Genomic DNA, 203,564 nt, shown 5'->3' on the forward strand with positions numbered 1-203,564 from the left:
GGAATACTGTGAGTCAAATGAGCTTCAGATGTGATGATGTAAAGCAAAACTCTTGACTTTTTTTTTCTTTAGGTTGTCATGCATGTTTGTGCATATTGGAATGAATTATTATTTCTTTTTTTCTGGCTCCCTTCAAGACTTGTCATCACTATTCATCATTTTTCTAGCAAAAATGTGAGCTTGATTTAAAGCACAAAGAAAACACATCTGCCATTTTTCAGCCAGCCTCCTGGTTCACCCCCCCCCCCCCCCCAACTATCCCCCCCAGTTGTCTCCTTGCACTTAAATAGCTACAGCATATGAATCCTAATGAAATCATCTCTCTTCATCTGACAACCTGTCTATTGATGTTCCCCACAGGTCCAGCAAAGCGCTGGACAACATGTGATGCATTGTACATTACAGATCGGCTGCTTAAATTGCAATCGGGCCCATAAGAGCTTGTATTGCTTCAACTTAATTAATCAATCCTGACCAGCGCATGCATATTCACAGCGGTGCTGCTTGTGGGCTGATGGAGATGTAACTATATAATGAGTTTTGTATGTGGTTTGTGACAAAGATAGCGTCAGATTAACTCGGCATAATGTGTGTCTCTGTCTACACACACAGATGTCTGTTTATCTTTCTTATTTTTAAATTGATGATAATGAGCAGTGTTTTATTTTTAAGAGTTGTAAGCTATTAAAGTGTTTGTATGATTTTTCTTTTGGTTACAGATTATAAAATGTTAAAAAAAAAAAAAAATAAGAAATGAAAGGAAATGTAACACAAAAAGACAGTTTGACAACCAGGGTGAGACTTGTTGCTCAGACACACACCAACACACCCACAGACACACTGAAAAACGCACCTCGGGTGTTTGTGCTTGAAGACGCAAATAGCTCTGTCCTGCAGGATAGTTGTGACAGTGTAATAGGCCTGGGATGTTACACCAGCACTGCTGATCTCTCACTCTCCCTGACACGGTTCAAGATTTATCAATCGAACAATGTAACCTGTCATTACTGCTAAAACTTGAGAAGGATGCTTGGGCACATGCCGACAGTCGTAGAACAACCATTAACATAGACACCGTGATAAATCAATCATGGGCAGCGTTTTATCCCAGGAGTTCAAGAAGAGTTTCTCCCCATGGGATGCTATATTGGTCTTTAAATGGATATGAGACCTTCAAAGAGGAAGAGGAAAGAAGGGCAAAAGGAGAGGAGGGGAAAAAAAGGGGGGGGGGGACAGAATGGATGGAGGAGGGAGAGAGAGCAAGCTGATCCAAAGATAAGAACTGGAGAGTTGAGCTACAAAATGAAGACGATTGGGAGACTGACAGTGGAATATGTTCGTCAGCCCCACAACGCAGTGCAGAAGTAAAGCGAAACAGAGCAGAGCGCCGGGCGCCTTCAACCTCTCAGCCTCTCGACAAACAACCAGCTGGTAAAATATTGATGTTTCAATTCCAACAAAGACAGTTCTGAATGATTTTAGTGGGTTACGTCTGAGGGGGAAATTCATCCATCCATAATTGATATGGCTGAAATGTTAATCACTAGAAGGGAAAGCTCTGGAACAGACGCATAATGGTGGTGGGGGGGGGGGGGGGTTATAAATGTGTGTTTCTGTGTCAGTGGGTTTGTATCTGAGATCCTTTATACAGATATTTGAGGGGCCTCAGATACAGAAATTATTTCTAAATCACTGCAATGCCTACAGAGTTATGTATTATTTTGCTGTATGATTACATTATTTAGTTGGTTTTATCATATTGTTATAATGTTAGTATAACTGTAATTTTATGAGCCGCAGCTCCCATTGCAGCAATCCCATCGGCCATCTGTGCCGAGTCTTTTGTATCTTATTGCCATTTCATGCTCTCTTTACAACACTTTAAACAGTTTGAACAATGCTTGCTCTGTGTCAGAATCCATCTGAGATGTTGTAGAAGAGTAAGACTTTGTACCTTATGTACATTTGATATCGCTTCAATTATAGTTTACTATTAAAAAAGGTGCATTACTATTAACTCACATTTTAATTTCATAGCGATACAGATTATTTTCCTGTTTTCAAGGTCTATGCTTTATAACTTTTAGACTATCTGTCTCATTTTTGAATGGCGAACCTGCATCTTGCACCATTTCTATGTGCTTCATGTTCAGTATTTTTAGCATTCAGCCTTTTTTTCAGCCTCACTATGCACCCAAAGCCAAAAAGCCAAAAACAATGATGGACACCAAATCCTTTAATCCGTGCTGGAACAGTTAATGTGTTGTAATTAGACCTTGATAATCAGAGGATAGAGACTGAGGGACGTCCCGATGTGATTATTATGGTATAGAGAAACAGAAGGCGAGTGGGCTGAAGTTTACCAAAGATACCCAACAACCCTCAAACAGAAAGAGTCTGGCAGACCCTGAGACTTCCACAATTCTCATCCTTCCTCTCGTGAAGCCTGATCTCTGGAGCAATCTAAATCTTCACTTCTTTTGATTATGTTTTCTTTTAATATCCACCCATCCATTCTGTCTTTACCTGCAGTCCAGCTTCTCGATCTCAAAGTGCGGGTTGAAGTTGAGGACGATGCGCTGTGAGGGCTCGGGGGCTGTGATGACCCAGCGACAGTTCTGGTGAGGCGGGTACTCCAGAGGGTAGCCAGGGGTGGTGATGTAGCCGGCATCGCTGGCATCCAAGTAGCCGCCGCATGGCTCAAACGCTGGATGGGGGGGGGGGGGGGTAGATAGAGGGGAGGGCGGGTTCATTTCATTGTCTTATAATATGTGAAACTGTATTTTACATAAGTTAATGCATTGGGTCGTATAATTCAATAAGACAATGGACATTTTACTGAACTTAAGGATGGACTAAATGAAGTTTACATGACATCATGTATCTACGGCAGCGCTATCGGGGTCACTGCTGTCCCGGTAGACACAGAGGGCCTTATCAAGGCAAACACTGATCAAATGCTAAGATAAGAGCTCTGTTTGCAGACACAGGATATCAGCAACAGAGATGTGTGTGCGTGTGTGTGTGTGTGTGTGTGTGTGTGTGGTGACACAGGTCAACTCGCCAGACTCCATTCTGACATATGCACACATACATGCACAGTATGCTCTCCAGATGCCTCAGTTACTGTCACAGAGCGGATCCACTTGTCGTCAGTCATACGTCTGTGCTGTGTCACGAACAATGCCGCTCGTTCACTGCTGCAGATCCACCCTGACATTGACGATTAACTCACATGTATCTGTGGCACCCAGTGGCAAAACACACACACACACACAACTCTACTGTATGCATCTATGGAAGCTATTGTACGCCATGCTGTCTGCCCCGCTAATGGATCGTGCAGACTTTCTGAAAGAGCTGAACTTCCTCATTGTTTGAGATCAGCAAAAGAAGTTAAACCGCCATGGTGGAAGTTAGTGAGCGGCATCTGTGTTAAGCCAAAGCCCGTCTGGTGGGACAGGATGAGCCACAGTCTGACTCAAGAACTGAGGTCATTTGATATTCCGTCCATAACCTTCATTATTAAATATGATTTATATACATAGCATAAAATATGTGTGATAACACTAAGCGTTTCAGTACTAGCAGACAAATTCATACAGGCAAAAGTGAGTGCAGTGCAAGTCAAATGAATTGATAATTAACCGAGATCTGTGCTTTCACTGACCCACTTTTTTACCCCATAAATTATTTCTGTACCAAACTGTGATTATATCACAAAAGCAGATCAATTTGAAACACATATTTGGGCTATGCTCAGAACAACTGCTTCTGTCAGTGTCGGATCCCTGCTGGGACATCTGTGACTACATAGTAAATGTCACTTCCTGTTTGAGAGTAAACAAAGGAACAATCAAGAGCCATAAACAGTGCATTGTTGTTTCAATTAAACGTATATGTGTATACAAAAAACCAACATCTGCATAGATCTAACGACAACAAAATAAACACCATATTTAATGTAAAACCAGACGAAAACCACACTTGATGATAATAACAGTGGTGAAAACGAGATAAATATGTATAAACTACATGTCGTATTCTACTGTACTGTGTAACTGCTTGGTCTGTGCAGCCGTCTCGCCTCCAGCGCTGCGACGCTTAATATACTGCAGCTGTGCAGACACGGCCAAGTCAAACTACTCAGCAGAATACGACATATCTCGGTGCTTTAAATAGACTAGCTACTGTAAACGTAATCTGAGAGGAGTCACACATGCAAACATTATCACACACACACAGCATAAACACATCCGGGGAAGCCATCTTTAAAACGAATTCAACAGCAAGAGAAACTAAAGCAGGATGTAAAGTAACACTTTATCTACCCCTCCCCTCTGCTTCTGTCTGTCCTCCCCGTGTCACGCTGTGGGCCGAACGGTCCCATCCATCTCCTGCCATGTTTCCAGTCGCCCCGGTGACATGCACCGATACAGGAGTAGAGTTACAGTTGCATATGTAACTCGGTCATTTCATCTCAGCACCACCTGGATTAGTGTTTAAACACTATGGAATCTTGCAGCGCCATCAGCCAAACACATTTTTAGCACAGCACTAAAGTAACGCTGGTTTGCATTCATTGCTGCAGGACCTAACAAAGAAATTATGGCAAAGCTACCGGCAAATTGTAACTGAATTCAACCTTTGGTGCAATATCCTACAGGAACCTAAATGCCTTTTGTGACTATTGTACACAACGTTGATGTTGATCAAGTCAAAAACAAGAAACAGAAAGTGAGACAGAGAACTGGCATATTCTCTGTGACACTTTGTTCTATCAGATACGCCAGCGTTTCCCTCCTCTCGACCCCGGTCCTCACACAAGACGCCTTTTCTCTCAAAGACATCAGCAGACGAGATCCTCGGGGAGAGGCTGTACTTTGACAGCAAATACACAAGCAAAAACTGCTGAACATCGCTTATCACCCTCTGGCTGGGACACACACTCACACACACGCAGAAAATAAGGAGCAGTAAACGGTGCTAAGCAGTCAAGCAGGGATATGAGACACGTTACTGCATTATTTATGGATCTCCACCAGGTTCGGTATTGCATTCTGATAACATCTATTCAGCAACTTTCAGTATGTGCATACCTGAACACACCACACACACACACATCGATGCAACCATGAATAAAGAGTGAGAAAATCAGGGAATGAATGCATGTCAGCGTGTATGCATTTTTCAATATGTGCTTAAACATGGCGCTGTTTGGCAAAGTTGGACTGGATCATTGTTTGTTGGCCTCAAATGCACATTTTCCGACCTTGTTTCTAAGCCCTCTTACAGATTCATTTTCCTTCTGGTTGAACGGTCTGTTCCGACTCGGACGCAATCGATTTGCAAGTCGCTGAGAACGTTGCTAAACAGCTGAACCATATTCCAAATTAATTTCCTTGGTCAGAGTCCAATGAGGACAGCATTACTGATTTAATAAGTGCTTGTGCATAGAAGTGTGTCTCACTCATCTAACAAGAGAGATACTCGGGGGGTTGAATGCAAACTTATGATCTACCAATATTATATTTATTACTTGGTCTCATTCTCATTTTTGTGACCTTGTTGGAAACACTCCCCTGGTTTTAATGATCCGTACATCGACGCCTGGGGGAGTAAAATGGTAATGTCCCCGTTTATTTCCATGCATTTGCAATTCCAGCATCATTGAGGTTGAACAAAGCATGTCAAGCACTGTTACCTTAAGTCGTGTGAATACAGATGTGTGTGCAGTAAAAAGCTTTTATATAGCTGTGGGAATACAAGGAACACTGCAAATAACAGACTGAAATGTCTTCTTTGGATTCAAACCAAGGCACTTTTAGTCATCAAAACCTGGGAAACCTCAGGAATGAACAGAACCAGAGGAGAGAGAAAGAAAGGGAGAGTCTAATGCCAGAACATCTGTCTGCCATCATCCAAAAAGAGAAAGTCAGCAGCTCAGAAAGGTTCAGTGGACAGAAAACGCAACACATCCATACACACAGTTATACACACTCAAACATGTGGGGTTGTGCGTTTCTCCAGGTGACTTGTATTAATCCACAGTGTGAAAACAACAGGAGAAAAGAGTGTAACACCGAGGGGGAGATGAGGGAGCGCTAGAAAGGATGAAAGAAATGAGCGGTGGGAAAACTGAGAGAAGAAGGAAAATAATTTGTGGATGATGGTGTGATACAGAAAAACGAACTGACAGGAGATCAAGCTTCTCACACAGGAGCAATGACACCTGTCTGATCAGCGGTGCTTCAGGGTAAAGCAGTGAGAGGTTTTTATATTGATAACAGAGAGAAGAAGTGAAAAGATAACTCACAGAATGGAGATGTGAGGGTGTGAAGAACTGTGTCACAGATAAAGGCGGATTTACTGTTCAAGAACGAGTTTTGGACGAGTCAATCTCCAACTGGCAAAAGACTCCATGGCCACAAGTTTGTCCTAAATGTATGTGGTAATTAGAATAATTGGAAACTCTGTTAGACTGTGCGCATATTTAGGTCCAGTATCTAGAATTGTTTGAATTGCAAAACGAGGCTTGTAATGTGATCACAGCTTTTGAGTTTGGTAAAATACCCTTTAAAGGATTAAGGGCCTCCAGGGGCCGACCCACAAACCCTCCGTTCGGTGGATGACTGCTCATGCCACCTGAGCCTCAACGGGGGGGGGGAGGTGGCCCTTTGTCCCTCTCTACTATGTTGATGCCCTGCACAGCAGAATGATTCTGTGTTACTATTTGGTTCCATTAAATACAGTGGTGTTTATGCATTCCTCTTCAAGTGCACCTTTTGCACGGGTTCAAGGACGACACTAAACCTGAGGATAATTGAAATGATGCCAGGACTGCGTGTGTTTAAAGGCAAAAGGCCATTAATCTGCTCTGTTTAAATAAAGCTTAAATAAACACAGGTGACGGGGCAGTGGAAATTTGACATGTCTTATCTCAAGTAATACTTCAGGTAAAATACAAACAAATATACACAACGCAAAAAAATGTGAATGCTTATTATAAAACAATATTAGTAAAGATTGAGACATAAATGCAAACATAATCCAGACTTCATCCTCAAGATTTAGATACAAATTATTTATTATGTTGTGTTTACTGCTAATCTTCATGGCCAAAATATTAATAGTATTATTATTAGTAGTATTACTCATCTCGATTTGCCAGAGTCAGCTCCACCTGAATCTTGAGGATTCTTGAAGCAAGTGATGCTATAAATAACTCTATTAAGGCTGGGGTTCCACTAACAAGCTATGAGAATGGATTTGGAACAGTTAATCTTTATTCTTGTCCGGGCTGAGAGACCAGGGACGAGGAAACACGGATTGGCCTGGAGCGAATAGACAAACGGTGAAAGATGAAAGCACAAAAAGATTTCCCACCGTGGCAAAGTGGGGAGAGGATAAGGTGGAGCGGGTGGGTTTTTTTTAAAACCGGAGCGGGAGAAAACACTGAAGTGGGGAGGTGTGGAGAAAGAGACAGAGAGCGCTATTAAAGGAGAGGTGAAGTGCCGTGAAAAGAGGAAAACAACAGGATGATTCACCGTGAAGGGAGAAAGGAAAGGGGAAGACAACCTGTGGCCTCACACGGCAGCGCTCTGGAGGGACTAGCGAGGGCGCAGAAGGTTCAGCAGCCTCACAAACAAAAACACATTTTTTTCTTCATGTGTGAGGATTTTGAAAGAAGTGAGGATGGGGCAAATGATCTCATTTGGTACATTTCCACGATCCGCCGTTCCCTCGGAGGACATTTGTTCTTTGAGAGTGTACAAATACAAGAACATGCTGATCTCCCATCCTCTTTAATTACCTCAGTCATTACCATTGGCCAATGAAGACACCAGAATACTAAGTTCACTAATGACATGATAGCTGTAATTAGAACATCCTGCCAGACCCGCTAATTATTGTCCTTTCCTTTTTAGAGACGAGAGAGAAAGGGGGAGAGGGGTTAATTAGCCTCATGTTTATTCTCTAGCTGCAAACGTTAATGGACCAGCATCTCGTTTTATCGCTATCATTCTGATGATTTCTCACACTTTTCCCCCTTTTGAAAGTGTGATGGCAAAAGTTTTTAGAGCTTTATTAGGCACGTCTTGCACCTTAATAACAGAGAAAACAAAGCGGAAGTCAGCAGCGGATGAATAGGGATGACTCTTAATCCAGGAAGCTGGAAGGAAACACCTGTTATACCTGCAGGATAATTAAAATGGAATCAGCTTTTGGGGGAAGAGTCCAGCATCTGCGTCACCTGCCGTGGATTAGCGTAATTGCGCGTCACGTAGGACTGAGCGACTATTCTGAAACACATTTCACGGCCTCTGTGAACAAAACTGTGTGAAATAACACCGGAGGGATCGGAAGAATGAGCCAACACATTAATCTGCTAAATCATCCCTTCAAACACGATGTAGTTTCATCATCGTCAAGTTAATAACTTGGAAAAGTATGGCTTATTTTATACCTGTGTACCAATCAGAGGATTTATTAATGCTATGCTTGTCTTTGTCCTGAAAGCCTGAGGGGAGGAATACGTCTGGGCTGCTCGACTGCAGGTGGCTCCACTTGGATGGTTCATCACACTCTGCTGCCTTCCTCGTATGTGACTAATGTCCTCTCATGGTCTTTCTCTCTTTCGTTCTCTCTCTCTCTCTCTCTGCACTACCAAATGTTAATACCCCCCCCCCCCCATCTCTTCTGTCTCTTTCTCATGTTATTGCCTCATTGTTTCGGTGCCCGATTCTATGATGTGGCATTGCTAGGAGCAACATATTATCTAATACATCTGATATTGGCACTAATGCAGAACAAGTCATGTTGGGGGGGGGGGGGGGGGGGGGGGGGAGTTACAGGAGGATATGGTAAATAGATAGATATGTATGGCTGGCGTATAGTAAATGTCCTCTCTTTCAATAAACACTACAATAGCTCAATCCTTTCATCTTAAATTATGTTATTTAACTGCCACATGTATTACCTTTCTGGAATACTTTGTGAAAATAGTTAACCATGGAAATGCCAGATTTCTATATATTCCAAGCTACCAATAAAGTAATTACTCAGTGTGTCAGTGGCAGCAAGTCAATCCATAGCAGAGAGCTAAAGCTGGGTGTAACCCCCGGGTGTGAACAAATGAATTGGATGGTTTTTTTTAATTGATGCCTTGTCAGAGCTTACAAAGTATGTATGACCCTCAGCAATGGATGCCTTAATTATTACAAGACAACCCCACTGAGCAATACAGCAACTTTTCATGTTATATAAGTTAAAGCGAGAAAAAGAGTGTGACTCCATCTAAAGCCAGAACTCTCTTTGCATGGTTTCCAGACTGAAACTAAATCTGTTTATCAGAAGTGCATCACAAATCATTTCTCACAATGTAGAAAATGGAAAAAGTAACCCAGCATCCACATCACTATACCATGGCCCAATATTCAAAATGTCACAATCCATAGAAACCTATCAAGATATATTTGGCAAATTATATAACATCCTCCAAAACTCATTTCGCCAGAAAGCCCGGTCACACTCAGGATTACAGGTGGACGTAAAATACATGGAGCAGCAAAAGTCTGCCCGCTCTGCCTCATGCTGCTGACCTTCAGCAATGCTAGGCTTGTTTATTTCCCAATAAGTGTTCACCCCATGAAAGTTCACCCCCCTCTGTTTCACACGTCCTAGTTCTGCCGGTCTGGTAGGAGCCATAAGCCTCACAAACCGGCCCCTGGTGCATACCTGTGGGCAATCACCCAGCGGCTGGAGTACAAACTGGCACCATGTGAGCCTGTTTCATCATCCAGCATATTTCAGCAGAGACACCATTGAAGCAGACAGCTGGTCTTGAGTGGCCAATTATGTCCGTTTATCTCCCTTCCAGGCACAGCTGTGATCAAACGGAATGAAGAAACAGGATCAAACAGCGAGCCTAAAAATCATTCTTCCGTTTCGTTCGCTTCTCTTTGCCGCTTCCCTCTGCCGGTTTCAGTCTCTGTTGCTTCCTCTCCCCCTGTACTTCCATTCCTTCCTCCCATCTCTCTCTCTCTCTCTCTCCCGCTCTAGGTATACAGTATATGCTTCATAGCCACTGCTCTCCCTGCTCGTCTCTCCGGAGACGACAGCGCTGAGGCATCCGTTAAAGTTAACTGCTGAGGAAGCTTCATCCTGCGCAGCCTTACTGCTGAGCATGTATGCGTAGCTACAGCCTTTCTCAAGGTGTCAGCAGAGACATCTCTTGGGGAGTGCATCCTCAAAAACACAAGTTCCACTATCGGCATCAGGTGGCAGCATATCAACAAACCCCATCTGTAAACAAATACAGATTTGTACAATAACTTTAAAATGACATCAGTTGGTGTTTTGCAGTGGAAGGAAGCTGACGGTCGGGGGTTAAAGGCAGATCTCGGTTACAACGGTGACCCCCCCCCATTCTGTGCTCTCTGTTCTGGTGGTAAAACCATTCTAAGTTATTGTCCATCTGTATAGGAACAGTCTCAGAAATACTAAGGCTATAGTTTTTAAAAATGAATAATCTCTGACTTGCAGATTTCACATGAACTCTCCACACAAACATTTGCTCCAAGGCACATCCATCCTCACGCCAGAGGTGAAACACGATTTAAAGAAACCCTCCAAAAACAACATATGGCAGCCGGACTACAAGTCTCCAAGTCTAGACACCTTCCATTTAAGCCCTAAATCAATGAAAGTTAGCCTATGATCAACTTGCCCACAGCAAGCCTTTCCCAGTCTCAGTCAGTGTGTGACTTTTGGTCAGGACCCCTAAAACAAGGCACCAAATTAATTCTCAAGGAAGACGTACCCGAATAGTTATGAAATCCATGATCCACAAGAAAATGTCCTGCAAATACATAAATGTCATTCTGTACAGTCCTGATTATTACTCAGTTGGTTGAGACACATCTAGGTATACGTTGCCTCCGGCTCAGGGACAGCAGAGAAAGAACAAAGTGCATTTCTAGCCTTATAATTACGCACACTCACCCAGTGCGCTTCTACTTTGCCACCTCTCACAGAGTGAGTCGCAGAGGTTGTAGCTTGTCTCGCATGTGCGCAAAGCATTGATGGATGACTGCGGCTACAACCACCATCACGAGGTCTGGTGACAATCCTCCGCAGCCTCGACCGGCGGCGGCTGGGCGGCGGAGAGGCTCCTCCGTGCGTCCGCGGACGCGGAGCCGGCGCTGTTCTCCGCGAGACCGAGACATGCAGCAGCCCGGCAGGTCGATCTGCCCCATCTCTGCACAACAGACCTCCAAGTCCTGTCTAGTGCAGTCAGTGATTAAAGTATTTAAATGGTTAAAGACTATTTAACATAATTACCGCTTATAGAAACGCGGTGTTTGTCAAAGTCAGGCGAGGAATCGTTACAGCGAGGATGATTCTCCGAAAAGTCACAAGTTGCCTAAACCCTCGTGGGAACATCTAATTCATTGTGACAAAGAAAAATAGTTAAACCTGCTTACGACTTTAAAACTTGTTTCCTCAGTTCTGCCTCCCGATAGTGCTGAAACTCCGCTCGTCAATGTCTCTTGGCATGATATGGAATTATTTAAATTTAACAAGTTGTAAATTGCAAGATAGCTTATGTTTGTTTTTTTTCTGTAACATTCACCTTCTTTTTTCTTTTACGCATTTTGGTTTGACGGGACATTATGAGATTCACAGATAAGCCTTCCAGCTCCAATGCGCGTTAATGACTGAATACTGACGTGAATTTAGAAAGCATTTCTGGAAAGGCGGGTTAACTTTCATTTTACACCCACGCGTGATTGTGTGATTTTAGCGGACAGCAAGAGTGTCAAACTTACCTCCTCCATCTGCCTTTACTGTGGAAGGCGAGAGAAAAACCAGTAAACATCCACAAAGCCACGTGCGTAAATCCATCCTTTCTCCTCTGCTTCGGAGAAAAGCAGCTCTCCTTCTCCTTCGTGGATTATTCTGTATATATGGGACAAAGTCCAAAGTCTTGTTTTCCTCTCCCTCTCCACTCGTGTCTGTATATTTGAAGCGCAACTCAATCAGTGCCCAAAATCCACCACCAAAAGCCGAGTCGCGTTCACACAGGGCTCTCCAAGAATATCACACTGCTGGATGCACGCGAGTTGTTTTTGGATAAGCTTTGCCAATCTGTGCTTCTCTCTAAAGATAAATAAACGTGCTGTTTCAAGTCGGGAAGGAAATCTGCCCAATTTGATCTGAATTCCGCAAGATTTTAATCTAAATTCATTTTAAAACCTCGAAATCCATCGCGGAGCGCACGGTCCGCAGCGCTGTCCCCTGTCACCCCTCGGCGCGCGTGGAAGTGTAAACCTCGACGACGCACAGGTTGACAGACCCAATCACAAAACGCAAAGAAAGTACAAACCCCTGACTGAAGTGAAAGCAAGTATTGCTCATATAACTGTGTTTGTCATAAAGGTGAAAAGTGTTTTCTGCTCGTCTCGATAAAAAATATTCCAAAATCGTTTGCTGCGATTCAATTTCTTTCAAATCACGCGTGATTAAGAACGGAAAAATATCTTCCCATAGATTTTCATCTTATTTAGTGTCCAGATAAAATAAAATAAAAATCCGTTCTTCAAAAAAAAAGAAAAGAAAAGAAAAGAAAAAGAAAGAAAAACGAAAGATCTCCTGGAAGTGTCAGGTCCGGCGTGCGTAAAACCGGTCGAGAGAAAACGAGCATGCAGCTTTTCCCCGCTCCTGCAAACTGCGCGTTTCTCCGCGGCAACACGCACTTGCTCGCCCGTTTCCCTCCCTGTGCGTGTCTCTCCTTGTCGGTCTGTGCGCGTCTCTATGTTCGCTCCATCTCCCGGCCGATCCGCCAGTGCGCTCTGCTCTCTCTCCCCTCCGATCTCCGCCGGGTTTGTGGCAACAAGCAGGAGTGCTCACTCAGTCCCCTGCCTCTCTGTGCGTGCGCGGCTTGCGCGTCCGCGTGTATCGGATTACAGTAGGCACCTCGGCCCGCCTCCATATAGCTCCTCACTGATTAAAGAGAAGTTTCAACTCTCTCTTACTCTTCCATTTCGCCCCGTTTAGATTTTCTCCCATTCTTTTCTCTATCTTGATGCTCCTTCCCTCATTTATCCACTCCTTTCTCTCTCCCCACTCCGCTTTCTGTCTTTATTTTCTATTAAAGAGAATGAAAGGAGGTTGAGAAAAGAAAGGTAGAATCCAAGGGAAGAAGAGGACAGACCAGCGCACAGCTTTAGGACGTTTGTATTGCTGGGAGCTTTAAAAGGAATGGAAAAGCCAGCAATGTGTATAAAAAAATAATAAAACAAAAATAATCTGAAGGATGATATGAAAATGAATTAATAAATATGCTCAATAGCTATCGTGTTTTATTATAATTTCCTTTGTTGCAAAAAAGACTTACTGACTGCTTTACTCGTCATGCAAAGCAGCAGCCATTGCGGTAATAAAGGTTCAGCTCCTGGACACACACACACACACACACACACTCACACTTGTCTGCACGCCAGGGCAAAACACTGTTTACCAAGGTCACATGGGACAGTGGCGAGCAGAATGTAAACAGCTATAGGATGCTGAGACACATATGCATGGGGTTGAATGTCAAACAGCCAGAGGATAATTTTCGAAGGGGAAACTGCAACTTGCTTGCTCGTTCTATCTCTCTCTCTGTGTGTCTCTCTCTCTGTGTAGTGCAATACAGGGAGTACCAGTATGTCAGTGTGGGGGGGGGGGGGGGGGTGTTCCATGGCCTGCAGCAAACACCAAAGCTTGCGATCTGAAAAACTAACCAAATCTTGGCTCTTGTAATGGCTTCCCAGGACACACCCTGCACATTTTCACTGGCGAACGCACACACATACAGACCATAATGACACAGCTGAACTCGCTGCTGACGGCTCAGTGAAACTCACATTGTGCCCCCGAGTTATCTCAAGGAAAGAAAATCCCTTCAAAACCCCTTTTTTCTTCTGTGATGGAGCAGAAAGATCAACGGCTGATCCCATATGACATCATTTATAGCTCCTTTGGCTTTTCTGTGAACAAACAGATGAAAACATATCATAACTTATTGCAGTAATCACAAGGGGAAGTGAAAAGGCCAGATTCTCATTTCCTTATCAGTTCTACTGTGCTTGAGTGAGAATTGCCGGTCAGGAGGTGAATCACTGGTCTGAGTTCAGGACGTGTGACCCAAACAATCAGTGACACATACTGGCACCGGCAGACTGTCATATGTTTCCCACCTACACTCAATGTTCTTTTTCCATGACAGGAGAGAGGCTAGGAGTCACCACGGTCCGTCCCTGGGTCTTTCTTGTACTACGACCCCTGAAATCTGCCCTTTTACCCCCCTATACCACCCTGACCAAACAGTATCTAGTGCAGAAAGCTCAGAGGACTGAGGAGTCGCATGTTAAAATCAGGGTGAATCACAGTGAGTCGAATTTAGTCTCGGTGGAAAAACAGGCATGCTGTGGTTTTCAGAGATAAGCATTTGCTTACATTTTTTTTTTTTAATCTACAATCATATTCTGTCATCGAACTGCTGGGAAAAAATAAAAACATCATCAAAATGACCCTTTCAGTTTTGGTTTCATGGGGGACCAGAGCAGGCTGGGTGAAAAAGTACCCTTTCCATGAATACCCACACGCTGGCAGCGAGGTTTCAGAAGGGAAATGTACCGGTAAGCAGTAACCCCTACGGATGTCTCTCAATTCACACCAGCTCGCCACATGGACTCCTGCCTTCTGGACTTTCCCTTCACGCATTCTTCAGTATAACTTACAGCAATATGTTGTGAAACTAGGATAAGCTAATCCATGACACCTTTCCTGCTTTGCCAAGCAGCAGACTGCGTTTCGCTGACATCACTGAGAGTCCAGTCGATGTAGGGAAATGGACAGAATGCTGCTCGTCTCATTGAAATTAATGGAAGGAGCACATTTTCAGCATAACCTTTATGCAGGTATGACATTTGTTTTAGCCCATTGCAATTGGTAGATGGGGTTTAAATGGAATCTTTGAGAAATAATATAACATTGTAAAATGTACATTTTTGGCTCTTGTCATGGGTTCAACTCCCTGAAATGCCTCGCAGAGCCAACATCAAATTTGGCTGTGGTTGGCCAGCTGTGCAGAGGGAAGGACTCGGAATCTTTCTCAAGCTCTCTTTTTTCCCGCTTGACGCAGCTATTTCTGTCTGATTTTTATGTGAACAACCAAGTGCAACACTATGAAACCATTCCAGGAGAGACTGTTAGAATATGAACACCGTCATTGCTATATTTAAACGAAAGCCAAGCCCCCTCATCTCTTGCTCCACTTTATCTTGCCGGCTGAGGTTGGCATTTCTTTTTTCTCATATACCAGCTCCAAACATCTCAAAGATCAATTAAAATCTTTGTTTGAAAAGCATCATTTAAGATTTTCTTTGACTTTTGATTGAACTTGATTCTAAGGAATCGTTAAAGCATTGTTTCATCTGGTTGGTCAACAATTAGTGAGTTTTTTTTCTGGACTGTTATTCAATTACTGCATATTGGACCTGTGTGCACTGAAGGTGTGTGTGTGTGTGTGTTGGACAGCGCTGTGAAACAGTAGAGGGTAAGGGGATCCTTGCTCTGCGTCGGGGGGGAACTTGTCTGCTGGTCCGCTGACAAACACTGCTGGTCCTGTCCACACCTCCAGCACACTCTCTCTCGGTCAGGTAAACCGATGATGGAATTTGTTCACTGCCTCACTTCATCTCATTGATTTATTATTTTTTGTGCGTGCCTCTCTTTCAACGTGTTCCATCGGACTCTTTCTCTCCTTCTTCCCTCCACACAGTGCCACTGTCCACCCTCTTGTCCTCCATTCTACCCCTCCAATGGTTTGTCTCTGGGGGTAAAGAAATGCAGAGCAACTGCCTTGAAACCCTCACATGCATTATTTAAAAACCTTTTTCTTCCTCTTTTGTTCTCCGTAGTGATCGACCTGTTCTGCTTACTTGAGTTAGCTGCTAACCGCTGCTTGATGTCCCTGACCATTATACTTTCAGAATGTTTATACAGGGAAAATGAAGGCAAAAAAAAGGCTGAGTCTTTTCAGTTAGTCTCTGGCCGTCTTATCGCTAGCCGATAGGCGTGCGCTTAGGTCGCAGCCATGTTAAGACTTTTATTCCACCCCGATGTTCTGTTTGAAGGGAATGAAGGCGCAACGGGGCGTCAGCTTGACCTGCACCGGTGTGGCGAACTAGGTGTAACGTTATAATGCGTTGTGGGGTGTGTGACCTGAGGGATTCAAACAGGAAGTAGGGGAGCTAGTGAAATATATCAGCCTTTATACTTGCTGTTGCTTGCGGCGGTGCAATGCCTGCTTGAAAGAGCTGTAAATAGTACGAAACAATGGCAATATGCAAAACGTGAATCTGAAAGGTCTACATTACTACTTTACTGCATTATTACATTTTCATTACTTCACCATTTTGAAACATTAAGGTACATCTGAACTTTTCCCCAATAAGAGGCTGCATAAAGGTACAGTAATGTTACAAAGGCAAGCCAAAGTAATCTCCAAATGTTCTCAGCCCAGTGTGATTTCTCTTGATCCCTCCGATGACCACCGCTTCCCCTCCCTCCATCCATCCCTCCATCTTTCAGGTTAATGGCACATGAAGAATGTGATGATCTCAGAGGGACCAGCAGCTCTGTTTCCATCAACCTCTCCCCACCTCTGTGCATATGAATAAATGTTTGTGTGTGCGCGTCTGACGTCCGCCTCCACTCCATAGTTGGAAGCTCTTTTTTTGTGCAATAGATCTTCTTCTGCATGTGCACAAGTGTGTGTAGTATCAACCTGTTGGCACCTACAGACTCCAGGGACGCTGTGGCGGCTGTGTTTTGTCCAGATTTTCACCGCTGTGCAATTTCCTGTTCAAGATCTCTCTTTGCTCAATGATCATATTTCCTTCTCTTCTCTTCTCTTCTCTTCTCTTCTCCAATGGAAAATACACATTTGCACATAATATTCGCCACATCTATCAAAGTGTTTCAATTTCCACACACACAGAGTAAATATTTATGTGTGCATACATCACCCATAGACTGACCATATTTATCTGTTCCATGGCAGATATTTAATCTCCGGCGCGGGTACACACCCACACACGCAGAACTACAAAACTCACTTGCACACACACACACACACACACACTCCCTGTGGCCTCATCAATAAGCCGTATTACGGAGCATGTCTTACGGGAAGCCACTGTAAATTAGTATGTCAACAGTTAGCATGGGCCGCACTGACATACTCATTTAGTGCTGGAGCAGAGCTGAGACATGCAACACACACACACACGCACACACACACAAATCAAGAGTACAGATATAGACACGGATCTGTGAAGATTTACACACATGCACAGTCACGCAGCCTCACAGCGGGAGCTTATGAGTACAAACATCAACTTGCACACCGCATATTTCTTTGCTCACATTCTGCAAATATATTGACATTTACCGATGCATTGGATTGTTTGTGTATTTTCTGTTCGGGTGCATGAATGTGCACATTTGAGCCTATCATACTCCGTCCATGTGCATGTGTCTGTTTCTGTGTGGCTGCACAACTGAGGGGCGATAATCACAGTACAGCCTGTGGAATCTGCAGGGAGTCCACTCAGCTATTAGCAAGGACACAGAGGTGATAGCAAGACACAAACATACAGCGACACACACACAAGGACAAGGCGTTCGCTGGTGCAGACACATACGAAGAAGCGGCGTCCAGCAAGATGTCACTGCCCAGATTCTTTGTTTTCTACATTTCTTCTTTTTGTCTTTTTCCCTTTCATCCTTACAATCATTTAACGGATGGTGGGATGGGTCTCTCATCCCACCAGTTTTTCCCGTCATCCTCTGTATCAGAAGGAAACAACATGTCAGACAGAACCTGTGTCTTCAATTTAAGACATTACTGTGCTTTCAAACTGCTACCAGTCTCTTTCAAACTGACCACGAATAAAGAATGTGTGACTTGTGAGAGTGCACATTGGTCCAGTGGGAAGCACTGTTGCCTCACAGCAAGAAGGTCCTGGGTTCTCCTATTGACTGCGTGTGCACCCTCCAGGAACTCCAGCTCCCTCCCACCAACAACAACAGGCAGCGGAGGTGAACTGGTTATTATAAATAGGCCACAGGCATAAATGCGAGTGAGAATATATTGGCATTCTATGTATGGTTCTGCAATAAACTCATGACTTGTCCTGAATGCACGCTGCGTGTCAGCTGGGACAGGCAAGGACATCCCACATTACCAGCACATGCGGAACATGCTCCCATCCACACCCGCTGACAGCATCACCCCTGTCCTCAAGAACAACTCAAAATCCTCCTCCGCATTCCCAAAGCCCTCTACGACCAGGCCTCCTCCCACCTCACTGACGTGCTTCACCGTCACTCTCCATCTCGTAACCTCCTCCTCCTCTCAGTGCCACCACTCAGTAGCCAAGCACCCGGCCTAGTGTGACAGAGTGGTCTCCATAGCGGCTGCCTCCTAACCATCAGAAAATGTATCGATCTATTGACCCTCAAGTGTATTGTCATCATCATCATTTCATTTCATTTCCTTTTCTAACCGCTTATTCCGCTATCGGGTCGCGGGCCAAGCTGGAGCCAACCCCAGCAGTCAATGGGCGAGAGGCAGGGGACACCCTGGACAAGCCGCCAGTCCATCGCAGGGCAACACAGAGACAGACAACCAGCCACACACACACTCACACCTACGGGCAATTTAGTGTTACCAATCAGCCTAGGCTGCATGTCTTTGGAGGTGGGAGGAAGCCGGAGAACCCGGAGAGAACCCACGCAGACACGGGGAGAACATGCAAACTCCTCACCGAACGGCCACAAGCCGGAGACGAACCTGCGACCATCTCGCTGTGAGGCAACAGTGCTTACCACTGCGCCACCGAGCCGCCGTCATCATCATCATCATCATTATTATTATTACTGTTAACATTGTGTTTTACTTTGATGGTATGCATTGTCACCACACTTAAAGGGTTAATGATTTACAGCATGCAACGGCCTAAAATGAAAAAGACAAATGTCACACGAGTGGTTAAACGCTAGGCAGGAGGCTCCACTTTTCAACAGTTAATAATGGCTACTTCTGTGAGCAATTTTGAGCTGTCCAATAAAAAAAAAAAAGGATAGACCGCCGAGAAAAAAATTCTCCACTTTCGACATATTTCTTCTCCTGTTACTTTGCTGCATTGAATGCTTGGCTACAGTCGGAGACATTGTGCGATGGGAGTATGGCGGATCAGATTCTGAACAACATTCGGAACAGATAAGTGCTGAGAAATGTTAATGTCACTTGGCTGAAGTGGTGCTGCTCTATTTATTTACCCACTGGCGATGCAGCTTCAGCTCTCTGAGGACGTTACCTGTACTTTCCACAACACGATCATTAGTCTTTCAAGAGCTCAACTACTTAATATCCTTCTGGCAAAGGATTTTTGTTGCACCTTGAAGAGCACACATGCAGCTTGATGGTCTGAGGCATGTTGGACCATGTTGGCTTTATTTAATTGTTTATATTTGATCCCCGCCGAACAAATCGGAGCTGTGCACTTTGGAAAGCATCAGTCGGATACATCGCTCCTAGTTACCAGCAAGATGTGTTCAATGTTAGGGGTTCACACCCCTCCAGCGTCCCCCGTTTCTATTGTTTCATTCTTTACGTGTTTATTGTTCTAGCTGAGATCAGTTCATTAGTCATCCCATCCTCTGCCGATAGAACGTCAGCAATTAGAACTAATGCACTTGGGAAACACACACAATCACACACAGTTTCCATGACCCACTACTTCCAAATTGCAGACAGTACAGTCATATGTCTGCCGCTATTGTTAAACAGAAACAAAAGACAGACTTGCTTCAGGTTAAGTTGACTGGCTGTGAGGCGGGAGGTACGTAGAGAAGCGTGTCACTGGCCGGTGTAGTACACAGAGATACTAACAAATACACACATACGTGTTCAGGGGCAGGATGCCCTGTGTACCTTTCTCTGTTGAATGGTGTATCGATAATTGCAGCCTTAGTGATGACTGCTGATGTCTGTCTTGGAGGACTGTAGGACTGAGGACTCTTGTCCTCTGGGAAGCACAATAACAGTGATTTTCATTACGGGGGATGCCTTCGTTGCCTTCGTTGTAAGGAACTGATAGGATTAGCTGTAATGGCTTAATCACACACAACATTACCGCTCAAACAAATACAAAGACAGAGTGGCCTATCATCATTGATAAGAAGACCCCCTCAGAGGGCCGATTGCTCGGTCGGCGGCAGCAAACGTGAGCGTGTCACGTTACAGCGAAAAGACTCGCCTCTGTCTGTGTCTCGCGCTTTCCTTTCATCGCTTGTCTTCATTCCACTTTTTTACCAAAATAATTGAATGCACTTTCCAATTCTCCACTCTCCATCATGTTACTCTTTTTGGAGAGTTGTTTCTCTTAATTCTCCCCCATACACATTCATTCATTCATTCATTCATCATGTAGTGAATCTTCCTGTCCTGAATACCCTCTGTATGCTAATGTTGGCTGTAAACACCTTGATGTGATCTGGTTGTTGTCTTAGCTAGTAATCACACACACACACACACAAGAGAGAGAGAGAGAGAGAGAGAGAGAGAGAGAGAGAAGGTTTACTGCACCCTGGGGTTTCTATAAAGGAATTAAACACAAATGATTTAATATCATCTTACACCTTTCTGATATAACTGGAGACGATTAGCTGCAAATATCACGTTTGGGTTCTGTTCAGAACAAGAGAAAGATTCATTTACACACACACACCCACACGCACACACAAACACACACAGAGAGTGAAAGAGAGAGAATGCACTGTTCAAGCACCTCATTTCCAAGCTCTTCCAGAACTCATACAGTGCAGGTGACATTTGCGTCTCCTATAGAAGACTGAAATGGAAAATACTTTTGACCTTTTTGCAACCATACTTATAGGATTGGAGGAAAGGACTTTCAGCAGGATTGAGATGGGGGGGTTGGATGGATGAAGAAAAACAGGCAGTTATGTCGAGGTGGCGGAAACACTGGCATCGCAAAATGCCGTTAGTACAAAAGGAAGAAAGGAAGGAAGGAAACACGAGAGGAAAGTGAAAAGGGGATCAAATAGAGAAGGAGAGGAGGAGAACAATTCAATTAAAGAATACGTGAAATAAGCAAACAAAAGGATGATCTAAAAAGTATAAAACCCTTAAATGATTGATTATATCTAAATGTGTATCCAGCTAACTTGTTGGATTTACAGACACAAATTAATATCACACAGGAATTCAAGACTATTTTTTGCGGAGCTTGGCAGATGGTTGTTATATTGTCGAAATCTGTTGCTCTGAACATTTTATGCTGTTTCAGCATCACTCTCTTTGTCCAGATTCAAGCTGATGACACCGTGTCTCATTTTACACATCATTCAAGAAGTCAGCTTGCTCAAGACAGATGACAAGTAACCAGGTTTCTACAAATACACCAATCCAAGTGGATGTCTTACTGAAAAGGTATTTCCCAGAAACAAGAGACAAGGAAGCAAACAGGGTTTATAAAATTTCAGTAAATGATGATCCAACCTGTGCCAAACAGGACGTCTTTGGAACAAATACAAGCAGAGACAGGAAGTACGTGCAAGTTGTAAAGGCAAAATCAAAAGAAAAAATACTACTGTAACTGCATCCAAATGTAACACTTCCATATTTGAGAATTACCACTATGATGATGAGAGAGTTATCAGGGGACGAGTATACAGTTGTACTTTCACATCTATTCATAGGGAAGCGGGAGTAGAGACCAGAAGGGAGGGCGTGATATAGTAATTGAAGTTATTTCTAGGGAAAATCCTATTTTTGCAATCTGGCAGAGATGGAGGAGGAAGCCAACGGATGGAGGACTGAGGCAAAGGGAGAAAATCCTATTTACTCAGTCCGGTGCTGAGGAGAGGCAGACGGATTTCTGTCTGGATGTCTGGCTAGTTGTGTGGATGGATGGATGGATGGATGGAGCATGCAATTGCTTCCAGTAAAAATCTTTTTCCTGCAGCTGGTAGATTTAGCACCTGGAGCCTCGAGATTACCATAGTAATCTACCTAGAGGAAATCAACAGATATGTGTGTGTGGGTGCACACGCACACTGAGCAGGATGAGAAAAGGAAATGAGGGGTTGATTTCTTGTTCCATAAATTTGATTTGGAGCTGCTGCTGCTTCTATACACACACACACACACACACACACACACACACATGCAGATACATAAGTGGTCACTAATTGATTGAGGAGCATTGGCTGATGGACAGCATCTGAGATGGGTGAAAGACGAGAGAGGGGGGTCAACAGCTGTTTCATTTCCCATTACTACTAAAATGTGTTAACACACACACACGTGCACAAATACTTGTGTGTAATGTCGTCATGTAGCATTGAATGACTCGGTAGCACACACACACAAACACAGACGCGTGAGGACTGGCGGCCATGGGAGCGTAACGCACACTGGCGTCAGGTCACTGCAGATCTGTGATCATTAACATATCAGTCTGAAATCTGGGTCAAAGTATCCAACACATGGCCGACAGGCCTCAGGCGCAGCGGCTAACGCTAAAACATCCTCCAAAGAAGAACGCTGTTGTCTTGGAATCCCGTTTTGTTTTCAGATCAATGGGCTGGAGCGCAGGCCGCAGCCTGAATCAGCCCCACTGTCAGTGATCGTCTTCGGCTACGGCTGGAACACGAGCAGGAACGATCTGAGCAAGATATTTTTTGTAAAAAAAATAAATAGTTATGATATTTCGACCACATGATGACAAACACAATCCTTGCCACCGAGTAAAAACGTTTTTCAGTTCTCCCTAGAGTTGAGTTGTTGATGTCTTTCTCGCTCGGTAACAACAACTGTGACAATTAGATTTTCTCTGCTGTGTTTTCATGGTGTGTGTGTGTTGAGATAAAGACACTGTAAATCACTATTTCAAGCACACACACGGATGAAGTCTTTATTCCCGATTGGAAATTCCCAAAGCTCCCCTCTCTTTCCACTCTTCAATTTTGCATTCACATCCTGTTCTGCTATGAAGACACTATTCAAAAGTGTTGAACAGATTTAATCTGCTCTTTCTCTTCTGCTGGTCGCCGACCAAACATATACTGCTTAGTCCCATACAACAATCTTAGCTCGCTTAATCTTCAAGTAATTTAAGACACAGCAGCAAAGCAAACGTCGCTATTTTGAGCCTTGTTCAAATGGGAAGTTGTTTTTTTTTTTTTTTACCGCGGTTTCATCGGGATCACTGTTGCCTTTTGTGGTCAATGAGGGAATAGCAACCGCTGAAGTTCAGTTCTCAGTGACGACCACAGAAAACCGCAGCTGCTTTCAGATCACCAGGCCGAAGAGAAGCGAATCCAGATTTGTTCACATTAATGTGGCAGAAGTCAGAGTTATTTTTAGTTCTGGGCTGTGCGAACAAACAAAAAGAAAATATTGAGTCACATGTGGTGCTAGATCAGATACATGCTGATTCAGGATTACGTGACATGACGGAGAATGATCAGAATTCATGCGGTTGCATGTGCAGACACAGTGAGGTAGACGAAAGGCCCAGCAAAGAGATCGAAGTTTAAATCATCTGTTCCTGAAAGCTGGAAAAGCTAATTTTGTACGATTTTTCTATCCCAAAGAGATCTTTTACTTGTGAAAAAAAAAAAAAAAGAACATAAATGTGCACATCTCTGCCTTTTCAGTGGCCTGACTAGGACACATTAGAGATAAAGACAAGTCAGGTTTAATTAGCAATATGAAAGAAAATGTGAATCAGCAGTACATCTCCATCAGTGGGACAGAAAGACTAAAATATGTAGGCCCAGAATGCTGTTGCCGTGCAAACAAACAGCCAAGATGTAACAAACCTTTAAATTTTTCGGTGAGAAGGTTGTCTGCTTCTCAGTTCCCCGATACTCTCTCCTAACTCCAGTCTCATTTTGCTGCAGCGTTTTTCTTTTTCCTGAGATAACTGTAGATTTTGCAGATTTATTGGCAAGAAACCAGACGGGGAAGTGAAGGCGGGGAGTGTCGATGACAATGAAAAAGATTGCTGCAGCTCAGTCTTTTATATTTTTCTCTTTTCCATCAGGTTCTCCCTCCTTTCTTTATAGCTCTGGATGGCCTTAGAAAAAGGCACAGGATGTAATACAAAGGATTTAATGAAGCATCTCCCTCGCTCTCTTAACACACACTCTCTCTCTCACACACACACACACACACACACACAGATACAGCTTCTCTATTTACAGCTCCATCTCTTCTTCTCTCACTCCTGAGTTTTATGGTGCTGTAATAAAACAGACAAAAGACAAATGGTCAGTGAAGAATTGCCTCTGCAAAGGGTGTTTAGTAGACCCTTAGTCATTCAGCTGGTCAGTTAGCCAGTCAGTAAGTCGGTCACATCATCAAACAGCCCAGTGACCAAACCAGTTGGCCTGGCAGAAAGTTCCCTATTCCAGTTCAACAAGAACGGCGTTTAAATAGAGACGAATTTGTGAGTCAGCAGCCTGTCAGACACACACACTTACACAATAAAATATTAGAAAATAGAGATATGAGAGCGATAACTAGACACAGAAAACCTTTCATAAAAAAAAAGGGATCATTTAAAGGACACAGAGACATCCATAAGTAGCGTAAACACAAATCTTTTCTCCAAGGAAAACAATGGGCGACTACTGATAAGCACAGTCGGCCTGTTTGTGTGACCCCCCCACTGCTGCCCCACTCCATCAAGACTAATGGGTTGCGACTCTTAAGCGTGCGCGCGCGCACACACACACACACACACACACACACACACACACACACCATTGAAGTGAGAAAACACCAGCACGCAGGGTCCTATCTCTCAACCAGCTCTGTGACCTCTATTACCCCCATATTTGGGCTTGAGTCAAAGCAATGAGACACAAAAGCAGAACTTAAATAATGAGAAAAACCTATTCATCTATCCGCCATTCACCCACCTGCCATTCACCCACCTGTCCCGTCCGACTTTTCAGCAACATGGCAAGAAGAACACCTCAGTCAACCCGCTCGCCACCTGCTTCTGTTTAAACTCGTTGACCCACCGAGGCATGCTGGGACATGTAGTCCATCCTGCTTTTATATTTAGTCATTCAGTCCTCCCTTCATTGGGTCTTCCTCTTCGATCAATGTATTGTGGTCCCTAAAATTTTAAGAAATATTACAGAATTAAAAGCACATCCTTGCAAGCATGAGGAAACATAATTGAAATTAATTAAATTTAAATTAAACAGCATCAAAGTTTGGATTTGGAGAATAATGATGTGCTTTTATTTGTCATTAATAGCACATTAATTGTTTTTTTGTTTACATAATCAGAATCAGAAAGGAGGCAGCACAGTGGCGTAGTGAGTAGCGCTGTGGCCTTACAGGAAGAAGCTCCATTCCACCTGTGCTGAGATTGTATGTTCTCCCGCTGTCTGCATGGGTTCTGTCTGGGTTCTCCGGCTTCCTCCACCCACCAAAAATATGCGGCTTACGAGAACTGTTCCCTCAAAATTGTCCGAAAACGTGAGTGTAAACAATTGTCTGTCTTTCGTGCAGCCCTGCAATGAGCTGGCGTCTCATGCGAGGTGTGCCCCGCCTCTCGCCCGTATAGTCGGCTGGGATTGGCATCTGTCAGGCAAGGCTGGTTGCGCACCGCCTTGTCGACGTGGCGTCGAAGGGTGAAGCTTCATGTTCACTGATTTCGGTTGCAAATCAAAAGCCTCCCCACACAACAATCTAAAACTGTTGTCTTAATTGTGTTGTCTTGATGTTGTGTCAACACAGTAAATCCACCATTAGTGCGGCACACCAAACTGAAATGCATTAAGCCTAACTGAATTGGTCTAAACAAAATTGAATTTAAATACATTTTAATGACTGAAAATGACTGAATTGGGAGAGCGAGTGTGTGTGTGTGTGTGTGTGTGTGTGTCGGTTAGCGCATTGTTCGGCTAATTTCCCTGCAGCCTCCTGCAGAGACACATTTCTTCATTTCAATATCAAACAGCTTTGAAGGAAGGCTTTTTAAATGGCACGCTAATTGTTGTAATTGTCTGTTCCTCTGCACCTCTCCGGCGCGCGCGCCCCCTCCCTCGGCCCCCCTTTTTAGAACCTCTCTCTCCTCCTTTCACACTGTATTATAATGGCCTGCGCCCGCCTTTCTTCCTTTCTCTTGTTCCACACACACACACACACACACACAGAAACACACGTTTGTGAGTGACAGTTTAATGAGAAGTGCTTTTCCATTAAACAGACAAAAGAAAAGAATGCACCAATTAACACCCACTTAAAGACAACACACACATCTCTCGATGGATGAGATTTTCTGTTTTGACCTCAGACAAACAAACGCACAGAGTACAGACCGATGCGTTGACACGTTTGTTAAATGAGTCATAAGCAACCCATGAAGCAGCCAGACTCCTGCATCATAAACTCATGATGAAAGCGTCATTGTGCTTATTTTCAGAACACAGTTCAGTCTCTTACCAGGAAGCTTGAGCTGGAAGGCAGGTACAGCAGTTGTGTAAACTTCTGATCGTGTCACTTGCCAGCTGTTTTACGAGGCGATGTCATTTCTAAGAGTTGCCTCCCTTAATAAAAATGCGGAGGCGGAAATGAAATTTTCTTTGTTTCATTATGATCTATTTATAATTAAAGACTGGAAGAAGAAACAAATGTTGGTGGGGAGTCTTTGTCTCAAGTGGAGGAGTTCAAGCATCTTGTTCACGAGTGAGGGAAGGATGGAGCGTGAGATTGACAGACGGATCGGTGCAGCAGTGATGCAGTCGGCCTGTCGGGGTGAAGGCGAAGCTCTCGCGTTACCGGTCAATCTACGTTCCTACTCTCACCGATGCTCATGAGCTTGTCATGAGTTTCCCCCGCAGGGTGGCTGGGAGCACCCTCAGACACAGGGTGAGGAGCTCAGTCACCAGGGAGGAACTCAGAGTAGAGCTGACTCCTCTCAATGTGGAGGAGGCTGTGATGTCTATATCGGATGCCTCCTGGACGCCTCCCTGGGGAGGTGTTCCGGGCATGTTCCGCCGGGGGGGGGGGAAGCTTCGGGGTAGACCTCGGACACGCTGGAGCCTGGGATCACCTCGGGATTCTCCCAGAAGAGAGGAGGTGTCTGGGGACAGGGAAGTCTGGAAATCCCTGCTGAGACTGTTGGCTCCACAAAGTGGCCCCGGATAAGCGGTGGAGGATGGATGGATGGACGGATGGATGGATGGATGGATGGATGGATGGACGGATGGACGGATGGATAGGCAGAAGGGCGTTTCTTACACACCACCCAAATAAGCATGTACAAAGTGAACAGTTATTCCCACAGGCCAACATCAGTGCGGAAGGTCATGAAGAAAATTGAATAGTTTTCTATTCCAAATGGAATAGATTCCTATATCCACAGCATCTGGGGTTTTTAAATGATCAGGTTCTCACCCATCAAGGTAGACTTCTGCCACCTCTAATTTAATACAAGACAGAATAATTGGATCTTTTCATAACGGCTTGGCCCCGCCTCCAGCCATGCACTGACTGGATGTTTTGCCGATGCCTTCAATCAAGATGATGACAGAGGAGAATCTGCATAAATAGGATAATCATGAAAGGATTAGGGGAAATGACCACTGAGAGGCTCAGAGAGCTCACAGACACAAAACGAGCTCCTGGAAACTATCTTGTGTTTGGATGCATTTTAATAACACAACGCCAGAATAACGGATGTGTGTACTGTGCTGTGCATGCTATTAACGTCATTTAGATGTCAGTGTAAATAGAGCAAGAGTTCAATGTTTTGCAGTCACATATCAATATCAAGAGAGTCGCTTTACACAACAGAGATTACTGGTTCATCAATGGCTCGTTTTTTAGATAATCGAATGCATCAGAAAAGCAAAGTAAATGACACATAGCATGCCAAACCGCTGGCCCACTGGGATGCTTAAACGATGCCGAGGTCGCGTATACATGCAGTTCTCATGGGCGACAGCGCACGTCAAAGCGTGCATGTGGTGAGACATGCAGCAGAGGGAGGGAGAGGCGGATAACACGAGTGAGTTCAAAAGAACAGGAGACATTAAAAAGTTGGGGCTCATTTTCAAAGTTCATTTCCATCCTCCTCAGAGAGACGCGCGTGCACGCCGGTCCACGAGCGCACGCACCGACAGCAGGCAGCAGGAGCGGACCGGCTGGACTCCATCAGTGGTTTATATCTCAATAAGTGAATATAAACAAGCGAATGAGCTCATGAACTCCACATTCTGTTTTGTTTCCTTGCTTGTCTCTCAGAGGGAGGGAGAATGAGGTTGTAAAAACAGAAATGAGGGAGGGAGAAAGAGACAGTAATAGAAGAGAAAGAAAATAGAACATCAAAAACACATAAAGAGAGCAGGAGAGCAGAACGAATACAAAGGGAGGGAGAATATAATGAATCACACAGAAATCAGAGGCGCTAAAGGGAACCATCCTCATGTTATTTATTTCAAGTCTCATGGCATTGCTCACATGCCCATAAAAGTTCATTAATTAATACACTTTCTTCCTGTACATCCTGGACAAAACCCACAAAAGGGCAGTTGAAAGGTTAATTTAATAGTAATATCAGACTTGCGCAGTGAAAACAGCCCAGCTATGAAGCTGATCAGGCAAATTTAAAATGTTAAATTTAAGCCAAAGCTTAAATTAATTCCCCCACAGCTGCAAATCACACATCATACACAGGTATGCAGGGTTTAGAGCACAAATCCACCGAAAATACGCAGCTGACTCATTTGGCATTGCTCGCAGAGAAGTTGGCTTTTTTCTTTTTTTTTTCATGCTGCGTCATGTTAAACGCTGCAGAAAACAGGGACAGCAGGAAGCAGAATGGCTTCAAAATGCTTTTAAAAGAAAGTATTAATACCCCACACCAACCAAAGATATCAACAAGTACTAACTTTGATATGTGTCATAAGATCGAACCAGCCAAGAGCCATTTTTACGTCACAGCTAACAGGAGCCGGTTTGAAAAAAAAGACACTTAATGCAGATACGACGGTCACGGTTCTGATTTTCCCAATAAAGACAAAACCAAGAATTTAGCGGGTCTTAGTGAGTGTCGAAACGATTTGTGCACATCTCGATGAAAAGTGATATTTGAGACCTTTATCCAGAAAAAAATAAAAATAATGAAGCGTAACACACAGAAGCTGACACGAAGTTGAAAAAGTCAAAGAAATCTGAGTTGCTCAAAGATGTTTTGCCATTTTTGTGTTGACCACAAACTTTTAATGATCTGAAAACAGCAAAGATCATTTCCCCTTTCAACTTCATCCACATTAGCGTGGCCTCAGTTTCACGCTATTTTTTCCACCCTTTTTTCTCCATTCCCGCCTTCATTACTATCCGTTCCTTCACTGGTCTGTGTTTAATCTCTTTCTGTATTATGCTTTCTCCTCAGATCGACATGTGTGCATTGAACACAACTTAAAATTATCTTAATGAGCTAACACACACACACACAACCACAATAAAAAGCTTTTTCCATGAAGACAGTAGTCCATGTTCTGCAGAATCTGTTCTCACACCTGTAATTAGTGTCAGTTTGTTCGAGCTCCCTTCTGTTTGTGCCGTTTATATATTTTTCTCCTATTTCTCTGCAGGCTTTTGCTAATTTCATGAAAACATAACAAAGAACCAATCCCACTTAAAAAAAACAACCAGGCACCCTTTGCACCATTGGGTCCAGATGTGGATCATAATCCAAATCTGAGCGGGGTGGGAGTAAACATTAGATTGTTGTTGTTGTTGAGTTTTTGATAACTCATAAACTACTGATGGGAAACACATGAGTTCAGAGGTTTCCCGGGTCGTGGAATCAGGCTGTATTACTGCATTTGGTGGGAGGCAGATGGCGGTGACATCACCACAGTGAGCGCTACGCCAGGATGCAACGATTGACTGTTTGGGTTTGACTTCATCTGACAACAGATTTCAGGTTTTAGTGAACGCTTCGATGCTCTGCCATTCGGTTTGCAATGCACTATTTTCAACCCTTTAGCCTGGAGCTTCCAGAGAGTCACTGAAGGTTACTTCTGCACGGTGTGACTTTGGGATGGTTCTTTTTCCGACTGTTGCATTCATCCTCAGACTATTATTTTGGTCTGCTTCCTCAGATCCAAAGTACTGTGCTGGCTGCCTGTTTGGTGGAGGTCAGACATTATTTTATCGTTAAGGAGGTACTTATAGTTAGCCTGGATCCTTTCTATTGTTGTTTAGATGTTCTCCCCGTGTCAGTGTGGGTTCTCTCTGGGTTCTCCTTCTTCCACTATACACTATAGGTGAGTTGGTCACCTTATTTCACATGCTCTTTGCACCATGTATGGATAAGTACTGGTCAGATGGGTATTACTCACTTTAATGTTATTTTTAATTTGATTAATTCGCCTCACAGAACAGCAAACCGTGGTGGAGGATGGAGTATTGCTGAGGCGGTGTGTGTGTGTGTGCGTGTCCGTAACTCTCACAGTCTTTGTTTGTTTAACAAACTTGGGTCCATTATTTTGTCGCATGAGGTGTTGGACTTTGTATGTTTGCGGTTTGAGGGTTTGACGCCCTGAAACCGAGTGGGGGTTGCAGACAAGAGAGGGAGGAGAGGTGATGGAAGGGGGAGGTGTAGAAGTCACTACTGACCACTGACAGAAGGGAGGAAGAGGAAGAGAAAGGAGAGCAGCAGATGAAAAGCGAGGTAGCCAAAGGTCAAGTATGTGAAAGAAGGAAGTGAGCGACAAACAATTCCTGATGTCTTTCTTCCCAACTTCGCTAAGAACGGTTTACTCTGTTATGTTTGTCTGTTCATCGAGATGCGACCCGACCTGTGAAAGAGAGACAGAATGAAAAGAGTGAGAGAAGTGAACAGATAGAAAGAAAGAAAGAAAGATTCCAGCCGATGTAAATTTGCAGAGTTCAAGATATTTTTCCAGAACATTAGAAATGAAAATCTTGCGTTCGTCATTTACAACAATAAACCGTGACAGTCTGGCTTTAATACTAGATGCTATTTGTTCTGGCAGAAACTCTGGCTGAACTTCAGCTGCTGGTTTCACTTCTGAAACAGCAGATTTAAAAAAAATGATTTCTTCTTCAAAGTGTGTTTACGGGCTTTGGCCAGAAACCAAACGGACAGGCAGCCTTTATTCAGCCAATCTTCTGCTTCCAGAATCTCTTAAAAGCACTGATCAATTGTTATTCTCACTGTTTGACTAATAGAAATGGCAAAAAAACTTTTTTCTGCAGTGTAAATCCAACAATATGACATTTGTCCCATACGTGTCCTGATAAAGTCGGACAGGTTAAAGAAGAATGGCCTTCAGTCTGCAAACTCCCGCTGAGGCGGAACAGCTACGCTCTCGTCTGTCCAGCGTACCTCACACAAAAACGATTTGGGGAAATATGTTGAGCGTTTTTTGCTTGATACGTCCAAAAATGTTGAAAATGGAGATGAAGAAATAAGCAACACAAGAAACGGGTGATGCCAGAGAAGAACCAGCTGCTCTGACGATTCCAGAAAACAAAATACTTTCCAGATTCATTCACAGCTTGTCGAAAGAGGCGCCGTGCATGGGCTTTAATGTGCCTTCGACGGAAAACACGTCTTCATCGGCGGGAGCTGATCAGAGCTGTGTGATAAAGACCTTAAAAGGGATGGAGGGTTGATTTCAGCGTTAAATGTCACGTCACAAAGACTTCCAAGCACAAAAATGAACCAAAAACTACAGCCCGTTGTTTCACATGAAGTTAGGAAACAAAGAGATGCTAAGTTGATAAACCCAGACGTCTTTTCAGATTCTCCAGGAAGGACGAGAAGAATGCAGAGAAGAGAGGAAAAACAAACCCGCCTCACCTCCGCCTTCTAACCAGAAGATGAGGAATGAAAGTGGGTTTCAGTATTCTGGAAGCACAACTAAATACGGTGGCCTTTATATTCGAATAAAACCATTAAATGAAAGTGGAACAGCACAGCGAGAAAAAAACACACACACATTTGCACAATGCCAGCAATAATTAAAGTCTAAATGGCGGTTTAAGTAATCGTGGAGTAAATAAATGATGAATGTAAACTGGATCTCAGTGGAGAGCAGAGACAGCTGAGAGAGATTAACAGGAGTAGCTGGAGAAGGATGGTTTGTTATTGTGCATGTGTGTGTGTGTGCATGTGTGTGTGTGTGCGAGTGTGTGTTTGTGATTATTATTATTATTCATGTGGAGTTGCTATGATACAATGAAGCCAGCTGTGGAGCAAGCACTGCGCTCAACCTTTGTTGCCCTTCCTCATTCATTAAACACACACAGAACGGCACGCCAGCAAGACCCTGAACACACAAACGCACACAAATCTGTACGAGCAGCGCAAACACAAACACAAACACACAACCCCGCGGACCCTCGCTTATGTTAACATTCGGTTTGCAGCAGCAGGCTAAGTAAGTGGCTTCCTGGCCGCCTACGCAGCAGCTCATGTAGGCCGGGGGCATCCAAAGCGCTGCAGCACAAAGGAAAGCAAAGCAACACGAGCGAGGATCCATATGCGATCATGGATTTCACACAGCACCTTCCTCGGCTCACCTGCAGATGACTTAAGATCTGCAGCCAATAAAAACACTCCATCAATATCCAAAAGTGTCTCTCGCATTCGTATCGCCACTGGTAGGTGAGTTTAATCCTTCTCGTCTGCGAAGAGACGGTTATCGGTAACAGACTGTGACACGATTATCCTGCAGCAAAGAGAATATTCCTCTCTGTAGTAAGTCAGAGATCTGTTCCCTGTTTGTGATGTAAATGGAGGAGAATTGTTTTAAATGATCTAATTGGCTGGAACAGAATCCTTCCACCGAGGTTGGAATATGACAAATGCCAAGAATTAGAGTTGAGACCTTTTCCTGCGCTACTTAAACGGAAACAGAGCGCCGTGAACGACTTCTGAAACAACAATGCTTCTGCATCTCTGTGCAGATCTGTGGCATGTAGGAGGCGCAGCACGCAGTGTCGGTGTCATCCTCTCGACGCTTGGTATCACAGCGTCACCTGTCTAATACCTGAATACCTGTATGCTAAGAGTTGACATTTATGTGTTGGCGTTTGTGTTTGCATTTATGTTTGCACTCGCGAAAACGACAACAAGGTTACCCGCTCGATGTGGTCGTCAGAGCGACGTGGAGCGATCAATACAGTGCATGCGATATTTTAAATGTAGCCAAGAGGATATTCTTTAATTCACGGTGTTACTCAACATTCACACGGCTTTTACTGTATGTCAGCGCAACTCTATTTATCTGTTTGTCCCATCTACTTGACATGCATGTTCAGCGTATGACCAGTGTAGGTTGTCAGTAATGAGTCAGTCATCAAACTGTTTGTCCTGCTGTCTGCAAACACATTGCAGGTACTTCATTCTCAGGCCCTTTATTACACTGTCAAAATTACTGTAAAATTAAAAATATGAATTTATTATATAATTTTTTTTTAACTGCGATGAAAATGATCTCTGAGAGTTTTTAAACGCACCGAGGAATATTTGGAGGAAGGACAGACGTGGGCGCTCTGCTGGTGATGCCGACTGTCTGGGCAGCAGAACAGGGGAGTAAAGGTCAACAGTCAATTACACACACACACACACGCACACACACACACACACAGAGTTGACATATATATCAGATTTTTATTCTAGTACCTCATTATCATCCCATTCTGAAATGTGCCCATTCAGGAATAACATGTACCTGTGATGAAGCTGTGAGGGTCGCTTAGCAGGACTTGAACCACATCTATAGCATCCCCGGGGGGTGTGACTGTGTGCAAACCCCCTCAATGTGTGTGTGTGCGTGTGTGCGTGTGTGTGTGTGTGTGTGAGGGTTTGCAAAACCTGCTCCGACCGTTGACACCGAGTGTCACGCACGCCTGGCTGAGCCCCCACAGGAAAAAGGAAATGAGAGGATTCAGAGTGTGACATTTGCGCCGGTATACGAGTGTGTGGCTTTGTGTTTACGTTGTGTTTGTTTTTGAGCGTAAGTCACATTTCCTTGTCGGTCCGCGAGGTTGCACGGGTCAGCGGCTTGGCCTGCGCACGGCATGGGCGAGCAATTGGGCATGCACTCACGGATCTTTGCTTCGCTGCAAGCTGTTTGTGGTCAGAGAAGGCTGTCAGAGAGGTGGTGACTCTCGTAGGTGTAAGGGACTGAGAGGAAGTGGAGAGGGACGGAAGGGACGAGAAGAAAAGGGGAGAGGAAAGACGGACAGGGTTAAAAAGAGAAGAAAATACATCTGGATGGGTCAATCACCAAAATTCCACTTGCCTTCATTCATGCATTGAAAGTATACTTGTTATTGCACGATTTCTATAATCTACTTTGACTTTGCAGTCAATGATCGACACCTTGGCCTGTTGAGCAGAACAGATATTAACTCTCGAGGTTCTTCTACACGACAGGATAGAACCGCCTCAGACGACCTGCAACAGCGACGCACATCTGTCACCCACATCTGGTCATCTGCCAAACGTCTGGACCTCCTCTATCTACCATGTTGTGTTTTCGTAACGTGTCCACTTAATAAAATTATTATTATTCAGTACGTTTAGAAATAATAATATCTACATTCTATCCACTTGCAGAGATTCTCCTTGCTATATTTATTTCACCAACCAATAATGGCAGAAAGAAGAAGCAGAACTTTTTTTTCTCGCTCAGTGTCTGGAATTCTTTTTTTTTTAAAGCAGCAAATCTTTTGAAACAACCTGCAAGGGCTTTTTGCAGTTTACTTCTGTAAAAGTTGTGCAATGCCTGTAAAATATATGAGGCACAAAACAAATACTTAAAGCCTGGAGAAAAATGTCTTGCTCTAAATAAGAATATTGGAATAATCCAAACTTAGTGGAGTGCCTGAGAAATATCTTAGTCTGTATGGACTAATGAGTGGGTGCTCAGATATTTCAGTCTTGTGTAACTTTTGACATTTTACAGACAGTTTGTGTGGGTGGGCTCTCACCGTGGAGCCAAAATGTAAAACCAGAGAAGAGGGTTATTAGAATTAAGAATGACTCACATCTTCCTCAAAAACTTGTGGATGTTTGTTATTTCATGGGGCTCACACATCAGCCCAGTTCGTCCCGTGATGTTCTGTTTTACGTACCGAGAGGGCAAAGAAGACATTGGAAATTGAAAATGAGAAAAAACTTTTTTTTTTTTTTACAGATGGTTAATAATATTGACAAAAAATAAAAGATGCAGAAGGTGATGGCTTCCTGATGAATTGGTTTGGAACGAGAGCACAGCGTCGCACAGACCAGTGAAAACAAACTGGACTGAAGCATTTATTTACACTCTGCGTCTCAATTAAATCAAATAGACCACTTTAACAAGGCTGACATTTAAACAGTTTAATGAGATACGGAAAGCCGGGGGTCGTTCTGCAGGACGTACCCAACCGTGTGTGTGAGTGTGGCTATGCACCTAAATGTGCAAATTAAAGTGTTACTCTGTCTGGGTGTACAGATCCAGATGCTTCTCTGCATGTCAGGTCTAGCATGCTTATTCATAACTTGCAGCGCAGCCTCGATCCAGCATCTCCTTACCTCCTCCGTCTCCTGCTCCATTGTGGCAGCGTTTGTATAAACAGGACAATCTGGACAGCGTCAACGGCCAGCCTGGGAATGTTAACAGGCTGCATCGTAACATTACACCTACAGCGTGTGTGTGTGTGTGTGTGTGTGTGTGTGTGAGAGAGAGAGAGTGAGTGAGTGAGACAGGCAGGGAGAGAAGGAGAGAGAGGGAGTTGGAGTGTGAATACTGGTGTAATAGAGAAGAAATGGAGTGAGATTGGCTTCTTGGAGACAGAAGGATGGGAAGTGAAGGTTTGGTTCCCCCCTGTGTGTGTGTATGTGTGTGTGTGTGTGTGTGTGTGTGTGTGTGTGTGTGTGTGTAATGCAGCACTGCGTGGAGGGAAACTCCCTCTGTGCTAATATTTTAAGAAGCTAATAAAGTCTCACAACTTAAAAGATGAAACTCTATCCACACCAGGTGAAAACCATTTGTGCAGCTTTGGTGTTTTGATGTGAGCGAACACATAGATTATTCCATGTGTGTGAGAGTATATATATATATATATATATAAATAAATACAAGGTGCCATCACGTTAAACCGTGAGTTGAAAAGCAAACACTTCTTGAAGTTATGTTTCAACATAAAGTCTGTTTTGCAGAAACTCGTTGTTCCAACATTTGTTCTGACTGGAGTGGGTTGTAGAGCAGCCCATTCACGTCAAGGCCCGTACACGCATCAGTCCACGCTCTGAAGCAGCTGAAGGAGAAGAAACACACATTTGTAAGTGGAGAGCAACTTCTTCTGTAGTTCTGTCTTTGTCTTCCAGCCTGAAATAAAGACCAAGAAATCCTAAAAAGAAAAAATCCTGATTTTTGATATGTAAATGAAGAATTAATTTGAAAAGAATATTGTTATCAAAACTCCTAAGCGAGATTCAGCATTTATGGCAAAGCATATAAGAATAAAAAATAAATAAATCCAGGTTTGTTTAGTTTTTTTTAGTGTACAGAAGGATTGACACACAGGACATTTTAAAGAAGACAGAAAAGACTTGAAGTTTTCTGTTGATGAACAATTGTTAACATACCTGTTGGGTTTGTTTATGATCCCTCCGTCTCGCATCCTCTGGACTTTGTATTTGCTCTGCATTTGTGATGAGAGTGTGTGAAAAAAATAGATGAAAGTGCACTTTTGTTCAAATGCATGCATGCGTGTTTTACACAAGAAAAGATGATGACGGTAGGGTGCAAAAGCTTCCTCCCGAGGTGCAGCTTTTTTTTTTTTAAACATGTACGGTTTGAGACCTGGTGAATATTTTCAAGAAGCTTTTAGGAGCCCACTCCATTTGAAATGCTCTCGGCTTCCATGGATTAGTTCCATATTTCCACAATGAGAAGGTTGCGTTCACAGCCGGCGGCTTTTTGCCAGAGCATACACCAAAACGTGGTTTGGCATAAGATAGATGTTTTTTTTTAGCAAAATTCACCAAAACCCCCTCGTCACAAAGTGCTAAGTTGATCCAAGATTAGCTAGCCTCAAACACACTCTGATCTAATCTCTGCAACTTCGTTGTTCTTCTTCCTCCCTGATTGTTTTCCTCTTGTTAATATGCTGTTTGTAAGTCTTACGTGATTTATAACAGAAACAGCTACTACTCTCTCTGTTGTTTGTTCCTAAAAAATGGACAAACACACAGAAACACGATAAATGTGCCAACATCTCTTTAAATCAGCACCAGTATCACCAGTGTGGCTCCATACCTTTGTCGTCTCCCAGTCTCCTCACACCATTACTTTCATCTCTATTACATCACATTATAAGCGCCCCCCCCCCCCCCCCCCCCACTGAATATAAGATATAATTTTTAATTCCTTGTCATATCAAACAGATAAATCACACTCATGTAATTCATGCAGCCTTGATTAATAAAAAGTTGGCTGAACAATTATTCACAAAAGGACATCAAAGCCTCGTGTGATTAATTGTTTCTGTCTTCACGCTGCCACAAATACTCTAAAACCGTCAGGACATGGTCTTTTTTCTTTTCTTTTTATCAATCCAGCTGACATTAACAACGACAGCGTTTGGGAATGTCTCCATAGTTCCTCATAGACAATTTGCTTCCTGTGATCTCATTCATCCATCTTGCCGGCCTGTATAAAAGGTATGAAGGCAGTGATTTGCCTCTGAGCCGGAAACGGAGGCGAAAGCGGAGACGAATCGACTTTCTCCAGCCTCATTTAACCGACGTTCCCAAGGCGGGCGTCGCAGCTTCCCGTTTGTGAATTTCAATCGTTTTCTTTTACTTCGTCGTCAGACTGCGCGTCTGATTTTTGAGCTGTGCGTGTCTGATCTGGCCAAAGCCTTCGTCGGTGAGCGCTAAATTTGCTGCGCTGCCAGTATAGGTTAATAAACGTTATTGCCTGTGCTTAAAATATGACTAAACTTTTAGAACTATAGTTCTAAGCGACCTCGACTTAAGCTGTGCGGATCCTACAGAGAACTGAGTTCACTACATTGAGTTAAGCATTATTGAAGCTCCACTGATGGATGACAATTTAGAAGAGAGATCAACCATCAGTCTAACAGGGAAAGGTAATACATTTTAATATGTTATTTCATGCATAGCAAAATGCTGCTCGAAGCACATGTTAGACATCACGCAAGAACCCTATGCCCTTGTGCTTTACGCCACACTTCCTTCGTTCTTGGATTCCGATCTGCGGTGCCGGCTGACCACTGTGAGTGAACAAAAGTCTCTGTAGAGGAGTCATTAATGGTCTTCTAGCTCGTGATGCTGCACGTGTCATACATAACCGTTAACGTGAACACAAACTGAAACCAGAAGCACAGCCGCACTTTCTTCAAACCCCCAAAATAACAATTTAAAAAGCACTTCTTAAATTAGCTTTCGGTTTGCTCCGTCCCAAAAAGTGGCAGATGCTGTGGGAATCAAGTGGAAACAGTGAAATCAAGTGGAAACAGTGAACATCTGGTTCCAGAAGGACAGCAGAGTGAGCGTCGGAACTCAGACTGAAGGAGAAGCCACCTCAGCTCAGTGCAATCGCCGCTGCTTCAGAGTTTACTGCCTGTAGAATAATCAATTATGCCAAGCAAGTTGGAACACGAAATACCGTCTTCTGCGACTAAGTGTTGACGCGCACAGAAACAGACTCTGAGAACAAATTAAATGGGCCATGACGAGCACTGCAGCTAATCCTCTTGTGTCCTCCGTCTTTCCATCTCCTTCATTCCTCACTCGCACCAAAAACACTCATTTCCAGGTTTCATATTGACATTTTGTAAATTCAAAAATGTCTTTTTTTAAAGTAAGAAACGGCACGAAGGGACACACGCAAAGATAGCGACAGCGAGGGAGACGGGGGTGACATTCGGAGGATGGTGACCTAATGAAACCCTCTTCCACTCGGCCCGCGTCCTCCCTCTCTGCACCTCCTGCTCCAGCCTTCCAGAGGATAACGCTGGCTTTGAGAGGGACTCTGTGCAACCAGTGTTCTGGGCCAACACATGGGCAGTCAGGCGTGAGAAGATCAACTTATGGCATCAGCACTGAACTCCTCCATAGTTCATAGAGAACAGTCTCTCTGACCATCTGGAGGATCGGCAGCGTTGGACCGGTCTAGGATGAGATGCTAAATGATGAGCGGAAGCAGTTCAGACAACTCCGACTGTTCACATCTCACCAGCATAATCAAAATAAATCAATGTATTATTACATATTTGTACTATATATATGAATTAATAATAACATAATATCTTCCTCATGTAAAACTTGGGGCAATCTAAATTAGTTGGACGTGAGCTACAGTAACGTTTGCCCATCTTTAGTGAAACCGCTAAAAGCATCAGGGATGACGGGTCGTTGGTTTGACTGCATTCTTCTCTGTGTGTTCCCTGCTCAAACAAACCGTCGCCGTGCCTCTTGAGTCTTTTGGTGTGACATGTTTGATCTGATAATTCTATCAGCATTTTTTATTTATTTCCCAGCAAAGAAATTATAGCAACAGTTTGAATTTACAGAACAACACAGAACGTAAGGTAGAACAATGTGGCTCAGAATTACAAAGCAAGCAGGAACACGCTGTATATCTCTCTCTTTTACTGCCCCCCCCCCCTTCATTCCTTTAGATTTAAACACTAATCCTCGACTACAGACTATTAGCCCCAACAGTGATTGTGCAAAGAGGGAGATGTATTTTTGCCCGTGTCATATTTGTTCTGACCGTCTCTCTCTCTCTCTGTGTGTGTGTGTGTGTGTGTGTGAGAGTGACTGTGAGAGACACAGCAGTGACCCAAACAGAACAGTTAGAATCTTATTTAATTCAAACCTTTGGGTACGTTTACATTTCCTAAAGGTGAATAAATCTGTGAAGGATAAAATAATAATACATAAATAAATAATGAAAACCTAAAAGTGAAGTGACGAAAGAGTCATATTTATAAAGGAGAACAACGAAGAAATGTGAACGTTGAATGAAATACAACGTAAAAGACACACATCTGGTCAATGAACTGCTTACAGGTAGATCCTGATTGGTCAGGATTAATGCCAACCCCTGTATATTAACTAAATAACTGCTCATTTTGGGCTTAAATCACAATAAACAGTAATTTATGAGATGATAACCATGTTGATTGACCAGTTCTGTGTGTGTCTCAGAGCGATATGGAGCATGCAACCCTCTCAACTAGGCTAATCCGAATCTGTGATTCTAAAATAATATTTATTCCACTCATGGAGAAGCTTTGAACCTGAGGCGGCAGGGAGATTAAAAAGCACCAGTTGTATGCCGGATGGCACCGGTGTGCTCGATTGTTACCGGGTAAGACAAGAGGTTTCATTATGTGACTCACTTTTTAGAATGACTTCACCCTGTAATAATAATAACACACAGGGAAGTTGACTCATTGAATCAGACAGTGTTAGGGAAAAATAAATACAGACGGAAAATCCCCCACAATGCATGTCGAAAGGTAAAGAGTCACTTTGACCTGTCTGATGTGTCGAGATGAACGCTGAGCAGCGCCGAAGAGCATCCCTGCACAGAAAGCTGCAGTCAAAATGAGAAAATGAACTCAAGAGACAACCCTTTCAAAGTTAGAGGAGGACAGCTAATGTTAACTCTCTTATTTCTATTTGTGAACAACTCCTGGATCTTGTTTTCCTCTTTCCTGGAAGTCCCACGTTGAACGCCAACATCGTGAGACGTTGTTGGCGCCCGGACTCAGCAGCACATGCACACAGACAGTGATCAAACCTGGCAAAAGGAGTCACCATCGACTCTTAAGTGGTTTGGAGGATCTGGCGAGGGATTTTTGTCTGTGCGAGATTCCTCAAGGTGACCTCCGAGTTGCTCTGTGCGCTCGGAGGGCTGGAAAATAGGAAACAGCTGCCAGAGGAGTTTACCGCAAGTCATTACCGTGCACGAGGGAGAGGAAATTAAATTTTTACACGCAAACACTTTTGCTCACAACAGTAATGAACACTTCCACCTCTGCTTTGTGTGTGTGTGGATATTCGGTTGCTCACAAATTCTCACAGTGGAGCCGGAGTTGAAGCCACATTTAAACGGTTTAATCTACTCGAGAGCAGCGATTTGCTCCCTGCATTCTGCCAGGAAAAGCTTGTGGGACATTTAACACGATGAGAAAGTGGAAAGTGAAATAGAACAATTTAAGGAGGAGCAATCTGTTAAATGTTCTAACTTTAGCACATCTAAAAGGTCAAGAGTCAGGAATCTGTACATTTCAGATGAACCGTACTACATACTTACTATTTATGTTGCCGAATAAACACACAAACATAGATCCATTTTCTAAAAATCCTTTTTTCTAATTGACCTTTGAGCCTTCTCTTGTCCTATTCCTCTATTCTTCTGAAGTGGTTAACAAGATGATCAGATCTAAAGACTAATCAGTTCAAACGTGTGCATTTACACAGCATCCAACGGCGCCATCACATCACTGGACCTCCAGAGGCAGCAGATGTGGACGCTGCCGTGAATGTGCGTGTGCAGTCACGCAGCAAGCAAGATCATGATTTGGAAATAATTAATGAGGATTTTAGGAGTTCTGAGGAAGCCTTAAAGTAAAATGTGTACCTAAAAAAAATAGAAAGAGAACCAAAAGGAGACTGGCAATAATGGCTAAAAGTGAACAATGCCTTGCCAAACACACGTCCACAAACTGGCAACCGCTCATCACCAGGAGATCCTAATTACACTGGCTTCAAAGATGATTAAAACTGCTAATAATAACCGCTAATAATTACAGCATGCCGGAGCCTGCCCTGAGAGGAGGGTTGGAGCAATTACTCCAGCAGTCAGTCAGTGTGGGCCGTGTGTCAGTCTCACAGAAACAGCATCAGTTGTTGTTGGATTTATTTTTTAAACCAGCACGAGGCCAAGTCAGTCAGACATTCTGCTGCAGGGTTAGACATGATCTGATCACATCAAGTCGCCTACAAACCGGATACGGAGGACGCTGTGATAAACGTCAGGTTGATCGTCTCTTTCTGAAATGTTCCACTTCCTGTCGGCACCCACCATTTCGGTCCAAACGCATTATTGCTGCTTCTTCTCAAACTTTGATCCATGTGAAATCCTATCCTGCACCATTTCGCAGATTATTAGGACATTTATTTCCTTGCCAGGATCAATCCTGGTTGAAGGTTCTCCTCATGGCCTGTAAAGACTTTTAATGTGGAGTGTAGCAGAATTTTTTTTTTTAATCCCTACCTCGCTGGATGTCGGTCTTTCTAAACCTCTCTTGTGTACTTGATGTAAAGCCGTACTTTATCAATAACAGCAGGTGTAAAAGGAAAAAAGGAAAGATTCAAGCCTCAAAAAGCTGCGTAAATCTGTGAGGTGCTGGAAAAATCATTTCACTTTCACAGGATAACTTTTAACGCAGCAGTGCAAAATGAGACATTTAATCTAACAAGGAGTTTAATTAACAAACTAAAAACGAGAGGAGGCCAAAGTTTAGCAGTTATCTAGACACGTTTAATCAGACAGTAAGAATCCAGATGGAGACTAACATCTTAAAGGTTCAGTGAAGAGGATTTTAGATGCAGAGTTGAAATGCAGTATTCATAATTATTATTATTATTGCTCATAATTACCCTTTTAAAACTACAGGATGGAAATAATCATCTTGCCACCATGTTTCAACCTTTGCGGGGACTCAAGAGATTTTAATAACTTCCTCTGTCTCCATCCATTTGATGACGGGTCTGGGATACGCTCATTAAGCCTGGACTGATAGAACATTCCCCTGGCCTGTATGTCGTATTACTGACCCAATGCCCATCGGGTCTGAAGAAATACAAAAAGGCCTCAGGCTGTGACTAAATGCCTGTCAGCCAGAGCGATGTGCCCCAGGAGTGTGATGGTACTCTGCCAAAAAAAAAAGAACAACTTTGCACTGCAATCAGTGTGCCTTATCTTCTTCTTTCTAATTGATAATTAGTCTTGCATTAATTTGAGGCCAACATCTATCTCTTATCACAAAGGTACAACTTATCTGCTGCTTAAATGATGGACTAAATTGAGTTGGCAATGTTAATGGCTCACCTTGCAGCATATGGGTGGTGGGGACATGAGGGAAATAATTTCTCCTGACTCATATTTAATTAACCTTAGCAGATGTGCTGGGCATGCATTGTGGTTTTAATTTTTTTTAAAAGCAGGACATATTCAGCAAATCCTTGTTTAAAACAACATTTTAATGAAAAAAAAAATGTTATATACATAAATATAAAATGTAGGAAAACAATCGTTATTGTTGCAACATTATTAAATGATTTTTGGATTAAAAAAAAAGTTGAATACAAATACGCAATACTTCTAAAACAGGTTGTTTAGTTGGCTCCTTCATGTACTGGTCTCCTACAAAAGGAGAACCAGGAGTACCACAGTCTGGTTAGTACCTTCAGTTTCTGCAGCTCATACTGTGATGCCAGAACCACAGGATGTTTGGTGTTAACCAGTCCATGCCCATCCATGTCTTATTTTTATATCTGTCTTGACAAATGATCGGATCGGTGATGTAAAAACTTGCTTCTTTTTGTAGCACGGCGAGAGCAGCCAAACATCCTGCGGCTCTGGTTTAGCGCAGATGATTATTAAAACACAATGCATGAAAAATAAAGCGGAGTGGTGAAGAGTTACATGCATATGAACTGTGTACTAGTATCATAGTAACAATAAAACACCTTCAGCTGTGTATTCAGATATGCCATCATCTGCCTTTAAATCCTAATTCCTGACCCCCGTAGGTCTTCTGCTCACTGCTTTTCAGAAACATCAGCGGCTACAATTACCCAAAATTGCAAAATGTACAGTAATAACTGATTATTGTATCTTTCTCAAGGAGGTGACCGGGAGTAAATGATCTAAAGCGCTACGAGAGCCCTTCTGAGGCCCCTCCTTATTAGATTATTTCCATTTCCATCAGTTCTTTGTAGTTTGTTTTCCATAGCGGCGATGAAAAGAATATCTGGAATGCATTGCATTCAGCCAGTACAAGCGGAGGCCCGCGGCCTCCTTTCTCCTGCAGATCAACTGCTGTTAACATTTTGAAACCCTCCACTGGTTTTATTTAAGGCTCTGAATCCGGGTTCCTTTCCTCATCAGCAACGAGCACTTCTCTCACCTTCCTCCATCTGTACTTTCATTCTATTACATGCTTCTTTAATCCCTTTTTATTAATTCATTTCCTCCCCCTCTGTGTCATTTTGCTTCATTTTTTCCATTTCTTGCTTCCCCACAGAATAAATCCATTTAACCCGTCCGTCCTACCTGCCTTGCCTTTCCTTTTTTGTAATTTTTCAAATGAACTGCAACAAAGCTACAAACAACCAAATGAGATGATTTCCAAACATCACAGTTTCTCCTCGATTGTCACTCATCTCATCCCGACATATGATTTTTAACAGGGCCATTAATACTGCTGAGCATCGTGCAGGAACACCGAGACACACTCGACCTGTTTGTACGACTGCATTGATGGTTTACAAAAGAACTAAATAGATGAGATGTGAACTCTGAAGCTCCGTTTCAGCAGGAATTGTATGCTCTTTATACGTAAACCAGAGAAACAGAGCCTGCTAACCAACGTTAGTCTGACATTACTGGAGCTTTTCTAATTAATCTCAATATATTTATTGATACGTGTGCCTTCCTCGATACTAACATACATATACTAAATAAGAGGAGTTAGGCAGCAGCAAGGAGCTGCAACACTATTGGAATCCTTTTGCTTTGGTGTGATCATTACCTCAGGGTCATTAATATCTGCTTTGTTAAAGCAGCATAACTTTTTCAGTGATGCTTTAGTCGATGAGTCTCTTCCCAAGAATGTCAAATTCTGATGCTTTGTGTTATTGATTACTGGGAATGAGACAAAACAATCATCAATCAATAAGCATCTTTGCCAGCACAAGTTACACAGCTCTTCCTTTAGGGCGTGTGTAAGATGATTAGCATTTGCATGAAATTTCTCTGAAACTCCAGTCAACAGGGAATTATTTCATAAACACGACTGAAAGGATTAAGAGCCGATGAAACAATACAGCACAGATCTTCATACATTCACACTGAGGTCACTTAAAATAAAGCTGATTATTAAAAGATACACGCGAGTCCAATAATATTAGGAAGCCCTTTGATTCACTGTACATTAATGCATGTTGATCTGCGACTTGTTAGTGCAAATGTTGTTGGATCCTTTTAAAGCAGGATGTGTGCCGTCAGAGAACAGCCAGGAGTGGCTTCAGTCACGCAATGAAAGATTGTTCAAAACATCTGTTTCGAGACTCAAAGTTTGGATGACAATAAAAGGCTATCACATCATTATTAAAAAACGTTTTTTTTTTTCATACTAGTAATCTATTTCAGAGCGCAATGATTTAAACGTTTCCACAGTTGGTTAAGACAGTATGGTGTGTGACACAATAGACTAGAGACAAGTGCAAAATCTGTACCGTCAGAAAGACGGGTACAGTGGTGCGCTCCCTGCAAAGTGAGGAAATAAAAGCAAAAATGTATTTAGTAACACCCTGCAACCTTGTTCTTGAATGCTACATACAACGTGGATTTTGTTTCTTACCAAAATAATACATTCAGACAAAATTAGAGCTGCAAAAACGTATTGATACACTAGAGTAGAAATATTTGACTTAAAATATAGACACTGCAAAGTTTTACATTCAAAGATTTGCGTTGTGTTTAATTTGTTGTTGTGTTAGATAGCTAGATAGGTTTATAGGTGGGTAGTGTAACCATTCACACTTTGAGTCCTCCGAATACATTTGGCTTAAAAAAAAAAAAAAAAATTACAACAGTAAAAGGTGCGACTTATTTCTGTCGCTAGATGTTGCATAGAGTCTTTCTCTGTGAAACCACCTTACACCACGCTGCAGAACACGAAGCTGCATGCGCTCCTTGCTTTAAATGGATCCACTAACCTCTATGGCTCGGACTGATTCCTGAAAGAGGCGGGTTAATCAGAGTATGGCGAAAAGTTAAAACCCTGCTAATGTTATACTCCGGGAGCACTCAAAGCTATTTAAATGATTTCAAATGACAAGCCATTATGCATCACACATGGCACTCTGTAATTAACCTCCTTTAACTTGCTTTTCTGTGTATTAGCATACACTTCAACCGGCGCAGGCAGAGTTTGATCGTGATTCAGTAACACTACTCAGAGGCTCCGGCTCTATTTCGTTGGAGTGCGGAAAGCAGAAAAGACGCTCGACACAAAGCTGCTCTTGCTCTGGTTGGGTCCGTCTCTGGACTTGCTTCGGCTACACAGCTGCGGTCACGGCGTTCTTCTGTCTCGGGTTGGTTTGGTGTTGCTGCCGTCTTCCTTCCTCCCCAGCATAACCATATTGGTGTGAACTGGGCTCCATCAGTTGTCTGCAACAACAAATCAAACAAGTTTTCAGACTTATCCAGTGGTTTGTAATTGTTGTTACTTTTGTGCAAAAATATTGTCATGGTGGAACATCATGAGTTGATTTGCCTATTTAGATTTTTCATGACATGCTATGATGAAAAGGATATCTCTCAAACCGTAATCGACAAGGTGGTTTAAGTCACATAAGCTCCTCCCACTTTCATTAGCAAGAGTAAAGACAGCGCTCATTTAGCGTGACGGTTCTCCTTGTTGCACGTTTCAGATGTTAAAATAAAGTAACAGAGATGGAACGAAGGCAGACTTCAGGTCTCAGGAATTACCTTGGATAATCTTCATCCACAAATCACCCCTACCTATAAGCTCCACCCCCGGCTCCACGCATCATAGTGTCGTACCGTAGTCCACGGAGAGGAGGGGTGGGAGACGGGGGCACATCTTGCCGCATGGGGGGTCTCTGCTGGGAGCTGGGAGCGTAAAAGAGACTGATGTGCTCTTTGTGATAAAATCAACATTCCTCCCTAATTCAGGCCCTCTTTTATAATCACAATGCGGTCTAACTTCTGTGTGCACCATTACGGATCACAAGGGAAAAAATAGTGTTCTTTGAATACCTTGGGTGGGGGTAGTACCCAGGGCTGACCCCCCGAGGGTCAGCTGGCCGTGCATACGGCTGGCCGGGTACATAGCTGGAGTAAGAGGGGCCAGACTGGGGGTTGGGGTTGGGATAGGATGGGGACTGAGGGTACACTTGCTGGGTGTGGGGGGGTCCGGGGTAATGACCTGACCAGGGCTGCATGGGGTAGTCCGCTGGATCCAACAGACCTTGTCTGGAGAGGACACAATGAAAAAGAGGAGCAAAGGAAACAAAGATATTACAGCTATTTATTGGAACGAAACAGACATTGCCTTGTCAAAATTCAAACAATGCTTCCATAGCGAGCTTGAAAGATAAACATACAAGCAATCAGGCAATCAGGGAGGGTGCAGCTTTAAGCTCTCCCACTGCCAATCACTTCGACTAAACAAATCATGTTGGAATTGCTCGTTCGGTTGCTTTGTGGTACTCTTTTCATTGATTTGCCAACAATCTCGGCACCTATTTCCGCTTCTCTGATGACTCTATCGACTAAATATTAATGAAAACTCACAGAAGACTTTTGATTTTTGCCAAAGTGAGAAAGATGCAGCCCATCCCTGCCAAATATAACATAGCAACAGAATATAAGTGACATGTGACAGTTTTAAGTAGGCTGGGGCTCAGTGAACTAACACACACACACACAGTAATCCATTCCCACTCCGTTAATAGATGTCTTGTGGCCAGTGGATAGCAAGTACACAAACATGTGTCGTCCACATAGCTCACATTATCCGGTATTACATTTGATCTTTCTGTCTTTTTAATCCGTCTGCAGCAGCTTCTCACTCAAACTCCATCGATCATCTGACCTATGCCGTTACCTTCTTTCACTTCCAGACATGTTATAGTGACAGTCTATATGCTTTTATTTTTGTATTTTCAAGCGTGTATGAGCACACAAGAGAGCAGATCAGTTACCCTTTTTGGATTCATGTACCTCAAAATAACAAATAACAAACAATCTGAGAGGTAACCTGTTGCCTGGAGATCATAATAAAGTCCCCACAGAGATGGAGACGGACAGACTGGAGCAACCACATTCATAAATAGTTGCAAAGACAAAATACACGCACACACACACACACACATACACAGTAGTGGTGGTCCACACACAGACACCCTTGTGAATCAAATTGGGTGGTCAGAAGTCAAAAGTGTCCAACTCACTACCGGTACATGCCTGTCACGTTTGGAATGTCTTCTTCTGGCCTTCCTGGCTCCATATCCTCCATCAGTGTGTTGGAGCACACACACACACACACACACACACACACACACACAACACTTCTGCTTCTCTGTCATCTCGTCTGTCAGCCTATCTGTCATCTGTCTGCTGGATTTCAACTTACTTTGCTACACTTATTGTAAGTCACTCCGGGTAAGCGTATCGGCTACACGTCTCAAATGTCTCTCTTCTTGATAGCCTCAGCCCGTTCGTCTGCTCCTCTTCTGCTGTCAAATCTACCAGCTGCCCTGCCTCTCTACGTGTCTGACAACCTCCCTCTCTTTTTTAGACACTGTATGACAAAATGTCTTTCTGCAAACTAACCCGCACGGCTTGCGATTCACCTCTGAGCCAGCGTACCCGTGCCCATATCAGCTGGACCTATCTGTCACTCAGCATTTGACCCCCCGTCACCATAATAAAGTCACCGAGGCAGAGATAAGGCCGAGAGGTGACGTGGAGGTGAGGAAGGCAGGACATGGAAGAGAAAGAGATAAGATGAAGAGGAAAGGAGGGAAAGGTTAGTATAGTGTGGGGGAGTAAGAATTCTTTTTTTTTTTTTTTTTATACAGATAATGAACTCATCAGCAGCTTCTCTATTACCTGTGACTCCACACAACCTATTGTTCATGACGAATGTGCAAATACAAAGAGAAAATCAGATAAGGCACAGAAGGCCAGTGGGCCATGAGATAGATAAGGCAATTTAAAGATAGGGGGGGGGGAGGGGGGGGAAACAAGAAGAGCTGTGGAGAACGGAGGGATAAATAGAGAGTGAAATGTGGAATCAAAATTTAAACAGGAGAGTTTCTCTTTAAAGTTTCTCTTTAAAGTGATATATTAGCATACATTAAAAGTAATATTCATTCATGAGTGTATAATGAAATATGATGTTTTATTTGTCTAGTAAGTATCAGCAGGTCCACTTCCATGTAGTCCTCACAGCAATGTTTCTACAGTAGCCCACAAGGGACAAAGACAATGCTGGCTCAATGGAAACTCTTTCAGGGGTCATGCTTTGAAGAAGAAAGCATTTACTATCTTTCTATTGTTCTGCCACAGCTGTCAGATGAATGGAGCATATTAGCCACTGCATATAAATACTTATAAAGTGTTAGAGTGAAACAGGAAACGCTAAAGACGCAACCTTAATGCTAAACTCTCCAGAGGAAACACAATTAAAAGTGTAGCTTGTGAATAACATTTTGCTTTAAACACATCGGATGAGCGCTGGATCTTAATGGTAGGACAGCTGCCTTAATCTATTTCACTGTACGAACCTGGACTGCATTTAGCACAACACATGGATTAGCTTTAGATTCTGACAATCCCATCTTTCCCAATCTTCTGATTGAAGCTTTGAATAATTTGCGGTAATGATTTTTGGGGCAAGTCGAAATAAAAACAACCATTAGTTCCAGCTTTACAATCTTCTGAGAGTCGCCATGTTGGGAATGTTGTGGAAATCCTGCAGGAATCTTTGGGGAGTTCGCTGTAAATCTGGTGGCAAGTTTGGAATTCTCCCACTAGGAACCGAGTCAGTGGTGCACAGCAGCTGGGGATTATGAAGCAATGAGGATGGAACCCATACCAGGCAGGCGCGCGCACATACACGCACGCACGCACGCACACACACACCATCTATTTTGGTTAAATGCTGTACTAGTTCCTAATCACCCCCTTCTAAACCCTACATACTCTGGAGGAGACAAATTGGCACACAGCTGGAAAGGAGTAAGACCAAAGGTGTGTGTGTGTATGTGGGGGGGGGGGGGCAGAACCGTGCAATGAATGAGATGGGCTTCCTGGCACACGCAACGGCAAGTTTAATATATAATTGAGAGTAATCAAACCAAACTAAGAGCTGGAAACATTCCAAGTGGAGAAGAAATGCAAAAAGTGACATCCAACAATGTCATACCCATTTAAAAATGACTTCTTAAATATAATAATACATGTAGATTGTGCACGGAGTACAAGGTTAGATATTTGAAAGGATAATTGGGGAAGATTTCTCTCCATGTCTGACAGTAATTGAGAGTAATGTGAGTCTTTGTAATTCCCTGGTGGTTAAAAGAGATTTCCAATGGATTTCGGAGGAAACAAGAAGTCGTTACATGACATCTGCACCTGCCCGTCTCTCTCATAGACTTTCACTTCTCTTTCTAAGAGGGCTGGGTACAGCTGTTAAACACACTGAAACACACACACACACACACACACAGCCATAGATCATCCCTGCCGGTTTAGAGCAGGAACAAATATTGCAAAGAGAAAGTTTAAAATCAGAGGCAACGGGCTGGAGATGGCAAGAGGAAGACAGAGGGGGGAGTAGAGGATGATCTATAAAGCATCATGCAGACAAGTAAAGAAAATACGAGGTGTGACGCCCCTGCAGCTTGAATTCAGTTACTTTTTTATAGAGATCACCTCGTGTTGGTATCAGTTTCAAACTGATTTTAGAGGGATTGGGAAGAGTACTTCATATATTCAAATTGCATTTAACAGTGTCAGACTCTTTGCCACAGAGTCATGATATTTTGACAGCCCGATAATAAAACAGATTAATAGCTCAAATTGTTCCACTACGGCTGCCGTAATGTCATTTGGAGAGCGGCAGTGAAAGTGGAGCGGCTCTGGGATAAATTCTCTGGAGTTAATCTGGGTTTTAGCTGGGTTTCATCTTCTTAATGTGATACTTCATTAAGGAGCTTTAATCACTGACGCATCATGGTCCAAACAACGAGGCAATATAAGCTTAAGTGAGAAATAATGAAGGGTGGTTAAATATTTCATTGTCTGTCGGAGGAAGAAGAAAAGCGGATGGGGGTGCTCCGTTCAAATTCGACTTTTTCTTTTTAAGAGGTCTGAAAACTCTTATGGGATTACTAAATTAAAATATCATAAAAAATAAAAATATGTGTTCGGAATCATTCGCTGTGAAAACTGTCTTGTAAAGAAATATAAAATCAGACACGTTGGTGGAAAGACTTTGAACTCCTTCAATCACGATAACATCTCACATCATGCAGAAAGAGCAAACATTTTGTGTTATGAACTCTATAAATGAGAGCTAAATGAGTTTAAAAGAAATCAAGCGTTGCTTATGAAAATGCAAATGTATGCCGCTTGTCTGCCCAAAATTGAGTTATATAACCGGATCCTTCGGGGGGATGGGTGGGGGGTCCTGAGATGTGTTTATGAGTCGTCTGTATGCTTGCATGCGTAAACGTGACGACACAACCTGTGTGCGATGTGCAATAGCGCCGATGCAGATTTAGAGTCTGGGTTAAAAACATTGAACGAAATGCAAAAAGATGCATTCAGAAACCACTGATTCTCAGCGGAGGTTGACAGAAACGAAATATTTCAGTGCTCCTGGTGGTTTTTCTTTGTTTGATTGAGCTAAACCACACAAAGCGTACCGTATACAGGTACAAGTAGGAGGAGCTGCATGAGAACAGCGAATACACAAATTGTTAACGGAACAGTCATTCAGCAACAGAGAGCGTTTCTGTGTTATTATGAGAAGCCATACAAGACTGTAACCTGTTTTCCTCCTTATGGCTAACTGGATACACACCGTGCGTCACCGTGTATGTGTGTGTTAGAGATGGTGGTTTGTTGGTTCAGCTGTCTATGCGGTTTGCCTTGGTGCCTGTGTAGTTCTGTGCTAGAGACCCCTAAAACCTCCCTCGACTCCCGACCCTGGAGGTCACATGATACTCCATCAGCTCCAACCCAGCCCTTAGAAGACGGGGTCAAAGGCTAAGGAAGGGTATTATCTACCAAGATTAGGAGGCATACCAAACACAGAGACATAACATTTAAACCCGGAACACCATTTGGTGGACGACCGGGCCATTATCAACTCTGCAAAAGCAAGCTGAATGCCTTCATTTCAAGGACGACACTAATGTGGGTTAACAACGGCTGATTTACCAAAGCCCTTTTATGGAGGGCTGAGTTACATCTAACGACTCTCCCAAATCCCATTCAATTGGACTTGTAATTTTTTTTTGGAAAGACAATTTTCTGAATGTTGCTGCATCTGTCAGGTTTTCCATGGCATCTGATGGGATAGAATGTTATTAGCTGGTTAATTCGATATTCAGGCCCGTGATTCAACAGAGAACTAAGAAAAAGCAGCTTTAAGCAACTTGAATGCTAAAATGTGTTTTGGTTTAGCACTTTAATGTGAAACTTGCAGTCCATAAGAAGAAACAAGTCACACAACAGCACACCCCGTGCCTTTCCTTGGCAGGCAACAAACTAGATTTGGCATGTAATTTGTTCACGTTTATTGTCTAACCCTAACCCCAACACTCACCAATCGAAACTCATTAAGAATGGATGAATAATTGGTGTCTGGGATTTACAAGCTAAAGCGGAACCTGGCAATACTGGAATTAGGGCGACTTAATTTTGAATCAAGTGGTGGTTGTTTATGTCCCACCTAATTATGAAAATGACAATCAATATTTGAATTGAAATTATGCAGTGAAGAGTTAATGAATGGAACCGACAGAATAAATTTACGAGAAGGTCAGAGATTGTTACGCCTCACTTTCAACTCGTTTTTTTTTTTCATCAGTATTCCTTGAAACAACCGAAGAGCAAAGGGCACAGGGAAGGCTGATGAATCTAAAGAGGGAAGGGTGCATAAAGAGAAGTGATGTGACTGCAGAGGGAAAAGCGAGGCCAGACAGGAGAGAAGAAGGGAAATGAAAAAGACGAGGGGTACGTCTGAAGCCGAGGCCTCTTTACTTACATTCAGGGAATGACTTCTGAAAATATAACCTCACAGTGGAGTCAGGAATGTAGTATCTGCTTCTTGTCCTCTGCTTAAAGATGTGAACATTACAGTTATGTGATTCTACGGCTATGAGTGTTAGTGGGAAATTACCCCGGTGAGTCCGGAACCTGTTGTGTATATTGCCTCGTGTGTATTTTATTCAGAATAGTAAACAATCAGGGCGTCGACAAGGGGGTGATTTTGATGATTCCTATAATGAGGCTGAGAAAAAGAAGAGAGCCATAGACTGAGATTGTCACTAACTGAGGAGGCGTGAATGATGCTCATTTAAGTTGATAGAGAGAAGACATTCAGAAAGAAAAAGCAATAACAAATGGGATGACAAGTGAGAATGTTTGTGACTGAAAGTGCATAAATGAAAGGAAAAAAAGGAGAAGAACTAAAGGAGAAGGAAATGAGAGAGGGGACAGCAAAGAAAAGTAATGAAAATGAGGGAACAAGTGCTGCCCTCCAGAGAGCTCGCATGCTGAAGGTCAGCATCTGCTGAGAATAAAGAGTCCTACTTTAGATGAACGTGCACACACACGCGCACGCTCAGGGATGCTTGCTCATACAGTTCACGTTTGAATGAAACTAAACACCTTTCAGGGCCTCCTATGTGTCTCTGTCAATAAAATTCTGCCAAATGTGATTAATCCACCTGGAGATCACGAGTTACAAGCTGACCGGTCCAGGAAACTAACATGATTACATCCCTCCTACGTAAGTAAGTGTGCATGTACACACAGTTGGAAACAAGTACGAGTACGGATGTAAGCGATTGTGAAGGCGTGAGGGTGCACAATACAGATGACTCATGTTAAACATGTTAAAAGAAAAACAAGAGAAAGCAGGAAATGTGGAGGAAATGATCGCAAGAGGATAAGAAGACAGCGTTTAAGAAGGAGTACAGCAATATTGTAAGTACTTAAAGTGACAAGAAGAATACTTAAAGTGACATCAGGGGAAAAGAGACAATTCAGAGGGCAGTGAGAAAAAGAGTTTCGGGTGAAAAGAAAACGAGGTGAGAGAGAAAGCTATCAGAGCGAGAGGTATACGGAGATGAGAACCTCCAGGTCACTGCAGCAACACAGAGGGGGCGGAACAGCGGATATCTGGACTCTCATCCCGTCATGTGACCACGATGTCTGGAACATTAGTGATATTTGTGTGCACGTTTTTTCAAAGTCACTCAAAATCCTCATGAATATATAAATATTTTTGATTCATGGGGTTTGTCAAATTTTTACGTGTGAAATCTCTAGGTAGAATTGCTGTCACATGAAAAATCGATCATTGGGAATATTTCCTGACATTAAAATAAAGATTTGTTTTACGAGGGAATATTCACGGGTATCACTTTTGACACTTCTGTAAACTACTTATGCTCATAAGCTCCAACGTCAGAGAACATGATCAGCTCATTGCAAGGAAATCGGCAGCATCAAATTAAGCCATAACTCATGATGAATGGTGCAAACTGAGTGGCTAACCATATCAACTTTTAAATATCTGAATTGTCAAAGACCACAGAGAGAGATTGATCTCATTTGCAGTGAATCTGCTGCACCTTGTTTGAATAGGTCATGTTCACCAGCAGAACAACACATGCACACTTATAGGCATTGTCGTGGGTGACTTCCCGAAATCCATGGTGATACCATACCCCATTCAAACAACATCTTGAACCAATAAGCCCCCCCCCCCCCCCCAGCAAGATGTAATAGTTTCAAGCTGGGGACATTTTGCTCTGAGTGCGGCCACGGGATACAAATTACCGACAAAATTGCAATCCCTCAATAGCTATTAATTTGGAACATGAAGAGGAGCTCTAAAATAGTACTTTTAACAGGAAGAGGGGGGGTGTAAAAGCCCCTCCACAGACAAACACACACATAGAGACATCGCTCAGCCTGATTTACGGTCATGGATTCACCTGGATGGTATTTTGTGAAGAGACAAACATACACAGAGATACCTGCACAAATGTAAAAGCACCATATTGATGCACAAGTTGCTGGATATCCCATCATTGCTCTTCCCTAACTTCAATTTAAAATGGCAATATGTCAAATTTCAGTAACTAACTGGCATATTATTTGTTTGATATTTATTCAAGAGAAACAATATTTCATATATTTTTAATTAGGATCCAAATTTGACACCAACTGAATTTGTGAAGTTTCATTTACAATTTGATTCCAATTCAAATATGTAGAATTAGCAATTTGTTATCTCCAAATCATGATTTTTTTGTGAGCCATAATGTAAACAATCTGGATCACCAGATCTGAACATTACTTGAATTCAGGTCTCATTTCAACATGGGGGGTTGTTGTTTTGTAATTTATTTCATCTGTTATGAAAATTTTAAATTAAAAATCAGAATCCAGACGATGATCCAGATTACAAATTCCAATTAGTATTCATTCCTACATCTCAAAATAATTCCATTAAAATCAGCTTAAAAGTTAATCCTGCTCGCTGGGAAGAGGTGAATCGTCAAAAAAAAATGTTACCAAGACCCCTTGGTGGAGGTAACAATGTGTTTTAACAACTTTAGTGGAGAATATTTGACTGTGAAGCTGAAGATAAATTCATGGAACCATGCATTCACTATCCTCACCAGCTCGCTGCTTAATTTTGATGTTAAACCCCTGCCTGCTGCAGTAATACGAGCTGCTTCCTGTTTCAACGGATTCATAAATCATCATAACAATTTACATTCCATCTGGCATCCAAGAATTTCATTTTTTGAGTAAACTTTTTAATAGACACTAAATGTCATGCCTTTTTAATAGTTTAAGTAAGTTGGAAAAAGAGCGTTGCATGGTTTCAGAAATACATATAATAATCGTTTAAATGTGTAATATAACAAAGTAGTCCTGAAAGGAGCATGTAGCTACACGGAGACAGCAGATGGTCATTAGGCTCCTGCCAGATGTTAACATTTCACAGCTGCAAATGTTGAAGTGTATGAATCACAGTCTATCTTGTTCTACGGGCTGGCTTAAATAACAATCGAACATTCCTTGATGTATTTTCCACATTCTAGATCCTGAAGTGTAGCTGAACAATCAAGATACTCTGAAACCACTGATTTCTATTAAGCAACCGATTGTAAAATGCTGAAATCAAAAGGGCAAACTTTGATAAGGTTATTCATTCCACAATGCAAAAATATCCAAGTGTGTAGGGTTTACAACTTATTGTAAAGCTCCTTTACTTCAGAGCACAGAATCAAGAGTCAGTCCAACCTTTGCATACCCTTAGACCCGTTTAACATTCACAGGGTGAGACCTTAACACCAACTGAGGGGGTTTCAGTCATACAATAGAATATTAAACTACATACGGGGACCCACTGGTTCTGCAGCACATCTGTAGCTCAACAACCAGCTGTAACCCAACTTTCTAAAGCCAACGATCAAGATCAAAGCTACGAGCAGAGCTCTGTGAAGTAGCAACGGTTGAAGCCATCAGAAATACTAGAAGCCGAGAACAAGAAAGGGTCAATAGACAAAGAGAAGGGGGGGTAGCCGATTCAAGGCAGGGTTTTTCTTGGGATCCCATATATAGCTAACAAACAAGCAGAGACAGTGAGTACAGAGACTCGCTGGATAACAACTGGACAATGAGGTGGATTGTGCAGCAGTCGTAAAGGGGTCTGGGAAACCCTCAGGGGTGGTTGGGAGGTCTCCTCAAGAGAGATAGACACAGAAAGTGGAGTCAAAGAGGCATTACCACTTCATTTCCCCCCTCATCAGAGGGAAACAATATTCAACAATGTCCTTTTCACCCCGGGCTCAGAAGAACGAAGAAGAGGAGGGGCTTAAAGAAAAGAGGAACGGCGAAAAAAATGGAGGGAAATAAATTGAAAAATGCAATGAAAGAGACACTTAGAGAGTGAGTGCAAGGAACAGAACACAACATCTGCTTCATAATTACTAATCATCCAATTACCATTAAAACGAGGAAGTGATAAGCTTCCCAGAAACCCGCACAAGCATTCTGATTGGCTCTTTTAACTTAATATGAGTTTAAACAAAGATAAATGGGGAAGTGTTCGACTAATCCAATCGGGTCCATGGCTGTGTTTCAAACAACTGATCACTGTTATCAAACAGAAATCCTCTGGGAGAGAAAACCTGTTGGCTCAGTTGGGTTCAAAGCGCTTTGACTCGCAGATGTACAGAACGAAAAAGCAGCCATCATTCCAATTTATAATAATAAATATATACTTTTACAGTCAACATGTATCATAAAATGTATTTAAATGATTGAAAATTTGATTTAAAAAATCCATGAATTTCTAAATATTGGTGAAGATAATCAGTCAACCCATATTTATGTATTCATAAATATTCTGTATATTTTGATGCCTAGTACATTCATCAAATACTTTTTATACGGCTGGCTTTGATTTTCATCAAAGTTTAACAATCTTATATTTGAACACAAATTTTCAGGTGCAACAGTCCATAATCTAGTTTTTAATCTCTTCGTTTCAGTCAGTCTTTCAACATTCAACAATCTCATAAAATGAAAATGAGCCTCGTCCTAAATTCCATCAGTGTTCTAAATTCAAACTGCTTCCCACATGGGAAGAGGTAAAAGAGACTTGCACTCTCAACAGGGGTCTTTCATTCAGTGTAATAACACCACTTAGAGAAAGTGAGCGAGAAGAAGAGAAGTAAAAGAAAATGGTGAAGTACAGAGAGACAGTGAGATGTGGAGGAGGAGGGGGGGGGGGGATATAATTTAGAGAAAATGGCATTGAGAGGAGACCGTGGGGGATTTGAAGTTAAGGGAGAAGCACTGTTGCATCCTGCCCTCTACTTTTATGTTGTCAATATCCCATTTCCTCGAAACTCGAGAGGAATAAAAATTCAACAAAAACTCAAATATCTCCACGGTTGCCAAAACTGACTTTTGCTTCCAAACACTTAGAAAATATACAGCTGCACAAAAATATACAGCCTCAACCCTCTTCCTCTGTAATTCATGTGGTGGCATGTCTTTGACACGTTGTGTCTGTGCTTTAGGTAGAGAAACACCATCCACTGTTGGGTCATGTTTTAATTTTAGAGTCACTGAAATCCTGTCTCACAGTCATAGCGCGCACACACACACACACACACGCACGCGCACACACACGTAACTGACTTTGAGCCTGACTAAGCAACCCTTTGGCTATTTGTGGGCTTACTAATAAAAAACATGGACATGGATAGTAACTGCACATACATAAGCACGCTTCCTCCCACACATGCATGCAGGTGTAATGTACAGGCATGAAGGCATGAGTTACACAAGCAGCTATTTTTGGGCCTGTGGCAGAATAATATACTGTAATATATTTTCTAAAAAGTTTGCTCTGCTTCCTGATACTTTTTGACATAATGTCCCTTCACATTTAAATTCCATACATAATGCAACAACAGAGCACAAAATCCATAAAATGTAAAAATATTTCTGGAAAAAAAATATAATTTTATTTGACTTGTTACCATTAACAAACATCTGTGTCTACTACAGCTGTGAGTGGTGCATGTTAGAAGGAGGAAGTCCTTCCAAGGCTAATGGCTAACCCCTGACCAGCGCTACCACTGGACTTACAAGCTAACCGGACCTTTTTAGAGTTCAGCCAACATCCGAGTCTGTAAAAAAGTATTCCTTTGGACTTATTTTCACAGAAATGCAGACGTAGCCATCCAGCTAAATGGGCTAACACCAGGAAGATGGGCAGTCTGTTCTCATTAATAACGACTGCTATGTGAACCCTTCATTAGTCACAACTTATTGTTTACCACATCTGGAGCTTTTATACTGTGCAGGCTGTTTTAATTAGAGGAAAACCTCTGCCTCTGCTTTGAACATATCAGTTTAAAGACAGCTGGCTAATATACAGGAAGGGTGGACTTAAGGGGACGCCTGTAAAAACAAGATCAGTAGACATTCAATAAAGCGTGGGAGTTTCAGGTAATTAAAGTCCTGTGAGGTCGTTTGATTGAGATAAGAATGCAATGCAGTCTCTCTCTCTCTCTCTCTCTCTCTCTCTCTCTCCGGACAGCTTCACCAGCATTGGCACTTTGGGTAAAGTGAAACGCACAAAGGTAACAACTAGCCTGATGCCCCGGTAGGCAAACAAGCCAAAGGTGCTGGGTGAGTTGACTGTAAACGTATGACCTTAATGACCAAAGTCTTCAAGTGTCAATGACCTCACAGGAGTTTTAATACTTTAAATTATCCAACAGTCAGAGACAAGGAAACCTTTTGGATGAGAAAAAAAAAACCCCAACATATATCATTAGCTTATATATTTACGTCCTATTATATTTAATAACTTGCGTATCTTACGGTCACATACACATAAGCGATATGGATACACAACAAACATACACAACATACCGGCAATGCAAAAAACAAAGATAAAAGTCTACAACAAATCCAAATAAAGAGTCTCTCTCCTTGCTTTTTTTAAGCTATTGTCTGCATAACTGGCAAATCGCCTTAATTCATCATGTTCCATTGGATTAATACAGATTTTAACAACGACATAGGCGATTTTAAAACACACTTCAGCCGCGTGGATAATGTTTCACCACTGTTACCAGGTTGTCAGTAGGTAGACTGCCAGAGTGGCTTCAATGGAAAAATCACTGGGGTACTTTTCCAACACGAGGACTACATGCAAAATTGGCGCTGCGTTTTTCGGATTACAGTGCATGTCTGAAAGTGGAAACAGAGACAGTGTGTACTGTATGTGGGGATGCGTGTGTCCAATTTCCCGAGGCTTTTCAGATGCCACAGCCAGACCTCAAAACTATCATCACTGTTCTCGCTCCCATCTGCCAAAGCCGTCACCCACACACACTCCCATGTGCACACAGACACACATGGAAGAGGTGTGAAATAGCCATCCCTTGCCATTTTAACAGGGGTGGGAACCCGGCCATAAACCGTCTAATGTCCTAACCCTCTGTCTGTCATTCCATTCCTAATTCTCTGTCAGAGTCACGAACGAGTAAACATGTGTTGTTGTTTTTTTGATAGTCTGCAAAATAAGGCGAGATGAGAAGAAGCCAGTAGCAACTATGCTGTTTGTCCTGCTAAAGTTCACACATTTATTCTCACTTGAATGGGTCTTATTTTTAGATACACTAAGTCAGGCATGTTAAGGGGCTTTACTTAAGGACATTACTGCAGTATTATTTATCCTGGAAAATAATGAATACAAAAAAATAAATGCCATTGGAGGTAAGGAACCGTGGCAAAGATAAGGAATTAAGAAAAGAGGGTAGAGAAAGAGAAATATAGAAATGAAAAGACAGTGTATGACTGAAGAAAGCGAAGAGAATTCAGTCTCAGCCGCCCGAGCAGTGACAATGGAATGGTTGCACATGAAAAATGAGATGCTGAAAGACAAGGAGTGACTCATGACGGCTGAGGAACATAATATGCCATCGCCTGCATGTCGCACAGGGATGTTTAGATGGTTGATTAACAGCTGCGCTTTCTTACACAAATTTTACGTAGACTTTTAAACAACTACAACCTTCGGACAACCCGAGTTTTCTGTCTATATAAATCGGAAAAAGATAAGTAACACACTGAATGAAAGGAACCTTCATGACTTTAAGTGCAGGAAACTGTTTTTTCCCCCTGTGTTGGCTGATGTTTAGAGTTACTCCACGTCCACCGAAGGACACCAAAATGAGCAGGGCAGTAGGAAAACACAAGCAGCGCAGAGATAATGGAGCATGAAGGTTCCTCCTTGACTTACCTGCTGGACAAGTAGGAACAAACAAACAAACAAGTGGAGCACGATGCTCAGTCTTTGTGAAACATGTTCATTTACAGCATGTAGTTCAATGATGACATCAAAACAGAGTTGTGGTACAGGGTCAAATCCAAAATGTGTTCCTTATCCTGCTGTAAAGGATGCAACAGTTGTCGAAGAGTTCTTCAAATCATGGAGCTGCTTATTTGATCAAATGTTACTTTAATGTACCGGTAAATATTTTTACTTGTATAGTTCCTGCGTGCTAAACTAATAATATAAATAAATGAGAGCAGACAATGATCGGCAGCTCTTCTCTTTTTCTTTGTCATTTAATTCACTGCAGTCAGCACACACACTCACACACATATACATATACATATAATAAAAAATTACATGAAGACCAGATTCTGCTGACTGATTTCCTGTCACTCATCAGTCGTGTGATATTTTGATTCTTCTCATTTGAAAAACGTTGGCGTTCACACGGCAGCTTTTTCTCAACTATCCCGGTATTATAATATGGATAACCCACGATGGCTAAAAAAAAGCTGCAACTTGCACACCAGGGCAGCATTGGCCTTTCGGGAACAACAACAACAACAACACAAAACGACACACACACAAAGTGGTGCAGCAAACCAACACTGGAGGATTTTTGGAAAAACCTAATATTCTATACTTCAGTACAAACAAAACCAGCCATTGTTGGTTTTTGTTGTTGTTGTTCTGTCCATCATAAGCTGTGTCTGCATATGTACTCAAGGCTGGACCTGTAGTTTAAAAAAAGTGATTTTGTAAAAGCTGTTGTCGATGGGGGGGGGGGCAGATCTAAGAGACGGGGATCGGTTTTCAAACCCTGTCGGAGTGTGTGTGTTCCTCTGGGAGGATACGGTACGTTTCCTGGCTGAAACCGGGGCCTCTGGGGATCCTCAGAAAGACAAACAGACTGAACAGATTTAATTAGAGGCTTCACAGAGAGAAAAGGGGGCAACAATGATACCTGCGTAAACCCTATTTTTTGGGCAAGAAAGACGTGAAGCAGTACCTTGGTAAGGAGGCGTACTGACGCTCCACCTCTTCATAACGGGGTGCCAACCGATGGTCTGTCCCTCTGCCTGGCATCTGGTGAAGAGAAGCAATCGGGTTAGTTTGTCTGAGTAACAGCAGGCTGCAGTCGTAAGGGTCCTGCGCTACATGTTTGTGTGTGTTGGTGTGTTTCTGGGCATTTGTGATAGAGGAATCATTTAGAATTGACAAAGGCTGGTTATTAGGGATCTAGGGTTTTGGTCTTTTGAGGCTTTTTTTTTTGTTTTGAGGGGGGGGGATTAAAATGGTCTCCTTCCAGGATTAGGTTACTTCAAAACAGGATGGAGTCGTCTTGCTCACGAACACACACACACATACGCACACACAAGGTCGGGCCTCATCATCTTGAGAAGAAAAAAGATTAAGTCCCCCAAACTGCTGACAGCTCCATCTCTCCTGCCTCCTGTTACTCTTCATATCTCATGTTTTTTTCTCTTTCTCTATTTATTCTCTATTTCTTCCCCATACACACACACACACACACACACACACAGCCCCTCTCTCAGAGATTATCCGGGTCTATTCAGTAGGGAGACTCCAGCAGCCGAGGTGCTCCTTAAAGAAGCCGCCCAAACCCAAAGCCTCAACAGGCTCCAGTAACACAAACACACACACACACACACACACACACACACAAACACAAGCCATTTCCAGATACACTGAATGTACATGAGATTCATTTCAGCGTAATGTAGGCTGAGACGGGTGGATAGATGATGTGTAATTGAGTCTGGTGACTTATATTCAGCATTATGAAGTCCCCTCGGGGCGTGTAACGCTGCGTCTCTGAAGTACCCCATCAGATGTAGCCTACTGCGCTGCTGCCACTGTTAAATGATGCTTTGGAGGTTTCTTTTCAAGCAGACTGTTCTACCTCCGACTTACAGGAAACACCACACCTGTATGTCTGCAGCCCATTTTGGAGGCACAATACCCTGTAAATGTGGTTGAAAAAAGGAAGGCCATTAAATGCAAAACATGATGGAAGGAGGGGGAAGTGTAAGACAAAAGATTTATAGGACGCTAAGCTCTTCTCTCCTTGACTCAAGGTAATATTGTCACCGTGTGCAAGGTGCTGAGACTTAGATATTATAGCTCAGAGCTTTTTCTTCTCCCTTTGCATTCCAGGGGAATGTTGCCAGGAGGCATATAAAACAGATTTGCCACTCCGGCTTTTGAACACCTGTCTTTATAGCTTCAATATTTTAGGTGCAGAGCGAGTGGCATATTAGGTGGGAATAAAGAGGTTGGGTGAAATAATGAAAAGGCGTTAGATGGAGAAGAAATGAAGCAAAGAAAGATACGGTAAATGAAAAGCGAATGAGCACAAGAGAGTGGGTGAGGGTAATCTAGAGAGGAGGGATGAGAGGTGATATTATAAAACAAGGTAGTGGGAGAAGTGAAGGCTAGAATTGAAGGGTAAGGGGCTAAGAGGGACTTCAAAGGCACAATTTAAATAGGAAGTTAGGGAGGGAGGTGAATGGATGATTGAATGGTAGAGTCGGAGGTGGGAGAGTCGAGGAAACGGACGAAGAAAATGTGAAGAGTCATGAACACAGGGATGAGAAAATGAATGAAATAGGGAGGCAGGTTTCCAGAGAGATGGAGGAAGAATATAAAGTGGCTACTAATGTACACATCTTAAGTGTGTAACTAATGTAAAATACAGCGGCTGTCTCTGGTTCCTGAGTTACGGAGTTGAATAATGCCCAGGAAAGTGTTTAAGCAGAAGACCGCGATGCCACAGCAAACATGACCACTGCCCTATTGGAGATTAAATTCCATCACCTCATCATTTGGGAGGAAGTTTATCATGATTAGAATTTTTGGCCAGAAATGTGTTACGTAACCTTTGACCGCTTAATCTGTCCAAGTAGATGTTTGATTTAGTTTTGCCCTCAAGACATTCCTAAGATATCATGTTCACATGAATGGGATGATTGGATGGCTGGATGGATGATGGACAGATGGATGTATGGCCATACTGAACACGGGCCCATGCGTGTGAAACTGCCCAGTGATTTCTCCAAGCACGAGGCACTGTTGCTTTTAGCCAACAGTTTTGTACCTGGAGGAAACAATGCATTTGTTGGAGACTATTTGGTGGAACCGCCGGAATTTACGGCATATGTGGGGACAATTTGAAACAACCTTCAGCTTGCAGTGTCTGGTATTTTTAGACACGGAGGCCTGCAGCACGATAACAGGAGTTAGATATATAAGGGTTTTACAGGCAACGCTCGTTAGTAGGAGCCGTTAAATGCTGATGTTGTTTTCACAGGATTGTTGGCAAAAGAAAAATGTTTTTTTTAAAAGCACTGGATCCTGAACCCGTAAAGCTGCCCCTCAGTACAGACGGACAAATTACGGTTTTGGCGACGCTCTGTTGCAATGTCTTTGTGTATTTGCATATACATGGATTATGAGGACGAGATTATGGTGCAATGTCACAGACTGAGCAAACAAATGCATGTGTGGCATAGCGTGCAGATGATGCAAGTAAGGGGACGTATGGAAAGCAAAGACACATCTCTATGTGAGTATACAGAACACGTACGGAGGGTGGGGGTCATTTCAGGGGAGCCCTTTGCTGCTTATTCAGTGACCTGTCATTGTGTGCAGACTTGTGTGAGCCTGTCTTTCTGATACGGCTTTGATATAGTTCTATTATTAGAGGCAGAAAATCAGTTTGGACTAAATCATTGTAGCATTTGTTGTTAGTGTTTGACTGAAGAGGCACAGCATGAACAACAGCACTGCCAAATAGTGACATTTTATGCGATACATTTTTCTTAAATTCTACTATAATTCTTGCAACAGCACCACACGAGCGCCTGTCTTCATCATATTCACTTATTTTAAGCGCCATCAGTTTTATTTAGGCTTAAAGCATCACATTTTGTTCACGTCTAAATAACTGAGGAGGAGTTTCTGACCAGTTTTGCTGACGACTGATAGCTGCATGTTAAATCTCATTTAAAACATCATCAGACCCCCCCCCCCCCCCCCCCCCCCCTTCCTATCCTCCTCACTGTCTGGGTGATGCTATAACCGCATAAAGGAAGATCATTGCGCGTCACAGAGAATGGCCGGGCGCCATAAAGACGCAACAGTCTTCTGTAAAGTCAGATGTTAAAAGTCAGCATTCACATGACTGCAGAGCCACACCTTCTTTCCCTCTCACCCTTCCACAAATTTTAAGTCCCCCCCCCCCCACCACCACCACGCCCACCCCTCAGGCAGTACTGTCGCACACTGGTTGGGGTAATGGTCTGGTGAAAAACCATTTCATGGCGTGGCGAGCAGAGGAGAGGCAGAGCGGAGAGTGTGCAAATCAAGCAGAAAACACTGATACTGAAGGGAGAGGGGGAGGTCGCTCTCACTCTCGCGCTCTCTCTCACACACACACACGCACACGTACACGCACACACACAGAGTTAAGAGTGGCTCATCTCTCCCTTTCAACAGACCCTTCAATTTACCCATAAAACAGACCGACCCATCACTTTGGGCACTGACACACACATCTTACAGTTGTTTTTCCCTCTGGGTCTAACTTACACACCGACACACAGACACACACATAATTGCTCAAACATCTTCTTTTTTCCACTCGAGCCGTTTCAAGGATTTCAAAGGGATTTTGATCAGCATGGACTATTTAGTAGATGAAACTACTCAGGGCAGAGCTGAAGTGCCTCCTTCCTTCTTCCATGTCTAGTTCCCACTCTCTCTTCCCACCAAACTTCCCCCCCCCCCCCCCCCCCCCCCCCTCTCATCATCTCCCTCTCCATGTCTGCACCTCATCTTTTCACTTCATTAACTAACGCTCCTTCAGTGAAATACAGGGATCCTGTGAGTACAGTTAAATCCGCTCCCAATCTTATCACACTAAAGATTTGTCTCCTAAATCACAGGCGCCGGCCTTCCTCCGGCCGCCGCTCTCCTTTCTCTGCGTCCATGCATCACTTACCACCGAACACCTCCCTTTCATTTACACCCATCTTTCTCCCTCATACGTCCCCCCCCCCCCCCCGTGGGCTTTCTCTCCCGTCCCTCCTTAAAAACAATGATGGAAAAGAGGAACAGCGTCATCGCTAACAGTCCCTTCCCTCTCCTCCTTCCTACCATTTCCTTCCCTGTTTCAAATAATCGAAAAAAAGATTCTGCTCCCTCTCTTTCATTGAGAGACACCCACCCAAGCAGAAATTAATGAATAAGGGAACGCTGGTTCTAATCCTTATCGGTCATATTGTTCTGCAAAGGCAGCACTTTGGCCTGACTCGATTAATACACAGCTCTGAAGAGGCAGTGATTTGAGTGTCACACACCTGATGGCTAATGCCTGTATAATGTGTGTGGATGAGACCATCTGTGACCACTAACAGTAAAAGACAGGCTGTGAAAAATAATCCATGATAATTATGAATGAATCACAAGCTGTTTGACATTAAGAGCCAATGTCCTGCTATAGCAAAAATAAATTTGTTTGTGGCACGTAGAGAGAAGAACTATCATGCAAAATGTCATCTAGATCTGATCCAGAATGAGGTCAGGAAAGAATATTACATTTTAACATTGAAAACCCCATTTATGTATTAAAAAATCAGTTAAAAATATGCATCAACTCTGATTCATTTTACTTTTCACGGTTGGTGTATAAAGACACCAAGAACAATTTAGAACCTTTTGATGTCGATCCAGATCCATGTGGATGGTGTAAATCCAGTTAGGAGGGGAATGAGCTGCTTGGCGGAGGTCTGTGCTCTCTGAGTGATTTTTATAGTTTATTTAAATGCCTTCAAGGTTTTACATGATGTTTTTAGAAATTTACACCAACAGATGGTTGTGTAATATTTAATGGCTAGACCATATTGTCAGTGATTCCTTCACAGCAGGCATGTCCTTAATATTTCAGAGGGATGAAAAAGGTGAAAACACACACAGGCAAACACATTTATTTACACTATGCATCGTATCCATAGATTGATCGTTGCACATTATTAATCCAAAACGATGAAGGTAATACGTTGTGTTCGTCGTTGGCGAGCGAGTTATAAAAATGAACTTCAGCCAACTTAATCGGCACGTCAGAAAGAAATCAAATACCACGATTTGATATTTCTGCAAGCACCAAATATCCATTTGTAATTTCTCTTTCACTTCTTTTCAAAGACTCCTGTCAAATGTAGCCTTTGCGCTTCCATCACAAGTCCGTAACGGCATTCCAGGATCTCTTAGTCATACCCATTTTAGCTCTCTATTCAATTCATACTCCAAACCAGCCCTCTGCCCATCCATCCATTGATTCATTCTAGGGAGAGCAGTAATTGCAGCTGCTTGTGAAAAGCCATCCATTTTCTTCGGCTAATTATTACACCCTCTTGACAAAGGAGCGCGAAAGAAAAAAAATAGCATGAAGGCTCACAAGAACGTGCAGAAGTTCCCTTTAGCACCCGCACGAAAAACAACTTCATCAGTGTGAGCTCCGGTCCCTCAAGCGTTGGCATGGAAATGAGCTTTCCTGAATCATACGCCGTCATTTATGTGACGTTTGCAATGTTCTTTACACGTCGTCTTTACTGTGGCTCACATTCACAGACATGTCCTTGTTTCTTCTCATTTCGGTTTGCCACCGATACAAGCGGTCAAAATGAGCTTCCTCTGCAGGGTGGCTGAACGCACCCTTAGATTTAGGGTGAGGAGCTCAGTCACCAGGGAGCTGCTGCTCCCCCCCACATTGAGAAGGACCAGCTGAGATGGGGAAGTGTTCTGTCCCGCCGGGAGGAGGCTTCGGGGACATGCCGGAGAGACGATGTCTCTCGGCTGGACTGGGAACTCCTCGGGATCCCACTGGTAGAGCGGGAGGAGTTTTTGGGGGGAGAGGAAAGTCTGGAAATCCCTGCTCAGAGGGTTGTCTCTCTAATCCGGCCACGGATAAGTGGAAGAAGATGGATGGATGGATGCTTAAGCAAAACTTTGAAATGGGAAACATAAAAATAAATATATAGCATATCTGTGAATTGCATGGGTAAGCTAGCGGGGAGTAACTCTAATAAACAAATATATTAATTTATTATCATTTTGTGTTTTCCCTCACATGAGACTTGCTTGTAGCAATGTAATCTATCTTACAACAAATACAAATATGACCACTATCCTGTAAGTGGGTGGTGTTTCTGTGCGTGCGTTTTCAAATCGCAGCGAAGATGTAGGCCTGGGAGTGAAGGTTCAAAACCAGACATCCACACCCAGCAGCTGGCAGAGCATCTGCTGAGTCACTGCTATTGATGAAGCACCCTGAGAATCATCTGCAGAAATATAAATTTTTATCGGTGGGCACTATTGGGCTGTAAAATCTGACTGGGTCCTGCTGAAATACAAATACTATACAACAGCTGGTAACAAACAACACACCTGAAAGTCTTTGAGTACAAAAGGGGTCAAAGAAAGACAGAAAATGACTAAAACAATCATGGCCAGATTTGCTTATTTATTTACAACAGCAAAGTGGGATGAAGCATCTTTATTCACAAACTGCTTTCTGCTGAAATGTCAGTGAGGCACTAGAATAAAGCATTACGAATTAAGCCTGGCACACAGTTAAATGTCAAGGCGCTGTTGAGCCTCTCATACAATTAAAAGCACAGAAGGTCAATTTCCCCCAAAGCAGCCCAGCTTAGAGCATCTCCCATGAACACGGCGATTAGCACAACACATCCAGTTTAGATGTGAGGGTCTGGAAGAGGATGCATATTGGGTTTGGTGTGTGTTTGCATACATTTTGGCAAGTAAAACCTGTCAATCAGATATATTTATTTTCTTAAAATGACATTTAACATTAACAGGAAGACGGTGACAGAAAAAACTGAAACGCACAAATATTTATTCTTGAGTTTAAGGAGAGTTATGCATGAACTAAAATTATTCCTTGGAGATTAAATGACCATAACCTTTGCCTTAATACCGATTCTGAAATAAAGTGTCTTACATGTGTATATTAAACACATGTCAGGATTTGGTCAGGATTATGTTTTGATGTGGTTGAAAACAAAAAGAGGAGCAAAGATTCACTGGTTTTCACAGATAAATAATGAATTAATAAGGGAGGCAGTTCATTTGGAAACTATAAATATAGAACACATAGACACATGTGTAAATGACGCACACATAGAGACACAAACATGTGTGAGACATGTGCACGTTTCTATAACTATGAAGCTATTAGCGTATATATGTGGCAGAAGTGAGAGAGAGAGAGAGAGAGAGAGAGAAAGAGAGACGGGGATAAATAAATGATAGTAAAGAAGGTGATAGAGAGGATAGGATTAGTTTCTTCTGCAAAGCCTTTAAAAAAGCACACACACACACACACACACACACAGACTGACAACACATAAAATAAGACATACATTTAAAACCAACATCCATGCACACACACACATTAACTGTTACACACTCACACACACACTCACAGGTTTATTCCTAATAGTTCAGCTTGTCCTTGAAAGTTCAAGGTGGGGAGTTGATAAAGCGACAGACAGAGGCAGCGGGTGTCAGGGGTGATGACATATTTAGAGGGACAGAGAGACGGATGAGGAGAAAGAGAGGCAAAAAATTGGAGGAAGATAATTTGGTTTGCTCTAAGCCCCCTCCCTGCCACCCAGATAGCATATCCCTTTACCTCGAACTCCCGCTCTCCATCTGCGTCTCTCACTCCTTCTTCCACCCAAAACTTCTCGACTTAAAAAAAAGTTCTCCTTTGAGGATTAGGAGGAACAAAAAAGGTGAATTCCAAGCAGGACTGAGTGTGTGAAAGGGAGAGAATATGGATGAGTGCAGCATGCAGTGGGTTAAAGGGGAGACAATTTACCTGGCAGAAAAGTGGAGATGATGGGAGGGAGGAGAGCGACCGGAAATATCTTCCCCTCTACCATTTTTATAATATCAGTGTTGTAGGTAGGAAAATCTGGGGTGGCTTTATTTGAGGATTCTGGTATAATTTTTACATTTTGCTCTATATCTCTGGAGAACGACTTCGCTTAGCAGCATGTGCACATCTGTGTGCGTCTGTGTGTGTGTGTGTGTGTGTGTGAGTGTGAGAGAGAAAGAAAATGTAAGAAACTGCACGTGCGAAACTGAATATGAGTTGGAAAATACGAATTTTCTCGTGTGAGTGTGTGTGTGATTGTATGCCAGTGGGAGCAGGTGGTTCCACTGGCAGGTTAGATGGAGCAGTAATAGGTTGAAAGTGGCACTTGCTCTTTCTGGCTCCCTTTCTCAGATGATTGGCTCCAGTCGGCGGGCGAGTGCTAGCCGGGTGTCTTCCTCACTCTTTCCAACATTTCCTACATCTCTCATCTCTTCTAATCACATGGACTTCTTGATCTCTTCTCTCGTACGGTCTGTCCGTGACACAGTGATCTATTCTCAACATGTTTTTATTTTATTACATCCTCTCCAGTTTTTATCTCATTCTTTTATACCTCCCCGGTTCTGCTGTCATTCAACTATCTCTGAAGTCTCAGTTTCAAAGACAAGCATAGTTATAAGTCAAGTGTAAGCGGAATTACACAAAAACGTCTTGATGGATTCTCCTTAAACTTAGCTGGATGTTCAGCAGGTGACCGGGAAGAGGCCATTACATTTTTGGAGCGTATTTAGACATAAGGGCAGATCCAGGAATGGATTTTCACGATCGTTAAGATTACAGGATAGAATGTTTTCCAGCATCTCCATCTATTACCCGTAAACTGCTTGACGGAAGGAAGAAGTCATTTGATTTTGAAGTGGATGTGGATAAAGGGGCTTATTCTGGAATTTTTTTAGATGAATTTTCCTGAAACCTGGCGGAAGATCGTGCGCGTTGTCCCAAACATGCAACCATCCAAGTCTTTACTTTTCACTTATGTCAACAAAATCATTAAATAAGTCTTATTCATTGTGCAAATGAGATGCTGGAATTTACATTCAGATTTAATTTAAGGTTTTTGAGCCAGTTTTGTTGCCAGTTTCACAGAAAAACAAACTATACTTTCCAACAGTGGTTTCAAAAAGATTCTGAAAGGAAGAAACACGACAATGAGGAAAAAGTCATTTTAGACTATTCCGTATAAATTCTGTATTTTTCCACCTTCAAGTGTGCCAAAACACACATAAATAGCACACAACAGCTTATAACGTTATTTTTTTAAATATGAGAAACGTGCGTTTTTTAGTACTCCGCTTGAGAGACTGTTATACCAGTATTACTAGCATTAACAAAATCAGAAGAGAAATATCGATGTATGAATTTGCAAAATATAATTCAAAGTATAAATCTAATGTGTAGACTAACTAACACCCCCGCTGGATGATGTGGTCCTGAATGCACAGATGGATACGTACACATGTAAAGTCACACAGAGCCCTCCATGAGGGGTTCTTTACGACGATCTTCCACGATAAAAGAAATGCACACAAACACAAACCCATTGTGTTTAAGCCGTTTGTGACCTACATTGCCCAACCCCTGAAACCGTCTTTCTCTAGTTGTGAAGAATTCCAAACAATGAACATGCTTGTTCAATGCACACGCCAATACATTTACAATGGCAGATAAGGTGTGCTAATGGACATACATGGAAAGAAACAATATTGTCCAGAAGAACAACTGCATGTTGTCAGCACAAAATGTTCTAAGTCCAGACAGAGAGATGAAAAACTCTATCGAGTATTTTTCAATTTGTCTAAAAGCTCAGACTTGGCTGAAGGGTCAGATATTACCTTCAGTGCAAGAGTGGTGCCATCTATCAAATACCCTCCAAGAAATGGAGATGGAGGTTTTCCTGCAGACACAAGCACTCTAGTGGAGATTTTGGTGAGGCGGATGAGGAGTGGGTGGGGGACGACACTAGAGAAAGCAAGATGGGTGGGAAATAAAGAGAAATGTAAGGAGAGCGCGAGACGGGGATTAGCATCCCTCTGAAAGGCAGTCGCTTAATTTCCTGGCAAACCTGGCTATGATTATCTCCTGGGTGGGAATGGAACGTTTGATGTCCTGGGACCAGACTAATCTTGGTGACTAACCTCCACCTCTAATTTCCTCTGGATTAGCTCACTCTGCTACTTAATAAAAAAAATGGCGGCGGTGAATAGATATTAGCTTATAGAGGAGGGGAGAAAAGAGAACAATTGTTTCTCTCTTTGTTTGATGGAGGGAGCCGGAAGTTTGTGACGGATGTTTATGTGTGAAAGATCTCTGATGAATTTCAGTTACATTTTTGCATGGAAAATATCACAATGAGAGAGGGAGATAGAAAATATGGAAAAAGGTAGGGGGTTTCAGAGACCCTAAAAAGAAGGGGCAAAGAAAGGACACACACATAGGCATAAATAACCTAAGAGCAAGCACACACGTTTTGTAATATTGTAAAAGTAACAAGTTGGATGAATCTTCCTGCCTGTTTAGATCATTACTTGACAGCGACTCAGTGTCTTTAACAATTTGGGACCACATAATTTGGGTTAATGTGGAAATTGACATAAGGACTGCGAGGACTTGCAGCTCCCACATATAAACACTTCTGCATCATTGAAAAGCTGCAAATTAGCTAACAAATTTTCAGGCGCCAAATTATGTTCAACAGTCTTGCCATTACTTTTTCTTTTTTTTTTTTTTTTAACCGAGATTTTTCCAAGGATAAGCGTTGCCAGGTTACTGGCCAATTTGACCAATGACATGTCACTTGACCCCTCTCTCAGCCAATGCCCTGTCTTCAACAACCGGATGGGCCCCAGCTGGCCAATTAGCTCGCCTCTTAATGTGGAGTTCGGCCAATGAAAAGCCCTGGGAGACTTCTTCTCATCTGAACTCACAGATGGAAGGACAGAGAGGGAAGGGGAACAGAAAGTGTGTGTGTGAGAGAGAGAGAGAGACTTGGCCTGAATTCCCAAACACAAGTGAAACATCTTAACTGAAGTGGTTGGTATGTTTTATGAGTTGAGTTACCAGTTTGAAGCAAATCCCTCCATTTAGAATTGACCAATGGGAACATTTCATTATTATTATTTCAAGATTAAGAGTCAATTTTCTTGATTTCTTAGCAGAAAAGGTTTCTCACAAATCTTTAATGTTGACAAACCGTGTCTAAAGATGATCATATTTAAGTGTGGCTCGGCTCATCTAGATTGAGCATCAGCACTGTGTGGTTGCTGTTGCTATTTTGAATGTGTTTGTCCAGTAATAGCATTTCATCTGCAACTGAAGGGACTTGTTTTCTAAATTTGTTCAGTTAAACTTAAAAAAAAAACATTCAAAAGAGAGCAAACAACAAGCATTAATGCAACAGCAGAGGACGCAGACTTGAACTGAAAGGCTCTCTTTGCCTGACTAATTTGCACCAAGGCGGTGTGAATATTTTTACAGTGTTTTTTGTTTTAATCACTGAAAAACAAGTGATAGTGACTTATTTCAGTCAGCAGTTTGGACAGCAGTATTGAGATGTTAGTTACATAAGCTCTGCTCTCCCAATATCTCAACATGTGACTTGAATTTCCTCTATTTCTGTGTAAGACATCCTCCAACACACACACACTCCTCCTCTATCTCTTTGTTTAAATATATATTTTGTCCCTACACACTTCTCTCAACAGCAATTTAACTTGAATTTGGCATGAAAGCAAATTTGTGCTGACAAGGAAATACAAGAGAAAGACAACGTGTAAAACAAACGTCTGCAAAAAGATGTTCTTTTTTTGAAATCTCAAATATGTTACATTGTGGAATCATCTTCTTTACCCTTCTTTAAATTTCCACTTTTGTCTAATGGTAGCATAACCATAAATGATGGAAATCCAGCCGGCATCCACTGAGATTAATGAAAAAGAATCGTGCAAATACACTAAACCGTGTATTTGCACGATTCTTTTTAAACTGAGCAATGAATGTTTACGCATTTTTCATTTTTTATTATGGTGGTGACTGACGATTGTTAATTATTCTAATTTGTGCTCACTGCAATTTAAATGAGAGTTTGTACTATGGTTATGTACAAAGTATACGTCTGACACATAAAGGACCCTTAGAGTACTCCAGCTTTAAAGTCAAGGAGGTTAAACTAGCATGTGTGCGTCCTGCTCTTCCTCTCCCATGCGACTGTCAGGTGACATCAGCCTTTTCTGACTCTTCTTTCCGACTCTGAGCACGCCTTATCTACCTGGTGACTCGCCATATTTCAACGTCTGATATTTATTATCTGGAAAACGCAAAAACTGCATGCTGCTTCAAGAATAGCTGACAATCTCTAAACACACACACACTCGCACAATATCCTTGCAGGTACACACGCTCGAAGCTTTGAGGAGTGTATGTCCTCAACAACACAGCTGAGCCAACAAGAGAAAGCACACACACACACAAGCAAACATGCTCACACACACGTGTGTGCCGATTGGCTATCTGTCCTGTCCACAGAGCAGTGGCCACTGCCGATAACACCCAAAACTCTCTACACAAAGTACCTGGATTGGGCTCAGTGTGTGTCTCTGTGCATATTTGCCTGGCTGGCATCTTAATCACAGGTTGAATAGAAGTCATGAGCGTTGAATAGAGTTCCAGGTTCAATAAAACAAAACAGCATTACTACGCACGAAGTGAAAGGGGTGACACAGAGACACAAACCACAGCAGACCCAGTGGCAAAAACACAACCGTGACCGCAAACACAAAGTGGTTTAACCAAGAATGTGACCTCTACATAGTAAACTGTATTATCCCGGCGCTTTCTGCCGACGGCACCACAACAAGACGGGCTTTCACGCTGGGTTAATGGAGGATTTCTCCCTCTGCCGAACCAGATGGAAAGTCATGGATGAGCTGGATCCTGGCAAACCACAACAACGTGTCCATGTGTGTAAAATGTACAATATAGAGGAATGCGTGGGCAATTTAAATTAATGAATAAAAAGGTTATGAATCGTTGGTGGTAATGTATTGGTTTCATTTGTAGAGGAAAGCCAGTAGCACGTTTGAAAACGTCATTAGTTTTATTATCCTCCATTTAGTATCATCTGTCTTCATATTTCAGTTTATTTTTTACTACTATTTCTATCACCAAGAGATTTTATCCCCCATTATTTAACAGCATTATTTATGATTTTCTTTCTGCCTTTATGTATCTTTAGCCCATTTTACTATTATTATCTAGTTGACATTCATTTTTTTGTCCTTTGTTTTACACTCGCTTTATATCTTTTTTTATGTGAAGGAGAATGCGTGAAGGTTTTTGAGCTGCTCATTGCAACATATGAAAAGTGCTATAGAAATGAAGTTTATTTTTTACTATTATCATGACTATTTCTGATGCTGAGGCCATATGACCTAAGACGGAACAGATAGCAAAATCATCCAATGAAAACCATGAAAACCTCACAAACCTAATTTAAATAATAATCACTTATTTCCACCATTATTGAGGCATTGCTGTACAGACAACACAACAATTCCCTTTGCGGTGGTCCTTCCATCTGTTGAACTTGAGTGCAGCAGTTCAGACCTGTGACACCAGTAATGGTGAATTTATTATTCACCAGATCCTCTGACTCAAACGCCAGCTCACCCTGACATTCGACACGACGCAAGGCCGTATGAATGCTTGGGCATGTCCAAACAACCAATGGATGCAATTTGACCCACACACAATATGATGTGAGGTACATGGTGTGAGAAGCACAGACCTTTGGCACATTATTAAAGGAAAAGAAGATGACTTATCACACTGAAGCAGAAGTACATTGAAATAAACCCATGTAGCCTACAATAAACTCCCACAAGGTTAATGGCATAATATAATAGACAGGTACCGGTAAATAATGGGGTAACAGCGTTTTCAGTTCTCCATGAGCCCGGAACTCACAAATAAATGACTGAAGTAATTCCGTACGGATGCATGTATAGTTGTGGATGTTGACCCAAACTTAGGAGGGCAGACGGAAAGGAATCGTGCATGCTAAAAGCAGATAGTGCGTCATGACATGTTGACTCATTCTGCCCTACTGGCAAAAGCAAGGCACAAATCACACGGGGCAGAGGGAGTCCCGTGAGCATCTGTGTGTGGGAGTGTGTTTAAGAGAATATATGTGTATTCAGACATGTTTCCCTACAACTGAATAAAAATGTGTTCATTAGTGTGCGCGCTGTGTGTCTGTTCTGGCATGTGTATTATATGTGTGTGTGTGTGTCTGACAGACTTTCAGGAGTCATCAGACCAGTCAGGCACCAGTTCCAGACAGCGAGGTCAGAGTCATTCACTAATCATATTAACATTCCTCTATAATGACCCAATGCATAACTCCCTTTTCTCCCCTTTCAGTTTTTTTCTTGGTCCGCCCATCATCTGCATTACTCATGCTTACTATTTAACCTTTGCACCGCCCCTTTTCTTTCCCTGGTTTTATCTTTCATCTTTAGTTCATTCTCCATGCCTCTTTTTAACTGGTCTGTCCATCTTTGACCTTCTCATTTGTTTTTTCTGTTTCCCCCATCTTCCCTTTTTTCCCCTTCACTGATATTCAAATGTTGTTTCGTTTCCTTAAATTAAAAGTTCATCGCAGCTTTCTTCTTCCTCTCTTTTTCTTTAGTAAACATGTATTCTGTATTCTGAATAACGTGGCAATGTCCCACTGGGATCAATAACATATTCCGATAGGATGCTCCCTCTCCCATCTCTGGGATGGTGAAATTAAAATGATGGCAACATTTGTAGATACTTTAAGCAATGTTGACATATTTGCAAATTTGTGCAAAACTTATGAGTGACTGATTTATGGAGTCATTGCATTTATATTATTATTTTTTTTTAAATTGATTCAGAGGTTTATCCAGGCATTCAGCTTATTTCCCTTGTTAGAAAAGCATGTTTAAGGTAAAATGCTAATACTAAAAATAGTAAATGGACTGCACTTATAGTTTTTTCTTCACCATCATGGTGACCACCATTTACGCTTTAAACAGCCTCACATTCACACACATTCATACACCAATGGGGGGGGGGGGGCTCCTGCTATGTAAAGCGCTGCCATTCCACTGGGAGCAATTTAGGGTTCAGTGTCTTGCCCAAGGACACTTATACATGTTACAGTCGAAGCTGGGATTCAAACCTCCAACCTTTCGTTCACTGGACGACCCGCTGCAGTAAACTAAGCCACAGTTCCCCAACGAGGAATCACTATGATGAGTGTTACCTGCAAGTTGCTATGGATAAAATGTTTCTAAAAAAATACACCCCAGTCTTGTGAGTCTTGTTGCTGCTGTATCTTACAGAAGTATGCAGACTGCATCTAACAGACTTTTTGGTTTGCATGCTTGTATAACATGTGCTAATAATAAGTACAGATCTCAACACCTGGTTTCTTCTATTGTTTCCAGCCAAATAAAATGGAGACTACAGAACTTGATTTTATGCGGCGACTCTAGCATCATTTAATTCGACAGTTATTACATTAGCCGTTGTAGGTGTGAATGATCTAATATCTAATGATGAGTCAGTCTCTAATTGATCCAGTAAGTCATAACTACCGAACGGTACTTAAGATTACCTCATGACTTATTGTCTGTGTGTGTGTGTGTGTGTGTGTGTGCGTGCGTGTGATCCACGAGGATGGAAAAAGAGACAAAAAAGGGATTGTAGTAGAGCAGAGGAACAATAAATGTCAAAGCAGGAGAGCATCTCCATTACTGGGTGAGACAGCGAGAGGATGTATATCACATCTGTAGTGCGTGTCTGAGTATGTCTACACAGCTCCCAATAGACACGACTCCGTGTCTGGGTCCACTGAGTCGGCACTGATCCCGTCTTGTCTGCCTCAGGGATTACAACTTCCTGACCCGCTGCAAAGGTGTACACACACACACACACACACAAACAGAGAGCAATGGGAGGTTAAGATGGTAGTAAAGACAATAATAAAGGATTTGGAAGAATGTTCAGTCCTTTTCACAGGAAATGAGTTCATCCCTGCACTTTCATGCAATGCAGAATATTAGAAGAGCTGCAAAAAAAAAAGAAAGAACTGGGACGTTGAAAAAAGAAAAATATGCAGAAAGGTGCAGAACTCAGAGTAAATGCTCGGTTTTCTGACGGTCTTGCACCCATTTGCCTCTTTCCTGTTATTTTCTCTATCCTGGTCCCTCCTTTCCATCTTCAGTTATTCCAAACCATTAGTGTGAGCCAAGTTTCCTTTCTGTTCCATTAGATTCAGCACTTTTACACTTGTCCTTATAAGGCCAGAGTGAGCAACAGCATTGGGCAAAATCCCATGATCAGTCAGGAAACGCCACTGTCTGACTGCAAAGTATAACGTATTTGTCTTCAGATGCATGCCTATTGAGTCGCGCATGATTGAGAGTTTAGTATCTTATTTATTCCAACTTTTGCTGATAGACTGACACACCTTTATTAGCTTTTTAGCTTTCACTTCTTTCTCCACTGAAGCCAACAAGGGAGCAAAACTATTGCCATGCTGTTTCGGGAATATTGCTGATTTGTCAGATGATAAATTTACACTGAAAGAGAAGCCAAGCACTAAAGCTTATCCAATTTATGGAATGGGTATAATCTTTACCATGATTCAGATCTGAGTCAAATCTGTCAGCAAAGTAAATAAGGTGCCTATTCTGCAAAAAAAACAAAAATGCTGAGCGCAAACAAAGTTCTCGCAGCCGAAACGTCTCTCACCAAATGGAGCCGCAGTTAAATACAAGTTAATTACACTGAGGCGACATTCAGAGAGAGAGAGAGAGACGATGATCCAAGCAATGGGTTTAAACAGCGCTAATGTGATTTTCCATGAGAAAACCTGTGGCAATGTCCATGTGCGTGTGTTTAGAGTGCACTCGGGCACGCCACATCTAAGTCTGCTTGCATTTATGTTTGTTATCTGTCGTATGTATATGGGTTTGCATGCATGCTGGTGGAGCAAAAATGCATTTAAAACCGGTTCGAATTGCATCCCCTTCAAATCAACAGATTAGAAATGAAATCTGGGAGTGTGTGTGTGTGTGTGTGTGTGTGGTGCCAACAGAGCAGTCTGAAACGAGTGGGTGATGTGGAAAAGCATGGATTTACGGTCACATAGAGCCGGCATTTATAACAGACTGGGGAAAATATTTTTTGCTTGTGCAGTCAGCTTGCCAAAAAAAAACTAAATATGCATTTTAAAACATGAGCATAGCTGCAGCCACCTGATCTATTTACAGGTTTGTGACAATCAGACAACCTACTTCTATCGTCTCTTCTGTATGAGCGGATGCTCTCATTTCATAGGAAGATAATTGATGTATTTATCAGTCGTCGCTATGGAACAGAAACATCTCATCGTCTGATGCAATTAAAGGAAACGCATGCATCGCTTAGAGGATGCGGCGCAGTAGGTTTAGAGGGACAGCATGCTGAAAGAACATGAATCAATCTGAATGTGATGGAAAACTAGATTAGAATGAAGAGAAAGAAGAGAGTTGGGTGAATCTTTATGCGTGGCACAAACAGTTCTCTTAACCCTGTCTGTTATATCAAAGCGCTGCGCCCAGCTACAAGGTTTGTCCCTTCCTCATAATGGAGAGTCGGGGCTCCATCCCCTGCCCGTCCACATTTAAAACACCCAAAGTAGGACAACTACTTCTATTTTATAATGCATGAATATTACCAAGGCCACAGAGAAAAAGGTTGTGTGTGTGTGTGTGGTTAACTGAATTTGTCTGTTGGCAATTGACAAAAAAGTACAACAACATAGTACAAAGAAAATCTATACTTTTAGAGGTTTTTGCATAAATGTACAGCACTGTAACAACAGTACTCATTTTATTCCAACATAATTTGTTACTGGAATTAATATCTGTTAATTGATAATCATGCACACTACTAACTGCTAATAAATATTTGGACACATTTGGTGTTTTATTCATTATGAGCTTATTTGCCTTGAGTTTGACATTTAGAAAGTAAATCATGCTAAACTAGCTTCCGTTTTTTTTTGTTTTTTTTTTACTAATGAGGATACCTTACTTTAACTAAGCCAAGATTAATAATTTATGAATTTTGACAACTGGAGGACTAAAAAGGAACAGTATCATATTCTACAATCTTGATCCAATATTACATTTAAATGTCAAATTTAAAGTGAATTAACTAATAGACCCATAAAACTGAGTGGTTTCAAAAACCCGCTGCCGGGGGAAAATGTCATCCAATAGTCACCATTTTTTAACTCTGTTAATTTGACTCTTGACTTATTCTGCAGGTGATAAATTTAGCAAGTCATTAACTGTCTTTTTTAATATTTTGCAGTGCTATATGTTCGTTCAAATGTTCAAACTGGAAACAGCTGAATGCTCAGGCTGAAAACGATTCTGAGAGGGAGCCAGTTGCGTTGAATCTTACAATGCAGCTCCGTGTTAGTGGGGGGGAGCTCCAGTTTTGAATGATAAATTCAAGTTGTAATGGATCTCAGTTGTTGAATCTAAATTATAGATATTTGCATGAGTCGAATTATGTGGTTCTTAAGACTGACCCATTTGTTAGAAGGTGTAAAACAAATGTGACAGTGAGAGAAGGCGAGTTTAAATTGGCGGACACAATGAAGACTAAATAAAATAAGAACAGTTGTGTGGATTGCATGTGAGGATTTTCCCAAATTCAGACAAAGGCGTGTCTCCCGAACCTTAACGGAGACAAAGTCAGAAAGAAATTGGACCTAGTTGAGATGACTGTAACCTTGATCAAAAATACAAAAAAGAAGATACAGAAAAACACACACATTCTCTAAAGTACACACAAAAGAATGAGGCAAAGACACAAACGCACGCTAATGGGCACACAGCACAGAACCGGACATAATGGCAGTAAAGGGACTTCATTCGAGACCAACAGGATATGATACAAGACCCTCTTGTAGTTGTAGATCTATCCATTTAATAATATTTGATCTTCACTGCCAGAAATAACCAACCTCACCCTCTTTGATATTATTCCCTGGACTTATTTAATACAGACCTTCGGTCTGAAATGTTGGCTGCTGACGATTCACTTCAGAGGAATGCAAATAATAAAAGGCTGCTATTTAAAAGGTTTTCCCTTGAGTGGAACATTATTGTGACACGCTTTTTCTCAATGATCAATCACAAACTCATTATTCGATACAGAAAAGTCTAATTCAACTTCATCATAGCTGAATGTTCAATGTTCATAAGCTTGTTGCTGTGCCTGCATGTCCAAGCAGCATTTCAGTTCCATAGGTTTGTTTCCTCAGCCCAGTTCATCCAGACAATTTAACAGCAGCGACTTCTTTATATTTATTTAGCTTCATTCAAACAAAACGGAGATAAACCCGACCTGCCTAAAGGCCAGACTCTAAACTTTGCACAAACGCTGAATTATAAATCTTTACTTGGGTGAAGGAGAAACAGGAATGAAGGAATATCAAATTATAAAATGCAAATCTTCTGACTGATTTCAAAGCTTTTTTTTAAATGAAGCGAACATTATTTTTACAATGAAATATAATGAAGGGAACAGCTGGCTGGACACACACACACACACGCACACACACACCCACACACACACACACACACACACACACGAGTTAGCAAGCCTTTCCTGTTTACGCGTGGGTGCTCTAAGATATGAAAATTAGATCAAGTGCAAATTGTTTGTAGTCATGGTAATAAAAGTGACGGATTTGTTCTGTCTAAGAATGTGTTCGCCCTTCGATTCTGATGAACCGGCCAACCTAAGCCTCTCTTCTTGCACAGTTTATGTTGATTATTTGCATCCATTCTACATTTCAGATATCTATACATTCCCTATATCTTAATCCCAAGACATAAAACAGGTGCAAATAGCAAACCATTCAGGAGAACGAAACGGCACAGTCAGCAGACATGCCTCTGCTAGATTGCGCTTTAAATACAAATCTTCTAGGCCACATTAGTATTTTCTTTTTCCCCGACACACAATTTCACTGGTGATTAAATTCCCACCTGCAAACAAACACATGTATTTAATCCCAAAGTACAGGGAACACTAGATGAAAGATTTCAGTTATGATTAAATGCCATAACGTAATAAAGGCTGTGTCACACCGCCCACCTTAACAATTGGTTTCCATACCCTCTGTGTGTGAATGTGTGTGTGCAATGTGACAACCGCAACGGCGCCCTGTTGATTTAGTTCCTCTCTCCTTAGGGAGAAAGTCTGTTGTTGTCCAAAATACACCCATCCACCCACGAGCACACAATGTACTCACTTGGAAACAAACTTGTGTCACTTTTGTTGCTTGATAATTGTTTTTAGGCGAACATAATTTTGCTAGCAGAGACAGCTAACCCATAAACATGAATCAATGAGATGGTAATGGAGCCTTAGGGGAATAAAAAACACTCAGTATACTGTGGCAGCATTGTTGTTTTTTTCTCACTCCCTCATTTATTTAAGTTTCTATTCCTTTTACTTTTCACCGTCAGTCAGCAAATCCTACACACACAGACACACAAACAAAAACATTTGAAGGAGAAAGAAAACAAACCAATAAAAATTGAATTAGTTTGCCGATGCCTCACCTCCATAACTATTACTTCTCTCTTTCCCCTCTCACAGAAAGCCAGTCAGCTAAATAATCACTTGTGCTTTAGTTAATAAATGCATCATCCTTAATGAGAGCGGCTTGTTCGCCACTGCGGCAACTGCCACTGCACTGCTTTCCTTTTTTTTTTTTTTTTTTTAAACTTTCAAACTTCAAATTTAATTTACCGGGAAGCATGCTAATTGCACTCAGATTTATAAACAGCAGCAAAGTTTTCTCATTTGGAGGCAGCGTAATGCATGGCTATTGATCGCAGGGGAAAGCAGATTGCCCCTGGCTGGTCACAAACCAAATGGCTTTAGGATCTGAATTAAAGTGGACCAAGTTTGACTTTGGATGAACAAACAGTGAGGATAAAATGATTGTGGTTTCAGTATGTATTTGTATTATTTATTTTTTTACATAAATGCAATTGGATACTTCAATACATTAAGACTATGCGACTGAGTGGGGCTGCATAAAATGGAGATTTTAAATAGCTTTAATCTAAGTTTTTCCTGGGTAAAATTTAAAAATCAACTCCCTCTTTCCAAATAATAGTGAAACCACAATGTGTGCTAACACATAGAAAAGCAAAAACATTCTCACAACTGAGAAATTATACAACTTTAAACATGGGAAACTAAAATTATGTCAATGTTACAGCTCACATTTCATCGGTGAAAGGTCAGGTGGAGTCCGATTCCTTTGAGCAGCACTGACTCCTACCTGAGAAGCTTTACTTCATGATGTCCAAGCACACGGCGTAACCCTCTGAGAACTCATGGCAGGCTGCATCTCCTCTTAGAGATGTATGAATGCAACACACACATCCAAGTTCCTTCCTCTGAACAGAAACCTACTGTGGCATATTTTTTCCTTAATCAATATCACCACATTTTGGTCTGGCAGCATCTTTGCATAAAGAAGTGAAGTTTCAGAGTCTGACAAAAACTTCTGAGGTAAACTTGTCCCCTTACATAAGCATAGCAGATTAATTCTGGATCCATCTCATAAAACTCATTCATGTTGTTTTGTGCAATTTTCTTAAATGTTATTGTGCCAAAATGATGCAGTGGGAAATCAGGATGCAGCTGATTTAAAAACACGAAAAAAAAAATGTTTTGAAGTTACATCCAAGGAGACCAGCTGATTGATTGTGAGTTGATTTAAATGAGATTCGCAATAGTGTTTGCTGAATCCTCAGTTCATAGTTGTTAGAGAAAAGTTTTTAAAAAAAGTGAAAATGGATGTATTTTTAAAAATAAGTACCTAGATTAGGTCCTATAATTGAATATTCACTGACATGACATCATCATCATGACATGATGTTTTTTTAGAACCTCATTAACATCCACTCTTAGTTTCATGAGGTTGTTTTATGCACGTTTATATGAAATGACAAATAGGTGGTGTATGAACAGCTGCCAGTCCGAAGAGAGAGAACAAAAAGATCACTGGCCTGATGTCGGAAAGCACACGCGTCTCAACTCCTCACCCTGTGCGAGTCATTCTCATGTCCTCGGCATCGCGGCTCCTGTTCCTCGTAAGGCGGCACCAATCCTTCCCTCCTTGCCTGCTGGTATTCTCTTCTTAGCTGCTGGATCCTGTCCACACTGGCGCACAAGAAGCCACAAAAGCAAGAGGACACGCGATTGGTTAGTTAAGTAAGCACGTCAATCATCAAAAGAGCAGTGATAGCGACTAAGCACACATTAAGCACTTCTCAGAACTTTGGCCGACATCACCCCCCCCCCACCCCACCCCACCAGCTGTCTTGATGAGTAAGTCAGGAGAGAGAATCTGTTTATTTAATCAGTAACTTTCACTGATTAACTTTCATCACAGAGATGAAGACTTGAAAGGGCCACTTAGACAAGTGTTGCCATGAACACACATGCATCTGCACATGTGGTCAGGATGATGGATACGTTTAAAGTTGAAGGTACAAGCTGAATATTTTAGACACTCGGGGCAATTTTTTAAGCTGCCTTTCCACTATGTGGTACCAGCTGCCCTCTTCCCGACTCCGCACAACTCAGCTGTGGTATCTGATTGGAAGTGGTGTGTGTGTGTGTGTGTGTGCTGCTGTGGGCCCAAGCCTCTTCTGTGAGTTCAAATTGCTATTGGGATCTAATTCAAAAAGGGTACGCATTGTGTCGAGGCTGGTTCTAATCGGGCTAAAGTTTTGGGACCCTGTTAAATGACAGCTGCAGTCTTTTGTGGTTTGTCGACGTCGACACATGGCTGGGCGATGCCTTGTTCTGTTGCCAATGCTTTGTTGTTTCATTTGTCTATCTGACATGATCATGTACTGGATGGCCTCCTGTGACACTCTCCTTCTACCTTAGGCCACACACTTGTAAATAATCCCTCTTGCTCCACACACACACACACACACAAAGATCTCTTTAAGCAGACACCTATATCAGTTTTTCCATTTTTTTTCTTGTGAAATGAAAGAAAATCAAAACATCAATCATATGAATATGCTCTCTCTGTCAACAAGGGAAATGTGCAACATATCAGCAATGAACTCTGGGAACCCGTGTGAGTCATGCACACACCCACACGCAATGGGATTCCTAATGCACACATACTGCATGTGCCCAAATGCACCATTAGAACTGCATGATGCAATTTTACCCACCAAGTTCGTGGAGGGAGAAAAAACACATTTATGTATCAATAGGGGATTTATGAAGAGTCTGAAAAATAGCAACATGTGCAACCCTAACCTCAACTCTTACATTTATTTTTATCATTTTAAATAATTTTACAATGTGTAATGCTTATTTGTAATCATATGTTTACTATAAATAATTACACAAAAATGAAAGTGTAATACTTATTGAATACAAAACGCACTGCCCCCCTTCCATCATTCTCTTTTCCATTTAAAATTCACTGGAGGCACAAGAGTGATATTTTAGATGGAGAAAAGCTATTTATGTACAGTGTATAAAGTAAATGGAAATGCATTATAGTGAAACACAATCTAGTCTCAGTGTGTGTGTGTGTGCGTGCGTCTGTTTAGTGAATTCTCGCTCAGTAGATTCAGAGAGCTGCGTCAGCAACAAGACACACATCTATTCTGCAAAGAGTACATTTGGTGCAGAGTGAAATCAGACACGGCTGGAACTTGACAGTGCAGATCATATATGCATCCTATACATATTGGGCTCTTTTTCTACTCTACAGATTTATTAGAAATTAAAAAAAAATATAGTATTCACCGGAACTCTTTATGGGAATGAATTCTACTTTATTTTAATTCTCTGCAGGCTCTGCTCTGTTCTTCTTCTTCTTTTCTTGCTGTGCCATTTTACATTTATGCATCACAGAAGAAATTATTTGTGTCACAAGGAGCTCTGGATGATACACACCACACACACACACACCTATACCACATTGCACTCTGCTCTATTTTATTGACAGAGGGCCTGGGAGGATGGGGTGGTAAAATGTACACAACATTCATTTTCTGTCCGTAGAAGCATGCATACACACATAAAAAAGCATGCACACAAAGGGTACTTTACACAATTTATGACCCCGCATAAAAGAAAGAGGGAGGGCTCAATAAGACATAAAAATGATAAACACAGACAACACATATATGCAAACATTACTGTGACCAGAGAATAAGAGCGTTATAGATTTGCTTTCAGGAATAAATAAGACACACAAAGCAAAATAATATTACTTACTACAACTTCAAACCTTTTCTGAGATGGTGCATTATAGATGACCCTTAAACTAAAGCCTGGTTGGAACTGACATGTTTCATTATCATTTCTAATATGAATGGCTTTTATTTTGGAATATTTGTTAATTATAATAAGTCATGTATAACAATTGCATTACATTTCGCTAACACACACACACCACGGTACAGTGTGATCAATCTCTTGCTATGTCACACCAATAACAATTCCATAAATGTTTAAAGCCAGAATCGGAGGTTGCCATAGCTGTTAATAATTCTGCTATAAATAATTTATATTTCTGCTCCATTACTAACACAGTGAGATATGCCCTAAAATATATCAGCCTCCACACTAAAGGATTATACCTGTCATCGAGGCATATAAATAATTACAGTAACAGTAATGCAATTTACACCTTTTAAATGTGTTTTCTGACCCGCTTTAAATACATTTTGCAATCTTAAATTGAGAATCCACTGTCAAGCATGGATAAAGTGTGATCATAATTCATGTTCTTGATATTAGTCAAATGTGATCTGAAGGTTACAAAAATGAAGTTCGAGCTGCACTTTTCTCCAGACCCACAGGAGGTGCTGTTCTGTGTGCGCCTTCATACCTACAATATGTCAACAGAAGCTCTGTAGCAAATTAGTGTACTAAAGGCAAGCTACACAAATCTGTGTAGCAAGCATCTCTGTTATGGATATACAGTTTCACAATTCAGAGTTAGTGAGAGTACAATTGTATTTTACTTTCCAAACACTGCCATGTGTGACAGAGACACAGCGTCAGGATGGAAGCACGGATACAAAAAAAAAAAGCTCCCCGATGGCTGTTGTCCTTTTGAAAATAACTGTAAAGTTGGATTTCCTTTCATTGGCAAAAGTTATGATTGTCATTTGGGAGAAAAAAAATCAATAAAGGTTGAAAGCAGAAATTGCAATTGAGTTCAATGCTGAAGAGCATCTTCATTCTAGTCAAGGAAAATAGGACATGACGACTTTGCATCCTGCCTCCTCATCAATACTGCCACAACCTATTTCTTATGCTTTGAAATGTCAGTTAGAGATGGCTGTGTTACTTTGCAAAGGCAGAACAAGAACGTTAACTGCTCATTAGAGCAGGAGCCTTATCCTTTGAACCAATGATACTAATTGCATGAATTAACCTTTTAATTATAACCACTTAATTTCTTTCAGTGCAGCAGAGAAAGAAAAAAACTTTGCGGCCTTACACGACAAAGAAAGTTTATCACCATGCATCGCTGTGGAACATTATGGATTCATTCAGTCACAATGCATGAATAATGCTCAATTACAATAATGATCAATAGTTATAAACATATGTAAATGTGACTTTTCATTTTCATTTCATGTGTCGTACCTATCCTCACCCAAAAAATACCCTAAATATCAACAGCATGAGAACGTAACAATAATTGCTGTTCTGTTGCATTTGAATGCCTTTGAACAGTCTTGGTTGCATCATCGCTGATTTTCATAACAAAATCTATTTATTATTTGTCGGCCGGTGTTTAAAAACTGCGAGGGAGCGGAAAATGAAAAGTTGTCTCCTACTGGAGGATGATGAAAGCAGGAAGTGTTTGTCTCTTCACACGCCCACAACTATGTTTATCCGCGTGTGCTCCCCCCCCCCCCCCCCCCCCCCAATGCCTGGTTGTGTAGGAGAGGATCATTATCAGCCGTGTACTACAAGGATCAACTAGATCACAGCAAGAACCACGGGTCAATGCGTTCTCTCTCTCTGCCTGTATCGTGTGTCTCCCGTTCTCTCTTACTGAAGGAACCGCCTCATCAGTGAGAGCGACTGTCCTTCGTGTGCTGACATGGATAAGAGTTGCTTCATATAAAATGTCCTGTCATTTCTGTGATGCATTTCATTTTCTTTTCACATTTTTCTTCACCGCGTCTCATTTAGCGTGCCAAAAATGCATAATTCTGTCAACCTTTCTCCTTAATCTACCACCCCCCCCCATAGCCTCATTCTACCCTCCAGAGTTTATGCAGATAATCATATCTTCTGTCATTTCCACCTCTACCTTGATATCATCCATCTCAACTTCCCTCCCACTCCATCTTAATCTCTTCATCATCTGCTCCTCACCATCTCCTCTGCCTCCCTCTTCCCTCCCACCGTATCGCCCTCATCTCGCGCTTCAGCGTCTTCCTCCTCCTAATCTCTCGAGTCTGTGCTGAGCTTTAATTAGCTGCTGTCTCCGCTAATGAAGTCTGACAACAAAAGATCGCCAAATAAACTGGCAGGTGGGTCAAAGCAAAAAATGGAAAAGATAATTGGGAGGGGGTGAGGGTGGAGTTCATGTACCGTTGGATTACTCCTTTGCCCCCTTTTTCTCTGCGGGCTAACAGGAAGTGACACGTGTTTTTTAAGTGCCCCTGACAGGATATGACACTGCTCCTTACGTGGCTCATCTTGGCACAGGGGGTAATTAGCGCTTCATCGACTGCCATGACATCAATCAGACAAGCTGTCTAAATGCCAGTGTGTGCAAGAGGAGGCTGACATGCTATCATCATGACAGTCAGGCATAATATTATTTAGGCACCACTTATTTCTGCATGTCTGTGCGTGTCAGACATCGATAGAGGGAGTGCAACAGGTGGGGAATTGACTGGCATAAAATCATGTAGGCAGCGCGTCTGGCTCAACAGTCCCTTTCATTTTAACAGCCGGACGTGTGGCAGAGGGCCTGATGCACTCTATCTGTGGATGGCAACTTTCTAAAGGCAGATTAATACCCGATGTCAAGGGTTGCCATAGGTTGGCATGTTTAGATCATTTAGTGTAAAATGTGAGCGACCGGTTAGAGCAGATATTCAGAAGGTAAAAGCTGACTCTGCATAATTACTGAATCTCGGCAGGTCTAAAATGCGGTTCAGACGTACAACACAATGCTGCAGATGGCACACATTTTGAGGGAGTGTGAGACTGGAATGTCAGCTGCAGGAATACTGACTTGAGCCATTGTTCAATAACTGAATACTCATTTTGCTACCATGAGACGTCCCCATTACCTGTAATCATACCCAGAGAGGACACAGCTCATCAGCAAATGCAATAGTTGGTTTGCAAAACCAATGAATTCTGCTCTAAAGGTCTCGCCCATACACTCGTTACTGTCACGGGGGTCTTGACCAGACAGCAGATCATCTTGTAACAAACTTGCACAGGCAAAGGTTCACCTTAAATGACTTCTTTCATATTGGAGAAGTCTCCTCTTCAGAGATGAGCTCGGCATTTACACTGTACAAGGCATTTGGCAGACATGTACGCTGTCATGAGGGGAAAGGCTTTACAGTCTGTTAAACACAGAATAAATCCCACGGTGGCTGTGGAGTTATAGTATGAGCACCGGCACATTTTACTGCGGGTGATTAAAATGCAAGGTGATACTGTGGCAAAGTCCTGAGGCATGATCCTATTTCTATTCCCCTTTCAACAGTTCCTGTATTGCACTTCCTTTCTGAAGTTTAACAAATTGGAATAGATTTCATTGAACTCACTTAAACACAATAATTTGACCCTAAAGTTCTATACCTGCCATCTGCGAGCTAGAGACAGAAATAACAGCCCAAACAAGTAGACATTGCGTGAGTCATTTGTCAAACCAGAATGTTGCCTAGTTACCGGCTACCATTACTCAAATTGGATGATCTTTTTCCACAGTATTTGTATGAAATACTTATTAAACTGGGTAGATGTCTACATAGATGTAAAACAACATGAAGGAGCCACAAAACTAAATTCTCCATTTGTGTGTGTCCTTTCAACAGCCTGAGTCTATGTGCCCGAGTGTCCTTCCATTAGGGACGTGCTACCGCTCCAACAGGATGTCCTTTGCATGGACTTTGTTTTTCAATGAGAACTACTTGTGCAAATACAAATGGCGGAAATCATAAAAAAGAGGACGAGAATACAACATAGTGGAGAGAGACCCAGAAAGGGCATATTGGAGGAAGGAGAGCAAAGGGGAGGAAGCGATGGAGCGGACAAGTGCCTCTTGAGAGATTTTCCTTATTAGCCGGGCTGAATCATGCGCTTTAAGTCTGGAAAACACACACAGGTACCTTTTTATTTACTGCCCTCCATCACTTTGGCCCTACCTCTTCTCATTGCTCTTGTAGTCCTCTTCATATTCCCCTCTCCCAGCATCTCTCACTTCTGTTCATTCCTTACTTGTTTTATATTTCCCACATCCTTTCGTTCCCTTGTAGCCCTGGGCATGGAGTGGCACCCCATTCTCTGTCTTTTTGCATGTCCTCACTCTGACCACTTCATTCCCTATCTCATCTGTTCAGCTTCCCATCCTATCTGAATCCCTTGCTGCTTCATTTTTTCTTTTCAGTTCCCGAGTTGATCCACTTTTTTTTTTTGCAGTTATTTGGCTCCACTCATGTCTGCATTTTGTGGACACAATTTGAACTGCAGTATTCTCTTCTCTTTCAATCCCAAAAAATAAAATACAACTATAAACAAAATACAACCTATATAAATAAAATAAAATACAGAAGTTCAAATTAATGACTTTTGCAAATAAACTTATTGCATGTGCTCCAGAGTCAGAACCCGAACGAAAGCTACAAAACCCTCCTGAAAATGACAAAAATAAAAAACAGCTGTATAGCACAGCTGTTTAGCTGGGGTTGATGCTACATTTTGATTGGCCATTTTGCCATTTAAGGGTGCGACTTATCAAGCAATCCATTTTCATTGGCCATATGCAAAACAACAACAAAAACAAAAACCCAACCTGTTCATTTTTCATACATTTATTTCTTCTACTCTACTTTTCACTAACATGCCACAGAACCGCTCCCTGTCTTTCAAGTTCACGCCACAGTTTCTTCAGGCTGATTGTTTTCTAATTGGTGGAGTGCAAGAGGTTGCTGTTGTTATGGTAACCTGTGAGGGGCACTCAAGTGGTGGAGGTAGTGGTTAGGCAATGATGGGAGTGGGATTCCACTCAGGAAAACCGAGGGCAGCACTCAAGCAAGGCTTGGGTGGTCACTTCAGAAAATTGACTGTGCATGTGAATGAGTGTGTGTGTGTGCGCGTGTGTGTGAGTGAGTGACATCCTAAATACCTAAATTTTGTACGTGCAGTATGACAAAGTGTGTGAGCGCAGAAAATGGCTTTATTGAGAGGGCAGAAAGGCCTGAGAAAAAATGTCTGTGTGTATTAGAGAGAGAGAGAGAGAGAGAGAGAGAGAGAGAGAGAGAGAGAGAGAAAGCATCGTGCTCTCCACTTGTAAATATTCTAAAGAGCACCTTTTTATCCTCCCACCCCAGTTCCCTCGCTACTTCCTCCCCTATGTGAGGTGCTCAGGCCCTCCAGTCTCTCCATCTGTGCACTGAGACAAAAGAGACAAAGAGCTGCAGGAGGGTCGACACCAGGAGAGCGACTACACGTCCACACGAAGCTGCCTAAATTAGAAAATGTTTCCTTTCATCCCTCTCTGCCATTCACCCATGGAAGCATTCATGTGCCTAATAACACAGTAATAGTGTTGAGATGATCAGCGTCCGATTAGACTGACAGTAACACGGAAGGAAAACGCCTTTCTTTTGCTCATGTGGAGGGACGTTTTTTTTTACTTTGTGTATTTGACAGGGAGGAGACATTTATTTTCAATAAAATGAAACTTATTCACTGCATTAAAGGATCTTTAGCCATAGTTGATAAAAAAAAAGAGATTCCTGATTACAAATGTTGTGGAAAGTAAGTAATGATGACAAAGGACTACATTCCCTTGCGTGAAGATGCTGAAAGAAGGTGACACAAACATTAATTTGTCATGAACAAATTAATGTGTGTGTGTGTCTGCAGTGACTTTGCTAAATAATTCTGCATTAAACTTTGCAATGCATAAAAATCTGTGCTGTCTGCGCCCTTTAGAAATTAAGGTGAGGTGATGGGCAGTGTGATTTTTCGGTGCACAGTTAAAAATAAACCGATGGAAAAAACAACAACAACCTGAAGACTTACCATATCACTTAAAAAAAAGGTTCTTAAACAGGCGAAATGATGTATAATCTTGTAGTTTGTTTCAGTATTAGAGGCGATGCACCAGTATTTCAGGAGCGTAGTACTTTGGCAAGGAAAGGAAATAAGAGATTGCACTGATTGTCATTTACAGTACTGACAGCTGATGACCACAATTTAATGGCAGGTAGCACAACTGAAAAGAGTGTGTTAATTATTGATTAATACATCAATAAAACAAGAAAAACAGAGTAAATTCAGAGTCGACTCTTAATGGAAGGGCTGTGGTCAACATGTGTTGCCTGATGCTTTGGAGCACCGTCAGCCGCTACCGGTTGTTTCTCACTTTGGCTAAAGTGAGCACGCTGAAAATGTGCCAATGTGATCATTTACTGTTCACTCAAAGAAATCAATCATATTTGAACACTATTGGGGGGCAGCTCCACTCGTCCTGAAGCAGATCATGGAGTCAAAAAGTGGATCTATAAAAACTACCAGTTAATCTGGACCCAACATCCGGAGCAGTCAATATTCCAGACCAGCTTTTTCCTCTGATTGTCGGTAGGGGGAAACGAGTTTGTGCAAAAAAAGAAATTACTTTCATAACTTCAACAAAGAGTATCCTCAGTTCCTGGGGTTGTTAAAGTTAGCATTTCTTCCACTGACTGAACAAACTGTTTATTCCCAGCAGCGGAAAGGGAAAGGTTCACGTCAGCCAGGGCAGCCTGAGCAGTCTCATCCCTTAAATTATTATCATTATGCTACTCTATCAGGGCCGAGACAGTGCCTGTCTGGATTGTTAATATCCAATACTTGCTTTCCAGTAGACAATGACTTATGCAAATATATGAGCTGTATGTTATTGTGTTTTTATTGTATCTTTATTTTTTAGTCTGTGTGAAAGGTACTGACACAATGCAGACCTTTGTTATTTTGTTTATCTCCTTTTCCCACACGCAAACCTTGCTCTGACCTCCCACAATAGAAGTAACACAAAGTTACGCACAAACGCACACCACACACACACCGTTCCATTCAGAAACTGTTGATCACTGTCGGCCAATACCTGAACAGACTCCTATATTCATTATTGGATTTCAGGAGGTGATATCAGAAAGGAAGTGATGCTATCAGACAGGAAAGACATGGGAAAACTTCAGTAAATATACACAAATTGCTTGAACAAATGAGATTGTGTGCATCGTCTAAAGCCCACCCTGGATCCACCAAGTCATCCATATAACTATGAGTTCGTTGATGTAAGTATCTCAAAACGTAATGTTAGGACTCGGAGCATGAGCCACCGGCCTCGTTACAGATCACATACAATATTAGATCTTTTACCTGTTTAACCTGCTACACGGGGTAATAAGGCAACCTCCGCTGAAGAGGTTATGTTTTTGACAGTCTGTTTGTTTGTCTGTTTGTCAGCAGGATTACGGATGGATGGATCTTGATGAAAAAAAGAAATCTGAAGATTGTTCCTGGTCTAACCTAAATCTCATTAAATTTTGAAAGCAATGCGAATACCCATCTGAAAAAAAAATCGAATTTATTTAAAATTGAGGCTTTTAAAAAAAAAAAAACATATATTGTATCTTGTCATAACGGGGTCCAATATGCACAATCATGTCTTCTGGATCTGATCCGGAATGAGGTCAGCAAAAAATAGTCAATTTGAACATTGAAAACCCCCTTTATGGATTCAAAAATACACATCAACTCCGCTTCACGTTTACTTTTCAGGTTGATGTATAAAGATACCAAGAACAATTTAGAACCTTTTGATGATGATCCAGATCACCATGTGGATGGTGTAAATCCAATAACGATTGGAACGAGCTGCTAGTTGTTTGAGGTTTGTGCTCTCTTAAGTGTTCTCTAGTTTATTGATACATTTTTTTTTTTTATCCCAGGAAACAGAACAGGAGAGACACACAGTGTCAGACAACATGTCTATGAAGCCTGGAACTGTCCGTCAAACAGGTTTTCCTTTCTCGAGCAAAGACAGGGTGCAACAATACTATGGCTGTGAGTCTCTGCGTGTGAGAGTATCTGTACTGCTCTCTGTGTTCAAAAGCAGGTGAGCTGTGACCGACATAATAAAGGAAACGGAGAAAGGATGGTGGAGCTGAAAGGAACACATTGAGCCCCGCGGTGATTTTATTTCTACACACAACACAACACGAGTGCACACGCGCACGTACACACAACGCTCTGTTGCTTTCAAACACACACACAGTGACCTGCGACAGCTAAATCTGATTTACACAGGTGAAGGAAGAAGAGAGGGAGACATACAAAGCATCAGCAAGATAATACGCGGCCACGGAGGTGAAGAAGGATAAGAAAGGAAGGGAGTAGGGAGAAACCAGGGAGCTTCCTTCTCACTATAGCTCCAGGACGGGGGCCCAGTTTACCCCACAGGTTGAATGGAGACAGCATGTCCTGGCAGACACATTGATATTCCCATATAAGTATCCTGAGAGGGTCATGGCGCCTTACCTGTCATTGGCAGTAGCAGGGACAGGAGGCGATGTCGTCCCAGCTCCCCTTGGTTTATTGACTTTGGCATACAGCCTCTCAAGGGGGTCATCATCAGAGATGGCTACAGGGTCGTTACCGTGACCACTGTGATCTGGAAATGCAGAGGGGACTTGGGGGGAAGGGGTGCGGGCGTTGGCTTGTTGAATCGTACTGTAGGGAGGGGAATGAGGCAGCGGCTGAGGCACCGAAGCAATATTTCTCTCCCTGAAAGATTGTATTCGGGCGTAGTTGGGATCTGCCTCGTCGTCTTCGACATCTGGATATGCCGATTCGCAGCTAACTTGCTGCTCTGTGGGCCGGCGGTCTCTCAGCTCCGGCTGGGCCGTCTCGATTCTGAGAGACACACAGATAGCTGATGATCAAGGCATCGTTCATGTTCGAGAAATGTCAAGCATGGCGTAAAGAGTGGTTTCAATGTCTTCCATGAGAATAAGAAATCAGTGAGGAGAATAGCTACAGGAACTAATCACTCAGCATGTGAATCTGTTCGTCAGCTAATTTGAAGAATCTATCGTCCCGTCTCCAGAAATCGCCCCACCTTTGCCGCTCTTCCTTCATCCTCTCCAGCTCAAGATCACTCAGGATGTCCGACTTGAGTCGCTGCTGAGCCGCTTTCGCCTCTTTCTTCTCCTCTTTCTTCTTCCCAAATCTGTACAGATAGAAGCAACGGAACAAACACAAGTCAGACACAATTACAAACGTCAGGGGAAACCCACAAACACACACACACATATTCCAATATATCCCACAGCTAAATTATTCAACAAACACACAAGTGTGCGACACCCCCCCCATAGAATGGCGTCCATGCTTTTGAGGACATGGCCACCCCACAGAGACACGCTAAATGTGTCTTTCTATTGGAAATGTCACCATGCCCACTTGTATGAAACATGTTCCTGTCATCAAAATGCATAGTAATCATATCATCTTACATATAGATTATGTTGTCTGCACTGTTTACAATGCAGCATATGCCATACAAGTAGCACAAGCTCTTGTACAATACACGAATGACCTGATTACGGATCAAACACCACGCTGACTCCGTTTACACAAACACTTGGCTACATTCATACATACTAGCTTGGAGCCAAGGATGCAGGTGAAATGTCTTTATTGATTAGGGCATAGAAAAGCATAATAACTCATAGGTATCGCAATATATAGGAAAAGAAATGCTAATCGGTTACAGCCCACATTACTATAGGTCTACTTCAGGCCGTGACATTCTTTGACTTTGACCATTTTGAACTTCTGAAGTCACAACCGTGGCGGTGTGTGGTCTGCATGTAGAGGGTTCGGCCGGTTAGCAGTAATGCTAACATCACTGAATGAACTATGAGCGGTCTCATAAATTAGACGTATCGATCGGCGCTGACAGTATGTACTCAATGCAGCGGCCTAATCCAAATTAAAAGATGCCGTACACACAATAGAGTTAAAGGCGCTTTATAAGTGGCCACATATCAATACACAAACCAAATTAGTCAATACAGTTTGTGTGTGGTCAGCATCAAGAGCACGGTCTGCACTACTGGACAAGGAACAAGTCATTACCTACAGAAGACCATAAAACACATATGGACACACACGCACACACACACACACACACACACTCACGCATACTACGAAAACAGATCAGTTAATGTCACCCATTTAGTGCATGAAGGTCTATTGCTTTATTATTTTTCTTCCTAATCCCAGGACAGGAATAAAGTCATTTTTTATGCTGACAACGGTCTGATTTATTTTTTTTAGAGCCATTCGGAGGCCTGCTTATATGCTGATGCATAAAAAAAAAAAAACAGTCGACTCATTAAACAGTGCAGCAGCCGGGCAGCGAGACGGGAATGGTTATTGAGTCGGTCTGACATACTAAATAGTTAATATCGCCACATAGAAACATGACCTTATAATATTCCCTATATTTTATTTATGTAGTGAATTTATTGATGTATTAGTCTTTTGTCTACACTCCTGCTTCCCGGTGCTACCAATGGTTTTGAAGCATCACTGCACCTGCATTATTTAAAGCAACATCGACGCTCATTTTAAGGCTCAAGCTTTTTATGTGTTGTTTTATCGTTCGGCCTGGACATGCAGCATCAATGCATTGCCATGGAATGGTACAGTGTGTGGCGCTGAATTAAAAAAGCTCTATAACATGTTGACTGGTGGTGAAGGCAATGCAGGGTTATAACACATGTTATAACCCTGCATTGGCCTCAAGCCTCGCTCTAATTACTGCTACTGTACCTACAGCATGAGAGGCTTATCCTTCCCTTCAACTCTCTCTCACTCTCACTCCATTGCCAATCTGTAACCTGCCTCCCTTTTTACCTTTTCCTCCTTTATTAACCCCGGTACTCCCGTCCTTCTCTCTCATTACCCCCATTTCAGTTTCCTTCCACCCATAGCTTACCTCGCTGTCACCCCTTCCCTCATTCTCATTTGACATGTAGCCCTTTGGTATCTCACATTTCTCTCATAGCACTTAACCTCTCCTATCCCCTCCTCTTCGTTGTTATCCATGTTTCTTCTCTATGTTTCTTCTCTAGCCTCAGTCAGTTCGTAATTTAATTTACCATTTAATGAGAAGACAAAAAAAAAAAACAAGATGAATTGGGAATAATGCTGGATTTCATACAGATTGCATTACTTTTAACTCATAAAAATTAAAACCTGTTGGATCTGAAGCAATTGGACGTCTGTTTAGGGTTCGAAGATGCTTAGTAAGGCCTCGGCTTCCCCTCCCACTTTATATCGTAAATGTTGGCCTATACTAAACAAAGACACGGATGTAATGTATGAGATGAGTAAACATCAATTAAATAATTTCTACATGGCTTGCATACATAAAAGATAATGGAAACAATAAAATACACTTGAGATGCTACAGATGAGCAAAATAATAGAAAAAGACAAAAAAAAAAAGGCATTGCCTTCTGGACTGACATGCAGCTGAGCATGTTTGTACATACAGGCATAAAGAGAACAAGATCATTTCACTAAATGTGAAGTAAATTGGTTGGTCTGACACTCACCCTTCCACCTTTTCTTCCCTCTGCATCTCTGTATTGTGCAGCGGGAGGCAACACGTCATTACTCCTATTTCATGTCTTTCTTCTCATTGTTCTAGTAATCATTTCTTTTTTAATGCTCAGCATTTTAAAATGTCTTCTCCCCCAACACGGACAATAATTACCTAAATTACCAATAGCAGAGTGGAGTCGCAGCACAAACATGGAGAGGTGCCAGAGGTGAAGATCATTTGTCCTCATTTTCCATTTTATATAGCTTTATTTTCCATTTTATTATATTTTTCTTGCGATATGGATAAAATGGACCTGCCTGTATGTTATGCATTCATATTATGCAGCCTGAACAACCAGAACATTATGGTTTGAGCATAATTCAAACTGTGTGAACAGCCTATTGGCTGCCAGTTATAATGAATTACCTCTTATTCCATCATTAGTGTGAACAGAATAATGATGCTCATGAATATTCATGAGCCGACACCACAGCCTGTATGTATTGATACTCATTTGAGAAACACAGAGACATTTCTGAAAACTTCCATCTGGGTGGTAAAAGGTAGAATGAGAAGTAGAATTGGAGGATTTTTAATCGGGGAATTATTTGTTACTTTCTGAGGTCAATGTTGCTATATTGCTGTTGATGTTTTTTTTTTTTTTAAAGGAAAAGTGCAAATGATGACGATTACAATGTCTTCTCTCTGTTCTGAGGGAGTGTAAGAAAAAATGTGTTTTAAATATCAACTTCAAATAGTAGACATTTTTGACTGGTAAGATGAATGCTTTTGATCTGGATGCTTCACTATTAACTGGTTAAAACATCAGGTGGGCTAAAACGAACATGTGACTGCCAATAAACAGCTATGAGGCACACGCACACACACACACACACACACACACACACACACACACACATTTTGGGATGATGAGCAATGAGCGTTCCACACTTTACCTCTCGCAAACAAGCGAGAAAAATGAGAGCAAACATCTGTGGCTCTTTCGTCGCCTATTCTTTCTATCCCTCTGTCACTTTATAGACACGCCTCCTCTTTGCCGTCATTGGCAAATGAATCCCAGAGGGAATGGATGGATGACAAGTGTGCTCTGATAACGAGCAGAGGCACACACACACACACACACACACGCAGACAGACACACATGCTAGTAGATAGACGTTGTGTACAAAGACACGCTCAAGAGCACGCACACACACACATGATTGGCAGGCATGACATAATTTTGTGACACCCCAATGACTTCCTGTCATTATGCTTGATTGGCAGATGGTGGGCCCTTCCTCCCTTTCAAGCATGCGCCGTCTAATTATGAAACAATGACAGGCAATGTCGGGTCAAAAGACCGGCATAAAGAACTGGAATCAGCCTTGTCGCACAAATTTCAAGTTTCCTCTGCATTAACATAACTGCGATGTTTCACTGCTGTCAAGCAGACATAAGAAAAATAATAATTTAACCGATCAGAATAACTATAAAATGCTTAAAGATCAGAAATGATCTTTAAATCCCATAATGTCTGTAAAACATAACAAGATGTTTCCTTCTATATTATAAGCTGATACCTCAGGGTCATCATCACTGCAAAATAGTGCTCAGTGATGTTATCATGGTGCAAAACCAGACGACAATAATTATCTTGGTTTTTCAGTAACAAGGAAGAGAACTAAAGATAGCTTAGCTTTAGCTTAGCGGTGGTCGCTGAGAGCATCCCCTACTGAGATGGGCTAATGGTCGCAACACAGGGGGGCACTTTAGGCTAATAGAGGTGCCTCATTATGATCCGCTGCAGAGGGAGAGGGCAGAAAAGGGTCAAATATGGAGGAGTGTGTAATTAAACCCATGAATGGGAGGTGAAAATAAGGAAGCAGATATAATGCCTAAAATTAAAGGTAGTGGTTTCACTGAAACCTCGTGATTTTATGCTTTTTTTTTCTCTTTTCATTTTTAATTGACAGCTGATTTCAGCTTCGTTATGGTGATAAACATATTTTAAATCGCATTTGCTTCAGTACATATAGGTTCCCCTGCTGATATAGTCAGCAAATCACATATGCACAGGCAAAAACACACACAGAGCGGAGCAAATAGGAGCAAGAGGGAGGTGAGTCCAGCGTGAGGACAACCAAACAGGCAACCCTGAATTTATTAACACAGATTCTAATAAATCCACACAATTTAAATCTCAAATGGAACAGCGTACACATATACACAGATCAAGTATCTCATAAATATGATGCATTGGCAAAGGCAGTAGTCCTCCTTCAGGTTCTGGTCGATCTAGTACTTTCCTAGTCTCACCTAATAGATTACCATATTCTCATTTGTACAGGCTGTCTCTTCATCGCCTTTTTCACAACCAGCTACATGCAAATGTGCAAACACACACACACACACACACACACACAAGCACGCGCCTACACACTGGCACCCACGCAAACCTAAAACCCAAACTTAATGCTCTGTAAATATTATAAACATGGGTTGAGAGCATGGTTCTCCAAGCTGTCATCTGTGTATGCGTGTGTGTGTGTGCGTGCTCACAATATGAATGTTCAGAAGGTTGCCAGATTTGTTTGAACATCAATCTTTTCCGCCTGATCAAGAAACAGAAAAGATGCAGCAGTTCAGAGAGGAAAAAAAAAAAAATCAGACGCAACACCACTTAGTATTAGAAGTCAACAGGCATGTGGCCAGACACCCACCCACCACGACTCGAAGCAACTGTGTGACCAATAACGTTTTATCACCATGTGAATATTCATGACGGTGCGATGGTTGCCACCATGTGTGCACACACACACACACACACACACATACATGGTTGGCATATCTGAATGGCAGGTGGCAGCAGCCAGCTGTCCACTTTAAAGGGCATTTCAAAGAACGGGCTTACAATGTGTAAATGAAACAGCGCAGTAATTACAGTACACCTTCCTGCAGTTCCATACGTTTACCTTTTGAATGTAAAGAAATACATTTTAATCATCTTTAAAGAAAAATATTATTGAAAAGTACAGGACAGCGATCGCTACAAATCAACCAATGAGAAGCATTAACATGTCCTGATAAAACCACACACCTTGGTGTAAAGGTTGAGTGTCTCATGCCACCTCTCCTCTGGACCATTAGTCCAATCAAAGCCAGCCTTGCATCAATGTGACAAATCAGCAGCTTTGGCCGAGATTGGACTGTTCTGAACGCCACCATTTTTACATCTAAGTTTTTCTCTCACCATTACAGGCAAACAGGGGCAAATAGGAAGCTGAAGGGAGCAGACTGAGAAGGGAAGAAATATAATGTTAAGATTATGGAGAAGGCAGAGATTACACACATTTTGGAAGAAAGTGAAAGGAGAGAAAGGGTGACTATTGCTAGGCTCTGATCAAGGTCTCCATGAGAGATGGGGTATATAGAAAATGGTCCAATATATCCTTTGGGGTATTATACGGTTCCTTGCAGCACTTGAATAAGTCGGTGGGTGGATGGATGGAGGGAAAGGTGCTTATAGTGGAGCAGATGGATTTAACTGGAAATATTCTTGGGTGTGCTGTGTAGGCTGCCCGGACCATTATCAAAGAAGTGGCAGATGGGCAGAGGAGGGATGGTTGAACAATGAAGGATGGGATTGGTCGTAACTGAACTCGGAAAAGACTTCAAACATGGCGAAAACAGGAAACACAGAGTGAGGGCATGAAGGATGTGGAGATATATTTAGGTCTGTTATGAATTGCCTTGGAGCTGTGAACGGAAAAGGAACAGTAGAAGGTGGTGGAAAAGTAGGAGGCAGAGGAAGAATGATGGAGAACCTCAGGTGTGCAATGTGTGAATTTATAGAAATATATCCATATCCAATATATCCATACATATAAAAATGCAAAAATGACTCGGAATAGTTATTAAAATGACAACACACATGATTAGATGTGGAAAAATGTATTTAATTGTCAGACACATACAGAAGAGCCATTAATAACGGTGAAAACCACTTCCTTGCTGGTTTTTTAAAGTGCCTGCCTCTATGTTCAGACTTGCTAAGATACTACGTCTCGGCACAATTTCCATTCCGTCTGGTGAGTGAAAGGTCGCAGAGTGAGAGCAGCCGTGAGTTTAAAACCTTATTGCACAGCAAAGAAAAGTATTCTCCGTCTAAATGTGCGTCACTAAAGCCGCCACGATTTCATTTGATGATTCCTGCAACAATTGAATCGGCCTCTCCTCTTCATGCCGTCATTACAGTGCGAGGCTAATCGCAGTGTAATAACATAAATACATCATACGAAGAAGACGAGCCATTCATCGGCACAGTCTCATTTATATTTAGACTCTCGCCTGAAGGCTTCACAGCCAATCGCTTGGCCAGATCTGCGGTTGTGGCTGTCTGTCCTGATTCAGAGAATTGAATGGGATAGATGCCTTTTTTTTTTTAAAGCTTTGTGGTAAAGACATTTTCCACCATCACTTCAACACATCACCTCCTTTGAGTAAATATGGTCTCCTTTTATATTTGGCTTGAAACCAAAATGTGGCCATTGTGGTTTTCCACTAAACGATCAATGATGTTTAGCCCACAGATGCTCAGGCAAAAATCAGATCATGTTATTAATGAATGCCGATCAAACACTGACATGATGGAAATATGTCTGCTTCCTTCATTACAAAGATGAATGGAAGCATCAAATATCCTCGATTAACTGTGAGACTGTCAGGATAACCGTGACTGGTCCACGCGTCACTAACTGATTTTAGAACTTGTTTTGGTTTTCAATTTGCCACCATGAGTTCAAAAATGATGCATGACATATTGCCATGATAAACAGTGACAGGAAAGGAAGCCACATTTCTATGGAACTAATTCAATGTTTTTACATCATGGTCAGAGCGCATGCACGGCCGTTTTCATTATCGCGTTAAGATCTGTGAAACGTCCAATCAGAAATGACCGATGAATACTCCGTTGCGAGGTCATCCAGAGTTCATAAAGGTAAGCTATGTAAAAGAAAAATACATGTATTGACCTGTAGAAACAATCTCATGCAAGCACAGCTATAAGGTGAATGAATTCACATTTAAATGACATGAAACAGTAACAGAGGGGATTTAATTCACATAGATGGTGAATGGTGGTAAAAGGAACGCGTGGACAGGTTCAACTTTTCCTGGCTCCGTCAATAAACATGCAGACGTTAGACAGTTGTCCTCATAGTTTTGGAAAGGGTTTAAATTGCCGTAGCGCACACACAGATCCTGTATACCGAAGACTCCATTTATGACAGAAAGATGAAAGGCACTTTGAGTTGCACAGAATTTGATATAGTTCATTTGGGAGACGATCAATGGCAATCTTCAGTTATGGATAGTTTTCGATAATTTCATCACAGCTTTGAAAAAAAAGAAAAAAAAGGATGCATCCTGCAAGCAAGGTTTTACGGAGAACTACAGGAACATTATTTCCTTATGTCAAGTGTAGAGACGTTTACAAACCAAACGGCATCACAAAAACAACCTTAAATATTAAAAAGCAACATTCCTGCTCACTTTCAGACGAGAGTGAAAGCAAACCAAAGTGAGAATAGTGGAAATAAAGTGGAGAAAAAAAAGGAACTAAAGTGGGAATGAGGCGAATAAAACAGTGGAGACTTGGAAAGAAAGATCATTGGTCCCATTCGGTGAAGTAAAGTGGTACACATTACACTAATTGAGTCATATTTTGCTTCAAGGAACAGATGTGTGATTTAATCATTGCGATAAAGTCAGACCTTAAAAACCATCAAATGTTTGTTCCGTGATCTGGTTCACACAGATGGTTTTGTAAGTATCTTTTTCTTTTTTTTAGACCAAATTGCAGCAAAGTGTTTTTCTAAAGATCTGTATCTATTTAAAAGCCATGCAAAATCCCATTTCTGGGAAAGACCATGTTGACGAAAGTTGATATCAACAAGGAATTAATGTAGAAAGCAGCAACTGTTCACTGGGACACTTTGTCCCATTCATTCCATCTATGCCACCCTGAATGATATAGTGTTCAAGTTAATCACATGACATAGATCAAAGAGGTACTGGTCTAAGTACTCTCAAGGAACCTGGAGCACAAGTCTGAGGCCTTGTTTTGTGTGCTTGAGCAGAGGAAAATAGCTCACTGTCAAGGTTCGAGGATTATTGTCACTACTAAGGATGAAAGTTTGAAATGTGGAAAGCTTGGGTTGAATTATGTAACCCTCTTGGGAGAAAAAACATATTTACAATTACAGAAAACTCCAATATTCTCCTAATCCTTATGAGACCAGATATTGAATGGTTGTATTCCATATGATGGAGTTACTCTTCTTTAGTTGTATGGTACAGGAAGAAATAAACATTAAAACTGGAAGCCGATCCAAAAGGAGAATTCATCAAAACTGCAGACTGACACGACAAAAACAAACGCCACGACTCACCTCAGCAGACTGAAGCCAATTTTCTTGCTCTTCTTCTCAGTCTCCTCCGACTCCTCTGCTTTCTTTTTCTCTTTTTCTTTTCCTTTCCCCTTGTTCTTTTCCTTCTTTTTTGTTTTTGATTTCTTTTTTTTGTCCTTTTTACTTTTCTCTTCCATCCGTTCCCCCACTCCCTGTCGCGATGAACTACTCGCTGGGGTGTCCCGGCCGGAGCTCTGCTCAGAACCATCATCTATGGAGAACACAGAAAGCTGAGAATTAAGGGGCGTACAAGAGCATTTTAAAAAGCACCAAAAGTAGAGGGGAAAAAAACAACAACCACATAATTGATCTATTTTGGGATAAATCAGCCACCATGTGACACAATTAGACCCAAACATTGGAGTTTACTAAAAGATGTTCACAATAAATGATAAGAGTCATGTTAGGATTCACCACATTTAAGCCAGCTAAAATTAAAAACATCAAAATAAAATGTCATAAAATATAAAGGAATTTATTTGGCATGTAATTTTATTCAGAGAAAATCATTTCAGGCCATTGTGGCGTAAACAAGGACATCAGACAATTTATCAATACTGAGTATTTACATAATGCTGAGTCTTCAGCTATGCCAGAAATCAGTGTCCTTCCAGCTCTCAAGTTAACAAGAAAAGTGCATGTAATGATCGAGCAGTTCCATGGACTCCATGAATTCAGTGAGAGTGAATGAAAGAGTCACAATCACACGTTGGAAGTCTTAAAGCAGAACACAACACAGGCACCAACAAAAGGGACACGATCATCAAAGCGTCCCTGGTCGACGTCTCTGTGGCATATTGATTCACGTTTAAACAAATCAATTAGCTCGAACAAATATGAAAGTGAAAATGCTCAATGTGTAAACTGTGATGCCTCATTACTTCCTGGACATATTGGAGGCCTTGCCTTGAATGACAATGTTCTCTCTCTATCTCTTACACACACACACACACATACATAGAAGACAAACACACACATAATACTTGACAGATTTTACAAGATAACCAATCCAAATCAATTACACAAATTAGCATTTCATTTTGTATGGATATTCACTTCAGCCTCAATTACAAAGACTGTCTTTGGAAGGAAGCAATTGCCATCTTTAAGTGTGTGTGTATGTGTGTGTGTGCGCGTATGCGTGCTTGCGTGTTTGTGTGACCTACTTTGTCTTCCTCACAAGAGTAAAAAAAAAAAATGTAGGACATTTTTTTGGGGGTAAAAAAAAGTTATTGGAAAATTACAAGGATAAGAATTCAATTTCTCCTCCAGGTCATCGTGTTTCATTCACTATTTAATATGCAATAAGATATATTGAATTTATAACTGATTCTTATCACTTGTATGGATAGATAGATGTATAAATGAGTCTTATTTAAATGTACACACATGAAGGTAAACAGACTTGAAATGACGGAAACATCGATCCGGCGCTGAAATCCATCCAAGCTGACGTGACACATCAAAACCGACGACTTTGTGACAACTAAATTCATTGAAAACCAAAAGCGCTGTGGCGTTAACTGAATTCACGCACGGCATCAGCTGCACAGGGGCCCTGATGAAATATTCCACCATCACACTGTCGAAGAAATGATGGATAAAAACAACAGGCAAGGATAAAAAGACACAACGACAGACGGTAGCACAAGAAGAAAGACGGAATAAAAGATGGAGACAAGGAAGTAAAGATAGGAGGAAGGAAAAAGACAGGGGGATGGAGAGAAGATAAGACGAAAGACAGAAACTCGGAATGATAGAAGGTGGCAAGAAACGAAAGCCAAGAAACAAAAAAGGAAGAAAAGAAACGTAAGCAAGAGGAAAAAAAAAAGCATCTCCACCTCTAGAGACACGGCCACACTCGAGAGAACTGTTTTATGTCAGTTAACAGCAGCTCTCAAAGTGTTTAACATTTAGAGGGGAGTGACAGATGCGGCTGCAGCGTGTGCGCTGTTGACATGCCCTATTAGTCCTACCCTGTGTGACTACAGTGATCTGAAACAGCCCGACTCATTATTCTGGCGGCGAGTGATAAGACTTTGCTGCTAATAACGCAGCTGGCAACTGAAACCGAGAAGCAGCAGCTACCGTTCAGAACCGAAAGGCATTGGTGCCGCTTTGCAAGCGAAAGTGTTGACTCTCTGAGGCACGGTGCTGTTGGTGAAGCCCCACTGGAAATTCAATACAACTTGTTTGATTTGAAGAACAACTGGAATGTGAAAAAAAAAAATATGAGGGATGAAAGTCTGCCACCAGCTGTCAATTAGGGAAAAGAAATGTCCACGTGCATCGCTTACCGTCGTCCTCTTCAGGTGGACCGTCGTAGGACTTATCGATAGCTGCTCTGAAGCTCTCGTTGCAGCCTCTTCCCCTGACCATGTTTTGGCGTGGCCGGTGGAAAGGGAGGAAGTCAGTGTTTCTGTTCACCTCCGATATGGCCGTCTGAAGACTCTCCAGTGAACTGGATTTCTTCAAACCGAGGGTCGGTCCAAGTTCTACAGGCGTTGATGAAGCTGCCAGGACAGAGAGAGCAACAAAATCATAAATGCAAAGATGACTTATTTTGGTAAACCTGTTGTGGTGGCCCGAAATTACAGTTTACCGTCTAGAGAATCAAAAATAAGGGAGAAAGAGGACATTTCCTTTGTGAGTTTTATTAAATGAGCTCAAAGAAAAAAGCGCATCAACGCGCAAAGGCTGCACGAGTTATGTTTTGCTGGTTGATTATATATGTTGTAACCAATGTTCCCTCTAAGCTGCACACGTGCTGATACTGTGTTCGCCCACAGAAAATCTACGTTAAAATAAAAATACAACCTGAAAATAAAATAAACACATACAAATTTAATCTGTGCTCTTTGGTAGGGAGTGTCTAATTGTCCCGTGGTCTGACCAAACACTGAAATAGGATTACTCTGCTCTGCTTTGAAAATGCTCGAGGACCCGCTGGCGATGAGCCAGAAAGATTATGGCATGACCAAACTCTGGAGAGCAGAGCCAGGAAGAAAAGAAAATAGTGTTGCGGTTAAACTATGGTGCCGCTTATCCTTTGATGGATGTGAGATCCACCTCACTGTTACTCGTTCTCCATCCATCATCACAACGATGCTGTGAGAGATATTACTGAGGGAAGGAGGGATCTAGTAGGAAAGATGATAAAGAGGAGCTTGAAGAATGAGAAGACAGAGTGATCCTGGAAACATTGAAAAGATTGAGGTTGTTGTAAAAAAGATATTCAAAAGTTGGACTCAAAGTTTAGCCTACTGGGATGTTCTCACCATGTGTGTGGGGGGGGGGGGTTGTGATTGATAAAAAAAGAGCGTTGTTTCCTGACTGTTACCAAAAACAGCCAGACGCTGATGGTGACAAAGACACACAAGAGGAACAATGACAAATTGAGTTTTCTCTGGGGGGATACCACAGTGGCGGAAAGGAAGACAGATAAAAATGGGAGGGGGGGGGGGGGGGGGGGAGAAGCTGGGCTTGCTGCCAGCTCAAAATACGAGTCATCCTCACACACACTCTAAACTCACACACATTTGAGATTCCTTGCTGGCTCCGGCTTGTCAATATGATGCCGCGGTGATTCATGATGGCTAAACCTGCATCACTTTAGCTAATGATTCCCTATACACACACACACTGCTGATGCTTGGGGTGTGTGTATGTGTGTGCGTGTGTGTGTGTGTTGTGTGCATCTTCTAAGAGAAAAGGAGATGAAAAGACTGGCGTGACTTCCACATCTGTTTAAACAGCCATTGAATAAACACACACACACGTATACAAAAGAGCAATACCACAGAATATATGCAGACGCACATACGTAGAATAATGCAAAGCCGGATGAATGGCGAGGAGGCGGCCAAGCGGTGTGAAACGCCCATCCATAGAGTCCACATGATAGTCAGATAGGAAGCGCTACCGCCGTGTGACGGCTCTGGAGCGCGACTCTTAGGTTTGTGTTTTCTTCTATAAAATGAGTCACACCTGTCTTTTTCTTCTAGCCATCTTCATCAAAACCCAAAATCTATTGGATCTGCTCAGTGTTTTATTAATCACATTTAACGTTAACCTGTCAAACACCTGCAGGGCAGCGGCCAAGACTATTGACTTGATAAATTCCTGACAGAACTGGATTCCCTCGGCCACCAGCCAGAAGCAAACGCAAACATAACTTTTCGCATGCTCGGTCAAAGTGAAGCACAATTCTGTTGGGGGAATAATTGTAGAAATTCTTAAAAACTAATTCTATTGTGAGGCTGGGAGTGGAGTTAAATGTGGCCCTTAAAACAAATAACCAACTACAAATTCCAAAGATTACAAATTAGAACTGTCAGCAACTTTTGAACAAAGGCTGTGGACTTCACGAAGAAACTCTACTTGGAATTGACATGCATTATTCTCTTTATGCACCTCAAGCCATGAAGCCAACATGTTCGCAGCTGCCAACAAATTTCTCTTCTTCAACTGAGCGCCCTCAAAACTAAACATTGCTTGGGATTTTTTTTTTTTTCTCCAGTAACAAATTATGCATAATCTGGCATGTCAGAAAGGCATGTTTATTTTAGTGCACATCAGTCATTTAGTCCTGCTTTTCTTTCTATAGATTTATATTTTCCATATGAATCATGCATGTGACGTCCCTCATTTAAATTCTGTGTGCAGCTCCAGGGTCAAGGTTGATTTGCAGCAGCAATCTGCGAAGTGTGAAGGCAAATGGAGTCTGTTAAAATACATGACACACACATGCACACACATCATGAGCAAAGACAGCGACCTCTGAGTCCAAACGTGTTTTCAGAGGGTTGAGTAGTGGGGACATAAATGTTACAAACAGATGAGTGGTGTTGGGTTAGGGTCATCAGGGAAAGAACAGTACACACACACACACACACACACTCATGAAAGAGGACATAAAACTAACCACACACTGATGGGCGTACATCCATATACTCCACACACAAAGGCTTTTGCTGTGAGAAGCAAGACTTGTGTCATAAATGTAATTACTGCTGCCCAACCATGAGATTATAGAATTAAGCTGCTTTTTAAGGGAGGATGACAAGAAAGAAAAGAGGAAAAATGATAGGATATGATAGTGGGGGGGTGCAGAAAACACAAACATGGTGATGGGATGCCATAAAGGGAGAAACAAAAGAGTCTGAGATTGAAAGGGCATGAATGAGAGTGATGAGGAGGGTTGGAGAGCAGAATACAAGGAAAATAAAATAAAAACTGAAAATATACACGACATTATTCCAAGGCTATTTTGTTGGCATGATGACAATGGGCTACTTCAAAAGTCAAAATTACACCAAGCTTAGCGGAGGGCTGCAGGGACAGGGGCAGGACCCGGAAAACTTTTACAACAGCAAATCATTGTGAAGAAGTTCTCATGAAGAAACGTTTCATGCCTTCACGGGACACAACTGGATTTTTATTATAATGCATCCCAAAGGAAGTGTTGACTAATGAAATATGGATCTAAATACCTGTAAGAGGCACTTGTCTATTGGGCTGCATGACAATTGATCAGGTGTCATAAAACATGTGACATCAGCCTCACGTCTGTATTTACTGGCTGATGCAGAGTGTAATGTTTGCACCACTGTGTTGAAGAGCAAAGATGCAAATAAGTACGTTTGGTGAACAGATACCATCACATGAGAGTGAGGCACTGAGCTCGACGCCCATCAGTAGTCAGCGTTTCCTCTCAATGTCTAATGAATGAGTTTTGTTGAGAAGCTAATGGCAGTTTGGCAATTTATTAAGTCATAAATCAGTTATTAATGTGTTTGGATTTTCACTTAGCCTGCTCTAAAGAGAACATACCTCGATTGAGACTTGATTATTTATCCTAAAAGGGAAATTAATTTGTAGTTTACTTCGTCCATTCAACCATAGATCAGACCTCAACAGATGAGACAAAGCTAAATGTCAGAGAACACACATAAGCAGGTAAGGGTCATAACAAAGGGCAAGTTAAATAAATAAACAATTAGAGCAATCGATCAAAAGCAGCAGCTCCATATCTTATATTACAAGTTAATATAATCAATAGTTAATCATTAAAAAGAATGATAAAAGGAATTTAATACGACTATTGTCTGTATGGTTAAAGCTTAAATTGTTGCTTTGGATAAATAACAAGACTAGCTTAGTCATAAATGAACTATTGTGAACCAAGGCTGCAGGAAAGCACATCACATCCTTAAAGAAGGTCAACCAAAAAAAAAACCAGCCATTTCCAAGTTCTTCACCAACCTCTCCTCTAAAATAGTTTCATTTGCAGCCACCATAAATTATTTAAAGTTGCTATTTGGCCATTTTATATTTCTTGTTTTTCTTTCATGTGCATGCACGGATGAGAAATTAGCATGCGGTGACTAATTAAAACTCCCTGGACTGGTACAAACTCTGCCTCGCTGCATTTGCCAGTAATTATGTGAAGTGCATATTACCCCAGTGATGATATAAAGCTGTGTCAGAAGCATTTTAACATTTAAGTCAAGTACTTCAAAACACCGATTCTGCAGTTTAAGGAAATGGTTAGTGCAACAAACAATAATTAACGTAATAAATTAATTATGTAATCACTACAACCCTATTTTGTATCGTATATATATACAAAAAAATAATTAACTGGGCAAGAAAAAACACGAATAATTGCAGGTGTTTTTACCAAATTAAAAATGCTTTAACATTCCAATAATATTCACCAGTGGTTTACTGTAAATCAGAACGCGTGTCCTTTTGTTTCATCTGCAACTGCGTCTTCTTCTACCAACATACAAAATGTCACCAAGATGAATCCATCAAAAGGAATATAACAGATTAATCCCGGATACAAACAACCCCCCCCCCCCCCCTCCCCCTCCGAAGAATCACACAGTATGCAGTCTATGTAGCGATCGGCGTGTACAGCCTGATAGAGATGAATGGTGGTACCAGCAAGAAACGACAGCGCTGACCATCTCCCGATTACTGCTCAGCTTTATTGGTTTACTGCAGGAGACGGAGAAGGGTCAAAGGACATTCAATATACCAAGAGGCAGCCAAGAGGACGCACAAAACGACGGGATGGTGGTGCAAAACTCAACAAAACACACCTGCGCCCGCTCATGGAGGCAATTATAGAAATGACTTGATGTGCAGCGATTGTTGAGTTCACATTTTAAAAAATGAGTATCCAAGAAGCATTCACACAAAGGCACGCATACGCAACCACCGACACACGCCTAAAGATGTTCTACCCCCTCCTTGAGACAAATGAATCCATCAATCAGTGTAACAAGATGGCTTTCAGGTTAAATCAACAACAAAGTCTCAAAGAACTAGAGAGAACAAGAAGCAATGGAAAAACAGAAGAGAGAGAGAGAGAGAGAGAGAGAGAGCTGGGAGACATGAAGACACCGTCACAGAGAGGGATACAGGGAGATGCAGCTCTCAAGGCGCACTTTTGGCAGAGCGTTGTCAGTGTGTGACTGTCGCATTCAAAGTCAAAGTTGCACGAGGGAGACATCCAGACAATGGGCCGCACCAGCCTCCCTCAGCATCACTCGCTGGTCCCCTGACACACACTCGCATTGGCTTTCAGTGCGACGTTGTTCATCCTAAGCTCTTCTGCCAGTTTGTCAGCCGCTAAGCCTGAATGGCGTTGGCAAGAAAGGGAGCGAGCGAGGGAGGATGACAGCGGCCGGCGATGGATGGAGGAGCCACAATCAGCCAACGCAAAGATAACAAAACAGGAAACTATATGACAAAAGAAGGAAGGGACTCCGGCTGGCGAGCGTTTCCAAAGCTCCGGTTCTGTGCATGAGGAAACATGCCAGCATCGGTCATCGCTGCTTTAAGAAGTAGCCTTGTTAGAACCATCGAACAGAACCCTCTTAAAAGAACCGAAGGAACACGCATCCTCGCCTTCTATCCGACAGCTATACGTTACGGATACGTGATGCTCGCCATCCATAAGGAAACGAATCCAACGGCGGTAAATTCATTTTGGAACACACACAGTGTCATCATCCCAAAAATCAAAAACACCGCGAACCAAATAGCGGCACAAGTTCTATGTCCCGTCAGATTCAGAGTGTCTGCCGGAGATGAATAGATACTGCTGTTTCACCATGATGCCGTACACACAACGACAGGACTGAGATCTAACTTTAATCTGCGTTAAAGCATCCCCAGCTGTGTCACCATTACTTTGTCTGACCATAAATCCCCACATCGCAGGCTTCTAACACGACGGTAAAATTTACGACAGCAGAATGCAAGGTTGGTACATATTCGATTCGGCAGGGTGTCTTTTAACCACAGCTTTTTTTTCTATGTACTAAGGGGACTGTGGTTTCTATACTCAGGAGCTGCATTTTATTACAAGTCCACACTTGGGGGATGCTGCTTCAGAGGCACGCACACTCACACTCTGTAATGCAGCCTCCCATTTCCATCACTTTGCAAATCAGATTCTACTAAATTATGATATGCTGTCATTTTCTTTCCAAGTCAGATATTTTCCACAGGATGATGAAGACTTTCCATTACTGAAATATTATTGCCATACTGGTAATGGTATCGTTTATGACTGTGTGTAATTGTGGTGCCCAGTGGTTTATTGGGTTGCGGAGGCAAAGACCAAATCTGGAAGAAAAAGCAATGTTCCCAGAAGTCATTGTCTGTAGACCGTTCCACTTGCCAGGACGCCAGGACCCCCCCCCCCCCCCACACACACACACACACACACACACACACCTCTTAAGTCCATGCAGCTGTCTGACATCTCAGCTCAGGGTTGTTGGAATCATTTTGTTAAATAAAAAAACATACATTAGCACAATTAGCACACTTTCTGGGCCACGTAGAATAATGAGAAACGTATACAAGCAACATATATAGATGTGCTGAACACTTATATGGTCTCGCTTTCTTGTTTCCTTATAAAGGTTTTGGACAGAGTACATAAAAGTCACTGCATCGTAAAAATAAGTTGAGGCAAAGCAGAATGTGGGAAAATGTTGTCTGATTGACAACAATAAAGTGGATGAAAGCAAGAGATGCATATAAGGTGAAGGGAACCTGACTGTTCTCACGTTCAAGTAGTTACAAATGAAAAGGGAGACACTTCAAGGCCAAGTATTGGAGACGGCTAAGGGGAGATGTTTTGAATTGTTGTGATTTCTCTCATTCCATCTCTTCCCTCCTCTTACCCTTTCGTCTTCTCTCTTGTCTATGTGTGTCTTGAAGGAGTGGCCCCTAGCGTTGCTTACTGCCTCACGTACAACTTCTCACAATTCGTAAGTGTGTCCCGCCATTGTTTCTCTGTGTGGATGTTGGCGCTCAGATGAAGGTGCCTGCATGCGTCTCACCTGTAGTGTTTCCAAGCTGGGCTCCGACGCTGCTCTCATCTGCAACTTGAAAGGAGAGAAACATCATCACACACTTTCTGCTGCTGAAAGAAAGGATCACTGATCCCCCTCCCTTTGCAATTTCGGCTTTTTACAATTTTGTGTTTGCAGCTTTTCTAATGTACAAACGTCCAAATGCTTTGTGTGCACATGTTTACATCTTATTGTACGTCTCCCTCTCTCTCTCTCTCTCTTTATGTTTATTCAAAACGGTAGAGCGCAGGAGTAGCACAACCGCGTCTCTTTTTTCCTATGCCAAGTCGGCTCCACTGCTACCGGAGTCATTTCCTTCCCTCCCTTCTCCGTCGCTTCATTTGTCATCCTTGCTCCCTTCTCTCTTGACCTCAACCTATCACTTTCAACTTCTGCCCCTTACCCTCGCCCCTCTTCTGAAGGTTCCATCGTGCCTTCAGTTACACCGATATCATCCAATGCCGTTGTCCTCCCCTCTTCCCCTCCTTTGATCACCATTCTCTGCATCACTGCTCCTTGTTAATCCTCCTTTCACTTTCCATCTCTCCCCCACTCTCTTTTGCTTTTTGTCCTCCCTCCTTCCTGAAGCCACAAAGCGAGACAATCCCAACAACATTGACTGGTAGCACTCAAATACAAACTCTCCAACCACACAAACCAAGCAGTAACGAGTTTCGTCCTCCCACAAATACTTTTATAATGGAAACCAAGACTGAAGCGTAATTCAAGATGTGTGTGTGTCTGACAGCATCTGTCTGAGATGAGTCAAGGAGACTGCCTCAGCAGCAGTAGTTTAAGGATGTGTGTGTGACAGAGAGAGAGAGAGAGATGTGTGATTCACATAGTTGTTGAACAAAGAATACAATGTAATCACATACTTGGAAAAAATTCTGCTGACATAATTACTAACTAATCCAAAAATGAATGTCTCTTAGTTTACAGAGGCAGAATGATAATTACCAAGAAAAGAATCAAAAGCTAAGAAGAGGGATGAAGAAAGAGATGAAGTAGAAACACAAAGATGCCAAAGATGGAGATGAAAGACCGTTAGAAACCAGGGAGGAGTTTGTCATTTGGAACAAATTTTTAATTATTCTTAAAGTTTTAATCAGGGTGGGTTGGAAGATGAAATAGGAACATATTAAACAAAAATGAAATTATGTAACTGACCCACAAATAAAATGTTGAGGAAGCTATTGTGTCTTTCTTTTTTATCTTCCACATAAACACAAAAGCCAAAAAGCAGCATTTTATCGAAAAGTTATTCCAAAAAAACCCAAATTGATCTAAAAACAAAGGACATCAAATCCAGAGAGAACACAAAGACAGATTACATCAGCAGAGTCTATGTTGCTACTCGCGGAGAGTGATGTAGGGCAGCAGTAGTCCTTGGACATTTGATCAAATAAATTGTCTGCATGAACTTAATTTTTCTCTTCTCCTTGCTATAAATGAATCTGATCAGCATTTACAGTTCATTCATCATTAAATAAGTGGAACTGACCCGTCTATGTGATTGTGGACTTTAGAAAAGTGTATTTTTTGTATGAAAACTCCAAACATTCATTATTTGTTTCTAGAAATAACATCTAGAAATAATATATATATTATTGTTGATTCTAGCTCAGTGGCCCTGTGGATTCCTACCTGGAAATGTTTCTAATTGAACAAAATACTAATACTCAAAATGACTCTGTATACTGTATTTGTTTCCAGAACGTTCTCACCGTACTCTTACGGCCTTTTCTTTGAGCTGTGACATTTTGCACACCTTCTGAGCTGCAGCAGACTCGTCTTGCTTGTAATGTGAGAGTTCGCTGCTCTCCCAAAATTTATCAGGATCGAGGGCATGCAGGATATGACCAAAAAAAAAAAGGTTAGATGTTGGGTTCTCTGTGGCACTAAAGCATCTTAATTTTAGTTAAATCCAGTTCCCTCCAATGTCAGGAAAGAAAAAAAAGAGACACAGTCCTTAATACAATGTAATTACTGCTGCTTGATGCTTCAGCAATGCAAACACATCGGAGTAATAATCAATTAATCAAGTAGCGACGCTCAATTATTCAAAAATACAAAGGTAGCAACATAAAGTCGTTCAGTATATTCCACCAGCCTGTTGCTCGTGTGGAAATTGATGTCTGTGTTAAAATAGTCTGTTGCTCTTTTGTCTCTCTCGCAAAAACGCTCGCATCCGGCTGGAAGTGCAGCCAGCTTGAGGAGGAGGACTGAGGGAAGTGACATTTAAAACAATCAGCTTTTGTCATGCTGCACCATCCATTGTCTTATTACACAGACATATGCATGAGCACAGACTCAGCTGCACACGCACATATTCCTCACGTTGATTTAAAAAAACAAAAAAAACAATGAAATGTCAATGAGCACCCCCCCCGCGCTTCACAACATCCGTAATCAGGAAGCAACAGGTAACAAAATTTGATGAGGATGACGGTATCCGCTGGGCCACAAATTGTCCTCTACGCTCATTTCCTTTTGCTAATTCGGAAATATACGGAAGAAATAGAAAGGGATGGACTAGATGGGTAACTAGATTTAGACGTAAATGATTCTCAGATGCGCTCCCATCACTTGAGCTGTGATAGTCACCAGGAAAAACCCTGCAAGGCACGGAGACAATCAACTGGCTCTGCTTTCTGACACTGCCCCCTGTTAACACATTTCCTGTATGTCAGCTGTCATCTACACTTTTCATATCCTGCAATATAAATCTTCCTTCCAACACCAACCGAGAGCATCGGTTATGCAGCTGGTTATAGGTCAGATATTCCTACAATTGAAATGCGCTGGATGACATTTGAGTGCCGTCGTTGAAATGTTTCAAAATCAGAAAAGAAAAAATGTGCATATTGTAATCATGCAACAGGTATGCGGTGGAACCTAGGTCCTCGTTACGTAACACTGTTCAAAAACCAATTTGTTTGAAAACCGGAACTATATTTGTCATGAGAAATTATGTAAAACTAGATTAACAATTAACACGTTCCTACGCACCAGATAAATGCCCATTTACATGCCTACAGTTATATGTATGGTAACTATGTGTATCTAAACAACAGATAACACATAAAAGTGAAAATGGTATGAATAATAATAAAAGTTAATATAATCCAATTCTGTATCATTTACATCCCGTTTTGGCTGCGGTGTCGGGAGGGAGGTCGAGGGACAGAAGGAAGGGGGAAGAGTTAATCCTTTGAAAGGGAGTCCTCCTCCATAACATGACTGGGTAACTGTCCTTCTGATTTTTCCCCTTCTTGTTCTCTCTCGCTCAGTTTTCTTAAGAAAACTGTAAATCGTTGATTTCGCGATACCGTGCAGTGCAGCAAGATCCGAAACACGGACGCCATTTTCATATTTGCTGTGTATTTCCTTCTTCAATTCAATTCAAATGTTGTTCTTGCTACTTTCCTCTTCCCTTTGCGAGGTGTCTTACTGCTGCCATTCTTTGAAACACGCACACGAAGCACAAAAAAATGTGCACAGTCTTTCTCATACGGCAGTTCGACTTAAACTGAACCTAGACTAGACTCCGGCTTCGTACATGGGCCTTCGGATTGCCTCGGCTCCTCTCGTGTGTTCAAACTCCAAAAATCTGTTTGACTTCCGAGGAATTTTAAACTCCAATTTTTTGGTCGAAATCCGAGTTGTTCGAGAACCGAGGTTCTACTGTAAATGAATTGGTATGTAGTTGTGAACATGTGTGCACAGCGTAGCTGTAGAGGTGTGAGCTTGCGGTTATGAGGAACAGGTGGGATTATTTTCTTTGAGGAAAGCACATGCAAGCCAGTCATATATAGGAGAACGTCTTCTCACCGGTGGGCTGCTGGGTCTGCGTCATACCCAGGTCCATGCTCTTGGAGGCTTTAACATGCTGGAACTGCCGCTGGTTGTGGTTCTGGCTTTTGGGAGGAGACTGGGGCTGAGCCGGGCTCCAAGTTCGAGAGTTTTCCCTGGAACAAATAAGACAGTCATCGGAGAAAGTTACATTCTAAGCGTATTTGAGTTTCACTGCTCAAGATCTCTGAGTCGTTACTAAATCTGTATCTATGAGAGGTTTTCGTACTAGAATATTTCACTTTTACATACAGTAATACATCGGAGTACAGGCCAGGAATAAATTATACTTGTATGTCAAGGTATTACTGTGTGTGTGTATATATATATTCTAGCTTTCAATAGCGTCACCACAAACCTTTCCTGCAGGTAAGAGTGTTGAGTGAAGCTGTTGAAGTCTGCTTCATGACCATACAGCTCCCCATCCCCATCCTCTTCCTCTTCCATGTGTGAATAACTCCCGTTGGTCACTGAAAAGTAAAAAAAAAAAAAAAAACCCAAGACGGAATTACTAATGATGAAGAAATCTGTGAAACGATGCAGCAAATCAAACATTTTCATTTTTTTAAATTCTAGTGTCAGAACAGATGAATATCAAATTCCCCCGACACTAGCATTTCTCTATCGTCCGTTCAAATGCTAATCCGCATCGCACAATACAGAGCGCCTCGCCTCGTCTTACTGCAGGGCGCTCTTCTCTAGTGGTTAGGAGAACTGCTGCACCCTGCATTTTCTGCAGCCAAAACAAAGCAAGGCTGAGTGGACAGTTATGTCAATTTAAAGCATCACATTTAGTGAACATAAAGAAAGGCAAAGATCAGCAGCGGGTAAATGAATAAACACACTGCAAGCTGGTTCAACAAGCTGGCTAATGAACGTGCCGCTCTGTCCAATTGCAAAACATGAGGCTGGAAGTAACACAAGCCTGACATGAAAATGACCACAATTACGTGTCAGCTGGTTTGTGAAGCCGACATTTAAGTTAAATAAATGGCAAAATATTTGATACTCAAATATACGAAGAGAAACGTCAAAACCGAACTTATTTTACTGTGTGAAACTGCAATTCTAAAGATGTTCAAAATGCGCTAAAAGAACTGGGTTAAGCATCAACTCTTAAGAGCTCCATTGACAAAAGGCCTTGAGAATAAAGACAACAACAAAAGATTGCAGCGAGATGGAGGAAAGATAAGATGTTGGATGAAGAGAAATGGAAGGGAAACAGAATGAGGATAAAAACAAAAGCTGCTCTACATCTACAGATTAAGCTCAGCAATATGGCTTCGTCTGCTTGATGAACGAGTTTATGACAACTTGGCGCCGACACGAAATCCACCCAAGCACAATTTACATGCCGTCATCACTTCTCCGAACGCATGGCTGTCACACAACACATGCTGGGGACTGTTGCACAACCGTCAAAGTGTGTCTTTTATGTGCTTGCATCTGCACATGTGACTGGAAGTAAAGTTGCCGGCGAGGAAAACAGCAAGGTAGGTATTGCATCCTCTCATCTCCGTCTCTCCCTTTTCACGCTCTTTCTCTCCGCACTAATCACCGGCTTGATTTTTCTTCTGGTCCCTCTGTTGCGATCTGATATGTTGGCTGTCATTTATCTCTCCTTTCAGATCTCCCATAAATCATTTTATCTCCCACTCTCTTTTCTTGACTTCCTCCCTCGTCCTCCCTTCCTCCAGCACCTTAATCAGCTGAACTGTCAAAGACACATTCTTCTTTCACCTCTCTGTTTCTCTCTCTCTCTCACACACTCATACAGCCTTTGAAGTGAAAAGGTATTGGCTGCATAGTAGATGACAGATAAATAGTGGTTTACTCCAGCAGCTCATACATGAATCACTTATTTTGCATTTTCCCATCCTTTTCCATTCCTCTCTGGGAGAACGCAGTTTTACGCACAAATCCAATATCTCAGGACAAAGCTCTTTACATTTCTTGCTGCACCCTCAAAACAAAGTTCCGCATCACTAAGCGATATTTAGACTTTCTGGTCGAGTTTATTTAGCTGCCGAGTGACGTTTCACCCTAAATCCTGGACGATAAACGGATCATTGTTCTCCTTTCTGATCTGGATTCAATTTTGAAAACAGTGCGAGTTTTAATTTGCAAAATGTACTGTGAGCCAAAGTAACTACTTTTTTTCTGGTGGCTTATTGTCCAAGAAATAACTACATTAATTAAATGTCAGCTATTTTGATGCATTTTGATGTCAGCATCCTCAAACAACAAGGATTGTTTTTTTCATTCGTATAAATATTTACACATTGAATCTGAAATATGAATGAAATCTTACAATATCTTAATGAAAAAAACACATTTGATAAACAAAAATGGAATTTATTTCCATAATTTAAAAAATTCCCCCCCCCTCAACTAATCCTGCAAAATTTGTGAAAATATGTCAATTATTATTTCATGTAATCCTGTTGACAATTTGACCAACCAACCAACAAATAGACACAAGAGAAAACGTTGTAGCACAAACACAATAAGAAATCAGACACTCTAAGTGCTAAGAAAAGGATGTCAGTACAAATGACTGAATACTGATGAGTCAAGAAGACATATTAAATAAGTGGATTGTGTAGTTGTTGGGAGAGTCAACCTGGATCCTAAACGTACACCTGTCTGGTTTGCCTAAACCCAAGCTGGACGATAATATTCAACTGATTTCACAAGCCGAATCACTTCAGCCGTGATGAGCAAACGGCGCTTTAAAATAATACACACACTGGCAATTTCTGTTTTCCATCAAAAAATCAATTTAAATATGGTTCGATGTCAAAAGCCAGGGAGATTGGAAACTATTTGTAGCCAGATTAAAAGTGTATTTCTTTATTTTATTTCAGTTCATCCATCAAGTTGATTAACTTTTCAGAGAGAAAGAAAGGGGGAGGGGAGGTTGTACGAAGACACAAAGTGCACAGACGAGGAATGTGAAGAAGAAGGATGACGATAGCGGAATGAGATGCAGCGACGATAGGAGATAAAGACAAAGATGTAGAATGTAAAAAAGAAATACACATGCATGAATCCATAGGAAGAGAATCATTTAAATTGTTCTGCAGAAAGCATGCATCAATGTAAAGAAAAAAAAATCTCATTTGCATTCTGCCAAATAAAATGGATGCATGTGGAATAGTTCATTAGGAGAGTAAAATACTGGCACACGCACCCACGCACACACACACACACACACACAAACCAACCAATAAGAGCAGAACACACACACACAGATAGTCTGGGAAAGGTACTCAGGGTATACACACACTGGTGATGTATGTTGTAAATGATATAATAGCTGAGGTGAATTTGAGCTGAAGTGTGTATTCAAGGCCAGAGCTGTTTACCGGTCAGTGTATGTACACACACACACGTGCACACACACACAAACACACACACACACACACACGCAAAATCAACATTGGGTCACACTGGCCAGCAATCCCTGAACAAGCACAAACACACACACACACACACAAACAAACAAATACGGATCGTATAACGGTGGGCGACTCAGTGAGAAAGAATGATATGAAGCACAAACAACTAAGATAACTCGTTATAGCAGGTCAAACCAACATAAAACAAACAAGCAGAAAAACCTTCAGAAATACGAGAGAACGTAAAAGCAGAAAGGGGGGGAGAGAGAGAGAGAGAGAGCAGCGGAGGGAAATGAAAGAGAAAATGCAGGTAGAATAGTCTCTAATTGAGGCTGTGCTTTAGGTGCCAATGTGTATTATGTTTGTTATTATCTTGGAGGTACTGTTCGTTTTTCATCATCATTAAATGTGTTCTTAATGATGACCCCACCTTTGATGCTGCTTCAGGGGAGAAGAAGTAAAACAGAATAAAGAGGGGAAAAAATCAAAACCAAATTATAGGAAAGTGAGTCACGTTGAGCTAAAATAAGGGATTTAATACAGAAAAGGGAGTGTGTGTGTCTGTTAGCAAATATAGCTAATCAGCGGTGAGTGACCTGCTAATACACAAACAGGGTCCCCCGAGTACCCCCCCCCCCCCCCCTGCCTTCTCTCCTAATACTTGGAATGGACCCCGCGGTATAAGTAAGACTAAAGCATTCTGGCAATGCGTCAAATGCAAACAGTCAAAATGGTCTAATTAGCATCGTGTGAATGGCAGCAGTTCTCCAGAAGCCGAGAACTGAACGCTTTCAAATGGGCCATTTCCTCCAACATAAGGAAATAATGCTCAGTGTTCAACAACCATAAAAATCAAGCTTTATCCTCAAGGTCAATGCGAGACTGGATAATATAATGGACAATGGACAATAGAACTACTGTGTTTGAAATTAATGTTTCCCTAAATGTCCCTTTACTTTGTCTTTGATGTGATGCTGAACTTTCTCCACTGAGGGATCAATAAAGTTTTATCTTATCGTATCAGCAAAACAGAAAACGATCAGTGTGATTTTACACCTTTTCTTTTTTCCAACATTGTACAAAAACTATATTTTGCAAACGTAAAGTCGGTAGCTTTGCTGCAACGCCCGAAGTGAGACGATGGTGGTGCAGGCGGTTGAGAGCCTCGTCCTATGATCGGGAGGTTGGTGGTTCGATTCCCGGCTCAGGCACATGTGTACACTGTCGTTGCGTCCTTAGGCAAGACACTTCAAGACACTGGGCGCAATGCAATGTATTCAATGAATAAAACATGTTCATTTAACAAAAACTCATTCTATACATGAACATGTAAACTCTGACAGGAACTTTAAATGAACTCACGGTCGAAGGCTGTGAGGCTGGCGTTCATCATCGCAGGAGGCTCAAAGGAGTCGCTGGTCTGACCGTTCGCCGTCAGGCCAGAGGAGCCGTCAAACGAACGATTGGGCGACAGCCCCTGCTGATCCTGATACAGGGAGCACATTGAAAACACATTTCACAGGTAATGGTCCAGGATAGCGTCCGAATAAAAAGGAAGGAAATCAGCCAGAACATTCAGACAAAATGTCTTTCACTACTTTTCTTATCCATCTCATTTAATGTTATTGAACCGCTTTGATGTAATTATCGAGGGATTCTGTGTGTTCAGTGTATAAACTCATTATTTTGAAGACAAAGTTCTATTTGTGTAAAGAATCCTTCTTGTCATCTTCCTCTAGATTACCCCCCCCCCCCCCCCAACATTCAGCTCCAGCACTGGACAGATCACTCTTCAGCGTGTTGGAGGTCATAGTGGCCTCTCTAGACCAGCATACATCCCATTAGCTGGTGTCAGAGTGTACTCCGATTACTCACACAAAATACAGACAAGTTTCCTTATGTGAAATGCAGCATCCTCAGTGTTCTCATCTCAGTATGAAAAAGTCCTACAAAGAGTGGAGTTGTAAATCTGCTTCAAATGGATGCACATAATGTGTGTGTGTGTGTGTGTAATACATGTATGTATATATAAAGAATGCAGAATGATGTAATAGTTTGTATTGACATGAATTGACAGTCGGAGCGCCTCAGAGTTGGACAGTACCCGTGGGGGGGCCCCATTTTATTTTCAGTTTAGAGATAGACAGCGTTTTGCACTGAATGAAAATGGCAGGTGAATAAAGTGAGAGATTAGAGCGAGCCGGCTAGGGATGAATGCTGCAGAAAGAATGAGTGAGAGAAAGAGCAGAGGACACAGAAGAGAAGGGGGGAAAAAGATCAGAGGAGGGGGGGGGGGGGGGGGAATGGGAGGAAAGTGGTCCACTTCTGTTGCGGTAAAAGCATCAATACCAAAGCCCGAAAAAGAAAAGGCTTTTAAGGTACGGCCTCTCATCTATCTGCCTTTATCTGTCTTTTTTTTTCCCTTTATTTTCCACTCTCAAGACTAAGAGGGACACATGGATGCGACGCTTTGATGTTGCTCACCACCTAGCTGTTGGCAGGTGTAAGCCCCGAACGCTGCAGTCGGGGCAGGCCACATCCATGTCCACATCAAAATATCACATCAGGTCTTTATTTCAACTTTATACCATTATTACTTAACGTGTACACCTAAATTATGGAGCTGTGCACTTTTATTTGCGTCTATTCTTGTACATATCGCAATTTCTCTATTAAAAGCAGGCCTTGGAAGAGGCCATTCACTCTTGAGCAACCAGCCCGGCTTTGTATGAGCAAAGGTTGGTGCAGATGTTCTCCCGAGTGGCGTTAAAGACATCGGATGAAAAGCAGTCGACATGAAAAGCATGCCTTTTATTCTCTGGCTCATGAAGAGGAGATACAGCTCAGCGAAAGGCGCTATCACACACACACAAAGAGAAGCGCACGGGCACATGCACATGCACAGACACACAAGAATCTGAATAGCTAAAGGGTAAATGCTCTTTTTTTGGTGGTGATAAGAGCAGGGAGACTAATGTCAAGTATGGGAAGAATGGATCGTAGGGCTGTAAAGTCAGAGTGCGTAAAAAAAAAAAAAAAAGATGCAGGAGCAGTCGATAGGAGTCAACCGAGGGGCGAAGACTAAAAAACACACATTTTCATTTTCAAAGACCTTCATCCGCTCTGTTTCTCCCACCATAGATTCTGGCCTCGAAACATTTCATCTATAATGAGTTTCATCTTTATGTATCATTAAACATGTCCAACCAGACTCTGTACACACACACACACCCTAACCAAAAAGAAAGCCTTTATATTAACCCTTAAAATACACCTGTAAATGCATTAGTGTAGATTGTGTGTACCTTCAGGGTCCTGAGCACCACCAGCTGGATCGTCCCTCTTATGTTGCCCTCGTGCGACATAGAGCGGCGGAGAGTTTCCATCGCCACGTGATTGGAGCATCCCCGCAGGGACTCTCCATTTACCGCTACCAGCTGGTCGTTGATGCACAGACGGCCATCCTGTACAACACAATGCGTGTGTTATATATGAGCATGTTCGAAAGTACATTCATGCTCACTTATGTTCAGTGTCCAGACACACACTTACACACACCTGTAGCCTTCACCGAACAACTCTGTCCAGTTACACCAAAATGAAGCCAGAAAACTAATCACAACTCGTCACACACTAAATCACACACACTCATTTTTCTATGACTGTATAAGGTAACCTACAGTCAGACGACAATCAGGTCCATCTGTCTGACTTTGATTGCATCCATTTTTGTGCACTGACAAAGGCTGCACAGGTGTGTGTGTGTGTGTCATCATTAACTTTTTATGCTAGTTTAATGGAACAGAGCACATGGCTGCAGAGACTGTGGAAGTACAATACATCCACATGAGTATCAGATGATGCCTCATAAATTGACAATATTTTTTATTGAGAAAACTCATTTTCTATACCTCGAAAATTAGGGCTCGTTTCACCCCCCCTAAAGGATATCTAGGTGCAGATGAGGTTTTGGATTCTATTCCAAATTTTCCAAGGAGTGATTCCCAGCTTGTCGTTATTTATATTTGCTCATTTCAGATGAGGCTGTCTATTCACCTTGAACGCCGCCCCTCCATGTATAATGGACTTGATGAAGATCCCCAGGTCCTCTCCCGTCTCCCTGGACTTGTTACCTTTGAGGCTGATGCCGAGCCCCGCAGATCCGCTGTCATTAAGCGGCACCTCGAACATAAGCTGCTCCTTCCCATTCTCAGAAACAAAGGTCGGCACACGGGACACGTCATCCCTCTGGAAGCAGAGCGCAATGGAAGAGACAGGCATGAGAAAAGGATGAAGATGAGGAGACTATGGGGAAACTCACCGGGCTTTAATAGTCTCCAAGAATAAACTAATGGATTCTCAATTTGTGAGGAACCATTAGGAGGTTTTCAAGCTTTTTGGACTGCCTGCCTTCTTTTGCTCCACACGTCTTTTTCTCCTCTCAGTATTATCAGTAAAACAACCTGTACATTTTAACAAGAGCATTGGAGAATGCAAAAAAAAAAAAAAAAACAGCGAGATCCAGGAAGACAAAAATCATGAGTGTAAAGGGAAAATGGAGAGAAAAGACGGGGGAGTGAGAAGGAAAAACGGAGAAAAAAATGGCTATTACCGTGTAAACCCAGACGGATGATGCTGAAAAAACAAAACGCATTATCAACGACAAAGTCTGGTAGTAATGATGAAGTCTGAGACGAAGCCACAGCGAGTGGGAATAACACCAAAATCAAAGAAAGCATGTGGATCCTGCAAGATGAAAGTGTGTTTGAAGTCTTGGATGGCACAACAGAGACGTAGGACTGTAGCAACACATATAGATGATCCATTTCAATACGCAATGACAATTAAATAGCGTTCTTTCATTCCAAATACTCATAAAACTTCGATTTTGAGAGTCATCAGGCTGGTTCTAAAATATTGTCCAGCCTGATTATGATTATTGATCTGGAATAAAGGAGCCGATGAAAAGAGAACATTGTATAGGAAATATTATCAAAAACACGTTCAGTTTACACAAACTTACACAGTAACCCCACAGGAACCTTTAAAATAGGACAGCTATTAAACTATTATGAGAGATTAAAACGGTGACTGTAGAAAGAGAGCGTAAATTTAAAAGTGTCATCAACCTCAACATGCTTTTGTTTTGTTAAGACAATGTGATGTGAGAGAATGCTAGACATGACCATCTTGAAGACATCAAGCAAACGTGTATATCGGTTTAGAAAAAAACTGGATGTTTGAATTTGAAATAGCTTGTCTTTCAAAGTCCAAAAGCATTTGGATATCCATTTCTGATCTTTTACTTTCACTACCTCTTGATACTGCGGTTATATCTTTCAGAAACTACAAGAATCATTGTCCGTCCTAAAGTCAGTCTTTTGTCTGTCTACCTTTACAAATATCTAATAAATGTTTTATATTTGCCATCTTCAAGTTTTTAGTTTTCTATCTGGACTGTTTTTGTAAGTTTATATCTTTCTTTTCATTTCTGTGTGGATGCAAAATCCAATAACTCCATGGTAGAAAAATCTATATATGTGCACATGTGCGAATCTTGAGTCTCCATGCACCTGTCTATGTATGTGCATGACTTCTGTCTAAGCTTGGTGTGTGTGTGTGTGTGTGTGCCTGCGTGGGTCAGCAGTGTCAGGTTTAGACAGTGTTTGTCTGTGGGGATTGTAGGTTTAACAGCGTTAAGCCGACACAAAGTCCTCTACTCTGCAGAAAACTGTTTTCCCTGCTGGAAAAACTCACCTCATCAGACCGACTGTCCGGACCTGATAGGAAGCTTCACGACCTTGAAAAGAACTTCAAAATGTCCCATTGAGAAATGTTAGCTAATTTCTTTCCATAATTATATGAAGAATGTACTAGTTTCCACGTCGGATAATGCTGCACTCATGATTTGACAGGTTGGCTACAGTTTTTCTGCCACCTATATAATCTTTAGCTATCTTTTAAACATTTCCTGCTATGATAATTTATGATTTTGTTTTCCCGCACTGAACATGTGACAAAAAGCAAAGTCAGATTTAATTTAGCGCAGTGTAAGGGTTTTGTTCTGAAGCTGGAAAGTTGAAAGCAGCAGCTCTGAGCTCGAGGGTCGGGACCGCCCACAAAGCTGGGAGATGTTTTATGAAATCTGACAAAAATATGCAAATGTACACAGATGTGTTTATATGGATGATTTATTCAATTTCCCTTTAACGCAATGAATGAGCACAGCCTCTGATAATTTAGCAGACAAAAAAAAACAATGTGTGTGAAAAGTAGAAACAAAACAAAAAAATATTGTAATTTACTGTCCAACTTCGCATCTGTGCGTATATTTTTTACAACCACCTGGCTAAAGAAGGTAATTCATGTTCAGTGGCTCGATTATAAAAATAAACTAACAAATTAAACAAGACCCAGAAATTTCATTAGTGCAATTGCTTTAGAAACAGACGCACAAAAACACAGAATGGACAGGGCCACATACACACATGAAGTGCACGCTGCAATTTGACGGAACATTTCTATTACCTCACTCTCATTTCTTTGATTGGTGGTTATATCCGTGTGTAATACTTAACTAATAAGGAGTTCTGTGCACCCGTGTCTGTTTCTGCTCGCAGCTATCAGACGTGTTTGTATCTTTGCAACATGATCTTAATTAAATCCATCTAGTTAGTGTACACTGGTCGTTTGACATTGAAATGGGGTTTGCCACCGCGATGGATCCAACAGGCATGCAAGCAATTAAGAAGACAGCTCAGTGTCTGTCGGGGTGTGTGAATGAGATTGGGTGTCATTTTATTACAATGAGTTACAGAAATGTAGGTGGGAGATAAGCGTAAGGACACATTTGGTTAAAATGAGCTTGGGGCAGAGAACGACAACACAAAACCACAAATTAAAAAGACACTCGAAAGGCCAAAGGGAACTGAAGGGCAAAGGGAGAAATAAAGAATGATGAAAAAAATGTTGAAATAAGGCACGAGCTAAAAGCACTGATGAATAATGATAATACTCTTAAATACACCTCATTGTGACTCTCGTATTTTTTTTTTCCTTTCAGTTTTTGTCTTCCTAGCCAAGCTGCTCGCAGCCCCACAGGGGGAAACCTTGACCTAAAGTGCTCTGATTTTGATTTACTGAATTCACAGCATGTGGTCCAATTCCTCGCCCCCTTTTTTCCCCCCACTACCCCATGGTCAGAGTAAAGATTACGCCTATTGTTATAAATCTGACTGTGACTACGGATCATTTGCCAGTCTGAGACGACAGTGGAAAAAAAAAAAGAAAGAAAGAAAGAACGAATGATCCGCGGCGGCTATGGTTAATTTCACATGAAATGTGCAACATGCACTTTCAGTGCTCTTGTGCTTTTCTGTGATTCGATCCACATGGTCCAACATTACTCAACCCTCCCTTGAATATTAAGTTTACTGGAAAAATAATCAGATGTTTGCAATAAACAGATCAAACAGTTAGACAACAGTATCACATTGTTTTGTTTTCCCGAACAGATCACAAAATCCTACTTTTCCCGACTACTGCAGTCTCCAAATTATTAAACTTCTCCATGATAACTATCTCTAGTAAACTGCCATGACCTGCTACAAACACCAGGCATATCCAGATACCAGCACCTGGCAGCATTCCTGCGGAGCCTTAGTCCATTCCTGATTTGCAAAGGCATCGCGTTCTAGAATATTCCTGGTTAACATTCTGCAACAGCTTTCTTTAAATCCCACAAGAGATGAAATTCGAATCACACAACTGTGACGACCACACTGGAATGATCAGCCCCCCCCCCCAAAAAAAACCCTTGTCTGATCCTAAAGGTGTGTTTGGCATCACTGTTGCTTTGGATTGTCCTATAAAGCTGAAGCTAGAGCTTCCTCACAGACAATGAGGTACCTGAAGGAATCAATTTCAGCCTCTATATCCTGCAGATTTCCAGTGTCCAAGGAAGTAGAGCTGGCCCAGAGCACCACCAAGCCCCTGCAAAGCTTCACTGGAGGTAAGGTCTTCTTTCAGCATCAGCATCATGCTTCCTCAATCCACAGAACAGCATCTCAAACCTTCTGTGTCTTATTCTAGACGACTTTGAGCTGAAGGAGCTGACTTTTGGGCTTCTTCTCGCTCCCCCAACAAAAGTACAGTAATACTGTATTTCATATGACGAATGCAATTTATACTACATTTGATCAACAATTTATTTTATTTAAACTTAATGGCATTATCCCCCCCAAAACAATGTTTAACAATGAAACATTGAAATTAATTGATTTCTTTTTTGCTAAATTGCCTAATCCAAGGTTTCGTACCCCCTAAAAGGTTACCTAGCAACCCCCCGTAGTCACGTTGTAATATGCGTCATCAGGGCAGCCCTCTGTCCATGTGCCAGAGCGCCCCCCCCCCCCCCCCTGCATGATCACCAAATGTATTATTTGCAACAGGCTGTAACTCACAGCTGTTTTTTCTTTTAAATGTTGAAGCATTGAATGGAATCTTTTACAGAGAATGTCTGTCTCAGCTGATTTATTTGATGACATTTTTCTGTGGCTGCTGAGTGGGTGTGGTAACAAGGAGCACAGAAAAAAAGTGCTTGCAAGGGCATATGGTTGTACAAACCTCTACTTGGCAAGATTAAAACGGTTCCTTTTATGCGTGCAGTTTTGATGAAGTGTTATACCGTTTGCTACAACAGCCTGAACCTGACTGAATCATACAGACTCTGCACCCACGTTTTCACTGAGTAAGAAATACATATTTCACTTCTATTCACATAGTAATGGCAACATCGCATTTTTGCTACATATCAAATAAAAGGCCTACGATGTGCTAATGAGTCAGTTCACAAAATAATGTGCACAGTCAGTTGTTTTGGGGAAGAACCAGGCTCGCCGTTTTCTCTCGCTGCTTCTACTTTCTGTACGAGGCCAAAGCTTTATTTTGTAGGATCTCCTCATCTAACTGGCTCAGCTTGCTACAAGTAAGTAAGGTTGTGTTTTATTTGATCTGGAAGACGTGCCTTATCCCCTCCCTGTTGGGTGTGTGTGTGTGTATTGTCGAAACAGGGAACTGGGGGTGTGATCATCTTACATTTAGTGTGCATTTTCTTACCAAATTGCAGATTTAGCTTTTAGCATTGAAATTACATCTTCCAAAAAATATCAATGTAATCCCAGCAAACAAAATGTTCAGTAAAACTGCTCATGTTATGACAAAATTATCACAGCAGCAAACTGTCCGTACGCAGCTTTAATTCAAATAGCTCCACCACCCTGCTGTTCATTGGTCTGCGCAGCCATCTTGTTGATGTTATATGTTCAAATTATTATATTCTAGATGTCATAAAGCTAATAAAAATCAAAGATGAGGGAAACTTGTTCCTCTACGACTCTTTGATGCTCTTAACAAAACTGTTGTTTTGTTGGTAGGAGCAGGAGCAACACCAATGCTGATTCCTTGTGGCTTAAACGCGTAGCGTGTGTGTGCAGCACTCGTGTGCAGAGGGCTTTAAGGAACAGCAGTGACTTTAGATGATAGGCTGGTGAAGGGGCTGATAAATCTTCAATAAACAGCGAAGACATGTGAGCGGAGACGGAGCACAGAGAGAAAGGACATGATACACTTCTCTGCTGCTTCCACTGGGATGATGGCAGCTCCTGCTGAGACGCCAAACTGCCAAGGAGTTTGTTTGCGAGTGCATGTCTGTGTGTGTGTGTGTGTGTGTGTGTGTGTGTGTCTATGCGTGTGTGAATACATGGGTTTCAGAGAGAGTAACAGATGGGGAATCTACTCCAGTGATTCTGTGAGGTCATACCACCGGATAGTCGTAATGCACATGCACCCACAGAAATAAACTACAGACTGCAAAGAAGTGTAGACAAAAACATGCATGTACGCGCACACACACACACACACACACACACGCAACAGCAGTGATGGAAAAGCAATTACTCGAATGAAGAAACTGTTCAATAAATTTGTTTTGTTTTGAATGTTCTGTGATGCCAGCTGTTGTGGGGAAAGGATAAAGGACTCGCTTGCAGCTTGTCACATACTGGAAAGCAAGAGAGTTTGGTTTATTAATATGGAAACCTTCCATTTCACTCCGATTCGTCGACAGTTTGCTAAATCTGTACATCTTTGCGTTGTGATATTCAGCAGAATGCATTTCCGAACAAAAACTGCTACCTCGTTCTCCTGGTAGTCGGTTTGAAAACTTTAAAGAGCCCGTTAACAGATTGAAAAAAAAAAAAGGAGTTTTAAGTGACATGCGAGAAGTATCAGTCTGGGAGGAGAAAGAAAATATTTTCTTCAAACATTGTTTTCTCTGCACTGGCCAAGTTAGCAGATATGTAGTTCTGTGAAGGTTTGTGGGTGTGTGGAAAAAAACAATCTTTACAGAAAGCCAGCACAGCAGGTGGATGTAGAACACACTTGTTATACTGCGGAATCTGGATGGATATGATTGTATGTTAGATAAACAAGTGACTGTGTGTGTGGGTGCGTGTGTGTGCGTGTGCGCAGCGGTGGTGGTGGTGTGACATCTTTGTTCTACAGCGAGCACAGACATTAGCAGACAGCACCAGATGGTGGGCTAAAATGAGACAACGGAAGAGGGGGAGGAGAAGACAGACAAGATCCTTCCATCATTTCATCATCATCCTTCTTCTGCTTCCCCTCCGCTAACACAAACAAGCTGGCATGAACCTTAATATGAATCACCGGGAAAGATTCCCTGGAACTCCATCTACACCACTGAACACAGTATATCAGGCTGGAGCTGTCCATCATTGTCTTTTCTTGTGTATTAAACCGTATTAAGTACATAATTCCCACCTTGCACCTCCAAGTGTTTAAAACTTCTGAAGGGCACTTCCTGCTTTGTGGGATTATGGTGCACTATTGTTCTTTATGACATTTCCCAGTTTTCACAAGTTATGGGATTTGTGTGCCCGGTGTCAGAATGACAAAAATGAAACACAGATTAACAAATTAATAAACTAATCTAAACAATTTCTGTGTCTCGCTTCACTCACGGCTGCACTGGCTCCTCCCATTTCTGCTGGTTATGGCTTTGTTCCGTCTGTATTCCTGAGATTTTGTTTGTTCGCCTGTCCGTTCAAAAGGTTTCAAGTCAACTGTCAACTATGTTGATTCCTTTGAGTGTAACACAACATATTTTAAAATGTTACCGAGTCAAATCATCCATCCTCAAAGATACACCCAGAATCTACCTAGAATGATGCATTAAAACTACAGTTTACCTATTGTAATTCATCAATGTTCACACTAAACTGCAAAGAAGAGTCAAAACATCAATGTTTCATACTCATTCTTCATTTCAGGGCGACGCCTCACACGTCTGCATTTTTCTACCACATCTGTTCTATTTTGCACAAGCATAATTTGCATTACCATTCATTTAAATTCAGCAACAACAGCGGAAGCAGTATTTTGGGATGATCCAAGTCCTTCTGGACAGCAGTATCAGCCGTTTATGATCCAGCTATAGCAAAGACCAAAAAGGTCTTTGTAACACACTGCCTTAAAAACTCTGCGATCAACAGCAGGGGAAATAAACATCCGATTAAGCATTGCAAACTCTGAATGACACAAGGTAAGTGAATAAAACACACACATTTAACCAGACACTGTGGTTACTTCATTAAAAGGCAAGACACTGATAAGGTTCCGTAATGTACTTAAAAATAAAATCTGTTCATGCTTTTTCATTAAACTCATCCATCAACTGCGGACAAATAATGTCCAAATGACCAAATACACAAAACAGGAACTGAAAGTCTACTTTAACTTGACTAAGATAAATACTGAAGTCGAACACGAAGTTTTATTTAATTTAAATTGAATTCTACGATGGCAATGCCTCCTCTCTCTGCGATTGCCTTGGTCTGATGATGACGTTTCTCATGTAGTCGGAGCTCTTAAAAGTGAGCGGCTAATCTTTGAGTGTCGTCTAGTTGAATGTGTCATTTTAACAGGATTTTAAGAAAACAATTAATCAAATCCATTTGTAGATCTCACAATGCGTAATAAGTAAAAAGCATGCAGCTTAATATAAATCATTGAATAAGTATAGCAACACACTTACATGATCTTAAAGGGCAGGATTAGTCTCTGATACATAAGCCAGGTAATAACAATTCAACCATCCTTGTGTTGTAGCATGCTTACTAGTGCTCTGTAATATTTAGGTGGTAGAGATGTATTAGGAGTATAGTCGAGATGTTCATGCTCAGACATGCTACACTGACAAACTGGGGACGCGTACATGTTTTTAATTGTTATTCTCATATAAACACTTCAACACATCGCTTCACTTCCTGTCCACTGAAACGGTTTCCTGTAGGGATCAGGGTCGCATGCTAGTGTGTTCGTGGAACTTCACGGCAGTCGTTCAGGAAACCTTGATTGATGAGGTGGGAAGGAGCCACAAAAGGCAACATGAAATAAAAAGGATAGAGTAGCAAAATATGGTTATATGTGAAAATAAATACTGCATAGAATAGCAGTAAAGATGCATGCACAGCCGTTAATCATGAAGGAAAAAACATGAAAAAGGAGCAAAGATGAATAAAATTTGTGTTTATTAATCAAAACAGTGTGGAAATTCAGAAGAAACAGTTTGGCAAAGAAAGGCTGGTACAAAATGTCATCAAGGCCAAGATTTACAACAGGCTCAATTGCTTCAATCAGAAAAGCAATCTAAAATATATATATATATATATATATATTATTACATGTTTTTTGGTTTAAAGAAAGAAAATAAATGGACAGTGAATTGCATCACCTTTCAGATTACTGAAAAAATGCCCTCATTGTCATGTGGGGTAAATCTCTATATAAAAATGTCTAGAGGCTGCTGAGCCGTACGTCATCCAGGCCAGCCTGTTGACCAAAAACAGGAACATTAGAGGTTTATTTTGTGTATTTTTTGGTTGTGTTAGACGAATCTGTAAGAAACCATTATTCATACAACTGGCCAGTGAAGTGCAAATCAACTCACGTTACCCTTGCTGACAAAATAAAAGCATTGTGATTTACCTCAACCTGGATGACTGAGACCCGACGCAGACACTGTGATTGGTTCTTACCATCTCACGAGGCAGGAACATGTCTTCCTGACGTAGCACCACAAGGCACACACTCTCTCCCTGCCGCGTGCTGCGCAGCATACACACCAGCTCCTCTTGGCCGACGCCGCCGATATCCACGCCATTGACCTAAACGAAGACAGAGTTTTAACTATCGTCTTTCAACACAGTCTATTAAAAGAATGACAAATGTGTTTTGTTGTTTCCTTCCTGTACCTCCAGTATACGGTCTCCAGACTGCAAGCGTCCATCTTTGACGGCGGCTCCACGCGGCAGAATGTTTTTGACAAGAATGGGACCGGGACCATGAACCGAAGAATCTCTGGTTACGACAGTAAAACCAAGGCCTTCTGAACCTAGGCACATAACAGACATAAAATGTGTAAAAGGCAGTGATAAAGAGCCTCATGCCAGTGTAAGCAACACGCCCAGGCCCATCTCGGCTCAAGGATACCCTGTATAGGTGTTTACTCCCTGCCTCGATATTTCCATTCCCACAGGCTTTGAGTGAAATCTCCTCCTCAGAATGGGCCTGAGAACTTCAACACAGTGTTGTTGACTCGGGGATTTTTGTGTCCGTGCCACTTTAAATCCTTTAGCTACAGTTGGTGCGACAGTATCTGCAGGTATGAAGGCTTTTGAAAACGGCTCAGATGAGGGACAACGAGACGGAAAAGGCAAAAGAGCAATGAGTGAAATGATCCGGAAAGAGACGGAATGAGATTAGAAGAGTAATCAGGGACAAACATGTGCAGGCACAAACCAGCGAGAAAGCACTCATAAACACGCATGCATGAGCAACAGAACGAACACACACACACACACACACACACGGGTTGTGTGTTTTATAGACTTAATTTAGTCTGGTCTCTTTAGCAGAGCCAAGTCAGCAGTTTGGTCCAGTATGAATTCATATCAGCAGAAATGAACTGATCAATAAAGACTTAATAGACCCTGAAGAGAGGGAATTAGGAAGATGGAGAGAGGAAGGGTGAAAGGAAGGAGAGTCACCCAGAGAGGACGCTTTATAAAAGTAAGTGCGATTCTGGTACAGCAGCAAGAAGTAAAATGAAATTATATACATTTGTAAGATGGAAAGAACTAAGAGAGATAATGAGGGACACTTAAAGAAAAACTAGAGAAGCAGGAAAAACAGATTAAAAAAAGAGTGGCTCAATCTGAACTGACAAACCCAAACTATGTTGATTTGCATCAAATGTAATTAATTCACTTTAGAGCTGATAGTTTTAATATTGTGTGTGTGTCTTTGAAATTTATTTTGTTTGAAAATAGCTAAATATTCTAACCTGTTGAAAATTAGAGAATAAATATAAGGGCATGTTTCAAATGTTTACATGGAAATATATACACTTTATATTAGAATATAATAAATACATCAGAAATAACATTTTGTTAATTTCAATAATTAAGCATTAAACCAAAGAAAGAACCTTCCTGTTTTCACTGTTGGAAGGCCCATTTTAACTAATAAGCATTTGAAAAAGTTCAACACTTGTTTAAAGCCATCGCACCATATATTTGCGGAACAATGGTCCTCACCTTTCTTTAGATCGATTCTCAGTCTTCGTCCTGCTCTCTTATTGGCCACCATACTTGAGAGGGCGGGACTTTTCCTCAGGAGGGGACTGTCACCCCTGATTTTGGGTGTCTAGGCGGACAGAGCATTTTAGAATATTTGACAGCACAAAAACCTGCCAGCTTTGGTGAATCACTTTGATGAGCATGAATGCTCATCAAAGTAATTTTCCAATGCACTCTGTACTGTGTTTAAATCTGTGCATGAGATTTAAACTGCAAATTCTAAATATCCTATATGTCAATAGTAGAGTAGACAAACTTACACTAACAGCAGATTCCATGGCAACAGCTTCTTCTGCCAATCGAATGGCTGGATTCTCAGAGGGTTTAAAGATGGGTTTGGCTTTGACAGTTGGAGGAAGCTCTTTAGTTTTGCCAATGCGGGGGCTGCTGTCAGGACCGTTGCCATACAGCTGACCAATCAGGCTCTTCTCGTAGCGGTCTCTGTTATTGGAAGAAATTACTTCCAAACGGACCACTGGGGAACGCATCGCCTGACGGAACACTTCCTGGGCTCTGAGAGGGTGAGGAGTAGAAGGAGGGAGAGAGAGAGAACAGGGAAACAGTAAATGTTCTGCTCAAAATGTAGTATTTACTGAATATCATTAATCAATCACAGTCACCAATCTGTGACAAGCAGAGTAAGAGGATTCTTTAAATTAAGACAGATGGTATAAATGTTATTACGTTTGACAAATGGAAAGAGTAAAAATAATTTATCCACCATCTAAGAAGCACTTACATGGTAAAAGAAAAACACTGTCCTTTGACATTTTTGTCATTTTCCCATTGACCACTGGTCGTACCATGCGTCCACTGTCTGCTGCTGATGATTTGTCTTCGTACAGAGGAGACAGGACAGAGAAGCGGATGCAACACAGAACCGTGACACCTGCACAGCAGGCCATTATAATCGCATGATCTATAAAGGAGACAATTCTGAAGAGAATTAGTTAATATCAGATTACGATAAGTAAATTATAGGGGCCGCTGTGCCAGAGGCAATCGGTGCGCAGCATCATTCACCTCAGATAACCGAGAGAGAAAATCCGGTTTATTTAAATTTGATTGGATTACAATCCTGTTATTTGAAGGTTAGATTATTATTAGCTGTATAATGATCATGAGGTTTCTGAAACTGGAGACTATGTTTGGAAAGTCACGTAGGACCGATTTGAATATGTCAGATGCCATATAATAATACTTCCAAATATCATATTTATACCTGGAATGGATGCCCAAACATTTACTCATTGAGTGCCAGCCATTTTCAGCTCAGTTATATGCCGAGTGCCCCAGTTTTACCTCATTTATCCCAATGTTCCAAGACCCACAGAATATTATTTACTATGACTATGCAAACACCTATGCGTTCCTACCATTTTCCTTTCCAGAGTTATTGGCCGTTGAAGAGAGGCAGATTTCAATGTCAGGGTTAGAAGTGAATGTTTGGGTTAGAAAAACATTATTCAGACCTTAATGGCATTGAATGAGTTAAATTGTGATTAAAATGATATAGAGACACAGATCAGCAGAATAAATGAAGTCTGCTTTATAATAAGCATTGTATTACATGCACACTACCTGTAACCAATGATTAAAAAGATAACTATAATATGTAGTTAAAATGTGGAGGAAGGAGCACTTGTGTGATCTGGTGCGATGACTCAAGGGTAACAATTGTTTTGCATTTGTTGTTTGTGCTACTCATTTTAATTAGTGGCTGACATTGCAGTATAAATTTATACTAAATTATGTTTCATTTTTCTCTTCCCTTTGTTTTGAATGCTCACACATGATGAATAACTTTGCAGTTTCCATCGTCTTTTAGGGTGACTTTGTAACATCTGTCCAGGGACTACGGTTGAAAAATAGCTTCTTGGCGAACTGCAGAGTATTTACAACGAAGCTCATTAACATGCCATCGTCTGTGAATGATGCACTGAGCCTTGTTCCTCAGTGTGAATGCGTGTGTTTGGGCACCACTGCCCGTCTTGGCCAATCGATCCCTTGAGTCACATCTCGCTAAATGACACAGAACAATGAAATCAGCTGCGTGGATGTATTTATTTCATCCGTCATTGTTATTTCTGATTGGACACAGTGTGACGTCACATTTGTGGAACAGAGATATTGTTATAAAAAGCGGCTACCTCAATATAGCTGCCAAGTGTGCCACATATTTCACTGAACCGAGCCGCACATCTCCATCCACCTGTCGTGACTGAACAATAGTGGCAAGACTGTCTCTGTGTGTGTGTGTGTGTTGCTGTTAGTGGGTGAGTGCCCAAGAGACCATACACGTCTTTGAACAATAGGTGCAAATTCCCATCTGGTGATAATCCATTTACCGGTACCTACAGTACAGCATAAAATAAACCTCACATACTGCATACGATAATCCCATTACCTCACTGAGTGCAGGACAAGAACTAGACGATAGAGACTCTGTAACATGTTGTCATCATTCCAACATCCACAAACACACAAACCGATGAAAATGGAGGTAACATTCTCAAAACATGTGTTAAATGTGATGGTGATGAAACAGTGATACAAATCCTCTGACAATGGAAAAGAAAATTAGAAGCACAACGGAGAAGGAGGAAGAAATAACCTCAGAACAGCATCCATGCGTTTTAGATGGGAGAAGTTTGATAGAAATATCAGGATTTATTTGATTTTTGCCTGATCATTTAGGTGGGGAACATTTTGATTAGCTCCATTTATGTTGTTTTAGTGACATACATTTGTTTTTGTTTCTAATGAACCTGAAACCGATGATGCAAATATGAAAGGAAATGGCCCTTGATACAACCTAGTGCTGCCTTATTAATATGAAATCAGATATAAACTGTCATTTGAGGATGGCATTTTAGGCTCCCAATGCTCCTGATGACATCATCATGTATCTGTACTCACCTTTCTACCACTTCCCTTTCAGTTCAGTGAGGAAGACTATGAATTTGCACATTGGGCCATTTCCCCGACTTGTATTTCAAGATGTACGGAGGGAAAATATCTTATAACAATATCTTTATTTTGCTCTCTCTATCCACCACCTCCTGTATTTTCATCTGTAACTCCTCACTCATCCCATTGTCAATGTTTATGAACAATAATTAGTGAACTTTTCAATTCAACACATTCTACATTTAATTTGTTTTATTTACGTGGTAAATGTGGGCAAAATTACTTTTATTCGAGTCTTTAATACTATCTTATTTTGTATATTTTCACTTTTTCCAGAGGAGATTTTGGACGTCTGAGACAAAGCGCATCATCAGTGTTGCACTCACTGGCTAAAGGTCTTGTCCATGAGGTCTGTGTCATTGATCATGACGATGCACTCTTCCTCTTGGAACAAGCCCTCTCTTCTTGAGCGACTCTCCTCCTCTATTCCCCGAATGTAAAGACCAAGAGACCTGAGCAAAGGCAGAAAGGAGGATGAATGGAGGTTCTCATCACTGCACTTGGATACACAATTCCATTGTGTTGCAGAAGACAGACATTTCTGAATGGAGTCCAAATGTTTTACCAAGACTGGGAGAAAAGCGTAGATAGCAAAATAGAGAGGTAAGAAATGTAAACCAAATACAACGTGACAGACAAGTTCGCACATAAGTGAGACAGAAAAATCAAGCAGCGTGTAGAATAACAAGTGACAGATGAGGAGAGATATAATGGGCAACCAGTAGGATGGTAGAAATGACTGAAGAGAGAAAGTGCTAGAGCATCTGTCCTTAGGGGTGCGTCGCCAAAGGCAGATTTCTGCTGCAAAATGGTTAAAAGTAGGTTAGGAGACGAAAAGGATGACGGGAAATGGTGGGGAGAGAAGTGGAAGGTGTTCGTGAAACGTACAGAGGAAAGAGAGAGAGAGAGAGAGAGGGGAAGGAGAGAGTAAGAGAGGAATTTAAGGCAGGGTCAGGTGAGTCATGAGAACAGCCATAAAAAACTCATCTGGTCTTCCTTGAGGAAATCCTCATCCAATGCCTGACTGTCCCACGCCCAAAGAAACCCCTACAGAGGACACGTTTCCCCTTTTGTGTGTGAGCGGTTGCCATGTTTGCATACCGCCAGGGCTCAGAACAGCTAGCATCAGTATTACGTGACATTAAATCTAAAGCAGCAACACAGATGAAACATTCTTTAAAGATCAGAATCGGTGCTCACACAGAGCTAAAAGCAGACAGACTTACCGTCCACTGAGTGATGAGCAGTAGGGGACCACATGGATTCCAAGAGGACTGTCCTCTCCCAGGATCTCCACCGTTCTAGTGAGGCTACACACACACACACAATATTAAATATCGGTGCGCTTGGAAAGAAGTTCATTATATATCAGTACACCCATTTTGTTGTATATAATGATGAAATACTGATCTAAAGAGAAAGTCAGATGAAGAGACAGATCTGGCTCTTCACTCCATTCTGTCTGTCCTTATCTCAAAAACAAACCAAACAAATGTTGGTAATTACATGTTTGTATTTGTGTATAAAAAGGTGAGGCAAAGCACACAGAACACATGAAATTCAAAGACAACAGAAGTTGTCAACATAAACAACACGCCAACAAAGAGCGTGTCCCTCCTGGGGGAATGACTGAAAAGCACCGTCACAGATTGGCGTGTCGACGTCCACGGCTGCATTCACTCTGCTGAAAATACTTTTATTTTGTGGTCAAGGGCTTAATCCATGACTGTGAACCCAGTCCTTAGAGAAGAAAATGCAGACAACCTATTCAAAATCAACAAAACTAGACAGCTTTGTGTGTGTGTGTGTGTGAGAGAGAGAGAGACACTTCTGTTGAATCATTCATCTGGATGAGTTTCTTCCTCTCATTTAGTCTCCGTCTCGTTTGGTCATTCGGAGAGAGCGCCTGCTTTACATTCTGCCTGTGTTGTAATGTGTTTGCGTGTAGAAGTGTTTGTTTGTTTGATTCGTTTATCTGTCAGAGCGCAGCCATTAATCCTCCCATGACCTTCTCCCTGATCCCTGTGTGTGTGTTTTGCCTAAGTGAGTTTGTCTGAACTAAGTTTCGTACTATTAAGTTCTACCTCCCGTCTCGTCCTCTCTCCGTCTGCCACTGGCTGCTCATTCTGTCTTCCCCTCTCTCTAGACTATCCATCCATCCAACCCTAAACCCCCCCATGAACTGATAGCAGTGCAGATGCTGATAATTTCCATGGAGAGGGTTGGTTGATGGCGGTGGGTGCCAAAAACAAGTTATGCTGCCTCCTCGGCTGTCACACAAATTTGAGTTAACCCAGACAATGGGAAACAAGGGACCGCAAAAGAAGAGAAGAGGGAGGGAGTCAAGGACAGATGAGGCAATGCTGGAAGATACTGAAAGGTAGGGAGCGATATGAGGAGGAAGGTAGGGAGCAGGCGATAAAGGGAAAGGAAAGGCAAGGATAAATCAGCATGTCAGTATGCAAGCCAGCTCACTGCTGTGTCATTTTAGGGACTGGAGCATGATGGCAGATGCTGCAGCATCATCAACAGTGACTGTCTGTAAACCACAAAGATTAAAGCAGCTTCTGACCGGGGCTGGCAGTCCGGCGTTGGTTTAACCAGCACTCTGGGAAGATTGACATTTATGAGCCCTCATGCTGTATCTGGAGCTGAAACGAGGAACCGGATCTGAGACCAGAATGATGTGCCATCGTCATTGGATGCTGTCACAATTCTCAGATGCTCGATTCTCGAACGAATGAACGTATGAATCGATAACGGAGCCCGATGTTCCGTTTTCAAATGCTCACTTTGACAATGCTACACGGTCATCTAAATCAAGGAAGACAATTCCAGCATTTAGGTTTAAGGTAATAGAAGGCTAATGTTAGACAAGCAGTCGTAGATACAAAGTGTAGAAAGGGTTAATGTCGTATTTTTATCATTATTTTCCTCACAAATTTGGAGTTGATTGTGATGTAACACAAGTCAAAAGGGCATCCCTATGTCATGAGAATAAATCCGAAGATGACCGTGAATGTTTCATGTAACTGTGGCCAAATGAACAACTGACAAAAAAAGTTTCTAAAAAAAACAGAGGGACAGAGAAAAAGTTAAAAAAGGTAAAAAGTCAAGAAGGTCAAGCGAGACATAATGAAATGCAAAGAGGAGGATGCACTGACTTAATTAGACAAGGCTAATCAATAACATTAATATTAGGGGGGAAGATGAACTCCTCCCTCTATCCCTCCCCACTGCAGTACTCTGATCTTTTTAGACTCCCACGAGAACAAACAAACACACCACAGGAGCACTTGATAGGCATTCGGCGTTTCCTTTTCTTTTGCGAGGCTGCATCACTGCGAAAAATGAATTTGGGGTGAGACAGAGACAAAATGGGTGAGACTTCATAAAGAGACTGGGCGCATAACAAGAGAGCGAGAGAAAAAGCGCAAAACACAGAGAGGAAGAGAAGCAGGGGGGGGATGAAGAGAGCAGGTGTTCTCTTTATCCACCTGCCACTTCACTGATCCTTGCTATGAAAGCGGCGGAGGAGCAGCGTGTGCAAACCCGGACCCGCTCTCGTCCTCTCGCTGCACCTCTTCCTATTCATTGCCTCGCTTTCTCTCGTTTCTCCCTAAGCTGGTCTGCAAAGAGCCGAGCGCTAAATGTGCAGAGGAGGGAATGAAAACTGGTAAACATGTGCAATACTGCTAAAGGTTAATGGAAGCACATGAAGTAAATACCTGCGTATGACATTTAAATAAACACCAGCTGCGATTTCAAGTGAGAGGAAAAAAAACAACAATAGATGATCATATTGTATGAAGAAAAATATCAATGTCCATACATGTATAGGCGCTATAATAAAGACACGAGTATAGGTGGAATGGAGCCAGATGTCACGCAGAACAAGACTGCAGGACTGCAGGACTTGGAACCAATCCCAGCTCCTCTTTTTTAACCCCACCCCTCGTTTTCAGTGACCCTCCCTTTTTGACTTGGCCTTAAAAACACACTGTTAGGGGTTGAAGTCGTTTTTCTTCAAAATGGGAGACGACTAGTGATGCAATCAGCAGATAGGTTATATCACGAGTAAGATAATTACAATATTTAGTAATTTATGTCCTTCTGCTGTTCCTCTTTCCGGGTCATGGGAGTTGATGGAGCCTATTCCCAGCTTGCCATGGGAACACCCCGAATGCGTTGCCAGTGGGGGCACACGTAGACAGACAACCATTCACGCACACACTCATACACTATGGACAATTTAGAGTAATAGATTCACCTAAAGTGCATGTTTTTGGATGTGGGAGGAAACCGGAGAACCCAAAGAAAACCCACGCGGACAGGGAGAGAATATACAAACTATAAATAGCTATTTTTTCAAAAGTGTGCTTTATGATATTAAATATGCATTACGCAGACATTCCTACAGTTTTGTTGTACATCTTACATGGTTATGAGATATATAACATTACAACACTATGAACTTCTTTTACAGGAACGGCAGCCATCTTTCTCAGCGGAAGATTTGGGATTGGCCGAAGTATGCAGAATCGATCCCAACAGAGATCAACACAGTTCAGTCTCAGAACAATGCAGGAAGGCTCTGTTCGACGTAAGAAGGCATTTCCCCATCCAGATTGTTTCGTGCATGAATCCGACTCACCTTTTTACCTCCCCAAACTCCTCCAACACAGTGGCTCATTTCACAGAGAAAGATAAGATGCTCACAATGCTATTCCAATAAACTCATTTACAGTAAATCTCTTTGCCTGTATGAAAAGCACATTTTGACAAATGTAATGAGTTTTCCAGTGACCATGCTGTGTGGTTAAAATGATGGAGACATTACTGTATTTATAGGTGTAGCTGTGCACCCGCCGACACACACACACACACAAACACACACAACAAAGCACCCACACACTCATTTAACCTATGCTTTATGGTCCCAATATTTATGGCTGCGTTTCTCAGATCATTTTTGACTTTTTTGCAATTTCAAGGATCGTTTCCCCGGTGACCACAAAAACCATTACATCACTTTTACATTACTCACTGCTGAGATGATTTCTGTGCGTGGGTGTGCGTGTATAAGACGATCCAGGCAAAGAATATAAATCCAAGAAATGTGAATGGGGCGGTGTCATAAATAATAATTTATATATTACAGTAAGGTGCCATAAAACTGTAATTATCAAACAAGGTTCTTTGGATCCGTTATTCAAAAGTCCACATTCATTATTTAGAACGAGCGAGACTCTCGAAAGCATTTGACTTAGTTTCTCTTGGACTACATCACCAAGAGATGCTTCCTGTCAATCACGACTTCTTCTTATTTCTCTTTCGACTCTTCCCATCCGGCAAAATTGCAATAAACACTGATTAATGTAGTGTGGCAGAACCTTTCAAAAGACAAAAAAGCCTTCTCTAGGTTGTTTTAGTCCTTTTTTTTTTTCCTGAAATACCATATTAGGCCACAATGTCAAGCTTAAAAGTGAAAAAAGCTAAAAATAAATAATAATAATTAAAAAACATTGATATTTGCATGTCTTTACGACTGACACCAAAATAACAGAAACAAACCTCTTAAATAAATAAACATTCTGTAACATTTAAGCTAGCTGCTTGTGTTCGCTTTGTATTTAAAGTGCATGAACCTGCACCCCCTCATTGACAAAATAAGCATTCAAATGCATGCTTAAAAGGCCCACATGAGACGGAGGCATTCTGCAGGCCCTCGCACTTAATTAAGCAGTGCTCATTAGCCTATGCACGTGTGTTACATGTTCAGTGGGTTCTGCCTCTGAAAAACATAAAGACACAAGTTTCTTTGTAGCTGCATAATTTAGTCTGTGTGTGTGTGTGTGCAATGCTCTTTAAGTTTTTACGTGTGTGTGTGTGTGTGTGTGTGTGTGTGTGTGTGTGTGTGTGTGTGTGTGAGACCCTGACTCTGTTTTGGCAGTCTTTTGTAATGTGCTAATGATGAATCTTCTTAAACCGACTATATCTGTACGGGCCTTGATCTGAAGCACAAACCAGCTTTAATGAAGGGAAAGTAGGACACAAACATGTGGACTAAATAAACATGAATACAGGCAAACACAGAAATGCCATCCACACGCTCAGGGGTGGACTGCAGCACAAGAGATATCACACACACAAAAAACACTAACCTGCCATTGAAGGTGTGCTTGCTTTGGGGTCGGTCTACCCCTGCTGGCCTCCTCACATTGGGCCTTGCTGCCTGTAGAGGAAATACACACAACAGCTTCCTATTAATCTGCAGCCGGCATATGGAGAAGAAACAGCAAGAGGAACAAAACAGGAAGACAAAATAGGCTAGAATGAGTGACTATAGGTGGAGGAACTTCCAGAACTATCACATTGTACAACTTTGTAATTTGACAGACCGGGGAAGATACAAAGGGAACGAGTGAAGTGATGAGAGGAGGAGCTGTTAAATTGATGAATGAGCGATGTACAAATGGTCATTAATATGTGAAGGCAAGTAGACAGTGTGTCAACCATCAATAAATAACTCTGTCACTGGCCAGCCAACGGAGAAAGAGAGAGAGAGACGTTTCAATGAGAGGAGTGTGAATGTGAGCAGTGGGAGCTGTAATAATTACTCTGCACAGTAGGTCTGGATGAGGTGTGGGTAAGTGTGTTTGTGTCACAGACATGATCTCTACGGAGCTAAGGTCACATGCCCAGTGGAACAGCAGTGATGAATCATCCAATGGCCAACATGTGACAGTATACCGGTGTACACACACGTGTGTATTTCTGAGGGAATAACAGCATCCACATGCTTTTATAACGACCCATCACTGCTGCAAACACAGGTTTTTAGAGACTGCAAAATACATTTTGGTTGAACTGGTTGTATAATGGCATCTATAGTTCAAAGAAAAATTGTATTAGAAATAAATTAGAATTGATTTCAGTATTTTCTTTGTTAATCATATTTACTTTCCCACACACAATTATATACCGGTATACTGTATATATTTATATTCTCTTGTACATATAGCTGCAGTTTGTATTTACTCTGATCATTACTGAAATTACATGCAAATCACTTTGTATAGGCTGTTTTTTTTAGAATAAGCTGCCACATAAGTACATTTTCCTATGAACATGAGTGCAGTCTTCCATTAAGGGTGTTTGTGTGACCATATGTAGACAAACATACACAGGTCAATAAGGTTTTAACGTCAGTAGTGGACACTAATGGGCTTCTTAATCTGACCTTTCACCTTTGACCTCTCACCCTAGTGCCATCTGACCTATGCCACCTGTCACAGGAGAGAGAAGGAAAGAGATCAAAGATACTGGAGCATGAGTGATCGTGGAAAGACGTGTCAGAGAGCTAAAGGGACTCGTGTGGAAAATTAAAGAGGATGGAAAAAAACATTAAAGAGACTGATGAGAAAACTTGCATTTAAAAATGAAACACAGACTGCAGGTACTGTAACAATATATGAGAGTCGGTGGCTTGGAAATCAATTAGTCTGGCCAGGCAGCAGATGCTGCTGTCATTTGAGCTTAATTACAACAGCATGACAGGTAACATTAATTATCCTTACCCCTTTGTCATAATACAGCCACTCATACATTAACAGTAAAGTCTTTGGTAGTAAATTATATGTCTCAATTAATAACTCCTTGTAGAAACACCGTCATTCTCTCCCTCTCTGTCTGACGCAAGCTATTTATCAAAGGGCAATTTAGAAAAAGCTACATAATCTGAGAACATAAATGCATCTAATTATTCGTGTTAACCAAAGAATTAGTTAGATACACATCAACAAATGGTAAATCAGTTTGTGCTTGAAAAATCTGAAACCACATTAATAGAAAAACAAAGAAAAAATCTAAATCAGGAGACACTAAACATTGTTTCTTTGCTCTAATGTTTGAACTCTACTTAAGTACTTCATAAAGCTGTCCACAAAATACATTTTTCTTATCTTTATCTCCCATTTTTGAGAAACTTTCCATCAGCTCAGCTTGAAATGAGCACACACCTACTGTAGGAGCACTTCCTGTGCCCACTCTTTGGCACAAGACCAGTCAGTAATTTCCAGTTCCTTTGTGGTAAATTATGAGTTTCTTTTATGATTAAAGCTTGCTTGGAAAAAAATATCTGAAAACCACGAAGCCATGATTTCAGAGGAAATCAAAAATAGAACCATAATTGACAAAGATTTATTAGAAGTATATCAAGAAATGACTGTATTGGAAAACTCAATACATTAGCGTGCTGAAATTGGACAACTTGATCGATACTGTGAGCATTAGAGGCCCTCCAAAAACTGGTGAACAGAGAAGCGGGATTTCCATTTTAACTCAATGATGGATATTCCTGCCATTAATAACTAAGCTTATAATAAATGGGCAGCAGGCATCCGGTCTTCCTGCTCCAATCTAATAATTGCTAAAAGTGGATGAAAAAAGTGAACTATTATTAACATTACTAATTACTGAATAACTAATCAAGTTAAGTGATCCAAGAAAACACTCCCACAGTGAATTTGATTAATTAAATGCCGTTTAATGATTATGTAAGGAAATGCATCTGCTTATTTTAATTGTGGAACTAAACCAAGATACAATATTTGAAGACATCACTGAATGAAAAAATATAAAAAATGTAAGAAAAGACAAACACATACTTAGACAAACACCCAGGTGTAGTATGATAAATAAAAGCTGTACTGCTTTATTAGCTCCAGCAGTATTATTGGCAAAAACAAACACGGCGAATTTGATGAACACATTTTGATTTACCTGCCACCTGTGTGCGTGTGTGTGTGTGTGTGTGTGTGTAACATTTGGCATGGAAGAGGAGCAGTACATATTTTTGGAATGACATTGAATGTAGAGAAGAGATAGAGCTTAGGTAGGAGAACAGACAGAGAGAGAAGAAAAGCAGAAGAGGTGGAAGAATAGTACTTTGTCCCCCTCGCTGGTCTCACCAAAATGCCAGATGACATTTTGAACAATTACCTGGAGCAATTACCTCCATCTGAACCTGGCCAATTGAGAAAAGACAGAGCTACGAGTGGCACACTAAGTGTGAGTACGAGTGAAGGAGCGGCGTATGAGGAGGAGGAAAAAGAAAACCAGGATTCTTTTATTTGTAGTAGTGAAAGAGTTTTTGCCACTTCAACCATCAAGTGGGAGTTACTTCTGTACAGTAGGTGTGACATCGAAAAGCACAAAGAAGCGTGAGGCATTGACCAGAAGGGATTACGTGATGTTTGACAGTTATGTCTGACAGACGTTTCTTACAAAGAGCAGAACTGCTGAAATGGAAATCTAGTTCAAGTCACACAGCTTGCTCGTGCTGTATTAGTGGCTTTTCTACATCTCAGTGTCTGTAGAGAAAAACCTGCATACTCTACAACTAGCTAAGCTAACTCCATTATTTATGATTTTGTTGTTGTTGCACATCTGTAAATAACGTCTTTGTTTAGAGAATGCATTGTGCCATGATTTAGACTTAGTCACTTGGTGACTAACTGCACAACATGGCAAATTCAAGAACCTGTTCCATTTTTCAAGTTCAGCAATATGAAGCTGAAATTAAACTTGTATTTACCATGATGCTGATTTGTAACCTGGATAAAGCCATGTTATTTACTAAGCCTTTCTTCTCCTCATCAAAGTGGCGTTATATGTGAAATGAGACAACACAGAAATATGAGCATCTATGAAGTGTAATAAAGACAGACCGAGACCACAGCTGCTGTGGTTGAGTTGGCCATGACGGCATGCGGGCGCTTTAAATGAATAACACCAAGACTCATCGTCTGGACAGGCCTAGTGTGTAATTCACACCCAGGAATTTTTCATATTGGACAGCCAGAGAAGCAGTGAAACCAGAGACGTAAGGAGTGGTGGAAGGTGGGGTCGCAATTCCTGTGATCTCCATTCCTATGCTCTAGCACACCTATGACCAGGGAAGGTCATTAGATTAGTCTTGGTTGTTTACATTCATCATCGATGAGAGCATGCATGTTTCATTTCTGTTAAACTATGCTTTATGTAGCTGTAGGCTACGAATAAGAAACGATTTTAAAGATTTTATGGAGGCATCATAATGAGCTTTTAAGCTACAGAGACAGTTTGGTTCCGTAAAATGTTCATAAAAAAAAATAAAACTTGTGTTTAACAGATGGTACATCGTGGAAATATACGCGTTATAGTGCCGCATGCACTCCCCTCTACACAGCACTTCTTTTAATATCCCTCTCAAAACAATACTACTGATGCGCCACCACCCAGCTAACAACCAATCGCATTCCCCGAAAGAATCACACTTTGCAAACAGGTTGTTCTTCCGTGAATAAAGCATGGGAAAGAAGGATGTTTGTCCATTGAGGAACCTCGAGAGATGAAGGCTCAACACTCAGGAGGTGTCTGTGGGAAATCTTAAAAAATGTAAACATTGAAAATAAAATGCCACTTATGGCCTTTTAAAATCTGTACAGTTCCTGATGATGATATCAGATGGTTGTCTGTTCATTATGCTCTCACCGTTTCATTCATCACAATGGCAGTAGTTTTCAATGTGGCGCAATCATTCTGTATTTGTAGTGTGTACAAGGTGTGCTCCAAACCCATGTGTGCTTTTGTTTATATATAATATATATATATATATATATAAAGAGACTTACCATCACGGCAGCGTCTTCATTAAAGGAGGCTTCAGTCTCTGTCGGCTGCAGACCAAGGGCTGAGTCGCTGCTACTTCTCACCAGCAGGGGGGTGTCTGTTGAAAACACAGGAGCACACACACATCTTTAGATGACAAGACACAGATTCTCAGACTCAACACTGAAAGTAGTGGGTTTGCTTCACGAGCGTCACAGACAGCGATGCCTGCAATATTATCATGATTTTCCACTCTCATTGGAATGTGTTTTAATAAACCACAGTATTATCTGAAGACATGATCAGATCAATATCCAAAAAATACTTGGCAGGTCAGTTTTTTGATTATATATTTGTGCCTCTTTATTGGTTGGGTCTCTTGTGAATCTACCTCAGTATCTTATAAAATTCATCAAATTTCACACTTAAATAAATCAACAGTTTGAGTTTGAGTTTATTTAAACAGGGACAATACATATTCATGAACGTTTACACGTAAATATGTAAGATTATAGCCAATGGCTAATTTCCATTTACAATTTGATCATAGTTCATATCTGTGGCATTATCATTTTCCATTTCACAGTGGTACATTTTTTTTCACAAGCGACCTGGAATCAGGATCCGGATAATTACAGGACATATATCCAGATCAGACTTTCTTGTGCAAGAGCTTTTAGAGAGGTTATTGTGTCGTTTTTTTTGTCCAACCACTGTGGACAATATTCATGAAGGTAGAGAGAACAATGTAATGTTCCCTATTCTCACAAAGGTAATGGTTTTATCTGGATCACCACCAAAATATAATGGATAATTCCCTGGGCCATATCCTACCTCTCTCTCTTAAATACCCTGTGAACAGATTAACAAACAAGCAAACCAATAGCAGCAAAAATTATAAACTCTTCGCAGAGGTACGAAAGGGTATAACAGTGATATGAGCTTCATGGATAGATTTGGTTGTAATATATATTTTGTTTAAGTTGTATTTTTTGTCTTAATCTGGCAGCCAAAATAAAACGAATCATCATCATCATCATCATCATTACAGATGCACACAATGAGAAAGAAAGCATAAACCTAAAATATTCACGATGTAAATGAAGCCACAGGGTTTCATTAGAACGACATCTAATAATATCAACTCATCAGCCAGCATAGCCTGAGACATTGATATGTGTGTCCATATAAGTTAATTCGATGCTGCAGCGGTGTTGTGAAAGCTCATTTTGAATGTTGTTTTTGGAGCTATGAGTGTGCACAGCCATGTGTTCATTAGGTCTATAAGGAGAAGACCTAAAGCCCGAGTGTATGGAAAGTTAATGTATGATCTCTTCCGGCAATATCCCTTCACTGAACAAACTGGTCGTCATGCAGCCAAAATGGCCAATAAGTGTCTGCTTTGCAAATCTGTGTGTGCATGTAGGTAACATATGATAGTGTCTCCCTCTTCACATCTCATCAGCCCACTGCATAAAATCATCATTTAATAGAGACTGATGGATGATGCATACTACCCTATGCAGCTGCTGGAGCCTGAAGAAAGAGTGAAATGAGGAGAAAAGTCAACACTGCAGAACGCTCAGTAAATAAATAACATTTGAGTTGGGGTTATTATTATGATATGTGTGGTAACTCTGACAATCCTCAAATTCACAGTCCTTGTGCATCGGGCACATCAATCCCTATAGAATTTAAGAATATAGCTATTTTAGCCTGAATAGTTCCACTGGGAATAAAAGTGGTGGTGGGTGGAAGAAACCTCTAAATGAGTGAACTACTCAGAACACATGCCAAATGATATTTGGAGGGTCATTTATTGATTGTCACAGAATGGACCCTTGATGCTTTTAAGACTGGCTGGCTGGGGGTATGAATTTCATGAACCTCTCCAATCAATTTATCTCTTCAAACAAAGGCAAACAAAGAGGAATAAATTGGAAAAGACAGAAGACTGAAGATGAGAAATAGATGTCAGAGAAAGATAGACAGCAAAAAGAGACTAACCCAGGATTAAAATCAAGAAGCAAATAGCACACAAAAAATAACAGAAATAAAATCAAGACAAGGAAAATGATGATGGTTGGAAACAGATTAATTATGCAGTGTGTAAAAAAAACAAAAATAAAAGACAAAGGAGAACTGGGAAAGAGAAAAGGACAATGAGATGAAGAAAGCAAGAGAGAGAAAGAGGCAAATAAAGAGAAATATGGCATGTGAGCCAGAGGAAAAACAGTAGACAGTGCGAAGTCTGGCCTTCTGACACTGACAAAGATGGTCTCCAGAGGACCGTTACCTCTAATCTACCATGACAGTCTCACATTGTTACTAATCTCTACTGACAGGCAACCATACTGAAACAGACTAAACTTCCTGTCTTGAGAGTGTCTGGATCAAAGAACTAAAGACCACTCATGACTAAAGAAGGTCATACAAGCTGAAGTGTCTTCTCACTTGTACAGTCTCGTAATATTAAAACAGGAACCTACTCTTCAATCTTGTCGGCTCAACACGCTGCTGAACATCCTCCAAGTCACTGAGGAACTTTTATAGTCATCGAAAACATCAGCAGAAAATAATAAGGGATGTACAGCAACTTAACTGGCAGCAGAAGGAAATGCTAAGTAAAGCATAGGCTTTGGCCAACTGTGCTGCACGTAGTCCATCACCAACATGACTTGTTATCTTAAGATGAAATGAAACTTGGACGAGTCACCCTGACAGCTTCCCCTCTCCAACACGCATTTACAGTACCTCGACTGAACAGCCACTTGACTTGAAATAAGACAGAAGAGAGAGAGAGGACATTCACATCGGTCTATTACAGGTAACAGTAAGCAGACACAAACATCAGAGTTCGTTCTGCTGTCTGACATCACACGTTCCACTTCCTTTGCGCGCTTTCTTCTGCTTTTCCACATCTGACTCGCTTTCATCCCCGTCTCATTTGCTGCCAACATTCCAACCGTCCCCATCTTGTTTTCATCACGGTCCTCCATATAATACTCATCACACCCTGACCTTTATCTGCAGTAAAAATTCAAAGTCAACGTCATTGCTATTTTCTACAAACACATGTGGCACAGTTCTGGGAATGAGACATTAATGCCAGCGATAAGTCATTGTGCAATGCCAAAAGCATTATTTATTGTCTTGTATTTTCATGTATGATTTAATTTAGAGATGAATCGTTTCAGCAATCTGCCATCCCTCCACAACCATCCATCACTAGCGTGGCCTTAATGTCACCCTCCACATCAGATTTCAGCTGCATCGGACCTGTTTCTCATTTAGCATCAGCTTCAACACTGACACGATGCCCTGACCTACAGGTTAGAGCTAAAAGGGAAAAAAAGGGGGAAAAAATAATTGCCAAAGGGAATTTTGTGATTTCAAGCAGAATTTTGACTATTCCTCCCTCAACCGTAGGAATTCAACGTATGGAGTTTAGTTTATGGATTTCTTCAACTGCCACCGAAGTGCATAGTGTAACAGCCAAAACGTACTGGCTTAGGATTTGAAATGTAGGTCAGCAAAACTACTTTAGGTGAACCTTTTATTTTTAGAAGCAAATACTGTTTAGCTTATTTCGACAATGCCCATATATTTTTGTTAAAATACAAAATACTGCTGGTCTTTGGGCAGCAGGTGACAGGCTGTGGCTGATTTTAACACCTCCAAAACATTGTACACAGAGATATTATTTACTTACAGTCTGTACTGATTAGAAGTCGCAAATGCAGGAATATTGCAACAATCCCAGTATCATATGTTACTTGCTGAGGATTGTGTCGTGCAACGCATCCATTCATGTAACCCACCGGTTATTTTGCATTTAAGGAAATATCATCTTGTTTCGGTGCCCTGGCAGCATTGATATATATTTAAGCTGAATTCAGGGGGGGGGATAAATAAACAAGCAGAACTAATTAAGTTCAAGGCAGTAGCTGCCAGACACGCCTACGATATGATCTAGATTAGAAAAGGTGACGCTCCAAAACCACTTACTTGGGGTTTCTCAAGATCTACTGCTAAACAACCTCTGCATTGTGTTATGCCTGTGTGGACCTGGCCAGACTTCACACGTAATGCATTTAAACATGTAAAATTAAAAGTTGAGACTACACACTGCTGGTCCGGCCTGTCATGCCCCCCCACAATGCTCCATCTGGTATTTAGACTCTCAGAGGCCGCCAAGGACAGGGTGATAGCCAGATTTAGAAATGAACGGACTGGTTTGTGTTATCAGACATAACGATGCTTTAACTGAGAGAACGTTTAGACTCAATGATAAGTGAAAGCCTTACTTATGGGAATATATTTGCTCTTCACGAGAGAAGAGAGTTCTGACATTCTTCTTAAATGTACACACATTTAGCTTTCTTTAATATTCAAACATATCCCAGGGACAAAAATAAAGCACTAAATTATGATTTAAAGTTTCTTAAAAGTCAAATGTATGTTACACACATAGACATTCGGACAACCTACCGCGACTCATTGATTAACGCACAAAAAATCTTACAGAGTAGATATGAATCATCCAAGTAAAAAAATGCCACATTTCAATATTGAAACTGGACACGACAAACATACAGTATATAACAATATATATAAAGTACAAATAACTCACTGGACTTGAGGGCTGAAGAAGTGACTTCAATCTCCCCTCCTGTGATTGGCTGGAAGACTGAAAGCTCGGACTGGTAGAGGTCTGGGCTCGGGGTTAGGCGTGTGTTAGCCACACCCCTCTGCTGGGCTTCCTGCTCCTCATACACTGCCATCAGCTAAAAAAAATAAAACACATAAAAAGGTAGAGGTATTTATTTGCCATTTCTTTTATTGTTGTTGTTTTTTTAAATCAGCTATAAATTAAATATTTCGGTCAGTCACCCCAAGTTTTCTATTTGTTTCTTTAGATTCTTTCTCCACTCACATTAAAAGGAAAACCATTATCTGATATAACAAGACAGCAATTTTAAAAACAAAGTAAAGGAAAAAATTCAAAAGAAAAAGCAGCCAAATTGAGATCAGCATTGAGTAATGTAACGTAACGTAAAATTATCTAAAGACAGACAATTAACGCACTGATTACATTTCTTCAAACAAAGCAAAAAGGCAAGTTATATAAAGAAAAGTGTATCTTGTCCTGTTTGCATATACACACAATTCCTGACCTTGTGGATGAGGGCACCATAGAGGACGTCCAAGGAGCCCAGCATGGTGACAAGTATGACTACTGTTTATCAACTGCCTCCATCCGTGCCTCCTCTTTGAGAGTGCAACACTCCCCCAGTGCTATTGGTTTTATATGAGGAGTCCCTATCTATGGAACGACTGCACTGAGTCTGCGCTTAGCATAACATAGCAGAGAGCTTGTCAACACAGTGTTCTAGGGGCCTCCACATAAAAGCTGAATAGACCTGTGTGTGTGTGTGTGTGTGTGTGTGTGTGTGTGTGCATCCACTTCTATGTGTGGCTGGTGTCTATAGTGGATACAAGTAAAGAAAGGGGACTGTACCAGTAAAGCCAGAGGATTCCTGCAACACTGAAAGCCACAAGCCTGCAATGCATAGACATGAGCACATGCACGCTAAATGACAGGCGCAGACCACATGACAGTGAGCACACAGATGTGAGGAACTGAATTTGCTGGTTGTCTCTGGTACACAAGAAAGTACCTGTCGTGAGGTAAATCTACCCGTACTGGAAGTTTAATGTGGAATGCGTTTGACGATTGTTTCCCATATGCTCTCTCTCCTCAAAATCACCAATATAGTGCGAGTGTGTCAACTATCCAGCTGTTCCTAAACTATAAAAATCATGTCATCAAGCTTTTTTAGGGCGTGCCTGCTAGCATTAAGTTCAATGAAGCATGTTGATGGCAATTAGCTTGTATATCTATGATATAAACAGACAGATTCTTAAAAAAAAGGAACAGGAAAGCAGGCCAGGAAGAAAAATGGATGGACAAATGTTACATGGTCTTTCTTTATTAATAAAAGAGATGGTGGAATGAAAAGACTGATCTAGAGGGTCCAGGACTCTTCCTCTGTTCTTCCCAACAACAGACTCAAAAACCTGCCAAAACAAAATGCCACCTCAGCCTGAGTAGTGCAGGAAGGGAGGAGTGGGCGAGACAAACCTGAAACTTCAGATTGTGCCAGCGTTTCACACGCCAGTGTACCAATTCCCAAATGAAAAATGCTATGCAGCACGTTGTTACTGTTAAGCCAGAACAAGACACTAGTTTATTGTAAGCAAAGATGTTTCCACATACAGGAGATGTAAAGTGTTTAGTCACTGCAGGGTTTTTCACAACTTAGGCTCGTTATTGTGTACATTTCCTCCTTCATGCTCATATTATCCTTCCACATGATGATTATCTGTTGAAAAGATGTCAATGAACATCTCATATTGATGTCTGCTTTTAAGTCTTTGTTTAGCTTCTCACACACTCACTCACCTCTGGCCGTATCACAAACAGCATTATATATAACATTACTTATTATATTATAGCACACTTGAATAGTTGAGCCTAAAATGTATCCGAGAAAAAAAAAAGAATTTTCATTAAAGTTTAAGGGACTTTTGTGTTTTTATTTCGTACATTATCTTTGTCGCAATTCTTTGCCTCCTTGACTAAAAGAGATCAGACAGCTAGTTAAACAATAAACAATGCTGGTGAGTTGTACGGTATTGATGGGGTTGACCAAAGTCAAGTCATCACTCGACTCAGACTCAACATTATCCAGTTATCCTCATTATATGTAACATTTCTTAGGCTTGCATTACTATCTGTAGAACAATATATCTATTGAAATGCTAACACAATTCACAGCAGAACAGTGTTCAGCATTATTCTGAAGTATAGCTAACTCGTAATTAACATTGACAACAGCTGATAAAATGTAAAAATGAGGAGCCTGCATACAACAATAATTCTGTCCAGGAAGCCAAACTATTAGTGTGTGTGTGTGGGCGTGTGATTGTGCGGGTGCGTGTGGGTGTGCGTGTGTGTGTGATCCCAGATTGAAAACTGCAGAGTTGGTTCTTTTTCCTTTTATTAAAATTAAATGAGTTGATTAATAGTGTTTCAGAATTTAAGTGCATAAGAGCACGCACAGACATACACACAGAAACACACACACACACGCACATTACCATGTTTTTCTACATTGTACTTATAATAATCAGGTCGATTATTGTCTGATTGATTAGTTTGAAGTGAATCAATAAAATTATGCAATCACCCAAATGCATGAACGTATATCCAGCTCACACAATCTACCTGCACTCACTCACTCTCTCACACACACACACACACACACAGCAATCTTTAAATTTACTTAAGTTATCTGTACATCACTGAGCTCCGATTTCCACTCAAGACCACTTACCTTAAAAAAAATCTATGCTGTTCAAGCATGTGTCCATTTGTGCTCTCAGGCATATTATACAGTCAGCAATATCCTTAACAGTCAATCAATCCATCACCATAACGTTAACAACTAATTGAAGGGGGATGATGGTACCTGTCCATCATGAGTGAGTGAGTGTGCAGGTCTGCGAATGGACAGGAGTCAGGACTCAGGACATGTGGTCATATACAGAATATTCTTTAACACAGTCGTGCATAACTGGATCAAGGAAGGGCATAAAAATACTATTATTCACCCTTAAAGCTGGGCTATTCTATTCCTTGTTTGTTTAAAATGATTGCTAGTAATTAATTTCAGGATAATAAAGATGTTCCGGGTTCATAAATCTCAAACCTCAGTCCAAGGCAACGACTCGTCCTCATAACTGGGTTGGCCATACACACACACACACACACACACAATGATGGTGGATAGACTGACAGCACCACCTAGGTCTACACAACAGAAGCTGCACACACACACGTGCTATTGCCTACCAACACAATAGAATAGGTGTTTGTCTGTGAAAAGCAACGACTGAAACCTGCTTAAATTAATGAGGTATTATCAGACTGAATACCTGTTTCTAAGTGCAAAGAACCTGTCATTTAAACTCTTATTTGTTAAACTAAATGTTTTTTTTCAACTATGGTGTTCTAGCCCACCAGCTCAGCCAAACACGCATCTCCCTCTCTGGACGTTTGATCTTATGCTTTGGTCATCACGTCTCAAGCCTCTTGACACAAGTCGAGTTCAGCTCTTTGTGGTGCACCCAAAAATTGGCTGTGCAGGACTTGCAAGAGGAGGTCTCTCTCGGTAAGTTATGCGGGCACTCAGTAAAGCTAGCATGAGCGGTAACTTCCAAAAAGGCTTTGCCCATTTTTCTGTGATGATAAAAATATTTTTTGCAGATCACAAAGAGAATTTGAATGAACCCTGAGGCAGTTCAGCTCTTCTCTGCTGGGCTATGTAGAAGTCCTTCTTCGTCAGCAGATATTCCCGCTTATCCCCATTTTGCCCTCTGGCTTCACTTTGCCTCTTCTCTTTAGCGTCCACATCTCCCTTGCGTCCCTCTTATTTGGTTGACTCTTTTCGTCAGTTTCACACTGCTCAATCAGAATTTTTTTTTTCATCCTGCCGTCTTCTTTCTGAATGTTTTACTGCTTCCTTACAAATCAGCTGATGTAAATCGTCTTGTCGCGGCACTGTGCTCTATTGAATACCCGCACAAAGCAACAAAGAGCATATCGATTAATACATGAATGTGATACAGCCGCTCTCACTCTGGGTAGAGTCCTTAATCTCAATATGTTATAGCTTCTTTATGTTTCTCCCCCGCTTTATCTCTACAACTCTACAACATAGTTACGTGCAGCTTCAAATTTCCTGTGGATATACACTCTGCAAAAGCATCAACATATGCAAGAGGACAGGGACCAATATGTTCAAGAACACATACATCTCTGACTAAGACCTCTCTACCGCAGTCGATCCATCGCCGTGGTAATCAATAATCCGGATAGTCTTGTCTCCTCGTGGAAAACGTGAATGAATAAAATTCACCTGCTCAGCAATCTGAAGTGTGTGTAGGTCTTTGTGCATGTGTGTGTGTTTGTGATAGAGAGAGAGAGAGAGAGAGAGAGCGAGAGAGCGCTGACCTTCTATCGATCTGCAGTCACCATATCTCTCAGTATACCTCGAGAAATCCAGACAAGACAGACAAGAATAAAAAGATTAATGGGGGGACTGAAAGTCCGGGTGGGGGTCCAGAGATGTTGGGCACAGACTGCCAAACTCAGACAGCAAGGGTTAAGATTAAAAATAAAGACTGAGCAATATTATATAGACAAATTGTTGAAATACAGAAAAGGAAAAATCATTTAAAACAAGCATGTCTTCATGTTTATCTGTTTCCATTAAATTTGTATGCCCAGTAATGTTTTTGCACTTGTCCATCTTTTCATTATGCATGTACAAGAAGTGTGTGCATGTGTTAAGCATCTACCACCAACCACCCCAAGCCCACGTGTTGACCACATTGGCCATATGGATCAGCATTATGGAGACATGTAGTAGCACAGATGGACGCGTTCTGTGCAGGCCACATTCTCAGTGATCCACCACCGACAGTCTGAATGGCAGCACGGAATCCAGGGGCGCCAATTAACCAGAGGAAGAGGCATAGGCTCCATCCACTGGGAAGAAAAACAAATGGAAAATTCTACAAATACTGCCTTGAAGAGACATTTTCTGATTGTGATCACTTTGAGTTAAATCTAACTCGAGGCACTGAATTGACCACCATAATTAGGGTGGACAAAATATTAGATATTATTTTAAAATGAAATATTTGTCAATACCAAGTCCAGTTCAATACCTCTGTTTGCTTAAAAGTGGCTGCACGTATCTTACAGATGAAGACTTTAAAAGTTGTCAAACAATTTCTCACAACCTTCCTGAACAATCTATTAAGTTTAAAGGTTATATCTGCCAAGAACTCCCTGAAGCAAAACTGGGTTTGTTTGTTTTTTTTGGGGGGGGGGGGTGCTCAAAAAATACCTGTTTGCACCTACTACTAGTGCAAGGATTGTTACAATTCTCAAGACAGACTGAAAGGAAAATGTTAAATTTCTTCTTTTCTCAAATGATTTCTGGTTCATTTACTCCCCTCAAAGTCTCTGTCCTGTTCAATGCCACAGAGGACTCTTACATTAGTCATTCGCATGTTTTTAATCTGTAACTCTACCTTGGGGGATTAAGGGGTTAACTGGAAGGTTGCTTCATGAACCACAGACATCTTATCTCTGTCAGAGCTGAGGGAGAGCGGATCAATCTCACCGTGTCAAATCTCGACGGGGACGAATAAATGCATGAATCGTGAAACGATCCTAGAAAGGCTGTTTCACAGAATGCAACAGATATTGTAGAAGTAAAATATATCACTTTTGTTTTTGCATAAGTAACACAGATTTTAATTCTATGTCTGGATTTGTATTAAATTCACAGGGACATTATAAAATGAAGTGTTTCACAATGTGAATATATAAACTAATGGCAATGGTGTTAGACATAAATAAATACCTCTGACCTGCCGTTAGCTTTGGCACCATTTCTCGTTCCTCCGTCATACGGTCTTACCTCTTGCTTTGTCAATGAGAATGAGAGAAAATATGTGACACTTACTCTGGGAGCCGACGGTCTATAGGAGTGTGTGCATTTGTGTGGAAATGAAATGAGCCTGTTATCATCACTCACACATTCAGGGCCAGGTCCACTCTTTATAAAGCTCTCACCGCCCAGCACATTACTCTGTCAATGTATGTAAATCTTTGTGCTAACTGCTGGTAGCTTTGCGTGCATGCGTGTGTGTGTGTGTGAGTGCGTGTGCTTGAGAGAGATGAAAATACACAAAAAGTCTCTCTGAAATGCATTTAAAAGGGGAAACCAAGAAACACACGCATTGCAGTGTGCCTTCCTTTGTAAAAGGATGGTCCTTCCTTCCATCACCTCTGTGGCTGAGGTAAAGAGTATAGCTCATAGCAACACTGAGTGATTAGCGGTTTATTAATCTTCCAAACAGACCACATCTTCTTTTCACAAGAGGATGAATCAACTTCATCTTATACTTTAAATGATGCGTACTTAAAAGGGGCAATCCATCTTAACACAAGTTACACACTGACAAAATCACAACTATTAAAGGAGACGAAATTCAGATCTCGGTTGATTTTTAACATCTTTTCTTCAAACGGTCTGAGGTTAGCTTGCAGAAAATAACTAAATGGCTGTGACTTGAGGCATTAAAGTCATTTAGATCAAGCAGCAACTTAAACTGTCTCTGTGGTGCCGTAGTAAACTATAGATCAAACTGACAGTTCTGCAGAACTTCCATGCAAGGGATTGGTTTCTCATGTCTCATTTCAAAAGGTGAAAATGTATTTCCAGTTCATGTGAGAAAGTAAACTGAACATTGTCTTTGTGAAAGATAAGGTAAGACACAGCACAATTATATTGAATTTCTCAGTTTTGGTTGCTTCATGAATTCATTTCAACATTACTTTTATTTTACCGCCATTGCGTTCTCCCATCATCTGCGACACATTCCTGTATGAAATGAGCCTCTCACATGGATTGCACAGGTAAGTGAAATGACATATAATTAATGTGAAAAGGGATTGATTTAACTGACCTATCTGAAGCAGAGACAATTATTTTGTCTCCACTGATTGTGTAATTTGTTCTATTTCTTTTTGGTTTATTATCTAATATACACAATGGCATTTTACAGAATGCTTATTGAGTGATTTATAGAGCCTGACACTGAAACTGTAAATCACTTGATGAAGATGTAAAAACTGAAAAAGTCATGAGGGAAAACAATAAAGCCTTCAAGGATGGGGTGGGCGGGCTTTATAGTATGACAGCACAACGCCTTTGACTTAAGAGCAGTTTATTTTATTTTTCATTTCGTCAATGAAGCAGTCGCTCTTTGCTCCCCCCAGCTAAAGTCGTCAAAGAGCACGTTGCACTTTGGCAGCCGAGCATCGCCTGCACTGCACTGTGCAGCACTTCTGGGGGCTCCTCGAAAATATTACGAAACGCTTCACAGTCCAGCTTAAGACTCTCTCAATCCCTCAACACGTGATTACATTCTGTAAGCAGAGAAGAGAGGAATAAAAAAAACAGGAAAGGACAATGGCAAACATTAAAATCCAGATATTTTTGTTTGTGTTTATCATCACATCTGTAACAGCTGATTTTAAGTTTGAGAGAACCGTTCTCTGTCATCTGCTAATTTAGTTTGTCTACAGCCAACAAAAAAGGTGCATCCAGACACTTCATTAAGACAATTCATCCGCACAACGAACCCATGAGGACATGGCCTTCATACCAATAACAATTAGCAACACGCACACAGACACACACTCTGATGAGCTACTGTGTACCCATCTATTCTAGGTTGGCCCCAGGTGCAGCTGTGTTGTCTTAATTAAGAGCTGAGGTCCATGAAGACAACGGACTTCATCATTCATTATATTCATAATTAACTCTTTCACTTTCACCCTCTCTCTGCCTCTCTCTTGGTTTCATTTCAACCACTCAATTAACTTCTTCTCCCTCTCTTACGATCAATCTTCCATATCCTGCTGCTGGGCTACATCACCTCACGCCCACCTCACACAGCATCAGCATTAACCCCACATCTGTCTTTATTTCACAGTCCCTTCCTCATTTCTTAAATTACCAATCCCCCCCCCAATGACTTCCATTTTATTCACTCTGGCAATAAAAGCGTTTCTCTCTTGCACCCTGCCGCTTCTCTTTTTATATGCTCTTACAAATTGCTCCGATACGTCTCGTAGTCACTCTCTTAATGCCCTCATTCTTGTCACCTCGCTCTCTGGTTTTCCATCTAATCCAGCGTCTTATCACCCTCTCTCTCTCTCTCTCTAACACCATTGCTCAATTAACCCCCCTGGCTCCCGACGAAGGGTCAACACACGTATTAGGTCTAGATCACGTCTGGATCTGCCCATGACAAACGAAGAGTCTGCACGCACACACAGACACACACACACACACACACACACACACACGCACAAAGCGAGAGAGGTGTGACTTAAAAATGATTGGGCCCATTAGAGAAAAGAGTGAAAGGAAGAGATACGTCGTTAAGGAGAAAGGAGAGGAAGAGAGGAAGCGGAAGGGTAGAGGCCGAAGCGTGGCAAAGAAAACTCAGGACATGGCAGGAGAAGTGGTTCGTTCAATGAGAAAATATCAGGGAGACGTGTCAAAGCAGCACAAACACAAAGGAGCAGATAAGAAGTAGGGTACAAAGCATTTAGGTTCATTATGGTGAGATCTCAAAATGAGCAGCCTTTCCTTTCTTTAACTACGATTTTAGAAAAGAGTGTAGCACCTATACTCCTAGATTTTACTCATGGAAATAAGTTTTGTAAACCTAACTAAAGATTTTTAAAAAAACAAAGAAATAAAAAGAAATCCAACATTATTTAGCAATAACTGTGACAAAAGGTGGCGCACCAAAGTCCTTAAAACAGGAAGTTCATTTCAGAGAAAACCCAACAACAAAAATAAGAATACTTTGTCCATCTGTCCTGCTTTAAGACCATCAACTTCAAGAAATATCCGATGACTTCCTCACTCAGGGGTGTCAAACCAATTTTCTCCGAGGGCCGCATCAGCATTATGGTTGCCCTCAAATGGCCAGTTGTAAATGTAACATCGTGTAAATGTAACTAAATGTAATGTAAATAAAATGTAACTACTCCTTAACATGCTGCTAAATAACTGTATTTACTACTACATACTTAATTAAATTATAAATATTCATTCATTCATCCATTCATTATTTCATCATCGGGTCGCGGGCCAAGCTGGAGGCAAATTATAAATATTACATATGCAATTGCATAGTTCTAAAAATATATCGATACCTTACTGCTGTAAAAATATCCGCGGAGGTTATGTAATCGCCGGCGTCTGTCTGTAATTTGTTCTTCAATATCTCCATTGATTATTGACCGATATTTAGGGAATTTAACACAGTCATGTAGGGTGGGGGGGGGGCCTCCATCTCACCACTGAATATCATCTGGGTCGGATCCAGAATGGAAGCAGCAACAAATATTTAATTAATCAGTTACAAATACAACTCTGATTCACTTTTACTTTTCAGCATTTTACAAAAACAAATGTCTGCACAAAGCTCTTGCGGGCCACAAAAAAATGACGTGGCGGGCCACATTGGCCCCCGGGCCTTGAGTTTGACACATACTGTATGTCCTAACTTGTCTGTCTCAACCTTAGCGAAAGGTAGGGAATCCTGTTTGAATGAGAGAACCCTGATGTATTAACTGCAGTTGTCTCACTGATGTGTGCACCCAAGCCTTAAAAGAATTCAACATACCCATCTATATACATGCATGTATGCCATACAACCATACAATCCACACAAAGACAAGAATGGGTGCATTTACCAGATGGATAGTGGTCAAGAGTGTGTAAATGATAAAACCACCCAGCTATTCAGTGGCCTTGTCCATTATTCCACCCCACTACCTCTGAAATATGAGCGTGTGTGTGTATATATGGCTCTAAGTTGAAGTATATTTGTCTACGGACATCGCTGCATGCAGTTTCTCTCCATGTAGCTGTGTCAAAGAGAAACAATTCCCTCACCCACTTGTGCCGTAAACGAGCAATATTCAAGTTGAGCCACAAAATGACAACATAAAAGCAGACATTTAATTTAGTGTTGCTGTTTTATTGTTACTACCCATCAAGTGTGACAGGTTGTAAGCAATCAAACTAATGGAACGTTACAAGCCTATTCAAAATGTGCCTCACAAGTTACATTGCATTAACCATCTGTGAGGGTGATCATGTGAAGCACGATGACGACTGTAACATATGAGGCTGTGTTATGTTAAGGGTTATGTATGAAATCAGGAAATATCCGTTATGTGGCGCGTCTGTGCAGACACACATGTCGACGGAGGTGGTGGGTGTCAGCAGCACTCACTAGAACCTCATAAATATCCTAAGATTTGGTATTTCAATGGCATCTTTATGACTTTTATAAGTATTATTGTTTGTTTTTTTTAAGAGATTACTACCTCCAATGATTTCTTCAATCTGACATCAGCAGTTTTATCAAAACTCATCAGGAAGTTATGAAATACTGTAAAATCCTCAACCATGCACGTGAAAGAAAGTGAAAATAAAACCCAACTCCATCCCTTCATCTGGATACATTCCAGAATGTAATAGATTCTTCTCTGTAATACCACCACGCCACCAAGTTCCATGAAAGTCGGTAAAGCAGGTTTTGTTTTTTTCGCTTTTTTGGAATCTTGCTAAACAGGATTACAAATGGCAGCAACATTATGCCTCCTTGGCCGAGGTCAATATGAACATGATTAAAAACGCAAACTCACACAGAGTAAAAACACTCATTTGTATTCACTAACAAATAATATTCAAGACCAAAGGCACTGCCCTAGTTTGAATGTAAGCTACACACCCTGAAAAGCAAACACACACACACACACACAAACACACACACACACACACATGTTATGTTGTCTTCCACAATGAAGTCCAGTTCAACCCCCAATGCTACACACATAGTATATACTATATACTCTTTTACCCTTTCAAAACACAGGAGTCAGACTGATGCTGTAAATCAAGGGTTAATTTAGAATCTAGGAAGTCACAGCACTAAAAGCTGATCATTCCGCCCCCACACATACATACATACAGTATGTGCACGTTGTAATTTACTGTACTTCAACTGTCACTGTAGACAGATATACGTGTCAGAGTCCAGTAATTTACCAATGAGGGCACAGCCTCATCAAATTTAATTCCCAATTTAGCTGATGGCAGATATCGCAGCTGCAGAAGAAAGGCAACATTTATGGGCCCTCTGCCCTTCTCAAGGACTTCAGGATATAGCGCCCTCCACACACACACACACACACACACACACAACCGCCCATCAATGAAGCTAAAACATATGATTACCATATAATGAAAAATGTCAGGCTACATAAAGAAAATGACAAAGGGTGGACATGTGAGTCACACCAACAGTGGACAGCTGGAAGATGTAATGGTTTTTGTACCCTTTTGAAGGACACGGCAGAGTATAGTGATACACAGTTGTGTAGAGCACAATCATGGACGATTTACATACAGACACACACTCTCAGTGGTTGACCATGATGTGATGGACAACCCCCTTGCTGGAAGGCTTCTGCTGGCAATCATACATTAAATAAGAGAATGTGTTCAGAATTATGTCAGTCACTTTGATCAGGTAGAATTCAAACCTTTTTTTTTATCTGAAAACATGAATGAAGAAGATAAAAGGTGACAAAAACTGAAAGTTTGGGATTGTGGGATGCCTTATGACATGAATGATTTACATATCTGTAACAATGTTACGAGTGAAAAGTGTTCAGTGTTATTTAACCGTTTCAAATGGCCAAACTACACAACTGGAATGTAACCTGCCCCCCCGTACTTGTGCAAAGCAATAACCAGCACTGCTTTCTTTAGTGGAAGGTCAATATTATTCTTCATACACTGCCCACTTCAAATGGAGGACTGGGAGGGTAAAGGTTCCTGCAATACTGTTAGAGTAACACGACCACACTGTGTCCGTGGGCAAGTATGGAACAAATGGAGTGTCCATGTTTGTCCTTCTCACTCATTCATTTCACCTTTGCAAGCTGCAAGGTTTGCACAGTTTAAAAAGGAAAATATGTCTGAACCATTGCCCTGAAAGATCTACTGATAAATAAGATTAGGTCAAGCTGGAAAAACAGAAGAGGAGAGACCGTTTTGGAAAAAGGAACCCTACTCTTGGTGCATAGGTCAAATTAAATTCTAGAAATGTTAAATGTTAGTGTCGCTAAACTTCATAAGTTTATTCAATTCAATTCAATTTAAGGACAAATCCATCTTAAGACGGGGTTAATAAAGAGCACAAGCAGAAACCCGGTTTCAGGCCGGTCAACCGGATCCAGACACACTGGAACCTGCAAATGTCTTTGGATTAAGATAATCAATCCTTCGATCTTAAAAAATCATAGAAAAGTGAAGCTGCAGGTCACGTAAAATATAAACAGAAAAGAGTCCAACACAGCTGAATAGAAGTGAATTCATTAGATGGGCTGAGTCTGGGGTCAAGCCCCGTCAACCCTGGGAGCGCGAGATAACAGAGCAACCATTCAGAGACCAAAAACAGCTAAGAGACATGGTCTCTATGGTATATGAGGACATGGACAACAGAACCAAAAGGCCCACTGTAGCTATATAGATAAAAGCAGGATTGTTTCCACTTTAATGTAGATTGGAACTTCTAGGGCCCGCTGAGATTGATATTGCAAGAAAACAAAATGTAAAAACTGCTCAATAAACAACGGCAACAAACTTTAAGGATATTGGCAAAGCAAAAAAGAAAAAGTTCTCACTCATTAAAAAACATAAAAATGTTCATACAATTATTATTATAAACACGCTGCTTCAAGATAACCACTGAGATTTGTTAGAGGTTTCTAATAAACCATGTTTTCTTAAAAGGAATACACACAGACACAAACAGAATTGTCATCATGGGACGGCTGTATCTCAGTGGGTTGTCCAGTGATCGTTAAGTCCGTGGTTTGAATCCCAGCTCTGACTGTCCACATGTCGAAGTGTCCTTGGGCAAGACACTGAACCCCAAATTGCTCCCAGTGGGTTTGGCGTGTGAATGAGTGTGTGATTGGGTGAATGTGAGGCCAAATTCGTAAAGCGCTTTGGGCACTGCAAAATGTGGAAGAGCGCTATATAAGTGGAGTTCATTTACCATCAACAGCCTTAATGCACAAAGTCTCAACTTTGACAGCACGCTGCATCAAAGTGTCAACTCAAATGCAGTTTGTCTGTCCAGGGTCTAAAGTCGTCCTTATCTTGCACCAGAATAAGTAGCTAGAAATATGAGATAATGAGAAATATTAACATTTCAACATCATCTTTACTAGTAAACAGTCTAAAAAAAGTCTGAAGCCGGAGTTCTTGGTACAAAGTTCAGAGGCCTATCCCTCCATATATAGACAGCTCTGACTTAATGTACATGTCATTTATGATGGAAACTGCAGAGGGGGATTATGGAACATTACGCACAATAACCCTTCCAAAAGGGTCGTAATTGCCTCACTCTGACTGGCTTGTGTTTTGCTCAGCTAACAGACAGAGTAGAGAGGGATGAAAGCTTCTGAGAATGGGAAAGCAGAAAGGAAGGGAGAAGAGAAGAGAAGAAAAATAGTCGGATAAAGAGCTGAGGAAGAACAGTCGGCGAGAGAAAGAAAAACTGCAAAGGCTTGAAAGCTAGAGAGCAGGCTTAGAACATTTGTCAGACTAAAAAGGTTCAAATACAGATTTCAAATAAATTAAATCCAGCAGCATGTGGGTCACAATTTCACATCAGATCCCACTAACAATGGAATATAAGACTACACCAAAAAAATAAAAAAATCAGAATGTATGTCTCCGTTGGTGTGATTATACAATACAATCTGTTAGACAGCCAACATTGGCAGCTGTAGATGGTCCTCAATGATGTACTCTAATGATGTACTTTAATGAAGACCAAGTTACAATAGGCTTTCGGAAATATAAAGGTATGTGTTTAGCAACAAGGAATCGATGTTACGACGAGCGGGATGGATGGATAGATGGTACATGTACAGTATACCGGTAAAAATAGCTAATATTTATTTGGTAATTAGCAAATTACTAAATTTAGAGGGGGGGGGGGGGTATTCCTTGCAACATCTTCAGACCATTTAACATCCTTAAATAATTTTCACACATGTGTACATTCTCATCATCATCAGTTTTTATATTTATGGCCAACTCACTGTTAAAATAAAAGAACCTGTATTTGTTAAAATGTCCACAAATTTGTTGATTCGGTACTTGGGGTTCCAAACAAAAACAAAACAGTGAATTGAACAAGCTTACATACTTTTCAAATCAAAAACAACTATCCATCAATCCATTTTCTTGTAGATGAGAGGATCGTCTCATCGACAGCCGCTTTGGTCACTGAAGCCTAAATATAACGAAATAAAAAAAGAAAATTGCTTTGCTGAGTGAAACAATCTGTTACATTGAATTCTTAATTGATTATATTCCAAACTCCCTTGCAAATGCTTTTAATGAGTTCACAGAAGCATTGATGACAGCAATCAATCTGTAAATGATGCATACATACATTAGCTCGGCCAATTTACTTTTGCTGTGTGTGTGGGCTTGTCTAAATAACTTGCCTGACATTATCATTCCTCACTCTTGCTAAATGAACATCTTTGGCAATCCCATAACTGATGAATTCGCATTTAAGAACTATCACAAGGAGAATATATTGCATTGATGCACACGACCGCCGAGAGTTACGAAGGCTTTGTTTCTGCAAAGAGACAGAAAGGATTATGTTTTACGGCGCTGCATCTGTTAGGAGCAGCGGCGCCGGCGTTTTTCCTCCACCGATCTACACAGCTTTCATGATAATTGATAGAGAACTGTGGAATCAGACAGCACAGAAGGGAGGGGAGGGATCTGCTCTGATTAACTTGTTTATCATCAGAGATTTTAATAATTTGTTCATGAATCTGGTATTTGTAGTGACCTTTAATTCTGAAATCATTAAGGTTTAAAGAGTAGATCCATCATTTCTATGCAAGGTTTGAGCTGTCGAAGTAAAGCAAAAAGTCCTTCCGTCAGTTGTACGTATTGACAGCAGTTTGACGTAGTAGTGGGTGGAGACCGTATTCATGACCTCCCAAATCTGGCCCGGTTAAATTCTTAGAATGAAACAAGCCCACACTTGAATAATCTGAGTTATTAGAGACAAATCACAAAAAGCTCTGTAATGCTACTTTCATCCTGGTCACTGTGGCTGAAGAAATACCCCAAAATACAAAATACCCACATTTGGTTAGGACCCTGCGCTTATTTTCAACTGTATATTTAATGTACGAAGGCGCCAATGCTCTCATTATGCACAAAAAACTCATAGAAGGGATTCTGAGAGATGCATAACGATATTTGTTTGGGTGCACTTGATGATGATGGATCTCCATCACCAGCTAACCTTCTAAACAGACGCTGGTCTCGGTAAGACTGTTTCTGAAATACTTAAAGCACAGGAGAAACACATTAGGAATTCCGCATGTATCTCCAGAGAAAATACACCTGGATAAGCACAGTGCACCGTCTGCTTACTTTTAGTTCTTCTTTGGAATAAACCTGTGAACGAAACTGAAACCAAACTGCTCTCTAACCAAAGGCTAAGTTGCGTGTATTCCACATTCCATTTATGTGCCCAAATCTCCCATAAAACTTGTACATTGCACTGTTACTATGCTGTGCAGCTGTGCTTTCGTTTTGGGATAAAAATGTACAGCTGCTTGGGACTTGCAGTATATTAGTGTTAAAGCTATTCATGCAAACGTATCATTACATTACTTTCTATGCTGCAGTTTGCTTTCTGTCTCTCCTGATAAACGGATACAGATGTCCTCAACGGAAAAGCACACCCCATCGGGGTTGCTGCAGAAATATCTCAACGTATCTTAATAACTTGGAGCCCCGTCGCTCTCACCCTCTCTCTTTCTCTTTCAAATGTATCACTTGGGTCTATTTCAGTCGTGGTTTCATGAAACTTTATTTCTGACCTCTGTCTTCAGCGTACCTCAAAAAAATCTTCTGTTTTCTTTATAAACCTCAGGCCTGGCAGTCTCAGTCTGCAGACAGTAATACACTCATCTGGGATCATGAGCCATTTATTAATCCCAGCTCAGTAATACTATGAGAGCATGGCTTCAGAATCCAATGAATATTTCACACTTTCATTTCACATGCAATCTCTGCTGCTCAGAAGTGTGTGCTGCCTGGTATCATTCAGTGTGGTTTATCTGTGAGAGTGCGTGTTTCCCCATGTGTGTTGGGGAATTACTGCGAGACACTTTATTTGATTCCGCTATTGAAATGTGTATTTTGTAGTTTGGCTGTGCTTTTATATTTGGTTTCTGCACTGCAAACATATTTCAGTTCTGTGCGGCTTCCCTTCAAAGCGTCGCTACCCTTTTTGAATTTATGTGAGCAGAGAGAGTTTAAGTCACCGCCAAGACCCCCCGACTCCCATCGCCAACAACGAACAAGTTATTTTTTTCTTTTCCTGACAATGAGACGCATCCAACTACTTATAACTGGCTCCACCATTGTGTTTAAGCACATTTAACTTGTTCTACTCTATTTGTGCAGAAGCTACATAGACTGAGATCATCTTAAAATGGTTACTGGTAGAAGATGCATACCACAAAGATGTAGACAACATTGTTAAAAGGCTGCTTACATTTATAAAAGCAAATATAGGTACAAAAAAAGTATTATCATTATTAAAAACTTATTGCTATGAATGTCAGGACAAATTAGTTGGGTGTTGTAATTGCACCTCCATAATCCAATTAGTCATGTTGCCATTGCTATGAAAATAATAGACATTGTGTGTTCATAATGAGAATATAAAAATGCTACCTGACCAGAACTCCACTGACACACTGCACTATGTTCCGCGGGGTCACATGTCAAACGTTAATCCAAAAGATCGACTGTACTTTCGGCTTGTCCCGTCCGGGGTCGCCACAGCAAATCAACCTTCTCCACTTCACCCCGTCCTTCGCATCGTCCACAGATATAGTCCCTCTACCTATATAGTCACTAATAAATAATGCATCTGTGAAATAACTGGCTGTCCGCATGTCACCTGTAGATCAAGACAATTGATTGGCTGTTAAAACATAAATGGGATTTGTGCTGGTCAATTGTTGACTTTTTTGTGTAACTCAAAGAACACTCGATTATAAAGATATGGGATTGCGTTTAAAAATGTATTCTTTAAATTTGTATATTGATACGATCGGCAATTCCAATTAGAATAGAATACAATTACCTTTTTTTTTTTTTTAATCGTAATTAGGTTAACTCTGTTCCATGTAAAACTTTACTCTCCACGTGTTTATTACATGCTTTTCTTACAATTAACATTTAAATGCCTTTTCTATTACGGTAGTCTATGTCTATGAAATAAAAATAACCAGGATCCTTGCTATTTCCATTAGTTGTAACACGGAGCTGATTGTGGGTTTGGTTATGTGTGTTGCTGTTTTTGAAGTGGTATGATTGTTGGTGCAACTAGCAGAAAAGGGAACAAATCCCTTTTTTGCCCCTAAGGAGCAACTACCAGCAAAAAAAAAAAAATTCCTTAGACTATGATGGAGACATGAAAGCAGATAAAAGTGGTGCCTGGCTTCTAGCCTGATGGGATCCCTAGCAAACCTTCATTTTCTTGCAAGATTTCATGCCCAGTGGCAGAAAAAATAACACAGAGAAAGTGAGGTTTACAGGCCACCAGTCTAAATGCAGATGGTGCCATTATTATATCGCCATTAAGCCGTGCAATCAACATTTACTCCTAAATGATACTCTAAAAAAATATTTAAAAAAATTGCTAGTTTAAGATAAAGGGATCCATGTCTGGTAGGGGGTTCCAAATAGCTTTAGCTGGCATATCGTACTCTACCTTTACACAGCAACAACACAATCAAATACCTTGGTGTCAATGGCGGTCAAACTACATGAAAAACAAAGGCAAACAGATAGCACAATATAGGTTCTAAATATTGAAAAAAATGTGGGAATAGAGATGTCAAAAGTAAGATTTGACCAAAAAAACTTAACAAGTACAACCTGATAACAGGCTGGTGTATTTTCCAACGTTTACCCCGCCTTTCACCCGTAGCTTGTTGGGATCGGCTCCAGCAGACCCGTGACCCGCAAGGCCGATAAGCGGCTGTAGGCGAGACGATTGCGATCGTCTCGTCTACAAGAGGGAGGGAGGGATAGATGGAAAATAATTACTTCAACTTTCAAATGTTCTTCCAGCTTCAAGAAAACTTATGCAACTTTGTTCTTAATTAGTTCAGAAAGTCTCCTCCAACACATCCTGCAGTATTTATTCATCCTTAAAGGCATTCAGCATGTGCAAAGGACAGGGAAATATTCTGTACATTTTCTTTCTAGCCAGTAGAAGCTGTGTGTTCTAAATGAAAAATTCAGTTCAACATAGGACACAGGCTCGTTAAAACATGTCGATACAGGTTTTAATGTTAAGAGGCACTGAGACAAGGTTCAACGTTCACTGAAGGTCCGAAGACATCATTGAAAAGCCCCTGACCGATGTCGTTCATCACATTCTAGGAAAGCCATAAAATATGAGATGGTGTGGAAAAAAAGGAAAAATGACAATTTCCTCAGGGGGAAAAAAAAAACAGGGAATATATGGATAGCATTAATAAAGTCTCCAAAAGTGAATTGGTAATGATGCAGCATAACGCTGAAGGCAAGTTGAAACCTTTTCCCTTTGAATTTTGCTTGAGAGGCAATATTATATCCGAAGGAGTGGCTCATCGGCCACTGCAGCTCAATACTCAATAGAGTATCAGCCAGAACACAGAAAACACAAGGCATAGATACACACTCATGGACACAAGATGGAGATAAAGGTGGATGTTGGTGTAGCTCTGCGTCATGAAACGTCTCTGGCTCTGGCTGAATATTTGGTTACATCGGTCAAGCCACCGTTAATTAGAGCTATTAAACTCCAACCTCACAACCATTAGTTTCAATTCAAGTATTAAGAAGATAAATGTAACGCAACTGGTTGGGAGCAGCCTAAAGACAAAGGGATGTGTGCATCTATTTTTAAGAGGAATTGTGTCATCAAGTGAAGCAAAACACCCTCACCACTATTATTAATCACTTTTCTCATGGAAAAAAAAAAATCCTTACCTTGTCTTTATCCTCCACTAGATCACTGAGTGTGTCATCTGGGTCCAGAATCCCCCCATCACAATACTCGACATGGTGAGTGCGAACGAGGAAATCACCTTCCTATAACACAGGAAACAACCAATCACGTAAATTAACAACAGGCACATACTGACCTAAAGAAAGTTTCTGATTAATGCGTCAACTGGCAGCTGCAGGCGTCAATCTCACGTCGATCGACATCTAAATAATGCCGTAAAAAGATCAACACTAACATGTTCTCATTCAGGAAAAGGAAATTTAAGGTTCAGGTTCTCTGGATCCTCCTCATACTAACTTCAGCATTCACTTTTAATATTCTGCCTTGCAGTTCAAACTCTGATATGAAGCTCCAACACAAACAATTTTTTTTTACCTCTCCATATGCAACTGTTCACAGAGGTTCAAAGGGGGCAAAATGCTCCAAGCACTTTCATGATCATCTCCGTTAAAAGAAAGAAAAAAAGGTTTTATTTTTGCCACTGAGTTGCTAGATTTAATAACCAGACGTGATGTTTGACCCACCCCGAGCAAGCGGAATTGCATTTCCGCGTCGTGGCAGGTTTGGGATTTTATATCGCGAGGATATTGGAGGAAAAAAAAAAAGAGAAACAATTAAATATTCTTCTCAAAGTAAAGATGAAACCAATGCTCATAACCAAAGGTCCCCACTCCCTTCCCTCTGCTTTTACATTCTATCCCACCCAAAGTCCGACCCCCCCTTCCTTCCCCCTTTTTGTTTCTTTTCCCCCAACGCTGTCCACATCTTTCCCTCGATGGCTCGTACAGATTACAGCTTCAGCCTGGCTGGCCCCGCCGTGTCTCTGTTCACTGGCGTTCTCCACCGTGTTGGGACCGTGATTAATGACATCGGCACTGCAGCGGACAGCTGACTACATACAGCAGCTTGTTGAACACCATATTAAGACAACACACACACATCCGCATGCACAAACGGACACACCAACAAAACAGCACAAACAGCCTAAAGGACAGGTATTACTCAAACTGTTGCACGGTGCTGCTGCATTAAATCACTCTTCCAGGGTCATGTGTTTGCTTTTTAAAAAAAAAACTCCCACATTTGGGACAAAGAAACATGTTTGCTGTTAAGATATCCCTAAAAGCGGGCCTAAACAACGCGGTAGAAAATATCATGGATTTATTTTTTCAGCAGTTTGTCTTGGAGCTTTTCAGGTGAAGGAGGAGACATGTCATATTTACCAGAACAATTTCATATCCAGAAGAACAACAATTTCCTCCGCTGCAAAGATAAGCCGCATTCCATTGAAGCACCAGAACATGAAGTACAGCTCTGTAAACAAGCCAGGCATGGATTCAGAAATTTACAGCGCGCTGTTCGGCCAAAGGTGTCACTGCTCTGGGAGTTTGTGTTCTGCTTAACCAACACATTTATGTTCTTGCAGCTTCCATTTTTCTTGCGCTTACTGGTAACAGTTAGTTGGCACCAGTGAAATACATCCTATAATCCACGCCAGCCTGAGCTCTGAGTTTAGCTACTGCCCACTGCCGCTGTGAGAAGCACATCACCAGGAGGCAGCACACGGCCTCGCCATAGTAGGTCTACTTCTGCTGTGTTTTAGGTTGTTCTACCCACTCAATAAGAAGATATAGATCATATCCTGATTGCCTATAAAAAGGTAAATATTTACCGGTAAGTCTTGTGCCAGTTTAAAATAACTGTTATTTCCAAAAAAGAACATATTTACTTGCATATCCAAGCATCCATGTGCAATTTTTCTGCCCTGTATAAACATTGTATTTGCCTTTCAGTTCAACCTTGGATTTAGTCATTCTTTGCCGGTGCCATTACTGCTCAATATGCATGGATAGTAAGACATGAGAACACTAGATAACAAGACAACAAAGAAGCATTCAGAGTTTGTAATTGTCAAACACCGTCCAGTTTATATTCTATTAAGTGAAACCACAAGCAAAATAAATAAATAGCCTCTTTTGTATCATGAAGCCAACACTTATCATGTTCCCAGGGGTTCCAGCGTGCCTGCTGAGCCACAGTATGGCTCACACAACCACCCAGACATTGTACTTATTATATTTATTCGTATTGTGCTTGAGAGCATGGTCCCCAATATATCAGCAATTCATAAAACAACATGAACATGTTCCCTGACATGAACTGTCAGGGGACTGAAGGCCTCGGGCAGGGTTTCTTATGTAGTTAGAAATCTAGCACTGGGCGGTGTACTGCTTAATATAGTTTGGAGTGTATCTTTCCTCTTAAGCCATTTTATGGAATGTTTCGGCAGCAATGCCGACGTAGAGGCGTACTGGTCACACAGCAGGTGACAGAACTGATAATAAGCAATAGCAAATGCCTCCCACACTTCGATGCGATTTAAAAGTAGGCCAAATGATTAATTGATACTGATTTGTTTTTTTATTCAGAACTGTCGGTGGTGTTGATTTAAAGTGCGTAAAAACCTTCAGTGGACAAAAATGTGCAGCAAAAGTCAAGTATAACAGTAAACGTACCGCCGCAAAGCGAGAATAAGGTCTGCGTCACTCACTTGAATTCAGTCAATTCAAGTCTCGCCAGAAAATCCGGACACAATTAAGTGTGACAGCATGGAAAGGATCCTACAGAGAAACGCATCTGCCTGCAGCGCATCTTCTGTCTCTTTCTCTATATAGTTTCTATTTCAGTAACAAATAATTGACCAATTTCAATCATTTTTGTCCCTCCAGTTGAATGAATATTTTTTCCTGAACATATTTCTTTGCTAGGAAATAAAGACATGAATGGGACACATACTGTGATCCAACAGATCAGTCAAACAGATTTTCGGAATTTGAACACACGAGAGGAGCCGAGGCGAACCGAAGGCACGCGAAAGAAGGCGGGGTCTAACCGAGTAGGTTCAGTTTGAGTCGACCTGCCATAGGAGAAAGACTGTCGAATTAAAGAAGGAAATTATCGACAGATATGAATGTAAATAGCAATTTATCTGGTGCGTATGAACGGATTGATCAAGTTTACATTATTTCTTATCAGAAATATAGTTTCGGTGTTCAAACAAATCAGTTTTCGAACAGTGTTACGGAACGAATTATGTTCGAGAACCGAGGTTTTACTGTATATCCAACGTACTGAACAGTCTAAAACAGTTTGTAAAAGCTACTTGATCCTGCTGGATCTTCTGGAACGAAGTTACTAGGTAGATATGATTGACCTTCTGTTTGTATTCAGGAAAGCAACCCACTTGATCCCTTGTTGCATAGAAGTACAGCAAAGAAATGTAGAGGTTGCAAGATAAGAGCTGTGAGAACACTGATCTAATCTGGTGCTAAGGAGACGTGCATGACAAATGTGCCACACATATTTCAGAACGGCAGAAAATGAGTGTCTCTAAGTGTCAAAAACCTAGAGGGACACAGATATTGTGGGACGAAAGATAAGAGCTGTAAACAACTTGATCTAATCTGAAAATCAAAGGGATTAGCACGTAATGTGGATCTTTGCCTGATAACATTCCAGATAAGATTGGGCACGACGTAAAAATCATTAATAGAGTAGCAAAATCCCACCAGAGTTGGAATACAGTGCAGATTATTATGTTTTCAGGTGTGTGTTTACCTCCCATCTATCCACTCTGTATATCTGGAGCGCAAGCTTCCGTTGGCTGGCGGAGGACACGGCAGTTTGGTATGCATGCCGTCATAAAAACCGAAGGTCAGCGCAAAGAGGTGGATTTGGACGCGCCACATCTTTAACTGCTCCTCATACTTATAACTGAAGCCTGCAGTAATCTGTGACAACAGTATTATTAGTTTGTAAAGGTACTAAGTGGTAAAATAACTACGTTCACCCGTCTTGTGACCGAGCAGTAACAAACCTTGTCTTCTGTGAAAGGCAAAAGGAGACCACCATGACTCACCATTTACCCTTAACATTTCAGCATTGTAAATCTGAATTTACCAATGAGTCCATGTTAAGAGTATCTTGATGGTTCAAAAATCAGATTTCATTAGCATCTTAAGTGCTTCTTAGAATTTGCAAATGTGAGTGTTTTAACATGTCTTTTGATAGGCCGTTCTTTTAATAATTAAAATGCCATTTAAAACAGTAAAATTCCAAAATTAAAAAAGGCTAGAAGAGAAGAGAAGAGAAGAGAAGATGGATCAACACATTCCTGCAGCTTGTCTGCAGAGACAACAGGACGCGTCTCCTCCCTTTCTCCTCCCTCCCACTCAGAAATATTTGCCTGCTCCCTGGCGCGGAGCCGGGATGTTTTATGATTTTATCAGCTGGGTTGTTCATACCGTGTAGTCGATGCCCAAACAGGAAGGAACCCTTTCATGTACGTCCACCTTAAGACCTACATGCATGTGTTTAAGCGCACACACACAGCGTCGATGTGTTCATTAAATACAGTACACTAAACCCGACACCACAGAAAAGGGCAACCGTAAACACACAATCGTGCATTTATTTTGCCAAAGGTAAATAAGTTTGTCAACAAGTCAATAACTTGTATGAATGGGATACTGTAGTAATAGTAGTAGTAGTAGTAGTATCGGCAGTAGTAGGCTGTGGAGGTATGGATGGATTATTAGTACATTAATAGGCTATTGACACATTATCATCATAATAATTATCCCCATTAGAGATTAAATGCACACTGGTAGCACTAATGCCTTTTTAGTGACTATAATCCCAGAATAAATTGCCTCTCTTCCCCACATTCTAGCTCTATGTCACTCCATCTTCCTCTCCTCCCTCGGCCCACCAAGGCAAAATGTTCCCGGGGGAAACCCTGTGGATCGATATCTTGTTTCTCACGACAGACAGAGAGGAGGGAGCGCTGGAACAGTTACCTCCACTGATGATGTCGAGTCTGGGAAGTGGTTTTCAGGACTGGGACGGGAACATCAATAGTAAAGGATAAATCATGGATCGTGCACTCACTAAATTGTAGCTTTATTCATACTGTAAATGTGAAGTCATCTCGCACACTGCTGTGGGAACGCCCAACAAAGCAGCTGATAGTTAACTAAAATGGATCCACATCCAAAAGACGAGATTAAAAAAATGCTTAACGTATACCTTCTAAGAAAAATATAGACGTTTGCAAAGAAGGGAGAAAAACACACTGTGTTGAAAGTGTGCTGCTTCTGTTACAGTTTAAAAAACGATATGCCTAACACTATGAGCTGGGATTAGGGGATGGTCTGCTCTACAACACACACACACCTGCCTGCTAATCCAGAGACACATTAACAGCCATAATTACATAGCTAGAACAGATTAGTTTTGCAGGAAAATGACTGACTGCTGGAAAGTGAGGAAGGAAAACTCCAAAGCAACACGTTATAAATATTATCCATCCCAGGGAGGAGGAATCAGAGGCAGAGAAGTTCATCTTGAGGTAGTCCACAGAGGTCAAAGGGCAGCACTAAAAAAAAGAAAATATATAAAAATAATAAGTCACACTAAACACCTGTTTCAAATGCAATACAGGACAGAACCGGTGCGAGAGGTTCTAAGTTCTAACACTGCCACGCGTGCACAAGGAGATTTACAGACCATCTCCCAACATTTGAGATTTCATCAAAACAAGAATGAAAGGAAATCAAGAATGTCAAACAGTTGAGGAGAAAAGATAAGCCCTGAGAGATTGTAGCAGAACAAGCCACAGTAGTGGGAAAATACAAGTAGCATAGCAAGCTACACTTGCATGCTACGTGAAGCTGTAAAACTATTAACAGCAGTTATCAGTTACAAAACCTTCAAATTGATTAGTCATTCTTAATGTTAAACCTGTGTCATCCTGATGTCTCATTCTGTGGGAAATTCCACTGAGAAGATTTAAGATTATACACTTTATACATGTAAAACAGTTGGAATAGAACTACAGTTTACATTTCCAGATAAAAGAGAAACTTAACTTTAACTTTGAATATTTAAAATGCATGATACTTTAACCAAAAGCTGTGATCATAGCTCCTGCCTCCCTCCAAGCAGACTCTGTTAGTTAAGAGACTGAAGTGAATTCAAAATGAAGGCTATTGATGTCTACAGTAGGTGGAACTGAGATTTATCTCATGAAAGAAGAACAGGAGTGCAGGGAGGAAGTGTTCAAAGAGGAAAAATGAGTTCAGACGAAAAGGGAAGCCAGAGGCTATATGGGAGGGGAAGGAGTAATATAGATGAAGGAAGGGAGGGCTGATGCACAGGTAGATGGTGATAAAATGAAAGAATGAAAAAAAAAAACTCAAAAAGAAAGAAACAGAGGAGTGTGGGAAAAAAACCAGTCTCCAAAATACTGATTGTTGTCTCTCACATCAACAGAAACTCATTCACAGCTTCGACATCTCTCTCTCTCTCTCCATCCATCCATCACTGCTGAGGACATCTCGCAACAAGGCCAGCGTGCTCTCTGAATAACAGACCCAATATGATGCGAGTCACCGAGAAGATCTGCTCGTCTGATGGGGTCACTGGGTTCCTGTTCCGAGCAGCGCTGGGAATCAGCAGCAGTCAGAAAAGAATTCACCAGAGAGACTCATTTGCATTTTACGCTTACAATTTAAGTGGGAACTACTCGTGCCTGCTCCTGTCTGCACCGTCACATCCATATCAGATATGCTTTTAATTTTTTATACAGCAATTATGGAGAACTGGACCTCCACGGCTTTGTCTAATTTCCCAAGACTTTGGGATGCGAAGATCACGCGGCCCCTTTCATAGAGTAGAAATGACAGCGCTTTCGATTATTCTTTTATGACTTCTGGGAAAACCTCAAATGTTATGAAAGTGCCGTTTCATAAAAAGTTATCTCGCCTCCTCCTTTCTGTCTTTCCGTAAAAAATATTTCCACATTATTAGAAAACTACTTCAGACACATGAATAATGTAGCTAACTGATTGCTTAAAAGGTCAAAGAGACCCCCCCCCCCCCCCCCCCCAAAAAAAAAGAGTCAAAATTGCATTTGTTCATGCCTTTCTTCATGTTCTGGAGGATACTTTCAACGTTATTAATGAGAATGGAGCATTTATCCATCTTCTCCAACTCCAATTACTTCTATTATGTGCTTGGTACGGGTCTTAAAAGATGAGCACATGTTGACATGCAGCTTCCACAGTGTTAAATTTAAATAACAGTACTTTTAGACATGAAACATCTAATAAAAATAGAACAGGCATGTCAATATCAGTATGTCTAGTTTATTGCATGTGTCATATCAATAATAATCAAAAATCAAAAACACTACCCAGGATACCATTTTGCATAAATTGTTTTAGTACCAACAATACAGTATTCAACAATTAGCTCTGCCTGGATTTGAAGCAAACATGCAAAAAGTGCATGAGTCTCCTTCCAGGTGTTCATTCTAAACATAAGTGCATGTCAGGCCTACCTGTTCCAGGAGTTTTCTGTATCTCTGCGTGGCTTGCTGGATGAGATCTCTCACGGTCCATCCTTCCTTGCAGGGCACCACCACACCCGTCTGCCCAAATGTCACAGTCACCTTCATGCTAGCTCTCCTCGCCTCTCTTCATCCAAGACGCAGGCCTTCTGGATAAAAAAAAAACTGTGACGAGGACGAAAGAAGGCTTAGAAACACGTGTTGGAAGAACCAGGGACAGTATCAAGCAGATAAAAAAAAAAAAATTTAAGATGCAAAAGTCATACAGTTTGTCAGAGACCCAGAGTCCCAAAAAAAAAGCTCCTCAGTAAAACTGTCTGAGGGAACAAAGATGACACCCTGCTCCGTTATTACTTAGCCATTATCATCACTTTGCATCCGGTATACAAGTCAGTCTCTGAACACAAACTTCAGTTTCCAGTCGCGTTAAAAAAATAAATCTGCAGTTGTTTCATGATTGTCATGCGTGTTAGCGACACAAGTATTCCGGCGTTAACTAACTCTATTTGATAGAAGCTAACTTTCTCTCAGCTAGCTCCACCAGGCTAAAAAAAAACACAAGGTTAGCTTGACATTGTATCCCAGTCCAACTAAGACAACGACCCGGAGGAGATCACTTATACCCCTGCATCCTTCTCCACTACATCCGAAGATTCTTCGCTACTAAATCAGACATAAAAAAAATAAAAATAAAAAACAAAGCTACATCACAGTTAGCCACTTTAGCTGAACTTTAGAGGGAGGGACGCAGTCGCTCGCTCGGGCATCATTCCTCAAGTTTTTCCTCTTAAGTTTTCCTCTTCCGAGCAGACTGCGAGCTGCATCCACTTCAATGAGACAATAACAAAAGCAGGGATACTTTCATGATTCCCGGCACATAGGAGTCCAAAGTGACGTTAACCTTTAAAATAATAACAGTACTGGGTTGTAGGGAAAGTTTTTAGGATTCCCTCACGGCCCGTCCGCTGCCGTCCAGTTCCTGACCAGCTTGTTGCTATTACGTTCTTAAAGGGGAAGTACTCCATTTATTGCTCGGGGGAGATGATGACGATGATGATGATGATGATGATGATGATGATGATGCTCTGATTCACTATTATTATAGGAGCGATCTGAATTCAATAAAATCTAGTCCTAAAAGTTTTTTTTGTTTTTTTTTAAACACACAAAAGTATATCTTATGTTATGTCAAAATGAAAAGACAATAAACAGTATCAAAATGTATTGCCTTTTCAGTAACAGTGGAGTAATTCAATTTATTTAAACATCTTTACTGACGCTGACACCAGCTCAACAATGAAGACAACAAAAATAATGTATTTACATTTAGATTTTTCAAAGCTCATCTTCAAAGAGAAACCCCTCCCTGCGAGGTGGAGTTTGACTTTGTAATTAGCAACTCAAATGTATGCATGCTTATATCTGCTAATTGATTTGGGCTAGCTTCAGTTTCTGGGTCACTGAATTCCATTGCTTCTAATGAACCTCTTGGGATAGGGAACGTTGTGTATGCATGCAGTTTTCCTCTTTCTTATTTTTGGTGAAAGTTTGAAAATTAGAAGTCTACTAACAGTCATAGAGAATTGTGAATATTGAAGTGTTTGCATTCAATAATTCTGAAGATGCACAACAGCAGTCCATTTTTTAGCTCTTCACATGATGGTGGTGCAGTGGTGAGCTCTTGCCTTAAAGTTAAAGGCTTAAACTAAGCAAGAATGTTATAGGTTTGAATCCTGTTTATGTTGAATTGAATGTTCCCCCCCTTTTCTTCCTATCACCGTTGCAAATATGTCGCGGTGTTAAATTATTGAATCTGGAGGGCATGAATGTTTGTCAAATAGAATAAATTAATTAAATCCCAAATTAATCTTGAAAACAAATTCAAATAATATAAATACATTATTCATTCATTCATTTTCTTAACATCTTTGTCCGTTACCGGGTTGAGGGTCGTGCTGGAGCCTATCCCAGCTATAAAATAAATTAACAACCTCCTCAGTAAAACAAATATGGGAAACCAGAAGCCTGCTCCCCTGTCCAAGCTAAGCAAAAATAATATATATTTACACACATGTATTCACACCTTACTTGGTTGATACATATGGTTACTCGTTCTAATGCCTTACCACAGACAGGAAAACCCTAATCTGAATCTCAGCCGTGTTTCTTTGTCATACTTTGACCATTATGACCTGCTTTGAGCAACACACAGCACATAATGCTCCCCTACTGCTGCAAAAGGTGCAACCAGACTGTGGCAGACAAATCAATATGTGTGGTAGAAAAGGCTCTGCTTCTCAGAGAAAAGTCTAATTCAAGTGCACAGAGGGAAACAGGATCACAGCTGGTTTAATACAAGTTGGTACAGTACAAGAATGGATCTGTATGTGCAGTATTATTATTTTTTATATATATATTATTTTTTCTTTTTTCTTTCTTTTCTTTTGTCTTTTTTTTTTCTTCTTTCTCCTATATCCCCCTTGGGATATGTGTTGTAGCATGCAACCTCAATTTATGGCCACGAGCTTTGTCACAAAAATTTTGTCTAGTGTTAATATGTTGATGCTTTTATTGGTCAATGTACAGCCCACAGGAGGTCAGAATTAAGGTCAAAGCAGCTTATTCTTCCTATCTATTTCCTTTTTTAGAAACATTTAGAAATAAACAAATTAATTTGAATCACTTGAATGGAATTTCCATTCGTTTTGTGACTGAAGAATAAAAGGAATCAGCACGCTTATTGTATTCAGTTATGACTTATAGCTATTAGATCTTGTGTAGTTAACAATAACAAGAACATTTAATGATGAGAATATGGCCCACAGACATCTTTAGTCAACATGGTTCTAAAATCAATATTGTTAATAGAATATATTAAATAATGGGTGATAAAAGATAAAGCTTCTATAAATGGCATTTGTCATCATACTGCAAATGTTGCTGTCTTCAGTATCTTATTCGTGTAGCTTTTATATCAGTGTTACTGATTTGTGGTCTTCATTATGCTCACATTATTTTAAATGTGTGCTACATGAACACACATTTTCCAAGTCTCGTCAATAAATTAGATTAAAAAATAAATCCAGACTAGAATGCCACGGCCTGGTGCTCAACATGTGTTACATATGTTATTGAGTGATTTCCTCTGTGTGTGTGTGTGTGTGTGTGTGTGTGTGCAGCCATGTGATGGCCACAGATAGAGAGAGACAGATCGATACTGGAACTTGTCAGCAGGGAGATTTCAATCAGTCCACACCCACAAACCCTAGCAGTCCCATCCACACAAATACACACGAATGGTTACATATCCCACTGCACAATACTGTTAGTATATTAGTACTATTAGTACTAATAGTATGCTATCGATAGACTCTTCCTTTATATGTTCAAACAGACACACACACACACACACACACACTACTAATAGTAACCCCATCAATGACCCATTTGTCCTTCAAAGATTTTCAATGTGTCATTTTCTAGTCTTCCGACTGTGCGGAACTCAGTTTACATTCACGCATCGATTGGGAATCCTGGACTTGTTATGGATGGATGAGTGGATGAAAGAATATGTGTTTGAAACTGTAAATTACCATTGAACATAGATTCAGTCATAATTTCAACATTAATAGATAACAACAAAAAAACAAATCACAAAGAAATGACTAAATAATGAGAAAAAATCAGGTTTGTCTGTAGCAGCTATTACTCTACCGGTAATCCTTACTGGGTAGTAGCAAAGGAGAAGTTGCATGGATCAGATATAATAAAAAAAATAATATATTTTTCAACAGATTTTTTTAGCACTTAAGGAAATTACTAAAAGTTTCATTCTAAGGAATAGAAGTAAGAATCTGGGGTGGTGGTGTGGGGGGGACATCTCAAAACTTTATTGAAACTGTTACATTCATTAGCAGCTTAAACTGTAACTGCTTTAATGTGGATGAGTTATATTTCCCAAGATTTTCCATGTTTCTTCATTTAGGTCAAGGTCTCAAAACAATCAGGCAGCTTTTTCCGATACATACATACAAATGTGAAGCCAAAGAAGATCAGCTTTCTTTCCTGCACCATGCTTCATTTTTTTCTCAAAGCAATGTCTGTATTTCAGTTCATTATTGTTTCTAGGTTTTAAAAGTCAGAAAACATTGCAAGACGAATGCGGAGATGCACATGAACACACACAGACACACACACACAGTTGCACCTTGTGGTAATAGCTCAATTAACACCATGTCGCATCAGAAAATGATGAGAAGATTCATGCGTCTCAGAGAAGGATAGTAAAGAGAGATGAAGTAATTGACGATATCTTCACGGAAAGCTACTTTGGAAACTAATTATGTGTGTATAACAAGCAGAGAATTATTCCGACAGCTCCAGAAACCTATTAGTTGTGTGAACAGATGTGTGTGTGTGTGTTTTCCATACAGGTATGCTTTCCAGCTTTCAGCGATGGTATCACAAAGCAGAAATACCTCAGGATTGATTGTGACGTATCGAAATGGATTCTTAATGATTTGTTTAACTGTGTTTCAGCCAAATGCACAACATGTCCTTCCCTTGCTACATCGTGTTGTTCCTCAAGGGACAAAGATGGAATTTCCAATTCTTAGTGTCTTCATCTTGTTGTCTATCTCTCCGTTCTGACTGGTTTACATAGCTGGAGCTGGTGATCAAGCGTGAATAGTGAACTTGTTGCACTCCTTTTTTTTTTTCACAGACTCAAATCAAACTAGGGTTTGTATTTATCATAAAGAAGTAATATGTTACCCAGTGCAACGCTGTGGCCCATTTTAATAGGTTTTGGGACAATAATGGAGTTATATATAATAAGCTATATCTGAATTCACAGCCATTGATCGTTGGTAGATCCAGTCTGGCTGTTCATGGGAAAAAAACGATGGATATCACAAGCCAGGTCCTTTAAATCAATACAGTTGGTTATATTTTCCTTTTCAGTCCAATAACAATTTGCTGTGAGCTGATGAATAGGCCTGCAGAATGGGAAGCGGTTTAATTCTGAATTGGATTCAGATGAATTGGAAACCAAAAGACCAACAGGTTCACGGCCTCCATCTCCTTCCTCTCGCTTTGACAAAAAATATGACATTTTCAATGCATGAAGCAATTTAATCTCTCTCTCTTCTATGAAAATGCCTGCATTTGAGAGTCTGTGAAGGAGACCGCTCAGAGATTGGTCAGTCTGTCGATCCCTCTCCTTCGCTCTTTCTTTGGCTCCATCCTGTCTCCTGCTAATACAAAATATAAGATATTATCAATGCATGAAGCAATTTAATCTCTTTCCCTTCGCTCTTTCCTCTCTCTCTCTTATAAAAACGTCTGTAAATGAGAGTCTGTGAAATTAAGTGGGAGATCGTAATGTTTTCTCTGAGGTCAGTCTCTCTCTCTCTCTCTCTCTCTCTCTCTCTCTCTCTCTCCCTCCCTTCTTTCTCTGCTTATGTGATCAGTCCATTTGTCAGGTCAGACTTGCTCCCAATTGGGAGCGGTATTCTGCCAGCCAAATATTCCCCATTACCGTATGGAAATTCATTAATTGCATGCCTATAACTACGTCATCCTTATACTTTGACCTCTCTTATACCCCCCCCCCCCCCCCCCCGCCACACACACACACACTATCATATTATTTAACCTCATACAAATTAGAAACAGATACATAAATAATTTAATGCACAAGCATGTAATGTTCAAAGATGAAGGCAAGTAATAGATGGAAAAACAAAGATATAATCAGAAAGGAAAACAGTGAGAAATACAGACATTCGGAGGATGAGGGAAAAAATGGTTTTCTGGCTTTGACTTAAACAACAAGGCAATGAAAAGAAAATATGATAGCAAACTGACTGAATAAAATCACGCTTCTTCAGAAAACCGAATAAGATGCTGGGAAAAACATCCTTTTGTTATGTTAAGCACACCGTCTCACTGGAAATGTCTCGGCCTGCGTTATTCTTCCTAACATTGTCATCACGCACAATAGTGGAGCTTGACACAGGCTCTCGCTTTGGGTTAATCTGCAAGCGTTTCAAAGAATTTTACACACAATGCGGTGCATTCTCGCCCTTAAACTGAGAATGAAGCGTATACGTACTTCCTACTATCCACCTACCCTTACGGGTGGATACTCTTAAGCTGTCGTAGAACTGAAAGCAGTCGCAAATAATAGTTCAGCGTGTGTTTTCTCTATGCAAATGGATGTTCCCATTTACGAGGCGATGGTGCAGATGAAAACTGCCTTAGTATTGGAAACATAACTGCAATCGCATATTGGAAACTTTAGGATTTATTCCCATAATTATCCATAGGAGTGTTTAGAGCAGGGGTGGGCAAACTTTTTGACTCGTGGGCCACAATAGGTTCTAAAATTTGACAGAGGGGCCGGACCAAGAACAGATGGATGGAGTATTTGTGTGAACTAATATAAATGACACATGAAAGCTATTGCATTAAAGGATTTGGCCTTTTACAGGCAGTATTACAGGGAAAAGGTCAAATGAATGAGGTTTAATTATAATACAATTTTTTTTTTTTTAATGATACATTAAATGGACAAGTTTGGCGGGCCGGATTAAAAAGACCAACGGGCCGCATATGGCCCCCGGGCCTGGGTTTGCCCATGCCTGGTTTAGAGCGTGTCAGGTGTACCAGGTGTACCTGACACATTGCTGCGTACACCAAGATGAGAGGGTACAGCCCCTCTCATCTTTTTTTGAGTGACAGTTATGGGTTGCTTGTAAAGTTGACCCTCTGCCTATCTCCCAGAGGACTGGGAGATAGTGGACTGATAAATTATTGATGAAGAGGAGGATGACCACTGCTCATCTCTCTTTGGTGTAACAGGTTAGTCTAGCGATGCTCATGGATCACTGTCTGCAGATCAGACCAACATGGTCTGATTAACAAAGGAGGAAAGCAAGTGTTACCTGTAGTGAAGCCTGCCACTGTTATCTATGTCTTTTACAAATGGGGCAAAGCAACACATTTCCATGTCTTCATTCCTGGAAAACATTGTAGCATTGATTTTAGTCCTGTCAATGGCAAAGTTTAAATCCCAAACAACATTAGAACTCCCTTCATAACTTCCTCCTAAACAATACATAACATTTATTGAACATATTATAGAACCATCATTAAATGTGTAAACAACTTGAAATCTACCGACTGACAATGTTATGTTTCTATCCTCCTCTCTGAAAGAAACTTTGTCTAAAAGACAAATATAATGGAAATAGAAAAGATAAAGGAAAAAAAGAGACAAATAAAAAAAAAATAGATGGAACATAAATCACTAACCAAAAGGGAGAGAATGGATTCAAAGAGGTGATGAGAAAGCTCAAATATTCAGTGCTGACTGTGAGAATAAGTGAATCTATTTTTTGGGAGGTTAGCTAGATTAGAAAACACCAGCAGTTCTATTTATCATGAATAAACGAATAATATTTTCATAGTCCCCTCATATAAAATTCTATTCTCTTTTCACTTTGGAGAAAAATGAGCCACACATTCAGCTTGTATCAGATATGACTGATGTGTGATGTGAAAATAAATAATATATCATCGGCCTGGCACTTCTGAAAGCACAGGAAATCAGAGTCAACTTCCTCACACTCCTTTTTCAAATTTGCAGTCAATGGTATTTCCTAGTTTGTGTGTAGGTGTGTGTGTGTGGTTTTTTTTTTGGGGGGGGAGGGTATTCAAACATTTTAGCCTATAATAGTAATAGTTAATCGACGTCAGCAGGCCATAGTCTGAAGGTCAAAGTGCTGAAATAGACATAGAGTGAAAAGTAAATTCTGAGAGAGATGGAGTAGCAAAGAAAATGAAATGTTCTGCTGTAAGAATGATCATTTTCTGTTCATCCATTGTAATTCTATCTACGCGCCTGTGTTTCTTCAGCCCTGTGGTATACTTTACTGACAGGCACTGCGTTTTAAAGATGTCAGCATGAATGTTAATGCTCCATCGGATCAATAACATCTCTGAGTTTGACCCTTTAACCTTTTTCGAGGAAATAAATGCACAAAGTTTCTCTAAAGCAAATCCAATTGACATTTTCCCTCCAACATTCAGTGGATGATGATGATTATTCAAACATCAATTTTAATTAGTTAGCTTCCACTATGAAATCTGAGTCTCCACATTTAAATTCTATTTTCTGTTTGTTTTTCTGAAGCATGTTAATCAGGGCAAATACGGACATATCGGAAGGAAATGTATTTTCTGCGTTTTTGTACAAGCAGTACACGGCATGTGGCGCTGTTTGTTTTCACCCTTGTGTTAGTTCCACATTTATCGTACAGCAGCATATCACGTTCAGGTTATTTGTACGAATCATTATCTGACTCTCTTGGTGCTGATGATGTCATAAATGTGAAACTGTCAGCTGTAAAGATTTATACTGGAATGGTGTACACGTACACGTACATGCACTAGGACGACCACAGGACATGTGTGTGTTTCTTAAAAGAACAAAAGAAGTTCAGAGGTGATTATAAAAAAAAACCTTCTTATACCTGCACGTCTCTCTCTCTCTCTCTCTCTCTTGCTCGCGCTCTTGCTTATTATTACAGCTCCCTCCCTTTATTGTTTTCTCCGACTCACTCCTCTTCTGCACTTTTAACACTCCCGCCCAGTTAATCTGAGTTTATGACTTCATAAATGTTTGGGCTTTTTTCACCTCCTCCTCTCAGATGTGAATGTCCTCTTGGTGTACTCACTGCGTTGAACCAACTTCATGCCAGGTAAAATAAATCCTGAGAGAGGAAGGGTGGGAGATAAGCAGGGTGTGCGGCTGCAAGATGAATAAATGGCAAACATGGTGAGATAAACATGAGGTTTAGCTTCCCTGAATCTTTCATCTTCTCTAACCCTCCTCCTCATCTTCCCTCTCCGTCATTACCTTTCTCTCTTTCTGTCCATCCATCACTCCATAGGGAAGGGCGAGTGTGAAGTCTGGTGTGAAATGAACTTCTCTAAAATGTGTCTCCAAAGTGGGGATAGTAGAGCTGTATAGAATGACAAGAAATCACTTTTATTTAACTGCTCAAGTGTCATCGGGTATGCCTTCTGTACCGGACTATCCAATTGTCTCTGACGTGATGGTGACTTACGAGACAATAGAGTAGTAGAATGTAACTGCTGCTTTGTGGCTATCATAGAAGACAGGGACTCACTGCATCATCAATAGTACAGGCAAGGCTTGAGTTTATGGTCCGTTGCCATGGCACCACAATGACACCCAGTGTGCATCTGGCTGGGGCGCAAGCAAGGAACAGGCTCGCACAAATAGTGTGAATGCATTTCACAGCAGCATCGGAAGAATATTAGAAAGGATGACATTTTCTCCAGCGCACCGCCGTGAAGTCCAGAAAATAAAACCTGGTCCCGGCAAGACGGCTATTTGTTGACAGAGAAAAGGAGAAGGTGCAGACACCGTCCCAATTCAGAAGGATGTTGCAAAGGCAAAAGGAACAGCATGTTTTCTCAGTTGGGGAGGTATTATGGTTTGATCCTGACAATAGCTAGAGTTAAGTGCACGGACTGCATCGTGGCTCTAACCCCGTACGCTATTCAGCTGTGTGGCGTTCATTTAGAGACCATTAGTCAGAAACACTTCTACAGGGATCAGTACAATCTGTTACCAGCAAGAGGCCACCCAGCAGCTATCGAGGTGGTGACACATCGGGAAGTTGAACATGTCCTGACAGATTTCAAAGAACGACATCCTGGATGCGTCCACCGATGATCACAGTTCACTTTGTTAGCAAAGTCTTTCATTTAGCTTTCATGTGAAACCTTCATAGGATGATGTGTGATATAGATATAGAAATGGTACTCTATAAATAGCCATTTAGTGGCAGTGCAAGTATGAGATTATGAATCTGCAGGAGATGCATCTCAGACGTTTTCTGTCCTGAAGACAATTTTTTTTACTCTGTTCATTTTGGCATTACTGCAAGTCACTCTCTCTTTCAATAGCTATTTGCATTCAAAATGAAAAGCTGAACAAAGTAGAAAACACTTCATTTTGTATCCCCATTTTCACCATAATTGAATACTGTTTACACAGTTCATTATTTGTAGATGGCAAATAAAATCCTTTATCTCATGATAGTACTGCATATAAATTGTGGCTCAATGGGACAGCATAAAATCAATATGAAAACACAATCCTGAAATGTCATCACTTTAATGATTGTGCTAGGTGGTTAGTCAAAAACATTATCCTGCAGGCACCATAAATATCCGCACACACTATTCAATAGTTTCTGATATATTTCACTAAGACCTGCAAAATATCATGTTGGCACAATAGCAAAATCTAAGCAAATCATCAGTATAGTCTTCATCCACAGAGGACAATGAGTATCTGTGCAAACATTCATGACAATCCGTCCAGACATTGTCATTTCAGTCTCCGCCGCCACGATGGACCTACTGATATTCCTAAAGCAGCATGTGGTGGCGAGAAAAACTACAAACCGATTAAGCTGATCTGATTTGTCTTTGGGTCTTGTTAATCATTTCTACCATCATCCTGGGGTTCCTTTATTCCTTTTTTTTCTATGCATGAAGCTGCCAGAGAAGACAAAGCCTTTAATGCCTGCCCCAGAAATGCAGCATGGCCTGCTGCTAGGTGACAGAATGAAAGCCGATGATAGGGGATCGATCATAGAAACACAGACTTAGCTGTTACACAGTTTCTGTGCACATTTACAACACCAAGTTTAACCTGGAATCTTCTGACAAGAACAATTTATATTCATATATATATATTGTAAAAATGCCCTTTCATTTATCTGCAGGTATTGTTTATCTCGCCTTATTCCAGGCTATTTAAACACATGGAAAGCAGTACTAACAGGGCCCCAAGTCAGCAGGATTGATTTAGTTGATTAAAAACTCACTTCCACACACCGTTTTAGGAGAATTACAACCAGATCTGTAACAGTAACAGGTGCAATGAGTTGCATTATGCAGGAGTTGAATGGCTGCTAAAAGGGCCTGATTTGCCATCAAGCTCTAATTGGTGCAAAGACACAACTAATGATCGCTAAGTGGAGAATGGTAGCCCCAAGCTATAACTTTTCTCACTCCATAAGGAAGTGATACATAATTCATAGCTAACAGCTGAGCAAATGAGGACAAGGAGAGAAAGAAAGAACAAGGAAAGGGATGAAAATGACCAAAAAAAACAAAAAAAGGGGGACCATGAACCCTGAAAAATATACATACATTGACAAAGTGCTTGTGCATGTGTTTGTGTGTGTGTTGTTGGTAGTGGTGGAGAGTATTGGATGCACTTGCCATGTGCATTCACGTATGGTCACGCATACAAATGTGGAAGCTGAAAAGCATACCCAAAATACTGCTTGTAAAACTGCCTCCGAAAATATCTACATCTGCTTGAAAAACACCATCTGATGGTCTCATAATGCAGTTGTTCTAGAATCATAGACATTAATTGTGTATTAGTCCTCAGCACGTAGCACCAGATGGAGGAATGTGCAGATAATCAAGAGTACCACATGATTATTTCTGAGGCTTCAAACATCACTGGTGTTTCAGAACAGCCGTCATTCAGCTTTACAACCCTGAAGATTGTGCACCTAAACTGAGAAAGGCACGTTACGCATGCCCACTTGATCCTCTAAGCAAAATGGCTCTATTAATGTGAAGCATCTTCACTCATTGGAGGCCCATGAAAACAGCAAATAGCATGAGAAACACAAGGCAGAGTCGTAGTAGAATAGTAGAGCTCCTAAATGGTGGAGACGCTCATGTGTAGGTTGGAGAAAGATCAGGAAGGCTACTGTGGTGTTGGGAAACTGGTGAGATGTGAAATCTGGCAACAATGATACGTAAAGAAAAACACCCTCAGAACAATTTGCTTGAGTAATGTGTCATTGGAATGTGGTAAAGTCAGAATTAGCAAGAGCAGGACTGTGATAATGTGGGAAATGACTCAGAGTTAGTAGCAGATGTTCATCAACAGACATGATGATGATGATGAGGAACTTGATAGCAAATACAGCCCTCTACTCGACTTTTTCCAAATTGATCATAGAACTGTTTATGAGATAAGGATCAATAGTACAGATAACTGTGTGGAATAAACTATACTAAAAAGTTCACCCTTACTGAGCTAAGACAGCTAAGAAAAAATGCACCACAGAGGAAATTGATCACTCAAAATGTTCCGTAGTGTATGCGTGTCTTTGTGAGTGGTTGTGGCTGTGTGGCCCCGCGATGCTCTGGCGACGCATTGGGGGTGTGCCCCTCCTATTGCATATAGCAAGCTGGGATAGGCTCCAGCAACACTCCTGATCCGCAAGGCAGAAAAGCGACTGTAGATGAGACGATGGATGGATTGATGGTATAAATTTGTAGCTTCAAGTGTATTTTTACTTTTAATTTAGTGGTGTCCAGAAGTGTGTAAAAATTAACAGGTTTCCTGACTAAAGGGGGGGGGGGGCTTCTATCTGCATCCTGCAAACATTATATCTGCGCTGCATCACGGACCTCAACAATGCTGCTGCATGTTTGTAACAAGACTTTCAAAAATATATATCTGTATATTTACAGCCCCAAAGTAATCAAGCCAGAATCATTGATCTCCCCCATATTGAAAGGTTCAGAGTCCTTTGTGAACATTAGTGTCAGAAAATAAATGGAAAAAAATAAATTGTTCTCCTTGGCTTCAGGCTCTTGACAACAGTCGTGTTGCTGTTGTGTTTTACTAGAGAATTGGCTGCAGCCTTTTCAGCCTTTTCGTGACATTTCCAGGCAATCAATAATTGCATACGCCTGGAATTTTGTGAATAGCCTTAAGTGCAACAGTTTTTTTTAAGGAAGTGAACTGCTGGATGAAGATTCAAGGCTTTTTGCTCATGTGAAAGCAGAGCAATATATAATCAAATATAGCCTCTAGTGACATTTGACAATGCTGAAGACAAAGGTAATTTTTCCCGATGACATTTCATTGTTACATTTATGCAGACAGGTTTGCACTACTTAAGGATAAAAGAAGAATAATGCAAAGTACATTTCACCTTATATTTAACCACAGGTGTGTGGATTCTAAAGGCAAACTGTAATTAACTTACTAATTATACCAATTGTGCTTTGCTAACAACCAACTTTGGTGATTTGCCTCTTAGCTTGTGTTGAAATGGCCACAGAAAAGATACACTCAATGTTTGCAGACAAATATTATCTCGGAAATTTCCCATTGGTGAAAAGTATTTCTGGGAATAATCACTTTCTCGTCTTTTTCTCCATTCTTGTCCACCGTTTGCTTGTGTGGCTAATCATCTTCTTCATCTTCTGAGCCTGTTCACATGTGTAAATGCACATTGTTTAAAAATGAAGACGAGGGGCCGAAAATTATTTTGCTGGAATTACTATGCAATTCTCAAGAAGAGGGTCAGCTGCTATCGCGCTAGCATATACACAGGAGAAGGTGTGCAAACTTCATTTTTGCTGACCTTTTCTTGCATTCACATTATTACCCTCCGTCTGCAAATGAACAACCTGTGCTGAGAACTGACGGAACCCCAATGGTCACATCAAAATCATTTTCAAGCTCCGTATCGTTATTTTTAAAAGCCATTTTGATAGTTCCCTTGCTAATTTAATTGAGACATTACCAAACCCTGTTTGGAGACTTGCCTGCTATAATCCGGAGTCCTTACTGCTCTATCCCTGCACTTTTGTTTGATTTGTGATTTGGTTTATGAACCTGCAGAGGCTTTAATGGAAGAGACACACACACACTCTGATCCCCATTATCTACCTTCTGCTGCACAGAGAGACAGATTAGAGGAGGATGAGGAGGAGGAAGAGAGGGAAGAGGCTAAAAATGAGGACCAAGTCAAGGTACTCATTATCCAAAGCCATCAACGGGAGGAGAAACAGACTGGGGGGGTAGAGGCTGAGAAGGGAGGGTATAGGTGCATTGATAAATCCAAACAGAGAGAAAATAGAGGGATATAAAGAGATGGAAAAGAGCGTAGAACGAGTGATTTGCCAACGAAAAGAAAGAATGGGTTACCCACGGAGCAAGAGATAATAGGAAGAACAGGTCAAGACTCAGACGCGCATCTGTGAGGAGATGAAGGAGCTGGTCAGCCTTCATAAGCCATTGATTTACACAATCCCAGTCACCACATAATATTTCATCTGTGCTACATTTGCAATCTTCCATCCGCCGAGGCCATGAGCCATTACTGATGGCCTGGACCACAGCATGGTGGCCCCCTCGGAGTAATGAGATAGGGAGAAGTGGAAAGTGAGAGACAGGGCAGCCAGGAAGGAGGAGGAGGAGGAAGATGAGGAGGAGTGAGTAGAGGACAAAAAAAAGAGGATGGATGAGTATGAGGGTGAATGGAAGGTTTCTCAATATGCCATTATGGAGCATGAAAAAGAGAAATCCAGAGATTGGCAGAGAGGGAATGATTGAGATGCGGGGATGAGTGAGAATACAGGTAGAGAAAGACAGAGACAGAGGGAGATTGCTTTTCTCTAATTATGTCCCCTTTCAGTGTGAGAGAGGTGGGTATAAAGCTAATTCCACCTGCCCTCCTTCTGATTCCCATATTTTCTAAAAGCATGTGCTCGTTTTCTGTATCCCTTTCAACTGAAGCTTGCTAGAGGCTGTTTCCATGGCGCACAAATGAACGGATGGCAATATCAGCCCTCACAAAAGAGACATTTTGTGGTTGCTATTAATGTGACAACAACCCCTTGAGCAGACGCACATGTACTTGGGGTCTGTTCTATCGAAGGTAGAGCTCTCCCCTCCTCTTGGTCTACCACTGGCGCTTCATTCATCCGATTCCCATCACATAGACATAATTACACGGCCATCATCTTGCAGCCGCTGCATTTATAAAAGGTGTTACCTCACTAATTGATATCGTGGAAGAAGCAGAAGTACAATGGTAGGACGTCACAAATTCACATTTGCAAAATATGCTTAAATATGCTGCACAATGACCATCATAAATCAGCAGCCCCACAGCATTTCTTATTAAATAACACATTATATTAACATTTTATCGAACAGTAAAAGTCCTAATTATTCCATTTTGATTATAGTTGATTAAATCTTTTGGGTCACATCCTCAGCAATTGAATCTCATTGTCGGGTTAATTTTATACTTTAAGACATAATTAAAACAGTGAGGGTGCACATGATGGACTGTGTAGCCACGACCCACCATCCCTTCTTTTACAAAACCAATCATACTTATCTCCTCGTATTCATCTAGTGGGCAAACGCCTACCTTAAAAAAATTAGACTAATGCATGAACTGCATGCAAATGCTGGTATGTGGTCAGTTTGGGAGGTGACAGGCAGCCAGTTGCAGCAAACATATTGAGACATAGTAGGCGTGCTTAGACACTGACTTACTTTGCACAGCAGCGTGGTGTACTGCAGAGAACTTTTAAAATGCCCAGAATGAGTGGCAGGGTGCTCTGAACACGACTGTATATTGCCATCGCTGCAGGAATACTGGAACCTGAACGAAGGGCTCTGATAGGCCCAGTGGGGAGGAGATTGCTCTGTCCCTGATTGGATGATTATGGGCTGCGGGGGCTCAAATCAGCCGTTTTCAGGAACGGGGAGGTTTGGTTAAGTGGACTGGCACTGTGTGTGTGTGTGTGTGTGCATCTTGAGTGTGTCGTGTGTCTATTTTCTTTGTTTAAATGTGTATTCAGGAATAAGTGAGTCCAGTTTAATAATTGAGGTACATTTGCAAAGGAAAAGAGAAGCGGCACAGATGCCCCAAAAGCTAAACAAAGGATGGAGAGAGGACTGAAGCAGAGCTCTCAGTAGGATGGATGCATTTAGAAAGAAAAAAAGCAGTAGGAGTGTGTGTGTGTGTGTGTGTGTGTGTGTGTGTGTGTGTGTGACTAATGATGGGTGGAAGTTAGAGGGAGAGAAATATATGTAAAAAAAAAATGTATATAGAGAGAAATACAAAGATAAGCAAAAGTATAAAAGGTCTGTGAACTTTTTTTTTCATAAATCCGGTACCCATGACAACTGAGTGACTGAGAGATGTGAGAAGTGTGAGTGTGGGCAGGCTCAATCATGTGTCCTTACACGCTTCTACTGCAACTAGTCGGTCGGATGTGAAGCAGGTTCCAGTGTCTCATTTTGTTTCTTCTATTGCTGTGAAGTCAGTTGATTTTTAAGGATTTTTCAATCACGAGCTTCTTAAATGCACAAGAGCAATAAAGAAAAAGGCACGGAACGTATTCGTGCATTACAAATTACAAATACAAAGCGTAGTGATTACACATTTAAAATAATATCTGTACAACCATAAGCTTGCATTTCTCTTTGCAAAAAAAATAATCATCTATTGTATCGTTATGCTGTCAAGAAGTTTTAACTATTCCACTCTGATTACATTTGATTAAATCATTCTCCTCACACTCTCAGCAATCACAGGATCTCATTGAAAGCGTAATTTCCTACTTAAAAAGCTAATTAAGCCAATCAGAACACAAAGGATGGCTCTTGCCATGACCCAGCATGCATGGCTTTTAATTATCTAAAGCCGATAACAAAGTTTTAATTTTCTTTTCTTCTCTTTGTGGTGGGCTCCACAGTTATGTGGCCTCATAATGGGTTTAATAAAGTACTGCATGAGTTTTGTACTAATCCTTGAAACTTTGCTCGCATGATAGGCTGTAACAAACTAAAGTATGAATGTATCTTCTTTAACAAAAGATGCGAACATTGGTTTGGCTGTTCACGACTATTTTTACATCTTTTACACATGTCTTTGGCCAAGCAGAAAAGAACAGACCCTTTGTCTATCGGTTTGAATCTCACTTACAGACTGTATGTCACCTACTGTAGCATTTATTTTCCGCTTTCCTTAACTTTTTACTTGATTTTGCTTCATCTGCTTGTAATTATTTGGCTAGCTGTAATATTCAGAGCATGTTTTGAATGAGTTATCTTTTACAAATGCTTTGAAATCACTTACATGATCATAAACTCCAGTGGACAGAATGTCGAGCTCTACATTCAACTTAAAGACACGATAATCCAACCAATCACGAATTCAACTGTGACAGTGTTTAGATGGATGTGGATGTGTTGCAAATCCACAACATGCATGATAAATGCAAACAGGTCAATTGTGAAGTTTTGGAATTAGATTTTTTTTTATTACACTTTCTAAATCTAATTTCCAAAACTTAAATAATGAACTACAGAAGCTTGTAGTCTTCCAGATAGTGACATCAGTGTAGATGTTATTTTGCGTGCACTTTGTACATATTCCTGTATTCACTCCTCTCAATTGTTCCTCCTCTCTTTTGTTTGGTATTTTGGTATTTTTGTGTATTTTTTATCCTCTGAGCTTTTTTTTTTCTGTGTGCAAGGGTGTCATGTTTACGATGTGTGTGTGTGTGTGTGTGTGTGTGTCGGAGTGTGTAATTATCAGCTGTTCCGTTGTACAGGTTCTTCACTGTAAACACGTGTTCATACTTTCTCTCCGGAGGGATGGTGGATGGACCCTCTCAGTACCTGCTGCTGAGATTTCACCAGCTAATGAGCCTGTCATGACAGCACACACACACACACACACACACAGAGAGAGCAAGTGAAATGAAGTCCTGCAGGTAGGTACGCTACACATACACATACGGTAATTAAAAATAATCCTTAATGTGTCCATCTGATGTATCAGTGAGTACAGTACATGTTCTGCATCATCAGTGGCATCAAACTAAAACTCCCATGTCGCTCGAGGGGAAAATAAAAAAAATCACTTTAACTATTCAACTGTGAGAAGCACAGGAAGGAAAACAACCGTTGTCACTAACATGGTTTCATTCTCGCTTTAGCAGCAGATCTTGTGGAGATTATTAGCAAATGTGATGCATATCCCAGTCGTTCAATTTGTGAGTTTCAACATTCACCATTAAAATGAATGCTAATTAGCATTTACTGTACATACTGTATGTTTAAAATAAATGCAGTGTTTTGTGCATCAGCTGCAACCCGAAGACGGGGAAACAGTTGTCATCGATTTTATGCTTTCTTTGATTTTGGGATTAAAATAATCCAGTTCATGTATTCGACATAGCCAGGCTTTCTTTGCATGAGCTGGTCTAAAACCAAAGTCAGAACATTTTTAAAATGGTATAGTAATGTATTCAGGCATGGTTGAAAACAAATTAGCAAAGGGTCTTAATTTTAAAGACTTAATAAAATGTCCTGCATCTACCCAGTTTTTAGCATTAACAAAACTTTATTTACACGTAACAGGCTCCATTAACCCATTAACTTTGATTTAAACCTCTCTCTGCATCACAATGCTTCCCAGACGCCTGCCCGCGGAGGTATTTTGAGCTTCTCGGAGGAGATCCCTGGGTAGAACCTGAACACACTGGAGGGATTCCACGTCTCATTTATAACGGAAAAGCCCTCAAGTAAGTACCTGAAGGATTCGGCAGAGTGATGGATGCCAAAGCTGCTTTGTTCAGTCTGCTGCTTCAACAGATGCACAGCCCTGAAAGAAAATGGACTGATGGATGATGGGAATTTTTCTGTAAAATATTTATTGTTTTTGTTCCGACATTAGAACCATTTTGAGACCAAAGATGCTTCTGACAGAAACAGTATAGATATTAAAACCCTGGTTGTGGTACGAGCAGGTGTATTTGTAGTACTAGTGTAAAACAGTTTGGAACACCCACATTCTGTCTAAAAGCTTCCAGACTACACGTTTGTCACTAAGAGCAGTCCTCCTGTGCAACATGTGTTGCAGTACCAATAAATATAGTCGCTCAGCCTCCTGTAAAGCTCTTCTTTATGCACTGGCATCTTCTTTTGGACTGAAAATCAAGGAATATTAGCAGGTAAAATACACTGACTGGATGTTTTTGTATTTATAGAAAGAGGAGCAAATGTTTGTGAGAAATAGCAGGACTCCTCAATATTAATAAGGAATATTGTGTGTTCAAGAGTTAGAGATGTACTTTAAATAAATGTTGAGGCTATATCTGCAAAAGAACTGGAAAAAAGCATTCTTTCACATTGTTACAGCTGATTGTGTTTTTCCCATTCATTTCCTTCAGTAGTGTGTTTCCCAATGTTCCACTAATCTTCTTTATCTGTGGCCAGAAAAGGGTAATAAATGAATGAAACAAACCCCTCCTCAGCATCAGATGGTTCCGCAACGCTACATTTCCTCGGGCTGGGCTGGAATATTAAAATCGTGTCCAATTTTTAAAAAAAAAGCTGGTTTCATCAAACACAATGAGTTTTCTGCTTTTATTTACTTCTCTGAAACGCTGCATTTCAAGAACAAAGAACAGAGCTACATCCCACGCAAAAGTGTTTTATTCATCCTCGGAGAGGAGAATATGAATAAGGACGGATCACCCTCAGGTTCACCGTGAGGTCATTTGATTAATTGCTCACTTGTTTAGTTGCATGACTCAGTAGAGCACAACGCAAACTGAAAAGGTGACGGCAGTTCTCCACAGTTAATCCTGTTCTTCCCCTGAAGCTGCTTCATAAACCACAACCTGCTGGTGAGATGCAGAACACATTATTCCTCCTGTGTTTTTCCTCCTGCATCCAGATTAGTTCAAGCAACAAAGAGGTTGCCCCACAGTAAAGAATGTCCTGGGTTCAACGCTAACTGAGGACAGAGGACCTTTGTCTGTGTGGGTTCGGCACTAATATACAATAGACAATAAAAAAAGATAATAGATACATATTGTTGACTCTAAGCCAAACTGTTGCTGTCATCCAACCGTTTTCTTGCAGACGAGATGACCTCAATCTTCTCGTCTCCAGCCGCTTGTTGCTGGAGCCTATCGCTGCTGACTGTGGGCGAGATGTGGGGTACAACCCGGCTGTGTCGCCAGCACGTTGGTGGGGCCACACATAGACAGACAACCACTGGCCATTCACTCGCACCTACAGACAATTTGGAGTGATCAATTCACCTGAATTGCATGTTTTTGGAAGGTGGAAGGAAATCGGAGAACTCGGAGGAAACCCACGCAGACCAGAAGAACATAGAAGCTCCGCATAGATAGGAATAATACCTGGAATCTTCATAGGTTCATCATAATAAGTGTCCCTTTCCGTTTGGTAACTTGAATCAATGGACTCCTGTCGGCTTTTCATGATCTTGAATTCTCACTGGCCACATTATAAAGGAAAGGATGTTGTCTACCCACCAATAACTGCACTGAATATCACATTTAAATATTACTGCACTGAAGTTGCATGGATAGCGGTACCTTTATTGTGAAATATAAGGCCAGTTATAGAGGATATTAAATGTGTGCACCGTATCAATCTTTTCCCTCACTGTGTGTTCTTACGTGTGGATGTGTGTCAGCTGATCAGCTCTGGCATTAATGTTGAATTCATTCATGGCATTCATGAGTGATTGAGCACATTAGGTAGGTGTGTGTGTGTGTGGGGGGGGGGCAGAAACTAAACAAGTGGAAATGAATGATGAAAGGAAGAAAGTGTATATTAATAAAAGGAAGAGGAAAGTTCCATCAGAGGAAGAGTTGAAATGAGAATTGAGCTAACTATTCAAGAGTGCCATCTAGGGGTCAGAGATATAACCCCAATTCAATTCAAACTGAAGCCAACCAACATCCAGCTTCATGTATTTAAGCACAGAAGGAAGCCACAGGAAAACAGTATACAACTTTATTTTAGGTCCCTGAATAATAGTCGAAGGGACATTGATGGAAGTATATTTTGCAATATGAAGTCATTCTGATTTTTTTCTGTATTTTTTTCTTGCAGTATTTTCCCATTAGCAGAAATGTGCTCTGAAATGTGCTTTCTTTCTCTACATCCATCACTGATCATTATGGCATCTTAGTATAATTGCCCTCCCCCTGCTGTGTGTGTGTGTGTGTGTGTGTGTGTGTGTGCACTTGCCGGTCTTGAATGCCAGCAGTAATATCTCTGCTACAGAAAGAGAGAGAGGGAGGGAGGGAGAGAGAGATATGCATAACAGCTCATTTCCACCGCCAATCAAATTACCTGACCCAGCCGCAATACATCACTGCCAAACTGTTTATTAAACAAAAAGCCATGATTAAATTATTAATGACAGAGATTAATTAAGACCCCATGTGGCCCCACACACACACACACACACACACGTACACATAAATCCATACACCACATACAGACATTGGCAGAAAGCTGACACACACAAATAGACACAAAAAAAATGCCATTGCTCTTTTACACATTTTTCAAGCACACAAAGTGCACAATCACACAATAAGTTGCAATGTCCGCAGCTGCTCCTGAAATGGGGGGAGTGAAGAAGGAATCATTTTTTGATGTATGACTTTTCTACGTGCATCACAGTAGCAGGAGTTTGTCGGCTGTGTGCTTTCTAAGAGGCCTCAACTACAAATCAAAAAAAAAAAAAGTAAGTGAGTCACATTAACAAGCCTGTTGTCAGCAAACTTTGTTTTTTTATGTTACCGTGAGGGTTTGTTTATGGCGGTGCTTATCCTGCTGTAAGGGTTTTTTCGGAGTAGCATCTGTTGCAGTTTGTGTCCCAGTGTGTGTGTGTGTGTGCTGTGTGAACGGAATATGAGTGCAGTGTACTGCTGTTTTGCATATCTTTGCAGTACCTAAAGACACATTGAGTTTGACCAATTTCTTTTCCAGCCTGAGCTTTAGCGGCAGGTCAACAATATGTGTGCGCCTCAGTTTATCAAGATGACTGCTTGTGTATTGCTGCTGTTTTGCTGAGACCCGCTGTCAAATGTGAACGACAAGGTTTGCAACTAACCCTAGAGCAAACACAGTGAGATATTTACATAAAGTTTAGTGAAAAAATATTGAAAACCTTCATCTGAGACAAATTGACTGACAGAATGAGCTGTCAGTCAATTTGGAAAAGAACTTCAACTTGGAAAAGAAACCGGTAGAACGTTCCTGCACAGTAAAGGGTGTCACTTGTGTGGAAAGTTTTGCCTTAGAATAATCAATTTTTGAGTTATATCCCACAAACAAAACATGGCGGACAGACAGATGGAGCCCATTCCGAAATGCCTCTCCTCACTTCACGATGGATTATGCACATAACCGCAGACATATTGTATTTTCAACTGATGACACCCATCCATCCCGTCCAGGGTCACAGAGGTCCGGGATCACAGAAGATATGATGATTTAACCTCCTGGCACCATGAATACCACAAAAACATAATAAATGCATTTCATTGGAAGAGAATCATGACTATCTCACACAATCTTTTCATTCAATCTTCATTGCGAAATGTCTCTTCAACTTATATTTTTATATATATTATAAATAAAGGTGCAGTTCTTCGTGTGTATTTGTGTGTGTGTGTCAGCACGTGCGTTTGCGCAGTGCACTGCACTGAATGATGCTGCTGCATTCAGAGGTCTGGTCTGTCGCATGTGATGGAATCTATTGGAAGGAATAGAAAATAATTGTTACAATTTTGTTTTCTCAAATGTTTAATTACTTGATTTTAAGAATGCTTGTTTTTTTGTACCAGCAAGTCTTTATATCTTCGGAGGGAGGATATCTGCCATGTTTCTACAGTTGCCCAAGGAGGGGCAATCAAAAGACAGGCTCGAGAGTCCAGAGCATGACTCGAGTCGCGGTGAGGAGGGGGGGTTTGGCTGACATTGTTGGACGTCAGTAGCTTTTCTTTTGTTT

At 41.2% G+C, this 203,564-nt stretch overlaps 1 protein-coding gene across 1 annotated transcript; it reads right to left on the reverse strand.

Annotated features, from left to right (window-relative positions):
• Nucleotides 1-46,532: 46,532 nt before the first annotated feature.
• pard3bb (par-3 family cell polarity regulator beta b) lies at nucleotides 46,533-180,927 on the reverse strand. The gene is made up of 26 exons (XM_068746235.1): nucleotides 180,811-180,927; nucleotides 173,390-173,491; nucleotides 154,171-154,324; nucleotides 149,561-149,655; nucleotides 145,049-145,119; nucleotides 140,111-140,194; nucleotides 139,211-139,336; nucleotides 136,175-136,427; nucleotides 135,873-135,981; nucleotides 134,529-134,668; nucleotides 134,313-134,441; nucleotides 125,251-125,442; nucleotides 124,500-124,658; nucleotides 122,557-122,680; nucleotides 118,152-118,263; nucleotides 117,773-117,909; nucleotides 113,927-113,971; nucleotides 106,856-107,071; nucleotides 104,541-104,769; nucleotides 95,587-95,697; nucleotides 95,007-95,381; nucleotides 84,269-84,386; nucleotides 62,136-62,212; nucleotides 47,257-47,472; nucleotides 46,999-47,109; nucleotides 46,533-46,644 (listed from the first exon to the last, which is right to left on the reverse strand). The coding sequence occupies exons 1-26, from the start codon at nucleotides 180,925-180,927 to the stop codon at nucleotides 46,533-46,535; spliced, it is 3,714 nt and encodes a 1,237-aa protein (XP_068602336.1).
• Between the last annotated feature and the right edge of the window lie 22,637 nt (nucleotides 180,928-203,564).

Source organism: Brachionichthys hirsutus, chromosome 12 (genome assembly GCF_040956055.1).
Source record: "Brachionichthys hirsutus isolate HB-005 chromosome 12, CSIRO-AGI_Bhir_v1, whole genome shotgun sequence".
NCBI classification, from domain to species: domain Eukaryota; kingdom Metazoa; phylum Chordata; class Actinopteri; order Lophiiformes; family Brachionichthyidae; genus Brachionichthys; species Brachionichthys hirsutus.

What these genes read in the sequence shown, in the direction of transcription:
- pard3bb (XM_068746235.1), bottom strand. Translation starts at nt 180,927, where the DNA reads ATGAAGGTGACTGTGACATTTGGGCAGACGGGTGTGGTGGTGCCCTGC. An exon ending in TTCTTCAGCCCTCAAGTCCA is followed by an intron (nt 149,656 to 154,170) that starts GTGAGTTATTTG and finishes TGTTTTCAACAG; the next exon opens with ACACCCCCCTGCTGGTGAGA. An exon ending in GCAGACCCAGCAGCCCACCG is followed by an intron (nt 113,972 to 117,772) that starts GTGAGAAGACGT and finishes TCTCCTTTCAAG; the next exon opens with TTGCAGATGAGAGCAGCGTC.